Here is a 283,873-nt window from a genome sequence, read left to right on the forward strand (position 1 = left end):
TTTGGGGCTTGGACAAGGAAGTAGGCTCAGATATTTTGGACATCCTGATAAGCCTTTAGAAACATTGACCACAGGCAAGATCACAGGACTTTGCTCGCTGTCTTGCTAGTTCCTCATTGTACCGCTCAACCTTATTACTTGCATGTAATTAAAATGGTATAAAAGCGGATTGGGAAAGAATAAACCTGCCTTCGGTCCCAGGACTGACTGGGGTCATGCTGCAGTACTGTCTAATTCTCTCTTTTCCATCCCCCCTACTGCACTGGAGAGCTGACTGAGCAGGCTTGGTCACGTGCATACGCATATTGAAGAACCCCAAGGGGTTTTCCAGTCCCACACCCTCCTGTCAGCTTCTCCCTTCTGCCTGGGGTCAAGGCTAGGCCAAGTGCCGTTTTCCACCCTCAGAAACTTTCTTGAGTAAAAAAATTCTCTACCAGTCACCTGACCCTCTGGAAAGTCCCAGGTAGAGTTCAAATTCGTGACATGCTTGCTAGCCAATAGATTTAAAGGTCAATATGCTTAGCCAATGAGTTTAATTGTAACCTTGCTGCTGTAACCTGTGCCCCTAAAAAGTATGAAAACAGCTTGTAATAGCCACTCGAGGTCGCCTTCTTAGGAACTCACCTTGAGGGACTAAGTGAAGGTCAACCTGAGGTCCTGGAAAATAAACTTCTTGCTTTTACATCGATCTGCGACTCAGTGTCTCACTCGGGGTCATCTCAAAGTAAGTACCACTGAGAGAGGGTCGGGATCTTACAGTATATGTGTCTACATGTGATATGTATATATGTGTGTATATGTGTATACGTGTATGTGTTGGTGTGCATATGTATGAAGTTTGTGTAAGAGTGTGTTGACACTTTGTTCCATCTACCCAACAGGTATGTATGTATATATGTATATGTATATGTGAAATTTTTGGAGCCTGCTTGTTGGAGCTTTGCTCCAGCCATCTAATGTGTGAATATGTATGTGTCTGTCTGTCTGTATGTATGTATATATGTATGTATGTACATATTTGTATATGTAAAGGTGCTGGAGCCTGTGTTTGCTGCAACTATTCTACGTGTATGTATGTGTGTGTGTGCTTGCGTTTCCTCCCTTTTCTTCTCTCTCATCACGGCTGCCAGGAGCAGCAGCCCTCATCAGTTGCTATCAGCACTGATCCCAATCGCCACTGCCACACTTGGCTGCCTGCCTCAGTTTACCCTGTGGGGTCAAAGCTGGTCTTTAACGGGGCTTTGTGACTTGAATGCACTATCTGGCTATATCTGCTCAGCAATCCTCTTTTTAAGTTTTGTTCCTGAGGTGGGGTCTTGTTACACAGCACTGGCTGGCCCAGATGTGCTGCACTTGAATCCTGTTACATAGCCTGGGCTGGCCCAGATGTGCTGCAATTTTCTTGCCTTAGCCCCCAGGATGCTGGGATTCAGGTTTGTGCCTCTGTGCCTGACAGCACTCTGCTTTGTCGTGTATCATTCTTTTTGTTTTGTTCTGTTTTGTTTTGTTTTGTTTTGTTTTGTTTTTTTGAGACAGGATTTCTCTGTGTAGCCCTGGCTGTCCTGGAACTCACTTTGTAAACCAGGCTGGCCTCGAACTCAGAAATCTGCCTGCCTCTGCCTCCCAAGTGCGCCACCACTGCCCCGTGTCTTGTATCATTCTTTATTCTTCTGGGATGAGTGTTTTCTCTGTATGTGCCCCTTGTGTGCCTGGTGCCCACAGAGACAGAACAACAACAAAAACCTAGGAAATACAAAAGACTTTCACAAAAACAAAATTCAAATCAAACAAGTAAAAGGAAAAAAAAAAGCTAAAACAAAGCAAAATGAAAGAGAACCCCACAGAAGTACTGTGGAGTTCGTTTTTGTGTTGGCCGACCACTCCTGAGCATGGGCCTGCTCTGCAGTGTGGCTGATATACAAGGAGACCCTTTGCCAGCAGGTACCAATTACAGCTAGCATTCTGCTTAGGGTGGGACCTCGTGTCCACTTCCGGTCTCAGGGCTGGGCCCACATCTGGCTTGAACCTGTGCAGTCCTTGTGTGTGCTGCTGACACAGTCTGTCAGTCCTGTAACAGTGTTCCTTAGCTCCAGCCGTCCCTTCTGCTCTCTCCATCATTCTGCTTCCTCTTCTGCTTCGACCCCTGAGGTGAGGGGTTGAAGCCATCGGTATATATGGGCTTATTTTCATTGGTTTTCCTTTCTGGATGTACATTAGTATTCCTGGAGCTCTCATATGCTTTTCAGTCATTTTAAAAAATCTATAGAGCCAAGTGTAGTGGCACATGCCTTTAATCCCAGCATTCTACATAATGAGTCCCTATATTAAACACAATTAAGTCTTTAAAGTTTTTGAGTCTCCCTAATCTGCAATTTTTGTGTATGTGATCTGTTTCTCTTTCTCTGTCTCTGTCTGTCTGTCTCTCTCTCTGTCTGTCTGTCTGTCTCTCTCTCTCTCTCATACACACACACACACACATATACACATGCACATACACACATGAGAGCACACACCCACCCTAATTTGAGCTCCCTTCATGTCCCCACCCCTGGTCTTTCCTCGGGGCTTCACCTTGGACAGTCTAGTTCCCATGCAGGGTGAGAGCATGCTGCAAGAAACCAAAAAGGAAATAAAAGAAAAAAAAGGAATTAGTACACACCCCCTCCCAATCATCTCCTAATGACATCATGACCTCTGAGGACACGGTGGCACTCGCCTGTAACTCAACACCTGTGAATCTGAAGCAGATAGTCTAACAGGCTGCAAGGCCAGCCTCATAGCCAGATCCTATCTCAAAGCAGATGAAAAGATTAAATGAGATTAAGCGGGAGACATGCATGGCATATAGTGACTGACCCCTTACAGAGTCAGCCTGCCTCCTTCCTGTCTCCAGCCTTTGCTCTGCATAATAATAATATGTGTGGACTCAGAACCTGGCCAAGCCATTGTCTTGTTGTTGAAAGCATTTCACCAGTCCTTCATTACCCCAGGATAAAGTAAACTCTTCTTATCAAGACACACACAAACACACACCACACACACACAATTTAACCTACAAAAGCATAAATCGTCAAGATGCCAGCAGGCCTCTGGCATGAGGTATCCAGAAGCCATTCTGTGTATCTCTTGTGCTGGGCCAATAGCAATGGAACCTGACAAGGTTATCAATGTAAGTCAAACAGTAAGAGAAGGTCGTTAAACTACGCTGGCAAAATGGATACCCACATAAGGGAGAAATGAGACCAGAGCCCCACATATCATGTGGAAAAGTTAGTTTGAATCTATCAGATATCCAGAGTGATAAAACATTTTCAATTACAGACAAAAACAGGAAATTTTAAAGTAGGCAAAACTTCCTTTGATCCAAAAGCAAGTGCTAAGGCAGGCCGGATGGCACAGGCCTGTCATTCTAGCTACTCAGAATTCTGAAGCCCCGGATCACCAGTTCAAAGCCTGCCTGGACCACACAGTGAGTTCAAGGCCACATTAAGTGACCTACCTAGTGAGACCCTGTTTCAAAGAAGAGGGGAATATCATTTTCGGAGCTGGAGGGACCACTACACAAGCATGAAGACTAGAATCCCATCCTCAAAACCCATGTTTAAAAACCATGTGTGGCCAGGCATGGCGAGATATAGATATGCCTTCAATTTCAGCACGTGGGAAGCTGACACAGGGGAATCTCTGTGGGTCGGAGGCCAGCCTGGTCTACAGAGTGAAGTTCCAGAACAACCAGAGCTGCATGGTAGGACCCTGTCACAACAACAACAGCAAGAAGAAGAGGAGGAAGAAGAAGAGGAGGAGGAAGAGGAGGTGGTAGGCACAGCAACAGCAGCTAGGTGTGTGCACTTGAAATTCCAGTACCAGAGAGGCAAAGAGGGGATGCCTGGGACTCACTTGATGAGCCAGAGAGGCAAAGAGGGGATGCCTGGGGCTCACTTGGTGAGCTAGTACCCCGTGGCAGACTCTGCTGCCAAAAACAAGGTTTGGCGATCTTAATCAACAGTACCTGAGGTTGACCTTCTGTCCTTAGAACACACAGGCACATGCCCGTGCACCCGAACATGCACCCACAAGCACACACAGGTACATGTATGAACACACACCAGCATACATACATGAATACACACAGGACATACATGAACACATAAGTGTGTGCATACACAAACACATGCCCCACATGTACACATCTATTTTAAGGGATAAGGGTAGATAGAGTACTTGCCTAGCAGCCTCAGAGTCCTGTGTTCAATCCCAACACCAAACCCAGTATGATCCAGAAAGGGAAAACGAATTATCTTGGTTGTTTTGAAAAGGGGTGTCCCCATGTAGTGGTCCCCAGGACAGTCTCGAATGTGTATTAGTCACCATCTCTGCCTCCACCTCACAAAGTGCTAGCATTGCAGGTGTGTACCACCATGCCCAGCTTGGGAGATTTTAACAAATTAGATGCTGTTACAACTAGAATCTGGCCTTTGGAGAGTTACTGGTGAGAAGATCCAAAGCGGAATCCTGGGAGTGTGTCTCAGTGCTGGGTGTTTGTCTAGCTTGCATGAGTTCCCAGGTTCTGTCTCAAGCACTAAAACTTTTTACAAAGGAAAGATGGGGAAGTGAACTGGGACTTGAGAGCTAGGAACCCCATACTCAGGGGGAGGGAGGGTGGAGGGAGGGAGAAGGGAAGCAGGGGGGGAGGGACACAAATGAAGATTCCAAGCCAAGCCATAGGTTACCATGGACTTTAATGGAAATAGTGAAACTGCTTTGCAAAACATTTGCAAAATATCTGACAGCCTCCTAGAGAGGCAGAAAAGAGACCTGCTGAGGGTGTAATTAGGATCTCTGGGAGGGCGTGGAGGCTGCAGGACACTACCAAGGTCAAGGCCAACCTGAGCTACAAAGTGAGTTTATGTTAGCCTGGACATACCTGTCTAAAAACAAAAGTTAGAGAGGCCGGAGTCGGGTAGGTGATACATAGGTGGCAGCGCATTCTGCAGAACTGCGCATGCCCTTGCTCAGTCCCTCGGCGCCTGAACAGAAGCAAACCACACCCGCTCACAAGCCCGCCCACACAGATCCGCGCACAGCGGCTTTAATACACCTACGAAAGTCATTTTTTATTCATAGTATCCCCAGCTGGAAACAACCCAAACGTTCCGCTTCGGGGCTTGAGAGGGCGCCTGGACACCAAGTGTTCAAATGGATAAGTGTGTGGTGTCTCCACGCAGAGGAAAACCCCACTGACACACAGGGAAGGATGGAGACACAGTCCAGCAAGGATTCAAGACTGCATGCTGCCCAGGCCGGAGTCCATTTTGACTTCTTCCAAAGCAAGGCTTAGTCATCTGTGAGAGTTTCCAGCACTCTGTCCCTCCAGCAACTTACTATGGTGGTCCGGACATCTAATGCTCCACGGCTCCTGCTTCATAGCAACCCCACCCAAACCTGCTTTCTTTAACTAAATTAGAAGTCACCGGAGGAAATCTTCTTGGCTCTGGTGAAGGCCTTGGCCTACCTGTACATCTGTCCTATCTATCCATCTGTCCTACACATCCTGGATCCGGAACAGCCACTCCTGCCTTCGTTGGGATCTGTAACACACCAACCATATTCAATGTGTTCCACTGAGTCACCTGCTCTGCGGTTCAAACACCTACCACACCAGACTTTTTTTTTTTTAAGGGGGAGAGGCAGGTTTCTCCTAGAGAGAGCTGTCTTTCTAGAAATAATTCAGACTTTAACCAGAGAAGAGCCACACAGGGACTTATCAGTATGATTAAATTTCCTGCGAAGGGGATATGTGGTCACAGGTCATATACCTAGGCAGCCCTCCACTGTCCTGTGGCAGGTGGGGTGGGGATATTGTAACTATCGTGATCCGAGTTCCTGGACCTCTGTCAGGCCAAGGCTAGGTACATAGCCTCTGTCCTATGGCGGAGCTCAGCACAGAAGATCAGACAATACATCTGTTGTATTCGGCCACTGGGGTGGATTTTAAAGGCATGTGTTCTGTGAAAAGAGCCAGGCACAAGAGAACACTGGCTGGCTGCTTCTATTTAAACAACATTCTGGGGATGGCAGGCAACAATAGTAGAGATCAGAACAGTCCATATCAGGCAGAGGTCAGAAGGCTGCAACGAAGACAGGAGAGAACTTTTGGAGGGGATGGATGTGGGTTTTGAGCTGAAGCAGTAGCCAGCCCAGCTTTTCATTTGTCAAAAGCCTCAGGACTCAGAGAATATGAATAATTTCTGGCATTTATTGTATGTAAATTATACCTCAGTACAGTAGTTCTTTGGTTTCTTTGCTGTTTTTTGTTTGTTTAATGTGAACACTGTTGCGGAACATGAAGGGAACACAAGCAGGCGACTCTGATCCGGAACGTTCCAAAATCAGGATTTAGAAGTGGCTAGCTAGCAGGCCTCCTCCCTACCAGTTTAGAATCGGGTTTAGGAAGACCTCGTGCCGCCAGGGGGCAGTGTCACAGCCCCCAGGCCGCACGTCCCTCCAGCTGTAGGCGGGGATTCGAGGGACCTGGGAAACGACAGGCTCGGGAGTGGTGCATAGATCTGCAGAGGGGGGCTGTGACGCGTCCCTGCGTGGTGGGCACCGCGTCGCGTGGCTCCGCTTTTCGCACCGCCCTACTCGCCTAGAGCATCGGTGCTAGTCGCCCCAGAAGCCCCCCGCCCTGCCATGCAGGCGGTGCCAGGACTCCTGCGACCCTTGGCTGTCTCTCTCCAGCCGGCTGTTGGGCAAATAGCCCGTCTCCGCCTGTAGCACGCACAAAGGAACAGACCAGACCGTTGTCAGCATGAAAGGCGCTGCCCCTGACAGCTGCCTGGAGTGTCAGCATCCCGGGAGAACCGAACCAGCTGCCGAAAGACCACATCCAAAGTCCCATTGTGCAAGAAAGCAAGGCGTGGCTGCCCTTAGGCGATTGCCGCCCCTGACTCAGGAACCTCCATCGCTGTCACTTTGGTTTTGTTTGAGTGGGATTTGCTTTTGTTAGAGGCTAAAGAAGAGCACACATGCTAGGCTAGCTCTGTGCCATGGAGCACACCCCCGGCCCAGAGTGAATGTTTCGAACGACAAAAGGTGGTGTGGTGGCGCACTCCTGTTAGCCAGCTTTCGGGAGGGTGAGCAGGAGAAAGACGAGTTCGAGGCCACCAGCCCCGGTTCAAAACAAGCAAACAAAACGAAAAGCGAGAAACGCTTTGGCATAACTGTGCTAGTACTAAAAAAGGAAGCTTATGGCGCATAGATTTACAAGGAGGGAATCACAGAATGCATTTACAGAAAGGCAAAGTAGAATTAGTCACTGCCCGGTGCGGGTCCCTCTGGAGTCCCCACCGCGACCACTGCAGACTGCGGGACTGGGGGCGGGGGCACGCACGAAAGTCCCCATCCTTCTTCTCTCCGCGTAGCTAGTTCTGCCTGATCCCTTGGCCTAATTCCCTGGTTGAAGTCCAGAGTCGGCCGTGGAGAGGGAACGCCATCGCCCCACCCCGCCCTGCAGCCCTCTGTCCCGCAGGCGCAGGGCGTTAGGGCCGCGGGTGCAGGCTTTCGCTCCAGGCGACCAGGGTTGCCAGCGCGGCAGGTGCAGCACCGCTCGGGTGAGTCAGACCCAGCCTGGGAAGAGTGGCTGGGGACGGGATGAGGGCGCAATGGGGCAGGCAACGGTGTCCACCTTTATCTTTGCCCGGAGCCTGCAGTCCCGCAGGAGAGCTGAGGCTCTCGCCCGCAGCTGTCCCCAAAATGCTCTCCAGGCTATAAGAGCAGTGACCCGCAAGAATCTAGGGGGAGCCAGGGGGACTCATGATGGCATTTTCCAAGGTTCTTTCCAAATGAGAGCGTTGGCTTCGGTCCCAAACAGAAAGGCCTAGGTTTTTGTCCTCTCCTGTTACCAGACTTGCCTAGGGAGCCGGGGCTCCTAGGCGATTCCACAGACACACTGGGGTTCAGTGTCTCCGTCTATAACACAGCAGCAAGGTCCCATAAATTTTAAAACGCGGCAAAGTGTGAGGAAAGATGTCTATGCACACTGAGTGATCCCCTAATTTTAGCCAGGAAAGTGAAATCAAGTCTGCCTTTCCCGCTAGCAGTATGAGACCCAGGGGTCCCATGAGGGCAAGGACAAGAGAAAGGGGACCCCGTGGGCCTGCACAAAGCTTCTTTGTTGGTGGTCATGTAGGTCTTTGCAACATGCATCATCGTGGCAGGGACAGTTGCTGTTTTCTGTAAAGAGGAGGTCCTCCCCATGTCCTCAAATGTCACTCTTCTCCAGACGCCTTTACCCCAAACTATTGAGAATCTCTGTCAAAGAGGCCAGGGCCTTGAATCTTCCCAGTACAAAACAGAGTTTTCATTATCTGGCCTGGAACTGCGAGGGTCCGGAGAGTTAAATGATATGCTCCGGTCAGTGGGGACCCGTCGCTCTCTTCCACTGTTAAACACTGATGCGTTTTAACCCTGGATGTTGTATTTCGTGTTAATCAAAGAACAAACGTGTCCCTTCTAGCGAACAAAAAAGGAGGCTGCCGACCCTAATCTTGCAATGCTTTAAAGGTAGAGACCCTGCCCAGCTCAGTGCAGCCTCAGGGTTAAGGTGAGGGTGAACGAAATGCCAGCCAAAAGGAACATGGATTTAGGAGAGTTATTCTCATTCCATGCCCGATATGGATCCTGACAACTGAGAGATTCCTGGCCTTGACGGAGCAGGAGCACAGGGTGGTCGTGCTGGGGTCCTCCCGCGGTGTTAACAATTCCTTCAAACGCTAAGTCCAGGAGGGGGTGGGTTCTAAGGATCTCCGCACATCCCATTGGCCAGGACCCCGGCCGGGGGTTCTGTCAGGAAGAAGCTTCAGTTTGGGCTTTCCTTGGGCTGAGCCACACAGGATTGCAGCCCCCAGAGCGGGTATGGTGCTGTGCACGTTGGGCATCTGAGAAACACTAGTCACCAGGAAGCAGACCCAGTCCCTGACTCAGCTGTTACTCTCTTGCTTCCTCTCTTCTCCCGTCGCAAAGATGTGACTTCTTCCCCAGCCTCCCCCAACCCGTGCCACCGCCGCGTTGTGGTTCCGCATGCTGTACCCCTGCCACGGACGTGATTCCTCCCTGATGCCTGCCCCGACCGCACGCCGGTAGTCCCCAACTTCTTTGGTCATCACGTCCACTCCCCAACTCCATAGTCCTATCTCTACATCCTGGGAGGGGTCCCTTTAACCAAACATGTCCCCTCTGCTTTCTGGGAGACTCTCAGACAGGGGACTGCGGGAGCCGCAGGATTTGGACCTGAGCTCAGGGCAGCTGTGTGTTCAGTTGCTTGAACCAGGAGTCTAACTCCCTTTGGGTGGTTTGCCACGCCCCCGGCGTTGGCTCCGCCTCTTTGGATGTCCGCGGGGGACCTCTAAGACCACCTCTGTGACCTGGCATAGACAGTCGGTGCAAGCCGCTGGTCACCAGGAAGCTCATTTACAGCTGAGATGAAAGTTGGGGTTTTGAAACTGAATGCTGAGTTCGAGGCCAGCCTGGTCTACAGAGTGAGTTCCAGGACAGCCAGGGCTACACAGAGAAACCCTGTCTCGAAAAAAACCAAACCAACCAAACAACAATAACAACAACAACAACCCCCCCCAAAAAAAACAAAAACAAAAACAAAAAAACAATGCTGTCTCACTACCAGCAAGTAACAGGGGAGGGACTCGAAGCCCAAGTTGCCCGATGCCACAGCTGCCTTTAACCTCCATGCTATCAAACAAACAATGGCAGCAACGGTAAGAAAAGAACACTTTGAGAAATGGTTCAGAATAGAAGGGCTATTTAAAAACAAAAACAAAAGCAAAAACAATTCAGCAACGGTGGGATGAAGAGTGAGAACCAGTTTCGAGGAATGACTAAAGCAAAGTTGGTGTAGTGTAGTGAGGGGTGAGAAGGAAACGAGCCAGAGTAGATTTGTTTGGGAAGATGAGGCACCGCTGAGCTAGCTGTGCCCAAGGTGGTACAGAGAGCTGCTAGACAGAATACAGGCGCCTCTGGAGACAACCAGGTGTGGCCCAAGCCCTTGTTTTGCCACCTTAACGATTTTGTTAACTAAAGCCAAAAGCCCGTAGCTTCTTTATAAGTCGAAGCTGGAGATATGGCTCATTGGCTGAGAACTCTTGTTGTATTTGTTGCTCTTGCAGAGGACCGTGATGGCTCTAAGTTGGATCTCGGTGGATCCTAGCCAGGCATTACTAGTTGGGGAATATCAGCCCAGCAAGGCAAAGAAATGATGAGTGACCAGATAACTACCAAAGTATAGTGTACCCAGCACTCACAGGGTGACTCACAACTGTCCATTACTCCAGTTCTGGGAGATCCTAGGCCCTCTTCTGACCTCCATGGGTACTGCACGCACAAGGTGTACAGAAACTCATGAGAACAAAACATCCACACGTTTTTTGTTGTTGTTGTTGTTGTTTGCTTTTTGGATTTTTTATTAGGTTTTTCTTCATTTACATTTCCAATGCTATCCCAAAAGTCCCCCATACCCTCTCCCCCACTCCCCTACCCACCCACTCCCACTTTTTGGCCCTGGTGCTCCCCTGTACTGAGGCATATAAAGTTTGCAAGACCAATGCAAGACACATGTTTTTAAAGGTGGGCAGGGGATGATAACAGGGTTAAAAACTGTGAGAATGAATGATATACCGAGCAGGGCATGGAGGCGTTCACCTGTAGCCCCAGCTAGTTAGCCAGCTGAAGCAGGAGCTAACAGAGTCCAGCCTGGACACTAATGAAACACCATCTCCTAAAACAAACATAAAAGAGATCATTTAAGACTGGGGGCAGGGGTGTGTGTGTGGAGAGATGGCTCAGTGGTTAAGAGCATTGAGTTTCTTTCCAGAGGACCCAGTTCAATTCCCAGCACCCACATGGCAGCTCACCACTATCTGTAATTCCAGTTCCAGGGGATTCAACATTCACACAGACAACTGTGTAGGCAAAACACCAATGCATATAAAATAAACATAAATATTTAACTAAAAACAAAAAACAAAAACAAAAACAAAACGCCTTTAATCCTAGCACTTGGGAGGCAGAGGCAGGCGGATTTCTGAGTTCCAGGCCAGCCTGGTCTACAGAGTGAGTTCCAGGACAGCCAGGGCTACACAGAGAAACCCTGTCTCCAAAAACAAAAACAAACTTGTGGTTTGGTGATAGAGAGGTGGCTCAACAGTTAAGAGCATTGGCTGCTCTTCCAGAGGACCTGGTTGTGAGTCCCGACACCTGCATGGCAACTGAACTGTAAGTCCAGTTCCGAGAGGCCCTGTGCCCTCTTCTGGGCTCCATGGATACTGCATGTACACAGTGCACAGACACACACAGGCAAAATACCAATATACATAAAGTTAAAATAAAGATAAACGCAGTGGTTACACCTATGTGAATATTCTAAAATCTATTTACATGGGTGAGTTGTACAGACTGTTAACTACATTCCATTAAGGCTGAGTTTAAAAGGAGACCGTCTAGCTGAGCATGGTAACACAGGCCTTCAATCCCAGCACTTGGGAGACAGAGGCAGGAAGATCTCTGAGTTTGAGACCAGCCTGATCTACAGAGAGGGTCCCAGGACAGCCAGGGCTACACAGAGAAACCCTGTCTCAGGGGAAAGATGAAGGAGAAATCAACTCTCTCTGGGAACTGCAGTTTTAGTTCTGCTAAAGAATCGTATCCAGCACCCCCTTCCCAATGGTCCAGATGGATGTAGCCGTCCCTATTAAGGAGGGCCCTCACAATAGTCTTGAACGTAATTCTCTAGCATAGGACAGGTGTTGGGGCAGTAGAGCTGGGCGTGGTGGCACACGCCTTTAATCCCAGCACTTGGGAGGCAGAGGCAGGCAGATTTCTGAGTTCGAGGCCAGCCTGGTCTACAAAGTGAGTTCCAGGACAGCCAGGGCTACACAGAGAAACCCTGTCTCAAAAAAACAAACAAACAAACAAAAAACAAAAAGGAAGGTTTACTTTCTTTACCTGGTGGCACTCACTTGCCGGTACATCTGCTGGAATCCGCTTCTTCAGGATTCCAGCTTCTACAGAAGCCCAGCTGAAACAACTTCCTCATGGGACTGAAAAACTACTGGATTCTTGGACTTCCTATTCACGGCTGCCCATTGTTGGGTTAGTTGGACTGCAGACTGTACGTCATTTCAATAATGTCCTTTAATATACCGAGACATCCCATAAGCTCTGTGACTCTAGAGAACCCTGACTAATTCACTTGACTTGAGTAATGTGCTGAACCCTGAAATAACCTTCATGACCAAGGAGGCACAAACTATTTGGATCAAACCATTCAGGTTTAGTTCATGCCTAGATCTAGGGTTTAGACTCTGTCTTGATTTCTTTTTCTGATGCTGTGATAAAAATGCAAACACAGTTTAATGGGCAAAGCATTTATTGTGGCTCACGTTCAAGGGTAAAGTTGTCCTGGTGGGGAAGTCAAGGCTGCAGAAACTGGAAGCAGCTGGTCATATCACACTTACAACCAGAAAGCAGAACACGCAATCAATCACTGCTCAGGCCCCTTTCTAAATTTATACAGTTCAGGATCCCAGCCAGGAAATGGTGCTACCCAAAGTGGGCAGGCCTTCCCCACTGAGTTAATGCAACCAAGATAATCCCCAGAGGGCAAGAGACTCGTTTTCCAGGTTAGTTACAGGTTCTGGAACCAAAAGTTTGACACTCACATTATCAAATCCCAAGCCACATGTCTGAGCGCTGGTGACAGGAAGTGCAGGCATGGTTCTCAGTGGACATTCAAGGAAGGCGAGCTGCGTAGATGTAGACAAATGTCCTCCAGTTGGATGTCTTCTGTTCCTGAAGGACCCAGGTTGTTCTTACAATAGCGCCAAGAGCCCTGTGATATTAACTGTTACTGTGAACTTGGCATTTATTTTCCCCGAGATGTGACTCGGGTATATAGTTCCCCCATGCCATAGACTCCAACTCTCTCTTTATTTCGGTTCCCATCCCTTACAAATATGGATTCCAGAGTGTGGGCAAGTTGTAGCTGGGTCTGGTGGTAGCAATTAGGAGCCTGAGGCAGGAGGATTGTTCTGAGTGCAAGGCCAGCCAAGGTTGTAGAATGAGGCTTTCGGGGAGAGGAGTCAGTATTAAAGCACTTGCCTTGCATGTGCAAGGTCCTGGGTTCAATCTCCATCACTAACGTGGCCTGCCCCTCCCCCACCCCCTACCCCCCCACCCCCGAAAACAGCATGACAGCTCAAGCCTGAAGCTGAAGCACTATTGCTATGAGTTAGAGGTCAGCCTGGGCTACTTAGTAAGGTCCAGGCAATCCTTAGCTACAGAGCTGGACCCTATCTTGATAAAAACAAAACAAACCAGTGTGTAGAAGTTAGAGGGAATGGTTGGGACCCACTTGGGGTCCCATGTTTTCAGAAGTTCAAAAACCAGTGCCATGCTGGTTGGCAGATACAGCTGGTGACAGGGGATGGCTGTGAAGTCCAAGCTCATGGTGTTCCCTAGTCCTACTAGCAAATATCGTATTTGATATCGATCATGTTTAAACCCGTGAACAAGAATGGACCAACAGAGAACTGGCCTTGCTGCTTCTTATAAGACTGGATCATAATTATGAAGACTAAGAAACCTGGAGAATGAAGGAGCTTATGGTGTAACCTCCAAATTTAATACCAAGGCCCCGAATCTGGGTCCAAACAGGATGGGAGTGCTGGTTTAAGAGCCACTGTGTGAAGCCCAAGGAGCAGAAACTCCAAAGCCAGGAAGGAGACAGTAGGTGCCCACCTCAGGAGGAGAAAGCAGAGCCAGACAGTGGTGGCTCATGCCTCTAATTCCAGCACTTGAAGAACGCAGAATCAAGGGGATATATGTGAGTTCGAGGCCAGCCTGGTCTACATAGTTAGTGCCAGCCAGCCAGGGCTACACACACACACACACACACACACACACACACACACACACACACACACACACACACACACACACAAAGAGAACAAATACACTCTTTCCCTGACCACTCATTCCTCTGGGTCTTGGACTATAGATACAGAGATACCTCCTCCTGAATTCCCTTTAATCCCAACGATGGCAGCCATTTAATTCTAAGGAAAAATTCATATAGGGACACAGACAGAGCAAGCAGTCAGGGAGAAAGCAGAAAGGAAGTGCATTCCCCAGAGTGGAGCAGACCCAGCCCTGACTCCACAGCCAAGGGCTGCCTCTTGTACCAGGACTTGCAAATCTCAGTTTACTGCATCTCCTCCCCTTGTCTGTCTCTGGGGCTTTGCTGGGAGGAGCAGTGGCTGCTTCCTGGAAGAGTTGGGGGTTTTCTTAGAAACCACCCTTCCCCACAGCTCAGCCTGATAAAGTTACAGGAATATGTGTAAGGGTGCCACAAGCCATACAGTTGAGCAGCTGACTATAGGAAGGGTAAGCGTGCTTGCAGAATATGTGCAAAGGTGTAACTCTCCCAATGGCTGATCCTTTACTAGGGAAAGGATAGTGATGTCTGCGCCTGCTCCTGGAGGTGGGACTCTTCCTGGGAGTGGCAGTTTTTGGGATCCCTCCAGCTCCTGCTGGGTAGAGTCCTACCCTTCCTATCAGGTCTGTCTCACACAAACGTCTTATTTATCTTCTTCAGTTTACCAACCTAACCCTTCTTCTAGCCCTTGCTTGCTTGCTTGCTTTTTTTTCTTTTTTTTTTCTTTTTTTTTTTTTTGGTTTTTCGAGACAGGGTTTCTCTGTGTAGCCCTGGCTGTCCTGGAACTCACTCTGTAGACCAGGCTGGCCTCGAACTCAGAAATCCACCTGCCTCTGCCTCCCAAGTGCTGGGATTAAAGGCGTGCGTCACCACCGCCCGGCTAGCTTTCTTTTTCTACTTATGAATTTTATTATTTTATGTGAATGAATGTTTTGCCTGCATGGGTGGTACCATGTGTGTGCCTGGTGCTGGAGGGAGTCAGAAGAGGTTGTTGGATGCTCCGTGACTGGGGTTACAGGTGGTTGTAAGCTGCCTGTGAATGCTGGGACTCTGACCTTGGTCCTTTAAAAGAACAAGCGCACCTACCCACCCCTAACATTCATTTTAACTGTAGGTTCTCCTGATCTTTCTGTTTGTCTGAGTGCTGGGATTACTGGGTACACGACTATGTCTTCTTCTTCTTCTTCTTCTTCTTCTTCTTCTTCTTCTTCTTCTCCTCCTCCTCCTCTTCTTCCTCCTCCTCCTCCTCCTCCTCCCTCCTCTTTTTCTTTCTCCTTCTTCCTCCTCTTCCTCTTCCTCTTCCTTTTTTTGTATCCTAGGGTGGGCTAGAACTTGAAATCTTTCTGCATCACTCAGGTGTTGGTGTTTCAGATGTGTACCAATCACATCTTATCATTACCATTTTTATGTTGAGTGTCTTCAGACAGGTTGCAGTATAGTCTGTGTTATAATAACTGACAAATGTCACTCCCAGCAGATGTAGATCTTTGGACTGGCACCCGTGAGAACTGTGACAGACTTTCCAGTCCTGTGCCTGACAACTCGATATGATGGTGGCAGCCCAGGTGATTTGGGGTAGCTTCAGCCTGCTTCGTGTCTTATGGTGTCTCCTTCCCCAGACTGGCTACATACACCCAGATGAATTCTTCCAGTCACCTGAGGTCATGGCAGGTAAAACTCCCACATGCTGTTAAGATTGGTAGGAGCAGTCGATATTTGGTGGGGCGGGAAATGCATGTGTAGATGCATGAACTGGCAAAGTTGCAGCCTCTCTGGGATTAGACTTTGAAGTGGAGAATTCACATTTTTCTCACCTTCCCGGTGATGTTTATGAAATGCCAGCCCTTTCCATGTTCCCCTGCTTGGGCCAACAGAACGACGGTTTCCCTCAGGATGTGACTGACAGAATGAAAGTCATAGGCTGCTTAGTGTAGGCTCAGGAAGATGGGGCTCCTCCCTTAAGACCATGTTTATTAGTCACACATATACACTTTTATTCTTTATTTTTCTTCTCTTCTTGTTTTTTTTTTTTTTTTTTTTTTTTTTTTTTTTTTTTTTAGACAGGGCTCTCTATGAAGCCTGGGCTGTCCTGCAGCTATGTAGACCAGGCTAACCTCAAACTCAGTAAGATTATCCTACCTCTGCCTCCTGAGTCCTGCAATTAAAGATTAAAGATTTGCAACCACCATCCAGGCTCACCCTCTTTTTTTTTTTTTAAGATTTATTTATTTATTTCATGTATGTGAGTACACTGTAGCTGTCTTCAAACACACCAGAAGAGGGCATCGGACCCCATTACCGATGGCTGTGAGCCACCATGTGGCTGATGGGAATTGAACTCAGGACCTTTAGAAGAGCAGTCAGTGCTCTTAATCACTGAGCCATCTCTCCAGCCCTCACCCTCTTTTTTGAGACAAGTTTTCAGGCAACCCAGGCTGACTTTGAGCTGGCTATCGCCATGAACCCCTGATTCTCTGGCCCCAACTTTTGAGGTGCTGTGGCCTCTGGCAGGTACTACCATGCCTGGTTTATGCTGTGCTGGGGAGTGAACCCAGAACTTTGTGTACATGGGGCAGGCTTTTTTTTTCTATAGACAGGTCTCACAGTCTGGGCTTGCTCTTAAACTCATGACAATCCTCTTAGAAAGCCTCCTGAGTACTGAGAATCGTAACACATACACACACACACACACACACACACACACACAGAGTTATACATCTCTATCCCACTGGTCAGAAGACATCACATGACCATATCTAGCCACAAAAACAACCTGGAGAGAAACATCTTTTTATTCTGGCCATGTGCTGAGCTAACAGACTAAAGGAGAAAAGTTCAAAGACAGTTGGCTTGTTCTGTTTTTCTTGCCTGTTTGGGACAGTACCTCTCTCTACAGCTAAGGCTGGCCTCAAACTCACTGTGTAGCCCAGGCTGACCTCAAACTTTTAGCAGTCCTCCTGACTCAGCAATGCCCCCACCAAATGTCACAAGTGTCCCCCTGCACACTCAGCTTCAGGACAGGAAGTATGCCTGGGAGACGGTCACCTAACTCTGCCACAGGGTTCAGCAGGTAGATTTGAACTGTCAGTTGGAAAATTCAGACTCCTTTCCTGTATTTATTTTGAGTAAGTCTCTCCCACACGGTGTAGGCTAGTCACAAACTCATGATATAACCTTAAAACTCTTGATCCTCCAACCTCCGTCTCTCAAGCCCTGGCATTCCAGGCATGTGCCAGCATACTTGGCTTCCAAGCTCATTCTTGTTGGCAGAATTGAATTCATTTTTAAAAAAGATTTATTTATATGTAAGTACACTGTAGCTGACTTCAGACACACCAGAAGAGGGTGGCAGACCTCATTACCGGTGGTTGTGAGCCACCAGGTGGTTGCTGGGATTTGAACTCAGGACCTTCGGAAGAGCAGTCAGCGCTCTTAACCACTGAGCTATCTCACCAGCTCAGAATTGAATTCATTTAAGGGAACTGCGTTCATTCTTTCCCTGCTGTTATCCCTCTCATGCTTAAACCAGCTGAAACACATAAAATCCTTTTCCTGTTTTGTGTCTTTGCCTGTCTCCTCTGCATCCAGGTGGAAGCTCTCTGCTGTTAAAGAGCTGGGGAGAGAGGACAGGCCACCTGAGACTCTCCCACACAAAGTAGCTCATTGATTGAGCAGTAAAACCCAAGCGGTGCGATGCCGGTTATTGTGCGGGAAGTGTCCACCAGGGGGCCTTGCAATCCTGCCGATAACCCAGAACGCGAGCCTGCGCAAGCCTAAGCTTGGAACTGGCTCACCCCTGCCTCTCTCTCTGCAGAGGACATCCTGGGTGTGCAGGCTACACGGCCCTGGGAATTTTACCCCAGCAGCTCCTGCCGCACTGTGGTCTTCCCACTGCTGACCTCTGGCTCTACCTTCTGGTTACTCAGGCTCTGGGAAGAGCTGGGGCTCTGGCCTGGTCTGGTGAGTGGCTACATGCTGCTGGTGGGGCCCCGATTCCTTCTCACCGCCCTCTCCTTTGCCCTGGACTGGGCTGTGTACGATCTGGCCCCGTTGTGGGGGGCAGATCGTTGGAATGCCTTGTGCCTGCTGTCTGGTTCCTATGTCACCCTGGTTTTCTACACAAGAACCTTCTCCAACACCATCGAGGGACTGCTCTTCACCTGGCTGCTGGTGCTGGTGTCCCCTGGTGTGGTAAGGAGTCCTACATCAAAGAAGCCTACCCCAGGTCCACGGTGGCACAGATATCTTCTTGGTGTTATCTTGGCTGCTGGCTTCTTCAACCGGCCAACCTTTCTAGCCTTTGCTCTGGCCCCCCTCTCTCTCTGGGGCATCCATAGAGCTTCAGAACTTGGTGGCATCAGGGCCCTGATCCAGGAGGCCCTGGTGCTGTTGCCAGGGGCTGCTCTTGCTGCAGTGCTGTGTGTAGCCACGGACAGCTGGTACTTCTCCAGCCTCTCGAGATCCACAGGCGTCTTTCTCACACCTGCCAACTTCTTGTACTACAACCTGGACCCCCAAAACCTTGCCAGGCACGGCACACACGCACGGCTCACTCACTTGGCAGTCAATGGCTTCCTGCTCTTTGGGGTGTTGCATGCTCAAGCTCTGCAGGCTGCATGGCAACAACTCCACGCCTGCCTCCGTGCATCCCCACAAACGGGTCTCTCCAGGGTGCGGGGTGCCCGGGGTCTGTTGTCTAGCTCCAAGTCTTATCTCCTCCTCTTCTACTTTACACCCCTGCTCCTGCTTTCTGCCTTCAGCCATCAAGAGGCTAGATTTCTGATTCCCCTCCTAGTCCCTCTAGTCCTGCTGTGCAGTCCACAAACCCAACCTATACCCTGGAAAGGCACCCTGGTCCTCTTCAACATCCTGGGCGCTCTCATCTTTGGTTGCCTGCATCAGGGAGGTCTGGTACCGGGCCTGAAGTACCTGGAGCAGATAGTCCACACGCCTGACCTCTCAGGCACGACCACCCACTACACACTTCTCTTCACACACACCTACATGCCTCCCCAGCACCTCTTACACCTCTCAGGCCTGGGATCACCCGTGGAGGTGGTAGACATGGGTGGGGCTGAGGACAGGGTCCTGTGTCAAGCCCTGAACAACTTCAGCAGACAACCTGCCTGCCAACTGGCTGGTGAGCCATGGCCCTGTCGGCTCTTTGTGGTAACTCCTGGGACCAACAGGCACGCTCTGGAGAAGTGCCGTTTTCCCCTCAAGAATGAGACTCTCTTGTTTCCCCACTTGACCCTGGAGGACCCTCCAGCCCTGTCCTCTCTGCTCAGTGGGGCTTGGAGGAAGCACCTTAGTCTCCATGTCATAGAACTGGAGACGCCTGTTGTGACAAAGCAGCCCAAGGCTCAGCCATAGAAGCCATTCCACCTTCTACACAGGCTGCTGGGCTGGGACATTGGAACAGGAGCCCCGCTGCTCTCTCTTCTGGGCACAGCCTAAGGTTGTTTTAGGCGAGCCCACATTCCTCTGCCTTAGACAACCAAAGATCTGACCAGTCATGGTCTCAATAGCATGGGCACCTGTCTGCTTCTATGCCATTATTTCCAATCATTGTCATGTTTAAAATATATAGTAGCACCTGGTTATGAAAGACAATCAATGGCTGCTGACATTCCTGAGTGGCCTCCCCCAAATTTTTCACAATGCCTGACTTCCTGCTACCACGACGATCATTTGACTTCCAATCTGGCTTTCTAGAGAGACAAAGACAAAGTGTGATGAAGTAGACAATGGGTGGCTCACATTCAGTTCTAGTCAGTCTTCAACTCACATAAGAAAGCGCCTTCCACCCGGGAGTGGTGGCACACGCCTTTAATCCTAGCACTTGGGAGGCACAGGCAGGTGGATTTCTGAGTTCGAGGCCAGCCTGGTCTACAAAGTGAATTCCAGGACAGCCAGGGCTATACAGAGAAACCCTGTCTTGAAAAACCAAAATAAATAAATAAAGCGCCTTCCACTCAGCCAACCTACCACCCAATCTTACAGCAGATCAGAGTCCAAAAATCAGTGCCATTTCCGGGGCCCACAGCACACATCTCCTAGACTGATAAACATGTCTCTACAAGGCTCTTTAACTAGGAAGCAGTAGCTGTCTGTTTCATGGCGCTTTGGTGCCTGTGGACTCAGTGTTTGGCTGCTACCAAAACAAGCCATTCTAGAACGTGCTCCTCTATCCTCTCCTACTCCTTGTCCTGAGTGGTGGTGGAATTCCCCAGCCATTCTCCCAAAAGAATGACTGGGGGATACAGCTCAGTGGTAGCCTGCCTGTTTAGCATGCTCAAGGCTGTCGGCATAATCCCCAGCACTGGGGAAAGAATAATCATTCTTCCAAAAAGAAACCTTTTCAGCACTGCTGGAGGCTCTCTCAGCCTGCCCCAGTGGAAACTGAGAACAGACTGCTCAGAATCTGGAACCCAGTCTAAAACCTTTCCAATAGCTTCAAGTCTTGTAGATACTAAGATTAACTGACTAGCCTAAATACAATAGCCCAGAAACTGGGCTAGGAGTCTCAAAATGACAAGGCAGGATACATGCATGTATGTCTGTCTTAGTCAGGGTTTCTATTCCTGCACAAACATCATGACCAAGAAGCAAGCTGGAGAGGAAAGGGTTTATTCAGCTTACACTTCCACACTGCTGTTCATCACCAAAGGAAGTCAGGACTGGGACTCAAGTAGGACAGGAAGCAGGAGCTGATGCAGAGTCCATGGAGGGGTGTTACTTACTGGCTTGCTTGCCCTGCCTTGTTCAGCTTGCTTTCTTATAGAACTCAAGACTATGAGCCCCGGGATGGCACCACCCACAATGGGCCCTTCCCCCTTTGATCACCACCTATTGAGAAAATGTCTTACAGCTGGATCTCATGGAGGCATTTCCTCAAGGGAGGCTCATTTCTGTGTGATAACTCCAGCTGTGTCAAGTTGACACACACAACAAGCCAGTACAATTACTAATCACAGTTCAGTTAGCTGACCATAGTGAATACCCCAAACCGAACTTCAAAATGGGGAAGAAGAGAAACGTCATGTGCTATGGGATCAGCGGCCTTAATGCTTAGTGGTGAGAGATAGGGCAGTTCCTGAGCTGTAAAGTGGAGGGAGTGACCAATAGTCCCTGGGCTCTCTACACTCTGCAAGGCTTTGGGCTACTTGGAAAGTGGCCTCCATTTCTTCACAGAATGGGATTTTAAGTCACAAGCCACACAGATCTCGAAAGCAAATACCAACACAGACGCTTAACGCGTTAACTATCATTAACAAGATCTTAGAGTCCCCCGCATTCCTCCTTGTCTGAGAAATACCACATTCAGACTATTAATCAGCTTACACATTTAATGAAGGATTTTGGCAACCTCGGGGTTGTCGTTCCATTTACAAGCTCCCCTGGTATTCTCCTGCACCAGTGCAGATGCAGCAGCAGGAATTCAGCTTCAGTCCTGCTTGCAGACGGCAGGCTTGCTTTCTGATTGTCCATGACTCTCAGTCGTGCTGTTATGGTCTAGATTCTCTATCACTGGTGGGCCTCGAGGTCTTTACGTCTGCAGGACTACCGGGCACATGTCCATTTGACTTTAGGCATCTGTAGGACAATCCGAGTTAGGATTCGAAGCAGCGTAGCGTCCTGGAGATGACTCGTGACTGCTGAGGTCGGTGTAGATCACTGAAGGGACGGGTACGTGACCTCGGCCCGGGAGGGTCCAGTCCGTGCTTACGCTTTGGCGCCCGGACCCTTCTGCTGCCCTGGACGGTCCCGGACGCCACGGCGGAGTTCCTCGGTGAAAGTGTCCTTGAACCTCACGACGCGGCGACGCAGGGCACCGGGCGGCTGATCCGCGAGGGCGCGCAGGCGGCGGGCTGCATCGTGGCCGCGCAGCTGTAGCTGTAGCAGCGCGAAGGCTGTGAGCTGCGCCGCCCGCCGGATGGGCCGCGACTCGGACAGCCGCTCCACCAGCTGCGGGTTGTGCAGCAGGGCCGCCAGCAGCCGCCGGAAGACCATGGCTCTCCCCGCGCCACGGAACCCGACGCTCGCTGCCTTCGCCTTCCGGACGGCCACGCCCGACGACGGACTAGCCGGCGCTGTATGATGACGACACGGCTCGCCCCGTGGTTCTGGAGCACGCCGCCCGCATTTCCGTTTCCGCCGCCCGCCGCTTGGTTCTCCCGGCCGTGGCCGTGTCGGGTTTGGTGTTTCTGCATCATGTCGGGTGGCTTACTGAAGGCGCTGCGCAGCGACTCCTACGTGGAACTCAGCGAGTACCGGGACCAGCACTTTCGGGTGAGGCGGGCCAGGCCGGACCGGGCCACGAGATGGGGAGCCTTTGGGCTCTAAGAAACGGAGAAACGGTTTACACTTGTCTTACTATGTCTTCCCTCCTGATCTCCTGGGGCCCAAAATGCGAAGGGGTTCCGAGCGGGGCATGAATGTCACCGAAGCCACTTTATCTCCCAGGGCATCTAACACTTTATTTCACAGGTCCTTGCAGCACCCGGGGAGATGTGGCGGTGGCCCCTGTTTGATGGGCTTGTCTTGCTTGGGAAAGGGACTGTAATGAGGAGGGATCCCTGTGGCGACTGACCAGACACTAGAGCGGGTTTTGTTTTTAGTAAGCTAAACACTGCCCTTTGGTACTTCGTTCCTTTCTGCTGTAAGACAGCCCTACAAAAAGTTGGCAGTAAGTGGGAGACTTAGAGTTGGGTTCCCGTTTGTGGCTGTCTGACGGGCATCGGGACAAGTCACACGAGTCGCCTTAAGATTGTTTGGATGACAAAATCTAGTACAGCCAGTGGCTGAAGAGAAGCTCTGTCTCGAAAAACAAACAAACAGAAACAAAAAGAAATTTAGCCTAATTTTAAAATGTTTGCTGTGTGTCTGCTAAGAGTTTCACGTCTACAGTTCTCATTGCTTTGAACAGGTCCACATCAAAACTAACCAGTTTGAATTTAAAGCACACTGAAAGATTAAAACTAGGGGAGGAGTCATTCATTTGCTGTCAAAAGCCTGTAACTCGGGGCTGGAGAGATGACTCAGTGGTTAAGAGCACTGTCTGCTTTTCCAGAGGTCCCGAGTTCAGTTCCCAGCAACCACATGGTGGCTCACAACCATCTGTAATGGGACCTGATGCCCTCTTCTGGTGTGTCTGACGACAGCTACAATGTACTCATATACATAGAAAGCCCGTAATTCTCTTCAGATAGTAATAGTTTGTGTCATGTGCATTTTCTAGTGTATTCTAAATGCAGTGTGTCAGTGCATTGTTAAGTGTGAAATTAAGTTACAGTGAAGTTATCGACTCTGCGTTTTACAGAGTTGCAGTACAAACTGCACCTGATAGCCAAGTGTGGTGCTGGACATCTGTAGTCCTAGTAGAAATATCGTAAGGTTGAGATCAGCCTGCACAGGTAAAAAGCAGATGTTTCCTCTAAAGTTCTAAAACCTTGTTTTTGTTTGTTTTTAACACAGTGTCTGTTGGTCCATAGACTTCACCTGTTCAGTCCTGTAACAGTCTTAAGACAGTGTGGCAGTGGGAATAAGACCAGAGGTTTTTAAAATTTTTATTTTATTATAATGTTGTTGTTGTTTGAGACAAGGTTTTACTATATTGCCTTGGCTGACCTGGAACTCACCATGTAAAACAGGCTGGCTTTGAACTGACCAGAGGTCCACCTGCTTCTGCTGGGATTAAAGGAGTGCACTGTTGCGGCCACCAGCAGCTCGCAACATGAACGGTTCGACTGATATGGCTACTCAAGCTGTAAGAGAGGAATCTAGACGGCCGCAACAGTGCACCACCATGCTTAGCTCGATACTGAGTTTGAATTCTGGCTGAAGCTACTATATAGTGTTTCATCCTAGGAGACTCAATTGTTTTTCCTCATGTGTAAAATGGGAATGATATATCAGGGCCTACCTCATAACATTCCTTAGAATGAAATAAAACTCTCAGATCTGCAGTCCTTTGAGCTTCCCCAGGGGCAGACAGAAATACTATTTTCTTGTGTATAGCTGCATGTTCTTGGTTTTTAAAACTGTAACTTGGAGCGCTAGAGAGCTGGCTCAGAAGTTAGCACAGGCTGTTCTGCAGGACTTGGAGCCAATTCCCAGCACCCAGATGATGTCTCGAAACATCTATAACTCCAGTGCCAGGAGATTTGATACCCTATTCTGGTTTCCGAAAGCACTGGGCTGGCACATGGTGCACAGACATGCAGGGTGCGGGCAAAACACCCATACACATAAAATACTAAACTCAAACCAAAAAAACTGTAACTTGGGAGATGGGTGTGATGGCCCATGCCTGTTATCAAGGCATTTGAGGGAGATGGTAGTAAGACTATCAGGAATTTGAAAGCAGCTTGGACTATGTGGTCCTGTCTCAAAACAAAAACAAAAAACCCAAAACCCAGAACAGAACAGTTGGGCTGAGTAGACATAGCTCAGTAGGTAGAATGCTTGCCTTGCATGTGTGAAACCCTTGGGTGGATCTTGAGCTGTACATAAACCCAGAGTGGTGGCGAACGCCTGTAACCCCAGTACTTGGAAGGTAGAGGTAGGAGGATCAGAAGTTCGATGTCACCCTTGGTTAACATAGCAGGTTCAGTGCAACCAAAGCTACATGAAATCCTGTCTCAAAAATCAGAGGCTGGAGAGATGGCTCAAGTACTACTCTACCAGAGGACCCCCGTTCAGTTCCTAGCGAATTGGGTATCTTACAACCAGTTTCAAGGATCCTGATACCTCTGGCCACCAAGGGCTTACTACATTCTGGTGTGCACCGCCCCCCCCCCCCCCCACACACACACAAAGAGAAATGAACTAACTTAAAAAATAAAACCACAGAGCTGGGGATATGGTTCAGTGGTTAAGTCCACATGCTACTCTTGAAAGGACCCAAGTTTGGTTCCCAGTATCTACACCTTGTGGCTTAGAACTGCTTCTAAGTCCATCTCCAGGGGAGACAATACCCTGTTGTAGTCTCTGAAGGCATCTGGATTCACATGTACATACCCACACACAAACATAAAGACATGCATTAAATCTGACCCTTCATACTCTTTGTTTCTTGCTTCTTTCACTTTGCACTCCATCTTGGAATGGCTCAGAGGTTAAGAGCACTTGCTGCTCTTGCAAAGAACCAAGGTTTGGTTCCCAGCACCCACCTGGTGGCTCACAACCATCTATAACTCCAATTTCAACTCCTTCTTGCATGTACATACATACAGGCAAAACACACATTAAATAAGATCTTAAAAGAGAACTCCAGTTCCAGAGTAGCCTGAAAGAAGTTTCTAAACCTGGAAGACAGGCTCCAACTGGGACAAGCTGTGGTGAAACACGCCAGGCTCTTAAGTTTCCCTTCGGTGTTTCATGTTTTTCTAATCTACTACTAAATGCGCTCACCAAAGCCTGCTGTCGTGAGTCTGTGCTACAGAGCATTCAGAGGTGATCAGTGCACTCATATCCTCAGAATAAAGGGACCTGGACCAGCATTACCTAAGGAATACTAAATGAAACCTAGGAGACTGCATGAATGCCCTGAATGTGAGTCCTCTCAGCTACTCTCTAGGCTGGATTCCACCAGCTGGTTAATGTCTGTGCCCTCACACTAGGGTAAACGTGTATGATCAGTTGGCAGGTCTGTTTAATCACATCTGTATGTACATCTATGTCTTTTCTGGTAGAAATACTAAAAGCCACCACCATTTTTGTAAAGACGTCTAAGATACCATACTAAGTGAGTGTGGTGGTTCATGTGTGTAATTACAACATCAGGAGGCTGAAGCAGGATGTTCAAAGGTCAAGACCAATCTAGGCTACAATCTAAGACCCTAAAGGAAAAATCGGGGGCCTAGGGCTGGTTATTTTGCATGCTACCTTGAGTTTGTTTCCCATCACCACTATCAGATACCACGTCTAGGCTACAATGAACCATCTTCTCCCTGAGGATTGTCAGGTGTGTTAGTTGAAGCCCACTTAAACTCTTTTTTTGTTTGTTTTGTTTTTTTCGAGACAAGGTTTCTCAGTATAGCCCTGGCTGTCCTGGAACTCACTTTGTAGACCAGGCTGGCCTCGAACTCAGAAATCCGCCTGCCTCTGCCTCCTGAGTGCTGGGATCAAAGGCGTGCGCCACCACGCCCGGCTCCACTTAAATGCACACCTCTAACCCCAGCACTCAGAACCCTTGAGGCAGGTGAGTCTCTGCATTTTAGACCAGCCAGAGCTACACAGTCCTCGTAGAAATCACTAACCTCTCTCTTACATGAAGCAAAAACATAAGCATGCAAACCACCCAGCAGTTTGTGCTGTGAATAGGCTGTGCTATGAATAGACTTACAAGGGTTACTTTGTGCTATATATGGGAAGGGGCCTTTCTGCTATGTTCCGTCAAAGGTGTAGAATTTTAACTTGGGCCATTAGAGAAGGGTCCAATGCTGAGGGCACGGACTGTAAAGAGAACCGTATGCCACTCCCCTATAGTAGGAGTTACATGCTTTACCTCTCAATTAAAAGTATTCTGAACCTTATATATTTTAGAATTAGAATACTTCCAGGATGGTAGAGTTCTTTTTTTTTTTTTTTTTTTTTTTTGAGACAGGGTTTCTCTGTGTATCTCTGCTCTGGCTGACCTGGAACTCAGTTTGTAGACCAGGCTGGCCTCAAACTCAGAAATCCACCTGCCTCTGCCTCCCGAGTGCTGGGATTAAAGGTGTGCGCCACCATGCCCGGCTGATGGTAGAGTTCTTACCTAACAGTTACATCCTAGTTCAATCTCCAACACCACCCAAAACAAACAAAAATCCACACTTTTAAGAAATATGTTTTTGTTTGTTTGTTTTTGTTTTTTTGAGACAGGGTTTCTCTGTGTAGCCCTGGCTGTCCTGGCACTCACTTTGTAGACCAGGCTGGCCTCGAACTCAGAAATCTGCCTGCCTCTGCCTCCCGAGTGCTGGGATTAAAGGCATGCGCCACCACGCCTGGCAAGAAATATGTTTTTATTTTATGCATATGAACATTTGCTTGCGTGTATGGCTTTATACCATGTGCATGTCTGGTGACCAACCACAGAAGCAAGGAGAAGGCATTGTATCCCCTAGGACTGGAGTTACTGAGAGTTAAAAGCTGCCATGTGGGTAATGGGAATTGAACCAGTGTCCTCCAGAATAGTCAGCCTTTAGCCATCTCTCCATCCACCCCCACTTCCACCTCCCCCTACCCCAACCTCTGTGGCCCAGAAGACTATGTCAGGAATCAGGATGATGAGAGATGTTAATTTCCTAATCAGAATGACTCCCTTAATTAGACTTAGGAATACAACTTTAAGCAGGGCTGTACATTGTTAGTTTTCAGATTTGTTCATTGCTCATGTAATGCTTGTTAAGAGGGCATAGGAAACTTCAGAAACTGGTTCTTTTAACCTGAGGATTTACTCGGGTGTCTGCACTGTGTACTCCATGCTAGGCTGGCATTCAGCCTTCTAGGAGAGTCTTCTGTCTCTCCACCCCGCCTCCTGTAGGAGTACTGGGATTAAGGGTGTATGCTATCACACCCAGCTTCTCGAAGGATTCCTGGGATCAAGCTTGTCAGGCTTGCACAGCTAATGCCTTAGTGGCTAAGAATTCTCTATCTCCAGCCCTTAGCTGCAGTGTTTATCTTCGTCTCTATTTGAATTTCCAGGGCGACAATGAAGAACAAGAAAAGTTACTGAAGAAAAGCTGTACGTTGTATGTTGGAAATCTTTCCTTTTATACAACTGAAGAACAGATTTATGAACTCTTCAGCAAAAGTGGTGATATAAAGAAGATCATCATGGGTCTGGATAAAATGAAGAAAACAGCATGTGGGTTCTGTTTTGTGGAGTATCCTTCTCAGGTGTCTAATCTAATGTAGCTGTTGAGCCAGGGCAGAACTCAAGGGCCCCGAGTACCTGCCTTTTTGTTTTGAGACAGGGTCTCACTGCATGGCCCTGGCTAGCCTGAACTCTAGCCACCTACCTGTCCCTGCCTCCTGGTGTTAGGACTGAAGGTGTAAAGTGTATGCCACTACACCCCCACTTGTTTTGTTAAGGTATTAACTTGTTACAATCTCACTCCTTCCTATGAGTCCTGTGCCTTTAATCCCTTTAATCCTACCGCTTAAGGGGCAGGTGGATCTCTGTGGGTTTGAGCTCAGCCTGATCTACACAGTAAGTTCCAGAATAACCAGAGCTGCATAGCGAGAAAACGACCTGAGTAAGTAGGGATCGCAGGCCACAGCTGATGGGACTGTGCATTGATGAGACATCTGGCTGCCCTTGACAGTAAACACTGGAGCATCACCTTCAGCCTCTGGTCCAGAATTTCTGATAGACCTTCTATGAATTGAGAATTATGAAGGAGAGACTCTGTCGCCAAAAAAGGGGGGGGTGGGGGTTGGACTCTCACGTTGCTCAGACTAGGTCTAAACTCCTGGGCTCAGCCCTCTAGGCAGCCTAGGATACAAACACCACCACAACTTTGGTGTCTGGACTCAAAAACACTTCCTTCATTCCTCCCCTTGACATAAAGGATCAACCAGATTTCCAGAGTTTTGAATCCTAAGAGCAGTAGCATGGAAGAGTGAGCGCACAGGGGACACTAGGAGAACAATAAAGAGCCCTGTAAGAACCAGAGTGTTTCCATTTTCCTTGCAAGTCACAGGTCAGCATTCATGATCAGTAAACAAAAGTAACCTTCCTTTTGCTCATTGATGCTGCTCTGTTAAGCATTCATACAGCAGAAAGTCACCAAGTGCCTGCTGCTTACAAGGCATTGTCTGTGTCAGACACTGTGTGTGGTACCAAATGTTTCCGTTTTTATCTTTTAGTGGTTCTTAATTTTTTTTTTTTTTTTTTTTTTTTTTTTTTTTTTGGTTTTTCAAGACAGGGTTTTTCTGTGTAGCCCTGGCTGTCCTGGAACTCACTCTGTAGACCAGGCTGGCCTTGAACTCAGAAATCCACCTGCCTCTGCCTCCCGAGTGCTGGGATCAAAGGCGTGCGCCACCACGCCCAGCTTTTTTTTTCTTTTTTTCTTTTTCTTTTTTTTTTTTTTCTTTAATTTTTAATTATGTTTTTGTGTGAGTTCTTTGCAGGTATGTCTGTGCACCTTGTGCAAGAGCCCAGGTCCTCAGAAAAGCAGTTGCTCTTAACTAAGCCATCTCTCCAGCCCCTTTTGGGTTTACTATTGTTTTGTTTTGAAACAAAATACAGATTGGTATGTAGTCCAGGCTGGCCTCAAACTCACAGCAATCCTCCTGCTTCAGCCTCTTGAGTGCTAGGATTATAGACATGAACCACTGTGTTCAACTTTATCATTGTTCTTGCATAAGAAGTTTGTGATCTTATATTAACCATATTTTCTGTTTGCAAAAATCAAAACATGGAGTGGGGGCAGTGGTGGCACACACCTTTAATCCCAGCACTTGGGAGGCAGAGGCAGGTGGTTCTCAGAGTTCGAGGCCAGCCTGGTCTACAGAGTGAGCTCCAGGACAGCCAGGGCTACACAGAAAAACCCTGTCTCGGGAAAAACAAACCAAAACAAAACAACAAAATAGCAAAACATGGGCCAAATGATTATTAGCAGAGTATCTAGGAAATCATGACTGCCTCAGGCCTGGACAATGTTATTTACCTGTGCTTTACCTGTCCTTTACTGCCCAGAAGTCGTGTTAGACCAACTTTGAACTGACTTCTTCTACAAAATGAATCTCTATGTAAATAATCTGGTTAGGTTAGATTTTCCACTTTTATTTACTTTTATTCATGCATCCTGTGGGTGTGTTTCTTCCAAAATGTTTGTTAGTGTTCCTTAACACTTACACTCCAAGATACTATTCAAGAGCAGATGCGGAGAACGCAATGCGGTACATAAACGGAACTCGTCTGGATGACCGGATCATACGGACAGACTGGGATGCAGGCTTTAAGGAGGGCAGGCAGTATGGACGTGGACGGTCTGGGGGTCAGGTATGCTACAAGGGTACCTGAACTGAATCTCTGCCTGGGATTCCAGTTACAATACAGGTCTTTTCGTCAGTTTGTGGTTATTCTTTTGTAAGGAACTTGTGCTTGTTAGTGTTGATAAGGTTTGGGGTTGGGGTCTGGGGGCTTCCTGAGATAAGATCTTGCCAGGTAGCCAAACTGACATCAAACTTGAGATCAAATCCTCTTGCCTCTGCCTCCTAAATAATGAAATTACAGATGGGTGCACACCAGGCCAGCGATAAGGAAATCTGAGAGTTGGAAATAATCCTGTACATTTCATTAAGTAGTTGTTACTAAACTCATGGTAGGGGCCTCCCCCCTGCAACAATGCCTAGAACAAAAGCAAAATGCACTCAAATGAATTTTACTCTAATTTTTATGCTCTAGTGGTTTGTGGCCACCTGAAACTGGCTAGCTGTGTCTGGCGTGAGTGCAGAGGCAGATCTGTGGCATCAGCATCCCACAGTGCTGTTTCTTTGTTCTCAATTAAGGTTCGGGACGAGTATCGGGAGGACTACGATGCTGGAAGAGGCGGCTATGGGAAACTGGCACAAAAACAGTGAGTGGGGTGAGCCCCAAGTACACAGGTCACGGTACATCAACACAGTGGTGATGCTGGAGAACGTTACCCAAGGTCTCATCAGTGTCTCTGCTGTACTGGAAGCCACCTCTGGTTTTCCTCTGAAATATTAAAAGACAGAATCCAAAGAACGCCTTTAACTCTAGTCTTATTAGGATGATTTTCTATTATTAGGTCAAAAAGCTCTACCCAGGCAACAGACACAATCTGTGCTGATTAAACTGTCAGCTGGATACCAGACTTTTAGGGAGACTGGACAAACATCAGGACTGGCTTTTATAAGTAGGCAGGTAATCTTCATGGGGACTGAGGTGATTTTCTTGTACGTTTTACGTTTTCCTATTTACCAGTGGGGTTTTGCTGTAGCCTGTGTAACTCTGCTCTGAGGAACAGGTGTTTCCCAACTGGATTCGCCTTTTCTAGTCCAGTAGAGTTGGCACCAATCCAGCCTTAAATGGTCCTGGGGATGCCACCTGCTTCTATGCTTTATGCATCAGGATACTCTCAGGACGTGAGTGTTCACAAGACACGTTTCCCAAAAAATGCAAAGGTTTCACTGAAAATTTAAATCAAAACAAAACAAAAACAAAGACCTTGTTACACAGAGAGCCTCCGATATCCTAAGTAGGGAGGACACTGTCAGTAGGGAACGGAATGAAAACTCAAATGTTGCCTGCAGTTGAGCAAGGAAGCTGAGGTTGGAACCATTAAACTATTTCTTCCCATTTTCAAAAGGACCTTAGAGTAGAGTGGGCTTTAGAAAAGGGCTTCACCCAGCTGCTTGGGAGGCTGAAGCAAGATGATCAAAAGGTAAAGGCCAGCCCGGGGCCTTGTGAATCTGCCTCACAATCGGAACTTAAAGGGGCAGGGGAAGGTGCCAGGCACAGCAGTTAAGGACTTATTATGTGAGTGTTTTGCCTTTAATCCTTGGGGTTCAACAATAAAAGAGTCTGAAAATTGGGAGAGAAAACCTACTCTAGGAGCCTCTGGTTACACATATTTTAGGCTTTTTTTCCCCCTGAAATTGTACTTACTGAGGTCCATGTATTAATAAGAGGTCAGTCTGTACAAAAATCTAAAGATTTTTTCACTTTCTTTGTATTATTATATATGAGTAACTTTTGATACCAGAATAAATCTTTCGTGTTTGTCACTAAAGCATCGGAGTCTCGCTAGTTTCTCATGGTTGGGTCACAGCATCCTTGTCGCTGTATTAAGTGCAGTTTTCTTGGAGCCATAACAACTGTTAATGCTTAGGAAGCCCATTTGCAAACACTCAGTGAAGAGACACTTAAGTTTAAAATAAAGCTTTTTATACTGTAGCTTGAACTGTTTACCATACATTCTTTTGTAGTAAAATATAAGTCAGATTTCAATCATCTATGATTCAAGACAGTGGGAATTTTATCTTCTGTAACAAGTTTCAATAAAGTTAGACCAGCTTCTTCTGTGTCTATTTCCTCGCCTATAAAGTGGGACATGTTTTGGTGGCCCTCCCCTGAGAGAGGAAGTGTGGGCACCTTGCGAAAACAAGACACACTAAGCAACCACTGGACGCGTAAGGCAAAAAGAGGCCAGTTTTCCAGAAGACATAACTGTAGATGATGAAACAGGAGGGAAACAGGGCTGCATAAGAGGATGTTTCCTGGGCTCGAGGATGCTAATTTTGACAGTCTTTTTTGATTATACCCTTCTTTCCTATGTCAGAGAGATTATCTGAACTATACTCACTTCAATCAAAGAAAGTGAGATCTCAGAGATACAGGCCAAGTTGGGTGTGGTGACACATGCCAGTAATCCTAACACTAAGCCGAGGGGAAAAGATGGTAGGTTGCCAAGGTTACACAGCAAGAACCTACAAAAGGTACAACCCATCTCTATTCCAAAGAACAGCAACAACAAAAAACTACAGAAAAACAAAAAAGAGCCAACAGAGACATGTAGGCATGTGGATGAAGAGTAAGAATAGCCATCCTAGCATCTCTGAGATTAATAGCTTCCTATATATTATTGTAAACTGAAGTAGAAATTTTGAGACTTGGTCTAGAGCTCTGCCAATCAATATTGTGGCCAGACACCACAAATGGCTACTTAAAAAAATAAAGTTGGGGCTGGAGCAATGTCTTGGTACTTGCTGCCTGCAGAGGACTGGGTTCACTTCCCAGCACTCAAGTGGTAGCTACAACTGTCTGTGACTCTAGCCCTCTCTGAGTACTGCATGCACCATGGTACACTTACATGCAGAACACTAATAAGTAAGCATTGGTGGTGCACACTTTTGGTCCTACTAGGGGTCAATGGGAGGCAGAGGCAGGAGGGTCTAAGGCTCCAAGGCCACCAGAACAAAAGACAAAACAAATACACGAATGATTAAAGGTGTGTGTTACCATCTGGCAATAAAAAGTAAAATGAAGCTTGAGATTTTCGTCACGTTAAGCACATTTTCCATACTCAGTAGCTGCACATGGCAAGAGCTGTGTAGAGGATAAGGTAAAGCAGGCCCAAGAAAGAGCTGTTGCTGCAGGGCTGCTCTGTGGGTGGGGCTAGGTAGGGCTACACAGTGAGCCTTGTCACCACTGGAATGACACTAAGAAATGCACTATCCACAACACAATACACATTATTAAACACAACAGAACACATGTTTATAAAGGTATTTAGTTTATTTTTCAAAAAAATATTTTGCTAGAAGGGCTGAGTACTGACTAATTTTACATGATCATAATCTTTTAATAAAATCTGACCAACAGGTATCATTCAAGTGAACAACTTGTCTAGGTCTGCTTTTGTAATCCCCAAATACAATAGCATTTCTTGGATGCTATTCCCCAGATCTTAGACATCTACTGGCCAGGAGGCAGAGCCTACCTAGCACATAGCAAAATGATGTACTTTATAATTGTTGATTACCTTGGTCTCTTAACATAATGAAGCACAGCAGATACATCAGTGTATTTCATTGACATTATTCACTCACTGTCTCTGACCCACTCAGACCCCCAATGGCTCCTAAGGCAGGGAAGAAGCAGTGAGCCCCAACTGCAGAGGAAAGGGACAAGTCACACTAGACAAGTACTGGCTGTGTCCCTAGTTAGCTCTGCACTGGTATATTCCAACCATAAGCTCACGATGACCATTTATTCATATTCAATGGTAAACAGAATACAGTGCAAAGCCAAAAGTGTGCTGTGAAGTTATTGGCAGCAACTTCTTTTCTCTTCCTTGAGAGGCCAACTGAAAGTTAAGTCTCCATAATTCTTAAGAAAACTAAAAGATGAATTAAATCTTTATTGATTGCTAGAGGTTTAACAAAAGGAACTACTACTGGAAAAAAGCAACTACAGCCGGGTAAGTTTGCCCATGAGGACCGGGCAGCTTGCTAAAGGCTCATCATATATGAATAGCTCTAAGTTTGTGCAAGGCTTACATTCATCCCAGTGACATAAAGTCTGCCAGTACTTTATGGGTATCAAAATTCAGTGCCAAGCCAGTGACAGTAAAGCATTACTGCAAACATCAAAAGATTGTGCTAAACAGAGGTTTACATGTAATTACAAGAAGAAAAAGAACGACAGGCCTGGTGGTGCACGCCTTTAATCCCAGCACTCGGGAGACAGAGGCAGGTGGATTTCTGAGTTTGAGGCCAGCCTGGTCTGCAGAGTGAGTTCCAGGACAGCCAGGGCTACAGAGAAACCCTGTCTTGAAAAACAAACAAACAAACAAACAAACAAAAACAATAAAGAAGAGAAAGAACAACTGTGTGCTGAAACCAGATCTCACTAATGGCAGAAACAGGAAACAGGTGTAGAACATACTGAAGACACCCAGCATGTAGGCTAAAGCAAGCTGAAGAGTCCACCTGAAGGTGTCCTAGCATACTAGAAAGGAAAGAGTAACTGGACCTGGATAGCTGAGTGTTCATTCCTGCATCCCTCACAGCTGACAGGACGGCTTCTCAGACTGCAGAGGTGGGCGTTATGATTATTCTCCCAGGCATTGGACATAATGACGCACCCATGTAATCTACACATCAGGGAGGCTGAGGCAGGAGGACTGCAAGTATGAGGCCAGCCTGGGCTAAACAAAGACCCTTTTTCAATAAGAATCTCAAAGGAACACAACTGTAACTTCTGCATGAAGTCTCTTACTGGGGAAGTGAAATACTTCCTTAAGACCTTTGAGTCAGTCATCTTACTACTGGCTATTTCAGTATAGGCACACCAACAAAATCCCATAGTAACATCTTGCACATAAATTTTGAAGAAGCTCATGCTGGTATAATTATGTCTGAAAGTCTTAAGACTACATCCTTAGCTGGGCATGGTGACAGAGACCTATAATCCTAGCACCTTTGAGGCTAGTCTGACACACGAGACCCTGTTCCCCAAACCCCTTCCCTAAAAGATCTTCAAGCAGCCTGGCCAGTAATCCTAGTTACTTGGGTGACAGGAGTATTAAACAGAAGATCAGGCTCAGCCACTGAGCAAATTCAAGGCCAGCCTACGGCAACATCATAAGACCAGGTCTCAAAATGTAAAAATGTTTTATAAAGAGGGCTAAGGTTGTACCTCAGTGGTAGAGCACTCGCCTAACATAGAAATGGGCCCTGCGTTCCATCCCCAGTACCACAGAAGCAATGAAGACATCTTCCCCAGGGTCGATACAACCTCCAGCTGCAGCAACAGAAAGTGCCTCCACCTCGGTCAGCGCAAGGACTGCTGACCCGGCTTTACACTACGGACTCAGTCTGGCTAACTGAGGAGAGAAGAGTGCCACCCTGTGCCTGTGTCTGCTGCTGCGGAGACTCCTGCGTGGGAACCTAGGTGGCTCAGCCCTAACCGAGGCAGTAGGCCCTACTCAGCCATTTTGCCTTTTTTGTTTTTCAAACATCTCATGCCTAGCTAGGCAGTTATTCTCTCTCGTGTACTTGGTAGTTTTCTACACAAGTTTCTTAATGCTTCCCTCCAATTCTGGGAGAGAAAAAAACTGGTTTGGCTTAATATGCATCTTATATTCTTTTCAAACATGTCACAAAAGGCCAGATTAAATATGCAAGCTCTACCACTTTCATCCTAATCCAGAGAACAGGACTATTACAGCCTGTTCAGTAAGTACAGGACTCAGATTGTTCCTGTGGAAGCCAAAAGAGCCTTTGGGGATGCTGAGGTACCAGAGAAGACTAGAGACCATCCCTCGCCACTGCTCTCCCAGAGACCTCAGTGCTGCCTCCCCCCCCCACCCCCATCTGCAAAAGACCATACCCAGTCTTCTACTTTTGAGGGTTTGTTTTTTATATGTCTTGAAATAGGAACATTTTTAGTAAATCTTAAATGCCTTGGAGTACATAGGCAGCAACACAGAGAAGCGGTAACTAGCAAATTACTTCCATGAAATGCCAAATTCTCATTAACTATGAATTTGATGGATGCTAAGTTTTTTTTTTCACAAGTCAAACCCAGAAAAAAAAATCCAAGAAAATTAAATGTCTCAGGAAAAGCCTTTATGAGATTTAGCCTACATATTATAATTCATAAAACCAAAATGGGAATTTTATTGTAGAGTATGTTGGTATGTACCTATATTACCAGCACTGGGGAGACAGAGACAGGTTTAGCTTGAGTTTGAGGCCAGCCTAGCTACTGTGAGCTCCAGGACAGCTTGGGCTACATAGTGAGACTTTGTCTCAAAACAAAACAAAACAAAACAAAATAACCCCTCCCCCTGCCTTTTTAAAAATCAGGTAACTGGCACCCAAGGACGCTGCCCGTTTTTCCTCCTACCTTAACTCTTCTCAGATCAGCCCTGTGCCAGCAAGCTCCATACCCCTAAGCACACCAGCCCCTCCCCCTCGCCTTCAGAAGGAACGTGTCTCATGCTGGAGACTCAGCTGAGGGACATCAGCAAACGGGACTGCTGGTGTAAGTGAATGTGACTGGCTTTCCACAGCACTCCTAGCTGCCCTTTATGCCATAGGGAACATCTACTCTGAGCTATGCTGTATCAAAAACATCTTGCATTTTTAGGTTCTGGGGTTAACTTTTAAACCTGTATTCAGTTCACATCTAACTATGTTTCAAAAGCTGCACCAAATCTACTAGGCTTTTTTTTTTTAATACTCTTTACTGCATGCTCTGTCTATATGCATGCGTTTGGATAATAAATATTAAATATGGGAGGGACATATGGAATCCATAAAGTTAAAAATGAAACTAAATTGAACATTAAAAAAAAGTACATAATAGCAAGAGAATGAAGGGCAAAAATAAATCTGAGGTAACAATAAGTGGCCCAATACCACCAATCTGAAATATCTGTAAAGATTCAGTAAGTGTTTGGAGATTCAAGTAACAAGCCATCTGCTCCATCATGGCGCCTTCTGGAGTCCCTGCTGAGTGAGTCTCAGTCCAGGAGCCGGCACTCACACAGCTCCTTATAGATCCTCTTCCGCACACGAGGCATGTCTTCTTGAGAAAACTGGAAAGGCTGCTCTAGGGCGAGGCACTTGCAGTACTGCAGAAAAAGAAAAAAAAACCAAACTCTGTTCCAGAGACACCTGAGAGGCACGCACAGCCCCACCTTCCCCGCTGCCTTTTAGTCACACACACTAACATTAGTCTAAAGCTGTACAATAACATTTATGGGTCTTGTAAAATCATGCTGTTGTTTCTGAGACAGGGTTTTTCTGTGTAACGGCCCTAGCTGTACTGGATCTTGCTTTGTAGACCAGGCTGGCCTCGAATTCACAGAGATCTGCTGTCCCTTCCTGGGATTAGAGGTGTGCACAACTGTTTTACAGCACTGACTTCCAAATACGAAGTAGCTTTCCAGGCAAGTGAATAGCTAAGCATCCTTCCACTCTCCCCAAGGGCGACTTGCTAGCCTGCACTTAGAGACTTCACAGGGAAAGTAATATTCACGAGGTGTGAGGTGTAGAATGGGGTTACCTTCCAAGGTCTTTGTAAATCTCTGAGTTCATGTGTAAAATTATTTCCCCATAAACACATGCACTTTTCTGTTACACTTAGAATAACCTCCCGTAAGATATGGATAAGACCCCCTGTCCATTCTCGTCCCTGAAAGACAGTTCTTCCTAATGACATCTGCAAATACAGAAACCAGTGTATCCCAACAACAAAGAGAAAGTGCTGTATTCCTTAGTACTGTATACACAATAGGACTACCTATCATTTCTTTTCTTGAAATAAAACAACCAACTCACACACTGTAAAAAGTAGTATTTACCTGGAGCACAAAGACTCCACAGTCACTGTCATTTTTCTGTTGTGGAATACACTAAAGAGAAAAATAAGATGACCATTAAAATAAATCAAGTACCTCTCTTCACATAAGAAAACTGTTTCCATAGGTAAATGACCAAGAGATGAGAAACTCTTCTGTCCCAGACAGCTTGTCTATACCTCCAGTATTTAAATACCTTAACAAGCCTATGGCCACATGAAAAGATCTTTCAAGTGGGAACCACAATTTAAATGTGGGAAATGGGAAAACCAAATTATAGAATCTCTTACAATCTAATTACTTGAGCTGACAATGGAAACAAGTGGCCCTGTGGACCAGAAAGCTTGGACACCAATGCCCCCCCCCCCATCCCACTGGCTTCAGATAAGTGTGAGCAGCAGCCCCTGCTGCCAAGCGTCCCCACCAGGAGAGATGGTTCAGACTCTGAGCCACAAGACCTTCCTCCCTTCATTGTTAAGTATTTTGTCACAGCAATAAAAAAATTACCTCATAAAGTTCTTGAAAGCCTTAACATCTCACCTCAGATTAAACAATTTTGTTTTATTCTTTGAAGTAACTCATAAAGGCAAAGAAATCTGTTTATAAAAGAACTGGTTACTGTATCTAGGCAGAATCATGGAAGACCTGGGGGATGCAGAACACCCAAGTGTGCTAGAGGATAAATCGGCCGATCAATGAAACCTGACAAGCTCCTTCCTGATGTAAACTGGTATGTAGGTTACTAGAAACATAACACCAAGGCCCAATTTTAAAGGGTAATATTTGGCTTAGTGCAAAGGTGAACTAATATTGATCTTCTGGCCTTGGGTTTTAACATTTGCTTCAAGACCCTGCCTAGACCACTGGGTCAATAATGGAGCAGACTTGAGTTCAAGGACCAGCCTCTGGCAATAGCCCCAAGGTCCAGTTTTGCTTTCTATGAAATAAAGACGCAGCTTATCCCTCAGGAACTGCCTGACACAGGCTGAAAAGGTCAAATGAGACTGTTACAAGGAAAGAGAACAACTGGAGGGACGCCGCATGACTGGGCCCTCCCTCTGCTCCATGGAGAGCTACTTTATTGTCTATGGTCAAACAACACAGTGGATCCTACCTATATTCCTGGTAGGACCCCCATCTTGTGGGCACAATAGACAATCAGCACATGTCTGAGTCTACATGGATCATGTGGAAATTAAAACTACAAGGTAAGGTGCCACCCCTCCACCAAAACTCTGTTCTCCATAGAACACCAACAATTATTAACGCTACCAAGTTACATGCAGCAGCACCTGCTATCAGCAAGTGCTAGGAAACTGCACCCCCAGGAGGTGAGGAAGTACTAAACAGGTTCATTCGGAGTTACCCAGAGGCCCCGGAGGACCCCTCATCCTGTCTTCAAAGTTTCCCAGCAGGCACGCACACTTGGCACTGCCTCCCGTGCACACACTGAAGTTTCATTTGTACTGAATGCTTACCTTTGTAACAGCAGTCTGCCAACCCTGAAGAAATTCAGGTCTATTTTTTTCTCTGGCTTCAGTCAGCAAATACTTTCTTATATTCTGGTTAAAAAGAAATCACAACACACATGCTGTGCAGGCTCTATTCGTTGGTGACATATGGACCCTGCCCACCACCAGTTAGGAGGTCTGTGCAAGCGGGTGACGTCCTATGGGAGCTTCCAGCCGGACTTTACTTCCCCCTCACAGCTGTCCAGTGTCCCTCAAGGCTAGACACCTTACCAGTCACCTGCCTACACCCGAAACCTGGGATGGGATGTGTAAAGACAGGCGAGCATGGCAGAAATCATTAATAACTCAAGTTAAGTAAGGAACGTCTCAGCTCTCTGTCCATTTCTCAGGCCCTTTCCCACCCTTACTCAGCCATAGATTCTCAGTTAATATCATAAACATTTTTCCAACTCTACCACTTCTCTGCTAACTTTATGATGTAGGTAAGATTTATTTGTTTGTTTGTTTATTTAGTGGTGCTGATGATTGAACCATGGGCCATCTGTGTATGGCAAGCCTGGACTATACCACTGGGCTACAACTCCAAATGTGACAATAACACAGATTTTGTAATACATTTAAATTTTTTTCTTTTTGAGACAGGGTTTCTCTGTGTATTCCTGGCTGTCCTGAAACTCACTCTGTAGACCAATTTGCCCTCAAATCCACCTGCCTCTGCTTCCCAAGTGCTGGGATTAAAGGTGTGCGCCACCACTGCCCGGCAATACATTTAAATTTATCAAGCTGTTCCTTTTTTTCTTTTTCAGTGTAAGAAAGCCTTCCTTACTCTATGAATGAACAAAACACCAAAACTTAACCAGGATTTCATGGTTTTTTTGTGCTTTTTAAAAAAATTTTCTTTTCTCTTTTGAGATAGGGTCTCACTTTGTAGTCCTCACTGAGTGGAATTCATAGATCCCCCTGTATCTGCCTCCTGACTGCTGGGATTAGAGGCATGTACCATCAAGGCCAGCATGTTAATGTTTTCTATCTGTTCTTATAAGTAGTATAATGCAAGCTTCTATAACTTTTCCAAGTAACAGCTAATTTTCCCAATGTCATAACTGAAAAGTTTGTCTTTTCTAAACCTTACCATATACTAAATTTGCTTGCTCGCGCTCTCCCCCCCCCCCCATACACACACACACACACACACACACACACACACACACACACACACTTGAGTTCTCTGGATACTTTATGGTGGATGTTTCAATCAGTCTATGTCCCTAATATAAATATAATCTTATAAACTTTTCATCACATGCCTTGACATCTAACAGATGAGTCTACCTTCAGTATTACAATTCAAGTCCATGCTCATGAGTTCTGCAGTGTGAATTCTAGGAAAAGCTCACTGGGCCTCTCAAACTCCCGTTAGTGGGCTGGGGATGCAGCTTGGTGGGTAAAGTGCTTGCCTTGCGTGCACAAAGCCCTGGCTCTAACCCCAGCACCAAGTAAAGTGGGTGTGGTGACACACACCTAACCTCTCAGCACTTAGGTGGTAAGGGCGAGAAGACCAGGAGTTCAAAGATATCCTTGGTTACATAGCAAACTGATGGCTAGCCTGGGCTATATTAGACTTGGTCTCAACACCAAGCATGGCATTGTAAACCACAGTTCCAGGAGGCTGAAGGCAGTATGAGTATATGTTTGATGCCAGTACGGGCTATACAGACCTTCAATCAATAGAATAAAAACAAAATCTTGGCAAACTGATGAGATAAAAATTGTTATTTAGCCGGGCAGTGGTGGTGCACGCTTTTAATCCCAGCACTCGGGAGGCAGAGGCAGGCGGATTTCTGAGTTCAAGGACAGGCTGGTCTACAAAGTGAGTTCCAGGACAGCCAGAGCTATACAGAGAGACCCTGTTTCGAAAAACCAAAAAAAAAAAAAAAAATTGTTATTTCAGTTTGGTGAAAATTGAACTCTTCTTAACATTGAGTCTGCTTGATTCTCTAGCTATTCAGATTTCTTCCAAATAATTAAAACTTTAAAGTCTTCACCCTAAGGCTTTGCACACACCTTACTACAGTACCCTTGGATGATGGGCTCCAGTAATAAATAAATTCTTCCTTTTTTGTTGTTTGTTTGTTTGATTTTGTTTTGTTTTGTGAGACAGGGTTTCTCTGTGTAGCCAGGCTGTCCTGGAGCTCACTCTGTAGACCAGGCTGGTCTCAAACTCAGAGAGCTGCCTGCTTCTGCCTCCTGAGTGCTGGAACAAAGGGGGTGCGCCACCACCGCTTGACATCAGGCATACTGTTCTAACTGGGTCTTCATTATGCAGGAAACCCAGCCATGCTGACTGTGCTTCCCATCGTGTGACACGCTTGTTGATAGTAGCTGAGCTCTACAGGGTGTGAGGGTGTATGGCTGAGATCCCAGCGTTTGGGAAGCAGAGGCAAGAACACCAAGTTCAAGGGTGTCTGGCCAGTCTGGGGTGCATGGCCAGCAGCCTGGGATGGATGAGCATGTAAGAGCATGTCTTTACCTGAACTCTAATATTTTGTGTTAGCATAATAGTTATTTAGAAGATTTGAAGTAACATTAGCTCTAAAAGAGATAAAGAAAAAACAATTTCTATCCATAGTCAAGCACTTGTTTAAAAAATTTTTAAGATTTATTTAATGTATATGAGCATCCTGTTGCTAACACAACAGAAGAGGACATCAGATCCCATGACAGATGGTTGTGAGCCACCATGTGGTTGCTGGGAATTGAACTCATGACCTTTGGAAGAGCAGCCAGTGCTCTTAACCACTGAGCCATCTCTCCAGCCCAAGCACTTTTTAAGGAAAGGAAAAAAAATGTGGTTTTTGCATTTCCTTAAAAAATGCTGACCCCCAATAGGGCGCACACACCTCTCTAAAGGGGGCCTCAGAGCATGAAGCTCAGTCACCCTGCCCTGAGCACGTCCTCTGGTCATCCTCAAAGCAGCCGCGGACGTCTACTGCTGTCTAGAGCTATGGTATATCATTGTCCATCACAGATAAAAAATAAGACAGGCAGAATATTAACTTACCTCTACACAGAATTTAAAATGAATGCCTTGGGAATCATAAAATGAAATAATCCGGCTGGAGAGTGTCACAGTAATGAGAGACCAGTGGACCTCCAGGTGGATGGGAATCAACAGAAGACTCTTTTTAAACAAGTCCACCTGGTTAAGGGAAGGAAAAGAAATAGAGCTGTCACTACAGAACCAACGACGGTGATGTTCACCTATTGACCTTTGTTTGACCTGCTAAAATCATAAAATGGGCAAGAGGTGAAGCAGAACTTGAACCTATGTCTCACCTCTTTTTGTGTGTTTGGTTTTGGTCTTTCAAGAAAGGGTTTCTCAGCCGGGCGTGGTGGCCACTCCTTTAATCCCAGCACTTGGGAGGTAGAGGCAGGCGGATTTCTGAGTTTGAGGCCAGAGATGGCTCATCGGGTAAGAGCACCGACTGCTCTTCCAAAGATTCTGAGTTCAAATCCCAACAACCACATGGTGGCTCACAACCACCCGTAATGAAATCGGATGCCCTCTTCTGGCCTGTCTGAAGACAGCTACAGTGTACTTATGTATAATAATAAATAAGTCTTTGGGCCAGAGTGAGTAGAGTTGACCTGAGTGAATGAGGCTGACCAGAGCAAGCAGAGGTCCTAAAAATTCAATTCCCAACAACCACATGAAGGCTCACAACCATCTGTACAGCTACAGTGTATTCACATACATAAAATAAATAAATCTTTAAAAAAAAACTGTCTTAATAAAACATGCAATCTCATGCAATTCTGTTTGTCAGTTTTGTTTGCCCTCTTATCCCCTGACTCCCTAGTGTAGCATGTAGGAAACATGTTTCCTTATACAGTTCTAAAAAAAAAAGAAAACACAAAACTGGCATAGGATGGCGCCTGCCTTTAATCCCAGCATTCAGGAGGCAGAGGCGAGTGGGTCTCTGTTGAGTCTGAGTCCAGTTCTGTCTATAGAGTGAGTTCCAGGACAACCAAGGCTATACAGAGAAACCTGTCTCAAAAACCGAGGAGGGGGTTGAAGACTCATACAAACATGCTTTAGTACCTTTACCAGACAGTCCTGGCTATTCTCATCACTTCTCTGTGTCTCTGATGTGAAAATGGAGAAAATGTTCTTGATAATAATATATGCCCTTTAGGTCAAATATATCCTTAAAATCCTAGCATGCCCTTTTTATCCTAAAACATGTCTTCTCAAATCTAGAAAAACTGCTATTCCGCTTCTAATTCCTACGAACGGGTGGTGAGATGGTCGACAGGTAAAGGCGCCACCACCGAGCTGGGATCGGAGCTCAATGCAGAACCGGCACTGTAAGGGAGAACTGACTCCCACAGTTCAAAGTTCCTGAACTCCACACCTGTACCACGGCATGTAGGCACGCACGCACGCGCGCACGCACACACTAAATTGATGTAATTAATTAATTAATGTAATCATGCGGAGTTAAACAGACAGCCCTTGAATGCACGGTTCTTTCACTATAGATACCGTGCCAAGCTTTTTCTTTTCTTTTTTTCCCCCATAGGTGTATAAACTATTAACAGCAAAGGCCCAGAGACTCATTCCTTCTTAGATACACCCACAGTACGGCCCCTGCGGCCAGTGGTCTTGGTGTGTTGACACGAAGGTCCCCAAAGTGGCTCAGCCCTCTATGGGCTCGTTTTCTTCAGCCGCTCCAGGTCCTCACGCAGCTTGTTGTCTGGTCCGCTGGCCAGAGCCTGGCTGTACTTCCCATCCTTCCCATCCTTCTGTCTGTTCAGGAACCAGTCTGGAATCCTGTACTGTCGCGGGTTCTGCATGATGGTGATCACACGCTCCACCTCATCCTCCGTGCGTTCTCCAGTCCTCTTGGTGAGGTCGATGTCTGCTTTCCTCAACACCACATGAGCATAGCTCCGCCCCACGACCTTAATGGCAGTGATGGTGAAGGCTGTTTTCCACCGCCCATCGATGTCGGTGTTGAGTACTCGCAAAATGTGCTGGAACTTCTCAGGGATCACTAGAGACACGGCGGCGGCACAGACGGAGGCGTGTGGGCCTCCTGTGGAAGAGCTGTGCCAAGCTTTTTATTCCTGTCCTTTTAGATGGGGTCTCCTGCAGTCCACTTTTCCTTGAACTCTCCCTCTATCACAGGATGACCTTGAACACCTCCTAAATGCTGGGATCACACGGATGTGCTATGAGGCCCAACAAACTCATTTTTTACAAGTGTTTGTGGAGTACCTATTGCTTTGTTATCCTTTGGTATTTTTAACTCCTCACGATCCTATCTCAAAGTAAAAGTTGTGGGGGCCATCAAGATAGTGCAGTGGGTCAAGCTGCTTGCTGTGCCTGAAGACCAGTTCGGATCCCTGGGAACCCACCTTGAAGTGGGAGAAGAGAACCTAGTCCACAAAGTTGTCCTAGGACCTTCCTGTGTGTGCTGTAGCATGCAGGCACCTGCACATAGACCAGCTACCACACATAGAGAAATACAATTCTAAAACTTAAAAAGCAGTTCTTATAAATGTCCCTTAGGTACAAAAAAGTAAATAAATACAGCTGGGTTGGGTGACAAGTTCAAGGCTAGCTTGGGTACATATAGACTGTCAATCTATATGGGAAGTAAAGGGGAACCAGAAGCGAAACATAGATTCCGTCTTTAAAAAAATTTTCCCCCCTTTTTGTTTTGTTTTGTTTTGTTTTGATTTTTGGAACAGGGTCTCTCTATGTAGTCCTGGCTGTCTTGTAACTCATCACATACTCCGCCTGCCTCCGCCTCCCCAGTGCTGGGATTAAATATGTGCTCTGCCACACCTGACTTTTTTTACTCGTTAAAATTTGTATTTTTATGTGTATGGACAATGCATGTCATAGGATGTGTTGTCAAAGGACATCTTGTTTTGTTTTCTTTTTGTTTGTTTTTTCTTTTTTGGTTTTTCGAGACAGGGTCTCTCTGTGTAGCCCTGGCTGTCCTGGAACTCACTTTGTAGACCAGGCTGGCCTCGAACTCAGAAATCCGCCTGCCTCTGCCTCACAAGTGCCACCACGCCCAGCTCCAGAGGACATCTTGTGAGCTGGCTCTTTCCTTCAACAAGGAGGGGTCCAAGGACTGACTTCAGGTTGAAGCGTCAGAGTTGAAAATAACCACCCTACCAGCTGAGCCATCTCCCTTTTTACGGTATGCTGCTCTATTGTGTATTGATGCAATCGCACTGGATGCGTTAGGTTTCATGAGCTTACATGTTGTCTACAAGGTTAGTCAATGAGAGATGTCATTGTATACATTTATTTTTATTAGTGTGTGTCTGACGGTGTTGTGTATACAAGCACGTCTGTGTACTGGCATGTGAATGCAGCTGTCTGAGAGTGTCAGAGAGGGCACTATGTAGACCAGGCTAGCCTTGAACTCTAAGAGAGTCACATGCCTCTCAGTTGGGAGTACTAGGATGGAAGGCACATATCATGACACCAGCTTTATTTTGGTTTGGTTTGCACAGAACTTCAGTTAATTGTCAGTTTATTATCAAGCACCCATTTTCATATGATTTTGTTAGTTTCTTAGCATTTAACATATGGCTACAATTTTTTTTAGTTCCTAATTTGAGAATCCAAAGAATAATTTATTTTCATTTAACAAAGTAATATGTATTTTTCAACTACTTCCCATGAACATATACTTTTTACACAAAGAAAACCATTCATTGTGTTTATAACATTTGCTCACCCCTATCTTCCAGAGCCAGGTAAAATTTCCAGCTGAAATAGCATCCACATATATGTGCTATGCAATCTATACATGAGTATATGAATGTGGGGTTGGGACAGAACCCAGAGCCTCCCAAGGAGTCGGATGTGCTTTGCTACTGAGCTGTACCCCAGAGCCCCGCATCTGTACTTTTAGTTCTACCAAATCCTAAATAGTGAACTGTCCAATCTATTTCTACTGTAGCCACCATAGCTCATCGAGTCAAAACTCATGCATCTGAGGTCATCTTTCATACTTGCTCTCCTTCAGCCACTCAGAGGACACCACGAGAGTGTGTGCATTTCACCCCCACGTCACACTTGTCCACATCTTGCATCTGGCCTGCTGTCATTCCCGACCCAACAAGCACCGCCATGCCTGTTTCACCCCCATCAAGTCTGGTTCCTCACGGTTCCTACAGCAAAGACCGGATGTAAACTGTAAACTAGATGCCACCTAGAGCTCTTTAAAAGATTCCTATCCCATTTATGGGAAAGTAAAAAATGCAGCCAAATATAATGTAACACATCTGTAATCCAGACACTCAGAAAGCTGAAACAGAAAGATTGTTAGAGGCCAGCCTGGGCTATATAGTAAGAAAGAAAGTAAAGAATGGCAAGGGGGAAGAGAAGAAGAAAGGGGAGAGAGAGAGAGAGAGAGAGAGAGAGAGAGAGAGAGAGAGAGAGAGAGAAAGTATTGGGATTGGGTGGGGGGTGGGGAAATCAGAGAAGCAGCAAAAATGAAAAAGAACTAAATGCACTGGACTTAAGTTAATGAGGTAATTTTGGGGAAAGCCTGAATGAAGGGGGTTGGGGGGAGTGACAACAATGACACCTGGTTGCCAAGGAAACCACCTGTGGCCAAACAGTAAGGATTCTCAATTCCAACCTTCTACTTCAGTGAATTAGGGAAGAGAGAATGAATAAAGTTAGTGGGTCACCAGTGGCTAATGGTTTCTAAGCAATCACGCCTACATAGTGACCCTAGAGATGCCTACATAGTGAGAAGGCAGAGGGGCAGAGAGGGGCAGAGGCAGAGGCAGGCAGATCTCTCGAGTTTGAGGCCAGCCTGGTCTACAGAGCCAGTTCCAGGACAGCCAGGGACATACATATCTAAAAATCAAACCAACCAAAGCCGATGGCATCCCACTTCCTTCTGTTCCACAAGCAAACTCCATGAAGCACTCTCTCATTAGCTTTTATTGACTGTGACATGAGACAGAGCAAAGTTTCTCTTCCTCATCTACCACCACCTAGAAGTGCTTAACATACCTCAGCTAGGGAATGGCTCAGTGGGTAAAATGTTTGCTCTCAGACTGATCCCCAGGCTAGAATTTAAAAGCTGGGTGTGTAAGACATACCTATAATCCCAGCCCAGGAGAGACTGAAATAGGCCTATCCCTAGCGCATGCTGGCCAAACAGCCCAGCCTACATGTCAAGATCTAGGGCAGTAAGAGACCATGTTTCAAAACACAACGTGGGCCAGGAGCAAGCATGCTTTTTATCCCAGCACTGAGAGGTAGAAGCAAGTGGGCCTCTACATACTGAGTTCCAGGACACCCAAGGCTATATATAAACCCTGCCTCAAAAACAAACAAACAAACAAACAAACCAAAAAGCAATGTAGATGGCTCCCTAGAAGAACAATACCCAAAACAGGTCTCTACATATGTGTATATACACACACACACCAAAGGTAAGGGAATTTATTAAATGTTTAAAAACTAGACTGGAGAGATGGCTCAGTGGTTAAGAGCACTGACTGCTCTTCCAGAGGTCCCGAGTTCAATTCCCAGCAACCACATGGTGGCTCACAGCGACAGTATACTCACATATATAAAATAAATAAATTAAAAAAAAAAAGTTTAAAAACTAAATGTACTCTAAAAGCCGACTAGATTTCACATTTCTGGAATTCCACAATGGTTAGATCTAAAAACAGAACAACGAGCTCCTTCCTGGTCTTGTTTTTTTTTTTTTTGTTTTTTTTGTTTTTGTTTTTTGAGACATGATCCAGAAATCCTTGCTGGCATTGAATTTATGACACCCTTACACCTTAGCCTTCTGCATGCTAGGATTACAGACCAAGAGGCTGCACACCCAGGTTCCTAGTGCACCTTACAAGCCTGGGCTACAAAGATCCTAGGTTTTTGGGAGAAGAGAAAAGAAAATAAGTGAAAGGGTAATTATAGAGAGAATATCACAGTGCACATGAGGAACATGGGGGGGGGGGACATAGGGAGGGAGGTGGAGGGAGAAGAAGAGGAAGAGGTGGGGAGAGGGAGAGGAGAGGAGGTAGGGGAGAGGGAAGAGGGAGGAGAGGGAGAGGGAGGAGAGGGAGAGGGAGAGAGGGAGAGAGGGGGAGGGAGAGAGGGAGAGAGGGAGAGGGAGAGAGGGAGAGAGAGAGGGAGAGGGAGAGAGGGGGAGGGAGAGAGAGAGGGAGAGATTATAGGGAGAAACACAGAAAACTTGGGTGTTTTAAGAAAGTGAACAACACGCCGGGCAGTGGTGGTACATGCTTTTAATCCCAGCAATTGGAAGGCAGAGGCAGGTGGATTTCTGAGTTTGAGGCCAGCCTGGTCTACAGAGTGAGTTCCAGGACAGCCAGGGCTATACTGAGAAACCCTGTCTCAAGAAAAAAAAAAAAAAAAAGCGAACACACAACAGCATGTCACTGATGGAGGAGGGACAAATGAAGTGTAGTTTAGTGGTTTAGCCTTTTGTTTTCAAATTATCAATCCCAGAAACATAACTATTGCCTTTCAACTATGAAAAAGCTTAATAAATAGAAGTTGGATCAGAGCAGTGGTCCCACATGCCTTTAGTCTCAGTACTCAGGCAAAGGCAGGCAGACCTCAAGCAGAGTTCAAGGCCAAGTTGGTTACAAATTGAATTCAAGGACAACCAGTGCTATACCAAAAAAACCTGACTCAGAAAACCCAGCACCAGCACAGAGGCTGTAACGTGACTCAAGGCAGGGACACTCGACACTTTGCAGAGCATCCACATGGTGGGCCACGGCCACCTTAACTCTGCCTCCACAGCATCTTCGTTTTTACAAATTTGTTCATTCTTATTTTATGTGCTGAGTGTTTTACCTGCATAATGTAAATATTCTACATCTATGCCTGGTATCCCAGGAATTGGGGTCACAGATGGTTGTAAGCAATCATAAGGATGTTGGGAACCAAACTTGGGTCCTCTGTAAGAGCCAACATTTTAACCACCAAGCCAACATCACTCTAAAACCATTAAAAAAAATAATAAAGTTAAATAAAAATTAAAAACCTTTAAGAAATTAATGGCACATCTTTTAATTTCTGGCATTGTTAGTATTTTATCAGTTTAAAATATATTTACTATAAGAAATAGTGACTAAAAACCATAAGGCTTATCAATGGCTTTAAATTCTAACTAGCTGGGGTATCAGTTTATTTAAAAATATAATTTTACTAAAATTAGCAATCTCATGAGCATCTTCTTTTTTTCTTCTTTTTCCAGATTTCCTTAAAAAAAAAAAAAGACCTAGTGATTGGATCATCAAACAAATTGAAATGCACACTTGTTGAGTCTCAATGTTAGTCATGACAATTAGCATTTTACTGTGTAGTTAAAATGTATTTAGTGGTTTGCTAAATATAATCTAATTTTTCTCCCAACAAAGTAAAGGCGACAGGTGCTCTTGTACAGAGAAGGACTGACTTTCTTTCTTTCTTTTTTTTTTTTTTTTGGTTTTTTTCGTGACAGGGTTTCTCTGTGTAGCCCTGGCTGTCCTGGAACTCACTTTGTAGACCAGGCTGGCCTCAAACTCAGAAATCCGCCTGCCTCTACCTCCCAAGTGCTGGGATTAAAGGCTTTCGCCACCACCCACGGCAGGACTGACTTTCAGAATTAGGAAATTTGCTCAAGTTATAGCTAGTTAAGTCACTAAACTGTATCTCTCTTCTCAGATTTGTAGATAAAAAATTATTTCTAGGTCTGGGGATATGGCTCATTTTGTAAAGTGTTTGCGTCAATCCACAAGGCCCTGGATTGGATCCCTCTAGCACTCTATTAATGAGGCATGTTTGCCCATTCTGGTAATGCAAGCAGTGCCCCGGAGAAGCAGCAGATCAGAAACTCAAGGTGGTTCTCAGCTATGAAGTGAATTCCCGGTGTCTAAATGAAGAAATAAACCTTACCCACTGACTTAAGAGTTATTCTCTACCCGGCAGTGGTGGCACACACCTTTAATCCCAGCACTTGGGAGGCAGAGGCAGGCAGATTTCTGAGTTCAGGCCAGCCTGGTCTACAAAGTGAGTTCCAGGACAGCCAGGACTATACAGGGAAACCCTGTCTCGAGAAGAGAAAAAAAAAAAAAAGAGTTATTCTCTTAAGTTTTGGTTGTTTGGTTGGTTTGAGACAGGATCTCATTGTAAAGTCCTGGCTGGCCTGGAACTTACTAGGTCAGGCTTGGCCTTGAACTCACAGAGATGAGCTCCTGAGAGCTAGGATTAAAGGCGTGCACCACCTCACCCAGCATCTTCTTACAACAAGGAAACAACAGGAAGAGTTTCACATAGCCCAGAGCAGCCTCACACTTCAGCATGGGCTGCATATTGAGTGTGAGAGCAGCCTGAGCTACACCAGCTGAGGCCTTTTAAAAAAACAAACACAAAACAAAATTATTTCTACATTAATTGAGTTTGAATTTATGGTAATTCTGTCAAAATACCAAAAAATAGACTCTAAATTCACTGGAGAGGCTGAACCAGCAGCACTAAAGTTGGAGACCAGTCTGAACTTCATTCACACTTGTAGCTCAGTGATAAAAAACACTTGCAAAGCAAAGGTCCTTAGAGTGAGGGGACTTAGCTACTTTTGCATGTTACCAGTCAGCAATAAAAAACAAGCTAAAGGCCTTGTCCAAGTTGTCCAGCAGGCGAATAGCAATGCTGCAATCATGAACTCCTAGACTGGTGCCCCCTCCTTACAATGCATTCTAATCCTCATTTGACTCAAGAGTTTACTAGTGCCCTATTTTCCAAACATTAAGACAGAAAACAGTAAACACTCTCATGAAGGTTCTGACTCACACCACAATATCAGGAATTTCCAATCTTCCCACCAAGAGTAGGTTATCTACTTCAAATTCAGTACAAAGGGAGACAGAATACCTTCTTCGTCCATCTTTTAACTCCATTATAGCCTTTGGTTACCAGCTGTCTATGGAAAAAGCTGTTGAAGAAGTGGACCTAGAACAAACAGCAAACACAGTCAGCCAGGTTACAACACGCAGCACCCAGATTCAACTTCACAAGAAAATGAACAGAGCAAAGATTTTGTTGGTGGCTTTTATTGTTGGTTTGTTTTGTTTCTTATTTTTGAGACAGGGTTTCTCTGTACAGCCCTGGCTGTCCTGCAACTCCCTCTGTAGACTATGGCTGGCCTCAAATCCCCCTGCCTCATGGGTGCTGGGATTAAAGGCGTGAAACACTATGGCTGTTTTGTTTGTTGTTTGTTTGTAACATGTAGCTTAGACTGACCTCAAACTCTACTGTAGCTACAGATGGTACTGACTTTCTGATCTTCCTGTGGTGTGTGCTGCCATACCCAGTTTTTGTATGGTTCGAAGGCATCAAATGCAGGGTTTTGTACCTATGACTTAGCACTCTTCTAACTAATCTACATTCCCAAGCCATGATTCCCTCATTTGTTTTGGGTTTTTTGTTTGGTTTTTGATACAGGCTCTTTCTATGCAGCCTTTGCTGACCTGTATTAGATCAGGCTGGCCTTCAACTCACAGAGATCTACCTGACTATTCTCCTCACCACCACGATTAAAGACATTCACTCACTTCTGGCCAGGCCTAGATTTTTAATTAAAAAAAAAAAAAAAAAACTTTTTATTTTAAAAAAGAGGGGTGGGATGGGGGGCTGGAGAGATGGCTCAGTGGTTAAAAGCACTGGCTGCTCTTCCAGAGGTTGGAGAGATGGCTCAGCAAATAAGAACACTGGCTGTTCTTCCAGAGGACCTGGGTTCAATTCCCAGCAACCATATGACAGCTGACAACTGTCTAGAACTCTAGCTTCAGGAAGTCCAACACCTTTACAAAGACACACATGCAGAAAAACACAAAGTTACTTAAAATAAAAAAATTTTAAAACATTAAAAAACATATTAGAAAGAGAAATAGAAAGAGAAGGAAGGAGGGAGGAAGGAGAGAAAGAAAACACATTATAAAGCCAGGCGTGGTAGCTCACGCCTTTGATCCCAGCACTTGGGAGGCAGAGGCAGGTGGATTTCTGAGTTCAAGGCCAGTCTGGTCTACAAAGTGAGTTCCAGAACAGCCAGGACTACACGGAGAAACCCTGTCTCGAAAAACAAAAAAAAAAAAACAAAAAACAAAAAACACCCACACACATTATATAATTAACACAAGAGTCTATTTCGAAGTTTGGTTAGCATTGTTAACACGCCTTTAATTCCAGCACTCTGGGAGCAGAGGCAGGTGAATCTCTTGAGTTTGCAGCCAGCCTGTTTTACAGAGTGAGTTTCAGCACAACCAGGACTACACAGAGAAAGCATGTTTTGAAAACCAAAAAAGAAAGAAAAAGAAATGACTGTGCCTTTTCATGGTTGTTAGAGAGGCCTGAGTCTCCAAATTCATACCTTTCAGTTAGTTTTATAATTCCTACACTGGAGGTTAAAGCAATTGTTAATTCATTTTTTTTCCTCTTTTTTTGTTTTCTACTTTTCCAGACACGGTCTCTCTGTGTAGCCCTGGCTGTCCTGGAACTAGTTCTGTTGACCAGGCTGACCTCAAACTCACAGAGATGCATCTGCCTATGTCTCTTGAATGCTAGGATTAAAGGTATTTGCCACCACTGCCTGGTTTGCATAATCATTTCTATCTATAAAAATTACCTTAGCCAAAAGAAACATCAGGTCTTACATGCTACCCTTAGATTTCTTGGTTTCTCTGTCATCTAAGACAATGTTCCTACCAGTCTTTGCCACTTATTCAGTGCTAGAGACTGTACACAGGCTCTTGTCAGAGTAGACAAGACTCTAGTCTCACAGAGCAGTCCCTCTAACTTCAGGCATAAAACCTGTATCCTCTTGGTGCTTATAAATCTCAGCAGTAGTCACCAGACCAGAATAACATCATCATCAAGGAATGTAAGAATCAAAATTCCCAGCTCCCCACCCCCAAGACATAGTAAAGTTGCAACTCCTGCATAGGCCACAGCAATCTGCTGTTATGTGCCCTCGAGTGACTCTAAAGCAAATTCTCTAAGAACTATGTAACCCAGCATCGTAGCAGTCGCCTTAATCCCATCATAAGAAAAAATGGAGGAAGAGGATCCCAAATCCAAGGCCAATCTGGGATATGTAGTGAACGCTGTTTCAAAAAGAGCGAGGAGCCCAGCACTTGGGAAGCAGATGCAGATGGATCTCTGAGTTTGAAGCCAGTTTGGCCTGTATAGTAAGACCCTATCTCAAACAAACAAACAACCCAAAAGAGCTGAGTGTAGTGATTACACCTCCAACCCCCCAGCATTTCTGCAGGAGCAGGAAGTTGGCCTTATGTTCAATGCCAGCTGACCTACAGTAGTGAGATCCAGGGCAGCCAGACCTATAGAAGACCTAGTCATAAAAATCCAAAAATCAAAACAAAGAAGCATTCTGCTATTATTGGATTAATAATCAATTATTATTTGATCAATTTGTTATTTGATAATTATATAATTATCAATTGATTAGTTTCAGTTTTTAATCTCTGGCCTCCAGAATGCTGGGATTAAAGGTGTTCACAGCAATGCCCAGCCATAACTGTTTTCTTTTTTTTTTTTCCTTTTTTTCTTTTTTTGGTTTTTTCAAGACAGGGTTTCTCTGTGTGGTCTTGGCTCTCCTGGAACTCACTCTGTAGACCAGGCTGGCCTCGAACTCAGAGATCCACCTGCCTCTGCCTCCCAAGTGCTGGGATTAAAGGCTTGCACCACCACACCCGTCCTGTTTTCTTAAGAGAAAGGTAAAGGGCTTTAATTCCAACACTTAGGACAAAGAGGGAGAAAGATCTCTTGAGTTTAAACATATCCTAGTCTACATAGCGAGTTCCAAAAAAGCCAGGGCTACATAGAGAGATTTTGTCTTAAACAAAAGCAATAAAAAAAAATTTTAATTACTTAAAAGGTTAAAGGGTCTGAATTTAAATCAAATACCCAAGGGTTTTCCTCATCTTTTTTTTTTTTTAAGATTTATTTATTATATTTATATGAGTACATTGTAGTTGTTTTTAGACACACCAGAAGAGGGCATCAGAACCTATTACAGATGGTTGTGAGCCACCATGTGTTTGCTGGGAATTGAACTCAGGACCTCTGGAAGAGCAGTCAGTGCTCTTAACCACTGAGCCATTTCTCCAGCCCTCCCCCCACTTTTTTTTAAAATTCTGGCATGAATACACGTGCCAGTAGAAGCCAGAAGACACTTTGTGGAAAGCATGTGGGTCTCAGGGATTGAACTCAGATCGGTCGGTCTTTGGAGCCATCTTGTTAACAGTCTCTTAAAAAAAAATAAAGGCAGCCTGGGGCTCAGATGGCTCAGTGGTTAAGAGCACTGGCTGCTCTTCCAGAGGTCCTGAGTTCCTGTCAACCACATGGAAGCTCCCGACCATCTGTAATGGGATCTGACGCCCTCTTCTGGCCTGCAGGTGTACCTCCAGATAGAGAACTCACATAAAATAAATAAACTGGGCCTTTAATCCCAGCACTTGGAAAACAGAGGCAGGTGGATTTCTGAGGTGGAGGCTAACCTGGAGTGAGTTCCAGGACAGTCAGAGAAACCCTGTCTTGAAAAACCAAAAAAAAAAAAAAAAAAGCCAGCCCACTATGAAGCACAGGCTGACCTAAAACTCATCAAGCTTGAAGATGGATTATTACTTTACACTTTGAAAGAAAGTAAGGCTAAGCTTTATTTATTAAGATTTTGGGGGTGGGGGGAGGGGCTGGAGAGATGGCTCGGTGGTTAAGAGCACTGACTGCTCTTCTGAAAGTCTTGAGTTCAAATCCCAGCAACCACATGGTGGCTCACAACTATCTGTAATGAGATCTGAAGCCCTCTTCTGGTATGTCTGAAGACTGCTACAGTGTACTTAGATATAATAAGAAGTAAAATCTTTGGGCCAGAGCAAACAGGGCCAACCGCAGCGAGCGGGGCCTGAATTCAATTCCCAGCAACCACATAATGGCTTACAACCATCTATAGCTACAGTGTACTCATGTACATAAAATAAAATAAATAAATCTTTTAAAATTTTTTTATGTGCATAAGTGTTTTGCCTACATTATACAAATGTGTATCCAGTGCCAACAAGTCAGGGGAGGGAATCAGATCTCCTGAAACTGAAGTTCCAGACAGTTGTGAGCCACATTGTGGGCACAAGAAATTAAATCCAGGTCCCTTGCAAAAGCAACCAGTGCATTTAACCAATGAGCCATCTCTCTAGCCCCAAGACTAAGTTTTATTTAAAAATCTATAATAATCCTTGTTAAACATATCTTTTTTTTTTTTTTTTTTTTTTTTTTTGGTTTTTCGAGACAGGGTTTCTCTGTGTAGCCCTGGCTGTCCTGGAACTCACTCTGTAGACCAGGCTGGCCTTGAACTCAGAAATCCACCTGCCTCTGCCTCCCGAGTGCTGGGATTAAAGGCGTGCGCCACCACCGCCCGGCTCTCTTTTTTTTTTCTTTTTTTAAACATATCTTAAAAAAAAAAAGTATGCTCTGTAAAAATAAACACAACTGGAGCTGGTGAGATGGCTCAGTAGTTAAGAGCACTGACTGCTCTTCCAGAGGTCCTGAGTTCAATTCCCAGGAACCACATGGTGGCTCACAACCATCTGATGCCCTCTTCAGGCAAGTGGCACAGCACTCATACATTAAATAAAATTTTTAAAAAACACAAACAAGTAAGGAAGAGGGCTGGAGAGATGGTGCAGCGGTTAAGAGCATTGACTACTCTTCCAGAGGCCCTGAGTTCAACTCCCAGCAACCACATGGTGGCTCACAACCATCTGTAATGGGATCTGATGCCCTTTTCTGGTGTGCCTGAAGAGAGCAATGGTATTCATACATAAAAATAAATAAACAAACAAATCTTTAAAAAAAAAAAAAGGAAGGAAGAAAAATGGGCGTTGTGGGTTTTTTTAAATCAAAAATGGATTTTTTTTTCAGGTTCTCCCCACCTCCACCCCAAGACAGGGTTTCTCTGTGTAGCCCTGGCTGTCCTGGAACTCACTCTGTAGACCAGGCTGGCCTTGAACTCAGAAATCCGCCTACCTCTGCCTCCCAAGTGCTGGGATTAAAGGCGTGTGCCACCACTGCCCAGCTAAAAATGGATTTTGTTGTTGGTTTTTCTTCTTCTTCCTTGAAACAGGGTCTCATGTAGCCCATGCTGGCTGGCCTCAAACTTGCTATGTAGCCAAGAATCCTCCTGCCTCTACCTCCCAAAGTGCTAGGATAAAAGGTGATATGCAACCGCACTCAGTTTAAACAGAAATGATTTTTTAGAAAACATGGTGGACTCTAATGTGCAGTCAAGACATAATCCAACCCATTTAATCTAATAATTACAAATTATCAAATAATTACATACTGTTTAAAAGCAAAACAAACAAAAGAACAAAGACCACAGAAAACCTAACCACCACCTTATTTTGAATAACACAAGGATGCTCACAAAGAGAAAGCCTGCACCTACCTTGTCTGGGACTGCATCCATTATCAGCTCGCCATACATATTAATAACCTGCAGAGAGTAAAACCTGATTAGTCCTGCAGAATGCGGAGCATCCCCAGCAGGATGGGTGGTACACTGAATGCAGTGAAGGTAATAAGGCCTTGTTTCTAAAGATAAATGGAAAGCAAACCCGAAAACTGATTGGCCATCATCCTGTACCAGCTTCTCCCGAGAATCCACGTGCACTAACCTGGTCATTCAACCAGTTCTGCCCATCCAAAGTTGCCAGATCGTCCATATCCAGCATGTGCTTATTGTAGAAGATGCGGAAGTTACACTTTTGATGTCTGGCCCGGTAGTTTGTTATTTCCCTATTGATGAATGGTTTTCTAAAACAGATTTTGAAAGAAAAAGTTAAAATGAAGTGCACTTTATTCGATGTATAATTATCTCTTTTCTCTTAAGGGAAAAGTCACTTATGGCAGTAATATCTTTAAGGGCTTAACTTTAGCACCACTGACATACCTATTAGAAAAGTCTTCATTAAAGACATCTTTTAATCTCCCAAGGACATCTTTTTCACTGAGTGGGACCAGACTTCCATACTTTTTCATAACCTCATCTAGGAATCCTTACATAAGGGGAAAAAAAAAACATGGAAAAATTTTTCATCAAAGTTGTTTTCATAACACATATTCACACCTATTACAGAGAGCATAGAGCCATAACCCGTAAAAACGGTTACATCATTAAGAAAAAAATAGGTATCCTTCACCTTTGTAACCCATGAAGAAATGCTCACAGCAGTTTTTGTTGTTTCAGCTCATCTTAGCCAAAGGCAATTGGCGATGTCGGAGGAGGGTGTGCATACACACATGCACTCGCGAGCGCGCACACACACACACACACACACACACACACACACACACACACACGAGCGCGGGGTGGGGGTGGAGGAGTCAAGTCTAGTCAGCCTCCTACACTCTGGTGTTACAGGTGTGTGCCACCACACCCAGGTCATACAGTGTTTTTAAACAACTAACACACTCCAGAGTCTCTAGTTAAGAGTAATATTTCCATAGTGGGACCTTGAAGAAGAAACTTCTCAAGGACTCCTAAAAAGCCAAGCACAGTTATAAACTCCCGTGCTTCTAGCTACTGGAGAGGCTAAGGCCAAGGGTCACTTGGGTAAAGGAATTCCGGTCTAGCCAGGTGTGGTTTAAGAATAGCTCCTGGGGCTGGCAAGATGGCTCGGGTAAGGTTCTGAGTTCAATTCCCAGCAACCACATGGTGGCTCACAACCATCTGTGATGAGATCTGATGCCCTCTTCTGGTGTATCTCAAGATAGCTACTCTATACTTACATATAATAAATAAATCTTTAAAAAAAAAAAAAAGGAATAGCTCCTATAAGCTCTTTGTTGGAGGACGTGTGTCACTATGGGTAGGGTCGGAGGTTTCAAAAGCCCACTCCAAGCAGTGCCTCTGCCTGCAGCCTTCAGATGGGATATAGAGCTCTCAGCTCCTTTCCAGCACCATGTCTGTCTGCATGCCACCTTGCTCCCTGTAATGATGATAATGGACTAAACCTGTATGCCAGCCACAGTTACGTACTTCTTTTATAAGAGTTATCTTGGGGGCTGGCAAGGTGGCTCAGTGGGTAAGAGAACTGACTGCTCTTCCAAAGGTCCTGAGTTCAAATCCCAGCAACTATATGGTGGCTCACAATCACCCATAATGAGATCTGATGCCCTCTTCTGGTGCGTCTGAAGACAGCTACAGTGTACTTATGTATAATAATAAATAAATCTTTGGGCCTGAGCGAGCAAGGACTGGAGTGAGCAGAGATCCTAAATTCAATTCCCAACAACCACATGAAGGCTCACAACCATCTGAACAGCTACAGTGTACTCATATACATAAAATAAATAAATAAATACATCTTTAAAAGAAAAATAAAATCAGCAAGAGTTCTTAATAGATCTTTCCTGATTTGTATCTTTAAAAAAGAGTTACTTTGGTCATGCTGTCACTTCACACCAATAGAACAGTGACTAAGACACAAGGGGGAACAGCAAGATTCTTAGACAGAATGTGTGTGTGTGGGGGGGGGGGATAAGCGTTAATCATAATATTAAATGTCTTTACTCCCCCAGTAGTTTAGGAAGTAGTTTATTTAAAAAAAAAAAAGAAAGAAAGAAAGTGAAAACTGGTAAGATTGCCATCACTGTATTATTGCAACTTGGCTGTTTTGGTTGGTTGGTTTTTCAATACAGGATTTCTCTGTGTAGCTTTGGCTGTCCTGGAATTAGCTCTGTAGAACAGGCTATCCTTGAGATATCCATCTGCTCCTGCCTTAAGTGCTGGGATAAAGGAATTGGACACCACCACTACTTGGCAGCAATTTGATCACCATTAGCCAGTCTTAGTGCACAGGCCTGTAATCTCAGCACTCAGGAGGCCAGCTTCATCTATAGAGCGAATCCCAGACTACATGGTGAGATCTACATGGTGAGATCTTATCTCCAAACAAGCAGCAAACCTACTAACGTTACTCAGGACCCTGACCCTGTGAGGTAAGTTTAACTGGTAACAGTGAGCAAGGCCTTTCTCCTCCATGCTGCCTAAGCCGGCCTGAGATTCTCCCTCCTTGGCCTCCACGGTAGGAGCTGGGATTATAGGCCAGGTCTGGCTCTAAATAGGCCTGTTTTAAAATTGGGAATAAAAAATTTAAAAACAATTTTTATTGTTTATTTAGCTGTGGTACAAGAGATCAAACCCTGGACCTGATATATGGGGGGGCAAGAGTTCTACCATTTGAGCTATATCTGCATTTGAGCTGTATCTGCATTTGAGCTGTACCTGCATTTGAGCTATATCTGCATTTGAGCTGTATCTGCATTTGAGCTATATCTGCATTTGAGCTATATCTGCACTTGAGCTATATCTGCATTTGAACTGTATCTGCATTTGAGCTGTACCTGCATTTGAGCTATATCTGCATTTGAGCTGTATCTGCATTTGAGCTATATCTGCATTTGAGCTATATCTGCACTTGAGCTGTATCTGCATTTGAGCTGTATCTGCATTTGAGCTATATCTGCAGCCAAGGAAAACAGAATTTCTAAAGAGAGCCTTTAGCCTATTTAAGGCAGTCTTCAAGTCAACTTATGAATACATTCATTTAGTGGTCTCCATGATGACCCACTAAGCAAAAGTCCTCAGGAAATAAAACCCCAACATTATTTCTAAATAGTAACAAAGAAACTGGAGGCAGCTTAGCAAAGGTAGAAACATGACTTTGAGACAATGCTGTAAAGGAGGAACAGCAGTCTACCAAGCTGACAAGTGGCTCTGGCGATTACAGGAACCTCATAACCAGCTCCTTCTGTGGCTCTCACGCAACGGTTTCTGCCAGGCCATCAATTCAGAATGGAAAGTACTGTTGTACTGGGAGAGAAGCAAAGATGAAAACCCGTATTTCCTCCTGTTAACTCCCATCAGAGAGGCTCCCAACTTTCTGTAATGCTGGGAACCCAAGTCAGGGCCTCAAACATGCTAGACAAACCACAGACTTGCACAACCCCAGCCCTTCATTTGGCTTTTATTACATCCATTCATTGTGTGTGTGTACAGTGAGGTACACATGCAAATTGCATACAGAGGTCAGAGGACAACATGTGGGACATGGTACTCTCCTTCCACCGTGTGAGTTCCAGGTTGAACTCACGCTTGGCAGCAAGTGTCTTCACCCTTTACCCACTGGGCCATCTCCACAGCCCAGCCCAAAGTTTGGTTTTGGTTTGTTTTTAATGTGGAACTCTAAGTATTTGTTATAAATTAGGTCACACTCTCCCCAGAGGAAATCCAAGGAGGAAAAGCAGTCATGTGGCCCTAGAGACATATAGCAAGGTAACCTAGGGTAGGGTCACAGGTATGGCTGGTCCTTGGACAGCTCCCACCTCTTCATGGGAGGAGCGGGTGTCACTGCCTTCTTCTCAGTGGCTGCCATAGCAGAACTCTCAACTGTCTTGCCTGACATCAGGGCCTTTCGTGAGGACATGATGATTGAGGGAGGCACAACATCCCGGCGGCCATCACGAGTACAGTAGTAATTGTTGGACAGCTTGTGACTAGGACCCACAGGGAATTTAGGAGGTGGCTGGGTCCCCAGATGCCCAGTTCCGCTGCTTTTAGATAGCACGAGTAGCGGACGCCATATTCCTTCTGCTCCGAATGATGCTGGTGACCCCAAGGTTTTTTGAAATCATTCTCTCTAATTCTCCACCCAAGTCTACTTGGAGGTTCTAAGCTAAGAACAAGGCATATAACATTTTTTTAATTATTATTATTTTATGTGTATGGGTGTTTTGTCTGCATGTATGTCTGTATACCACGTATATGCCAGATGCCCAGAGGTCAGCAGAGGGCATCAGAACCTCTGGAACTAGAGTTACAGATGTTCCTGAGCTATCAAGTGGGTACTAGGAACTGATCCTGGATCCTCTGCATGGTCATCCACGGCTGTTCGCCAAAAAACTATTTCTCCAGCCCCAAGAATATATACTTTTGCTATATTTCCAGCCTTTACATCTTAACAGTTATCTTGTTTCTATATGGTGGTCTTATTTCTACATGGAAAAATGGCCCCAACAGAAGTCAGGAAACCTTAACATTTGAAAAGACTGCATTTAAGCAAGAAATTAAATATGGGTGGAAAGAGAATACTGACTGCACAAAACTGTCCTGACTGTCACATGGGCATGGTGATATATATGCACACTCACACAGAAACTCCATGTATGTACATACATTTATAAAATAGGAATAAAAATAAAAGGGGCTGTTGGGCGGTGGTGGTTCACACCTTTAATCCCAGCACTTGGGAGGCAGAGGCAGGTGGATTTCTGAGTTTGAGGCCAGCCTGGTCTACAGAGTGAGTTCCAGGACAGCCAGGGCTATACAGAGAAACCCTGTCTTGAAAAAAAACAAAAAACCAATAATAATAATAATAATAATAATAATAATAATAATAGTTCAAATTCCAGCAACCACATGGTGGCTCACAACCATCCGTAATGAGATGTGACGACCTCTTCTGGTGTGTCTGAAGACAGCTACAGTGTACTTAGATAATAATAAATAAATCTTAAAAAAAAAATAGAAACAGAATTGTTTTAAAAGGTAGTTTACGGTTGGAGAGCTGGCTCACAGGTTAAGAGAGTATAGTACTCTTCAGAAGACCACAGTTTAGTTCTCAGTACCCTTACTCGATGTTTGAGGCCAGACTGGGCTACCTAAAACTCTGTCTAAAAACAAAGACACCCAATCTTAAAGCCCAACAACGTAAGATTCGCATCTGTAATCTGTAAGCCTGGTAAAACTTAAATTTAAACCAGTTCTTCTTGAAAGGTAATTTGACCATCCTCTTAAAATGTTTAAGTACCAAAATTCTTCTAGTAGCAATCTGAATGACAATCTAACGGACAGAAACAACTGCACAGGAGAGTTCATTGCACCCTTAGAGCCAAATCAATGCAAACTGAGCAGGGAACTAAGCAACATCTACAAAATGGAGCAGTGTAAAAGGTATCACAACACCTAGGTTTAAAGGCAAGCCATGTGTGGGGGGTAAAACTGAGACTCTCTGGAAAGGACAGCATACAGCAAGTGTGGGCAACAAAGAACAGTGCATACCAGAAAGGCAGGTTGAGAGCTGCTCATCATCCACTGGAGACGCTGTCTGGCTGCTCTTGCCACCTGACATTTGGTTTTCTACTTTGGGTTCACTGCACAGCAAGGGAGCATCCAGTGGACTTTTACAGTAAGGGTGGTCCAGCAGCTTAGAACTAAGAATGCTCTGCTTCAGAGACCCATCCTCCTCCATCTGGAAGTTCTCATTCTGGGCAGGCTCCTCAGACACAGGCCCGTCTACACTACTCACAGATTTGTCTGCTCCAGACACTGGCAGTTTCTCTCTGTCATCGCTGACAGCACTTGTCCCGCTTTCCTGACCCAGCGCCATAAGTGCTCTTTCAGTTTCTGGAGAGAACTTGTCACTAGAAGGATGTTCCATTAAAGGGATTTCATGAATTTGCTCTGTACATTCCCACTTAGGACAAGAGGATGACTGGTCCCAATTGTATGCAACACAGCCATTCTGCTGGTCAGGGAATGTGTCATCTAAACCATGCTCCTTGTCCAATACAGGGTTTTCTTTAGTGTGACCATCAGGCACGTGACAGTTTTTTCCCTTCCCCACAGCACTGCTGTCCATGTCTGGAAAGTATGGCTGACACCGACAAGGATCTTTAGGTTCTAGGGAAGGGACTGGATTGCAATTGTCACCCTCAGTGTTATTATCCCTAAGGTTCTCTTGATGGTCCCCAGTGACCTTCTGTACCCAACTTCGCTGGGCCTTTCTTAGCTTGCAAACTCTGCTTTTCGTTCTGAAGTGCTGGGATCTGAAAATCCTATACCGAAATCTAATCATGGATAGTTTCTCATACATCATCAGAGACGCTCTGACTCTTCGGTGTTGGTTAAGCTGGAACTGCTTTGGAATCAGGGGTCTCCTGTTCCTGTGGTGCTCTAGCCCTTGGTAGCAGCCATGACAAACTCGCTTTCTATGTTTGTTCAAGACCACAGTCTTGCCACTGTCACCTGGACTTTGGCTCTCCCCACTGAACTTCATGGGAAAGTCTGAAGCTTGTGGGTCTGTGGTAGGTTCGTGACCATTGGCTCTACCTAAAACAGTGTTTGCTGACAAGCCAGGAGCTGCCTTCAGAAGGCTTTTCTCTCTGCAGTATTTATGGTCCAAGCTCTTTGCTGAAGACAGTAATTTATCTGCTTGGAGTTTCAGGAGACTCCTTGAGGAGGAAATGAAGTGCTTACTGTCCTTTCTTTTCACTTTGGGGTACAAAGTACTAACATTTTGAGTAGCCAGTCCAGACTTTGTCTTTGAACAAAACGGTACATCTTGAATCCATGTTTTCTGGATGTGAAGACCCTTATTACACTGGAAATGCTTCACCTGCCGATGCCAAGCAACTGGCCTTCCCAGCTTAGCTTTCAGAAAGCACAAGTTTTGGGGAAAGTAGAACTTCTTAAAGCTTCCAAACCCAGCATTCCATTTCTCAGAAAAGGCTAAGTGAATTCCTTTCTTCCATAGAATTTTCTTCTGTTTTTTCATTTTTCTGATGCATAATGAGAACTGGATGTACCTATAAAACAAAATGTAAAGAAAATTTAAATTTCAATGTAAGTATAATGTCATAAAGACATATAGCAGTTAAGATCAAAATGAAAGAGAATATGTGTACTTCAATTTACTCTGTCAGCTCTAAGGAAATCCTACCTGACTGAGGTTCCCACTGCAAGATCTGAGAAGAAGGAAGGCATGAACATTTAATACAGCCCCATTTTCTCTATACCTGGTTCTGGTGGAGATATTTCTAGAACCATTTCTGGCAAGATGTAGTCACACATGCCTTCTTTTTTTTTTTTTAATAAAAAAAATTGTATTTACTTAGAAGCATTCAGAATGTCAACAAAACAGCCTCAATTTTTTTTTTTGCAATTACAGAGTGGTATTCAGTTAACAGAACAACAATTATCTTCGTATACGCTGCATCAGAGACAACTGAAGATGAAAAAAATAAAACCCAAAAATAAAACCAAAAGAAAAAAAAAAAAAACAAACTACTATCCCCATATATAACTAATTTGTGCTGTGCACCAACAAGAACCTGCTTTAAATTTCCATGCCAATTTACAACCCCCAGACTGTACCAGGCAAGGTTAGTGGCTATTGAAAATACCACCAGGACAGGGCTATCTAAAGACACATTCGGTAGTGTGTTAACTATACAAAAAAAGACACTGTACAGTTTAAAAACAAATCTTACACAGCCTTACATTTCAATTTTTTTCTTTAAAAGGAGTGAGTTGTGTACAGGGGGGTTAAATGCTTTATAGACAAGAAAAAAAAACTGCGCTAGAACCAACTTATTCATCATCATCTTCTTCTTCATCTTCATCTTCTTCCTCCTCTTCTTCATCTTCCTCTTCCTTCTTTTTCTTGCTCTTTTCAGCCTTGACCACCCCCTTTTTCGCTGCATCAGGTTTTCCTTTAGCTCTGTAGGCAGCAATATCCTTCTCATACTTCTCCTTCAGCTTGGCAGCCTTCTTCTCATAGAGCTGCTTGTCATCTGCTGCAGGGTTGTTCTACATCTCTCCTAGTTTCTTTGCAACATCACCAATGGATAAGCCAGGATGCTCGCCTTTGATTTTGGGGCGGTACTCAGAACAGAACAAGAAGAAGGCCGAAGGAGGCCTCTTGGGTGCATTGGGGTCCTTGAACTTCTTTTTGGTCTCCCTTTGTGGGGGATGTAGGTTTTCATTTCTCTTTCATAATGAGCCTTGTCAGCCTTTGCCATATCTTCAAATTTCCCCTTTTCTTTAGCAGACATGGTCTTCCACCTCTCTGAGCACTTCTTAGAGAACTCTGAGAAGTTGACAGAAACATCCAGGTGCTTCTTCTTGTGCTCCTCCCGGCAGGTTTGCACAAAGAATGCATATGAGGACATTTTGCCTCTCGGCTTCTTAGGATCTCCTTTGCCCATGTTTAGTTGATTTTCCTCCGCGAGGCACAGAGTCGCCCAGTGCCCGTCCGGCTCGCGCTTGCCCCGGCGCTGTCTCTATGGAGCTCAATGTACTGCAATGGATGTGAGAGTGGAAGCCAGACACAGCCTCCACACATGCCTTTAATCCCATCATTTGGGAAGCTGAGGCTAGGTAGACCTCAATCTTTGTGAGTTCCAGACCAGCCTGTTCTAAGTTCCAAGTCTGCCAGACACCTTGTAACAAAAATTTTTTTCTCAGTATGCACTAATTTTTGTTTTGGGGATTTTTTTGTTTGTTTGTACATGGATATATTTCACCTACATGTATATAGGTTCACCACTTTAAGTGCCTACTGCCTGTGGAGGCCAGAAGAGGGCGCTGGATGCCTGTGGTTATGAATAGCTGTGAACTACTCTGTGGGTGCTGGAAATTGAACCTAGGTCCTCTGTAAAAGCAACAAGCTAGCTGCTAAGCCATCTCTTTAACCCACTCTCTCAGTTTCTAATAGAACACTCAAGGCAAAAAAATCAGAAGAGAATTTCTAGTGTTTTAGTACTTGACTACCTTGCCAGCCACAGAATTTCTATATTGACGCTGTGGTCTCAACTGTAAAGTGAAAGATAGTAAAGAAGAGGGACCAAGCACCCCTTCAGACGGATTTCATATCTACTAATGTGGTCCACATAGTCATCACCCTCAAGGAGATCGGGCTCACTTTTACAGTCAGAGCTGAGTGTCTATAAAGGAACAGGACTTCATCGGATACTCTCATATAAGGAACACAAACAAACACGAGCACGCACAAAGAATTTCAGGAATAGCTGATAGAGGTAAAAGATGAGAAGGAATAAATGAAAATTAGACATAAGGGCTGGAGAGATGGCTCAGTGGTTAAGAGCACCGACTGCTCTTACGAAGGCCCTGAGTTCAAATCCCAGCAACCACATGGTGGCTCACAACCATCTGTAATGATAAGTGAATCTCTTCTGGGGTGTCTGAAGACAGCTATGGTGTACTTACATATAACAATAAATAAATCTTTAAAAAAAAAAAAAAGAAAAAAGAAAATTAGACATGAAGCTGGAGGTGTAGTCAGTCAATACACAGGCATGATGGGGCTGGAGACAGATTATTTGCCTAGCATGCATAAAGCCTTGGATTCAATTCCCAACATAAAACCAATCATGAAGGCACACACACACACACACTCAACCCCAACACTCGGGGAATGAAGATCAGAAGTTCAAGGTCTGTGGGAGAAGGGTCTTACCCGCTATGAATCCTTCAAGCTACAACCTACAGGGCAAGTAACTGGAGCAGTAACCATGGCACAGAAGCCATGAGGACAGCAAACAGTTCCCAGGGAGATGTGAGGCATGAGAAGGGCATCATGCCTGGTACTGTAATCCTGGCCAGAACCCCGAGACTGGGGCGGTGGCAGGTCCTATGGGTAGCCAGATCTGGTGGTATACAGCTTTAATCTCAGCAGAGGCTGAAGATCTCAGAGTTCAAACTGCTAATGAGCTCAAGGCCAGTCTGGTCTACATAGCAAGTTCCAGGTCCACTAAGGCTACATAGCGAGACCTTGTTTCGAAAACTAAAAAGCAGATCAATGAGTAACACAGTTAACAGGTCAAAAAGGCTAAAACCTAAGGCCATGAAGTAAGCTACATGAGGCTGTTAAAGCCCTAAATTAGAAGTAACACATACCCATGAAGGTTAGGAATATAGATGGTGCTGAGAAAGAAGGTCATCCAGAAGTCTGAACACCACCCCACACACAACCACCCACACACACACACACCCCACACACAACCACTCACACACACACACACACACACACACCCCACACACAACCACCCACCCACCCACACACACACACACACACCCCACACATACACCCCACACACAACCACCCACCCACACCCACACACCCCACACACAACCACCCACACACACACACACAACCACCCACACACACACACACACACACACACCCTACACACACACACACCCCACACACAACCACACACACACACACCCCACACACAACCACCCACACACACACACACACCCCACACACAACCACCCACACACACACACACACCCCACACACACAACCACCCACCCACACACACACACACAACCACCCACACACACACACACACACACACACACACACAACCACCCACACACACACACATCCCCCACACACAACCCCTCCCTTCCACATACACACACAATAGCCTGCCTCCTACCCTGAGAGACAACCTGCTCCCTTTCTTGCCAAGGATGAGTCAGGAGAGTCACACCAGTAGGAAAAGCACAGGGCAAGCCAGGATGAGTGAATTCCTGCAGAAAACTTGTCCCCTCACCTTATAAGGATACACTGCTAATAAGGAATCATTCCTTCAGGATGAGAGAAGGCATGTAAGGAGAAAAGATTATAGATATTTAACCCTCCCCTAAAAGGTTCAACAATTACTCCTCAGGGTGTTCTGAAGTTAGAGAAATGTCTTAGGCTCTGGATCCTAATCACACAGCCTCCATTCCCCCCAGGGATAAAATACATGGACTGTGAGAACAGTCTGAAGGAGAAAGCTATACTCAATGAGACACACTTTTGGTCTGTTTTATTTTTTCCAGACAGGGTTTCTCTATGTAGCCCTGGCTGCCCTCAAACACAGAGATCTGCCTTCCTCTGTCTCCCAAGTGCTGGGATTAAAGGTGTGTGCCACCACCCATCCCCAGCAAAACATACTTCTGTTTTTCTTTTCTTTTTTTTTTTTTTTAAAGATTTATTTAGTATTATATGTAAGTACACTGTAGCTGTCTTCAGACACACCAGAAGAGGGAGTCAGATCTTGTTACGGATGGCTGTGAGCCACCATGTGGTTGCTGGGATTTGAACTCTGGACCTTCGGAAGAGCAATTGGGTCCTCTTACCCACTGAGCCATCTCACCAGCCCATACTTCTGTTTTTCAACTCATCCTCTGAGATTGCGGCAATCTCTGATTCATTCTCTAAAAAAGTTGGTTAGTTTATTAAAAAATAAATAAATAATCCATAAATGTACACAGATATTCCCCCACAATGGCCCTGCATGGCCCATAGTATACCCAAGTTTCATGTATTCAAGATTTCCCATAGCACCTTAGCGCACAGTTTGAGGCTGAACCTAGGACATTATACAGGGTAAAGATGTTCACCCACACACCTGCAACCCCATTCTTAAAAACCACTGAACAAGCTGGGCGTGGTGGCGCACGCCTTTAATCCCAGCACTCGGGAGGCAGAGGCAGGCGGATTTCTGTGTTCGAGGCTAGCCTGGTCTACAGAGTGAGTTCCAGGACAGCCAGGGCTACACAGAGAAACCCTGCCTCGAACCCCCCCCCCCAAAAAAAAAAGATAAAGAAAGGGAGCTGAGCTCACTCTGCTCTTGCAGGACCCACGTTCAGTGCCAGCACCCATATGCTGGTTCACAACCACCTGCAAATCCAGCTCCAGAGGATCCCACAGCCCTTCTGATGTCTGAAGGCTTATCTGCAGAAGAGATGTACATACATTCAAGCATACATACACATAAAAATAAGATTAAACAAGAATTTTTTAAAAAGAAAACACAAACAAAAACCTTGGTTACTGGCACAAAAGAAAAACTAACAAGAGAGTCATACACAGTTGCACACTCTAATCCCAGTACTTGGAATAGGAATGTAGGAGAATTAGGACTTTGCCTGGGGACATGAAATTCTGTCTTAAAAACAAAGTAACAAAATAAAAGTCAGACTGGTGGTTCTTATTTATTTATTTATTTATTTATTTATTATATGCAAGTACACCTTAGCTGTCTTCAGACACTCCAGAAGAGGGTGTCAGATCTTATTACAGATGGTTGTGAGCCATCATGTGGTTGCTGGGATTTGAACTCAGGACCTCTGGAAGAGCAGTCAGTGTTCTTACCCACTGAGCCGTCTCTCCAGAGCAGCCTGGTGGTTCTTACCCATTGTTCTAGCTCAGGAGGCAGAGGCAGAATTACTCCAAGTTTGGATCCAGCCCAGTCTACACAGTGAATTATTGGCCACCCAGAGCTACAAAGGAGATTCTATTCTGTCTCAAAGTAAAGTAACAGTAGCTGAAGTCTATGCCTAGCATGCAGGAAGCCCTAGGGCAGTGGTTCTCAGCCTTCCTCACCTTGCAACACTTGACTGCAGTTCCTCATGTTGTGGTGACCCCAACCATAAAATTTCGCTGCTACTTCATAACTGAAATGCTGCTACTGTTATGAACCATAAGCAAATATCTATGTTTTCCAAATGGTTCCATGCAACCCCTGTGAAAGGGTCAGTAGACCCCCAAGGGGGTCACAACCCACAGGTTAAGAACCACTGCCCTAGATCCAAACAAAACAAAACAAAAGAACCTCCACCAGAAAGTTACAAAACTAAGAGGTAAAGAGAGAGGGCTCTCAGTCTGGAAGATGAAAAGGTTCTGAAGATACACTGTGGTGACAGCTACACAGCACGGATGCACTCAACAGCTCTGCGCTGTAGTCCTAAGAAAGATGGAGCTGGACATATGGCATACTTTTGAGAGCTGAGGCAGGAAGAGGCCAGCTTGGCTAAATAAGACCTTTGCTTGGAAAAACAAAAAGGTTAAATAGAAAAAAAAGAGGCCGGGATGGGAGGAGCAGCTCAGGTGGGAGGAGCAGCTCAGTGGTACTGCACGTGCCCAGCACAGACAAGGCCCTCGCTTGACCCTAGCACCTCCAGACAGAGGAGGAAAGGCAGAGTGCACAAAGAAACAGCACACAAAACAAAAAAAAAAAAAAAAAAAAAAAAAACATTAGACTCTGGCAAAATAGAGCAAGATTTTTTTTTTTAAAGGAACAACCAATGGCTGGAGAAATGGCTCAGCATTTATTTAACAGCACTTACTGTTCTTCCAGAGAACACAAATTTGGTTCCCAGCACCCATGTCTAATAGCTTACAACTGCCTATAACATCAGCTCTAGAGGATCCAACACCTCTTTTCTCTGCTGACATCTGCACTCATGTGTACATAGCCACACATAAACATAAATAATTTTTTTTAATGAGCAACCAAGAGACTGGAGAGTTGGCTCAGCAGCTAAATGCAGGTGCTGTTCTTCCAGAGAACCCAGGTTCAGTACTGAGGTGCCACTTAGCAGCTTGCAACCATCCCTAACTCCAGCTCCAGGAAATCCAAGGCCCTTTCCTGGCCTCTGCAGCTATCAGGCATGTATGTAGTGCACATACATGCATGCTGGCAAAACACTCATACACTTAGAATAAAAATATATTTTTTAAAATGAGCAATCATCTCTGAGTTCAAATCCAGCCTGGTTCACAGGGCAAGTTCTAGGGCAGCCAGGACTACACAGAGAAACCCTGTCTAGAAGAACAAAACACAACAACAAAAAGTCTACCTGAAAAGGCAGCTTCAGGTACCAACGAAGACCCAATTTAGTTCCACCCAACACCAACAGGTGGACTGCCCTTGGGCAGAGGCAACTATACTGTCACCTAGTTCTACCTGCACAGGAGTCTCAGGCAGAGCCAACTGGAGCCATTACAAGTTGAAGCCCCATTGGCTGGCCCACTGAGCCCCTGCATTAACTTTAGAATGTGAAATTTGTCTCTAAAGACTAAACATTGCACTGGTTCCTTCTATCAACACACACACACACACACACACACACACACAGAAGTGGGGGGACAGAAAGGGTGGGGAGAACAGAAACCACCACAAAAATTAGGAGACACAAAACACAACAATTGCATCAACGAAAAAAAAATTTTTTTTTTTTGAGACAGGGTTTCTCTGTGTAGCCCTGGCTGTCCTGGAACTCACTCTGTAGACCAGGCTGGCCTCGAACTCAGAAATCCGCCTGCCTCTGCCTCCTGAGTGCTGGGATTAAAGGCGTTCGCCACCATGCCCGGCGAAAAATTTTATAAAAAGGGTAACAAAGTCATGATATATAAAGTGTTAATATTCTTAATGCATAAAGAACTCTTAAATTAAGAAAGAAAAGACAAACCGGATAGTGGTGGCACATGCCTTAAATCTCAGCGCTCGGGAGGCAGAGAGCAGTTAAGATTTCTGCATTCAGGGCAGCCTGGTCTACAGAGGGAGTTCCAGGGAAGCTAGGGCTGCACAGAGAAACCCTATTTCAACAAACAAACAAACCTAACAAACAAAAAAGACAAAAAGCTTGATAACCTAATGAGAAAAATCCATAAGGAGGCAATTCACAAATATTTCCAAATAACCTTTAAACATTAAAAAAAAAAAGTTCATCTTCACTCCCCCCACCAGGGTCTCCTTCTGTAGCCCTATCTATCATGGAAATCACTGTACACCAGGCTAACCAGGAACCCTGCCTCCCTACTGCTGGGGTCAAAGGTGTGCACCACCACCAGCCAGCTCAATTTTACCCTCAAGAAAAGAGGTCTGGGACTATGCTCAGAGAGTGTTAATTAGCTGGGCAGTGGTGGAGCACTCGGGAGGCAGAGGCAGGCGGATTTCTGAGTTTGAGGCCAGCCTGGTCTACAGAGTGAGTTCCAGGACAACCAGGACTACACAGAGAAACCCTGTCTCGAAAAAACCTTAAAAAAAAAAAATTAGTGTTACTTGGCATGTGTCAAAGTCCCAGGTTTATCAGCTCTACCAAAGAAAAAGAAAAGCTGTAACACACCCTCCTGAAGGAATCATCCTGCCAGCCAAAGGTTACTTTCTTTCTATTTTTAATGTTAATCTGTAGTCCAAACCTACCTCAAATTAAAAAGCCTCGGCCTCTGCCACCTAACTAAAAAAGGCATTTGCATACTTTGCTGATAGAATTCCAAACTGATGTAATCATTTTGGAAGAGAATTTGGGAAGACTTTATAAAAACCACAAAATTATCCTTAATCTGGCAGTCCCACTTTAAGCAATTTAAACTGGAGACACAGCTGTGATAATAATGAAGAGGCTATCTGTTGAAACATTGTTTATAGTAGCAAATAGTCAGTCAGTGCCCACAGGCAAGAGCATGGCTGATAAACTACTTCTCTGTGTGATGAGTGAAGCTTCACTGGAGCAAGGATTCTCTAGCTCCCAGCACGCAGCCATTTGTAGAATGCATCCTTAGAGGAAGAGAGCAAAGTTCACAGGTGGAAAGGTGGCAGAAATGAGGAGGGAGGGACACTTCTCTGAATGTTGTTTTCCTACAGGTCTGGCTTTAGGACCAAGCTAAATGAGCCTGGCCTGCTTGCTTTCTTTTCCTTTCTGCAGTACTGGAGAATTAAACTGAGACTTCATGAATGCCCAGCAAGTGTTCTACTGCTGAATATCTCTTAGTCCCTGAATTTCAAATAACTAACACAATCATACATTAAAAGCAGAAAATTAACAATTGTAGAAAACAATATTCTGACTACATGCTCAAGAGCTAAAGACAACGACTACGTATAGGTATTGTACAATGCATACAAAATCTCCTTTTTCATAGACGTAGGCATCAATTCTGATATTGTCAGTATTCTAAAGTTGAGTAAATAAGTAAAATGTGTGGTGGATAATTAAAGCTAGACTTTCCACCACTAGGAAAACAATGAATCATGAAATGATGATGATGAGGAAGAGGAGGAGGAGAGACAATACTGGAGGTACCACTTACATAGATTAAGTGTACATATACATACATATTTTGACTGTTAATGAAGCAACACAATTCCAGTAAAAAGTGAACACCCTAACAACCAGATCTTGGTTTCTAAATATAATTATCTACTGAAAGAAATTTCTAAACTCAGCATGATGACTCAAGTTTGAAATCTCAGCGCTCTGGAGGCTGAGACAGGAGCATAGACGTCAATGTCATCACTGGTTACGTAGCCCATTGGAAGGCCAGCCTGAACTACAGGAGACTGTCGCAAAAACAAAACAAAATAAAAACCCAGAACTCGGCAGAGAAAGCAAAAGAAACATGGACCTAAAATGTCACTGTAGCTGGGCGGTGGTGGCGCATGCCTTTAATCCCAGCGATCGGGAGGCAGAGGCAGACGGATTTCTGGATCTCTGAGTTCGAGGTCAGCCTGGTCTACAGAGTGAGTTCCAGGACAGCAAGGGCTACACAGAGAAACCCTGTCTCGAAAAACAAAACAAACAAACAACAAACAAAAAATGACGCTGTAGTGCGGGAACATACACTGGCACTCAAAAATAATGTCAAAACAACCATAACAACATGAAATCTCACGAGCAACCAAATACATGACAGTTAGAATCCAACCCTGTATGTGTGTGTGTGCGTGGGGGGGGGGGGGAGTGGGGAAAGGCAGAGAGACATAGTCTCACTATATAGCCTTGGCTTGCCTAGAACTTCCTATATAGACCACAGTGACCCCAAACTCATAGATTAGCTTGTTTCTGCCTCTGAAGTGCTGGGATTAAAGGAATGTATCACTATGACCTGTATAATTTTGAAGGTAGAAGGGACATCTTCCTTACATATAATTTCAAATAAAAAAAATAAAGAATGAGTGAAAGAAACAAAAAAAAAAATAAGAACCATAACTTCTCTTAAAAGTAACAGATGGGGGCTGGAGAGATGGCTCAGTGGTTAAGAGCACTGACTGCTCTTCTGAAGGTCTTGAGTTCAAATCCCAGCAACCACATGGTGGCTCACAACCATCCATAATGAGATCTGATACCCTCTTCTGGTGTGTCTGAAGACAGCTATAGTGTACTTAGATATAATAATAAATAAATAAATCTTAAAAAAAAAAAGTAACAGATGCAGCCAGGTGTAACCACAATTCTGAAATCCATGTGGGCCTGGGAGGCTGGGGCAGGACTATCATTAAGTAGCCAGACTCTATCTTAGGAGAAAAGCACGGGGAGGGGATATGTCTAGGAGATTCCTCAGTGGGAGAAATGCTTGCTGCACAAACATGAAGACCCGATTGTGGGTCCCCAGGACTCAGATAAAAGCCCAGCACAGCAACACATCCTTATAATCCCAGGACCAGGTAGGGATAAAAGACAGACTCCTAGGACTTGATGGTCAACCAGTCAGCCAAATGGGCGAGTTCCAAGTTTAATGAGAGACCCTGTCTCAATAAATAGGCTGGAGAATTCGCATCACACACTTTCACACAGGCAAGTGTGCCCATCCACACATTAGAAAACATTGGAGAAAAATGTCTTTGAAGTTCTGTGGAAAAAATATTTTCAACAAGAGAATTTTAGGCCCACCTAAAAACTAGTGAGTGAGAACAGAAAAAGGTTTTTGGACAGGTGATTTATCGAAGTACACACTTCCCATACACTCTTCTAAGATCCACAAGTCGAGAAGTTACATGACAAAAGAAGGCGTAAATCAGGAAGACAGGGGCCCTAGGGCTGTGGAACCAGGCTCAGTACCTGCCTGGCATGTGCAATGCTTGTGTTCACTCAGTACTTAAAGATGGGAATAAAACGAAAGGTGTGGAGAAAGGCCCAGAAAACTAAAACAAAAGACAGGCAGGGAGCCTGACTACTAACAGAAACAAAAGTGAGCATGCCAGGCAGTGGTGGCACATGACTTTAATCCCAGCACTTGGGAGGCAGAGGCAGGCGAATTTCTGAGTTCGAAGGCAGCCTGGTCTACAGAGTGAGCTCTAGGAGAGCCAGGACTACACAGAGAAACCCTGTCCCGAAGGAAAAAAAAAAAAGCGGGCATGCTCCAGATGGTTAAGAGCACCTGCTCTCTTTTCAGCACACACATGGTGGCTCACAACCATTCATTACATCCAGGGGACCCAACACCCTCTCCTGATCCCCACAGGCACCAGACAACATGTGGAGCACATGCATACAGGCAAAATATGCATGCACCTTTTTCCCCCCTAAAAGAAAATGGAGGAGGGTGGCAAAAGAAGTGAGAGCCATAAAGAAAAGATGCACAAACCGGGCTTGTGGTCCCAGCATTTACAAGGCCAAGACAAGGGGATCACTGCAGGTTCAAGGCCAGCCTAAGCTACACAGCAAACTGCCAGCCTGTGCTACACAAGAAATGGTTTAGAAGTAAAGTACGGGATTCTGAGATATAGGTGCAAAGGCCTCCTAAAAGGGATTAGACAAATCAAGCATCCCAGGCAGATGATTTTCTAAACACCTAGCACACAGATACTATCTCATAACAAGACACCCTGAAAGTTTCTGGTTACTGGTAAGAAATTAGCCAACACTGGTTACTCTTCTCACACCAGCGTCTTATCAATAAGCACAAGGCGTCTGAGTGACTAGGTCTCTTGGATGCTGCTCACTCATAGCACAGATTGCAGCGAAGTTCCAACCATACAGGATTCTGCGCTCTCGCTCTCGCTCTCTCTCTCTCTCTCCTGGCAGCCTTCTTCATATAAAGCTTATTCTGGACAAAAGGCAAAAACATAATTAGTAATGCGCCATGTGTCCTGAATATTCTTAAGTGGCGTTTTAACCAGATCCTCAAAAAATTTCATTCAGTTATTTCAACTAATTTGTATTGGTATAAGAACACGCCTACGATAAGGTGGTGAACTAAAAACAATACCAAACGGCAAGCTAGAGCTTCAACTCAGCTTCTCCGGGCTTTAAGTACAAACTCCCATGACCTTTCCGTATCCCACTTCTCCCAACAGAATGGCCCCCACAGTGGGTTAATTAACCTCATCGTGGGGTTAATAACTACCCAGCACGGACAGAATAAAAAAAAGTAGCTTCCCACCATCCTAAAAGCCCAAAGGTACCACGCATGAGCAGGGTGGGAAGGGACCATGGCAAGGAGCAAGCGGAGCTGTCGGATCCACTCAAACCCCTCCACGTCCGACTCCGCAGGAGCTGAAAGCCTGACAGCGATCACCAGGAAAAGCTTTCCCTGGCTTCGGAAGGAACGGCCCGGGGAGGGGGTGTTCTGGCTGTCTGGATCTCAAAGGCTCATGCTGCAGAGGCAGAAGGAGGGCCGCGGTCCCCGGAGACCAGCGCCCACTAGGCGGCCTGCGTGCGGGCCTCGGGCGGCGCTGAGCTGGCGCCGGGAAGGGCTGGTCAGCAGCACTGCGGACGTCTCCTGGCCTGGGCTGCCCCGCTCCCGCTTACCTACGTTCTTTGCTCCCGGCACCTAAGCTTCTGCCTGGACGGACGCTGCGGGACCGCTGTTTCGCCTTCGCCCACGCCCACGCCCACGCCCGGGGAAAGCCAGGCCAGCCACCGGGGCTCCGGCCTGCTTTCGGCCGGCAAGGCGGCCGAGCTTCCTCCCAGCGGCAGCGCGACACCAGCGCCTGCTTTTCGCGTCACCTCCTTCCTTGCCCTTCCGCCAGAAGCTCCGCCCACGCCTTGTGCGAAGAGCGTGACTAGGGCGTTAACCTCGAGGCGCTGGGTGCACTGCTGTCCCTAAAGTCCTGGATCTGCAAGGGCAGGTATGGGGAAAACTGCAACCCTGAGCGGCCCAGGCGCCACAAAGCAGGTTTCCGACTTCCGGTCATCAGCTGTCCTCAAGCTTTTACTGTCAGAAAGACTGAAACTGACCACAGCTGATGTACGATCCACTGAGCCCTCACATTCCTGCTCTGGACTACAGTTTAAGGTCAGGCCCACTCCACTTTGCCATTTGATCTTACCCGTGATAATGTAATTTACTTCTTTAGTATTTTCCCAGGAGGGTAGAGCCTTCATCTGGACCGTAACTGACCTACCGGAACTCAGGAAATCTTCTCTTTCTGGTAGGATGTTTCAGCATCCATCCAGAGAACTATTTGTTTAAAGATAGGGTCTCACTATGCAGCACTGACTAGCCTCAAACTTAGATCCTCCTACCTTAGCCTCCTGAGAGCTGGGGTAACCTACTGGTGTGCACATGCAACTCAATAAAAACAGTTTCAGGGATCTTTCTAGAATAAGCACTCCCAGAACTCGTGAGATAAAAGGAGAAAAGTCCTCGGTGAACCTAAGTCAGGTCAGCTCCGGAAAGGTTTCCATCCCAGGTCCAGTTTGTATTCTCACTTTATACTCTAAAAAGACAGGCTAGCAAGCGAGATGTGGGAATAAACAGGCTAGGGTGAGTTCTGGGACAGCCAAGGCTACACAGAGTAGTTCTGTCTTGAAGAAAAAAAAAAAGACAAAACAAAAGAAGGAAAGAAAAAAAAAAAGAAAGAAAGAAAGAAAGAAACAAGATGCCGATCCAGGTACAGAAGACATTTAATACATCAAACAGACAAAACCAAAATAGAGTTCCCCGTCATCGTATTACAATTAAAACACTAACTATTCAGAACAAAGAAAGTATATTGAAGGCAGGCAGTGATGGCGCATGCCTTTAATCCCAGCACCTGGGAGGCAGAAACAGGCGGATTTCTGAGATCCAGGACAGCCTGGTCTACAAAATGAGTTCCAGGACAGCCAGGGCTATACAGAGAAACCCTGTCTCAAAAACAAAACAAAAGAAAACAAAAAACAGGAACACCTGGATTATATGACACCATAGGTCAATGGATTCAACAGATATCTACAGAGTATCACATGTCAACACTACACAATACACATTTTTCTCTGCAGCCTTTCTTTTAGGTTATACATCAGGACACAGTGGATCTTAACAAGTCTAGGAAAGTTGAAATGATCCCAGGTCTTCTCTCCGATCGAAATGGAATAAAACTACTAATCAATATCTAAAGAGATGCTAGAGCGTGGGAACCTCATGAACAATAAACAGCACACAACAAATGTGTCTTTGACAAAATCAAGGAGACTTAAATCATAGAATCAAACAAAAAGGAAAACATATCAAAACCTATTGGATATGGTGAAAGCAGTCCAAAGAGGAAGGCTCTAAGTGCCTACCTTAGGTAATCCGATAAATCTCAAGTAACTCAATGATACACCTTGAAGCCCTGGAAAAAAAAAAAAACAAAAACAAATGAGAACCCCTGAAACAGTAGAGGAAATGAAAACATTAAGCAAGCAGGTCCCAAGAGAGAAGAGAAGGAAAAAAAAAAAAATCTGGGCATAAGCCAGGCACATGCCTTTAGTCCCAGCACTCAGGAGGCAGAGGCAATCTTGAGGCCAACCTGGTCTACGGAGTTTGTTCCAGGACAGCCAAGGCTACACAGAGAAACCATGTATCAAAAACAAACAAAACAAAACCTGAATTTGATTCTTAGTATCCACATCAGATAGTTCATAACCACCGGCAGCTCAAGTACCAAGGGATCCAATGCCCTCTTCTGCTCTCCCAAGGACGATCACATACATAAGACACACATTTGTATAGACACATACATATAAGTTTAAAAAAATAAAAGTACATCTTAAAAAAAAAAAGTTGGGCTGGCAAGATGGCTCAGAGGTTAAGAGCACCACTGCTCTCCCGAAGGTCCTGAGTTCAAATCCCAGAAACCACATGGTGGCTCACAACCATCTGTAATGAGATCTGATGCCCTTTTCTGGTGTGTCTGAAGACAGCAACAGTGTACTTACATATAACAATTAAAAAAAAAAAAAAAGTTAAGAGGGAGATGTAGCCGCCTGCGGCCACACTAACTGGGTTCCTGAGTGGGAGGCCGGAGCTGTATAGGAGAGAACCACAAGAGAAGTAAGGAGACCAAGACAGATTTCTCATCAAGGCCCAATGTTTACTAAGAGTCTGTGCTTATAAAGGGGGAAGGCCCATCCCCCACCACGCCAGGCTTCTTGATGCTTTGTTGCTAAGTTGTTAACAATAGTCTGTCAGAGCTATTAGCATTAGGTGCCAAGTCCACAGGTTGTCAGCTATCTCAGGAATATCTCAGGAAGACAGGTTCAGCCATCTAGGTCCAAAGGCTCCACCCCAGGTGGTCTCATTCACAGTGGCAACAAGATCTGAGCCAGTCTACTCAAGGCTGAGGCAGGCTACAGGGAGAGAGCTCCAGGAGCATTGGTGACTCTCTAATGCTAAGTAAGACTAGACCAGTCCTGAGATACTGAAAGTGTTTGGACATGCAGGCTATCCCTTGGATGTGCAGAGTATTGTTGGGACATGTAGGTATTACTTGGAGTGTCTCTCCATAGAACTAAGAGAAGACGAAGGCTAGGTAATGGGAGGAATGTAAAACCAGGGTGAAAGGTTGAGAGGGCTCTGTAGCAGTCAGAAGGGCCTCTTTGATCTTGAGGAGTGAGGTGAGGGTTGGCTAGGTTAGGAGAAGTCCAAAGATTCTACAAGATGACCGTGAGTAGCTTGGTTAAAGAGGTTTGGGTAAGGGCTGGTGAGATGGCTCAGTGGGTAAGAGTACCCGACTGCTCTTCCAAAGGTTCGGAGTTCAAATCCCAGCAACCACATGGTGGCGCACAACCATCCGTAACGAGATCTGATGCCCTCTTCTGGTGTGTCTGAAGACAGCTACAGTGTACTTACATAATAAATAAATAAATCTTTTAAAAAAAAAAAGAGGTTTGGGTAAGACTTCAAATTTTCAAATCCAGACACAAAGGTAATTTGCTAAGTCCAGGAAGAAGAGACAGTGCTGGTTTGGGTTTTGTTTGTTTGTTTGTTGATGGTATATCCTGGATTAGAGCTTTGCAGTTTTGAGATATGGGTGGGAAGAGGGAGTCAGGGTGAGACCAAGGTCAGTTACATACTGGGAATGCTATCTCTGGACCTTAGGAGGGAACACCAAGTATTCCAGGTCACCCAGAAAATTAAAGGCAGTGGAAATGTGCTGTAGAGACACTTTAAAGAGGCAGTAAAAAAAGAGGCCTTCTACATAATAAAGTTCTGGGTACAGGAGGCTTTCAGGGAGCCAGCAAGAGTCTGGTCCCTAGAGCCACTGTCGCTGTTGCTGCCGCTGCCGCCGCCGCCGCCGCCGCCTCCTCCTCCTCCTCCTCCTCCTCCTTCTCCTCCTCCTTTTCCTTTTCTTTCTTCTCCTCCTCCTCTTTCTCTTCCTTCCTCTTTTCTCCTTCTTCCTCCTCCCTCCTTCTCCCTGCATAAGCATTTTCTCTCTTCCTCCTTAACCTCTTTCTCCCTTCCCATGGTCTCTGGCCTCCTTCCTTGGGGTCAGTGAACTCACCCACCTGAGCATAGCTTCTCAATTAACTTGTCGCACGCGTACACACACATCAATTTGGCTTGAATTGTCTCATTTCACTGGCAGAGAAATCACTCATCAGGTTTGAATGTCAGCAGTTTCAGCTATATTCCCCTTGTAGGACATTTTTAAGGTCCCTTTGAATTTGGAAGCTGTACTGGCGAGTTTTGTGTCAACTTGACACAGCTGGAGTTATCACAGAGAAAAGAGCTTCAATTGAGGACATGCCTCCATGAGATCCAACTGTAAGGCATTTTCTCGATCAAGGGGGGAAAGGCCCCTTGTGGGTGCGACAATCCCTGAGCTGATAGTCTTGGGTTCTATAAGAGAGCAGGCTGAGCAAGCCAGGGGAAGCAAGCAAGGAACATCCCTCCATGGCTTCTGCATCAGCTCCTGTTTCCTGACCTGCCTGAGTTCCAGTCCTGACTTCCTTTGGTGATGAACAGCAATGTGGAAGTGTAAGCTGAATAAACCCTTTCCTCCCCAACTGCTTCTTGGTCATGATGTTTGTGCAGGAATAGAAACCCTGACTAAGACAGAAGCCAAATGTACCTCCTCTGAGCAATACTCAGGGTATACCCACCGTCAAGGGTATGCTGTGACTATGAAGTGTTCAGTAGAACTTGAGAGATTTTGACTTAATTGAGCCTTTAGGCCTGTGGTAGATAAATCTGTGAGGAGCCATGCCAAGGCCGTGTTCCTAAGCATATTAGAGAGTTTTTGGTCCGTGTCTATGGGGAGGGAATAGAAAGGAACTATTTCCTAGTGGAGGTGGCCAAAAAGAAAGGGCATCCTAACTGGGCATGGTGGCACACACATTTAATCTCAGAACTCAGGAGACAGAGGCAAGAGGATCTTTGTGAGTTCAAGGTCAGCCTCATCCACAGAGCTGGATCCAGGACTGCATAAAGGGACTCAGTCTTGAAAACAAATTAAATTAAATTCATAAAGGACATCCTCACAAGTTATACTTCTGCTTGATGAGGTACCCACTGGCAGGAGGAGGGACGTGATCCTGACAAAGAGGAGGCATGCCAGGGGCACCAAGGACTGGGTGCCCTCTACCTGGTGGATGACTGTGGTGGGGAGTCAGTGCAGGAGCTGTCTGAGGAAGGCATCCAAGGAACCAGGAAAGGATGGAGAAGGAGTGGATGATCCCCATGGGGGTCACCACATGAAAGATCAACAAGCTCAGACAGCTGAGCGTTAACACCTCAGGGCAGACAGGATAAGGGAAGACGACCAGCACACAGGGGCCTCTAGGATGCAGCCCTGGGCTGGGCAGGCAGTAGCTGCAGGGCAAAGAAAAGGAAGTGGGAAGAGGACTAAAGTCCCTCTCTCTTTCCCTTTCCCTCTCTCTCTCTCCCTCCCCCCTCCCCTTCTCCCCCCCCCCTATGGCTGGCCGTTGCTAGGGGTATCCAGGGAACCAAGATGAGCAGTGGGTTAAAGAATGTTAGGTAATAGACAAACATCTCTCCTGGGGGAGAATCTGGACAAACGAGTTACTTTAGTTTTGAGAACTGTCATTGTTTAACCAAAATTGGAGGCACTTTACAAAATGGTGTTGTCATTTCATGGGCGCATACACACACACACACACACACACACACACAAGCACAGATACACAGGGGTTGGGGGTAAATAACTTCTCTTTCTCAGTAAGTTTTCAGCCATCTTGTCGCTGAGGGCAGGGTCCTGAAACACATTTTCAAGCTTTTGCCAAGCGGCACTGGTTACTCTAGTGTGCCCAAACAGTTAACTGAAGGCGGAAGGAAAGGTTAGCACCTCTGCCCTTTGTTTTTGGTCTGTACATTGACAGAGGCACAGAGGTCAGTTTCTTCTTGAGTCCTCTTGAATTCCACGGGGAACAAAATCTTACAGACCAGGCTCACCTCCCCACCTAGAAGACAGCAGTTCTCACCCTTCCTAACGCGGCGACCCTTGAATACAGTTATTGTGGTGACCTCTAACCATAAAATTATTTTCATGGCTACTTCATAACTGTACTCTTGGGACTCTTATTGACTGTAATGTAAATATCTGTTTTCTGATGTTAGGTGACCCCTGTGAATGGGGTGAATGGGTCATTCAACCCCAAGGTTGAGAACCAGTAATCTCAGAGGTCAGCACTGTCCCCTCACAGACTGATAAACAAGCAGTTGATCAGTGGATCAGAGTACCTTGCAGGTGGGACCGGATCTGACAGTAACTCTAGCATGGCCTCCACTGCACCTTAGCCAGGACTGTTTAGTTATGTCCTCGCCCTCACATCAGGACCTGGAAGCTGAATACTGGACTCTCCAATACAGGTGTGGGATCTCTGGGCTGTTTCTCACTGGCCACACTGAGTCAGTCTCCTCTGCTTTTCACCACTCCATATCTCTGTAATTGGTGTACTTAAGACTGGAGGAATGGTCTAGCATTGAGGGGCTGCCCAGGCAAGTTTTGCCCTAAAAACTCCAGTCTTGGTCCCTTTTACAAGATCTCTGTGGGGGCTGGTGAGATGGCTCAGTGGGTAGGAGCACCCGACTGCTCTTCCGAAGGTCCGAAGTTCAAATCCCAGCAACCACATGGTGGCTCACAACCATCCGTAATGAGATCTGACTCCCTCTTCTGGAGGGTCTGAAGACAGCTACAGTGTACTTACATGTAATAAATAAATAAATCTTTAAAAAAAAAAAAATCTCTGTGTCCTTACTCAGAAGGAAAGTCAGGAAGGACAATTTTATTGCACCCAGCATGATGGTGCACACCTGTAATCCCAGCACTTGGGAACCAGATGGAAGCAGAAAGATCTAGATCTTCAGGCCAGCCTGTGCTAATAAGACCCTATCTAAAAAAAAGAAAGAAATGGAGAAAAGAAGAAGAAGAAGAAGAAGAAGAAGAAGAAGAAGAAGAAGAAGAAGAAGAAGAAGAAGAAGAGGGGGAGGGGGAGGAGGAGGAGGAGGAGGAGGAGGAAGAGGAGGAGGAGGAGGAGGAGGGGAGAATGATAGCAAGAGTTACTTACAGGAGTGTGAGTGAGGGATGACTTACAGGAGCAGAAATGACTCATAGGCAGCTGTATCACCAGAGCCAGCCAACATAGGTGACAGCTCTTGAAAGCTGGAAACCGGGAGCTCACTGCACAGCCTGCAGGCAGCTTGACAGGGTGCAGTGTCTCTGTTCTGGCAGCTCAGATAGTCTGAGCGTCTCTCAGCAGTCCTCACTGCTTATGTAAGCGTGCAGAAGGTGGAGCCTCACATGGTTGGCTGAATTGGACTTTTATGGTACCCTTACATTGGTCTGTCTCTGGTTACCTATCTGGGGCGGGGGGAGTATATGTTTAGTCACATCTCTTTGGGAATGTGGTGACACGTGTGCATACAAACACACCATCCCGTTTAGCATTGTTAACTTGTCACAGCCTAGAGTCATCAGAGAGGAGAAGCTTCAGTGGAGGAATTAATTACCCTGATCAGATTCGATTGTGAGTTATGTTTGTGAAGACTGGATCATTGATTGATGAAAGGGACACAGCGCAATCCGAGTGGCACCATCCCCTAGTAAAGGAGCCTGGGCTGTATAAGAAAGCTAGCAGAATATGAGTGTGTAGCAAACAGTGTTACTCAGCAGTTTGTATTGTACTTCCCTGTATGGAGCTCTCTGGCCAGAGGACATGCTGAATGGAATAGCAGTGCTCCTGCCTTTAGCCACCTTGACTTACTGCCCTTGCTTCTTTCAATGACAAACTGCGATCTGGAAGTGGAAGTCTAACATGAAATAAACACTCTTTCTTCCATAGGTTGATTTTGGTCAGTGTTTTATCACAGCAAAAGGGAGCTAGCACACATGTATGTGCACTCGCACATACAGTTGCCTCTGCTTCCTGAGTGTGGGAATAAAGACTTGCACTAGTACACCCAGAAATGCATGTAATTTTTAATTCTTCTTGTTGTTATTGTTGTTGATTTGTCTTTGCAAGACAGAGTTTCTCTGCATAGCCCTGGCTGTCCTGGAACTCTGTCTATAGACCAGGCTGAACTCAGTCTGCCTCTGCCTCCTGAGTGCTGGGATTAAAGGCATATGAGACTACTACCTGGCTATTTTTAAAAATCTAAAAGGTCCTGGTTTGGGGTTCGAGGGAGACTGAGGTGGTGGCTATCCTTTTGGGTGAGAAATTTATTAGAAGGATTCTTTTGTAAATTGGTATTACATTTATTTATGGAGGGATGCATTCCAGAGCATGTGTGTGGTGGTCAAAGACAATTTGTGGGAATCAGCTCTCTCCTTCCATCATTCGGCTCTCAGGATTGAATTCAGGGAGTCAATCTTGACTGCCAAAGCCTTTAACTGCTGAGCCATCTCACCTGTCCTGTGCCTGGCAAGGGCACATGTGCACTCCACATTTGTAGAGAAGGATCTGCACACACACTCTAAGTGGCTTAGCATGGACACTCTAGTGTCCCAGGTACTGCCTTAGGAGGAATGTAAGGCTCAGCGGCCCAGGGAACATGCAGACTCGTCAGCAGAGACCATTACGCTAAAGCGTGGGAGATAATAGAGATGCCAGCATCAGGGATCTCGGAGACAAGGCTGACTACATGACCAGAGGGACAAGATGAAACTTTAGAATGACTGCCGGCCGTTGCTCCCATCCTTATAAATCATGCACGTTTTCATTGTTTCTGAGGCAGGTCTTATATAGCCCAGGGTAGCCTCAAACATAGTCTGTAGCAGAGTACAGCTTTGAACTTCTGATCTCTTGCCTCCACCACCCAAATTCTGGGCACACTAACCAGAGCTACCGTCCAAGATGAGGCAGTGGGGTTCTTTGTTTGTTTGTAAAGATTTATTTTATATATGAGTACACCATTGCTCTCTTCAGACACACCAGAAGAGGGCATCAGATCTCATTATATATGGATGGCTGTGAGCCACCATGTGGTTGCTGGGAATTGAACTCAGGACCTCTGGAAGAGCAGTCTGTGCTCTTAACTTCTGAGACATCTGTCCAGCCCTGGGTGAGTGCTTTTGACTTCTACATGTGTGAGGGAATCTAGTCTTACAGGTTTTGACTTTTACTTTCTCTTCCTTCTCCCTCCCTCTCAGATCACTTGTATCCCAGGCTAGTCTCAGTCTATGTAGCCAAGTATGTTATGGTTTCTAATGCTGTGATTAAACACCCATGACTGAAATCAAGTTGTGGAGAAAAGGGCTTATTTGGCTTACATTTCCACACCACGGCTCATCATCTAAGGAAGTCAGAACGGGAAGGCACTTGGAGGAGTCATGGAGGCTGGAAGCCATGGAGGAGTGTTGCTTATTGGCTTGCTCAGCATGCTTTCTTATAGAACCCAGGACCACCAGCTCAGGTCCTCCCACATCTATCACTAATCAAGAAAATATTCTACAGTATGATCTTATGGAGGCAATTCTCCCCCCACCCCTTCCTGAAACCCCTGGGTTTCTCTCTGTAGCCCTGGCTGTCCTAGAACCCTCTCTCTCTGTAGACCAGGCTGGTCTTAAATTCAGAGATCCACCTGCCTCTGCCTCTGCCTCCTGAGTGCTGGGATTAATGATATGTGCTACCATGCCCAGACTTTATTTGTCCGTCCATCCATCCATCCATCCATCCATCCATCCATGTTGAAGGGAAGGTTTTTATTGTAGACATAAGGGAAGGGTACAGCATCTGGGAGAGTTTAGATCAGAGAAAGTAGACTAAGCATGGCCAGTGGAATTAACTTGGCCATGAGAAGAGAGCTGGGAAGACCGGACAGGAAGAGAAGGGGACGCAAAGGCCAAGAACCCAGAGAGTTTATTTAAGCCTGGGCCTACGGATTCCTGGCTAACCTGGAATCTAGAGATCTAAGTAAGTGTCTCTGCTTTCGGAGTGCTCCAATTAAAGGCAAAACAACCACACCTGCTTTGCACAGCTTTTTAAAAAGATGTATCTTGTCTGTCTGTCTGTCTGCATAAAGGTGCATCTCTTTGTGGCTCAAAGCCCAGAAGGCGGCATTAGACCTCTTGGAGCTAGAGTTACAGGCATTTCCTGATATCTGAACTTGGGGCCTCATGACTGTTGATTTTAATGACTGAGCTTGTTCTCCAGTCAAACTTTATTTTTTCTCTTTCATATTTCTTTATCTACATTTTGTGCATGCTTGGACACAACTGTGTATTTCTTTATTCTCAGTGCTCTGGAGGCAGAAGCAGGTGGTGTGTGTGTGTGTGTTTATATATTCATATTTCCAGGACAGCTAGGATTATATAGAGAAACTTTGTCTCAAACTAGCAAAAGCTTTGTAATTATATACCATGTATGTTCTGTGAAAGTAGTTGTGTGTAAATGTGGGCACATGCTTACAGTGAACAGTTAGAGGTCAGAGGATAAATAACATCAGGTGTTGGTCCTCAGCTTCCTCCTTGAGACAGGGTCTCTTTTTCTGCGTACAAGACCAGCACACTCATTAGCTTCTACGGATTACCGTCTAAACGTCCCACCTGCCCATGACACATTGAGATTACAAGTGCTCCCACTTACCCGTCCAGCAGTTACGTAGGTTCTAGGTATTTGAACTCAAGGCCTTGCTCACAAGTACATCAGCCCACTGTCCATCTCTCCCACCCAGGAACACTTTTTATTTTTGTGAGTCAAGTCAACTGTGCCTAATGTGACAGAAGTCATTCAGAAAGACTAAAAAGAGCTGGTGAAGGGCCAGGCAGATGGCTCAGTGGTAAATGCCCGCGATGCTCTAAGACCCGAGTTAAATCCCCAGAACCCACTGGGGAAGGAGAGAACTGACTCTTGTCAAGTCCTTCTCTGATTTCTTTCTTTTGGAGGTGGGGTGGGGGAAAGCAGAATTTCTCTGTGTAGACTTGGCTGTCCTGGAATTCACTCCGTAGACTGGGCTGCCTTGAACTCCCAAGTGCTGGGATTCAAGGCATACACCATCACTTGCTGGGCGTTCTCTGATTTCTTGATGGTATTGCACGCATAAACATACACATACACACACACACACCCCAAAAAAAAAAGATCTGGTAAACTTAATTAGGAAGTCATTGGTAATGTTGGCAAAGGTGTCTTTGCTGAGAACAGCGCGGGGAATGTGACATTGAGAAGCACACAGTAAGTCATAAAGTAGTTGATATCAACCAGTGAGGCACTTCTCAACTGTTCTTAGGCAAATGCTTTGAACACTGTAAGAAGCCAGTCATTGGAATGCTGTGTCTCTGGTCCTGGCTACTGGGGAAGCTAAGTTAAGGGCACTACATAATCAAAGAGCTTAAGGCCGGTCTGGGGAGCACAAACAAATACCTTGCTTCAAGAAAACCAAGACAAAATAAACAACAACCGCACCAAAAGCAAAACAAACAAACACACAAATAAAAACAAAAAACAACCCCCCCAAACTTTAGAATACAGAATTATATACGTATTCATGAATGTATGTAAATGAAGCGCATTAGCACCCCCATCTCCAGGCAGTTAATGTTTGGTGAGGGAGAAAAGACATCAAGATGCTCATAATCCTATAAGCAACCCTAATTAAGTTCCTTAGGGCCCCCCCCAAAAAAACTAAACATAAAGTATATATGGTTAGTTTTGTGTCAAATTGACACAGGCTGGAGTTATCATAGAGAAAGGAGATTCAGTTGGGGAAATGCCTCCACGAGATCCAGCTGTAAGGCATTTTCTCAATTAGTGATCAAGGGGAGATCCCCTTGTGGGTGGTGCCATCTCTGGGCTGGTAGTCTTGGTTCTATAAGAGAACAGGCTGATCAGGAGGCAGAGGCAGGCGGATCTCTGAGTTCAAGGCCAGCCTGGTCTACAGAGTGAGTTCCAGGACAGCCAGGGCTACACAGAGAAGAGAGAGAGGAGAGAGGAGAGAGAGGAGAGAGAGAGTGTTTGTTTTGAATCAGATTTAGAACAGAGAAGAGTTGTACTTTCTTCCCCAACCTTAATGTTTTACGACTTTATGTTCATGAGTATTTTGCTTGCATGTGCTTGCCTGGTGCAGAAGGATGTCAAAAGGCGTCAGATCTCCTGGAACTAGCGTTACAGATGGTTGTGTGTCATGATGCAGGTGCTGGGAACTGAACCTGGATGCTCTGCAAGATTAAGCACTCCCCCATCCCTCCCCCCCCCCCCCAGACAGGGTTTCTCTGTGCAGCCCTGGCTGTCCTGGAACTCACTCTGTAGACCAGGCTGGCCTCGAACTCAGAAATCTGCCTGCCTCTGCCTCTCAAGTGCTGGGATTAAAGGCGGGCGCCACCACTGCCCGGCTAAAATGAAGTACTGTTAACCCTCAAGCTATCTCTCTATCCCCTACCTCAGCTTTATAGAATTTTTAAAAAAAGATTTATTTATTATTATATGGAAGTACACTTCAGACACTTCAGACACCCCAGAAGACACATCAGATATCATTACAGATGGTTGTGAGCCACCATGTGGTTGCTGGGATTTGAACTCAGGACTTTCGGGAAGAGCAGTCAGTGCTCTTAACCACTGAGCCATCTCTCCAACCCCCTTTATAGAACCTTTTTAAATTTGGAGCTTTAGTATAGAGTGTGAACTTGTAATCTCACTCAGCACTTGGAAGGTGGAGGCAGGGGGATCAGAAGTTCAAGACAAACTTTGGCTATGTATCAGATTCAATGCCAGCTTGGGCTACATGAGACTATTTAAAAAACATTTGGTACCATGACACTATTAACAGGTTTAAAACATTTACCCTTTAAAATACTAGCACACAGAGCGGGGATATAGCTCAGTTAGTGGAGTACTTGCCCACATTGTGAAATTCAGGGTGTGAGCATTTGTACTGGATGGAATTGGATATGGGGTATGTGTGTATGTGAGTCTTAGCTATTTTTATTTATGTGGAACCCTGTCCCTCCTGTCCCCTTCAAAATACTAATATTTTCTTTGAAATTTATTTTTAATTTTTTAGAAAATCCTTTATTTTATGTGCACTGGTATTTTGTCTGCATGTATGTCTGTAGAGGGTGTTGGATCCTCTGCAACCTGAGTTGCAGATGGTTGTAAGCCACCATGTGGGTGCTGGAAATTGAACTCAGGACCTCTGAAAAAGCAGCTTTGATCTTATCCACTGAGCTGTCTTTCCAGATTCCTCCCCCCACTTTTATTTTCAGGATAGGTTTCTCTGTGTAGCCTTGGCTGTCCTGGAACTCTGTAGATCAGGCTAGCCTCTACCTTCTAGAGACCCGCCTGCTTCTGTCTCTCAAAGTGCTGGTATTAAAGGCGTGTGCTACCACTGTCCGGCTGAAAATCTGTTAAGACTTTTAAATATTTATGCTTTTATGCTATTCTGACAAAAATGGAAATTTAAGAAAAGAAAATGGACATGAAAGTTTATTTCTAGCCCTGAAAGAACAAAATTATTCAGTCAACAAATACAGCAGTTATAGCAAAGTACAGTTGATTATGTTAGATTAAATTAAAAATAGAAGGCAATATAAAATCTGAAAACAAAATAGAAATAGGCTTTTTACCCAACTCAATTTCTACCTACCAAAACAAGGAAAGCAAACCAAAAAATAAATACATAAAAAAGTGACTCCTTTCTTTGAACTTCAACTAATTGTTTTTCTTGACGCAGAAATAGCATGTTTGACAAGGTTATCTGTTTTTAGCATAGGGTAGTGAATGAGAAAGACTTGAGTTCTTTCAAGACCAGGCCAATGCTTGAATCTGTTCGTAACTCTAATATCAAACACAGCATCTCTGCCAGAGTGGTCAGCGGATGTACTGATAAGAGAGGGAATGTGTGGGGATGTTTCCTACACGCAGCTTCAGAAAAGCCACTTCACAGAACATCACACATACGCATCACAGAACAGCGCTGACAGAGCAATCTGTCCTGTCAGTGCGATTGTTAGAAAACCAAAAGGAAACATTTAACAAGATTTTAGCAATTTTTTTAAAATTTGAAATTATACAATACTGTCAAGTAGTGGCCTAGATACTGTTTTTAGTGGAGCACGGGTTCAAGCTTGGGGCTTTGTGCATGATAGGCATGTGACTCACCACTGAGCTACACTCCTGGACCCATTAACTATATAGCCTGAAACGACATTAGAAAAAAGTTTAAACAGGACACAGTGGTGCATGCCATTATTCCACTACTGGGCAGCAGAGGCAGGTAGATAGCTGTGGGTTCCAGGCTAGACTCATCTAAGCTAACCAGGCCTATACAGCAAGACTGTCTCAGAAAAGAAAGAAAACATTGTATTATCTATGATAACCGTGTGGGAGCAGGCGGGGGGAGTGTCTGCTGAGGTCAGATGCCAACGAGAAGGAATTCCTTCTCCTGATCTAGTGGCTAGGATAAGCAGACACTGCCCCTGCCCAATGCTCACGGGGCCCATACATTCTGACAGTTTAGTGATTGCAGATCTCAGTATGCTTCTAAGATTTTCATATTCAAAACTGGATGCAGCCTGTTTCAACACCTACCTTCTAATTCTAACCATGGTCTGATAAGGTATAAAGCATGCAGGCAAGAACACAGTGCATACACATGAGCCCATGAAGAGATATTTCGGCATAGCACATTTAGGACTGGTGGTCACTGGACAGACAGCTGTCTGTTGAAGGGAACTCAATGCGTGCAGACAGAGCTATGCTGGTCATGGTGCAGCAAGCTGCACTCACGCTCCTTCTAACTGCTGTGGGTGGCTATGGTGCTCTGTAAACAGAGTGCAGCAGAAGGAGAGAAGATGCCTTTGCGGCCACCACAAAGACTGCAAGGTAATAAATAAGTGGTAGGGCAAACAGTTCCTAAGGACACAAGAGGACTAAGGGAGGCTCCAATGGGGATTCTTACTCTAAGAGATGGCAAAAGAGGGAATACAGAGGCAAGTCTTTAAAAAAAAAAAAAAAAAAGAATCTCAATTCATACAATTGTCTTTCAACAGGATCTCAAAATTTTAATTTAAAATTAACTAATAAATCACAATTCTATATTGCTTTAAAGATTATTCTGTTTAAAAATGACACATCTCAAAATTAACCATTACGATTAACTATTCCAGGTTAGTTTGTCCAGGTCAGGAGAGAATAAAGCACAGTGCAGCTCCCTTAACCTTGGAGTCAGGTTTGAATGACAGAGTCCGTCGCCAGCAATGGACATGTAAATAACCATCCAAGAAATTCTAAGGACAAACCCCAGACTGCTTCTGTGTGGACAAGCCGGTGTGGAGTCACAGCCTAAGGAGGGGCAGCAGCCTGTGTCCCCGGTGCTCTCGAGGATTGAGGATGGAGCACCTTCTTAAGCAGTGCCACCATGTAGCTGGCTTTCTTCTATGCTGGCAGCACTGTCATCACAATCTATCCAGACAGCGGCTCACAAACAACACTCACAGCCAGAACTCAAGAGGCAGCCTAGCTTCCCACCACAAAGAAACCACTTTATTCCTGTAATTTAGTGAAAGCTGTAGGAAAATACAGTCCAGAGGAAAAGGAGCTCGCATGGAAAACAGGCCAGTAAGTGCTCTAGATGTTGACTTTTGCTGAAAGCCCCTAGTGATCTCTTCTTATCCTGTATTCTAATGGGAACACCAGGAAATGAAACCCTGCCCCTTCCCCCAACCCAAAGAGCAAACTTACTCATTTATGATTTGTACTCTGCAGAATGGCAGGGCGAGTATGTGTCACGTTCTTTGAAAGGGGATGGTGGGGACAAACCTGAACCAACCACAGGGATTTTCTTTCCTATGGTTGCAGGACCATAGGATAGACAGCAATACCTCCTCACAGGCAAAACAACAAAGCAATACAGAGAAGCAGAGAAGAGGAAAGGCAGGAGTGGGGAGAGGGCAGCTAACAGCTACTACTACAGGTCACAGACCTTTTATTAAATCTTTAAAATAAAAGTATTACTAACAATACGAACACTGCAGTTTCCTTTCTCCAGTTTGTTTTTTGTTTTTGTTTTTTTACAATGAATACCCTACTCATTTGGAAAAACAAACACTAAAGTACCCAACACCTCAAATGATCCATCAAGTACTGCACTATTTCATCTGTCATAAACAGTAAAACATTGATAATGGGTCAGGAACACTGTAGATTAGATGAGTCTTTACAGTTTACTGTCAGAAACTTCACCTCTACAATATTGACATTTCATTATTACAACTAGCCTAGAACTCACCAAGGTTCAAATCTCACTTGGTTTCTGCTAGTCCCAAATATTTTTCCTTTTAAATAGGAAAAATCTTTTAACTTTTAAATTCTGAAAATTCAATGGTTATTACTTGCCCTAGAGGGTGGAGGGGGTGTATGTGAAATAAGGGTTGATTCAAAACGGACACCTAAAATCACAACATATACAGACACTTATTTCCAAGGAAACACAGGAAGGGAGTGGCACCAAAGTCACACAGCCCGCGTCAACAAGCGCAGATCACTTTGGTTCCTAAAGCCAAATATGAGGAGAAACAGGCAGAGAAAGACTACAAAATGGTGAGAATATACAGTCAGTGGGATTTTTCTTCTCTGTATCAATGATTTAGTTATAAATATAGATTATTAGTCCTCTTTCTATACATGTAACAAATGTCAAACTTACTACCACAAAATTTCTAAAGCTGACTCTTTCACATTTGTTAAAAAAGGTAAAAATCACATACTTTCCCCCTTTCAGTTTAGGCTCTGAACTGAAACACTCCGCACACCAGCCGGTCCTGACTTCTATAGGAAGCTAAGCATGTCAAGCTCCTTTCCCAATGTAAAGAGCTACATCAATCATTTTATCACATCTGCCTTGCATTTAGGCATAAGAAAAACTCCGAACGACAACTTAAAAGGAAAGGGTTAGAGGAAGGGAAGGTCACGAAGGAGAGAAGATCAGCAGATGAAATACTCAGAAAAACTTGAATCTGACATTCAAGTATGGGAAATCCCCCAGGGGAGACAGGAACAGGATCTGCCATACTAAAAGTCATCACACAGTATGCGAACGTCAAGCGCGGTCTGCGGGACATGTAAGGCTAGTGATGCAGTCCACCGTTCCTCTTGGACCCTAAAGCAGGGGCTCATTTCAAAGTCATAGCTCTCTTACTGCAATTTTCTCTTGGTCATCTTTAGAAAATAATAGTTTTTTTTTTCCTCCATGTGATGCAGACTGTCTCTTTACACCCCTCAGAGTAACAATTTCATGTATTAAAAGACTTCTTTTAAAAAATGGATAAGGGAATAGGAGGCCTCGGTGACGATGTTAGCGGTTACTCTTCATTGCTTCTTTAGCTGCCAGGATCAGTGGCGTCAAGCTAGACAATGGTTTGGCCAGTTTCAGGAAAGGATGCTGCCAAATGGAAGGGAGAGAGAAAGCTTAGAGGTGTTTCTCATTTAGAAACTCTAGCCCCCAAATTACCTCTGGATCATTTAACAAACTAAAGCCCTCACACGCGGCACATCACTTTTACAGCCCCAGGAGGGGTGGTTTGTGTGTGGTGAATGAGCTTGTTTGTGGCTGTATGCTCTCATCTTATCTGTGTGCATCTGTGGAGACCAGAGGTCGCCAGGAGCTCTCCTCTGACACTCTCCTCTGTCACTCTTCCCCGTATTTCCTGATTAGGCTGACCAAACAAGCCCCGGGGGTCTGTCTATTCCCTCAGCACGAGGGTTTATAAACATATATAGCCACACTTAGCTTCTTATGTGGGTGCTAGGGATGGAAACTCAAGTCCTCAAGTGTGTAGCAGGTACTTGATCAACCAAGACATCTCCCAGCCCTGGTTTTGGCTTTCTGAGCTAAGGTGTATATAACTTATCCTGGCCTCTAACTCACAGCAATCTTCTTGCTTATTACCTAAAAAATTACCCCCCCTTTTCTCCCTCCTTCTCCTTCTGTTCTTCCTCCTCCTCCTCCTCACTCCCTCTCTTTCTACTTGTCCATTTTTTGAGACAAGTTTTCTCTGTGTAGCTCTGGCTGTCCTTGAACTCAAAGATCCTTAAGTGCAGGATTAAAGGTATGCACCATTACACCTGGATCCTTTTTATTTTCTTCAATTACATTTATTTAGTGTGCAACTGTGTTTATGTGTGTGTGTGTGGGGGGGCAGGTTCTAGGGATCAAGTCTAGGCATGCAGGCTTAGTGGCAAGTACTTTTACCCAGAGAACCATTTAACTAATACCAAGTAAGCTGCTAGCTGCTTACCATCTACAGACTTAAGGGGCCGGAGAGATCCCTCAGAAGGCAGAGCGGGTGCCTTATCTGCATAGAGCCCTGGGCTCAATCCCTAGCACTGCCTAGGCAGGACGCTCAAGATCATTCCCTGTCTTTAAGCACACAGTGAGCTGTAGGCCAGCTTGGGCCACATATAAAGAAACGAATAAAGAAACAAAAATTAGTTCTTCAGAGTTAATAGTCATAAGTATACTCATGACAGAAATGAACAGGTCCAAGAGTGATTAATTATAGAAACTTACTACTATGATAAAAACAAATTATGGAATTAAACATACTTTTTTAAGGGCCAAAGAGATGGTTCAGCAGATAAAGGCCCTCGCTAACAAGTCTGATGACCTGCATCTCTGAGACCTACGTGCTGGAAGGAGAGCATCAACTCTTGCAAGTCTCCTTCATGCAAGTCTGTATGCGCACATGCACACACACACACACACACACACACACACACGCATACATATACACACACACACTCATACACACACAGAGTTAAATTCTGAAACAAACTTTACTAGCATAAGTGAAAGCCTAAACTGCAGTAGCTGTTGGACTCCTGGCAGGTAAACAGGGAGGCATCAGCTGCACCAAGGGCCTCCCCAAAGCCACCGTCACCAAGCTGACCTGTAACAGTTCCTTGGCCGAACCCCTTTTCTCCACATCCATTTCCAAACACCGATTTAAGAAATCCCGAAATATTGGGGAAAGTTTTTCTGGATTCTGAAGTTCAGGAGTTCCATTTGTAGCTATCAGGTATAATGCCTAAAAATAGAACATTTTGGCATATTAAGGTCTCTCACAAAATGACAGTGAATCAAGACTCACCCTCTGGCCTCTCTAAGCCTGTCCTCTCCAGTGGCAGTTTTGTATTTCCATATGTAGGGACCAGAGGCCAAGGGATTTAGCTCCTCACTGCTCGCCGAGACCTTCAGGACCCACCTAACTCACGTGCCCAACAGCATATGGCTTTCTTCTTGTTTCAGTGCTGAGGATGTACAGGCGACCCTTTCTCACTCCATCACAAGAGTTTGTTGCGCTGGGATCTCTAACACTACTCCTGTCCCAATCTGTGGTAATTTCAGCAGCTACAGTGAAGGAGTCACATTCCCCGACTGACACTGGTACCTGCAGTAACAAAGATCTAACCTTTCCTCTGTCCTTGGAATATAGTGGCCAAGGTTCATCTGTGAGACCCTACTTGCTATACACAGGTACCTAAATGTGTAAGAAAAGGCATCAAATGGCTGATATGTGACTGAATCAAGGGTTCTTCCTTAGCATTCATGATGCCGTGGGGTCAGTTCTCAGCACCACATACTACTGTGTGGTACACACATCGATAGTTCCAGAACTTGGGAAGCAGAGGTAGGAAAATCAGAAATTCAAGGTCATTTACAGCTACAAAGCACCCACACACATTGTAACCAAAAAGAAAAAGCAATACAACACTTAAATACAGAAAAAGAAAGAGATTAGATTTTATCAGCCATATATAGTCAAAATTCTGGTACAGTGGTTGACACAAGCAAGTGCAAAGTATGGTTTTTTGTTTTTGTTTTTTGTTTTTGGTTTTTCCAGACAGGATTTCTCTGTGTAGCCCAGGCTGTCCTGAAATTCACTCTGTAGACCAGGCTGGCCTCGAACTCAGAAATCCGCCTGCCTCTGCCTCCCAAGTGCTGGGATTAAAGGCGTGTGCCACCACGCCCGGCTGCAATGTATGTTTTGAAGAGAAATTTTTCTGGGTCCTGAGTGATGGCTGCCAAGTAGGACAACCTGAGTTAAATTCAAGAACTCGCAAGGTAAAGTGGGGAAGCCATCCTTACACCCTGGCCTCTGGCCTCCATGCATGTGCCGTGGCAAACACATATGCAAAACATTCTTTTAACCAAGAAACCAAACTATGTTCTTTACAGGCAGGCTAGTGTTTTATTAATCTTACCCGCAGAGGATTTTCGTTGAGGTATGGAGGCTCTCCTTCAACCATCTCGATAGCCATGATGCCCAGAGACCATATGTCAACTTTGGGACCATAGGCTTTCCGTGTCACCACCTCTGGTGCCATCCAGTACGGTGTTCCAACCATAGTACTGCGTTTGCTCTGTTCAGGAGTGATCTGGGCACAGAAGCCGAAGTCAGCTACAGAAAAGCAAAGCAGATGATTAATGGCGTCAAGGGGAGCTCCACATATCCTCTCCAGAATACACAAAGCACCAGGGTTAGCTGAAGCGTCCACATATCCACCTCAGTAGACACGGCTGCGCCTCCAGCATTCAACCTCTTCTCTGTAAAGAATGTAAAACAGGGCTGGAGAGGTGGCTCAGTGGGTAAGAGCACTGGCTGCTCTGGCTGCTCTCCAGAGGTCCTGAGTTCAAATCCCAGCAACCACATGGTAGCTCACACCATCTGTAATGGGATCTGATGCCCTCTTCTGATGTGTCTGAAGACAACGACAGTGTAGTCACATACATGGCATAAATAATAAATCATTAAAGTTGGATTAGTACAATTAATATCATAAAATAGCCATCTGCCGGGCATGGTGGCGCACGTCTTTAATCCCAGCACTTGGGAGACGGAGGCAGGCGGATTTCTGAGTTCAAGGCCAGCCTGGTCTACAGAGTGAGTTCCAGGACAGCCAGGGCTATACAGAGAAATCCTGTCTTGAAAAAACCAAAAAAAACCCAAACCAAACAAACCAAAAACAAACAAACAAACAAACAAACAAAAGAATGTGAAAATAAAACAAAGTAGGCTAGCTTTAAGTTTTTTGAGGTTTTGATATACAAATAATTTTCACATTTACTTTTGACAGCATATAAATTATCAGGCCTTTTCTTCTGAGTAACTTAATTCTTACGAGTTAAAATTGAAAGAGGTCTAAAAATTTTATCTAAGGTGAATAATAAAACTAAATGCAATGATTAAATCTGGACACACTCAGAGCATGGAAACTACAATTCTTTCTTTCTGGTTGGTTGTTGTTTTTTAATACTTTCTTTTAACATTTATTTTGTATATGTAGGATGCATGTCTGAGTTTAAAGGAGAATTTTCTCTCACTGTGTGAGTTCTGAGAACTGACCTCAGGTTGGAAGGCTTGATAGCACGGTTACTAGATGAACCACCTGGCCAGCAGAACCTTACATTCGAGTAAAATAACCAAAGCCCGAATCTCTATGCAACCAACTTAGCAGAAGGCTTAGAAAAGACCACACTTAGCTGCAACTGCACAGGGAAGGTGCTCCAACTATCTTATCTATATTCAAGGAACAAGAGGCCTACCGCATGCAGTCAGTACCCGATGCTAAGCTGGCTGGGATAAGAAGTTATAACTTTTTCTTTCCTCCTGATTTTAAATCCATTTAACTCCTTATTTTACTTTTTAGATTTTATTCAGAGAGTTTCATGTAGCCTGAGTTGCCTTTGAACTCTAGATGTAGTCAAGAAAGACCTTGAAGGCCAGGAATGGTGGCACATGCCATTAATCCCAGCAACTGATAGGGAGGTAGAAGCAGGCCTGGGCGCTTGAGGCCGGTTTACACAGTGAGTACCATGATAGCCAGAACTCAACTAGTGAGTGAGACCTTGTCTCAAAACAAAAGTAAGAACAAAAAGAACAAAAACAAAACCCCAAAAAGAAAGGCCTCACTCGACCTCTGGAGCCTCCTAACTCACCCTTCCGATGCTAGGATGTGCTATCAAGGCTACACTGACTCCTTATGTAACCTCTGTCAGCAAGTGGTCTTGTAACCCTTAGACGTTAATTATGTATGTGTGTGTGTGTATATATATATACATACATACATACTTATTTATTTTGGGGGGGTGTTTACTTATTTATTTTTTTTTGTTGTTTTTTTTGTTTTTGTTTTCTTTGAGACAGGGTTTCTCTGTATAGCCCTGGCTGTCCTGGAACTCACTTTCTAGACCAGGCTGCCCTCGAACTCAGAAATCTGCCTGCCTCTGCCTTCACGAGTACCACCACGCCCTATAAATAAAACTGATGAACTACTTGACTTGTTTTATTTTGTAAATTGTTTTTAAAAACCTTGTTTTTTTTTGGAGATAAGATCTTTTTTTTTTTTTTATAAAGATTTATTTATTTATTATATGTAAGTACACTTTTCTGTCTTCAGACATACCAGAAGAGGGCATCAGTTCCCATTACAGATGGTTGTGAGCCACCATGTGGTTGCTGGGATTTGAACTCAGGACCTTTTGGAAGAGCAGTCAGTGCTCTTAACCACTGAGCCATCTCTCCAGCCCCCTGGAGATAAGATCTTACTGTGTAATTAGACTGGCTTTGAATTTACTGAAATTAAAGGCATGTGCTACCAGAGTTGTCTTTACTTCTGACTTTGTAAAAATAGGATCTCTTACTATAGTCCTCAAATAAGCTGACCTCAAATTAGCAGCAATCCTTCTGCCTCAGCTTCTTGAATGTAGGGATTATAGGCATGCCCCATTCCAAATTACTTTTAGATTATCTTTTCATCTTAGTACATGTATCATTGCTTTTTTCCTCCCTGGTTTTTCGAGACAGGGCTTCTCTGTGTAGTCCTGGCTGTCCTGGAACTCACTCTGTAGACCAGGCTGGCCTCAAACTCAGAAATCTGCCTGCCTCTCACTCGTCTCAAGTGAAGTAACAAGAGCCACCTAAGACTGTCCACTCAGGGATAGTGGGGCTCGTCGAGTTCCCTGCTGGGATGGATTCCCACTTCTGGCAATGGTTGTGTGAGCAAATCGTTCGTCCAAAAAGCCCTTTTCAAGTCCTCTTCATGTGGTTGGCTTTGGGAAGAATCTCCAGATAAATGCCGTGTCCTTTCTAATACACCAGAGCAAGAAATCTCTGCCTCCCGAATGCTGGGATTAAAGGCGTGCACCACCACTGCCCTGCTCTTTTTTCTTAAAAAAACAGTTATTTATTTTGTGTATGTGAGAACACTATAGCTGTCTTCAGACATTATCAGAAGAGGGCATCAGATCCCATTACAGATGGTTGTAAACCACAATGTGGTTGCTGGGAATTGAACTCAGGTCCTCTGAAAGAGTAGTCGGTGCTCTTAACCGCTGAACCATCTCTCTAGCCCATCAGCTGAAATCTTAAAACTAAAAATATTAAATGTCAATGTTCTGCTCAACATTTAAGATAGTTTAGTTTTCCCTTATAATGTTCTCAGACTCTTTCACACATATATTCAATAATTTTATAAATGAGACTATTAAAATTGTAACAATAGGGTAAACTAGAATTTATAGTGAAAATGAGTGTTTATAATAAGCCAGGGGCATCCCAAATAATCTTTAAAAAGTTATTTGTGTAGGGAGAGAAAAGTGAATACATGCACACACGCACACATGCAGGCACACGCACATGCAGGCACACATGCACATGCAGGCACACATGCACATGCAGGCACACACACATGCAGGCACACACACACATGCAGGCACACACACATGCAGGCACACATGCACATGCAGGCACACATGCACACATCTTGAGGCTAGAGGATACACAGGATCCTGTCTCAAACTCAAAGTGGGGTGCACAGCTCGGTAGCTCTAGTATCCTAGGTTTAATCCTCAAACTGCATTAAACTGGGTGTGGTGGGACACCTGTAACTTGAGAGGCAAAAGGTAGGTCATGGCCAGCCTAGGCTACACAGCAAGTCCCATGGTAAAAGAATAGCACTTCACTGGAAAGAGAGGCCCATTGGACACACAAACTTTATATGCCCCAGAACAGGGGAACGCCAGGGCCAAAAAGGGGGAGTGGGCGGGTAGGGGAGTGGGGGTGGGTGGGTATGGGGGACTTTTGGTATAGCATTGGAAATGTAAATGAGCTAAATACCTTATAAAAAATGGAAAGAAAAAAAAAAAAGAATAGCACTGATTATTAAATAACATTTTAGAGAATATAGCTGAGAAAGGAGGGTGGACGGGGAGCAGGCCCTTTAGCAGATCAGATTTAAAACAATCTTGGTTTCTTGATTCAATGCTTTGAGTTTTGAAGCTAGAGAATTCTTGGGTCTTGCTGAGTCCTCCAGAGGGTTTTGTTGGTACTGACAGATTATGGCCCTAGAGGGAAAATGTCTGGCTGTTTCATGACCTTCCTGCATCTGACAGATAAGATCTCAGGAAACGGAGATTGTCTTCCAGGCACCCGAGATCAAGGTCACACACTCTTCCTCTAATTAGGCTATCTCTACAAAATTCTAGGACAGTGAAGGGGCGGGCTGAGAAAAATATTCCAAATAATCCTAGTCAAATTTCTCCTATAAGCAGAATTAGTATCAAGGTAGCCCAGACATTGGTCCTATGAATATTACTTTGTTTTAATCTCAAAAATAATTCCCAACATTATTATTCTCCTTATTGTACATCTGCAGAAACAGACAAAAAGAAATCAAGTAACTTGCTCAGAATATTCATCAAGTAGTAACAGCTTTGCTATGAACACAAGTCGCCCAGCTCAAACACAATGTACATTTAACAAGCCGCCCACCTTCACACAGTCAATCACAGATATATTAATAAAACATCCCTTCATTGCTACTCACTAAGTTTAACTGAGCCTTCCATTCCCAAAAGCACATTGTCACTTTTGATGTCTCTGTGGATCACTTGATTAGCATGTAAAAACTCCAACGCCTGTAAACACTGAACAGAAAAAACAGCTATCAATGAAACAACCCAACAAGTCTAAGGGAGGTCACACAGAACTGCAATGGCCTGAGTACTGCTCTTTCTAGTAGGAGACTCTCTAAGATTTAACATTTGTAGAGAAAAGATATTCTCTCATCTGCAGTTAAGAAATACAAACCAGTCACAACTTAGTGTGGACGTAATGCAACATGACTATGATCTAAGCACTGAGGCTCCAGGGCTGTACAAAGCATCACTATTAAAAAATAGCCTCGCCGGGCGTGGTGGTGCACGCCTCCTTTAATCCCAGCACTTGGGAGGCAGAGGCAGGCGGATTTCTGAGTTCGAGGCTAGCCTGGTCTACAAAGTGAGTTCCAGGACAGCCAGGGCTATACAGAGAAACCCTGTCACAAAAAACCAAAAAAAAAAAAAAAAAAAAAAAAAAAAAAAAAAAGCCTCAAAACCAACATTCTCTTCTACTGTCTGACCTTGAACTTTACTGTGTAGCAAAGGATGATCAGAACTCCTGATCCTCCTGCTTCAACTACCACAGTGCTGGTGTTACAGGGATGGGCTACTATACCAGGGTTATTAAATAATAATGCCTCATTCATTTTCTTGGTTTGGGAGGGTTGTGGGAGGTAAGGTTTTGTCCGATACCCTAAGCTGGCTTGGAGAGCCCCGTAATCCTGTTGCTTCAGTCTCACAAACTACTAGGACTACAAGTACAGGTCACTGCACCTGGAGATGGGTTCCCCACCCAGTCAAAACAACAGTTTATTTTACATTATGTGTGGGAAGGATAGTTTTGCACAAGTTCACTGCTTTCAGAGGTCAGAAGAGGAAATGGGATCCGCTGTAGCTGGAATTACAGGTAGTTGAAAGTAGCCAGATGTGGGTGCTAGGAACCAAACCCTGGTCCTCTGAAGAGCAGGAAGCAGTTTTAACCACTGAGCCATCTTTACAAGCTCCACTTCCCACTGACTTTTAAAACTCAGTTTTCAGTGGCTTCACGTATCAACTGCTGACTGGGCCTATTCAACCTCTAGGTCTTTTCAGGTTTAAATGACTAAAGCTACACTAGAGCATTTGGTAAGTATACACAGGTCTTGAGAAATTATGTCAACCTAAAGTGCACTTGTGGTCAGGCATAAGGTAGGTATATATATTTAATCCCACCACTCAGGAGACACAAGAGGGAACATTTATGTGAGGCCAGATAGAGCTACATAGTAGGGCCTTGTCACACAGGTACAAGAATGAATTGTGACTATTCTCATTAGAAACTGAGATACTGCAAAGTCTAATTAGTGTAAGCCATGGAAAAAGTAGCTAAGATTCGGGTGTTTGGCTCGGGCTCAGGGCTTCAACGTGTAAGTTGATGCTCTCACACTTTCACTCTATGCACAGTCTAGAGATGAGGGCTGGCAGCAGGGCTCAGTGGCACAGCACTAGAACTCAGGAGGCTCTGGGGCTCAGTGCCAGCACAACAAAGACAAGATACAAGCCCTCAGGGGACCTATGGCCACAGTGGCTTCAGTCCAAGGGGATCCAATGTCCTCTTCTGGCCTCCTAAGGTACTGCATGCACACAGTGCACTGGTATACATGCATACAAAATACCCATAAATACAAAATAAATATACATAAAATCTTAACAAAACAAAACTGTTTGGTCCAGTGCTCTTAAATGTGTGAGAAAAGTCAGTTGTATTTTCTTAAAAATTATTCTCGGGCTGGTGAGATGGCTCAGTGGGTAAGAGCACCCGACTGCTCTTCTGAAGGTCCAGAGTTCAAATCCCAGCAACCATATGGTGGCTCACAACCATCCGTAACGAGATCTGACTCCCTCTTCTGGAGTGTCTGAAGACAGCTACAATGTACTTCCATATAATAAATAAATAAATCTTTAAAAAAAAATTATTCTCATCAGAGTGGAACAAAATCTGTACACCATTTATAACCACTAAACATCTGGGCTGGAAGGCTGGTGAGGTGGATCAGTTGGGTAAGAACACTGACTGCTCTTCCAGAGGTCCTGAGTTCAAATCCTAGCAACCACATGGTGGTTCACAACCATCTGTAATGAGATCTGATGCCCTCTTCTGGTGTTTCTGAAGACAGACACAGTATATTTACATATGACAATAAATAAATCTATAGGCCAGATCGGGGGCAGGGGGCAGGGTGCAGAGCAAACAGGGGTCCAGAGTTCAAGTCCCAGCAACCACATGATGGCTCATAACCATCTGTACTCATATACATAAAATAAATAAATAAGCCTTAAAAAAAAAATCTGAGCTGGAGAGATGACTCAGTGGTTAAGAGCACTGATTGCTCTTCCAGAGGACCTGAGTTCAATTCCCAGCAACCACATGATGGCTCACAACCATCTGTAATGCAGTCTGATGCCATCTTCTGATGTGTCTGAAGAGAGCAATAGTGAATATATAAAATAAGTAAATAAATCTTAAAAAAAAAAAAAAAACAACCTAAAAATCTTATTCCAAATACTTAACACCCCACTTAAGTGGAAAAAAACCAGACACCCAGTCAGGTTCTGGGATACAAATGTACAATCTGTTACAGTTCTAAAATGCTGGCACGTAAAGAAAATCAAAGTGAATGGATGATACCAACTGTTAGATCAACTGAGAAGAACTGCTGAAAAAAACCTCAACAAATGCTTATATGTTAGCCAGCTTTTAAGTGACCACACATAAACATGTCCTTGAAGGGCTGTGTGCTGTGTGGAACAGGAAAGAGCTTAGTTGGTAGAGTACTGGCAAAGAACGGATAAAGTCCTGGGTAAATCTCCAGTTCCCTGTCACACTGGGCATGGGGGTGAATGCCTGTAACCCCAGCACTCAGGGGTGGAAGCAGGAGGACCATACGATCTTCCTCCTGCAGACTGTTTGGCTCAGCAGGATGTATGGGCTTCCTGCTGCCAAGCCTAACCATCTGAGTTCAGTTCCCCAGACACACATGGTGGAAGGTGAGAACACACTCCCACCATGTTTTCTTGTGACTTCTATGTATGTGTCATGGTATGCACATGCTCACACATATGCATACACATATAACTAAAAATGTAGTAACATTTTAAAAATACTTAAGAAAACAACTAGCCTCTTTACCTTCAGTGATCTTTACTAAAGCCAAGGGCAATGCACAGATACTTCATCGGATATGTCTTGTTTATCACATTGGCTCTACTTTTCACTACTGAATTACATAGTTTTTAACATTAAAAAAAAAAAAAAGACTTATGTATTTATATGAGCACACTGCTGCTGTCTTCAGACACACCAGGAGAGGGCATCGGATTCCATTACAGATGGTTGTGAGCCACCATGTGGGTGCTGGGAATTGAACTTGGGATCTCTGAAAGAGCTGTCAGTGCTTTTAACTGAGTCATCTTTCTAGCCCTGAATTACACATTTTTAATGCTCTCACATTTTACTTTGGAAAGTATCCTATCTGGATGATATAAACTGTTATCATCATGCTGCTAAAGTCTGCCTGTGACTTCTGTACCTCACCGGACTAAGTCTTGTTCCACTGAAGGAAAGAGCTAAAGTTTTTTTTGTTTTTCTGGGGACAGGGTCACACTATGTGGTCCTGGCTGGACTCCATGCCGAGCAGGGCTGAAGCTCTTATCTGATAAAATGATAGAGGAAAACCTTCCAGGATACAAAGAAAGACTCTCTGTCCACAAAAAAACCTTCCTTTTAAAAATTCTTGCAAAGCGCACATCTCCCTAATATCCGAAAGCAAGGTAAACCCACCTCTCTGCACACGGCGGCAATCTGCGCTTCGTCCATGCAGGTTTCTGTTACAACATCAGTGAGGGACCCACCAGCGAGGTACTCCATTACCACAAACAACTCATCTCCTACCAGGTAACTGAAAAAGAACATACGAAATACACACAGCTTTTTATTTTTTCTAAGAACATGGCTGTCTGCACTGAGGAATTAAAATGCCAAGCACAATAATGATAAAACCAAAGAGCCAACAGTTTGAGAACTAGGAACAGCACTAGACAGGAAGAATAGCACAAATTAAGATGTCCTGGGTGTGGTGGCACATGCCTTTAATCCCAGCACTTGGGAGGCCATCGAGGCAGACAGATCTCTGTCAGTTTAAGGCCAGTCTAGTCTACACAGTGAGCTCTCCAACAGCCAGAGCTACATAGTGAAACCCTGTCTAGAAAAAGATGAAACAGAATAAAACAACAACAAAACCCCAAAATTAAGATGCTTTCAGCTAGGTGAGGACAATCCCAACATTCAGGAAACAATTAAAAAGATCACTTTGAATTAGAGACCAGGAGGGTAAGATACTTGTCTCAAACAAAACAAAACGTTTCAGAATCATTTTAAAGTTATAGTTTACCCACACTGAGTATATACATAGATATGTGTTATAAGAATAATCCAAGGGGCCAGGCGTGGTGTCGCACGCCTTTAATCCCAGCACTTGGGAGGCAGAGGCAGGCTGATTTCTGAGTTCGAGGCCAGCCTGGTCTACAAAGTGAGTTCCAGGACAGCCAGGGCTATACAGAGAAACCCTGTCTCGAAAAACCAAAAAAAAAAAAAAAAAAAAAAAAAAAAAAAAAATCCAAATTAACTTATGTGTTTGAGTGTTTGGCCTGCATATATCTCTGTGCACCAATTGTGCATGCCTAGAGGCAAGCAGAGAGTACTGGATTTCCTGGGACTGGAAACAGTTGTGAGCCACTTTGTGGGTGATTAGAGTTGAACCCCAGTCCTCTATAAGAGTAGCTAGTGCTCTTTTTTTTTTTGCCCCCCCCCACCCGCAGGCTTACTTCTCAGCACTCTCTTTTAATCTGAAGTGCTATGCCTGCACCAAATAATCAAACTGCAAATTTCTGTCCTTTCTAAAAAGACAGTAGGTACTAACAATAAAATTTTGTTTTTTTGTTTACACATATGTGTACAGAGCTGGAGGAGGGACCCGGATGCCCTAGAACCACAGTCACAGCCGGGTACAAGCCACCATGTGAGTGCTGGGAACCACCCCGTGTCCACTCAAGGGCTGTCAACACAGCAGCTTTCCAGCCCTGTCGACAGCTCCATATTTTCATTTCAGTGTATGTTTGCTTCTTTTGTCACTTCTTTATGACTTTTCATGCATATGTTTGCCTCAGGGAGTTTGTGTGTACAAGAGTGTTGGCAGGGCGTGGCTTACAGGCAGTTGGGCGCTGCCCTGGGAGACCTGACCCTCTCCAGCCTCTCTTTCTCTCTCTCTCTCTTTTTTTTTTTTACATTTTACAATTTAATAAAACTCAAACACTTGTGCACATTGTATACTTGTAATTATGAAGCATCATGGATACCTTAATTAATTGTAATTATGAAGCATCATGGGTACCTTAATTAATCATGAAAAGCATTATAGTGCCAATAAGCCCTATTTTGATTATTCTTTCTCATTTTTTACTTTCTTTCACTCATTCTTGTTTTTTTTTTTTTTTTTTTTTTTTTTTTTTTAGAATTTATTTGTTTCCTCTTTAAGGACTTGTATTATCTTCATAGAATCTATTTTAAGGCATTTTACTTGTGCTGCAGCTGTGTGGGAACATCAGGGCTTGCTGTGGTAGGGTTTCTGGGCTCTAGGGGAGACATATCGTCTTGTCTCTTACTGATAGTGTTTTTGTTTTTGTTTTTTTTATTTTATTTATTATATGTAAGTACACTGTAGTTGTCTTCAGACACAACAAAAGAGGGTGTCAGATCTCATTATGGATGGTTGTGAGCCACCATGTGGTTGCTGGGATTTGAACTCGGGACCTTTGGAAGAGCAGTCAGTGCTCCTAACCGCTGAGCTGTCTCGCCAGCCCCATTCTCGTTTTTTAAAGACAGGCCCTTATCAGGCCCACCCTGTCTTAACCTCCTAGGCTGCCGTTACAGTGCTATTCACCAATCCTCCGGAGATCTCGCCTTTAAAGAAAACACTCATAGTTACCTGTCCAAGAAGTTAACTATGTTGGGATTCTTTAACTCTTTCATCACCAGAATTTCATTAATGATCAATTCCTTCTTTGGTTGTTTCTGTAAATTAATCTGCTTGATAGCAACCTGTAATAAACATATTTGAAACATCAAGACAGCATTCCTAATTCTCTAACAAAATTACAAGCACCGATTAGTTGATAATTCACATGTACATCTCACAGAGCAAGGCTGTGCCTTACTCACAGAGATGTTTTTACATGTATACAACTTATACACAATGTTTGGTGTTAGTCTAAATTATGCTTGAATTTGTATTTAAAACCTTTTTAACTTGATTCTGTCTGTTTTGCGTATGTGGGTGCACATGTGCCATGGGTACACATGCTGAAACAGGGAACGAGGTCAGGAAAATGAGTGCTCTTTCCCAAGGAGCCATCTCACTGACCAACCCTAGATTTATCTTCAAGTTTACTAACCAACTATATAAAAAATTAATTTTTAAAATTCAAAACTGGTACATATTTTAAAATTATTTATTTGTGATACTAAACATATTCATTCTTTGTTTACCTAACATAATAACTGCTGTGAAGACTTGGCAGATCAATTCTTTTTTTTTTTAAAGACTTATCTATTATTACATCTAAGTACACTGTAGCTGTCCTCAGACACACCAGAAAAGGGTGTCAGATCTCATTACAGATGGTTGTGAGCCACCATGTGGTTGCTGGGATTTGAACTCAGGACCTTCAGAAGAGCAGTCAGTGATCTTAACCACTGAGCCATCTCTCCAGCCCCCCCACCCCCCTGCAGATCAATTCTTATGCCAGCTCTAGGGCTAGGGAGATAGCTCAGCTGGTAAAGCTCTTCCAACCACTGAGATCTGAGTTCCTTCCACCCCAAACACTGCTGTGGTGACATGCACTCATAAAACCTAGGAAAGTGCATGCTAGGGAAGTGCATGCAGGCAGACCTGCTGGCTTCCTGGATAGCCAGCTTCACTTATTTGGTGAAGACAGCCTCTGGTCACTGCACATTCATGATCAAGCATGCATCGATTCTCCTCTTTCCTATACAAAGAGCCAACATGCAAACATGCAGACTTGAACAGTAGCTACCTCTTGCCCCAGGGCCACATCAGTGGCAGTAAAAACTGTTCCAGAAGCCCTGCAGGAAAAAAAAGACAGAATGAAATGCAAGTTCTTAAATGACTGTATTTACACAATTCAAAGATCTCAGACTTTGAACAACTAAAACAAGATTTAACATGTTAGACTCAGAGTTATGCAAAACAAAGAGGAAAATGAAAAGGCAATTCTTACAGCCAAGCCTTACACATGATATATTTCAGACCTATAAAAATATAGAAAAAGCAGCACACACTCACAAACCTACTTCTATGCTTAAGAAAAAAAAGAAGTGGTGTGGTGTGGTGGTGCATACCAGTCAGCCCAGCTCTCAGGGGAAGGAGACAGGGAATTTCAGGCCAGCCTGGTCTATATAGAATACACAGTGAATTCCAGGACAGCCAGGGCTAGGTAGAGAAAGATTGTGTCACACGAAAAAAACAAAAACAAAAAAAACAACAAAAAACCAAACTATCCAAAACAGAAAACAAACCAAAAAAAAAAAAAAAACCCTTTTCTAAAAAACAAAGACCTACAGCAGAGAAAGACCTACGGCAGGGTATCCGTGCCTAGGACCTGCACAGAGTGTGAGGCAGGAGGGCGATGCTGACTCAGTGCTAGTTTGGATGTCAGAGAGTTTGTCTCAAGAAAACAAAACTCAAACCAACCACCAAAATCAAATAATGAACCATGACAAACTTGAGGGCTGCCTCCTACCCTTGTAACAAGACCCTCTGATGTATATGTTCTGTGTGTATCCTGGGTTTGATGTGTGTAGAAAGAATATCTATGTCTGTATGGATGTAGCACCTAATAATAATAATAATAATAATGATAAAAATAAATTTGCTTAGGTAAGAAATATAAGGCGGGACATCCTGGAGGAAAAAGAATTCTGAGAGAGAGCCAGGCAGGAGATTCACCTGGGAAGATGTGAGGAGACAGATGCATGGTATCTGAGTATAGGTAACCAGCCACGTGACAGAATGTAGGTTAAAATAATTGGGTTATCTAAGTTATGATCAAGTCAGAGAAAAGACTAGATATATGATCAAGGAATTTGTAAATATATTTGGAGTCTGAGTCTTTTTCTGGAAGCATGGGGCTGGAAGGAAGAACCAGACCCTAACCTTACAGATGGGTACCATTCCTAGGCCATTTTTTTTGAACTTCTAATCACAAAAAGACATGGGTATGTTTCTTAAGAAAATATATTTGACTTTATTTTTAAGCTTCACAATATTTTGTCTCATGAATTTCTCTGCAATTTTAACACTGGATTTATAATTGTCATTTATACACATAAGAATTGCTTTTGTTCATTCATCATTATTACTATGTAACTTATCTATTATATGTAAAAATACAAAGGTTAAAAAAAGCCAGAGAAATAGCTCAGTAGTAGAGCTATTCATGCCTAGATGCATGAAGCTCTCTCTAGGTTTAATCCTCGGCATTGAAAAAAAGGTGATTTTCATTTTCTTTTTTTTTTGTTATTAAAACCAGTGCTACAAATGAGACTTGTAGAGAGAATAAAAGAAAAAACCAATACTGCCAAAAGCCTGCAATAAGTATTTCAATTGTCTTTAAAATATATTATGAGTATAAAATTTCTATCTATCTGATCCCTCACCACCTATGGGAAATGACATACAGCAAAAAGCAATGAAAACTACACACAGTGACACACAACTGTAGTCACAGCACCAGGGAAGCAAAGGATGGAGGATCACTAAGATTTAACTACACAGTGCATGTGGGACAGCCTGGGCTACATAGGGAAACCTTATTGAAGAAGATGATGATGGAGGAAGTAAAAAGGAGGATTAGAATAGGGTCAGGGAAAGAGGGAGACAGGGGAAGAGAGGGCAGACAATGTAAAGCTACTATTAACCAGTGCTGGATTACGCTTATTTTTTTGAGACAGGTCTCACTATGAGCTAAGGCTATTCTCCAACCTGTGGCAATCCCTCAGGTGATGGGTTTGCAAGTGTGTATAATTACAGCCAATTTAGAAGTGCAGGGTCTTTTTGGTTTTTTTGTTTTGTTTTGTTTTTTTCGAGGCAGGGTTTCTCTGTGTAGCCCTGGCTGTCCTGGAACTCACTTTGTAGACCAGGCTGGCCTCGAACTCAGAAATCCACCTGCCTCTGCCTCCCGAGTGCTGGGATTAAAGGCGTGTGCCACCACGCCTGGCTAGAAGTGCAGTTTTATTTTAATATAAATACATAATATACATACAAGTGTGTTATGAATTTACAATCTCCCAGGCAGAACAGTTCTGTGCTCAGTGTCAGAGGGAGGTGCCATAGTGAATATGATGTCAGAAGAGAGCAACACTTACCCTTGCCCAATTTTTTCATATCTTGTGTATTTTTTCTTTGGGTCCCCTATGCTCACAATAGTTCCTGTTTTAAACAAAAATCAGAAATCAGTCAAGCAAACTTAATGCAAACAAAATTTGAGAATTATTCCTTTTAATAATCTACACTGATTATAAAAGTGTTTTTCCATACACCAAGCTTCAAAAATAATGTTTTAAATAATCAATACTAAAGACAAATAATTAGGGACTGGAGAAATGTCTCAATGCTTGAAAGCACAGAACCTGGGTCCAATTCCCAGCACCCACATAGTGGTTCACATTGTCCCAGAACTCCAGTTCCAAGGGATCCCACACCCACCTCTGCCCTCTGCTGGCACCAGGTATGCACTCAGTACACATACATACAACAATACCAAACACACACACACACACACACACACACACACACACACACAAACACACGCATGCGCGTGCAGCTTAATACACATAATTTTAAAGTTGAGAATTAAGAATAAGAAGCAATAAAAGGTGGTTGCACTTTTCCATCAGTTGGAATGTTTGTTAGTTTGAGACAGGGTTTCTCTGTGTAGCCCTGGCTGTCCTGGAACTCCCTCTATAGACCAGGCTGTCCTCAAACTCAGAGATCCACCTGTCTTTTGTTTCCTGAGTGTTGGGATTAAAGCTGTGCATCACCATTGTTGACAAGGTTAGACTTCTTACTCACTTTCTTAGAAATCATGACATTTTAGTATAACCAATTGCTTTGTAAGCCTAAAACTCATGGGGTCCTCAGAACGGAGTGATATATTACTAATTTAAAAACCAAAACCAAAACAAAACAAGGCTAGTCTGGAACTCAATACATAGCTGAAGATAACCTTGAACTTTTGACCTTCTTGCTTCCAACTCACAAATGCTGGGATGCAAGTATTCAGCATCCTAGCCTATTTATGTAATGCTGGGATCTAACATCTCAGTGCATGCTAGGCAAGGACTCTACTGAGTGAGCTCCATCCTCAGCCCTTTTCTTAGACTATTATTTGTTTGAGATAGCCCTGACTAACTCAGAACCTACTTGTAGCCTAGGCTAGCCTTGAAGTCATACCAATACTCCTGGCTCAGTCTCCCAAGTACTGAGATTTCACAGAAGAGTCTTCATGCCTATCTAGGACTTTGATAAACTGTGAAATTACTTACTAACAGAAATAATAAGTGAATAAATAGCAGAATAACCCATAAGTGGCTGTTCAAATGTTTCTAGTCCATCTTCTACTTTTCTGTATCCTTATAAAAACTAAGTAGGGGGCTGGAGAGGAGGTTCAGCGGGTTAAGAGCACTGATTGCTCTTCCACAGGTCCTGAGTTCAAATCCCAGCAACCATATGGTGGCTCACAACCATCTGTAATGAGATCCAATGCCCTCTTCTGGTGTGTCTGAAGACAGCTACAGTGTACTCACATACATAAAAAATAAATAAATAAATAAATCTTAAAAAAAGAAAACTAACCTAAGTATACTGAAAAAGATCTTTAATATGCTAAGAGATACTAAATTCAGAAAACTGTGGAAAAGTCATAATTTAAATTCAGATTTACTATTAGGTCAAATGGGAAAAAAATAACACAGCACTGTCACTTGTTCAAGGTAAGACATGAACATGTGACACTAAGTCAGAGTAGTCTACAAGTCCCCACCGTAAGCCGGCCATTTCACTCTGAGCTCTACAACAAAGTCAAACCCGCAGTAAGACAAAGCTGCAGAGGGAGCCACAGCAAAGAGGATGAGATTACTGAGCCATGACTTGATGGCAGTAGCACTGCCCTGGCTTACTGCTTGAAGTAGCAGCTTTCCCAGGAGAAGGATGTATTTCTACGAAAGGCTAGGGTACAAGCAGGTTCACACTTTATAATAAAGTACTGAAGAATAAAAGCAGTAACTTTATGACTTAAACACTATCTACATGGAGTCTTTCCCTGACTCGCCCGCCCTCTTTTTCCCGCTTCCTCTTCATCCTCCTCCACCACCCTACCCCCACCACAGCAGTGAGTGCTCCTTGGAGCTGCTGGAGATTTACGAGCAGATATTATTGTTACCTTTTAATGTGTGACCTAAGGAATCAATGGTGGGTTGTAAGTTAAAAGGAAATAAAAGACCCTACCCAGTACACACTTTATGCTGACGTACATTACAGAAGGTCACTTTCTTTAGGAACATTTGTGTGTTTACTGTGTTGTGTACGGAGATCAGAACACAGGGATTGTTCTTTTCTTTCTACACTTGATCCTAGGGATGGAGCTCAGGTCGTGAGACTTGGTGTTGTGTCCTTTCTCTCAGAACTGTCTTGCCAGTCCGTAAGAGACATTTTTATATAGGTTTGTACTGAAAAATTGTAAATGTGCATACAAACATACAAAGCCCCTTCCCCTTCGACAGAGTTTCAAATTATGTCCTTTCCATGTGGTTGGCAGGGATCAAAGTTTTGCACACACTAAGCAAGTGCTCCCAAGTGAGCAACAAATATCCCCAGCTCTGGGACAAATGTTTTTACAAAAACAAAGGACAGACTGCATACTTAATTTCTCCATAATCTCTTCATCGGTCATCTTGGCTTTCTTTTTCTGTTTGTCTGAAGACTTGGCACCACTGTCAACATTAGAATCACCAACTGGAGCAGGAATGGGGTCGATGACAGACCGTGTGTAAATCTGCAGAGATATACATGATGAGACTTACTTAAGAAAAAACATTTTCAGATGATCTTGGTAGCAGAAAATTCCTTGTTTCCTCCTCCCACTGTTTTGAAGAATGGGAACAGTACAGTCACACAAGGAACACACAGCTAACAGGCACAGTGGTGCATGTCTATAAGGCAACAGGTATAATGTGGTACACAGATATACGCATAAAATAAAAACCCTAAAAGAGCAAGCTAGGCATGGTGGCACACACTTGTATTTGGGTGCTTGAGAGGCAGAGTCAGAGGTCAGGAGTTCCAGGCCAGCATCAGCTACATAGTGAGTTAGAAGCCAGCCTAGACTACATGAGACCCCGGCTCAAAATGAACCCCAACATAACATACTAAGAGAAAAGAATAGGGGTTTTGATATTGAAATAACTGTAACTACCTGCCCTGTAAATTTTACACAAATTCAACATTTCCCTTTCCTTTCAAGCAGCCTGTCCTGAGGGAGAAAGAATAGTCGTCTATCCCTGCAGCAGTCAGAGCCGCCTGCTGAGCCTGCTCCGCCCCGCGGCAGCACGATGTCTGCATGCCATCTCCCCACAGCGGAAAGGGCAGTGCTGGAGCAGTTCCTTATTGCATGGAGCCACTCTTAAAATTCTCTCAGTTGGTGAGTAACTTCAGTCTTAAATAATACCTCTTCATTGGACATACAGCCCTTTGAGAACAAGATTAAAATATATAATCCAGGGAACAACAATGATCTAAGTTTTAGATATAATAGTAACCTATATTGAGAAACCTAAAGAAATAAACACTCTTTAGAATGGGGGAAAAATCTAGAAAGGAAAGCCTCATGAGTTAAGTATTTTAACTTTTGAAGAAGCTGTTAATTTTCTGTTTGTTATTTGAGAGATAGGGTCTAGCATATTAGTATGTAGCTCTAGCTGGCCTGGAACTCTCTAAACCAGCTGGCCTCCGACTCACAGAGACTACCTGCCATGCTGGGATTAAAGTTGTACACCACCACACCCACTCAGGACATTATGTTTCAAAGTTGTTCTTATGAATTTTAATTTACTTATTGTGTTTTATATGTGTGCACACACGTCCTAATGTGCACGTGGCAGTCAAAGGACAACTTGCAGGAGTAAGTTCTCTCCCTCTACAATATGGTCCCAGGGATTAGATGCCAGCTGTCAGGCTTGCTGGCTGAGGCATTTCATCAGCTCCAAAAAGCAGGTTCTGAAAAATATCTAAGTTTCTCCACAATACACGGGTTGTTTGTTTGTTTGTTTGTTTGTTTTTGGTATTTCAAGACAGAGTTTCTCTTTGTAGCCTTGGCTGTCCTGGAAATCACTCTGTAGACCAGGCTGACCTTGAATTCAGAAATCTGCCTGCCTCTGCCTCCCAAGTGCTGAGATTAAAGACGTGCACCACCACTGCCCAGCCATAATACAGTATTTTAAGCTCAAAGGCCTTTTAACATTTTGACAGCAAGTTCAAACACACACCAATTATTTCAAGACACAGAGTTGGGGGTCATCAGCCTGTCACTCACTGATTTTGTATGATCTGGCCGAGGGGCAATGACGGGAGGAGCAGCGTCTTCATCATCATCATCTTCCTCTGTCACTACAGCTGATGTCTCTGACCCCTTGGTGTTCAGCTGCATTCATCACAGCAGCAAAGAGAGGATAAACCAATAACATCAAAGGTTAACATGGGGCTCCCCTATAAAAACAGTCTTAAAAGCTTATTTCTTCAATAGCTAATATAAAAACTACCAAACTTCACTGGTTCCAATACAACCAATTAAAAAGTAAATGAATATATACGGTGAGTATCATTTCAGTGGGAGGGGACTCTGCTAATGACTGATCCTGAGGTCTGTGTATGGTGTGACTGCTCTACCACTGAGCTACGTTCAGAGCTCCCGAGTACACTGGGGCACTATTCCTGCCCTTTACATAAGCACACACGGTGCTCTGTTAAGTAAGCAATCTTCTTAAGACCAAACTGAAGGTTCTCTGGACTCTGTAGACATAAACCTCATTTTGAGGAATTTAAGAGATCCAGCTTCACCAGTTAACAAAGCAAGAAAAGGAGCTGACAAGTTTTGTTTTGTTTTTTAAACTATTTAGAATGTGACACAATTTACCACACTCAGAACGGTACTGGTAGGGGTTATGGGAGGAGAGACTATGCCATCCAGTTCACCATATTCAGGTTCAATCTGGAAACAGTGGAAGAGTAATTAAATTGCACTGGAAGCCATTATAAAGATTAAACTGCCCAACAAGCAAATCCTATTTACTTAATATGGTTTCTTCAATTAAACAAATGGCTAACTTTAAAAAAAGAAAGAAAGAAAGAAAGAAAAAACAAAGAGGTATTTATCTGATGGCTAATTTTACTTTATTTTTGGTTTTTTAAGATACGGTCTTGCTAGTCACCCAGTCCTTCAAATTCACAGTGATTACACAACCTTGGCCTCTTGAGAGTTGGGGTTGGAGACATGGCTACCACATTTACACTTGATCTTAGCCAAAAGGCAGGAAGCGATGGCTACCACATTTAACTATTTAAAGATGTATTTATTTTATGTATGAGTACATTGTTGCTATACTCAGACACACCAGTAGAGGGCAACAGATCCCATTACAGATGATTGTGAGCCACCACGTCATTGCTGAGAACTGAACTCAGGACCTTTGGAAGAGCAGCCAGCGCCCTTAACTGCGGAGTAATCACTCCAGACCCTTGTTTTTATATATTTACCAAGCAAATTAAAATAGACTTGTTCTAGGCAACTGTACTGGCTAGTTTTGTGTCAACTTCACACAGCTGGAGTTATCACAGAGAAAGGAGCTTCAGTTGAGGAAATGCCTCCATGAGATACAACTGTAAGGCATTTTCTCAATTAGTGATCAAGGGGGAAAGGCCCCTTGTGGGTGGGACCATCTCAGGGCTGGTAGTCTTGGTTCTATAAGAAAGCAGGCTGAGCAAGCCAGTAAAGAACATTCCTCCATGGCCTCTGCATCAGCTCCTGCTTCCTGACCTGCTTGAGTTCCAGTCCTGAATTCCTTTGGTGATGAACAGCAGTATGGAAGTGTAAGCCAAATAAACCCTTTCCTCCCCAACTTGCTTCTTGGTCATGATGTTTGTGCAGGAATAGAAACCCTGACTAAGACAGCAACCTAAATCAGAATGCAAATTATAATAAATTATTAACTTACTGCTGGTGTTCCAGAAGGGAAGCCATCTTTCTCTGAATGTGAAACAGAAAAGATATGTATTACCAAACTGAGAAAGAAAAGTGAACTGGGAAATCACACACACACACACACAAGCAGACAGGGTTTTGCTATGTAGCCCTAGCTGACCTGATATTTGCTATACAGTCCCTGCTAGTTGTTGTTTCTCCCCCTACCCCCATCCCTATTTTAGATTTTATTTATTGCATGTATAAGGTTGGGCGTATCCTTGGCTGCTGTGGAGCTAGAAATACAGACCAGTATGGCTTTGAACACACAGAGCTCTGTCTACCTCAGCCTGCTGAGTGATGGGATTAAGGTGTTTTCCAAAACGCCGGATGGATGGCAAAGCACTGTCCTGTCAGAGCTGATTTATGTCACAAAGTCACTTCCACTACAGCCTACTCACAACAACCATCTCAAGCATGACCTTGTCTATACATTTAGACGCTTTGCCTTCCATTGCTGGAAGTCATTTAAAAGCATCATAGAGGAAAAGGTTAAATAAGCAAAGAGCTCAAACATCCACCAACTCTATTTCTGGCAAAATGATAAGGTTTATATAATCACCAGACATCAACACTCTCTAAAGGGCAGATTTATGCAGGAGAGAAGGAGCGACAACAGCTATACTTCCATTGTTGATTGTCCCAGAAGGAATCTTTTCTCACCACCGTCTGGGGTCTTACCAGGAGGAGTGAAACTCAGGTACTTCTGTTTCACAGTGTTGGAGTCGTAGAACTTCAAGACATCCAGCACTGCCTGAGGGTTCTTCTTCTGCTCGAGTTTGGTAATGTTGGAGGTCTGCAACAGCCGCGCCCACTGTTCTGGCATGCCCTAACCAAAAGAAACCCATAAATGAGTTATGGTTTAATGCTCGAATAAAAACATTTCACAGACCAATGACAATGCCTGCACAGCACATGTAATGGAAGGCTGTGAGCTGCTGTGTGGGTGATGGGAACTGAACCAGGTCTTCTGCAAGAGCAAGTGCTCCTAACTGCTAGGCTAGCTCTACAGCCGGTACTTACTTACTTTTGAAACAAAGTTTCAACTATATAGCTCAGCCTGGCCTGAAACTCTGAAAACAGTCTGAGTTCCAGTTGCCTTAGTTGCCCATAGCTGCCTCAGTGTTGGGATTACAAAAGTACAGTAGTTTTTATTTTGTTTTTCAAGACAGGGTTTCTCTGTGTAACCCCAGCTGTTCTGGGACTCACTCACTCTGTAGACCATGCTGGCCTCAAACTCAGAGATCTGCCCACCTCCCAAGTGGATTAAAACTGTATTCCACCATGTCTGGCCAAAAGGTAAACTTACAGTGAACTCTCCCGTAACAGCATCAAAGCCAACATGGATGGTGTGCTCAAAATCAGATGGGGGAGAAATCTCTGGCCGTTCTTTTTCTTTCTTTTTACTTCCTGGGGGATGGGGGAGAAAATTATCTCTTTAAACAAGGCTATCTATGGCACTTATTACTGTATTTGTAAGTTCTGAAACCAATTATGAATGAACTTATGATAGGAACTGATTGATATCGACATGCACCCTGCTGGACACAATTTACGGGCGCCACTTGTGAAAGCGACCATCTTTCCCTCCCTCCTCCTCCAACCTGATTTTCTGAGACAGGCCTCATTCTCCAGCCCACATTGGCCTCAAATTCAGGGCAATTCTCCTGTATAGCCTAAGAATATTAAGGTTGAATACATGAGCCACAATACCTGGCTTACACTTTTCTTTTCATTACAGTCTGTAAATATTACATCTTTAAATTACCGAACTCTCCTATAGTTGTACTGTAAAAAAAAATTACAACATTCTTGCAACATCAGTAACATTTTTTGCACATTCAAATACATCAATTCCTTCTCCTCCCCAGTCCTCCTCCTCTAATCTGTAGCTCTTAAAACCAAGGATCTATTTCTGGATGCTCTGCTCTCTTAAAATCATCTGTCTATCATTATGCCAATCCTGTCTATCTTGATTACTGTCATCCTTATAACAAACAATCAAAGTATAGTCTACGTCCTTTTTTTTTTTCTATATGAAAATAACAATGTTTCACATTTCTACAAAAAGCCTCCTAGGGCTGTGACAGGAATTGCATTAATCTATGAATCTACTTAGAATTTATATACATCTTGCATTCTGATCCATGGCCAACCACAAATCGTGATTGCTGGGAATTGAACTCAGGACCTTTGGAAAAGCAGTCAGTGCTCTTAACTACTGAGTCATCTCTCCAGCCCCCAGCCTGTTCGGTTAATTTTAAATACTCCTACTAAGAATTATTTCTCATTGTTCTTTGATCACTGTTTTCCTCTGATAATAATGTTTTCTTTTTAAATATCTATCTATCTATCTATCTATCTATCTATCTATCTATCTATCTATCTATATATCTATATATCTATTTATTTATTATATGTAAGTTCACTATAGCTATCTTCATACACTCCAGAAGAGAGCATCAGATTTTGTTATGGATGGTTGTGAGCCACCATGTGTTTGCTGGGATTTGAACTAAGGATCTTTGGAAGATCAGTCGGCGATCTTAACTGCTGAGCCATCTCACCAGCCCAATAATTTTCTTGTTTCATGAATTTGTCTTCTTTCCTTAAAGGTTATGCTGTGTATACATGTATGTTGGCTGAGTTATTTGGCTTGTTGGTTTTCTACTTAAGTGGAATGCGTCTTTTAAATTTCTATTTAATAAAATTATAGATATTTGGATATAGATTTTTAGCCTTGGCTAGACTTGATTTCATTTAGTAGTCCAGGCTGGTCTCACAGGCATGTGTCATCTGGTACTCCCTGTTGCTCTGGGCTCTTCTGTCTTCGAATTTTCTTCAGATGTCTGGTGACTCTTTGCTGTCCACTTCTACAGAAAAACATTACACAACTAACTGGAAGACAAGCTAGATCAAAGATGAGGCCAGGGTTCAGTGTGTCAGAAGTGCTTTCCCTAGGGAAACCTTCCAATGTCTGGTCTGAAGGTGGGACAGGCAGAAAGTACTCTGAAAGCAAGGCAGACAAAACAAGTCTTGTATGATGACTTGGACCAAATCTTTACTTTTTATTCTGATGCTTCAACTTTCTAGATTTTCCAAGGAGAACATACGTATTGCCTGCTAGTGGAGTGAGATGGTGAATCCTGACACATGTGATTCTACTACAGTGCTGTCTGAGAGTCTGTACATACGACAGTAATAAACATGCCAGCACATGCTTTTCTTTGCTCACAATGACACTACTCATCTAGCACTCACAGGAAACAATACCACTTTTTGACCAGTAATGACACATTTCTGAAAAATGTCCATACTTCCTCTAGATCCTCCAGGTACATATATTTATCAACAAGAGATGTGGCAAGAAGGCAGGTCACATCAATTATGGAAAGGAGTAGAGGGAAAGTAATTATTAAGCTTTCAAAAAATTTTGTCTTTACGAAAACACACAATTACACCTTCCCTATGCAACCTTTCATTTTCCACAGACTGACTAGAGTAATCGGAGGCTAGAACTTCTAGTTCTCTTTTTGTCCCTGTACTTACACTCATACTGCAAACAGGAGAAAGTATTTGCTGGCTATACACTAATAGTTTAATTTGTATACCGTTTTTGTAGAAATGACAGAGAAACAAAACCTTGTGTATTAAGAAAAACATTAAAAAAAAACCAAAAACCCAACCCTCCTCCGAAGCTTTTCTCCTGGGAACTTCCTCACCACTTCCCAATGTATACTACTGGGAAAGATGCTATATGTCCTTCATCATGGGTATCTAGTCCAACATGGGCACCAACTTCAAGCTACATAAACCACACTGTCCCACACTGTCCTAACATTCCAGCCAGCTGTTTTACAGGGTGACTATCTGAGTTCCAGAAAATCACCATAGTTGTGGTGGCCAGATTATAAATAAGGGAGGCCAGCTGGTATGGACAGAATGTTTCATAAATGTTAAGGGCTATAGAAAACATTACAGGAAAACATGAACGTGACTGAGCAGCCCAGAGATGTACCAAGATATATTATTAGTCCAATCAAATAAAAATGACAGGCAAGCAAAGTGCCTCAGTGGGTAAAGATCCCTGCTGCCAAGCCTGACGACCTGAGCTTGATCCCCTGGACACCCGTGGTAGAAGGAAAAAACCAACTCTCACAAGGTGTCTTTTGACTTCTACACATGCACCCTGATTCAAAGCCACTTGCATGCACACAGGCTTAGTTAATGTAAATTTGTTTGTTTGAAACAGTACCTCTCACAATATCATGCCCTGGCTGTCTGAGAACTCACAGAGATCTTCCTGCTTCTGTCTTTGCTTCCTGAGTGCTAGGAATAAAGTTATGTCTCCACTCCTGGCCTTTTTTTTTTTTTTTTTTTTTTTAAGATATAATTTCTCTGTATAGTCCTGGCTGCTATGGAATGCTTTCTATAGACCAGGCTGGCCTTAAACTCAGAGATCTGCCTGCCTCTTGAGTGTTGAGATTAAAGGTGTGTACCACCACCACTGACCAAAAACAAGGAGGAGGAAGAAGAGGGGAGGAGGAGGAAAAAGAGGAAGAGGAAGGAGAGGGGGCTGGAGAGATGGCTCAGCAGTTAAGAGCATTGACTGCTCTTTTAGAGGTCCTGAGTTCAGTTCCCAGCAACCACATGGTGGCTCACAACCATCTGTAATGGGATCTGATGCCCTCTTCTGGTATGTCTCATACATAAAATATATAAATAAATCTTTTTTTTTAAAAAAAAGAGAAGCCGGGTGGTGGTGGTGGCACATGCCTTTAGCCTTTAGTCCCAGCACTTGGGATTTCTGAGTTCAAGGCCAGCCTGGTCTACAGAGTGAGTTCCAGGGCAGCCAGGGCTACACAGAGAAATTCAGTCTCGAAAAAAAACAAAACAAAACAAAACAAAAGAGAAAAAGAAGAGGAGGAGGAAGAAACCCTAGATTTAGTGACGAAATATATTCATGTTTAAAAATGTAAGTCCATTTTCCACGTTTGCTTGTCATAGACCATGGAAAATTCTTGAATCACTTCTGAAACCTATTTAATAACAAAACGGCAGCAGTAGGAAGAGGCAGTAAAATCCCAAGTCACATGTTGACATGAAATCTTAAGGCCACTGCCTTTTTCTCCATGTCACCTAACTGAAGTCACTGTGAAGAACAGCCTCATCTGAAGTTGAGCCTAGTGTCTTGCGATCCCAGCACTTGGCAGAATGAGCTAGAATTCCACTGTGAATTCCAGAACAGAAAAGAGGAAGAAAGAAAACATTCATCTACTTGAACAGAAGACTCTTCTTTTCTTGTGATTTACAATAGCTTCAAGCGAGAGAAACCAAACTTGTTCTGTCACACACAAGGTATTTATTCTCAGGGAAGTAGGTGAAGTATATACTAGTATTAACATTAATACTGGATTTCTGGGCAAGAAAGATGTTCACACATCATCTTTGTAACTCATCGGATATGAATATGCACACAGGCTGAATTATGGAGTGTAAAACTGCCTCAGTTGATGACTGCCCCACCAACTCAACACCTGCTATATGACTAAGCTCACTGCCATTTTCATTATTAAAACTACCAAACTGGTTGAGGGCTCCTGCAAAGCCCGACAGTTTCAAGGCAGTCAGTCTTAGACCTTGTTTCTGTATGGCTATTACCAGTACCTCAAATAGAAAGGTAGCCAGCTCTCTTGTCCTGACTGAAATTCTGCAATGATTCCCCAGGGGGAAAAAAAAATCTCAACTCCATACCACAGAATACTAGGCCCTTTGTGACCAAATCGTTCCCACCTTTTCTGCTGTGTGCAGTTCTGTGTGAATATCACACATGCCTGTCATTATCAGGTGCCCTGCTGTTAAGTCACATTAGCCTGCAGTAAGTTCCTTGAGTGCACATGCTCTTATGGCCTGGCCATTCTTCTCTAGGCACAGAACACACTTAGAATGCTGCTTCATTCCCACTCTTTAGTCTCAAGCTGATTTCATTTCTGTAGGAAGCCCTCCCAAATATTCAAATTAGTCAGGCACCTTACACTAGCACTGTGGCACTTTTCATAGCTCACAATTACAAGCTACAACATTTCCCCACCCTGCTGAAATGAACGTAGGGTCTCACCATATGCTAGGCACTATGTTAACCCATGGGTTATATAGTCCTAGCTCCACTAGCTTTTGGGCTAGTATCATAAGGGGAGAGACCACCTGCTGTGCTTATCATTTTACTCCTAGTGACTCAAACAGAGTATGCAAACATTAGTAGACAACCAAAAAGGATCCCTTAGTGAACTGTTATAAAAAGTGTAATTCCATGGGGTTGTGTCAAACTGACAAGCTTTTTGTTGTTGTTGTTTTTTGAGTCAGGGTTTCTCTGTGTAGCCCTGGCTGTCCTGGAACTCATTTTGTAGACCAGGCTGGCCTTGAACTCAGAAATCCGCCTGCCCTTGCCTCCCGAGTGCTGGGATTAAAGGCATGCACCACCACCGCCCGGCACAAGCTTTTCTAATACAACTTAAAGTGAAACAACAACCTGGTGAGTGAGAGAAAATATTCTATTTCATCAACAAGGGACCAATATCCAGAGTAGATGAGGAATTCAATAAGCAAAACAAACAAACATCCTGAGGAAAAAAGGATAAGTGACCTGAACAGATTTTTTTTCTTTTTTGGGGGAGACAGGGTCTTACTCTGAAGCCTTGGCTGGCTAGTCTGAAACTCAAGAGACCTGCTTGCCTCTTCCAAGGTGTGTGTCACTACTCTCAGCCCCGTTTGTTTGTTTGTTTGTTTGTTTGTTTTTGAGACAAGGTTTCTCTGCATATCCCTAGCTATCCTGGAACTCACTGTGTATACCAGGCTGATCTTGAACTCAATAGAAATGCCTGCCTCTGCCAGTTCTTAAAAGAAGACATGTTGAAGCTGCATCAATCTATTCTGACTATGACAGGTTATAGGACCAAATGTTATATTACCACTGAACAATAAGAACAATTCTTTTTTTTTTTTTTTAAGATTTATTTATTTATTATATGTAAGTACACTGTAGCTGTCTTCAGACACCCCAGAAGAGGGCGTCAGATCTTGTTACGGATGGTTGTGAGCCACCATGTGGTTGCTGGGACTTGAACTCGGGCTTCATTCGCACTGACATTCTTCTACGAGCAGTGTCTTGGTGTCATTTCTCTGTCACACTGCACCTGCAGTCAGGAGCCTGGGAAGATGGATGCTTCTTCCTTTCACTCAGCTCCCTTCCCACTTAGACAGTCCAGGCCTGCAGCGAGGAAATGTGCCACCCACAGTAGGCAGGTGTTCCCATCTTGATTATACATAGATAAAGCTGACAACTGAGATTAACCATTATAAGCAGGTACCCTTAAATAGCACTGCAATAATTTAGTTATGGCTTGTTCTCTAATGGTTCACACCCTGGAGGCTCGATCCTCAGTCTGCAGTATAAAAAGAGTAGGGCACAGTTCTTTGTGCCTGGAATTCTTCATGTTCTTTGAAGCAGGAAGACCAGCGGTCAGAAGACCTGTCAGCTACATACAGAGATTGATGCCAGCCTCAGCTATAGGAGACTGTCTAAACAAAACAAAACAAAACAAAAAACCCCAACAACAACAATAAACAGTACAGAAAGGTGGCTGGAACTTTAAGGGGAAGGACCTCACAGAAGGTACCTGGGTCATGACCACCTTCAGAATGAATTAATGTTGGTGTCAGAGAGCACAATGACTTCTGAGTGAGCATATTCCCACAAAAGCTTGCTTCTGGATTTGAACACTCTCACAGCTTCCTCTTCTGAATCTTTACCATGCTGTGACACTGTTCTCATCTGACACTACGGCTATGCTGATTGCAGTTTCTAGTTTCTAGCCACCAGAAGCACAGACCAAATGAACAACACCTTTTGGGGGAGTGGAGTAAGGGTTGAGACAGGGTTTCACTTACATAGTCTTGGATGACCTGGAACTTAATATATAAAACAAGCTGGTCTAGAACTCATGAAGATCCAACTGCCTCTGCCTTCTGAATGCTTGGATTTAAGGTGTACACCACCACACCTGCATAAAGTACCCAGTCTTACTTTGTTAAAGCCACTCAGAATAGACTAGGGAAATCAAAAATCTCATTAATGTTAGGAAGCTGTAAAAAGGTCTCAGAAAATGAAGGGCAGAAATTCACCATCTGCAGCAAGCACATTAAGCACAGTTTGATAAGGTAATCTTGCTATTGCCGGGCTTGGTGGTGCACACCTTTAATCCCAGCACTTGGGAAGCAGAGGCAGGCAGATTTCTGAGTTCGAGGCCAGCCTGGTCTACAGAGTGAGTTCCAGGACAGCCAGGGCTAAAGAGAAATCCTGTCTTAAAAAACAACAAAAACAAAACAAAACAAAAAGGTAATGTTGCTAGGTATGGCAGCACATACCCACAGCCAGGAGGATCAACAGCTTGGGCTAGATGGTTAGACTCTGAATGAATGAATGAATTTGTTTGTTTTTGTTTTTTTAAAAGACAGGATAACTCTAAGTACTTCTAGGCTGGCTTTGAATTCTTGAGCTCAAATGATCCTCCTGTCTCAGTCTTTCAAGTTCGAGGTGAGAGTATGCCATCAAGCCCAAGAGATTCTGTTAACAGAGCCTATTATCAGCATCAAGTGTTTTCATTCTTTATTGTAAAGATTTGTTTATTTTAACTTTGTATGAGTGTATGCCAGCATGTATGTATGTGCACCAGGTGCATGCCTGGTGTAGGTGGAGCCTATAGAAGCCAAAAAAGGGTGTTGGATCCCCTGGAGCTGCAGTTACAGACTGGTAAACTGTCCTGTGGGTGCTGGGAATCAAACCTAGGTCACTGCTGCAAGAGCAGCAAGTGCTCTCAACTGCTGCCATCTCTCCAGCCCTCACATTTTCTTATTCTCATTTGTAATTCACCGTGAAGATATCAAGATGGGCAACAAACGTATCATAAGCCAATGTGAGACTTCTGAAATTATAGCAGCTATTTACCTTTTTCTGTGCCAGAGAATATGGAGATGATTTTGTTCCTGGGTTTTTTTTCCTCTGGAACAGAAGGCAAAGGTTTCAAACTGTGATTGGCTGATAAAGGATCTTTTCCTCCGGTGCTAAAAATGGTACTGCTCATCCGAACTGGAGGTGCTGGGGGCTTGTCTTCTAGCTCTCCGTTATCAGACATGATTCAGAATTATGAAACAGCCTGAAAGAGACAACCCAAAGCAGTCAATTAATCACAAGGTTAAAGACAGGATAGACAGTAATTACCCCCACCACAACTGCAAATTAGAAAAAATGGGATCCAGTTACTTACATTTGCAAAATTTGGATAAAAGATCAAAGATAAAACAAATTTCATAAAACCAATCTCCACTAAATAGCCACAGAAGTGTTTGAAAAACATGTTCACACTAACTCATTACAAGCAATTTACCTAACAACTCTGAGATGATTCCAAAATACAGAAGAAATGTTTGTGTGCTGCCTCATCTTCGTCACCATGATACAAACTGAAATCACCTGGGAAAAAGAACCTTTAGCTGAGAAACTGCCAACATCAGACTGGCCTGTGGAGAAATCTGTAGGTGGTTTCTTAGCTAATGACTGATGTGGGAGGGCCCAGCTCACTGCTGGCAGGGCCACCCTTAGGTGGGTCCTGGGTCATATAAGAAAGCAAGCCATGCAAGGCACAGGGAAGGAACAAACTAATAAGCAGCAATCCTCATGGTTTCTGCTTCAAGCTCTTGCCTTGGCTTTCCCTGATAACAGACTCCAATCTGTAAGCCAAATTAATATTTTCCTTCCCCAGGTTGGTTCTAGTCAGCATTTTTTGTTTTAAATTTTTCATGTAATATGAGTGTTTCAATACAGCGTTAGAGAAACAAATTACAACAGTTTGGATTTTTTATGATTTATTTTTACTGTATGTGCTGTGTTTTGCCTCTCTGTGTGTGTGTGTACATGTGTGTACTCATGTGCCCACGTACCAGAAGAGGAGAGTGTCAGATCTCCTGGAACTGGAGTTGCAGGCAGCTGTGAACTGCCATGTGGCTACTGGAAATCAAACCCAGGTCCTCTCCAGCAGCCACTGCTCTTACTCACCAGGCCATCTTTCCAGCCCTTCTGTTTTTAAGTCATCAGACCTAAACCTGTAGGGATCCTCCTGCCTAATAACTGCTAGATCAAAGGAATGGCACACCACACAATATGGAATCTTCCAAGAGGAACAGTATGTCCCTTGGGCAGCCACGCTGGCTCTCTCTGCTAGGTCTACTGTTAGAGGAGATGACTGAGTGCTCGGCTCTCCTTTACATGTGTATTTATGTGAGCACGTGCACAGGAAGACGAGAAGCTGATAAAGGGGTCTTCCTCCTCAACCACTCTAGACCCAGAAGTTTTCAGACAGGGTTTCTCATTAAGCGTGAACTCAACAACTGCCTTGACTAGATGGCTAAGCCAGCTCCAAGGATCCTCCTGTTTCTACCTCCCAAGTACTGTGATCGAAACACCTAGCTTTTTTTTTTGTTTTTTTGTTTTTTTGTTTTTCGAGACAGGGTTTCTCTGTGCAGCCCTGGCTGTCCTGGCACTCACTTTGTAGACCAGGCTGGCCTCAAACTCAGAAATCCGCCTGCCTCTGCCTCCCGAGTGCTGGGATTAAAGGCGTGCGCCACCACGCCCGGCAAAACACCTAACTTTTTTATATAGGCGCTTGGGACCCAAGTCCAGGCTCTGTTATTTGTACAACAAACACTATGTTGACTGAGCCATCTCCCCATATGCAGTTCTTTAGATTATGTATTTTTAGAGCACTGATTGGTGTTTTGCCTGCATGTATGTCTGTGTGAGGTGTCAGAATGATATAAACTAACTATGTGGCTGCTGGGAATTCTCTGGAAGAGCAGCCAGTGCTCTTTCTTAACCTCTGCCCCTTGAGACATCTCCCTAGCCCCCAGTTTCCTAGCTTTTAAACCTGCCAATCAACACTTCTTCAATCTGGATGCACAAGAGCCTTGTGACTGACTTTAGTCTTTCACATGAACTTTCCTAAAAGAATGTGCCACTAATCAAGACTGATGAAATGGAAATGAAAATACAAAGAATCAATGAAATGAAAATTTGGTTGTTCTCTGAAAAGAGTAAGATTGATCAACAAACTCTTAGCCAAAATAAACAAAACAAAACACCTCAACAAAGAGAAGTTTAAAATTAAGAGACATTATAACAAAGATCAATGAAATTCAGAAAATCATAAGGACATACCTTAAAAACTTACATTCCACTAAATTGTAAAATCTAATAGAAATGACCAACTTCTAGATGTAGATAGCCTACTATATAATTAAACCGATATAAGGTAAATAATTGAAGTAGATCTGTAATAAACAATGATATTGGAACAATTAAAAGAACAACAAAACCCTCCTAACTAAGCAAAGTTCACGCCCAGATCAAAGCTAACGATACCCGCTTTCTCTGCTCTAATTTCTTTTCTTTTTTTTTTAAAGATTTATTTATTATTATATCTAAGTACACTGTAGCTGTCTTCAGACACACCAGAAGAGGGCCTCAGATCTTATTAAGGATGGTTGTGAGCCACCATGTGGTTGCTGGGATTTGAACTCATGACCTTTGGAAGAACAGTCAGTGCTCTTAACTGCTGAGCCATCTCTCCAGACCTCTGCTCTAATTTCAATAGCACTTCAAGTCTTAGCTAGAGACAAGAGATCAGTAGTTTTCCTACACATTGACAGTAAACATTCTGAGAAAGCAGGGAAATAACCCCACAACTGTATACTGCCTCAAAACCAAAACAAAACAGTGGAATAAATCCAACCAAAAGAAGTAATAGACCTCTAAAATGAAACCTTTAAAACATCAAAGAAATTGAAGACACTAGAAGATGGAAAAAAAACTACCACACTTTTGGATTAGTACAATTAATATTATAAAATAGCCATCTGCCGGGTGTGGTGGCACACGTCTTTTATCTCAGCACTTGGGAGGCAGAGGCAGGTGAATTTCTGAGTTCGAGGCCAACCTGGTCTACAAAGTGAGTTCCAGGACAGCCAGGGCTATACAGAGAAACCCTGTCTCGAAAAACCAAAAAAAAAAAAGCAAGCAATCTATTGATTTAAGGCAATCATCAAATTTCCAATGCCACTCCTAACAGAAATAGGAAAAAGTATTTTAAAGTTAAGAAAGAAGCACAAAAGACCTAGGGAACCAATGCAATCCTTAGCAAAAATAAAAATGCTAGAGGTAACACCATACCTGACTACTTCAGCTTACCAAGCCATGGTAACAACAGGAGCATAGCACTGGCACAAAAAACAGACATCCAGACCAGCTGAACAGAACTCAGATATGAAACTCCACAGCTACAAAATCTGGGGTTTTTAAGTCTCTTTTTTAAATTTTACTTTATTTATATGAGTACACTGTAACTGTCTTCAGACACCAGAAGAGGGCATCAGATCCCATTACAGATGGTTATGAGCCACCATGTAGTTGCTGGGAATTGAACTCAGGACCTCTGGAAGAGCAGTCAGTGCTCATAACCACTGAGCCATCTCTCCAGCCCCCCAAAACATGATTTTTAAAAATTTATTTATTTTTGGTTTTTTGAGACAGGGTTTCTCTGTATAGCCCTGGCTGTCCTGGAACTCACTCTGTAGACCAGGCTGGCCTCGAACTCAGAAATCCGCCTGCCTCTGCCTCCCAAGTGTTGGGATTAAAGGTGTGTGCCACCACGCCCGGCTCTAAAACATGATTTTTGACAAAGATGTTAAGAATATACATTGGAGAAAAGACAGCTTCTTCAACAATCCGTGCTAGGCGAACTGATGTCCATATGGAGAAGAATTAGATCCTTGTGTCTCACAAAATCAACCTGAAATGGATCAAAGATCTTAATGTAAGATCAAAATTCTGAAACTGCTAGAGAGAAAACATTTAAGACACAGGCACAGGCACAGAGGCTCTGAACAGGGCCCTTAAATTCTGAAACTGCTAAAGGAAAACTAGGGCAAATACTCAACACTGTTCTGAGTGAGCTCTCACTCAGGAAATAAGGTCAACAAGGGACAAATGGGGCATCATGACATGACAGCTTCTGTACAATAAAGGAAACAGTTAACCAAGTGAGAGGCAGCCCAGATAATGAGGGGAACTTGCCCAGATATATATATATCATAGAGGTTCAATAAAGTGTATTCAGCCTTTGCTACTGCAACACAGTATCATCTATAAACTAAAAAACTAAATCACACACATACAAAAAGACCAAAAACTCATAATATTTGAACTGTTTAATATTTTGTTTTGGGTCTCTTTCTATCCATGTGGCCCATGAACTGCAGGCTGGACATACCTGACAGAATATACAAAGAACTAAAACAAAAAACAAAAAAACCCCAAATAACAACAACAACAACAAAACCAAACAGCACAATCAATTAATGGGCTAATGAAATTAACAAACAGTTGTCAAAAAATAAGGACCAGAGGGGGTGGCTCAGTAGCTAGTGGTGCTTACATCCAGGCCTGACAAACACTTTGATAGACTCCTATAAGGTGACAGGAAGAGAACTGAATTCCAACTTTGTCCTCTGGTACTGTGGCATTCACAAACACATGGGCACAAAACAAATCTGAAATACAAACATCAATAAACACATAAAGAATGCCCAGTCTCAAGACACCATCAGGGAAATGCAAATCAAGGCTAGGCTGAGATTCCAGCTTACCAGTAGTCAGAATGGCAGTCAACTAAGGGAACAAATAAATAAATACCATTAAGTAGTCCAAAGAGAATGCTTTTTTTTAAAATCTGAATTTGTTAACATTTAAAAACATATTTTGAGTAAATCACATTCTTCTTTCCCTTTTGTACCCCAACTCCTCCCAGAGAGCCCCCTTCAAAACCTGCAATACCTTTTTTTACCATATTCTTTAAAATTTATAAAATATTTTAACAATAAAAATGAGTATTATAAAAGTTGTTTGATATAAAACAACAATCAGTTGAACAGTCTTATGTAGATGTTTGTCTACAGTAACTGAAAATACATACATTTTTCTCAATATGAATTTTAAATAACTCCAAATATATTAACAAACAGCACAATCAATTAATTTTTGTGTATGACATTTTAAAATAATATATCACTATTAGTTTTTAATGAACATAAATAGATAAAAAGTCTTTTTGTTTGTTTTGTTTTGTTTTGAGTAGAGCTTAAAATCTTGGCTCTTACTGTGGTACAAACACAAAATAACAGTTTTTGGACATTAGAGTTCATTTTAATAAGGCAGTGTGGCTGTAATGCCAAGACTGCCTGTCACCTTTTAATGCTCTGCTCAGATAGACAGGTGACATCTCTCTCATAGCTATCTTGGTGGATATTTTAACTCTACTTGCATTCATGTATAGATATATATTTTGTCTTTTATATTTAAAAAAATTATGTGTGTGTGCTTGTGTGAGTTTTGCCTGTGTGGGGTTGCTCGAGGTAGCCAAAAGAAGACATCTGATCCACTGGAGTTGGAGTTACTAGAGGCTGTGAGTCACCTAATGTAGGTGCCAATAACTGAACTTTGTCCTCTGGAAGAAGCTATCTAGTCCCCTTGTCTTTGTTATTTAATCTTCTTGAGAATGTGTAAGCACACATTTGGAGGTCAAATGGTAACTTCATGGATAAGCCCTTGCTTTCCATGTTTTGAGCCAGGGTCTCATTTACCGCTGTGCATGCCAGGCTATCTGGCTCATGAGTTTCTGAGGAATTCTCCTGTTTCCATCTCTCTCTTCTTGTTATAGGAACACCAGGAATATGTACTACTATATCTGGCTTTACATGGGTTTTGGGGATCCAAACTAAGGCCCTGACACTAGCTTGGCGTGTTTTACCCACCAAACCATCTCTCCAGACCTATTTTTGCTTTTAAATCATCCATCCATCCATCCATCCATCTATCCATCCATCCATCCATTCAGGATGCACATGAAGGAGTATGTTAGGTCAGCAAACAACTTGAAACAGTGAATTTGCTCCTTTCTGTGTGGGTCCTGAGGATCAGACTCAGGTCATGAGGCTTGGAGACAGCTACCCTGACCATCTGAGCTCTCATCCATCTTATAAAAACTGTGGAGGACAGTGGTAGAAGATCCCTACTTTACATAAATTCTGATGTAAAAGTACGTATGTTAGAAAATCAAACAACTCCTCAGTAAACAAGGTATTGAATGGTAATTGAATCTTGATCTTTTGTGAGAAAACTTTTATCTACAATAAAAATGAGGCCAACTAAATCCACACAAAATTTAAAATAAACTTTATTTCTTCAAGTTAGCTCAAATTCTAGGACTTGGAGAAAAGCAGCTATAACCTGAGAACCGAGAGATGAGAACATTCTTACTTCCCTCTGAGTCCCGCAGCTCTTCTTTCCTTCACACTCGCTACTTGCTCTGGGGCATTACTTTGACACACATTACCTGCCACATTTCACAGGCGAGTATCAAGAAGTAAGAGACTTACCTAAAACATGACACAGATCTAATCCTAGTACCAGACCCCAAGCCTTATAAAAACCGTGGAGTATAGCAGTAGAAGATCCCTACCTTACATAAATTCTGATATTAAATTATATGTTAGAAAACCAACATTCCTCATGCTTTTCTCTATACTAATCCAGTGTGCTGGATGACTTCCGGAACTGAATTATAACTGTGACAATTAGTCAATAACTTACGTCACTTTTCTCCCCCAAGTTCACTCAGCCCAAAGGGCAAGGACTGTGCATACCTTAGACAGGACTGCCGACTGACTCATGTTGACCATGCTCTGCTCCCCAGTGAAGCCTATCCCTCCTGAATGTAGCAGTCCTTTTCTCACCCAGCCGTTCACTAGACACAGATAAAGCAGGTCACACTAACAGGGTTACCTTTGAAAAGCTTGTACTTGCCCCTCACTGCTGACTTATGGCCTTAGTCTCTTTCCCACAACGCAGCTTTTTGTGCACTGCTCCTACAGACAGTGTTAAGTGCCTAAAAAGTGCCTGGTAAGGTCCCAATAAAATTCTTTAACCTTATATTTTAGACAGGTACAATAGACACAAAAACAACTCACAGGACTGGAGATGAGGCTTAGTTGGTAAAGAGTGCCTGCTTAGTGGTAGTCAGTCCCTAGCACTGTACAAAACCAGACAAGGGGCGCATGCATCCTACCACAGAGAGGTTGGAGGCAAGAACTTCAAAGTCATTCTTGGATGCATGAAGAGTTGAACACAGGGCTGGAGAGCTGGCTCAACAGTTAAGAGCACCAATTGCTCTTCAAAAAGTCCCAGCAACCACACAGTGGCTCACAGCCATCTGTGAAGAGGGATCTGATGGCTTCTTCTGGTGTGTCTGAAGACAGCATACTGTCTGTATACATACTGTATATATAGTACAGTATACTCATATTCATAAAAATGAATGAATGAATAAATAAATAAATAAATCTTTAAGAAAAAAAATAATTGAACACAGCCTAAGATACATGAAATCCTGTCCCCAAACCAAGTCAAACACACTTCATAATAAAATGATAATATAGCCTATATTGTTTTACCACTACTCAAAAATGCTGTATGAAAAAAAAAAAAGTAAGTAGTGCCTCTCTCCAATCCTTTCACTTTTTGATACTTTTCAGTAACAAACAAGTAGGCAAAACAAAAAGTGTGCCAAAACACACTGTACTCTCTAAGAGGCCCATTGTTTAACTGTGATGAGCCTCAACACAATTCCTCAATTGTGTTCTGAAGAAGACCAGAAGTAGCTAAATACACGACAGAAATAAGGAAGTGGTGTCTGGACTCAGTCAGTCTAACTAGTGGAAATGAATTTATATTATCTACTGGGATCAGCTATGACACAGAAGTGAAAAACACATTACCAGAAAACATGGTTCATGATGCAAAATTTTACTTTATGTTTTCAGGAACTTACTAATATAACAACACTGACCAGAACTCTAACAATCTCTTTCTACACTGACACCATGGCATCCCAAACCTTACGAACCTCTGTGAGCTTAAGTACAGATGAGAACGAGCCCCGACTACCTGCAGGTGCGGCCATACACTGAGTCAGAGGCTCCCACACTGGAAAGGAAGTGTTCACCAGAGTATGCCAGTCAGAACATCAGGCCAAGATGGCAAAGCTCCAAAGCAAAGACTTGATGCAGAGAGGTGTAGGAACGCAGAGAAGACTTGTAAGGAACTCAGACAAACACAAGTTCATGGGACTGATCAAAAGATTTATGTCATGGGGCCAGGGAGATGGCTCTATGGGCAAAGATACTTTCTGCCAAGCCTGACAACCTGGTTCTTTCCATCTCCAGAAACTACATGGTGGAAGGAATGCTACACCATGTACAAATTTTCCTCTGACCTCCACACACATACATATACAAATCAAATAAATGTAAAAGCAAAAGTTTTAAAAATTTAGTATACAAACAAATGCTAGTAAATAAAACAAGATTTTAGTGAATCCAAAAACAAACTGAAAATAGATAGAGTGAGTGGGCCATTTATTACAGACCACTAATTCTCAACCTACTACATTAGGAGCCTACCTACTTTGGGAATTGAATATTTAGGACATCTGCTCATTCCAGTCAATCGTGCTCGCTCCGGTCAACTCCACTCGCCCAGTCCCTGCTCACTCCGGCCCAAAGATTTACTTATTATACATAAGTACACTGTGGCTGTCTTCTGACACACCAGAAGAGGGTGTCAGATTTCATTATGGGTGGTTATGAGCCACCATGTGGTTGCTGGGATTTGAACTCAGGACCTTTGGAAGAGCAGTCAGTGCTCTTACCCACTGAGCCATCTCACTAGTCCCAAACTTCTGTCTTTCTGCCTTCATCTTCCAAGTGCCAGGATTACAGGTATGCTTGACCATGCTACTTTTTAAGGTTTATTTTCTGTGTACAAATATTTGCCTGCATATATATGTATACGTGTGTGTGTGTGTGTGTGTGTGTGTGTGTGTGTGCACCCCATGCATGCCTAGTGCTGGTGGAAGTCGGCGGGGGTGGGGTTGTGGGGGGTTAGATTGCCTGGATCTGGAGTTACAGACAGACTGTTGTGAGCTGCCAGACGACCAGAACTGAGTAGTGACTGCTAACTTTCATCTTGTCTTTACACATTCAATGATAACTACAATGGGAACTTTCTGCATTGCATATTAAACATACTGACCAAATTAGGACACTGCCACTACATTACCTAATATGATGTATTTTATTCCTCTTCTGAGCTCTCTACTCCTGTGGGGAAGACACTAACTTTATAGATTTGCAGAGGGAGGATAGATAGAAAGGCTCCCAACATAGCTGGGGCTGAAGAATCAGCTGTGATTAACAAGATACCAGAACTACTAAAGCAAAAACTTTGCATTACTGGGACTTTTGATGCTGGTTAGCTGGAGCTAAGAAATTAGCGGTGATTAAGAAGAGACCAGCATCATTGAGGTGACATCTTCTGGGAAGTGTTTTCTGAGAGCACAGTGGCTGCGTTCCAGATATAGCCAAAGTTGTACCTTGTGCTCTGGCTGGACTTGGTAACGTGTAAGGGTCACCCAGGTGGTACTGGTTTTGAAGGCATGAAGGAGTTGAGCAGAGCAGCTGAGGCTTGGCACTGTGAGAGGCCATGGAAGGCCATTGGTGAAAGTGCAGCCTGGACTTTCCACCCTGCCTCAGCCTACAGATTGCTGGGATCACATGGGTACCACCATGTCTGGCATATCTTTTTTGCTTTATCTAAAAGTACATAGCAAGGTATTACACGGACAACAAAACCTGAAAATGTTTTTCTTTTCTTTTCTTTTCTTTTTAAAGATGTATTTATTTTTATTATATATAAGTACACTGTAGCTGTCTTCAAACACTCCAGAAGAGGGAGTCAGATCTCATTACGGATGGTCGTGAGCCACCATGTGGTTGCTGGGATTTGAACTTCGGACCTTCGGAAGAGCAGTCGGGTGCTCTTACCCACTGAGCCATCTCACCAGCCCGAAAATGTTTTTCAAATAAACAATGCTAGCCAATTTAAGCAAACTGCTACCATTCGTTGTTGTATCTTGAAAATAAAGTGAACCTTTCTGTTCAGACCCTTCCTTCAGTCACCAGGAAACTGATAACACTATGACTGATAACACTATGACTCTTTCACAAAGGTAGGGTGGGGGATGGCAGATATGCAAAGAATTTTGAAGTTTCACCAGCTACTTTTCTTGTTGCTGTAATACCAAACAAAAACAGCTTACAGAAGAACTTTTTTTTTGCTGATTGCTGTGGCTCAGAGTTTGAATGTACAGTCCACCATGGTGGGGAGGGCATGATGGCAGGAAATGAGGCTGCTGGCCACATCACAGTCACATTCAGGAGGCAGAGACAAAGCGCAGTTCTCAGCTTCTTTTTATTCAGTCTAGGATCCTAGTCTATGAACTGGTGGCGTCCAGAGTTAGGATGGTTCTTCCCACAACACACCTAATCCAGACACCCCTCACACATGCACAGAGTTTTGTTTTCATGGTTATTATAAATCCTGTCAGGGTCACAACCAATGTTAACTATCACACCATCTAAATTTCTATTTCCAAATTCTTTTGTCTCCAAATAAGTATTATTATCACAAACGAATGCCTATGAAATTCAAGTAAAGACTAAAGACTATCATTGATTGATTGTCTCCCCCTCACCCTCTTCCAAGACAGGGTTCCTCTATGTAGCCCTGGCTGTCCTTGGAACTCATTGTTGACCAGGCTGGCCTTAAACTCAGAGATCCATCTTTCTCCACTCCCTGGTGTGCACTACCACCACCTGCCTGAGACTAGTTTGGCTGAAACTATCATTTATAGTAACATTAAAAACAGAAAGTTCCTAGAACATATTCTCAGTTCACTATGTCCCTCTCAGATTAATTACTGCATGGTACCCAACACCAAAAGTAAAATGTTTAACCACGCCATCTCTTTATTGAACTGGTTGAAACAATTTGATTTGCCATTCATGTCTTTAAAAGGTAGAATTTCTCTGAAAATATACTACATGTACATGGAGAGGAAAGGATGCTTTGAATGGGAAACATTATTCAATGGACACTGCAAGTTTCAAGCCCCTGACTTACCCACCCTGACTCCCACAATGACTGTCACCAGTCCAGCTCAACAGCCACTTCACTAAGCTGGGCATCAAATACCTTACAACCCCAAGTTGAAGCTAGTTTTCCTGGAACTAGAAGACTGCTGAGACCAATACATTTTGTTCACTGTTTAACTTAAAATCTAAGAACACTCCGTGGAGCCTATGAACTCAGTGGGGTGCCTTGGAGTGTACACATAGCTTGGGAACTGTGGGCTTACAACATGTCTAAAAGGGGGAAATGTACTGAAAGATATTAAAGTCCTAGGTGGAAAGAGATATTAATGTTTATGAATTTGCTCAAAATTGTACACAATCGACATCCCTCAAACTGATCTACAGATTCATTACAATCTTCATCAATTCTATTCTTTGTGAGACAATGGGACCAATTTTAAAACATATGGAAGACCAAAAGCCCAGTATGCCTTGGAAGAAAAATTATACAGATATATAATTATGTTTAGCTCATCCTAATAGGAAAACATTTTGTATTGTAAAGTTAGTTTCTGATATTGCATTACTTGTAGCTTTTCAGATTCTCTGGGCTCAGCTTGCTCGAGCTACTACCCCAGCAAACAGCTTTTTGTTGAGGTCAGGCACAGCACGGTAAGCAACAATTCACAATTCTGCCGTGTTATGTTGCACCCACATAAACTGACTCTGGCAGCACACGCTGTGTTGGATGGGACGACGCAGGAGCTACTGGTTACACCTCCCTTTAGCCGCTAATACTCCTTCCAGGCCTCACTTCCCTTTCCTCACACTTCTGTTCTTGGGAATCTACTTCCTAATAAGGTAAACTTACATAAGCCCTCTGTCTCACCCTTTGCTAAGAGGGATCCAGGCAAAGGAACAGGTCTATATCTACATCTACAAACACATTATCTAGTTATACTTCAAGCTAAAGACTGATGTGACAGTCAAACTTCTTTAAATGGTTATAGAATATCTTTACATTAGAGACTGTCTTATGACACAGAGAGCACTTCCTAGAAAATTAATGTACAGTCTCCACAAGTGAATCAAAGCAGCAAGCTGGTTGATATTTAAAAGAAAGATTTTTTAAATGTACTTTGGATTAAAAAAAGAGAGAGAGAGAAAAGACAAAGAATCTAAGAAGTGGGGCTAGAAAAACCTGAGCAATGGCTCAGCATTAAGAACATTGAGTATGACTCCCAGTATCCACTTGGTAGCTCACAACTTCAAGGCATCCAGTTCCTCCCTCCTCTAGCCTTCTAGGGCATCAGGCACACACATGGTACTCACACACACATGCAGGAATTCAGCAGACATATAAAAGAAAAATAAATCTTGTAAGAATCCAATAATTAATAAGCAAGTAAATATGACCAACAGTCACTATAGAAATATAAATAGGCCACCAGCAGATACTACTTCATGCTGTCAATACTGGCAAGAGTAAGAAGACTAACCAAGCCAGAATGGTGGCATTGCCTCTAACTCTGGCAGTTGGTAAGTGGAAGCAGGAGCATCAGAAGTGAAGGCCAACTTCAGCTACACAGCAAGCTGAAAGACAAGACACCAGGGATAGGAGTCTGCTTGAGGCCGAGGAGGGGAAATCTCAGTAAGTTCAAGGCCAGCCTGATCTACATAGTAAGTTTCAGCACAGCCAGAACTACATAGTGAGACCCTGTCTCAAAAGAAAAAACAACAACAACACTGAGACATAATGGTGGTAAATTGATGAACAACATTTTGAAGCACTTTCTACCTTTGGTGTTCATACAACATATTTTGTATAACTTCACTGACAGATTTTCATATAGACAAAGCTAGACAGTATTTTTATCTTCTTCAGGTGACCATTACATTCCTAAAGCAAGGCACAGAAGCATGCCTGTAACGCCAGCTGCTTCAGAAGCTAAAGCAGGGGGACTACAAGTTCCTGGTCAGCAATGAGTCACTGCAATGAACATTTGCAAGTGAAGGTGTATGGACAGGGGGTACACCACGGGACATATAGCTTCCACGACGAGATGTTTTCTGTTTGTTTTGTTTTATCTATGTGTGGATGTGTGTTATTTTAGGGGGAAAGTAGCCAGGGCAGAGGGCTGATATGAGGGGACAGAAAGGATGAGTGGGACTGGGTTATGTAATGTGAAGCTCACAAAACAAAATAAAAGCAAGCAAACAAAGAAATAAAAACCTCCAAAAAAAAAAACAAGTTTCAGGTCAGCATGAACTACATAGTGAGACATCTGTTTTTTCATTTTGACATTTTAATTTTATTTCTTTGTCCAAAGCTATGTGCCACCATACCTGGAATAATAATAATAATAATAATAATAATAATAATAGCACAAGAGAGGTTGATTCAAGTCCCCCATCCACATAAGAAACTCCAGTTTTAGGGGATCACATGCCCCTCCTCTGGTCTCCATGGGCACAGCAATGCACAGACACCTATGCAGTTAAAACACTACACATAAAATAAAAATTCTTTTAATTTATGAAAAAATAACTAGGCTCTGCAGAATAAACCAGTGTTTCTACAACAATTTTAAAAAGTTCTAACTCTGCCCCTAGAGGTGTGCAGGTGTGACTGCTGTGTCACATGTGCATTTGTAGGTAGGTGGCAGAGAGGAGAGGCTGTGTCTACTCTCAGTGTTCTGACCTATGATCATCTGAATGATTAGTAGCCTAACATTTTCCTGAAAAAACTGAGCCTGAGATGACCATCCTGTGCCAGGGGGACATGGACAGGGAGCTTGCCTGAGATGACCTCTAATCCAGTGCTGGGCAGGCCGTGGGAGGGCAGGCCATATCCAAGATAATCCCTGTTTGCTACCAGTACATGAGCAGGGCATAGCACTTCTGAGATAACCCCAGACACTCAGAGACCCCAAGCACCACCAAAAGGAGCGAGTAGGTGGTGGAGAAATGGAAGAGAAAGAGAAACAGAAGGATGTGGGCACAAAGGAGAGAGGCCAAACTGGAGACTGGAGGGGAGTGAGAACAGCCTACCGTTGAGTAGCTGGTGAGACCATAGTGGGGGCCTGGCCTATGCTGTCACTAGGGGCCATGCCTGGGTGCATGGCCCTGTAGCAGCAGAGGTCTGTTCCCACCAAAAGCCAGGCTGATGTCCCTGGTCTGGGTTGCTGCTTGAGGTCTGAAGGCTGGGCAGAATTGGCCCCACCCCTCATCTGGGTATCATGGGAGAGCTGGCTCTAGGGGCACGAGAACAGAAGAGGTGACCCTGTCTCTAGCCAGCTATAGTACTGGGGAGAGCAGGCTCTGAACATTTTAGGAGTTGGAGGTGGGCTGACTCAGGATATGAGCATGGGAGAACTGGCCTGGCCACTGGTCTCCCATGTGATGGCATGGACAAGGGAGAGATACCCTCCTACCATCTCACCCCTTACTACCTGCAGCAGGTGGGAGACCTGGCCCTGGTATCATCAGAGCAGGCCTTGCCTTCGAGCCTGGTGTGTTTAGGAGGAACAAAGGCAAGCTGGCCAGAGGGCATGAGTGTAGAAGAGCTAGCTCCACCACTTGTCTGCAGTGTGGTGACATAGGCAAGGGAGAGATGACTCCCACCCCTTGCCACCTAAGGTTGCTTGTTAGAAGAAGTCATCAGAGCAGGAGAGCTGTCCCTGTCCTCTACCTACTGCAGCACTGGGAAGAGCACTCTAGAGGTGCTCCCTGCACCTTGCCTGAGTAGCACAGTAGAGCTGGGCCTGGATGTGGAGATTAAAGGTGAACTGGCCCTGAGGGTAGGAGAGCGGGAGAACCAGCCCTACTGCTAGTCTGCTTGGTGGTGGTGCAGATGAGGGAGAGATGCCTCTCCTCCCCTCCATCATCCCTTGCATCATATGGCAAAAGGGAGAACTGGCCATTGCCCTCATAGACTGTAACATTCATGAATGGGCCCTGTACCTCACCTGGGCAGCAGGGTAGAGTTGGTTCTGGTTGGGGGAGGGGATACACTAGTGAGCCTGCTTGCAGGGGAGCAGACCCAGATGTAGGGCCCACCCCAACATCTGCCCCACTGAATAACAACTGCTGGAATATACGAAGGGACCGGCCCTACAGACCCAAAACTACAGGATCTCCATGATACAGGACAACCAACAACAGGATATCCTTGAGGATATCTCCTCTCTGAAGAGTCTCAGTGAGACTCTAGTATCGATAGACTAGCAGAAGCTGAAGGCCTTGTACCAGACCAATGAGTCACTGCAAAAAGCCGTTTTGCAGGAAAAGAACTATGGATAAAAGGGTATACTGTAGGACACACACTGTAGCTTCCACACATACTGTTTTCTCTATTGAGGGGCAGGCTGCAAGGACAGAAGGTGGTACAAGGAGAGGGAGAGAGGAGCGGACTCGGGTGCACAATGTGAATGAGATTCACAAAGAACCAATAAAGAGCTTTTGAAAGTTCTAAAAGTGACTTGAATGATGGGTCTGTCACTGGAATAAGCACACAGCTTTGGAAAGTGGCTACTTTACAAAGTGACAGTGCCACTTATAGATTGCGCTATGTTCTAGGAAAGAGTCGTTTTTATGATTGTGTCTTTCTGTATTTTATTTCATCTTTCTTTTTTCTTTGAGACATGGTCTCACCATGTAGGTCTGGCTGATGTGAAGCTCACTACACAGACCAGGCTGTCCTCAAACTCACAGATATCCACCTGCCTCTGCTTCCTGAGTGCTGGGACTAAAGTTGTGCACCAACACCACATCAGGCTGCTGTCATAGTTCTGTGTACAAAGTGTTGTGTGTCCCAAACATTTATCTAAATTTATTCTTCTAGTAATTAGTGACAAAAATCATTTAAGTAAAAGTATGGGACTGGAGAGATGGCCCAGAGGTTAAGAGCACTGGCCTCTCTTCCAGAGGTCCTGAGTTCAATTCCCAGCAAACACATGATGGCTCACAACCATCTGTAATGGGATATGATGCTCTCTTCTGGAGTGTCTGAAGACAGCTACAGTGTACTCATGTAACAAACAAACAAACAAAGGTAAAAATACTTAGTCTGTTTTCTATTTTTAAGAAATTCATATTTTAGAAGATGATTTTTAAAATCATTTGAGTTTTCATACCTTGCTCTAACTTCCAATTCACAAATTCTCCATACCTTCGAAAATAGATTTCTCAATTCACTCTAGCCTATCACTTATTCACTGCTACCAAGTATCCTCACGCCCACTCTTTCCTCTCAGTCTCCCTCACAAGGCAGGCAGGCAGTAACGTTAGAAATAGCACATGCTCTTGGTTCCCTTTATAAAAGCCTCTCAAGGGTTTGAGATGAAGTCCATGACACCGTCTGTCCCGGCTTCTCCTCTGTCCAGAGGCATGTCCTTTTAGTCTCTAAGCTTTACATACATCCATGCTTTAGTTTTTTCTATCTAAACATTTACTTATGACCTTCCTGAAAAGGCGTTCTGCTTAGTGATTAACCATTCCCCTCCTCTAGAACAAGGGAGTTCCTGGGTCATTGGGTGGACTTTTCAGAGTTAGAGTCAGAGGCCTCAGGCAAACCCGGATGCGCTGATCACCTTACTCTCTCTATCCCAATGCTATCCAGTAAGTACTCATCCTAAGGTGTGGCCTAACCGCCACATTCCCCAGGAAACTACCAACCTCAGCCACAGCATTAATTTTCTTCTAACTTAATACTACAGTGAATGAATATTTCTTCCCTTACTACTTATGAGTCTCACAAGCACAGACCCAGTGAGTCATCTGATTAGCTAAGCAGACTGTTCACTCACTCAGGCCTTCAGCCCCTGCAGGTAATGGATAGTGTCTGCTGGGCAGGCCAATGGCTCAGCACGCGACAGCACCTGTTTACCAAGCCTGACAACCCAAGTTCAACTCCCAAGTTCAACTCCCAAGTTCAACTCCCAAGACTCCCACGGTAGGAGAGCACTGTAGCTTGTGTGCTTAAGCACACAATAGACACACACACAGAGTAAATAAAATTAATTACCTATAAAGTGAATATGTATGAAATGATTTTTATGTTCAATAGTATTAGAGTTGAATAAAGGGCTTTTTTGTTCTTTAGGATGAAAAAGACCCAAATATTAAGACATATCACTATTATTTAAGGTAATATTCTAGAAAACCAAGACAATAAAAAATGTCATATCTTGATCTTACAACTAATCAAACTGACAGATCAGAAGCCTCACACTTTCACCACTTCATGTTCAAGACAAAAGCCAGGATTTTAATGCTCTGGGTTTGCTTGGATGTTGCCTTACTCATCCAAGTAGCAAGCAGCAGAAGGTGGGATTTAAGCAAGAAGAACAAGTATGATCTAGCTCATGGGACAGTAAGGTCAGAAGGCACATGGTGGTGGCAGGTGGCAGAAATAAGGCTACATCTGCAGCTCCTGGGCAATAGGAAGAAACACCTTCAAGTTTGTGAGGAGTTACTTTTAATAGTCTTTTATACTGACAATAAAAGCAGTATAAGGTCATTCATCTTAAAAACCTCACACACTACAATACAGTCTTACAGACTGTTGCACGCGCTCAACTGGCCAGGAAGAACGACGCTGCTACAGGATCCTTCTGCACACGTTTATTCAGTCCTGTCTCTTCTTTCTCCATATATCTCCCTTGTTTATATCTCCCTTGTTTTTATATCTCCCCCGAACCCTGGGCCTCTCACTCTTTTATACTCTCAGTTCTCATCCATGCACAGCAGGCCACGCCACCTCACCAGGCACGCAGCTTCAGCTAATCAGGGCAGCAGGGGCAAATCTCCACCAAATTGGATTCACCTGTATCCTGGTACACCTGTGCAGCTCTCAAGATGTTTGTGGCTTATATGAGGAAGTCAGGTGCAAGTCATACGACTTAGCTACAGTCCCTGGCGCCTTTAGGACTGCCGCCACACCTGCTCCTAACAACAGACCACACCCATATTCTGGTGCAAGTCTTTCTGATCACCCCTTCTCTTAACCCTCTCTTAGGCCTATTTAAGCTGTCTAAAAATAACCCTTCATTATCCTACTTTCCAGAAATAACCCTTCTAACATTTTCACACTAGAGTTAAATGACACTACTTAAGGATAAAGATTCTTGATTGATTGATTGATTGATTGATTCTTTCTTTCTTTCTTTCTTTCTTTCTTTCTTTCTTTCTTTCATTCTGGGCACTGTGTCTTTAATAATCAGCTCTTGGGAGGCAGAAGCAGGTGGGTCTTACTGAGTTCAAGGTCAGTTCCTGGTTTATAAGCTTTATAAGAGTTCCAGACTATAGGTGGAACAACACTATGAACTAACCAGTACCCTGGAGCTCTTGACTCTAGCTGCATATATATCAAAAGATGGCCTAGTCAGCCATGACTGGAAAGAGTGGCCCAATGGACTTGCAAACTTTATATGCCCCAGTACAGGGGAACGCCAGGGCCAAAAAGTGGGAGTGGGTGGGTAGGGGAATGGGGGGGAGGGTATGGGGGACTTTTGGGATAGCATTAAATGTAAATGAGGAAAATACCTAATTAAAAAAAATCTAAATAATATCTGCGGGTAGCTCAGAGAAAAAAAAATGGTGTTCAAAACAATATGAACTAACCAGTAACCCCAGAGCTCCTGTCTCTAGCTGCATATGTAGTAGAAGATGGCCTAGTCAGCCATCATTGGGAAGAGAGGCCCCTTGGTTTTGCAAACTTTATATGCCCCAGTACAGGGGAACCCAAGGGCCAAGAAGTGGGAGCTGGTGGGTAGGGGAGCAGGGTAGAGGGAGGGTATAGGGGACTTTCGGGATAGCGTTTGAAATGTAAATGAAGAAAATATCTAATAAAAAATTGGAAAAAAAAAGTTCCAGACTAGACAGAGTTATATAGTGAGACTGTTTGAAAAACAACAAAACACTAATGTATTTATTTTGTGCACAAGTTTGCTCGATATTAGGGTGAAGATTTAGTCCTGGTTTTGAGCACAGATCATGGCAAGGCTAACCAGAGCCAGTGAACACTGTGGGAAAAAGGCTCCTGATGGCACACACATTAGCCAGAAGTCACACCTGACTTTTAAAAATTAAGAAGGAATGTTCCAGGTATGCAAAGGAAACATCAAATGTAGATAAATTCTGCAATCCACATTGTGATACCATCTCTCCTCCTTGGCCTCCATCCAAGCTCCATCCTCTCAGAATAAAACATGACCAACAATGAATTTAAGTGAGAACACATAAGTAACAAAGATTACTAAAAACTAAAAAATGAACAAACACTTTGAAATCTAGCTTCCCTTAAGTTTGGTCAAACTCTAAACAGCAATTCAAATATAGGAAAGGAAAAAAAAAAAAACCAACACACACAAACAGAGGGTGAGAGAGGCAGTAAACACCTAAGCACAGCTTCATGCAGTAGCAAAGAGGAACAAATTGGGACAACACGACTCTCTCAAAAGGAATGCCCACACAGTCTAAAACAAAGTACTGTTTAACGGAGAATGAAGGTCAAGCCTGAGTTAACTAAGCAACATGTCTTTCTTCCTTTCTTTTGAATAGAACTCCCAGTCTTTCATCCCAGCCTCTGGCGTGCTGGGATTACAGGTTTGTGCTACCACTCCTGCAGTATACTATATTTTAACAATCCAGAATAAGCTGGAGAGATGGCTCAATGGTTCAAATGATGGGAGTGTTAGCATGAGGACCAGAGTCCAGATCCCTAGAACACGTTCCTATAAATGCCAGGTAAGGTGTTGACTTGCTGGAAATCCCAGATCCTAAGAAGGTGGACACACTGGGGGAACCCCCGAAGCAAGCTAGTTTACCAGACTAGCCCTACTGACAAGCTGTGTGTGGGGTTCAGCTAGAGATACTGACTCAACGGATAAGGGATCAGGGAAGACACCCTATGTCAACTTGGGACTTCCATACACATACAAGTACATATGTGCCCATGAGTGTTAGTGCTGTGTCTCTGTCCTGTCTCTGTCTCTCTCTCTGACACACACATACACAAAGCAAACACGGCAGGGAACGTAGCGCAGTGGTCAGAATGTGCTTCGAATACGCCATCTCAGGTTGGGTAAGGGGAGCAATCTAGTAAGTACAATCATCAAATATGAAAAGTCACGTTTTAGAGAAAAAAATTGTTTAAATATTTATTTTATTTTAATGTATATGTATGTCACTGTATGAGTGAACAACATGTAGATAAAGTGCCCATTGAGTCCAGAAGACGGTGTTAAATCTGGATGAGGGTTTTGGGACCCAAAGTTTAGGTCTTCTGAAAGAGCAACAAGCACTCTTTTTAAGACTGCTCTTCTGGCCGGGCGTGGTGGCTCACGCCTTTAATCCCAGCACTTGGAGGGCAGAGGCAGGCAGATTTCTGAGTTCGAGGCCAGCCTGGTCTACAGAGTGAGTTCCAGGACAGCCAGGGCTACACAGAGAAACCCTGTCTCGAAAAAAAAAAGGGGGGGGGGGATAAATAAATAATACAAAGACTGCTCTTCCAGAGGACCAGGGTTCAAGTCCCAGAATCCACAGCTCACAACTAACTGGAACTCCAAGATCTAACACCCTCACACAGACTGTTACATGCAGGCAAAACACCAATGTGCATAAAGTAAAAATAAATAAGCTGTTAAAAAAAAAAAAGAACCCCATCCCCAAAAAAGACAAAGTAAAGAAGGTAACTTCATAGAACATGGGTTCAATAAAATTTTTAAAATTATCTTTTACAACATATTTTTTAAACACCCATTTCAGAATAAAACCATAGCAGGTTATTCTTGAGAGTATGTAACCAAGACCAGGTTCCAACTCTCTATCCTTCTGCCTCAGCCTCCCAAGTACTGGGATTACAGGCATGTGTGCTATCCACCAGACTACATGCAACTTAAAAGAGAGAACAAAACCAAAATGCAAGAAAGACAAAGCTTAATAATATATTGAGTGAAAAAGGAACAGAGAAGTTTTAAAAACACAATCCAAGACAGAACAGAGCAAAATAGCACATACCTATAATGCTAGTTATCCCAGCACTAAGAGGGTGGCGAGACCAGGCCAGTAGGATCAAAAGTTCAAACTCATCCTCAGCTACATAGGGAGTTCTAGGTCAGCTTGGGCTACATGAGATTCCTCAAGAAGAAAATATGTGGACCACCAAACAGACGCATATACCAGCTGATATGAGATCCCTAACACACATACAGTAGAGGACTTCCAGGTCTGTGTTCCTTCAGAGATGATGCACCTAACCCTCAAGAGACTGGAGGCCCCAGGGAGTTTAGAGGTCAGGTGGGGTGGGGGGCTGGGGCATCCAGGTGGCAATGAGGTGGGGTGGGGAGAAGGTGTGGGATGTGGAGCAGTCGGAGGGTGGATAGGGAGGGGTGGGGAAATGTAATTTGGAGTGTAAAAAATGAATTACAAATAAAATTTAAAAAAAGAAGAAGAAGAAGAAGAAAATACCTGAGACTGGTGAGGTCGGTAAAGGTGCCTGATGCAAGCCTGACAGTTCATCCACAGAACCCACACGGGGAGAACTAGATTCTGCAAGGTGCCCTCTGATGCACTTGTGCCCCCACCAGAAACAAATACCAAAAATAAGTATAGATGCAAAAATATTAAATAAGACAACTATTTTACTGATAACATATGATCTATAAAAAAAAGATCTCAAAAAACGCAGAACCTACTTGTCACCAAACAATACTACATTATAAAGTCATCAGTTAAGTGAGTGAGGAGACAAGCCACAGACCAGTAGAATGTCCACAAAAAAGTTCCTGATATAAAAGACTATTACATGAAACACATACAAAGAACCCATTACCCAGTGACAGGAAAATGAACAACTCTATTAAGAATGGACAAAATAGCTCCTGAGACACCCTATCAAAGATGACATACAAATGGCACAGCAGCAAATGAAAAGATGTTCAACATTACACATCACTGTGAGATTTTAAGAAACAATGAACAAGCACATACTGCTGATACATGTTTTAGAAAAGATAAAATCTACATACTTGCAAGGATGTGGAACTCAAGAAAATATAGCTTTGAAAACTGTACTGAAGTTTCTCATGAAAATAAATGTATCACTGCCACAATCTAGCTCCTTAATTTAACCCCCTCAGTTGAAGAGTTAAGTCTTTATGAGAAGACATTCAATGTCGCTAGTAATTACGACAATGAAATATGTCATACACAGTAAGATGGCCACTATGAAAAAACTTAAACACAGCCAGAGGTGGCTGTGGTGGTGATGCACGCCTTTAATCCCAGCACTTGGGAGACATAGGCAGGCGGATTTCTGAGTTCGAGGCCAGCCTGGTCTACAAAGTGAGTTCCAGGACAGCCAGGGCTACACAGAGAAACCCTGGGGGTGGGAGGGGGTAGTTAGAAGTAAGCCTCTGTTTAGGGGGTGATTTTTTTCCCCTTGACTTTAATTCTTTTATTTGGTGTTCCTGAGACAGTGAGTATGTATGTAGCCTGGCTGACCTTGAACTCATGATGATCCCCATTTCTGAGCCATCCAAGTACTATGATTATAGGTTGAGCTACAATGGCCTATTTATCTTGATTTTAAAATTGGAAAAAAGAACCCTTGTATATTGATTTCCATATGCATAATATGGTGATGCCTCATCTTTCTTTTATTCATTTTTTAAAGATTTATTTATTTCATGTACGTAGGTACACTGTCACTGTCTTCAGACACAGCAGGAGAGGACATTGGATGCCCATTACAGATGGCTGTGAGCCACCATGTGGTTTCTGGGAATTGAACTCGGGACCTTCGGAAGAGCAGTCAGTGCTCTTAACCACTGAGCTACCTCTCCAGCCCCAATGCTTCATCTTTCTAACGGTTATGAGCTACTCTAGTATATGGTACTCTCATCTGTGCTCATTTATAATTCTCTAATTCTCACACTGCTGGTCACTGGAGAAGAGGGGATCTTTACTGAGAAGTCTCCATCAAATTGACGTGGAGGCATTTTCTTTAATGATTGATGAGGGAGGGCCCAGTCCACTGTGGACAATGCCACTCCTGGGCATGTGGTACCATGTTATATAAAAAGCGAGCTGAGCTAGCTAGCCGTAGACAGCAAGCCAATAAGCACTGCCCCGCCACGGTCTGTGCCTCAGTTCCCAGCAACAGGTTCTTGCCTGAGTTCCTGCCCTGACTTTCCTCAATGATACACTGACTATAAACTACTCTAAGATGAAATAAACTGGTTTTAGACATGGTGTTTATCACAGCAATAGAAAACAGACACAAAGCCATGGTCAAACAGACAGAAACCCTGGCTAAACTTAATGGATCTCAAAAAAAAATAAAAAAGACAAAACAACAACAAAAAAAGTCCATTACATATATCATAACCTATGATATATAGGTAAGTAAAGAGACTTGTAAGGGAGGGAGTCTGACAGATGGGAAGTTAAGGGTTACAATAATCAGAATTCCCTTCCCTAAATACATGTATGAAACTGACTCAAAGAACAAACTCAAAAAAAAAAAAAAAAAAGGTATCTTGCCCAAGACTAATTAGAAGAGCCAACATTCAAACTCAGGTCTCCAGCTCCTGGGACACACAGAGTAAGTTTCACTACACAAGACAGGAAAGAACTTTACAATACTGAATGAACGTCCAGGCTAATTACCAAACCAGGAAGTGGTGGTACACACCTTTAGTCCCAGCACTCAGGAGGCAGAGACAGGTGAATCTCTAAGTTTGAGGCCAGCCTGGTTTACAGAGTGAGTTCCAGGCAGCCAGGACTACAGAGAGAAACCCTGTCTCAAACAAAAAAAAAAAAAAAGAAAGAAAGAAAGAAAAGAAAAAAGAAAGAAAGGAAATGAAGCAGTGAGACTAATTTTGATCACAGAAAGCTATTTCGTGATTATAATTAAGGGACATTTTTATCTTCTCTCTCTGCTCTTAAAGAGGCTTAAAAAATAAAAAGGAAGGGCAGGCAGGAGAGGTGGCTCAGTCCAGCACCCAGCATCCTTGGCAGCTCTCAACTGTCTGCAACTCCAGTCCCAGGAATCTGACACCCTATATGGCCTTCATAGGCACCCACATGGTACATATACACACATGCAGGCAAAACACACTTACACATTTTTTTTTTTAAATCTTTAAAAAGTTAGGAATTTCACCTCCGAGAACTCAGAAGCACAGTCTGCAAGTAGCAACTCCCCTCTAATCAGACAACCATCAGTTACTTCTGTAACTAGCAGTGCTTGAGGAGAGAAAGGCCTGACCTAGTCTCAAGACTGGAACACAGTCCAATTTGAACCAAAGCCAGAAAACTGAAAGCACCGAGTACGGAACATTATTACTGTAATAACCAATACTGATGAAGATAGTAAGGATTCAGCCATAGCTACTAGTTTTATACTTGGCAATTATTTCAAGCTCCTGCATTTTGTAAAAGTATAACTCAGAGTTTATCTTTAGCTAACCAGAACAAGTTTTAAATTTCCTCATTTAAAACACGTAAAACTAGCCTTCATCATGTCTAGTTGGAAACTTGCCTATCATAAAAATCAAAGAAACACGAGAACCTTTTATCAGACATATATCAACTAAAAACTATCACTTCATGAATTTAGGTTTCAGGACACGGATCACAAAGCCCAGAAGAATTAATCTCTTTCTCTCAAAAGGTAAATCTGGAATCAAGGCCCCAAGATAAGTGAAATACCCAAGAATTCTCTTTTTAAAAACATGTCTGCTTGCCCAACACAATGGTAATCTCACTGGCTAGGATTCTGACGCAGATCTTAAGTCCAGAAGTTTGAAACAAACCTGGGTATCATAGAAAGAGGCTGTCTCCAAAGAAAAACAAACAAATACCTGCTTTTGGAAACAAATGAGATATTCTGCAGGCACAGGCTTGCAATCCCAGCTACTAGGGAGGTTGAGAAGAAAACCCCAGTTCAAGGCTTACCTGGTAGGGAAGAGATTCAATACCAGCCTGGGAAACAGTGAGACTGTCTGCACAGAGAAGAGAGGGCTGGGCTTGTAACTCAGTGCTGCAAAGAACACTTGCCTAGCATCACAGGGAGGTCTGCGGTTCAATCCGGTACAAGGGGTTAAAAAGGAGAAAGAAACAGCAGAAACTAACTTCAAGGTACTTTTTCATTCCCTGACATTCCTCCCTAGTGTCAAGACAACTCACTAACCTAAGAACAACCCACAGTACCAAAGGATGGCAGTACTTGATACTAATCCATTTCCCCCATAGCCTGGCAGAGGGAAAGGTAATAATGTACTAGTGAAAACAAGAAGAAAACATTTTTAATTTTGGGCAACCTCTTTTACCAAAACCCAAAAGTTACATTTTCTATCTATCTAAGCAACAATATAAAATTCAGTTTCCCTGATGTAAATGTACAATAGTGTTCCTGGCTAATTAATCTCTAGAAAGACCTAAAAAGAGAGGCTACCAAATATGTTGGCTAACACGTGTAATCCCAGCACACAAGGCTGAGACAGGAAGAGTGTCACAACAGCCTGAGCTGGAATGAGGCCCTGTCTAGGAAAGGCAGAGGATGGGTATAAAAGTATACGAAAAAGGCTTCCTTCACACACACACACACACACCCCAACTGAAGAACTGGGGTAGAGACAAGCAAGAATGTTCTACAAATGCCACAGAGCTTCTGGCAAAGTTGACGTGCCCTAACCTGTTTTAAAAATTACTACTCACTGCCTTCATCCCAACCTAATTTTATTCATACTATTCTTTTGGATAGCTCTACCAAAAAAAAAAAAAAAAAAATCCCCAGAGCAAATTCTTGTGTATTTATTTCAATATCCTGCCTACTTTATAAGAGCGGAAGAGTCGAATACAGCAGGGGAAAAACGTGACGTGCACAACCTTCACCCAAAACACAGCTCAGCTCGTCGTTGTCTAATTTTGGGCCTAACCGGTTTGGTTGTCTTTTTTTAAAAGGTTAGAAACGAAAAGCTGGAAAATCTACAGGTCACTTGTAAAGAAGAACCTGGCGGCTATCGATGGGAGTTGGTGATTTGTCAAAGAGGAAACAAATCTCACTTCCACTCTACCTAGTTCTATTAAGACAGGGGATGGAGAGAGCCTCCTTCCCATCAAGCCACAATGGCAATTATTTAACACACTTCTGTCTTGGACGACTTGATCTAGAACTAATCAAAAGGCTGAGTCCATTAAGTTATTTGCAGCAACTTTTTTTTTTTCTTGTGAGGGCGCGCGTGTTTCAGACAGCCAAACATGGTGAAAAGCCAACCTCAGCCCAAGTTAACCTTAAGAAGCAAATATTCACCTCCTGGCTAAAGATCAAGCAAAAACCGTAAGATCCTTAACTTCTGTTCTTAAACGCAGGCTCCCAGAGCCCGGCAAAAACTTTTTCCTAATGTGGAGGAGGAGGAAGAGTTTACACACTGAACTTAAGGAGCTCGCGACAGGATTCCCGAGCGACGAGACTGCAGAGAACGCAGCTGGTAAAGGAGGGAACATCCAGGAACAAACCCGAGTCGTCCGGTGCAGCGCCGGCGGGAGAGAAGGGCAAGGACGGCCGGAGTGGCCAGGGTCCCCACAGCCCAGCAAGCTTCCTCTCGGCCGAAGCTTAGAGCCAGGGCGCAGACAATGAGCCACCGCCCGGAGCCGCGGGCCCGCCCGCAGGTGCTGGCGTCCCGGGCCGCTGGGCCCAGGCCGCGGAGGCGGGAGGAGGGCGGCGGCTCGGCCCGGCCCGGCCCGGCCCGGGCGAGCGGCAACCGCACTTACCAGAGAGGAAAGGTCTCCGCCCGACCCAGGGCGGGCTGCTTGGCCGACGCGGGCGAGCACTGCGCTGGGGCGCTGAGAGGGAGGAGGGCAGGGCGGAGGGGAGCGGCGCGGGGCGCGGCCGTCGCTACCGAGGCCGTGAGGCGCAGAACCCCTTGGGCCAGGGAGGGGAGGGCAGGAGCCTTCGGCAATGGCGACGGCCCGGGCCGGAGGGGAAGCGGAACAACCGCTGCCGCTGCGCGTGGCCACAACCCTGGGGGAGGGCGGCGGCGGGGGCGCGGGGCGGGGCCGTAAGACAGCCCCGCCCTGAAAGTGGCGTCATGACCCGAGGGGCGGGCTTTCACAGGGCGGCTGGGAACCGTAGTCTAGTCATCTGTTAGGGAGACTCAGGACAGTGGGCGTTACAGAGAAAACCTGTCCCTCATTTATCAGCATTCTGCATTGTCTGCAGTTACGGTTTACCTACTGACAAAGCTGACGGAGAACAGCTGATCCAAACATATTTGTGTGTAGAGGGTCTTTGTTTCTGAGAATGTATCCATTCACCAATTGGTGTTTTGTGGGGAGGGATGGCTTTTCGAGTCCTGGCTGTCCTGGAACTCACTCTGTAGTCCAGGCTGACTTTGAACTAGAGATCCTCCTGCTTCTGCCTCCTGAAGAGGTACTGCCCAGCTCACTTTGTTTTTTGGTTTGGTTTGGTTTGGTTTGGTTTTTTGGAGGCAGGGTTTCTCTGTATAGCCCTGGCTGTCCTGGAACTCACTTTGAAGACCAGGCTGGCCTCGATTAAAGGAATGCGACGCCACCGCTTTTTTTTTTCCTACAAATTTAACCAGATTAAGTTGAATCAGATTATGCTGCTAAATTAGGTCCTCCCTCTTTGCAAAACAAAGATTTTTTTATTTTTCTGTATTTTATCAATGGAGGAGTTAATTCATGTATTCTTATTCCACAACTATGTCAATATCTAATATCTACAAAAGACCATTTAGGTACCAGAAATGAACATGCTTCACCTAGTCTTTGTAAAGGTTAAAAACATGAAAACGGTGGTGGCGCACGCCTTTAATCCCAGAACTCGGGAGGCAGAGGCAGGCAGATTTCTGAGTTCGAGGCCAGACTGGTCTACAGAGTGAGTTCCAGGAAAGCCAGGGCTATACAGAGAAACCCTGTCTCAGAAAAAAAACAACCAAAAAAACGTATGAAAACATAAAAACCAAAACACTGATACCTGTTACAAGGTGGGGAAAAAGCTGAGGGATTACCGTGGACAGAGTGGACAGAGAAGGTGGCAGTTAAAACAGAAAAAGGAACTCGGAAGAACTGAGGGGAAAGGATTACAAGTAGGAAGAGGATTGCCACGGTCAGTGAGAGATGAAGGCTAGGCTCACAACCAAAACCACAAGACTTATGTAGCTGCACCTTGGTGTAAGATGGGTATATTAGAAAGTACTGTAGTAGTTGGGCGAGGTGGCATACTCCTTTAATCCTAGCACTTGGGAGGCAGAGGCAGGCGAATTTCTGAGTTCGAGGCCAGCCTGGTCTACAAAGTGAGTTTCAGGACCGCCAGGACTATATAGAGAGAAACCCTGTCTCGAAAAGAAAAAAAAAGTACTGTAGTACAAGATATGATGAAGCAAACCTGTAATTCCAGCACTCAGGTGGCTGAGGTAAGATGAGGAATTTGAGTACTGAGAGGTAGAGGACGGATAGGGGACAAGAATGGTTACATAGAGAGTCGGAGGTCAGATGAACTACATGACACCCTATTCTTTGCAGCCTATCAAATCTACATTCAGCCACCTGCTAGTAACATAGGATGTATGTTTGAGTAACATAGGGCTGTATGTCACTTTACATGGATGTTGGCTGCTTACCTCTATTTCCCTATGAGTAGCATTGAACATGGATTATCAAAATAAGTAGCTTTTCTAGAATAATCCTTAAATCCACTATATTCCAATTGATTAGAATTGCAAGCAATCATTTTAGTTCCTAAAGCATATAGCATTCTCCAAAATAACTAGCAAACAGATAGATATTCTTGGAAAGTGACTGGGATACACATTAACCACCTACCACCACTCTTAGGTGAGGTGAGCAGTTTTTCTGTTTTCTGTATCCAAAAGAACCTACCACAACTCTTTAAGATGAATAAATAATAAAAGTGGAACAAACCCCGGGAAAGAATCAATAAGACAACAATATCCATTCTCTTGGCCTAAACAAAAAAAGGACCACACACAAAATTACAAAACTCACCGAAAATACAGACCATTATTCAGTGTCAATAATATAAAGTGGCCAAACTCAGATATGTATCATCTATTGATCAGGCAATAAGAGTCTTATCAAAGTTGGTGTCAATCATGTTTTTCTTGCATTTCTCAACACCCCTAAAAATGAATATAGCACTGGATTATATAATAAGGCACAATCTTAAATATTAACTTAATGTTTTTATTTTTACTTATTTTATGTATATGTATACACTGTGGTCACTGTCTTCAGACACATCAGAAGAGGGGATCAGATCCCATTACAGATGGTTATGAGCCACCATGTGGTTGCTGGGAATTGAACTCAGGATTTCTGGAAGAGCAGTGAGTGCTGCTAACTGCTGAGCCATCTTTCCAGCTCCAATTTTATGTTTAAAGACCGATGAAATTTGGTTCAACTGAACAAAACTAGTATTTTGTTCATCTCTCTCAGTTCCCGTGCCTTCTTTCTTTTGAGCTTCAGAATAGGAAAGAGGCAGTGCTAAGGCCTGGTAAGACCCCAGAGCAGTGGCTCTCAGCCTTCCTGATGCTGCAACCCTTCAATACTCAGTGGTGAACCCCATCCAGAAAGTTATTTTCATTGCTACTTCCTAACTGTACTTTTGCTACTGCTATGAATCGTAAAGCAAATATCTGTGGTCTTTCCAATGGTCTTTGGGAGTCGTGACCCACAAGTTGGGAACCACTGCTCTAAAGACCAAGACAAGAAATCGGTTCCCACTCACAACAAGCCAGCTTACAATTCCCTTCACTCACCAACACCTGAAATCTAGGGTAACCATGTGTGGACAGGCTCAGCTCCTGCTGAGAACAGCGGAGTACCTCACTGCAGAGGGCTCTGAAGTGGCAGGAAGTGCACCAAAGGCAAACCCCACATCACTTATAACTTGTAACTTGTAGAGATGAGGAATTGGACTCTGTCATCAAGACCACAGATGCTTCTGGTAGTGTCACCTTGCACTACCACAAGTCTGTAACTGGGAAGAAAGGACAGCAGAATGTCCTGGATGCCTTGATAAGTATTATCTCAGGATGCTAAATCTCTGTCTCTGTCTCTCTCTGTCTGTCTGTCTCTGTCTCTCTCAGAGTGGGTTGTTTGAGACTGGTCTCACGTACTAAGTAATCCAGGCTGACCTCAAATTCGCTATATAGCCAAGACTAGTTTTGAAAGCCCGATTAACTTCCTCTCCAAGTGCTGAGATTACAGGTGTGAGCCATTGCCCCCAGCCTGCTCCCCACTCTCAATAACCTGTTTTTACTTGTTTTTTTTTTGGGGGGGGGGGCAGGGCAAGGTCTCATTAAGTACAAACAAACTAAACAAAACCCACAAAATTCTGGCTGTCCTGGAACTCACTTATGTAAACCAGGCTGACTTTGAGTTCATAGATTCACCTGTCTTTGCCTTTGGAGTACTGGAATTAAGGTATGAGCCACTATGCCTGGCTCAAAAAATTCCTGATGGTGAGTCTAGTGGAGTCTGCCTCTGTGAAGGCACAACTGTGCCTTTTTTTTTTTTTTGTTTTATGAGACAGGGTTTCTCTGTGTAGCCCTGGCTGTCCTGGAACTCACTTTGTAGACCAGGCTGGCCTCGAACTCAGAAATCTGCCTGCCTCTGCCTCCCAAGTGCTGGGATTAAAGGCGTGCACCACCACGCCTGGCCCAGATCCTCTTTTTGACTTCGACTTCACAGTAGAAAACTACAGTCAGGTGATACCACACCCAGTTAGGAATTCTTTCTTATATATATTAAAAAAAAAAAAAAACACCCAGGTATGGAACTCGATTAGTTTGAAACTTTATAGTCATTTTAAAGATTTCTGATGGTGGCACACACTTTTAATCACAGGACTTAAGAGGCAGAGGTGGAGGCAGAAGCAGGAGAAACCCTGTCTAGAAAAAACAAAATAAAAAAATAATAACAAAAAAGATTTTTAATATTACTAACTTTATGGCACTGGGTTGCCCCTTCTAACATTTAAATCAATAAGGATTGTTGTAACAAATCAAATCTTATATGTAAAATTATGAATGATTTATTCTCATAAAAACACTAAAAGACTACAGCAGAGTAAGAAACTGTAAGTATGTAAAGAGCTCCCATCACTCAACACAAAACAATGTCAATACACTCAGACTCTTGCTTCTGCCTCCCAAGGGCTGGATCAAAGGCATGTACCACACTAGGCCAACATTCTTATTCTAAAGGGATGTGTGTGTACACATGTGCATGACTGTAAAGGCCAGAAGTCAACATTGGGTAGTAGGTGTTCCCAGGAGCTATCCACTTAATGTTTTTAGTTTTTGATCCAAGTCTCTGCCTTGAACCTGGGGCTCACTAGTCAGTCTAGGCTGGCTGGCCAGGCAGCTCCTGGGATTTTCCTGTCCTCACCCCTCCCGACCCCCCACCTCCACACTACAATACACCCATACACACTCCAGGACTGAGACTATAAGCATTCACCATATACAGTGTTTTACAGGGATGTTGGGGAATGAACTCAGGTCTTCATGCTTATGTGGTGAGCACTTCACTGACATGTCTCCCTTAGCTGTAGAGTGTGTTTATTAATTAACCTGTAGCATTTATGTCCCTATTTTGTTTCTACCAAGTGTAACACTAAATCAAGACTATTTGTTTTTTGTTTAACTGCATTTTTTGTAAATAATTATCTAAATTACTTTATTCTTAATTATAAAGGTATCTCCATGTTTAGTGTGAATTAAAATGTTCTATTCGCAAAACAAGAATAATTTGACACTAATAAATAATGAACTTATTTTTCTATAGCAAATGTAGACAGTCACTTCTAAGTATGAATTTAACACAATGAAATGTTCTCTACTAGACTACCAAAGAACACTTGAAGGTTATATAACAGAATACTAAAATTTTCAATTATCTGACAATGACCCCAAATTTCCTCTGGGAAACAAAACATTTTTGTTGTTTGTTTTTCCAAACAGTGTCTCACAATACAGACCGGGCTGGCCATGAACTGACAGAGATCTGCCTGGCAAACACAATTTTGACGATTAATGAAGACAAACTAACCAGTTAGTTCTGAAAAGAGCACTCTTGTCTCATTTATTAGGTTCATAGAAAACACTTAGCTGTACAAAACTTACAGGGAAAAGTGGCCATATTTGAAAACAGCTAAAAGGATCAAAGTAGAACACAGAATCGTAATGAGCAGCGTCACAGAACACACTAAAGAGGTATGTATAGTCAGTCCCACTGGAACCTGCACTGTCAAATTCTTAAGTATCTGTGGAGAGAGGGGAAGAGAAAATTAGAGGCATTCAGGTGCACGGATCACCTACATCAGGCGCCTACCATTTAAGGCTCTGAGAACTTCTCACAAGAGGGGCACAAAGAGACCAAGAGCCAGAAGGTGTGGAGACAGCTGTAATGTGCATACTTCTGCACATGGCTGTCACCTCCACCTGCTCTCAGCAGCTGGAGTTACCTCTAAGGCCTCACTGCTACTGAAGGAGCTCTGGGCAGCTGATCGCTGCTAAGGGAGCAAGTCACGGTCCTGGGCTCCAACTCACTGCGTAGCTGAGGACACCCTTACACCTTAAACCTCTAGTCCTCCTGTTGAGGAGACCGAATAGGTTTGCACTGCTTTTCCTTGCCATTTCACACCTTGACAAAGGGGGCCAGCTATGTTGTATTCTGAACCAATGAGGCAAGGGACTGCCCTACAGCTCCCGATTTAAATGATACTGACTTTGCCTACTGTGGCCACCGTTAGCAAATAAACAATATTAAAGCAGCCAAAGTGTTCTGTATTAGAAACGTGCTAACACTTTAAATACAGCGGACAGACTTTGAAATGAGGCAGCGCTATTTGAGAGCAGAGTAAAGCGTCTTACTGATTTGTACTGCATGCTTTTCCACTGGCAGATCTCCTCACTCTTCAAAGCACAAGGAGCTGCTACTTCTGACTGAGCCCAGCATTTCAAAATTGGAAACTCTGAAAAAGAAAATGGGGGGAAGGGGAGGGACAAGATGTCAGAAAACTTGTATTTAGATTCAAGGCTATAGCTGTCTTGCACTTCACCAGGAGTTATTCCTGCTAGGATATGATATGAGAATGCAAACATTTCAGTACACACTGTGGATGTTTGGGAGCCATCTGCCAGAGGCTAGTGTGCTGGTGTGCTTTCTTAGGTCGATCGATGCCTAAGATGTGAAGTTGCAGTGGTGATCACAGACTCAAACATGACTTGTTAACTAATTCCACTAAAAATATAATGTTACCTCTTTTTTGAAGGATCACTTCAGAAAAACAGACCTATTGTTTCAAAAACCTGTTCTGAAGTATCTGAATTATATTCAGAAAAGTAAGACCGCATCCTCGGTACACACACAGCCTAATGAGTTTCCATGTCAAACATTCATTCCTATGAAGGACCTCAGACCACAGCAGACAGTAGCAGAATTCTGTGTCTTCTCGGGGGAAAAACTGCTTCAGAGTTCATTTAGATAAGAAATGGTGTCATTAAAGGGAACAGAAAGCATGACTGGAAAAAGAACGTGAGCAGAGAGAAAAGTCTTAATGCTCACATCAGAGACAATGTAAGATTAAAATCCCCTCTCCACTTAAGTTAATAGTAACAACACTGTTGGAGACCAGGAAAAGTCAAAATCTCAAAGAGCTTTTTAAACTAAAGAACAGGCCTCCATGCTGAGGCTCTATGAAGAAATAATCAAAGAAGAGGACTTTTAGTTTGCTGTTTGACAACAATTTCATGTCGCCTAAATTAGCCTTGTACTCACTACGGAGGCAAAGATGGTCCTTCAACTCCTGATCCCAGCTGCTTCTACATCCTGAGTTTTTAAAGTATACAAACACCTAGTTTTCCCCCCTTATATTTTTGCAAAGGGAGACAGACCCAGGCATGGTGTTGTATACTTTTAATCCCAGCACTCAAGAGGCAAAGGCAGGCAGATCCCTGAGTTCCAGGTCAGTCACCACTACACTGAGAAACCCTGTCTCAAAAACACCAGGAAGTAAATGATTCCCATTAAGAACTGAGGGCTGGGGATGGGGAGGAGGAAGGGTCAGAGGTTAAGAGCATTTCCCACTCTCCCAGAGAACCCGAATTTGGTTCCCAGCAAGCATGGTGGGTAGCTCACAACTGCCCTTAACTGCAGCTCCTCCAGGGAATTCGACACCAACTTCTGGGCAATCTGGACACTGTACTCCGAGGGAGGCCCCCATATCCACACACAGACGCAAATATCAATACAATTTAAAACATCTTAGCATAAGAGAGGAAGCAAGTGTTAGAGTGAGCTCATTGCTCGTCCTGGAGCACAGAGGGGTCGGACACACGGAATAGCTGCGGAGCGGGGGGAGGTCTGTTTCTCATTAAATAAAAAATAAAAATTAGAGCAGGGCAGGGGTAGTACAGGCCTTTAATCCCAGCATTTGGAAGGCAGAAGCAGGCTTATCTCTGAGTTCAAGGCCAGCCTGGTCTAAAGTGAGTTCCAGGACAGTCAGGGTTGTTACACAGAGACACCCTGTCTCAAAACAAAACAAAACAAAAAACCAAAACAACAAAATATTACATTGTGTGCATGTGCGTGTGCGTGTGTGTGTGTGTGTGTGTGTACATGTGCACCATGCACAAATGTGGAGGTCAAAGGAGAGTTTGCAGGAGTCCGTTTCTATCATGTGGGTCTTGGGCACCCATGAAGGTGGTCAGGCCTACCCGCAAGCATCTTACCTGCTGAGCTATCTCACAGGCAGTATTTGCCTTACAACAATCCCCTACATCGTGTGTGTGTGTGTGTGTGTGTGTGTGTGTGTGTGTGTGTGTGTGTTTTTCTCTGGGTTTAAAACTGTAACAAGAAAGTCACCAAGGAAAGTGCATTTGCCGTCCTTGACTAGACCCTCACACCTTTCCTCGTTTTCAACCCTCACCTTGGTCACAGTACATCAGTAAGTCGGGGTTGTTGACCACAATGAGGGTGTCTCCATCTTTCTTATGTGGCCGGTGATAGCGATAGTGCACAGGTAAAAAGGCCTGGAAGCAGTCGATGCACTGTGCATCCTGCCGGGCATAAATGAGGACTGCAGATTCATTGGACAAGTAGTTGGGGGCTTCTATATTAAAACTTTCTGATAGCATCACTGCCTGTGGGAGAGAAAACAAATATCAATCGGGGTGGGGGGGGGGAATAGGAATGAAGAAAACTAAAAAAGACAGAAAGTAAACCCGAAGGGAAGACTGGTGTACACACAGGCAGAAGCAACAGCTGGATCCTGCCAGAGGCCATTCCTCGATTGTATGGCGAGAACACAGGATATGATGCAGGACTAATAAAAGGAGACCAGGGAACAACCATTGACAAAAACCGTCCAGCTTGTGTTCGGTTAAAATGACTGGTACCATCCCAGCCATTTCCTGTTTTTTGGTGAAGTTAGGTACTGAGTAAGACAGAACAGTGCAGGCAGGAAGCCAAGCAAAGGTCAGAACTTTCTAGGGCGCGCGTGCGCTCCTGTGTACAGAGTGGAAATGTGGGAAACGATTTATTTTCGAGGTGCTGAGGCTCAAGACCAGGACTTTATACACTCCAGGCAAGAGATCTCCCGCTGGGCGACATTTAGCCACTTTCAAAAAATTACACTCTCTCTCTCCTTCCTCCCTCCCTCCCCCACCACAAGAGTGTCTCACCGGTTAGCTAAGGCTGGATTAAAATTTACTCTGCAGCTCAGGTTGGCCTTTAACCTGCAATTCTCCCGCCTCTTACTTCCAAGTGTTAAAAAAACTGCAGGTATGAACCGAGATTCCCAAACAGGAAATTACATTTTTTTAAAAAAAAAAAAAAACCTCGGAGATGGTTCCATAGATAAAGGACTTGCTAAGCAAGTCTGACAACTTGACTTTAAACTCTGGCATCTGTGGTGGAGGACTCAGCTGACTCCACAGAGCTTCCTGCTGGGCTAAAGAGAAGGCTCAGTGGCTAAGAGCATCTGCTTCTCTACCTTGTAGACCATCCTTTGAATCCTAGCTTCCATGATGGATACGCACAAATGCCTGCAAACTCTAATTGCAAAAGACCCAACCCCCTCTTCTTGACTCCGTGAACATCTACACACGCATGTGCATACACTCACACAAACATAAAAAAAATCACTAATAAAAATATAAACAAATCTTTTTTACAAGTTGTAAATCCCCGACCTCTACGTCTGCCATGGGATGCACACCTACACACAACACGAAATAAAACACGTGCTAGAGAGAGAGATGGCTCAGTGTTTAGGAGCTCTTAGAGGGGACTTGAGTTTGGTTCACAGTGCCCGTGTTGGTCATCTCATGACCGCCTGTTAACTCCAGCTCCAGGAAGTCCAATCCCTCTCGTGCCCTCCACTGGCACCCACACATACATACACATATCCACACAACACACACACACACATACACACACACACTTAAAAATAAAATAAAGCTTTAAAAAAATAAAATAAGCTGGGCAGTGGTGGCACACGCCTTTAATCCCAGCACTTGGGAGGCAGAGGCAGGCGGATTTCTGAGTTCGAGGCCAGCCTGGTCTAGAGTGAGTTCCAGGACAGCCAGGGCCACACAGAGAAACCCTGTCTCAGAAACAAAAGAAAAGAAAGAAAAAATGAAATAAAATAATTATGTGTTTTTAAAACTGTGCTAAAAGTCCAGCATTGTGATGTACACCTTTAATCCCAGCACCTGGGAGGCAGAGGCAGGTGGATTTCTATGAGTTCAAGGCTAGCCTGGTCTATATAATGAGTTCCAGGCCACCCTAGGTTATATAGTGAGACCCTGACTCAAAAAACAAAACTAACCAAACAAAAATAAAATGTGTTTAAAACTATTTTAAAATAAATATCCTAAGCCAAGCAAGGGGCACTATATCTATAATCCCAGAACTTAAGAAGCTAAGCCGAGATGATGGCAAGTTCAAAGTTAGCCAGGGCACATAGTGAGCAAATTCCAGGTCAATCCAGGCTATTGTATCTCAAAAAAAGGGCACATATTCTACACTAAGAGAGAAAATACAGAGATGCAGAGGCTTGTTGTACTGGAAATCTGCGTATTCATATATATCCCTGGCTGGTCTGGAACTCTATGTAGACTAGGCTACCTTCTAACTCACAGATATCACCTGCCTCTGCCTCCTGAGTGTTGGTGCTTCAGGCATGTGGTACCACAGCTGGCTTTGGGTGCATTCTGATATTTGAGAATCTGTAGTGTAATAGAAAACAAAATTATTGCAGATATCATAAGCAAGAGCTAGTGAAATCCTGTATTATGTATTTATTTAGCAATATTCATGTGACATACACAAACACACGCACACACATATATGTGAATATACACACATGTACATCCGGGGATAGTGGATGTGCGTCCCTACCCAGGGATATGAAGACTGTATCTGGATGTGTGCACAAGAGTGCACACACACCCTCATGCACTCCTCCCTTCTCTTTAGATTTTCTTTTTTTTTTAATGGCTTGGGCCACCACTGCCTGACTAATTTTTATATTCATTTTCTTTTAAGATTTATTTATTTTATATGAGTATACTTGACTCTGTCTTCAGACACACCAGAAGAGGGCATCGGATCCCAATACAGATGGTTGTGAGCCACCATGTGGTTGCTGGGAATTGAACTCAGGACCTCTGGAAGAGCAGTCGGTGCTCTTAACCACTGAGCCATCTCTCCAGCCCCTCTTCAGATTTTCTATGCGAAGTTCTGACACACCCTGGAGAAACCACAAGCATTAGGTTGCAGCAAGCATTATAATGTTCCTATTTGGCTGTGACAGCAAAACCTACGTGCCTCTTACATGTCCTTTCCCTCCTACCCACAGGAATAGCAACCCACTAGCAAATGTCAGGGTTATATACAGACATGAATCATTAAGGGACCTCAGAAGCGACCACGTTAAACCACTGTCTCAAGAAGAGATTTACCAAATATTCAGCCACTACTTTAACGCTTAATGGCCACAAGGGAGCTCATTACTTTACAGCTCATTCTACTTACTGTTAAAAGGGTATTTGTTTTCCTAAGTGGAAACTTTATGTGCTGGCCTATAATAATACCAGTTGTTCTTGCTTATGAAGTTGCAATAATTCTGTTCCCTATTACACAGGCATCAGATCCTCCAGGAGCTGGAGTTTACAGGCAGCTGTGAACTGGAAACCAAAGGGCAGCAATCACTGTTACCACTAAGCTATTTCTCAGCCTCTTCATTTGCTCTTTTTTTTGTTTGTTTGTTTTGTTTTGTTTTGTTTTTCGAGACAGAGTTTCACTGTGTAGCCCTGGCTCTCCTGGAACTCACTCTGTAGACCAGGCTGGCCTCGAACTCAGAAATCCGCCTGCCTCTGCCTCCCAAGTGCTGGGATTAAAGGTGTGCGCCACCATGCCCGGATCATTTGCTCTTCTTAAAGAGGCCTAGCTGAGATGTATGTGTGTGTGTGTGCGCACTTGCACACACATGCACTTGCACATATACGTGTAACACACCATGTGCACATTTGGGTACCAGGAGAACAACCCCAAGAGTCAGCTCTTGCCTTTCAGCTTATGTGGGACATACTGCCTAGCTGGACTGTGAGCCTCTGGGGGGTCACCTTCAATCCTCTTCTCTCTCTCCCTTCTCTCCACACAAGCACCTGGATTTTACATGAGTTGTGGGGACTTGAACTCAGGTCTTCATGTTTGTAGAGCAAATGATTCCACCCACTGAACCTTCTCTCCAGACCCTTATTTACTTGAGGTCTTTCATCTTTCTTATATATTCAGTCATTCAGCACTATGAGTTTCTTCCTAAGCAGTTTTAGCAGCAACCTACTAATTGTGACGTATTTTTACTTTTCTATAATACACTATTTTTCATTTCCCCTATTATGTTACTAGCCACCAAATACTTGAGATCTGGAAGATGTCTTGAGGACCCGAGTTCAGCTTTCTTTTCTTTTCTTTTTTTTTTAATATTTATTTATTATATATAAGTACACTGTAGCTGTCTTCAGATGCACCAGAAGAGGGAGTCAGATCTTGTTATGGATGGTTGTGAGCCACCATGTGGTTGCTGGGATTTGAACTCAGGACCTTCTGAAGAGCAGTCAGGTGCTCTTACCTGCTGAGCCATCTCACCAGCCCCCGGTTCAGCTTTCTAGAACCCATATAAAAGCCAGACCAGTCCTGCTCTCTGTAACCCTGGAGCTGGTGAGGGATGGGAGGGGCGATAGGTAGATTCTGATCTGGCTGGTCAGTCAGTCTAACCAAAAGGACCACGCCCCAGGTTCAATGAGAGGCCGTGGCAAGACTAGCAGGTGTGTCCTTACAGAGGCAGGTGGGGGAATCACAGGGGTCACGAGGGGAGGAGCAGGCTTTTAGGTTCAAAAGCCTCCACAACCCTAGTGTGTGCTCGGCCTCCTGCTTGGGTATGAGCCCTCAGCCTGCCATAGATTCTGGAACCGTAACTCCAATTAAACTTCCATTTGTAAGTTGTCTTGGTAATGGTGTTTTATCATGGCAATAGGAGAGTAATAAGAGACCCAGCCACAAATCAGAAGAGGGAGAGATAGAGGACACATCCCATGGCAGCCTGTGGCCTTCACACATGCACATACAGTACACAAACACAGCATACACAGGAGCCAGTGTCTTTCCTATTACCCAAGCTGATCGCTCTTTATTAACCTTCATCTTCTCAGAGACAGAGACACACATGTATACATTAACTTGCTTAGTCACTGGCCTATGAACTATACCCCTGCAAAGCATTCAACTCCCTCAGGTTGGCTTGGTCCTGACAACTGTCACTCATTTGTTGAAGGATATGCCTACACTATTGCAAAAAAGTACTTTAAGAACTGGAACAAAACTACAATGTTGCTTTATCTACCATCTTACCTTAATCCACACCATAGTGTTCCTATGTTAATTTCTCTACAAAAGTTCCCCAGTATCTGTACCTCTGTTAAGTTCCTTTCTCGTAGTGAAGCCAACTCATAGGGATCCACAAAGAGTCCTGGTGGAATGTAATGCTTAATTAGGAGCCGGCAGGTCTGTAGGTCCTCAATGCTCTCTCCAAATTTCACTTTTATTAAAAGGTCTCTGTAAGATAAGGATATTTAAAGTAAATCTTCTCACTCAGTTATTAAATAAAAAAGATTTATATTACAGTCATAATATAAATATAGACACTATATTTCTAATTCATTTTCTAAAAATAGATTATCATGTCAAATGAAATACTAATAACACAGGAGATCACCCATTAAATGTTTCATAACTCATGCCATAAAGCCACAGCAAAGTGCTAGTGTGAAAACAGATGAAGATCAACATGAAGGAATAAAATCCAAAAGTAGTCACACCTATGTTAATATGTCCCAGAGAAGGACCTGTAGTATGATTGGTGGGGAAAGCAGTGTCTTTCAATAAGGGTGCCGACACGGGTTCTCTGTGTAGGAAAAGACTGTTTACTTCAGAAGTTCTACAAGCATTAACTTAGGAATGGAGATGGCTCAGTGCTTAAGAGAGTGCTGCTCTTGCAGAGGACCTGAGTTCAGTTTCAGACCCATGCTAGGTTTGCTCTCATAGCCTGTAACTCTAGCTCCAAGAGACTAGAGGCCTCTCTTCAGGCACCTACACTCACACATTCCCACAGGCCCACATATTCTTGCACTCATGTACACACACCTACAGGCACACACAGCTGCATACACTTACTCACAGGTACACATATATACACACCTGCACTCATATAGTATAGCCACAGGCATGCACAACTGCACACACTTACCCACAAATATATACACACCTGCACACATATACATATACTTACAGGTATCACACACATACACACATACCTGGACTCATGTACTCAGTAGGTACTCATATACATACACACACACATACACACAATAAGTCTTTTTGCTTGTTTTTTGTTTTTCAAGACAGGGTTTCTCTGTGTAGCCCTGGCTGTCCTAGAATTCACTCTGTAGAACAGGCTGGCCTCCAATTCACAGAGATCTACCTGCCTCTGATTAAAGTGCTGGGATTAAAGGCAGGCACTACTATCCTTGGCTAAAATAAACTTCTTTAAAAATTAGTTTAAGCCAGGAGGTTATCTTGAAAAACAAAAATAAAATAAAAAGTTAATTAATTAGTTAATTAATTAAAATAATAATAAAAATTAGTTTAAAATAGGCTACAAACTGGGGGAAGAGGGAACGTACCTATAATTTCTGCTCTTGGGCCAATGCAGAAGGATCTCTGAAACTTTAAACCCAGTTTAGGCTATTTGGTGAGATCTTATCTCAAAACAAGCCGAACACCGACATAAAATAAGGTGTGTAATTGTCCCAGCTCTCTGTCCAGAGGCAAATTCTGGACCACAGTGCAGAGGAGACCCAAGTACAGTATGGTGCTCTGCTTAAGAAAATAGCGAAACAGGTCATGAGAGACCAGAGCGGCTGGAAGCCACGGCATTAAGTCCAGAAAAGAGCTTATATTAAAATTAAATAAATAAAATTTAAAAATCCAAATAGAAATTCTTGGATGCTAAGATGAAAGTCCAGAAGCCTGAGCAAAAAAGTGACCAAGGAGCTGGGAACTAAAGCATTCCAAAACTTCATTCCAGATTAGAAAGCAATCGAGTTCTGACCGGTCACCACATAAAACACAAGCATTCAGTACAGACCCCAACAGGATAAGGGCTTAGAGAAGTTAGCCTCAAAGTGAAGACCTCCGTAACTCTGTACTAAACAAACGAAAGGTTATAGGCTCAATCGGATAAATAAAAGCCTTCTCTGACAGCAGGAAGAGCCCAAGAGTCTCTAAAGGAAGAAAACAAGAGCTACAAACAACAGCGCTTTGACAGGGTCAACATTCATCACACGCTCCTGACCATGTAGAGAGTCAAAACATGAACAACAGCAAGAAAAATACCAGTCACCAGGCGGTGGTGGCTCACACCTTTAATCCCAGCACTTGGGAGGCAGAGGCAGGCAGATGTCTGAGTTCAAGGCCAGCCTGGTCTACAAAGTGAGTTCCAGGACAGCCAGGGCTACACAGAGAAACCCTGTCTCAAAAAAACCAAAAAACCAAAACAAGAAAAAAAAAAGACCAAAAAAAAAAAAAAAAAAAAAAAGAAAGAAAAAAAAAATACCAGTCAACAGAAAGAGGCCGGCACAGACATGCTGTTTCTGTCTCGTCATGTGAATGTACAGTGCTACCTTTAGATCTGGTCAGCAAGAAAGTCACTACCAGGTGTGGCCTCTTGGGGAGGTTAGGAGTTTTGTTTTGTTTTTATTATTTAGTATCTATTTGTCTACTCAACACAAGCTAGGGTCACATGGAAGGAGGCAACATCAAATGAGAAAATGTCTACATCAGATTGGCCTGTGGACAAATCTGTCTTAACTGATGATTGACGTGAGAGGGCCAGCCTACTGTGGGCAGTGCTATCCCTGGGCAGCTGTACAAGACAGCAAACTGTACAAGCCATGTGGAGCAAGCCAGTCAGCAGCACTCTTCTACAGTCTCTGCTTCAGTTCCTGCCTCCAGGTTCCTGCACTGACGTCTCTGGACTGTGACCTAAGAGTTGTAAGATGACATAAACCCCTCCTCCCCATGTGGCTTTGGGTTCACAGTGTTTAATCACAGCACTAGAAACCCTAACGTAAGACATACTTCAACCTTGTACATCCAGAAATAGGAGCCAGAGCAAACCTCTTATCTTTTTTTTTTTAAAGATTTATTTATTTATTTACTTATTTATTTATTATATGTAAGTACACTGTAGCTGTCTTCAGACACTCCAGAAGAGGGCATCAGATCTCATTACGGGTGGTTGTGAGCCACCATGTGGTTGCTGGGATTTGAATGTTGGACCTTCGGGAGTAGTCGGGTGCTCTTACCCACTGAGCCATCTCACCAGCCCCTTTTTTAAAAAAATAACTCGTTTTTTTTTTTTTTTTTTTCCTTTTGGTTTTTCGAGACAGGGTTTCTCTGTGGTAGCCCTGGCTATCCTGGAACTCACTCTGTAGACCAGGCTGGCCTCGAACTCAGACATCTGCCTGCCTCTGCCTCCCAAGTGCTGGGATTAAAGGCATGTGCCACCACCGCCCCAAACCTCTTATCTTTATGATATTATGAAATGGAAGGGCAAGTGTACCTTAAAAGTCATAAAAGGGGCTGGAGATGTGACTCATAGATTAAGAGCTTTTGTTGCTTGTACAGAGGACCAGGGTTTTATTCTTAGCATCCACATGGCGGCTCACTATTGTCCGTGACTCCAGTTCTGGGGTATCCAACGCTATCCATCTTCTGTCTTCCATGGGTACCAAGCATGCATGTGGTACACACACATAGGCAAAACATACATAGAATAAATAAATCTAATAAATTTAATGTATCTGTAAATATACCTAACATGTCCAAGGATTTAAAGATAAGCAGAAACTTACTGAGGGAAAGGGAAGTGATTTGGATAATTATTTATTTTATGTGTGTGTATATATGTGCGGGCATGCCCTTGCCATGGCTAACATGTGGAGGTCACAGGACAACTCGTGGAACTCAGCGCTCTCCTTCCACCATGTTAGTCCTGGGGCAAGCACCTTTACCTGCTGCGCCATTTCACTGCTCAGCTCTGTTTGCTTTTCATTTTTTAAAGACTTAACTATAACTTCAAAAGATGTACAGTAAAATTTCTGAATGCCTAATTAAAAGCAATTAAAGACTGAATCATGAGAGACCAAGGAGTCAGAGCCAGTGAGAGCAAAGTGTGAAGCTGGAGCACGGAAAGAAGAAAGACTAGGGCTGGAGAGATGGCTCAGTATTCAAGAGCACTGACTGCTCTTCCAGAGGTCCTGAGTTCAAATCCCAGCAACTACATGATGACTCACATCCATCTGTAATGGGATCTGATGCCCTCTTCTGGAGTGTCTGAAGACAGCTACAGGGTACTCATATAAATGAAATAAATAAATCTTAATAAATAAATAAATAAATAAATCTTTAAGAGGGAGAGAAGAGGAGGAAGAGGAGGAAGAGGAGGAGGAAAAAGACTGGTATCAAAGAAGAAATAGAAGCAGTAAACTCGAAGTAATAGCACACAATCTAGTAACTACTTAAATGGAAAATAAACCACACTCATAAACCAGGCTGGCCTCGAACTCAGAGATCCGCCTGCCTCTGCCTCCAAAGTGCTCGGGTTAAAGGCGTGGCCACCACTGTAGGCTCGTCTTTCATTTCTTAAAAGTAAAATTACACATATATATGTACACAGTAAGCAATTATTAATCCACCATTATTTTAATCATTTAATCACTTCAATATATGAACCACATATGACAAATCTGTTACTCTGTAACTTTAAGAAAGCCAGGCTCAGTGGCGTACATCTGTAATTCAGCCCTGGGGTGAATGAGAGGAGGATCAAGAGTTTGAGGTTATCCCAAGCTACATGGCAAGTTTGAGGCCAGTCTGGGCTATATGAGACCTCGTCTCAAAACAAACAAGCAAAAAAAAAAAAAAAGAAAAAAAGGAAACAAATGTTCAGTTTATCCATAATTATTAGGCAGTTGTTTAATATAAGTAGAAATCAGTGGGCAACCTACCTGTGGAAACCATCTTTCAAAAATTCTTGCCTTAAAATAATTTCAGAACAAGTGGCCCTTACACCTATAAAAATCAAGACATTACAAATGAAAATACACACAGGGAGAGAAATCTTAAATAGTTAGAAAATAACTACTCTAGTCGGCTTTACTTGCTAGAAAAGTCTAACCACCTAACAGCGCAAGGTAAAAAATTTAAATGTTTACAAAACACATGAAACTCAAGAAGAACAAAGACCAAAGTGTAGACATTTTGCCCCTTCTTACAATTGGAAACAAAACACCCATGGAAGGAGTTACAGAGACAAAGTTTGGAGCAGAGACAAAAGGATGGACCATCTAGAGACTGCCATATCCAGGGATCCATCCCATAATCAGCCTCCAAACGCTGAAACCATTGCATACACTAGCAAGATTTTGCTGAAAGGACCCAGATATAGCTGTCTCTTGTGAGGCTATGTCGGGGCCTAGCAAACACAGAAGTGGATGCTCACAGTTAGCTATTGGATGGATCACAGGGCCCCCAATGGAGGAGCTAGAGATAGTACCCAAGGAGCTAAAGGGATCTGCAACCCTATAGGTGGAACAACAATATGAACTAGCCAGTACCCCCCGGAGCTCTTGTCTCTAGCTGCATATGTATCAAAAGATGGCCTAGTCGGCCATCAGTGGAAAGAGAGGCCCATTGGTCGTGCAAACTTTATATGCCTCAGTACAGGGGAACGCCAGTGCCAAAAAGTGAGAGTGGGTGGGTAAGGGAGTGGGGGGGAGGGTATGGGGGACTTTTGGGATAGCATTGGAAATGTAAATGAGGAAAATACCTAATAAAAAATATTTAAAAAATTTAAATGTACGCAGGTTGAGCTCCATAGAGATCTACTTCTGGCAGTACATCAGTGAGGCTGAGAATCTCTGCCACTGGAGTCGGCTTGTCAGCTTTCCATGATGTAATAGCTGTGCCTCTGAAGTAGACCAGGCCTCTCTGTGGCTGTCCCAGGCATTTAATACATGTAGAAGCAGTCAAAAAAGTGCTCCATACACAAAGGATTTTGTTCATGTGATTTTTTTTTTTTTTTTTAATACAGGGTTTCTCTGTGTAGCCCTGGATGTTCTGGAACTCACTCTGTAGACCAGACTGGCCTTGAACTCAGAAATCCGCCTGCCTCTGCCTCCAGAGTGCTGGGATTAAAGGCGTGCGCCACCACTCCCGGCTTGTTCATGTGATCTTAAGACACTATTCTGGCTCACTAAATCATGTCTGATACGTGATACAGCAACACAGCAACTTCTGTATTCTTATGCCCGTGTCTACAAGTCTGGGAAGATTGTACACTGATACTTTGTGAAGATGTTGGGAGAGGCTTTTTTTTTAAAAAAAAAAAGGCAAGAAAATGAGGGGCACATGAAGATTCAGTGAGTTCACTTACACACTTGGAATAAGCAGAAATCTTCATAAAATGATTCACTAAAACTATTATTACTCAGTGACTAAAAGTTCAAGACTGGTGAGATGGCACCACCTTTGGTTCCAGCACTCAGTTTGGTCTACATACCAAGTTCCAAGAAAGACCATTTCTCAAGTATCAAATATTAAGAAACAAACAAACCCTAAAGGTTCAGTAGCCAGGTACCCTGCTCTAAAACACTGGCAAGAAATGTGTGGGAAGAACATTAAAATAAGAGTGTGAATCACTGATAAACCTGTTACTCAGCAACATGAAGCCAGGAGAATAAGCAGTTGGGAGACGCTTGAGGGTCCTACAATATAAAAGCGAGTCAACAGTTGCTGGGGGCAAACTGCAGAGAAAAAGAGATGGGAGGGGGGAAACTAGTGTTAGGACTGAAGAGCTGTCTGGAAGTCGCTTAGTGAGCTCCAGGGTTGCAGTTTTCAGGACTCACCCATTTTATCTTTCTACTGATGCAGCTTCTTTTGAGTTATCCTTGCTTCTAGTAAGTAGCCCCTCACCCATATTTCTAATAGTAGCCCCAATTAAAAAAAAAAAATCATTGGTTTACCAAACTGGACACTGGTACAAAGGTTACCTTTCTGGAGTGAGCAGGTTGTGCGTGTGTGCGTGCGTGCGTGTGTCCCTGGGAAGTATGTCACACAACACATCACCTCACCCCTTCTCCCATACATGCTGTTTGGGCATTCTCACACTTCGCTGGATGCCGAGGGTTCACTGCCTCTCAGGCAGCACAAGGCATCTTCAGGGGAACCATAAGCACCCCAAGATACTTCGTGGCTTGCTGTACTTGTTTCGTACTTGGGTCACAGCGTGGCCAGTCCCGCCTTGGAAAGACAAAGCCCGGCTCTGAAGCCCGGGATGGGACCCCCAGCAAAGATCACAAGGAGGGAAGGGCGCACAGGGCCTTTGTTGCTAACTTCCTCCGGCCTCGGGTACCCCAGGCGCCGCGGGTGCTCCCCACCTCCGCCCCAGCTCCGCACACACTCGCTCAGCCCCCTGACCTTTACCAGCGCTGAAAGGGGCGTCGCTGAAGTCCGCGGCGAGCCTGCCGACCAGCCAGGCTGCCCAAAGGAGCAGCCAGGCCACAGCGCCGGCAGCCAGGACGCCGGAGCCCGACGCCCGAAAGGGGCGCTCGGGGCAAGCTGCGGTCACCGAAGGAATCTGAGCACGCTGAGCGCGCGCTCACCTTTCCCGATGACCCGAACAGAACTCGGCTAACACTTCCACCCTAGGATCTCCCTACAACTCCAGGTTCCGGAGAGGCCAGCCCCCTGGCCCCGCCCCTCGTCATCCCGGCCGGGGCGGGGCGAGAGGCTGCGCAAGCGCAAATTGAGAGCCTTCTGTTGCCTTGGGAACGATCCTCGGGGCGCCTAGGTGGGCCCTTGGACCGGGCGAGCTGCCTTAGGACCGCACTCCCCGCGCTCAGCCCCGCTTCCTGCCCACAACCGGATGCGTGCGGGCTGAGCCCCCTGCCTCTGAGTTCACCCCATGGTTATTCCTGTAGGCTATGGCTATCGCCGTTTCCTGCAGCGTCAGGCTCCACCTCGCCTCAAAGTCGACCTAAGCTCCTCTGTGCAGTGCAGTAGGATGGAAACCACCCCCTCACTGCTGTTCAGATGTGCACTTCCTGTACTTCTTCAAGGGTAAGTAGGGTCGCCTTGCATTGGTGAGGACATGAATCGGGACCTCAGTATTCCCTTCGGTGTTGTGGGGAACAAATCTCTAGTAGGAAAAGTATATCAGGTAAAAATACATTAGGTAAATGTAATGTCATTCCTCCCAGTGCGTTAGCTGACCTAGTGCTGGTGCTGAACGGCAGGCAGGTTATGGGGTCTCGAAAGTGGGAGGATAGTGTAATATAGCACTACAAACATGCTATTAAGAAATATGGACAAAAACAAAAAAAAAAAAAGGCCAGGTAGTGGTGGTGTATGCTTTTAATCTCAGCACCCGGGAAGTAGAGGCGGTCAGATCTCTGAGTTTGAGGCCAGCCTGGTCTACAGAGTGAATCCAGGGCAGCGAGAGCTTCACAGAAAATCCTGACTTGAAACAACAACAACAATAATAATAATAAATTAAAAGGAAAACTCTTTAGTGAAGACCTTACGTTATTATCGACTCTATTCACAAGTGTGGCCCTTTGCTTATGTTTGTAGACCATATAGTGTCTGGAAAGTTTACTGACATCACACTCTAGTGAGGTGAACTGGGAATAGTGTCTGGGCATTGGCTCAGATCAAAGGCAAAGCCCAGCAATGTGAAAGGCAGCACTTTATTATGGTTGACCTCATAGGAGTAAAAATCTCACATCTGTCAGTAGGGTGAGAATACAGACTGTGATCCTATATGATAAATCTACCTAGCAACCATAAAATTTGCATTTAATACAGGAAACCGTATGTATGAGATAAAACTAAACTGTAGTCTATATATGTATTTATATTTATGCATATATGTATGTGACATACATATAGCTAGAAAAAAGAATAGAAGTTAGATGAACATTTCATTTTCTCTTTCTCTCACTTTTATTCCTATTTTTCTTTTTTTTTTAAGATTTATTTATTTATTATATGTAAGTACACTGTAGCTGTCTTCAGACACACCAGAAGAGGGCGTCAGATCTCATTACGGATGGTTGTGAGCCACCATGTGGTTGCTGGGATTTGAACTCAGGACCTTCAGAAGAGCAGTTGGTGCTCTTAATCACTGAGCCATCCCGCCAGCCCTAAGCAATTCTTGTAATTAAGTGTACTTTGCCACTGAGGGTAGAGATGGAAAGAGAGAGCAGAAAGTATTAATCTGAAAATATCTGGTTTTTTTAAAGATTTATTTATTATTATACATAAGTATACTGTATTATTATTATACATAAGTATACTTCAGACACACCAGAAGAGGGCATCAGATCTCATTACGGGTGGTTGTTTGCCACCATGTGGTTGCTGGGATTTGAACTCAGGACCTTTGGAAGAGCAGTCAGTGCTCTTAACCACTGAGCCATCTCACCAGCCCATGTCTGGGTTTCTTATACCTGGAAAAATACTATAGTAGGACAAATGAGCAGAGGTAAAAGCCAAACAAACATTACTGTTTTGAATGTGGAGAGGCTGATTACCTACAAACCCCCCCACCCCCCCTTTTTTTTTTTTTTGAGAAGTAAGGGACCAGAGTTCCCAAACAGCTGTCCTGGAACTCAGGGCAATCTTGCTGTTTTGGCCTTCTGAGTTCTGAGATTACAGGCATAAGGAACGATGCCTTTCAGATCTGCCATTTTCGCTATTGATCCTTATGTTTCGCTATTGATCCTTATGTTGTCAGCTGACTGGGGTCAGTTTGCTCTAGCTGGATAGAAATCATGAGTAGAAGTTCCCAGGCCCTTGAGTGTCCAAGGCCTGGACTAGCACGTTAGATGATGACAGTTCCAGACACTGAGAGGTAGGGACTTAGGCCTCCTGATTTAGACGCTAGTGACGCATGGCTCTGGGTGCTCAGGTCAGATGCTATTAGCATCCATTTGGCAAGCATTTGCCAGATACTGTAATGCCCCTCGTCCAGCAGCTGTGAGTGCCACCAGAAGACAACATCTGCTGGACTACAGTTGTGACACTCCATTCCTACAATGGCTAGTAGTATCGCTTAAGGCCCGGAAGCTTCCTGAAACTCTTCAGCATCTAGTTCTCATAACTTCCGCTGCCTCTACTCCAGTGTTTCCACTTTGGTTACTTACTCTCTGGGACCTTCTGTTGCCCTCTTGGGGCTTCAACTGCTACTGTCAGGATGGAAGCTGCTACCAGTGTGCCAGTTTTACCATCTCTTCTTCCTTGTGCTGATAGCTCAGTCTGGTCTCCTAACACTAACGATCAAAAGCAGGAAAGAAAAGGCCACTTTAACCGTCTTTTAATGAGCCTCATGTTATAACACGGAACACCCGGAGCAGCACAATGAGGGCGTGTCCAGGTGAGTCCGGAAGTGAGCAGCCAGATGTGAGGCAAGGATGTTTGCAGCAATCATGACACAACCCCTCATGCAGAGGGATACTGTGGTCTGCATCGGAGCCACCACCATGACTGCTCCTCTGTCTAGAGTGAAAGCAGAAGGACTACTAATGCGCACCGAGGCTCCTGCTCAGCATGCTGCTCTCTAAGGCCTGTGCAGGCTGGTGGAGTGCTCGCAGTGATGGCGGTCTTCAGCTGCGCCTATAGTATCCTCGGAGAAACAGAAACAGAGAAAGAAAGAGTCTGGACAGTTAGGAGGAAAGGAATGACTGTCCCACCTCAGGCTGCTATAAGAGAAGGGCCTGTGAAAATGTTGCCCTAGATGGTCTTAAAGAAGCCTCAATGCAAACTAACAATTCTAGCAACAGTTAACAGTACTTCCTATTATTTAACAGTGTGTAACAGCATTTAACTCCTCCCCAATGCCCCAGAAAGATACATAGTAACCTTGCTTGTATTACTACACAGCATTGAACAAGATTACCCTTACTATGTTCCAGACTTGTACTGAGAGCTTAATGAAAATGGACACAATTCCTGCCTTCCTAGAGCAAACAGACTAACAGGGAAGATACCTGGTAAGTAGAACTAACCTCTTGATAAATAAAAGAACTGGTGGGGGTAGGCAGTGGTGGCACATGCCTTTAGCCCCAGCACTCGGGAGGCAGAGGCAGGTGGATCTCTTAAGTTTGAGGTCAGCCTGGTCTACAGAGTTCCAGGACAACAAGAGCTACACAGAGAAACCCTATCTTGAAAAAAAAAAAGAAAAAGAAAGAAAGAAAGAATTTGAAAAGCACAAGGTGATTAGACCTGGTCTAGTGGACTTCTCAACACTAAATGTTTATAAAATCAAAAGTACTGGGGGTGTGGCATAGCCAGTGCAGTGCTTGCCTGTTATGCTTGAAGCCCTGGGTTCCATCTTGAGCAAGCCCTAAACCAAGGTTAGTAGCACATACTGTAATTCTAACACTGGCAAATAGAGACAGGAGGATCAGAAATCCAGGGTCATCCTCCACTCCATAACAAATTCAAAGCCAATCTGGACCACATGAGATACTGTCTGGAAAAAGGAAAAAGTTTAAAGGAACAAAGAGGCTGAATCAGAGATCCTTTAGCTGAAACATCAAATTATTCTGAAGGCCAGCCGGTCAGTTCTTGGGCTCCCAGGAGGTCAGTGTGTAGTCTCTGGTACGAATGCAGCACACTAAGGGGTCCAGGCCGAATGTCATTACCGACTCAGAGATCCAACGAACTGAGTCAAACCTAGACCAAGACTCACACTGTGTAAGGATACAATCCTGGGGCTAGTCCACAGCCAGACCCACGGAGGAGAAGGGGAAAAGGTTTATTCAGCAGGTCCCTCGATTTGGTTGTTCTTCTTCAGGAAATTGTTGTACAACTGTCCTATTTGTATCAGGTTTCTTCCAGTTTACCCTGAGTTACACGAGAAGATGAAATACATTGCCAAGAAATGTGGAGTTAGGTTCCAGCCTCCAGCTGTGATCTTGATTTATGAGAATGAAACCGAAGGAAAGAGCCGCCAGCGTATCATGCCTGTCCGAAACTTTTCAAAGTTCTCAGGTACCCCTTGTTTTATCTTGCCTCCTGTCTAGTTCTCTATTTATTTTTATTTATGTATGTATGTATGTGTCTATGTGCGTGGGTGTCTAGAGACCTGAAGAGGGCATCAGATTCCTTGTAGCTAACGTAACAAACCTGATTGTTGCTAAAGTTGGAAACCCTGCAAGTGCTCCTAACCATTGAGCCATCTCTCTGGCCCTTGCCGTCTGTCTTAATTATTAAGTCACTTAATAAAAATAACCTGATGGGGCTGGTGAGATGGCTCAGTGGGTAAGAGCACCCGACTGCTCTTCCAAAGGTCCAGAGTTCAAATCCCAGCAACCACATGGTGGCTCACAACCATCCGTAATAAGATCTGATGCCCTCTTTTGGGATGTCTGAAGACAGCTACAGTGTACTTACATATAATAAATAAATAAATATTTAAAAAAAAAATAAATAACCTGACACCATCAGGTCTAATAACATACACCTATAATAATCCAAGCAATGTAGACAGCTAAGGCAGGAAAATTGCAAATGCGAAATAAGTCTGGATAACTTGAGATAACCTGTCTCAAAATTAAAGCAAAAAACCAAAAATGTTTGGGTTGGGGAAGGATGTAAATTAGTTGTGGTACACTGACCTAGTGGGTGCAGGGTCCTGGATCCAGTCCCACTGAGAGGGAAAAGGAAGGGGAGGGAGGGAGGGGAGAGAGAGGGAGGAGCGAATATTTTAGTTTTGTGCAGTGGAATGACAGGTTCCTCAGAGTTCAACAGCCCTAGGTTTAAATCATCAGGGACTGGCCTGTGATCCTTGTGAGCTCACTAACTGTTCTCAGTTTCTGTGCTGGTGTTTTTAGGTCAACCTGACATAGGCTAGAGTCATTCAGGAAGAGGGAATGTCAATAGAGCAAACCCCCAACAGACTGATCTGTAGCAGACCTGTGGTCCATTTTCTTGATTGATTACTGATGTGGGAGGGCCCAGCCTACTGTGGGTGGGGCCACTTCAGGCTGATGATCCTGGGTGGTATAAGAAAGCAGGTTGAGCAAGCCATGGGGAACAAGCCAGTAAGCAGGGCTCCTCCGAGGCCTCTGCATCAGCTCCTGCCTCCAGGTTGGTTCCTGCCCTGCTTGAGTTCCTGCTTTGGCCTTCTTCTGTGAGGGCTGTCATATGAAAGTGTAAGTGAAATAACCCTTTCCTCCCCAAGCTGCTTTTGATCATGGTGTTTTATCACAGCAATAGAAGATCTAATGAAGACAATCTCCCCAATCTATACTTTTTAACAGTTACAGAATTGGTGATTTAATATTTTAGAATAGTTATATGAGTTAAATGATATACTACTGTTTAATGATACTAAATTTCCTTCTCTCTCCAAATATTTTTTATTTGTAGAAAGCATTTTATTAGTGTCACACAGCTGCCTTTTAAGAACTATGCCTTTTTTTTTTTCCTGGCAGGAGGGGTAGGGGGCTTCAGTCCCAGCACTCAGAGGCAAAGGCAGGTAGATCTCTGAATGTGAGGCCAAACCTACTCCTACAGAGTGAACTCTAACCCAGCAAAGGCTACATTGTCTCTAAAACAAATAAAAGCCATGCCATTTTTTATCTTTAGACATTTTCTTCAGTTGAAAGTTTTTAACATCTCTACTAAGTAATTTTAGGTTAAGAAAGTAAAAAAGAAAAAAAGATTTCTTCCTTTTCTCTCCACACCAAAGTTAGGTTTGTTTATTTATTTATTTAAAATGTTGTATTTGGGGGCTGGAGAGATGGTTCAGCAGTTAAGAGTACTTGCTGTTCTTTAAGAGGACCTGGATTCAGTTCCCAGCACCCACATGGCAGCTCACAGCCGTCTTCCAAATCCAGCTCCAGGGAGTCCAGCACCCTCTACTGGTCTCTGCCAGCACTGCACATATGGTACACATAAATACATTCAGACAAACACTCAACATATGAAGTAAAAATAAACCCTTTTAAAATTTATATATATTTTTTTTTTTGAGACAAGATCTCTCTTTTTCACCTTGACTGACCAAGAACTCATGAGTACCCTCCTGCTTCAGCCTCCTAATGCTGGGATGAGAAACAATTATAAACATATACCACCAAACTCAGCCTGTTGTATTTTTTTGCTTTTAAGGTAGGATCTAGTTAAGTAGTCCAGGCTAGCCTCAAACATTCTATCCTCCTAACTCTTCCAGATGCTAGGATTACAGGCATGTGTGTGTTATATGATAAACTTCTCCTAGGTTGAAGCAACATATTTCTGTGTATTTATTTCAGATAGTGAGCCATGACCAATGTGTGAATACCATTGAAGTTCAATTTGATGAACCAACAAGCTTTACTGGGGTTACCAAAGGAGTATGGGTGGGGCTACTCACAGGAGCAGAAATCACCAAGGCCACCCCAGCATTGGTGACAGCTCACTGCTGGGCCTGCAGGCAGCTCAAGAGGATAGAGGGTGCCTTTTGTTTAAGCTGTTTGGCAGGTCTCAAGAGTCTATTGAGACCGTCCCTCAGCAGTTTTTATTGTTTATCCTCGGAAAGGGAGGGGCCTGGTGAATCTGGTCCGTTTTAGGGCTTTCCTGGAGTTCTTTTGAGTTGCTTACTTCTTGTCTGAAGGAACTTCCCTGTCAGGTGGAATGTTTCAATGTGAGTGGGCTGCCACGTAACAGCCAGCATGTGTAACTGAGAAGTGTTAAAACTCAGTTGATCATAAAAGGACGGTTCTAAAGCGTAATTGATTTGTAAACCCCGTCAGCCAGTGGGCTACCTTGGAGCCAGTGACCTCAGGGTTTTGGTCTGTTTTAGTCCTTGCAGTGGTGTGCAATGGGTGTGATGTGTGTTCTACATACGCTTTTCTCCCTCCTAGATTGCACCAGAGCTGCGGAACAGTTAAAGAATAACCCACGGCACAAGAGTTACCTGGAACAGGTGCCCCTGAAGCAGCTGGAGAAGCTGTTTGTTTTTTTGCGAGGTTCCTTGCAGGGGCAGAGCTTGGCAGAAACAATGGAACAGATTCGGCGGGAAACGACCATCGATCCCGAGGAAGACCTGAACAAACTGGACGACAAGGAGCTCGCCAAAAGGAAGAGCATCATGGATGAGCTTTTCGAGAAAAATCAGAAGAGAAAGGACGACCCCACTTTTGTGTACGACGTCGAGGTGGAGTTCCCTCAGGATGAACAGCTGCTGTCCTGCAGCTGGGACACAGCGTCAGTGGATGACTTCTGAGGAAGCGCTCCACGTTTCCTCAGAGAACAAAGATCAGTTCTAGAAAACGCTGAAACACTAGCGATCTATAAAACCAGGACACTTCCATGTGCTACGTAGGCCTATGAGAAACACAGAAATACAAGGTGGGAATCTGCCTTCAAGGCGTTGACAGGCGACAGCAAAGGGAACTCAAGGACTTGTAAAAAGATATTTTAATAATATTACTCAGGAAAAAGATAAGAGCCAGATTTTGACAAAGGGGAGGCTTTCCCTCAGCGGAAAGGGGCCCATGCTTGGCCCTGAAATGCTACAGATGTTTTTGTAGAAATCAAGATGAAGCAAAGAGGGAAGGGTGTGGTAAAGAGACAAGAAATGGGAGAATCTGAGAAATGGTGAGTAATTATAGTTTGACAAGATTGGAATTAACCTGTGTTCTTCAGGACTCTATGTGCATTAACTCTGGGGTAGACAGGAGCACCTGTAAATGCAGAACGTCTCACAGCTACGAGTACATGTGGCGGATGGCAGGCAGTTCTACTCCGCAATCAGGAAATATGGTCTAACGTTACTCTGAAACCCAGAGCCACTTCCTGCGAAAGGCTGGTTTGTACAGTGGCAAGTCCTCCCACAATGAGTGATAGGTACTACTGTTCAGACCTGTTTGTGAGTTTAGATGTACAAAGATCTCGGCCTCACAAATCCTCTGTGTGCAGATGTGTTTGTTCTTACTAGAATATTATCTGATTGATAGAAATCGTATGTTTTCTACAAGGAAACTATTATTCATTGAATAAAGCTGTGACCGTAAGTGATAAGTCTTACTGGCTTTTCTTCAGTCTGGTGTTTTGTTTGCCAGGTTTGGGGGTGTTGGTGTTTTGGGGGTGTTGCTGGTTTGTGTGTGTTGGCAGACTCTAGAGTGCCTTTACCTCCTTAGTTAGGCTGTTTGTTAATTCTTTGTTAGTTTCACACGTGAATACGGTGTGTTCAGAGCACCTCTCCTGCCCACTCCCCAGCTCTGATCCCTCCCTGACAGTTCCCCCCTCCCAACCCCCTTCCCGCCTTCAAGACTTCTTTTTAACACAGAGTCCAGCTAGTGTGTGCTTTCTCTGTGTGCGTGGGTGGAGGGTGCTATCCACTGGAGCGAGGGCAACCTACCATGGACTGAAGTCTCCCTCCTCTGGCAGTGGCGGCCAACTACTCCTCAGCTAAGGGTGGGCTTGATGTTTACGGATTTCTTTCTAGGCAAGTTTATGATTTGTAAATAGAAAGACTAGTGGGTTTACATTGACTTTATAATGTGCTACTTTGCTGAAAGTGTTTTATCGGGTATGAGGAGTTTCTTGTAAAATCTTTAGGGTCTTTTCTTTAAGGAATCTTTAGGGTCCTATGTCATAGGGACAAATCTTCATCTCTACCCTAATTTGTTTTCTGTTGCTGAGATAAACACCATGACCAAAAGCAACATGGAGGAAAGGGTTATGTCATCGTACAGATTGTAGTTAGCTATTGAGGGAAGTCAGGAGCTGAAGCAGAAACCGTGGAGTGATGCTACCTGGCCTGTTCCTCATGCCTTGCTCAACTTCCTCTCCTTTTCTTTCTTCCTTTTTTTCTTTTTGTTATTTGCTTGGGTTTTGTTGTTGTTGCTGCTGCTACTGCTGTTGTTGTCTTTGTTTTGTTTGTTTTGGCTATCCTGGAACTCACTCTGTAGACCAGGCTGGCTTCAAACTCAGAGGTCCTCCTGCCTCTGCCTCCGGAGTGCTGGGATTAAAGGTGTGCGACACCACCACCACCACCACCACCGCTGTTTCCACCACTACCAGGCTTCAGCTTCCTTTTTTATACAGCCCAGGACACCTGCCCAGAGCTGGTCCCACTCACACTGGGAGGGGCCCTCCTGCATTAATCATCAATCGAGAAAATGCTTCAAAGCCTTGCCAGCAGGTAGGTCTAATAGAAGCATTTGTTATGTATATCTTAGGATGTATCCATTTTCTCTAGATTTTCTAGGGGTTGTTGTTGCTGTTGTTTTGTTTTTGGTGAATTTCAAGTATTCTGTAATGGTCTCCATTGATAGTACATGTTCAAGACAGGAGGAGTGTTCTTCAGGTAAAATGAATGCTCCTTATTTCGTGGACACCTGACTTAGGAAACTTTGAGTTTTTAGGGTGAGAATTCTTACATTAGCATATTTGATTGCTAATTCCTCATTGTCCATGACCTTGTTAATTGCAGCCAAATATAACTTGGTTATATGCCTATTGGCTTAGAAGGAAATTTCAACCAAAGCCAAGAATTCTATGGTTGCTACTATTAAATATTACTTTTTTTTTAAAGGTTTATTTCATGTATGTGGGTACACTGTTGCTATCTTCAGACACACCAGAAGAGGGCATCAGATCCCATGGTTGTGAGCCACCATGAGGTTGCTGGGAATTGAGCTCAGGACCTCTGAAAGAGCAGGCAGTGCTCTTAACTACTGAGCCATCTCTCTAGCCCCCTATTAAATATTACTTAATTACATTGTCCTCTTCCCAATTATATGCTAGGTGCTAGAGAGTTTTTATAGTTTGATCAGTCCAACATTAGCTTTAGTATGGTGGCACATGCCTGAAACCAAGGTGCTCTGCACTAAGGCAGGAGAATCGGAGTTCAAGACTAGCTTACCCTACACACTGAAATCCTGTCTTCAACAAGACAAAGGTATCTTTTGTTTCTGATAATGAAGTACAGAAATAGAGGAGATAAAATTTCTAAAATGATACCACACTGATGGGAAGATTTGTGTGTGTTTACATATCAGTTTTTAAAAATGAAATTGATAATTTTTTGATAGACATGGTAATGCCTGTAATCCTAGTGCCTGGGAGGCAAAGGCAGGCCAGCTTCAGCTCGAGCAATAGTATAAATGAGACTGAGTAAGGGAAGAAAATAAATCTTACTACAATCCTCAAGGTTCCTTGTATCCAATCCCTCTAATCTCCTCCCTTTCCTCTTCTCCCGTTCTCTCCACCACATACCTAAGGTGGGACTGGCAGCTCGTAAGGAAAGATCCCATTACAGATGGTTGTGAGCCACCGAGTGGTTGCTGAGAATTGAACTCAGGACCTCTAGAAGAGCAGTCAGTGCTCTTAAGCGCTGAGCCATCTCTCCAGCCCTTTAACTACTTTTTTTTTAAATGTAGTTATCTCTTTATTTAATGTGCATGAATGCATAAGTAGCTGCATATATTCATGTGAACCACATATGTGCCTTGTGCCCTTGGAGAGCTAAAGAGAGCCTTGGATCCTCTGGGACTGGAGTTCCAGACAGTTGTGAGCCATCATGTGTATGCTAGGAATTGAACCCAGGTCCTCTATTAACCACTCTTAACCACTGGGCCATCTCTCCAGCCTCCTTTTTTGAAACAGCATCTCACTGAACCTCAGGCTGTCCTCAGTAGGCCTCATGTCTCAGCTTCTCAGCTGCTGGAAGCTGGGAACCACAATACCCACTATATTTTTACCTAAGAAAAGTAGGAATGTAGTCCTGGAGAGATGGCTCAGTGGTTAAAAGCACTGGCTGCTCTTCCAGAGGTCCTGAGTTCAATTCCAAGCACCCACATGGTGGCTCACAGCCATCTGTAATGGGATCCGATGCCCTCTTCTGGCCTGCAGGCACACATGCAGGCAGAATGCTGTATACAAAACAAAGAAAAGCAGAATGCAGGCCAAGCGGTGGCACTCACCTTTAATACCAGGCAGAGGCAGGTGGATCCCAGAGTTCGAGGCCAGCCTGGTCTACAGAGCTAGTTCCAGGACATCCAAGGCTACATAGAAACCCTGTCTCAAAAACCCAAAAACAAACAAACACACACCAACCAGAAGCAGAATGTTTATTGCTGCTAAAACAGAATGTGAAAGAAACAAACCTACCATCAGAGGGCAGTATTTGTTTTTTAACCTATCAAAGCGAGCCTTTCATCCTGTAGCACAAGGCTGTCATCTGTTTGATGACATAATCAGTGTGCCTCGGTTGACATCCATGGGGAGCCTCGCTCAGCCTCTAGATGCCTTTTCAGAATCTGAGTTAGAGTCGTTTTTTTATTCGTCTAAATCATTTCAAGCACTGACAGGATGCCAAGCGCTTATCCCCGTTAACGGGAACACAGAGGATGAGAAAGCTCACATTTCAGTAGGAAGGCCTGCCCATAAAAATACCATTCGTTGTTTGTCAGTGCAGCAGACAAAGCGGGTGAGGCGAGGTCAGTCTTCGATGATGTCACCACTGACGTCATCACCTACCACAGATCCTGAAAGACTGAGGAGGAGAAGGTGCAAGCCCAAAGGAGCCCCTGTATGCAAATCAGTTTCATAGAATTAAGACACTGTATGACCAAGTCACATTTTATAGAAAATTATGCTTGGGCTGGTAAGATGGCTCAGCAGTTAAGAGTGCCAACTGTTCTTCCAGAGGTCATGAGTTCAAATCCCAGACAACCACATACATAGTGGCTCACAACCACCTATAATGAAAAACAAATTAAAAATCTTTGGGCTGGAGGGAGCTGGAGCCGGAGCAAGAGGAAAAGAGAAAGGAAGAAAATTATGTTCAAACCAAGCTTGGAGGTGCATGCTTGTAATCCCAGCACTCAGGAGGCAGAGGCAAGTGGATCTCTGAGTTCAAAGACAACCAGGACTACACAGAGAAACCTGTCTCAAAAAAAAAAACCAGAAAAACAAACAAACAAACAGCAACAACAAAACCCCCCAAAATGTATGCTCAATAGCTTCCCAACTTTTTATCCTTGGAGTTCTTTCCCTCCTCTGACTTCATTTTATTCTCAAGGCTGAAAATCTGTCATCCCATAGGGAAGGGCCCAACAGTTCTTCTTTCCCATCTTACAAATCCTAGGCCTTTGCCTGTCTGCTGCCAAGCCTGGCACCTTCTCCTGTAACACTACAGGCTCTGGCCTCAGCATCACATCCACATCTGTATGATTGGTCATCCCTGAGGAAAAACCAACCAACCAAACAAACAAACAAAAAAACCTCCTGAATTAATAGAATACTCATCAGCTCTTGCACGGGTAACAGCTTTATTTTTTATTTATTTATTTATTTATTTATTTTTCAAGATAGGGTTTCTCTGTATAGCCCTGGCTGTCCTGGAGCTCACTTTGTAGACCAGGCTGGCCTCAAACTCAGAAATCTGCCTGCCTCTGCCTCCCGAGTGCTGGGATTAAAGGCGTGTGCCACCACACCCGGCTCAGTTGTATTTTTAATAAAGATAAAATTAATTAATTTAATTAAATTAATTTAATTAAATATTTAATTAAAAGTGGGGATGGAGAAGAACATCAGAAGACCACTCTCAGGTCTCTCCTCCCTCCAGGCAGATTCATGAATCATACTGGAATCAGCTTGGCAGTTGGTCCCCTGTCCACCAAGTCATCTCTCTGGGGCTTGCCCAGTGCAGAGAGTGGGAGAGGCATTATCAACCCGTCTCACACCTTCTCAGACTTCTGAGTACAAAACAGACTGCTTTCTCAAGACAAGACCTTCAAGCCTCTAACTCAAGCTAGTGGATTGCAATCTTGAGGATGGTCAGACTCGTCATCACAGCACAGATAGATCCCTGTCTCAGGGATTCGGATTCATGAGCCAAGGGGTAGGACTGAGACTCTGCTAACAGTCCTTCCCCCCTCCCCCCGCACCACACCCTCTGCCCCCCACCACCACACACACACACACACACACACACACACACACACCCCAACCACTGTGCTAGGCTTTTGTTCTTCAGTTTTGGAAACCCACAATCCATCATTCTGTTAACTCCACCACAATCCCACTGTGGCTCTCTGAAACACTCATAATAACGTAATTCTATCAGATCCAACCTTCCATTCAAACCGTCCCACAGTCACAACCCTTGGACATCGTGGCTCCCAGGTTCACCTTTATGCAGGCACTAAGCATGTAGAAGGCATTGTCACTAGAGATTCCACAGAAGGAAGGACTGATGTAGGCTAAAGCAACCGAGACACTTTAAGATGGAGACCGGGTTGAGCCAGGAGGTGGTGGTGCACGCCTTTAATTCTAGCTCTTGGGAGGCAGTGCCGTCTACAGAATGAATTCTAGGACAGCCAGGGCTGCACAGAGAAACCCTGACTAGGTTCCGGTTTATTCTCAAAGGTAAATTTATCTATTTAGAATGCAGAGGAATGAGCAGTGTTGATACCAAGAATCATGTAACCCCAGAAAACTGGAGGATACACTGGGCCAGTAATGCAGTGGTAAATGATTCCATGGGAGGGGCCTGTCTGCTGCCAGAAGCATTAGTACAACCAAGCAGCACTTAGGCCTGAGTACTACTGGGTGAGGCAGAGTGCGGCCATCCGGGAAATGGGTGTGTTTACTTAGGACTGGGGCAGATTAATCTACTTCTTCTTTCTGTGGAAAAAATTGCTCTCTCCTGCAAGGCGCGGCAAGAACTGAAACCAGGAGGAAGCTTTGCTCAATAGGAAGTGAGCTCCAATTCTAAAATGGGGAAGCACTGCGTTCCTCCAGCGAGACGATCCTGAGCTGAAAAGGAGTGAGAAGCGGACTCGGACGGCTGGGGGCCCCTGGAAACAACCCACGTGGCCGCCAGGAAGACATCGCGAAATCAATGGTGGAGCATCTGCGCTGTGGCATACTGGATTAGATTCCTCTCTATTCCTTCCATGAGGTGTCCTTACAAAAACAACTAAGGGGTTCGTTTATTCTAGCTCACAACCTCAGACTACACTACAGTCCCTGGAGGTTCCGGTGGCAGAGGCTTCCAAGAGCTGGTCACATGACAACCAGAACAAGTGTACCCACGTACGCGTCTCAGCCCAGTCTTTACTGTCTGGCGCCCAGCCCAGGAAACTGTGCCGCCCACATTGGAAGGGAGTCTTTCCACCTCTATTGAGATTTCTGAGTTCGAGGCCAGCCTGATCTACAAAGTGAGTTCCAGGACAGCCAGGGCTACACAGAGAAACCCTGTCTCGAAAAAAAAAAAACAAAAACAAAACAAAAAAAAAAAAAAAGAAAGAAAGAAAGAATGAAAAAAGAAAAGAAAATTCCTCAGACATGCTTGAGGGCCAACTTAATGTAGGCAGCTCCGCCTTCAGACTCCCTTCCTAGGCGATTCTAGATTGGGTCAAATTGACGAATAAAACTAACCATCATACATAGCGGTGGTGGCACACGCCTTTAATCCCAGCACTCGGAAAGATGAGGCAGGCAGGTCTCAATGAGTTCGAGGTCAGCCTAGTGTACAGAGTGAATCCCAGGGCAGCCAGGGATACACAGAGAAACCCTGTCTTGAAAACAAAGACTAACCATCACATACGACCTGGATACCCTAGCAAAAAAAGGGGGGGGGGGGAGCCAGAACCTTCGGGATGGGATCCAGGGCTAACTGCGAAAGCAACTTGCAGACTGACAGCAGATTCTAAACCCTTCCCATCACCTACCATACACGCAAGTCCCAGGACTGCAGCCAGCTGCAGAGGGACTGTGCTAGAGTAGGGCTTCACCATTTAAATGCGAAGACTTGGCTCCCGCTCTTTCGGTTTACCTAAATCCCATCTCCAGACTCTTTGTGTTACTTCTGTCCCTCCCTCATTTACCTCCCTCTCCCATTCCCATATACAAGTCCAATACTGGGCTTTTAAAAGAAGAGAAATGCCCTGCCAACGGGGTTGGAGTTGTAATGCCCTTCCCCTGAGCCTAATTCTTCAAGCTCCTTTCCACCTAACATGGTTGGAGGAACTTCCAAAACCCAACTGCTTTTCCCCTTAATTAAACCCAAATAATCAATTTACAGCTTTGTTCAATCTTGAATTCTTTTCCTGTCCCTTCACTTGCCCATGCCCCCGTAGGCCCGCTCATATAAATTGCTGTTGGCTGGATTCCGTACCTCTCCCAAGGCTTGGACTTTGATCATATCCCCTAATGACAGGAAGACATGGATATGTTCCACATTTCAAGTTCACTAAAGCATCAAAAATAAAAAATAAAACAGAGGAACTGCAATTCCTGTGAGTAGGTGGACGGCTTCTGACACTTCCTCCTGGGTGTAGTGGACACTGATGGACAGGAAGCACCGGGGAAGAAAGAAAATTAACCATTTATTTCGTGGTTTTCTTTTCAAGGTTTCCACATATTATCTCCCCCCAACCCCCTAGCGCGAGCACCTCCCGCCTTGTCCATGCAGTTCTGAGCATTGCCACCAGGGGGCAGGAGTGTTCCGGTGACTCTATGTCTTAACTGGCCAGGTTTGGGCTTTAAAATACAGAAGGAGATTTAGCATTTGGTGAACGTCGGACGCGGGGCTAATCCGTGAAGAGTCTTTAGAGATCACTGGAATTTATAACTTATTTCTCCAGTTTCTTCAAACCCCTCTTATTAAAAGCAAGAGTGCATTAAGAAAACATCAGATGTTCCTGCAACTCTCTTTCCTGTTTTATTTCATTTACTTTTTATTTATGTGTGTGTGTGTGTGTGTGTGTGTGTGTGTGTGTGAGGTACTTCCAGAGGACATAAAATCACCTGGAACTGGAGTTACAGGTAGTTGTGAACTGACAGATATGGGCACTGGGAACTCAACCCAGTCCTCTGTAATAGCAACAAGTGCTCTTACCCATTGAGCCATCTCTCTAGCTCTCCACTGTACTCTCCACTTTTAGAGAGTCCTGTGTACCCCGAGCTGCCCTCAACCTCACTTTGTAGCTAAAAATAACCTTCACCTTCTGATCTTCCCGTCGCCCTCTTTCCTGCAGGGATTGCAAGCGTGCAACACCTGTAAGAATAGTTTTATTTGGTGCTGGGATGGAGCCCAGGGCTTCAGGAACGCTAGGCAAGTACCCTACCGAGGGAGCCACATCCCAGCCAAGGTTTTATCATTTCCAGTACTACCTGCCTGTAGTGATTATCAAAGAGGAAGGCTTAGCCATGTCTACTATCCTTGCCATTATGTCTCCCATTGAGTAATCATTTTCATGGTGGTGTTTGTGTTGTTACAACTTTCTTCTAAAACACCACGAGAATCCACCGGCTGTAGGTGGGTGTGGTGCATTCCTTAGATTAGATCTCGACACTGAGCTAGCAAGATGCCCTAAACCAGTCAGTGTGCTCGCTCTAGGAGTGGTTAGCCAGGCAGGTCACCACATGCTTCAGAGAGCTCTGGGACCAGCAAGGTGGATGTGAGAGATTTTTCACTGGGGAAGGTGGTAGTGTCTAAGATGTGTGCCTTCTCTGGAAATACTGAAGACCATGCCCTGCCAAGCAGGGTCACAATCCCGTTACCCACAGGCTGTAGACTGAATAGCATTCAAGCCTGTTCTAAATGGTCCTGCAATTCACTGCTGGCTCAGAAAGACTTTTGTCTTGGCCTTAATTAGGACTTGATAGAATGACAACCTCCTCCTCATGGAAGAATGGGGGTGGGGAGGGACGACAAGGGAGGCAGTGCCTGGAAGGACAGATGCCTGAGGCTTCATAAGTCCACAAAACATATCTTATGGTAATTTTGTTATGTAGCTGATAGCAAACATTTTACACATGTGACCAAATTTGGGACGTTCTCTTTTCTTGCAGCATCAGGGTGTTGGGTCAGTAGACCCTAACATAAGCAGTCAATTTACCATAAGCTGTTTCACATACACTTTGTTCACACAAAACTCTTCCTAATAAATTTATCTTCCAGGAGAGAGGTGTCTTCATGTTTTAGTAAGAGAACTTACTTCTAGCTGGGCGGTGGTGTCGCACGCCTTTAATCCCAGCTCTTGGGAGGCAGAGGCAGGCTGATTTCTGAGTTTGAGGCCAGCCTGGTCTACAGAGTGAGTTCCAGGACAGCCAGGACTATACAGAGAAACCCTGTCTCGGCCCCCCTCCCTGGAGAGAGAGAGAGAGAGAGAGAGAGAGAGAGAGAGAGAGAGAGAGAGAGAATTTCCTACAGCATGCTTTATAAACAAGGTGTGTTCAATATTGAATAGCCCTTTGGCAAAGTTTCCCTAAGCTAGATCGGAACGCTTAGGTAATTATTTTTTTTTTCTTCTTCTTCCTTTCAATTTTTTGTTTTTTGTTGTTTCATTTTTGACATAGGGTACATAACGTGTCACTATATAGCCCTGGCTGGCTTAAAATTGCTACATAGAACAGGCTGTCCCAGCCGGGCATGGTGGCTGCTGGCTTTAATCCCAGCACTTGGGAGGCAGAGGCAGGTGGATTTCTGAGTTCGAGGCCAGCCTGGTCTACAGAGTGAGTTCCAGGACAGCCAGGGCTACACAGAGAAACCCTGTCTCTCAAAAAAATAAAAATCAAAACCAAAACAAAGCAAAATAAAAAAGAATCAATGTCTCTTAAATATAAGATAAAACTGCTAAGGAAGTAAATTTGCATGTTCATCGAAGGAAGGCTGGGTTTAGCCCTTTCTTTTTCTCTAGGGTGATGTTCTTACAGCTTCCTCCAAGTCCCCAAGCATCAGCCTCATGAACTGAGACTCCTTCCTTCACCATGTCCACATTTGCTTTCTAGTGTGTTGTCTACTTTCCAGTTCTCCACCGGTGCTATCCCAGAGTCCTTTTTATTTTATGGAAGTACATGAAGGTACACCTGCTTTAAATGTCCAGTCTGATAAATGTACACCTGTGCAGTCACCTCACACCTGCACCTGAGCACCTGCACCTCACAGACAGGTGTCCTGCACCTGTACCTGACAGGTGCCTTGCTTCCTTCCAGTCAAAGTCTAGTGCCCCACAGGCAGCAGCCACTCCAAATCTGCCCACATTGCTCCCATCTTAAATACCATTGGCTCTTGCAGTGCACTCTCTGCGGCTGATGTCTTTGCTCAACACAGGATGAGACTCAGATACCAGCATGCACTGACGTTTTACTATTTTGCCGTGTAACATCCCGTTGACAACTGTGCCACAATTTAGTCATCTTTTCATCTGGGTCTGTCATGTGAGGGAGGTCAGGTACCCTTGGAGGCCAGAAGAGGGTGCAGGGTACCTTGGAGCTGGGAGTTACAGGTGGCTGTGAGCTTTCCATGTGGTTGCTGGGTGTCAAATCTGGGTCCTCTGGAAGAGCAGCCAAGTGCACTTCAATGCTGAGCATCTCTCCAGCTCCAGTGTCCAACTGACAGTGGTGAACAGAATTTTATACTGTTGCCAGTTTAGCGTTATTGTGAAAAATGTCAAAAGTTCATAGAAATGTCTGTCAAGCTTTTTCCCCCCTTGTATATACAATAGAATTGCTGGACTATAGGGTATATACATACGTACATGCATATTGGCTGTGATGGTTTATATATGCTCTGCCCAGGGAGTGGCCCTATTAGAAGATGTGGCCCTGTTGGAATGGGTGTGGCCTTGTTGGAGTAGGTGTGTCACTGTGGGTGTGGGCTTTAAGACCCTCATCCTAGCTGCCTGGAAGCCAGTATTCTGCTAGCAGCTGTCAGATGAAGACGTAGAACTCTCAACTCCACCTGCACCATGCCTGCTTGGACACTGCCATGCTCCGCTCCTGCCTTGATGATAATGGACTGAATCTCTGAACCTGTAAGCCAGCCCCAATGAAATGTTGTTCTTGTAAGAGTTGCCTTGGTCATGGTGTCTGTTCACAGCAGTAAAACCCTAACTAAGACATTTGCTTTAGTAGATATCACAGATAACCACCAACCAAAGAGTACGCATGGTGGGACTCATGGCTCTAGCTGCATATGTAGCAGAGGATGGCCTAGTTAGACATCAATGGGAGAAGGGCATCTTTTCCTGATTCTGACCATCCTGTGTGTTTTTTGGTCAGTTTGATATCCTGTTTTTGAGATACAGCCCTGGCTGACCTCAGACCTGCATCGATCTTCCTGCATCCGTCTGCCTCCTGAGTGCTGGGGTTATAGCCGTGAGCCACCACACTCTGTTGAACACTGGAGTTGGAGAAATGTTCCACATTTAAATGAACTTGGCTGCTCTCCCTAAGGACCCAGATTAGACACCTAGCACCCACATGGGAAGCTCACAGCCACCTTCAACTCCAGCTTCCAGGGACCCCCCGCACCCTCTTCTGGCCGCCAAGGGTACCTGACCTCACATGGCAGACACTCACAGATTAATAAGTAAACATTAGGGTGTTTTACTGACTTTTGTTGTCCTTTCATTGATTATCTAAGTTCCCTGTCTGTGTTGAGAGTGATTCCTCCATGGAGCACAGGTTATGAACCTCTTCTCCCAGGTCAAGACTTTTTATAACCGAAATTACTAACTTATTTTTATTTTCTGATACGGTCTCACCCCACTCCAGAGGCCAGGTATGCTTGGATTTGCTGTTTAGCCCAGAGTGACCTTGAACTCAAAATCCTCCTCTGCTTCGGTCTTCCAAGTAATATTCTCACTTTTCTCGTGGGTCAGGATGAGCGTGCACACGAAGACATGTGCACACAGAGGCCACGGGACAGCTTAAGGAATGCTGTGCATCTTCTTTGAGACACAGTCTGCCATTGGCCAGGAGCCCACCAATTAGACCGGATTTGGATGACTGGTGAGACCCCCGGGGTGCTCCTGTGTTCACTTCCCCAGCACCAGGGTGATCTTGACATGGCACTGGGTCCATGCTTGCAGGGCAAACACTCCAGGCTCCATCCTATTTACTGCACCGCCATCCTGGCCCCTGTGCTTTCTTTTCTTTTTCTTACTTTTCTGAGACAGGGTTTCTCTGTATAGCCCTGGCTGTCCTGGGACTCCCTCTGTAGACCAGGCTGGCCTTCAGCCTCTTGAGTTCTAGGATTAAAGTCATGTGCCATTGTTGCCTGGCTCATGTCCTTTCTGCCATTTCCCTCTGTAGTGTCTCATACTCTTCTGGGCTCTGGCACAGTCTTTGTTAGATTTATTCCTAGATAGTTAACCAGTTTTGTTTTGTTTTGAGATAGGTCTCTACCTAGACCTGGCTGTCCTGGAACTCACTATGTAGACCAGGCTTGCCTCCAGCTCACTGAGATCTGCCTGCCCCTGCCTCCCAAATACTGGAAATAAAGCTAGGAACCACCAAGCCAGGCTTTTATTTAGCAGTCTTTAAAATATTATTTTAATGATGTTTTTAATATTTTACTCTCTATTGATTATAGAAATGTATTGACACAGTTTCCTTTTTAGCCTTCTATCTACCAACATTGTTAAATTCATTCATGGATTCTAATACTTTATTTGTCAGTCCTTTCAGAAGTTCTATGTATGCCGCCATGTTATTATGACTGTTTCTGTCTCTCTTTCTCTTTCCTGAAACAGAGCAGTACTATGTTGTACAATCAAACATTGAAGGACTTGGGAGCTGGAGTTTAAGTTTAATATCTGGTGGGCTCAGAATCATTTGTAACTGCAGTCTCAGCAGATGGGACGCCCTCTTCTGGCCTCCTCAGGCACTGCATGCATGTGGTGCACAGGCACACATGAAGAAGACACACACACACATTTTTAAAAAGAAAGAAAAAAAAACTGAGACACTCAAACAATTCTCCCTGCCTCAGCAACCTGAGTCAGTGGGGCTGCAGGCTTGCGCTAGCTTCATCTATCTCCAGATTTTGTACCTTTTCTCCTTGCTTTATTTACAGTAGTCGCTTGGGGCTCCAGTACACACACTATGGTCTTATTATCATGTTTCTGATATCAGGGCAATGAAATGATATTTCAGCATTAATGTATTAAGTTGTTTGGTACCTATAGGCTTTTGAGAGGTGCATGTAACTTGTTAGAGAAAATGTTACTGTTGGTTTCCTAAGCAGTATTACATAAACAAATGTTATATTGTATCCAATGCTCTTGACACACTGAGATAACTACAGCTATTCTCCACTAGCCTGCTAATGTTAAATTTGCATTCTCTGATTTTGGAATGATACATTAGTCTCCCATTCCTTGGATAAGCCTGGCATTCCTAATCAAGGTATTGTGTCTTTTTTTTTTTTTTTTTGTATAATTCTGGATTTGATTTGTTAGCATTTATTTAGAGTTGTATGGGGGCTCATGAAAGGCATTATTCAATAACTTCCTGCCTTTACAACATCATATGTAGTCTCATATAAGGTAAGGACTATGCTTATTTCAAAACAAGTTGGGTGAGGCATGGTATATACCTTTAGTTCCAGCACTGGGTAGGCAGAGGCAAGTGGATCTCTGTGAGTTTGAGGCTATTCTGGTCTACATAGTGAGTTCCAGGACAACCAAGGCTGTATAGAGAAACCCTGTCTCAAACAAAAAAGGTAGACTAGGCATGATACATAATCCCAACACTTGGGAGACTGGGGCAGCAGGAGTGTTAGAGGACAATCTAGGCCACACAGTAAGTATTCCTTTCCCTACTGTCTTAGTCAGGGTTTCTATTCCCGCACAAACATCATGACCAAGAAGCAAGTTGGGGAGGAAAGGATTTATTCAACTTACACATCCATAGTTCCTCACCAAAGGAAGTCAGGACTGGAACTCAAGCAGGTCAGGAAGCAAGAGCTGATGCAGAGGCCATAGAAGATGTTACTTACTGGCTTGCTTCCTCTGGCTTGGTCAGCTTGCTTTCTTCTAGAATCCAAGACTACCAGCCCAGGGCTGGCACCACCCACAATGGGCCCTGCACCCTTGATCACCAATTGAGAAAATTCCTTACAGCTGGATCTCTTGGAGGCACTTCCCCAACTGAAGCTCCTTTCTCTGTGATAACTTCAGCTTGTGTCAAGTTGACACAAAAAAAAAAAAAAAAAAAACCAAACCAAAACAAACAAAAAAAACCAGCTAGTACATCTACTATTATTTAAATGTTCTTGAAGAATATGTTTCTTTCTTAAATACCTAGGGTGGCTGGCAAGGCCATACAGACATGGAGTTTTCTTTGTGGGAAGTTTTTATTACAGATTCAGTTCACAGCGACATCTAGATGGTTTGTTTTCTCTTTGTACCCATTTTTATTTACTTGTATTTTCCAAAGAACCTGCTAATTTCATACTATATTGTCCAAAGATTTCTTGAGCCCAGAATTTCTGACCCAGCCAAAGAAGCACAGCAAGAATCAACCCTTCGTCTCTTTCTCCCTCCCTCCCTCCCTCCCTCCCTCCCTCCCTCCCTCCCTCCCTCCCTCCCTCCCTCCCTTTCTAACTCCCTACCTCTCCTTACAGTGTAAGCCAGCCTGGCCTCAGACCCATAGAGATCCTTCAGCTCCTGAGATCTGGGATTGAAGGCGTGTACCACCATCTTAAAATTTAAGACTTAAACAATGGCAATATACAAATCATTCAACCTAGTGCACAAAGATATATCATCTTACTAGCAATATTCCAGTGTTCATTTCTCTTCCTCCTCCTCCTCCTTTTTTATTTCTTATTTTGGGGGGAGGGGGTTGGAGAGGTTTTTTGTTTTGTTTTGTTTTGGTTTACATTTTTTGTTTTGTTTGGTATGGTTTGGTTTTGGTTTTTGAAACAGGGTTTCTTTGTGTAGCCCTGGCTGTCCTAGAACTTACTCTATAGACCAAGCTGGCCTGAAACTCAGAGACCCACCTGCCTCTGCCTCCTGAGTGCTGGAATGAATGGTAGGCATCCGCTTACCTGACCTATTTTTTTTATTTCTGATATTAGTATTTTGTGTATATATATATATATATATATATATATTGTTGTTTGTTTGTTTGTTTGTTTGTTTTTTCAAGACAGGGTTTCTCTGTATAGCCCTGACTGTCCTGGAACTCACTTTGTAGACCAGGCTGGCCTCGAACTCAGAAATCCGCCTGCCTCTGCCTCCCGAGCGCTGGGATTAAAGGCATGTGCCACCATGCCCGGCAGTATTTTGTATATTTTTAAGACAGGGTTTTGCTATGTAACCCCACTGGCCTGGAACTCATTACATAGATCTGGATAGCTTCAAATTACCAGAGATCTGTCTGTCTGTCTGTGCCTCCCAAGTGCTGGGATTAAAGGCATGTGCCACCATAACTGACTGGTAATTCATATTTTCCACTTGATAAATAGAAAAGTTTTAAGGATAGTACAGAAAATTCCTTACCTAGTTTGTTTCTGTAATACATTTGTCAAATCTGAAAAACAGCATCCATGTACTGTTAACTGCATTGGTTAACCCCAGCATAAACTAGATTTTACCAGAGTTTCACTAGGGACTTGTTCAGAATCTAATCCAGAATACTATATTGCATTTAGTTTAGTTTCTGTCTTTCCTTGTTCTTTATGACCATGATAAATGTAAGAACTATTGATCTGATAGTTTATAGAACACCTCAGTTTGGAGTTATTTTATGTTTTTCTTATGACTAGTCTCTGTTAGAAATCAGCAGTGCTGGACTGTGGTCACATACATCTTTGATCCCAGAGCTCAGGAGGCAAAGGCAGATCCCAGAACACCCTCAAGGCCAGCCTGATCTACAGAGTGACTTCCATGACATCCAAGGCTACACAGAGAAACCTTGACTTAAGAAAACAAAACACTCCCAAGAGATTTATTTTCATTATTTATTTGAGTGTGTGCATGTGTGTGTTCATGCATGTATAGGCCAGAAGAAGGCAGGAGATCCCCTTGGAGCTGGAATTACAGGCTGTTGTGAGGTGCCTGTGTGTGGGTGCTAGGAATCTGATTCAGGGCTCCCTGGATGAGCAGGATGCACTCAGCTACAGAGCTGTCCCTCTCCTGCCTGCCTTTCTCTTTTAACATTCTGTTCTTTTTTGTTTGTTTGTTTTTGTTTTTGTTTTTGTTTTTCGAGACAGGGTTTCTCTGTGTAGCCCTGGCTGTCCTGGAACTCACTTTGTAGACCAGACTGGCCTCAAACTCAGAAATCTGCCTGCCTCTGCCTCCCGAGTGCTGGGATTAAAGGTGTGCGCCACCACGCCCAGACTAATATTCTGTTCTTTTGAAACGAGTCATTAACTCCAGCCCTGTACTTAGGAAACTGAGGAAGCTGGGTGGAGGAGGGGAGCGGGAAGGGGTCAAACTTCACCTCAAGGGCATTGTCTACATTACCAAAATTCTGTAAAGAAGATTTCCCCCTCACATTTAAAAACTTACTTATATAATGTAAATGGACACAGCGGAAAGCACAGGCGAGTGAAGACTAGGTCTAAGGGTGAAGAGGCCATGGTCTGGTATCAGGATAAACTGCTATTGTTTAACTTCTTTATGATTCAGAGAACTTGGACTCAGATACCTGTGTGATGACTAAATCTGTGACAGTTTGGTGTTCTGTGTCACCCAGCTTTGGAACCGAAAATAAAAAGAGGCAACTGTGTTACATTACGAAGCAAATGCACAGATCACACAGGAACAGAAACTGACGCCTCTCTGGGGACCTCACTGATTAAGAAATCTCAAGGGACAGAAGAGGGACGACATTACTACACACACCTTCCCTGCTATTGCCCACATACGACAGAGTACCTCAGCCAGCACAAGTCAGTTCTTGGCTCTCAAGGATGCTGAGGAGTCAAACAGTGCAGGGACCAGAGATGCAGACAAGGAGAGAGGATTTATAAGTGACAACCAATAAGAAAACCAAACAAAGGAAGCCCCAGCCCCAAGCTGTGTGTATCCCCAGAGCTAAGCAGCACTTGGCACAGAGCTGGAGATGGGAACTGTAGATGTTTCCTGAGTGAGTGAGTGGCCATTTCCTCCTTGGCAAACACAGAAGGGCAAGGAATCAAGGGTATTTCCGTGTGTTCACACATAAAATAAGCTGAAATAACGAATGCATGCTCCTAAAGGTTGATGCGCCTCAGGCTCATGCCGCTGAAATCACAGAAGACCCCGTGTCTCATGTAACCCTCAGGTTTGAGGATGTGCGGGTGGGCTGACGAAGCGATTTCTCTAAAACACCACTTGACCGATATCAAGAAACCCGTGGGCTGTTCCCTTTGTTATGCTCAGTAACATCTAATCTTTCTTTAGCCCTGTCCTCTCTGCTTGATGTCCTTTGATTTGGGAACTCAGGAAGGGGAATTCCAGCCCATCTGGGAGGCACTTAAGACGGGGGAGGGGGGTTGGGGGGTCCATTTAAAAAAATCCATTTTTCTACTCTTAGCCCCTTAGTCCTGAAATGACGACTCTGAGACTAATTATTTATAATTAGATGACTTTGCCTTAAGCTCACAGAGTAGCTCATAAGTTATTGAACCCATTCAAACTATTCTATGTCTTCCACATGGTTAGCTATCGCTCCTTCAGTCCCAACCTACTTCTTCCTCAGTGTCTCCCTACAGTGTCTCTCCATGAGACTCTTTATTCTCTATTTCCCAGAATTCTCTCTCTTCCTTCCAGTGTCCCACCTCCTGGTTCCTGTCTCAGCTCATTGGCTATCAGCTTTTTTTATTGACAGGTGTCGCCTGTAAGACAGTCTCTCTACATTCCATGCTGGTGATTCTGTCATAGGTGGATCCTGGAACTCTCACAGAAGGGTAGGGCTCAGACCCATCGGATGGGTCTCAAGTGTACTGAACTTGTCAGCAGGATGCAGTTTCTTGTTGAGCTAGATAAACCTCTTAAGAAGTTTGAGAAGCAAGATCATCTAGGTGTTCCCACACACTGGGAAGCTCACAGTATGTACAGAAGATAAAAATAGTAAGTATAGACAGTAAGACTAGCCAGGTATGCAAGCTATAGCTGTAATCCCAGCATCCAGCAAGCTGAGGCAGGAAGATTGCTGCCTGTCAAGGCTATAATAATTCCAGACTAGCCTGCACTAAAGTGTGAGGTCCTGTCCTGGTTGGTTATTTGTCAACTTGACATAAGCTAAAGTCACTTGAGGAGAAGAAACCTCAATTGAGAAAGTGCCCCTAGCAGATTTGTCTGTGGGCAAACCTGTGGTGCATTTCTTTTTTGATAGATGTGGTGAGGCCCACGGTGAGGTGTGGTACCCTCCTTGGGCAGATGGTCCTAGGTGCTATAAGAAGAAATGCTGAAAGCTACTAGAAGCAAGCCAATAAGCAGCACTCCTCCATGGCTTCTGCATTAGCTCCTGCCTCCAGGTTCCCACCCTGCTTGAGTTCCTGCCCTGAACCCAAGGTTATACACTGTGCTCTGGAAGTATGAGCTGAAATAAATCCTGCCCCCCGCCATGTTACCTTAGATCATGGTCTTTTATTACAACAATAGAAACCATAACTAAGACAGATACCGCCTCAACAACAAAAGCCAAGGATGGAGAAATGGCTCAGTGGTAAAGTGCTGGTCCAGCAAATCCGAGGGCCTGGGTTTGGATCTCCAGCATTTGAATCAAAGGCAGGCAGAGTAGTGTATTCCCATGGAGCTTGTGCTAAGGAGGATGGCTGGGTTCCATGTGAGACCTTGTCTCAAAAGACAAGACAAAGCAAAACAGTAAAGGATTACAGCTAAAAGCAGTTGCTACTCAAGCATGGTGGCCTGAGTTGACCCCCAGAACCCATAATGGAAGGAGAGAGCTGAATTCTGAAAGTTGTTCACCAGGTACAAACATGGCTGTACTCATGTGCACAGCATACACACACACACACACACACCACCACCACCACCACCAACAGCAATAATAATAAAATTACTCTTTAAATATTAAGAAGAAAAGTAGTTGAAGAAGTTAGGAGATCATTTCTGGTCTCCAAGCACAACACACAGGAACACACACACATAACAAAATAAAAACAAAGGTAGCCTGCTCACCAACATTGGAAAATCGAGCCTGCCTAAAAGCAATATCATCTTGTCATGAACTCACAAGAACACAACCAAGAACATCGATGTACAAGAACAGGGAGAGCAAGTGTGTCTTAGAGACAGGATCTCTGGGTGGAGAAGCGGTATGAAGGACACCAAGCCAAGACCTTGGGCATACAGACTGCTGGAGCCGGACTTTAGCTCATGAGTAGAAGCCAAATAGACAGACCAGGCTACTTTCTGAAAAGGATGTTTGGTTTGCTGGAATGACTTCATCTAATAACTGGAAATTTTCCACTCAGCACGGACAGATTCAAAAGATGCTTAACCTTTGCGTGCAAACATCCTGGCTTGTAGTTTATAGGCAGACCCACACTGTCCCAGAGCTGCAGGATTTCCCTTGCAGCTGGCACTGTCTTCCTGCATACACATTCAGGCCAGGCAGTTCTATTTGGGCCTTTCCCCTCATTCTTCCTTTATTTTATGGGTGTGGGTGTCTTGCCTACATGTAGTCTTATTTGCCTTGTGAATTCCTGGTGCTCACTAACATGGAGAAGAGGGCTTTGGATCCTCTGGAACTGGAGTTACAGACAGTTTGGAGTTGCCCTGTGGGTGCTGGAGATTGGACAAAGAGCCAGTGCTCTTAACTGCTAAGCCATCTTTCCAGTCTATGGGACAATGGACCATGCCAGGAAACTTGGTAAGGTTGAGTGGGTCTGAGACCCCGGCACTCAGGTACCCACCTAAGAAGGTAGGGGTCTCCCTGATCCCCACTAGATTCCTGGCCTGAACGCGGGCCACGCTTCTTATCTGTGGTCACATAGGCCAAAACAGAGTTCTCCATGCTAATGAGGTAGGTATCTACATGGGTTAAACCAATAAGCTTCTCTCCTTGGACGTTCTTCCCCGCAAATGGTATTCAATCTCTGGTGTGCCCTGACGAGGTGGTATGCATCCATTTTCCACAATGAATAATCAGTAAATAGTTTGGAGCCAAGGACTGTCTCTTTCATCAAAAACTGCTGTGGGGAGCATGAGAAGGCCTTCACCTACCCAGCCGCACTCCCTAACTCTCCCGCAGAAGGCCTGCCTGCACTCCAAGACAACCCTCCACTAAGCTAAGGACCCAGCCCTCTACAGCAGCAGTGAAGGGTAAGTACGGTCCAGGGTCTCTGTGTTCTGCCTCCCCAGCAGAGTTTCCCACACCCCAGCGGCCGGGGAGAACATGGACTCACACCCATCTGGAGCTGATCTTGCACAGCTTTGGACAGTCGGGCTGCAGTGCCTGACAGACCATGAGGATGGAGTAGGAGTAAGAGCTCACCAGCTCCTGTGAAGGATCAGGCTACAGAACAGGAAATCTGACGCAAAGGCTAAGGTAGCAAAGCAGACAGGCACAGTGTGAAGACGGAGATGTCTAGCTTTCTGGCCCTCTCCTGTCAACCGTTAGATATCTGATGGGGAATATTAGATATCAGAGCCAGTGCTTCAACTGAAGGGACCCTTGGGTCGCATCATGTTGGTTTGTTATATACTGAGACCTAATGGGTAGATATTACAGAGCATTTGACAAACTTCCATTAAAGTTGGTCTGGAAGTCAATAAAATATAGTTGGTATTTCTGGCTTAAAAAAAAAAGAGGAGGAAGAAGAGGGGAGGAAGAGGAAGAAGAGGAAGGAAGAGGAAGGGGAGGAGGGGAGAGGAAGTAGAGGAGGGGGAGGAGAAGGGAAGAGGGGAGGGGGAGAAGGGGGAAGGGAGCGGAGGAGGCGGGAGGAGGACATCTTTAGAAACAAAACTGCAGGAGCTGGTGGGAAGGCTCATCCTGCCCTTCTACAGAATCAGAAGTGGGTTCTTAGCACCCAAGTCAAGAGACTCGCAGCTGCCTGTAACTCCAGCTGCAGGAGAGCCAAGGATTTATTCTGGCTTCTGTGGGCACTCACACCTACATGGCACTCAAACACCAACACTCACACACTCAATCAATCAATATCCAAAACTTAAAATCTTAATAAAAAATATAAATCCCGGGCTGGCAAGATGGCTCAGTGGTTAAGAGCACCGACTGCTCTTCCGAAGGTCCAGAGTTCAAATTCCAGCAACCACATGGTGGCTCACAACCATCCGAAATGAAATCTGATGCCCTCTTCTGGAGTGTCTGAAGACAGCTACAGTGTACTTACATATAATAAATAAATAAATAAATAAATAAATAAATAAATCTTTAAAAAAAATATATATATATATATATATATCCCCTTAGCCAGTCATGATGGCGCACTCCTTTAATCCCAGCATCCTGGAGGCAGAGGCAGATGGATCTCTGCATTTAAGGCCAGCTTGTTCTACAGAATAAGTTCAGGACAGCCAGGGCTACACAGAGAAACCCTATTTGGGGGTGGGGGGGAATCCCTTTTAAAAAAGAGAGAGGTAAAACCTCAGGGTGCCTGGGTGAGGGGGCAGGAAGGCAAAACTTTATGCTTCTAAAAAGTTAGAAATCTATGTGGCGTTTTCTTCTCTAATCAAGCATTAACATCGAAGCCGGATTTTCATTTTGCTGTCTCTCTTCAGAGAAAAGATGCTCTACTCCCTGAAACAGGAACTAGAGGAAGTTGATACTACTCAAGATCTAGTTCAAGAAAGTCAGGGTTGGCCTGAAAGCAAGCGTGAAGTGTTTCGCACACCCAAAATGTTAAGAGCAGTGGCCCCCGGTGTGAAAGGTCTCCCATGGTGTTAAGAGGGGAGCAGGGGCCAGGCATGTGGCCCGCCAACATCTTAGCGGGGACAAAGGTGGGTTCTAAAAGTTAAAATCTCAGAGAAAAGCTACACATGGACAGGCTCTTCTGAAAGGGACAGGATAGCAATGCCGTGAGAAAGAAAGGTATTTGGTTTGGTTCTCAAGATAAAAACAACATCTAAATACTCTGTCACTCGTCAGCAGCACCTGTGGACCCGCGTCCAGCGGTCAGGATGCTGTCCTGCTAAATCCTATGAAACAGCTCATGGAAGCAGAGACGTTTCCTTCCAAGGTTGAGAAGCAGAATCTGATATTAAAATGATCCTGCCCAACTCTGCATGGCGTTGGAGGTAGAATGGAAAGGGGGAGGGGGAACATCGAGGCTACGCAGATTTCTTTGACAGTCTCGCCCTTGCTGTATACTTTCATTCTTAAGTTCTTCAACTGTGTGGTCCGTTTGGCTGCTTTTCAATGTGGAGAAATTATCATCTGGTTCCCGACTGACCAGAGGCTCTGGCATAGGGACGGTGACCTGTTCTCTAAGTCTCCTGGAAAAGAACCAGCTGTGTGCTTCTGGAGCCTGGCATCTTGACCTGGCCAGAGCTTTCCTCTTCCTCCTTCCCCCGTGTTTCTTCCCTTACCGTTGCAGTTTGCCGCAGCACTGGTAAGAACAGGAAGTGCCAGGTTTCCTCTCCAGGGCTTCCGTAGAAGGGATGTGCTTACCACATCGAAAACACCAGCCGGAAGGAGAAATGCTCACACCCTCTAGAAAGCATGGCCCTCTCCGCCCACCCTACCCCCACTATAGCCACGTACCTCCTCTATGCCCTCCCATACTGGCCCCACCCCACCCCCAAGAGCCTCAGAGCCATGGGTTTGGGCCGCGATCACACTCAAGCCAACTTTAACCCCACTGAAAATTGGTTTGATGTTTATAATCCCGGCACTCGCGTTAGACTTTAAGGGATTGGTTGGATGGTTCAGTTTATGGGTCACGTGCTTGCCAGCAAACTTGACAACAAACTGGAGCCCACAACAAGAGGAGGAGACAAACTCCACAAACCAACCTCTGACTTCCACACAAATTCCCTGGTGCACGCACACACACACACAAATTACACATGTTTTTAAAATGGAGGAGGCCAATGCTGTCCGTGGTGTCACTAGCTGTAATCCCAGCATTTAAGAGGCAGGAGTTAGGGAAGATCAGAGAGGAGTTTGAAGCCAACCTGGGTTATGTGGGACCACCATCTCAAACAAACAAACAAGCAGAGAGATAAAGAAATGGAAAGACGGAGTGCCTATAAACACCCTCCAGGCTGTCCCCACGTTGTGATGATGCCTCTGGAGTCCCAGTTGCAATAGGTGACAACTGCTACTCTGAGCCTCCTTACCTCTGCCCCATATGAACCTTCTCCTTATTTGGCATTTAATCAGTAAACGTGTGTTTTTCAGGGGCCACTGTTTTGATATCCAGGGCCGACAGTTTGATATACTTGATAGAGATGGTAGGGTGCTGAGATGGCTTTCTGTAGCACACTGATAACATCTTGACCTTAATCCCATGTGATCTTCTGCAAATCTTATCTGTTCTCAGCCCAGTGTTTCCCTCAGATGAAGTGGAATTATATAAAACATTAGTACAGAATAAGTGTGAGAACTGTTAGTGGTGATGGAAGGTGAGATGGCTAGTGGGGAGTTTTTAAAGTTGCTGTTAGTTTAATGGAGTCTCCTGGTTTGAACTCAGTCTCCTGAATTTCCCGCTGCATTCCAACTTCACCGTCATCACGGACTCTGTGGAACAGTGAGATCTTTGTGCGAAAAGCCCTCAGAGAGCACCTTGGGACACTCGAGACCACCACACTGTGGTGTCAGGTTGCTGTGAACAACAGTAGTGTCCTCGTTAAAAAGAAAGTGCTGGGCTGGTGAGATGGCTCAGTGGGTAAGAGCACCCGAAGGTCCGAAGTTCAAATCCCAGCAACCACATGGTGGCTCACAACCATCCGTAATGAGATCTGACTCCCTCTTCTGGAGGGTCTGAAGACAGCTACAGTGTACTTACATGTAATAAATAAAATAAAATAAAATAAATCTTAAAAAAAAAAAAAGTGCTTTTTAAAAAATAGTTTTATGGGGGCTGGCGAGATGGCTCAGTGGTTAAGAGCGCCGACTGCTCTTCCAAAGGTCCCAAGTTCAAATCCCAGCAACCACATGGTGGCTTACAACCATCCGTAACGAAATCTGATGCCTTCTTCTGGATTATCTGAGGACAGCTACAGTGTACTTACATATAATAAATAAATAAATCTTTAAAAAAAATAGTTTTATGTCTTTTGCTTTCCCTTTGTCTGTTGATGAATATTTTTGCTCCAGATACCTTTACAGTTGGCATTCCTTCTAGGCTCCGTCCAACAGTTACCTGGCAACAGCCGGGTAGGCCTGGCTTGCTATAAAGGGGGCTGTTCGGCTCCTTCACACTCCCTCTGCTCCTTCTCTTTCTGACTCTCTTCTCTCCCTGACTCCTCCCTCCTCTCTCCCTGATCCCTCTTTCTTCATGTGTTCCTGGACTGCCTCTCTTCCACCCCTCTCTTTCTGTCTCTCTGTGTTTACTCTCTTCTCACTTCCCCTTCCCATGCTTTAAATAAACTCTATTCTATCTATACTATAGAATAGTATATGGCTGGTCCCTCAGGGGGAAGGGATGCCTCAGCACGGGCCCGCTAAGGCACACCCCCATCCTCACCATACCTCTCTCTACAAAGCACATCCTTGACTTTTTTAAAAATATAGTGCTTGGTGCTGACTCTTGGATTTAGAAACTTTCAGGTTCTCATTTCCCAAGATTCAGATTTACAAACTTGCAAGTACATATTTCCCAACGCCACATGGACTTTGCAGACATTGGAAATTCTAGACCTCCATCTAAACCCTGGAGAAGTGGTAAGCTTCCCTTCCACTGGTCATCGTAAATGGCCCCTGGTTCCACGAGAGGGCTGTTGAACTCGAAGCCACTCTCTGATGTCCTTGAGGCTGGAGTTATTCACAGTTATGACCCTTCGTTCTAGGACATCTTCCCTTGGGTGCGATTTTTCTCTCTGCTTGAGGCAGTTTCTTTCTCACTGCTGGGAAATCCTAGGCCTAGGTAAACCGTTCTCTTGATTGTCATAGCTCTTTCTCTAGCCCCCATTTCATCGCATGACACCCTGATGATCTGGCTTGGCTGCCAACACTCCTAGCTATCACATGAATCCTCAGAAGGCTGGTTGAGATAATTGACAGCTTCTACTCTCAGTCCAAAGGAACCGTCTTCACCAATGCTTCCAGACTCCCTGCTGGGATGTCTCCCACTCTTAAAGGCTTCTGGATTCACAGGCTAAATTTGGCCCCAATACCCACTAAACAATACCTCTAAACAGCTGCTTAATGGCACTTTAAAAAGAAAACTTGTACAGCTCTCAGTAGCGATCCAAAAGATGGAAAAATTTCTATGTAGGCTTTTCCCCACCTAAGTTCCCAACCATCTTATTCTCGCTCCCAGACCCCTTCCCCTTTGACTTTTAGCCCCAGTCTCCAGATCTTGTTTAGGACCTAATTCACTCTGCAAAGGCACTTCTTCCACACTCCTGTAGCCCCTGCCTACCTCCACTGCTGCCAGCTGCTCCAAAGAGCAGTCTCCGATTTCTATTTGCACAGCATGAAGCAACTGACCCACTCTGCACAAACTTCTCCATGCACAGGGACAGAGGTTGCTTTTGGTGACAGTGAGAGACCGCCTGTCTGCCAGACAAAACATTTCAGTTTGTCTCTGCTGATCTGCCATCTTTATTATGGTCAGATAAGGTTTTCAAATGTTATCACATCAGCACCATTTTACCTAAGGGTGGCCATAGATGCAGCACCATCTTTGTTATAGGCAGTCTTGGGACTATCTAACATTTTTGTTATGGGCAGTTTCCACCTCACTGTCTTCCCACTTGAGATTTCTATCCTGCCTTGATAAATAATAATTTTAACATTAATGTAAAGATTTACAATGGTAAAAAGGTTAAAGATTACTGCTTTAATATATGTTCAGCCTTGTTTTTGCTACTGTCATTAAGTTACAATGTGCTTTCTATATTTGCTAGATACATTCTAGAACAAATAATTAAACAGATTGTCTAATTCAAATATACTTAATAGATACTGGCTCTCAATCTTGTCAGAAATCTGCTAAATATAGCATTAAATGTTTAAGCTTATGATGACAGAGACTCCCAAATCCTAATCTTAAACCCCCAAGGTCTCCGAGAAGATATAGGCACAGCAATAATATTCTACCTGAATTGCAGTATGATAACCACTGAGAAACACTACTCCTTTGCCTTACCCACTGTCAGGGCAAGACCTAAACTGTGGACAAACAGGGAACCCCCAGACAGTTAAATGTCTCATATTACCTACGACAAGGTGAGTCATTTCTCCCGCGTCTCTGCTTCACAGGAAAAAGCCCCTCATCTTCTGGGCCTGGGGGTCAGACTGCCTCTGCCCCAGCTGCGATGGAGGAGGCGACAGGGACCTGGGAATTGTTTAGGAGGTAGACTATCGACCAACGTCTGTCATTTTAAATAATATATGACATCTAGGTTATAATTTGTTCTTCCCAGATTTCTGATTACATTGATGGCTTAGCTTAGCCATCAGCTTGACAGCTAGAGAACAGACCTCTAGCTCCTTCCACCACCATATTAGCTCATTAGTCAATCTGTTAACTAGTTAAGACTACCGCATCTCTTATCAAAAAGACACATTTGCTTTGCTCACAAGCTTCATGATAAAAGATACACAAGTTCAGATATAATGTCTCACAGATGTAATCTTCTATTAGTTCCTTAACTAAACTGTTTCCAGTGACTAAATGCTTCATATTTCCTCCCCTTGTTATGCCACTGACCTAACGTTAACCAACAGATGTCTTGTAAATTAGCCTAACTCTAGTAAAACATTCCACTCTACAATCCAAAATATATAATCACAAGTTCATTTTTTTATTTTGTTTTTTTCTTGTTTTTCGAGACAGGGTTTTTCTGTGTAGCCCTGGCTGTCCTGGAACTCACTTTGTAGACCAGGCTGGCCTCAAACTCAGAAATCTACCTACCTCTGCCTTCCAAGTGCTGGGATTAAAGGCATGAGCCACCACGCCCAGCCCACAAGTTCAAATTTTAAGCTTCCTTTGTCCTTTAACTATAACTTCAGATGTTTCCCATGCTAAATCTATATGACCAACTATCATATTCCCAAGGTCAAGGTTTTGAGTTTCCTTTAATTGTCTTTTAAATGTAAAACTTAAAATGTTTCTCATTATGCTAAATGTATATACAGTCTTCTAGAAAGAGGGGAAAAGTTCTTCTTGCTCCTTCGGCTCCACAAAAGGTTTAGTCTTCCCTAAGTTTATCTTAAAGATTATTCATGCTCTTAACAACTTTATCTCTTTTATAAACTTATAAGCTCCAGGAAACCCACTCAGATACATCTCTCATGGACCAGACAGACACCATCTGGACAAGTGCACCTGCCACTCAGTGGCCGATGTTTCTGCCTATCGCCTATTCCAGCCGGTGAGATTCCTCTCCTGTGCCCTAAGACTGGGACTCCCCTCATCCTAACCATCAAGACCTAAGGGATTCAAATGTAACACCAAAGAAAACGTTTTGCTCCCAAACCTACCAAACTTTATTTTCTGTCTCATTTATATGTGTGTGTGTGTGTTTCAGCATCTTGCCAAATCTTGCCTTACTCAAAATCTACATGCATAACAGCTCCAGAGAAGCGACCACAGATGCCCCAGTTTGCTCTCACAGACACTTCTTCTGGACCTGGTCCTTCCCACCCACAGATGGTCCCACAGTCTCTATGTTGCGGGATATATTAAAAAAACAACCTGCATGTTCCCAAGCTTGAACCAGCAACTCTCTGTCCCGTGAGGCTGGCTGACTATGCACTGGTGGGCAATGGTTGACCTGTTTTTATCTGATGGAGTCTCCCTCTGGCTTGGAGCTCCGAAAACATCTCCACCCAGTTCGCTAAGTTCCCACTGGCGGGTTGTTACCACGCTGGCCCTGTGCTTCAAATCCTTCATGGCCTTTGTGGTGCACATCAGGCAAACTCACACTTTGCCACCCTACCTTTCTCTCTTAAACCCAGATGAGTCACCACGTGAAGGAAAACGCAACACAAACTTAGTTCAAAAACAATGGTAACTCAATCTCTGGGCATAACAGCTAAAACCTAATCTTGTAAGCCTTATTAAAATCTGACTCCTCCAATGGTGAATCCTTGTGGATCCGCCATGATACCTGGAAACTCTAGTAGCTATGTCTTACCCTTATTCTGTCCCTGTTCCAAAGGACCTAACTCTCTCCTGCTTCCTCTCTTCCTCGGTCTAACCCAGAAGTCCTGCCTACTCGCCAGTGATTGGCTCCTTTATTCATTAGGGGATTGGTTCACAAGAAGTCACCTGAGTTCATGTGACTCACTCCTTGTCTGCAATCCCTTCCTGGAGAGCAGGCATCAAAATACAAACAGCGCCAGGCCCATCCACAACACTGTCAGATGATCCTGGGCCAGAAGGCTGGCTGTGTAGGTAGGCAGCTGTCTCTACAATGTGTCTCAGTTCTGGAAGCTGTGTTCGGTTTCCTATATATTTTCAGTTAATGTTGGTCATTCTCAGATTTCTGACGGGGTTGAAGGCTTATAGCCTCATATCTAATTCAGGCTATTTAAATTGAGAGGACAGATTTGAGAGAACGACTTTAGATTGTATGTCATCTGAAAAGCCATGCTCTCAAGTCTGTTCTTCTCAAAGTGAATGGCCTGGGTTGGCTATGAGACTATAAGTTTCCACTCCGTTAGAAATCCACAGAATGTGACATTTAATGTTATTTAGTCACTTGTTGTTGAGACTAGTCTGCTCCTGACAGCTTTCCCTGTCTTGGATTCAAAGAAGAAACTGAGCATCTATGAGTTACTCCAGTTGTGGCAAGACACTAGGCAACTATTGCCTCTTTTCATCTACAGACAATACTGTCCAAAGAAAGGACACAATTACAGGTTTAGGACAGCTTGATTCTGCCAAGACAGAGTAAGCTAGTCCTTAATATCCTGTTTCTCTAGGTCTGTCAAATGATTCTGGCCAGAAGGCTGAAGACCGACGCTCCAATGTTTTGAAGTAAGGGACTGTCCAGGTCATCAGTGGTCTCTATAAATTGGTTAAGTTTTGGAAGCTGTGTTAGGCTTCCCATATATTTTCAGTTAATATCTGTCATTCTTTGATTTCTGATGGAGTTGAAGACTTATAGTCTCATAGCCAACCCAGGCTACTTACTTAGAGAGGAACAGTTTTGAGAGGATGGTTTTCAGATGACATACAATCTAAAGTCAGGACATAAGTCAGGTGCAGAACTATAGTCTTTTAAGTTAGGATAGATGACAGAGGTTCTATTTAATTAACAAAGATGATGGACTGGGTGTTAGGTCTACCTTATACCATATAATTTACATTTGGTTACTGGAGTGTGGGACTGCTGGTTACAGGGGATTATAGCAGAGAGGGAACTAGTGACTCCTTGTCCTGCAAGTCAGATGCTGGGGGGGGGGACGACAGGGGGGTTAGCTCTAGAGAATTGTGGTGGCAGAGGCAGAAGCACAGGAGTGTGGCCTGGCCCTGTGGAGAGTTGGTGGGTTCCACTTTTAATAGTACCAGCAATACCCATGCCCTAAGTAAATTCTATTCTATACTATACCTGTTGTATGGCTGGTACCTCATGAGGAAGGGATGCCTCAGCATGGGCCCTCCAAGGCACGCCTCCCACTTCACCATACCTTACACTACAAAACATATACTCGGCTTTAAAAAAACACGACAGTCACACCCTTTCTGTTGTCCTTTCTTTACCATCCCCATCTCCTGACTCCTCACCCCACCCTACCCCACCCCCGCTTTTGGACTTTTAGCCCCCCATTTCTCTTTTCACAGGACCATGCTCACACCTGCACATAAACACACTCCCCGTCAAGCCCCTTCAGTTTCTGTTCTGTATATGAGAAAGAATGCGCTGTGTTCTGTTTTATTTTGTTTGTGTGTCTGTGTCTGTGTGTGTGTCTGTGCCTGCCTGTGTGTGTGCTCACGGAGGTTAGGGTATTGAATCCCCTGGACCAAGGGTGTTGTGAGCTGCCTGGCAAGGGTGCTGGAAACAGCTCCAGTCCTATGGAAGAACATCATGTGCTCTTAACCACTGAGCCCTTGTTAGGTCTCAGGAAACGCATATGTCCGTAAATGACAGTCTTGGCTTAACTCAAACTGGACTGTAGAAGGATTTCTGGTGGTTAGATGAAAGCCAGCATTCCTCAGAAACCGTGAAACAGCTTTTCTGTCCACCAAAGGGAGTAATTTCACCTGCCTCTGGCAAAAGGAACATACATATGGCTTTCCATTGACACATCCCTGTGGCTTGCATATCAAAGCCCATGCTGGCCTCCAGACTCCCTCAGTCCCTATTCACAGGAACCCATTCTGTATCCCAAAGCCCTCACCAACAGCCTGGCCCTTCTCACCTCCCCTGGCTGCTCACAGGTTTCCCTCCCTGCAGCTTTTCATCCTCATAACCTGAGTGATTTCCCCTCACCCTCCTGTCCTCCCTAGCCCTGGCATGTCCAATCTGCTTCTTGTTCTCTTTGCTCTGGACTCTTCCAGTTTCTCTGGATGCTCTCTCTTTCTTATCTACAATAAAACTGCCGCCGTTTAGGTTGTTTCTTTACTGTGTCCCTCACACAAACCATCTCTCCAGCCACAAGTTGTATCTTCCAGTAACACCTGTTTGGTTTTGGACCCTTGTACAAAGGCGTACTGAAGTGCATATTTTCTTCTCTCTCTCTCTCTCTCTCTCTCTCTCTCTCTCTCTCTCTCTCTCTCTGGTTTTTCAAGACAGGGGTTCTCTGTGTAGTCCTGGCTGTCCTGGAACTCACTCTGTAGACCAGACTGGCCTCGAACTCAGAAATCCACCTGCCTCTGCCTCCCAAGTGCTGGGACTAAAGGCATGCACCACCACTGCCCGGCTCTGAGGTGCATATTTTATATATCAAAGCAGTCCTGTCCTCCTGGTCCTCCCAGCATCCTTCAGTCCCTATCTGGTATACCCTGCCCCCAACCCTGAACTTTCCAGCACAGCAGCTGGGCTGCCCTTCTCCCAGAGGCTCTTCCCTATATAATCCAGACATTTTGGTATCTCTTTCTCTCTCTCTCTTATTCTCCTTATCATCCTCCTCCTTTTTCTCCTCTTCCTCTTCCTTCTCTTCCTCTTCCTCCTTCTCTTCCTCTTCTTCTTCCTCCTTCTCTTCCTCTTCTTCCTCCTCCCCTCCCTGTGAACATTCACTCAGTACACTGGAGACAGGAGAGCCTCAGGGCCTGTTACCAGAATTCTCTGGTGGGACCCAAATGGCTGTTTGCCTTAGATCTCCTACATAGCCAGACTGTGGGTAGGAAGTTGCCAGATGCCAGAATACTCAGATACAAGAACATTCAGAATACAGGAGAAGATGCAAGGCTTCTTTGTTGGCACAATTCACAGACATTCAGATTTTGACAATCAGTCACAAAGCCAAAGCTGGAGGTCTCCCTAGAAGTACAAAGTGAGTTATTAGAAATTTGCGGAGGTCTAACCAACCCGGTTGCAAGGAATTGCATGGCCCTTAGTTTGATTGATTCCCTCTGGTCATCTATCTATCCATTCACCCCCACTGTTTGTTGATTCAATGTGCCAGATAATTTCCTCTGCAACTCGAGCTCTGTGGTCCACCCCACCTGGGAGGCTGATTTGGCTGAATTGGAGCCTCAGCAGCTTGGAGGGGAGACATGGGAGGTCAGGGATTTCCAAACGTCTCCCTGTGGGTGTTTCTTGGGCTGGCTGCACACTTCTCTCAGGGTGGTCTGTTAAATTCACATCTCTGCCTGGCATCTAGGCAGCTCCTCTAAGCCCTCTTGGTCCCTACCCTAAGGGCTTAGGGATGAGTGGAAGTTCTGTGTCACCAGCCCCGCCTAGGTGCCTTGTCCTTTCTGGGACGCTTTTCCCTAACTGCCCCCTTGTAAACCATCCCTTGGGAGTGCCTTGGGGTCTTTGCTCTTGCTTGAACTATCTGGTTCCTATGGGTACCCCAGTGATAAAGTTCTGTACTTAGTAATGCCAGCTTGGAAAACCCTACATTTTGCATCCAAAAGCCACAGAATGCTAAGAAGACAGGCAGAGCCAGGAAGACTAACCCTGAGGGTAGCTTCCCTCTGACTCATTATGGGTGGACTTGAAGAAGGAGGTGGCATATCTCATCATATTACAAATTGACTTAAATGTTACCCAAATCTACCACGGGAGATGTTTTTTGGCCAAAAGAGAGAGTGTGTGTGTTGTGATGGCTAAGGGGAGCAGACAGCGGGGCTAAGGAAAAGGGTGTTGATAGGTTATTTGTCCTCCACAGTGACGAAATGAGCCAATTCAAGCTAGATTAGATTATATTAAAGGCAGGTTTATCGGGAAGCTGCTCTTGGATGAGTTCACTGGCCCCAAGGTTTGAGAGACCAGTGGAGTTGCCATGGGGAGAGGGAGAGGGGGGCGAGAGAGAGAGAGAGAGAGAGAGAGAGAGAGAGAGAGAGAGAGAGAGAGAGAGAGTCCTGCTCCTGTGGAAGGCTGGGGTTTGGTTCCCAGAAGTCACACCAAATGGATCACAACCACCTGCCACACTAGCTCCAGGGGGTCTAAAACTTCTATCCTCCACTGCCTCCTGTGCACGCACAGCCACACACACACACACACACACACACACACACACACACGATTAAAATTACAATTATCCTTTCTTGAAAATGTACCTGCACTAACCACACTTCATGAAAGAAGCCTTCAGACACTAGTGATAGAACAAACTCAGCTGGGCGGTCATGGTCTTCTGAAGCCACAGATAGTAGCTGGGATCCCAAATTCTGACACTGGTCCTACCAGGATGGTTCCTAAGAATAGTGGTCACATAGTATGACTTAAGGATCTTCAAAGGGCCTCACAGACCCCAAACATCTCCCCAAAGGACAGTAATTCCCTTTGAAGTTTCCATCATTTGAGTCCAATCCCTTATGCCAAGAACCTACCTCTAGAGGCTCTCTGCTAAAATGCACATGCCTGCCTAAAACTGGGTGGTCCTTCTTTGCTCCTCCTTTTTATCTTTACAGCATCTTTCTTCTTTCCCATGTTTGGAAAGCATCTGCAAGAAGCACAGCCCACTGTCGGGAAAACATCCCACCTAGAGGCACATCATGTGTTCAGTGTGCATCCTGTTGGCAGCCAGTCACAGGACCTACAGTCAGTTAACCATGCACTTGCTCCAGGCTGTGCATCAGCTGGTGGCACGGGAGAACTTATGGGACATTTATTGGACAGTAGCTGGAGGCTGTGACAATGACCTGTGGCCCTGGCAGTAGCGTGAACTGTGGATCCAGGATTAAGGGATGGCTTTGGCCACATTCTCAAAATCACTGCTTTTACCATGGTGGCACCAATGGTAACACACCCTCCTCTGCCCCCACCCACCTGAGATCGATCCTCAGCCTCCCCAGAGTGTTCAGAACTTCCCAGGATCCTTTGGCTAAATTCTCAGGATACTGTAATCAGGTAGGATCAACCATTCATTGGGAAATCCTCAAAGCACCAACTGACTAAAGCCTGGCATACTAACAACTCAAGACCAGCCACTGACTAAGTTCCTTTGTCTAAGAGGCTAGTTATCTCTCTGGAAAATAGCAGGGCCCCTGGAATGGCTCCTTAAAAAAAAAAGATTTATTTATTATTATATATAAGTACACTGTAGCTGTCATCAGACACATCAGAAGAGAGTGTCAGATTTCATTGGGGATGGTTGTAAGCCACTATGTGGTTGTGGTTGCTAGGATTTGAACTTCTGGACCTTTTGAAGAGCAGTCAGTGCTCTTAACCACTGAGCCATCTCTCCAGCCCGTGGAACGGCTCTTATTAGCGGAGATAGCACGGGGGTGGGGGGATGCCTTGGGGGGAGTGATTAGGAGAGCCTGGTTTTGTGAGCAGTGGCTTGAGAGAGCTTGCCTAGCAGGGCTGAACAGAGGCTTGAAGGCAGCATAAGAGGCATGAGGCACTAAGCCAGGGTCGTGCACGATGATAGGAACGGTGGGTGACTAGAAGGGCAAAGTCTAACACCATCTAAGGGTTACCACTGACGCCATGGGATGCGGTGCCTTTCGGAAACACCTCTGAAGGGCATTCAATGGAAACTCTGCTTTGCCAAGTTAAGACAATCGGTTTTATCTTTGATTTGCCTTAACTCCACTGTTGAAATTACACAGTGGTAGAAATCAGTCTGCAGGGTTCCAGTCCTCTCAGGTGTCCTCTCTTCATTTCGTATAATTCTCTTGTGACATGGAGAGTGGAGATGAGAAGCAGCGGCTGTGTAAACGTGTAATTACCAAAAGGGTCGCCACTGCGTCTTTATATTTTCCCCCAGAGAGGAGCACATGAAGGTTCTGCTTTTCTTGGAAGAATGAGAGGTCTTCATGAACCTGGTGAGCAGAGGCTGAACTTTGCTTTCAAAGTGATGGGGGTGATGGGGGTGGGGCGGGTTCAACAGGGAGGAGGCTTGGGTTGCCTTCCTTCCTGAATATTCCTGTTTTCCCTCAGAGCAAGCACAGCCCGTAGGTCACAGACAGTACAAACTCAGGCTGAGTTACTCTTCTCTTAGCTTGTCCATGGAAGCATTATGTCTGTCTGTTAGAGACTCCAGATGTGAACCCAGGACATCTGGAAAGGGTCCTACCACAACTTCTTTCTCGCTGCTGTGGCAATCGGCCAATACCACAGTGGGGAGTTCACATCTGGTGCCAGACCCTTCAGCAGTACCTTCAGATTCTTGTCCTGGGTAAATCTCCAGGATGCTGTCACTCACCCTCCCCAGACATACAGTAGGAGATATATTTGTTGTCAGGTGGCATCAGACTGTCACCCTTAGCCTGCATGGATGTCCCCCAAAGAAAGATCATTGAAAAATAACCCAAGAGAAACCATTGAAGGACATTACACAAGATGCATTTGATTTTTAAAATATTTATGAGGCACACCCTTTATTCTCACAGAATGTCGTTTAATAAATATTTCACCAGGACAATGAGGATAAATCACACGGATGGGAGGAGAAGTTAATGGGACTGAGGATGGAACTCTTTCAAATTTCAGTTTTAACCTTCAATGCATCACACTCGACCCCTGCAAAAGTAAAGATCCAGCGGAGAGACGCATCCTCGAGGAAAAACCAAGTCTCTAGCCTTGGCACACGGGTCAGTATATGGAGGACCAGTGGCAGCGGCTCTTGATGACCTGAAGCAAAGGCTTCTTAAAAGTGAGGAAGACGACAGTACAGGCCACCAGCAGGGTGAGGCAGCTGGGCAGGATGAGCACGAGGTAGAAGAGACCAGTGTCCACCTGTTCCCACTTACAGCCCTGAGGCAGGCCTTCGGGCAGCTCCACCACACGGACGATCTTGGAAGAGAGGTTGCAAGTGACCATGGACAAGTCCGCAACAGTCTTGAAGTGCTGCTGCAGGGCCCCCCATCCTTCCACCCCACAGCAGTCATAAGGGTTCTGGCTGAGGTAGATGGTCTGCAGACCCCTCAGAGGCTGCTCGGACACAACCCTCTGAGGGAGGGCCGTGAGAGAGTTTCTGCGGAGGTCGAGAGTCCGAAGGGCCAAACTGCCCTTGAACTTTGGGAAGCTGGTCAGGGAGTTTCCCGACAGATCCAACGCCCGCAGATTCCCAAACGCAGAGAAGTCCATCTCTGCAGCGCCAGAACCAAGGCCCACGTCCCTGAGAGACAGGACCTGTAATGTCGGGGCAACAGCCCAGAGAGGGCTGATGCTCCCATTCAGAACCCCCCAGTTGCTAGACAGGTCTAAATGAGTGAGGGAGGTCCCCTGGAACGGGCAGTCTTGTAATGCCTTCAGCCCACAGCCGTCCAGAGAAAGGCTCCTCAAAGAGCCCATGTTTCTGAAATCCACACAACTGGGAGGCCCCTCCCAGTCTACGGGCACCATCTGAGGACAAAGTGAGATCTGATTGTGACTCATGTCGATTGTAGTGATGCTGCTGGCATTGTCGAAAAGGCCAGTGGGGACCCCCAGGAGCTGGTTGGAACTCAGGTTGAACACCCGGAGGTTCCTGAGGGAGCCCGTGAGCCCCGGAGCCAGGTGCAGCTCTGCCAACTGGTTGTGGCTCAGATCCAGCTCGGTGAGTGCTCCCGGCGGCTCGTGCTCCCGGATGTGGAGCATCTTCAGGCAGTTCTGGTTGAGGTTCAGGTGGGAAAGGGAAGGTGTCTTCTTCAGGAAACCATCCGGCAAGTGCCGGAACTGGTTTTGGCTCATGTCCAGGAAGCGAAGAGCTGACAGGTCGCTGGAGGAAAACTCCTCCCAGAGGTTGACAGTTGTGATGTTAGTCACATTGCCGTCCACAAGAAGGAACTGGGCCACCATCTCCTGCGGGGAGGAGGTGTTGTAAAGCTCCCTGTAGAAGCCCATGTTGTTGTCCTGGAGCAGGAGGGTGTGCAGCTTGCCGCACTGAGGCAAGAGTGGGAAGAAGAGCAGCTGGTTGTGAGACAGGTCCAGTATCTCCAATTCGAAGGCCACCTCCTCCCTGGCTGCCAGGAACCACTCTAGGATGTTATAACTGACGTTGAGGAACCGTAACTGGGTGAGGCTGAAGTCCACAATGCAGGGGAGGTTGTTATAGGCAAGGTTGAGACGCCTCAGCTCAGTCAAGCCGTCAAACGCCCCGCCCTCGATCTCAAAGATGTAGTTTCTCTGCAAATCTAGCTCTACAAGGTGTTCCAGGCCCTCAAAGATAGAGTCGTCGAGCCTCATGAGGGTATTCCTTGCCAAGGACACAACCTCCAACGAGGAGAGGTTCTGAAGCATGAGAGCCGCCATGTCTTCGGTCAGGGAGTTTCCAGACAAGTCCAGTCTCCGAAGTCCCAGCAGGGTGTGGAGTGCTGCGGCTGACTCCTTGTAGTTCTCCGAGAGGCGGTTGTCTGCCAGAACCAGGTTGCGTAAGTGGCCTTGCTCTCGGAAGGCGTAGTGGCTGATACGGTCCAGGTGACAGCTATGCAGGCTGAGGTTCTCCAGGCGTGGGTAGGCCTGGAGGGAATGGTTCCACAGGTCCTTGAGAGGGTTAGCATCCAGAATGAGCATCCGGGAATGGGGTGGGAGGCTGCTGGGTACCGAAGCAAGGTTCAGACCCCGGCAGTCAGCGACTCCGTCGACCTAGGTCCACAAACACATGAGGTTAATTCACAGAAATGTAGTTTGCAAAAGCAAACAGCTAGCCAGAAGGTGTTGGGTTAGGTGTCCAGAGAAGAACGGTAAGAAAAGCAATACTATTGCTTTCTACAGGTTGGTCAGGAGGGCAAGGCCAGTGAGTACCAAACAGCCAACCTCCAAGGCAAAGTGCAATGAAGTTGTGTAAGAGGCCTCGCTCTTGGAAGGCGCAGTGGCTAATACGAAGATGCCCAGGTTTGGGTTCTATAGTTTGTTAATTTGACCCTGAGCAAGGAACTAACTAACCTCTTGCAGCTTCAAATTCTTTACTGGGTTATTAAAATAAAACTTAGGGGCTGGAGAGATGGCTCAGAGGTTAAGGGCACTGACTGCTCTTCCAGAGGTTCTGAGTTCAATTCCCAGCAACCAGGTGGTGGCTCACAACCATCTGTGATGGGATCTGATGCCCTCTTCTGGTGTGTCTGAAAACAGCTACAGTGTACTCATATACATAAAATACACCTTTAAAACAACAACAACAACAACAGAAAGAAACTGGGCATGGTAGCACAAGCCTTTAATCCCTGGACCCATGGAGATAGAGGCAAGAGGATCTCTGAGAGTTTGAGGCAATCTGGACTACTTAAAGAGTTAGGGACCAGTCAGGACTATATAAGAAGATCCTGCCTCAAAAAAAAAAAAAAAAAAAGAAAGAAAGAAAGAAAGGGAGACCCTCAGATAGTCTCAGCCTCCCTCTCAGATAAAAGTCACTAACCATTATGCTTGTAATTTTCTCATAGAATTTTTTTCAAGGATTGAGTATGCAAATCACATTTATTATGGCTAATAAGTGTCAGCATGTCAACTGTAATTACCAGCATGTGCTAATTAATTAAGCTGCTCATTGTTGAACACTCGAGTTTTTGGGGGGGGGGTTGTTTGTTTTTCTTTTTTAATTTCAGCATAGACATTAGAATGACTTTTTCAGGTTCCTTCCTACCTCAACTCCCCCTCCCAGGCCTACTGCATTAATATTGGGATTGCATTAATGTGTTAAGAGCTGACTTTTTATAAACTGAACCTCCGAACTGAGAGACAGGTGTATCTCTTGATTTTCCCGAGGCCTCTCTGGACAGCACTGAACTCAGGGGCTTGCTTCAGCCTGTAATGGAGCCTGCTCCTCCACAGTTGCTGTAGTCAGAGGGAGATCAGATCTTTGTAATTCCCATGGATTCACCAAAGCGTTGCAAAGGATGGTGTGGCCATCCGAGCACACAGCCAACTTTACCGTGTCCATTTGATGCTAAGGTTGAATGGCTCGTGTAATGAAGAACAAGAGTCTAACGCCTAAACTTCCAGACCCCTCAAATCATAAGAGCCAGAGGAACCCATTGCTTGACTTCTGTGATGGCCAAGTCCGTACCACATCCCCCAGGCAGAGTCCAGACTGAGCCCTGAGAATCAGCTGAATAACCCATACTTTACTCCCTTCTCTTCCTATGCCTGGTGACCCCCAGAGCTACAGAAGTTAAGCCCATTGTTGCCTCTGTAAGGGAACAGTGGCAGTCAAAAGAGGCTGGACTGCCAGTGATACTACCACAGTAACGATACTCGGTAAAACACATGCCACCGTCTTGGGGGTTGTTATAAATACATCCAATCACCACAGCACCCAATATCACGATTCCATTAGTAGAAATTATTAGTTATCATCATCATTATTATTGATGGAGTCTCATGTAGCCCAGACTGGCCTTGAACTTGAAATGTAACTGAGACTGGCCTTGAACTCTTAGCCCTCCTGTCTCCACTTCCTGAGAACTGGGTTGTCAGGCATGTGCCCCCATGACCAGCAGGTATTATCATTACTTCTATTTTACAGGTGAAGACACTGGCACAGAGTGACTTTGTATCACCAGCTAAACAGTAGTGGGGCTAGGATTTAAATTCAGGCGGACTTTCATCATACTGGAGCGTCCTCAAACACAGTGGCTACTGGTTCCCACAAGCAGGTTAGAACCGCGATAGCCACCATCTTTAAGATTAATCGCCTTTAGAACACTTTCTTTATCTAGCGTCGAATACACTGAAAAAGATCTTGAATATAAGGATTAACTCTGGCTTCCAATTTGTCTTTCCAGTTCTTGGGCTTGGGTAACGCCCCAACAGGCACGTGTTTCTCATACAGACATTTGCTATTCTTCAGTTACAGGCAAATTTCTAGAGTCCGCCTCTATCTCCATGTGCAGACAAAAAACCTTCAAAGGCTCAAGACACCCCAGCGCTGGGTCTTCAGAGACGTAGGCTTGGTCATGAGCATTTGCTCTGCAGTACCATTTGGGTACATGTTCTCTGCAGAGTTGCTGAAGCCATCTTTGTTGGCTCACTCATGGCCTTGAAGGCAGGACTTCTCTGGTGCTGGTGTGTTTCCCTCAGTGACTCTGGAAGCATTAATGGAGCTTCGATTGACAAGTCATCCACTTCCCAAGCAGACCAGGCCTCATTAGGACAGGGGCAAAGGAGAGAGAGATTAGAACCCATGGAGAAACTCACCACCTTGCAGCCTCCTTGGGAAGCTGCAGTGGCTGTCCCAGGTCCGCTCCTCCATTCCACAATCAAGAAGTGAAAACCCAGGCAAAGCCAGAGGGGCGGGAACTCCATCTCAGGCACAGCTCTGTGGACAGAAGACCAGGAAGAACTGAGTAAGGCAGATTAGCCAAGAGGGCTGATCACCACGGGGCAGAAGGAGCCAGCTAGTTCCCACATGTGTCTGGTCTTAGAGGCCCACAACTACAAGAAGGTGGAAAACCACAGATATTCAAATTTCTCAGCTCAGCCAACCTTTCACTGACAGCGTGGCAAGAGCTCATTTTGTTTTGCCTATGGCATTTAATGGTCAGCTGGCTGACCTCTGAAACCCCAAAGGGGGAGCACGGGGGGATGCAAAGGACTTGAGTGCCAGGGCTGAGGTCCCAGAGTGTCCTGTGCTTTGCCGCTCTGCAGTCTTCCTCTCTGAAACTCATTGCTACCTGATGCATACATGAGCTTGAGATATATACCATGAATGAATGAATGAGTGTGGGAAGCCGCCCCCACATTCGCCGTCACAAGATGGCGCTGACATCCTGTGTTCTAAGTTGGTAAACAAATAATCTGCGCATGAGCCAAGGGTATTTACGACTACTTGTACTCTGTTTTTCCCGTGAACGTCAGCTCGGCCATGGGCTGCAGCCAATCAGGGAGTGATGCGCCCTAGGCAATGGTTGTTCTCTTTAAAATAGAAGGGGTTTCGTTTTTCTCTCTCTCTTGCTTTTCTCTCTCTCTTGCTTCTTGCTCTCTTGCTTCTTGCTCTCTTTTCCTGAAGATGTAAGAATAAAGCTTTGCCGCAGAAGATTCTGGTCTGTGGTGTTCTTCCTGGCCGGTCGTGAGAACGCGTCGAATAACAATTGGTGCCGAATTCCGGGACGAGAAAAAACTCCGGACTGGCGCAGGAGGGATACTTCATTTCAGAACCAGAACTGCGGATCACGTTTATAAAGGTTCCCGTAACACAGACTGTTGAGAAGGATTCAACTGCCGAATTCAGAACTCATCAGCTGGGGAACGACGGTGATAAAGGTTCCCGTAAAGCAGACTGTTAAGAAGGATTCAACTGTATGAATTCAGAACTTTTCAGCTGGGGAACGAGGTAAGTCTGATCTTGAACTTTCTAAGGAAATTCAAGACAGTCTATCAGAAGTAAAGTGGAAAATGGCTTTACAAGTTATGTTTGGCCTTAAATTTTTTCTAGTGTTAGAAGCCCTTCTGTTCCTTTTCACATGTTATATAGTGCTTAAGATAGGGCTGAAAATTCTAGAGGAAATTCAGGACAGTCTATCAGAAGTAAAGCGGGGAGAGAGAGTAGGAGCAAGGAGAAACGGTAAGTATACAGGCCTTTCCAAGGGTCTTGAACCCGAGGAAAAGTTAAGGTCAGGTAGGAATACCTGGGGAGAGATTAGAAGGAAGAAAAAGAAAAAAGAAAAGAAAAAAGATCGATTAGCGGAGGTCTCTAGGAGAAGGAGCCTGTGCTCTGAAGAAACAGACTGGGAGAAAAAAGCGGCTCATTATGAAAGAAAAGGATACCAGCCGCCAAGTAAAGTGCTAACTAGTCATTTAAGGAAAAAGCCAAAAGCGGCTGGCGAAGGCCAGTTTGCTGATTGGCCTCAGGGCAATCGGCTACCAGGTGCACTCCCGCCCTATGCGGAGTCCCCGCCCTGCGTAGTGCGTCAGCCCGTAGTGCGTCAGCAATGCGCAGAGGGGCAGTGCGCAGAGAGGCAGTGCGCAGACTCATTCATTCCCCGAGAGGAACAAAGGAAAATAGAACAGGCATTTCCAGTCTTTGAAGGAGCCGAGGGTGGGCGTGTCCACGCTCCGGTAGAATACGTACAGATTAAGGAAATTGCCGAGTCGGTTCGTAAATACGGAACCAATGCTAATTTCACCTTGGTGCAGTTAGACAGGCTCGCTGGTATGGCACTAACGCCTGCTGACTGGCAAATGATTGCAAAAGCCGCTCTCCCTAGTATGGCCAAATATTTGGAATGGAGATCTCTGTGGCGAGAGGCTGCACAGGCGCAGGACCGAGCAAACGCTGCTGCTTTAACTCCAGAGCAGAGAGATTGGACTTTTGACTTGTTAACGGGTCAGAGAGCTTATTCTGCTGAACCTGATAAGAGGTATCAATGGAAGATCTTACCACAGGGAATGTCCAATAGTCCTACAATGTGCCAGCTTTATATACAAGAAGCTCTTTTGCCAGTGAGGGAACAATTCCCCTCTTTAATTTTGCTCCTTTACATGGATGACATCCTCCTGTGCCATAAAGACCTTACCATGCTACAAAAGGCATATCCTTTTCTACTTAAAACTTTAAGTCAGTGGGGTCTACAGATAGCCACAGAAAAGGTCCAAATTTCTGATACAGGACAATTCTTGGGCTCTGTGGTGTCCCCAGATAAGATTGTGCCCCAAAAGGTAGAGATAAGAAGAGATCACCTCCATACCTTAAATGATTTTCAAAAGCTGTTGGGAGATATTAATTGGCTCAGACCTTTTTTAAAGATTCCTTCCGCTGAGTTAAGGCCTTTGTTTAGTATTTTAGAAGGAGATCCTCATATCTCCTCCCCTAGGACTCTTACTCTAGCTGCTAACCAGGCCTTACAAAAGGTGGAAAAAGCCTTACAGAATGCACAATTACAACGTATTGAGGATTCGCAACCTTTCAGTTTGTGTGTCTTTAAGACAGCACAATTGCCAACTGCAGTTTTGTGGCAGAATGGGCCATTGTTGTGGATCCATCCAAACGTATCCCCAGCTAAAATAATAGATTGGTATCCTGATGCAATTGCACAGCTTGCCCTTAAAGGCCTAAAAGCAGCAATCACCCACTTTGGGCAAAGTCCATATCTTTTAATTGTACCTTATACCGCTGCACAGGTTCAAACCTTGGCAGCCGCATCTAATGATTGGGCAGTTTTAGTTACCTCCTTTTCAGGAAAAATAGATAACCATTATCCAAAACATCCAATCTTACAGTTTGCCCAAAATCAATCTGTTGTGTTTCCACAAATAACAGTAAGAAACCCACTTAAAAATGGGATTGTGGTATATACTGATGGATCAAAAACTGGCATAGGTGCCTATGTGGCTAATGGTAAAGTGGTATCCAAACAATATAATGAAAATTCACCTCAAGTGGTAGAATGTTTAGTGGTCTTAGAAGTTTTAAAAACCTTTTTAGAACCCCTTAATATTGTGTCAGATTCCTGTTATGTGGTAAATGCAGTAAATCTTTTAGAAGTGGCTGGAGTGATTAAGCCTTCCAGTAGAGTTGCCAATATTTTTCAGCAGATACAATTAGTTTTGTTATCTAGAAGATCTCCTGTTTATATTACTCATGTTAGAGCCCATTCAGGCCTACCTGGCCCCATGGCTCTGGGAAATGATTTGGCAGATAAGGCCACTAAAGTGGTGGCTGCTGCCCTATCATCCCCGGTAGAGGCTGCAAGAAATTTTCATAATAATTTTCATGTGACGGCTGAAACATTACGCAGTCGTTTCTCCTTGACAAGAAAAGAAGCCCGTGACATTGTTACTCAATGTCAAAGCTGCTGTGAGTTCTTGCCAGTTCCTCATGTGGGAATTAACCCACGCGGTATTCGACCTCTACAGGTCTGGCAAATGGATGTTACACATGTTTCTTCCTTTGGAAAACTTCAATATCTCCATGTGTCCATTGACACATGTTCTGGCATCATGTTTGCTTCTCCGTTAACTGGAGAAAAAGCCTCACATGTGATTCAACATTGTCTTGAGGCATGGAGTGCTTGGGGGAAACCCAGACTCCTTAAGACTGATAATGGACCAGCTTATACGTCGCAAAAATTTCAGCAGTTCTGCCGTCAGATGGACGTAACCCACCTGACTGGACTTCCATACAACCCTCAAGGACAGGGTATTGTTGAGCGTGCGCATCGCACCCTCAAAGCCTATCTTATAAAACAGAAGAGGGGAACTTTTGAGGAGACTGTACCCCGAGCACCAAGAGTGTCGGTGTCTTTGGCACTCTTTACACTCAATTTTTTAAATATTGATGCTCATGGCCATACTGCGGCTGAACGTCATTGTTCAGAGCCAGATAGGCCCAATGAGATGGTTAAATGGAAAAATGTCCTTGATAATAAATGGTATGGCCCGGATCCTATCTTGATAAGATCCAGGGGAGCTATCTGTGTTTTCCCACAGAATGAAGACAACCCATTTTGGGTACCAGAAAGACTCACCCGAAAAATCCAGACTGACCAAGGGAATACTAATGTCCCTCGTCTTGGTGATGTCCAGGGCGTCAATAATAAAGAGAGAGCAGCGTTGGGGGATAATGTCGACATTTCCACTCCCAATGACGGTGATGTATAATGCTCAAGTATTCTCCTGCCTTTTTACCACTAACTGGGAACTGGGTTTGGCCTTAATTCAGACAGCCTTGGTTCTGTCTGGACAGGTCCAGATGACTGACACCATTAACACTTTGTCAGCCTCAGTGACTACAGTCATAGATGAACAGGCCTCAGCTAATGTCAAGATACAGGGAGGTCTCATGCTGGTTAATCAACTCATAGATCTTGTCCAGAAACAACTAGATGTATTATGACAAATAACTCAGCAGGAATGTGAACAAAAGTTTCCGGGATTGTGTGTTATTTCCATTCAGTATGTTAAATTTACTAGGGCAGCTAATTTGTCAAAAAGTCTTTTTCAGTATATGTTACAGAATTGGATGGCTGAATTTAAACAGATCCTTCGAGAATTGAGACTTCAGGTCAACTCCACGCGCTTGGACCTGTCGCTGACCAAAGGATTACCCAATTGGATCTCCTCAGCATTTTCTTTCTTTAAAAAATTGGGTGGGATTAATATTATTTGGAGATACACTTTGCTGTGGATTAGTGTTGCTTCTTTGATTGGTCTGTAAGCTTAAGGCCCAAACTAAGAGAGACAAGGTGGTTATTGCCCAGGCGCTTGCAGGACTAGAACATGGAGCTTCCCCTGATATATCTATGCTTAAGCAATAGGTCGCTGGCCACTCAGCTCTTATATCTCACGAGGCTAGTCTCATTGCACGAGATAGAGTGAGTGTGCTTCAGCAGCCCGAGAGAGTTGCAAGGCTAAGCACTGCAATGGAAAGGCTCTGCGGCATATATGAGCCTATTCTAGGGAGACATGTCATCTTTCATGAAGGTTCAGTGTCCTAGTTCCCTTCCCCCAGGCAAAACGACACGGGAGCAGGTCAGGGTTGCTCTGGGTAAAAGCCTGTGAGCCTAAGAGCTAATCCTGTACATGGCTCCTTTACCTACACACTGGGGATTTGACCTCTATCTCCACTCTCATTAATATGGGTGGCCTATTTGCTCTTATTAAAAGAAAAAGGGGGAACTGTGGGAAGCCGCCCCCACATTCGCCGTCACAAGATGGCGCTGACATCCTGTGTTCTAAGTTGGTAAACAAATAATCTGCGCATGAGCCAAGGGTATTTACGACTACTTGTACTCTGTTTTTCCCGTGAACGTCAGCTCGGCCATGGGCTGCAGCCAATCAGGGAGTGATGCGCCCTAGGCAATGGTTGTTCTCTTTAAAATAGAAGGGGTTTCGTTTTTCTCTCTCTCTTGCTTTTCTCTCTCTCTTGCTTCTTGCTCTCTTGCTTCTTGCTCTCTTTTCCTGAAGATGTAAGAATAAAGCTTTGCCGCAGAAGATTCTGGTCTGTGGTGTTCTTCCTGGCCGGTCGTGAGAACGCGTCGAATAACAAATGAGTGAATGAATGAATGAATGAGTGAATGAATGAATAGACAAAAGAAGGAGAAACTCGGATAGAAATACTAACTGTAGCTTCTGGACTCATAAATATATTAATTATCTTGCTGAAAGAAGGCTTTCAAGCCAGGTAGTGGTGGCACACACCTTTAATCCTAGCACTCTGGAGGCAGAGGCAGGCAGATCTCTAAGTTTGAGGCCAGCCTGGTCTACAAAGTGAGTTTCTAGACATCCAGGACTACACAGAGAAAACCTGTCTTGAAAAAAAGAGGAGGAGGAGGAGGCAGAGGTAGAGACAAAGAAGACGGATTTCAGAAATATGTCTATCACATCGGTTAGCTCTTTTAAATATGGCCCTTCCCCACCTCCACCACCAAAAAAAGTGCATGTTTTCACTTGGATAAGAAAAAAAAAACTTGAGAAAATGAAAAAGCAATCTTTGGATGGATCAAAAAAATTCTGAAGTGCAGCTGTAGCTCTCTTGTCTGTGTGTGAACAACAGTCCTGGGAAGGCTTGAAATGATACATCTAATAACAGAAGTCTCCAATGAAGAGGTAACAGCACCGTCTTCACAAATTCCAGGGGAATAAGGATCCAGGGATGATACTGGTCTATCCAGGATTCCAAATGGTCTGAGTATCAAGGGCTGAGAGCAGTCCAGGTCTCCCTCTCTGAGCTCCATAGTGGGAAACTGGGGGATTCCCCCCTACCCCGCCCCCATAGATGTAATTGCTTGGACAACCCTCCAAGTGTGAGACCTAACAGCCTTGGGGCATTCCTGACCTCCTTTAGCTTCATCAAGTGCCTGGTCCAGGTCCATCTGCCCCATCCTCACCAGGAAGAACCACAGGGCAGCTCTTCAGTCTCTCCCTGCTAACAAGAACCTCCTCACCTTCCATGACACTTACAGACCTTGCACTGACACACACAGGCCACCTTTGCCTCCCACCTCTTTGCTTTTCTTCTAGCATGTGTACCCATCCCAAAGGGTGATTTAACATCCTGGACAGATATGAATGCTCCACCAGCAAAAAATAGACTATCAGAAATCACTGAAGGCCAGGTCAGCTCCCGATGCCACAGAAACAATCTGGGATCAGTCCTGCTAGCCTCTGGGAATCCCGCCCAGGGCCTTCTTTCCATTTCTGCACATTTGCAGCACAGGGCACAGATGGCATATGCAGAGCCATCTGGACTCCTGTCCTCACTGTCCTCCCGGCACCCTCCCACACACACATACAAGCGCCCCTGAAACTTTGGGATCCCCGCCCATCCTGAGAGAAGGTTGCCAAACTTAGAAAATGCCAAGGACGCTAAAGAATTGCTCGCTCACGTTCTCATCTCACTGAACGTCCTGCGGCTCACAGAGAGGAGAGATAGGGAAACGGGAATTGTCAGCACAGTAAATCTTCTCCACTTCCTGTCATGCGTGGGCTGCTACGTGCTGCTGTACCCTGAATACTGACAAACTAAATCTCGATGTGTACAGCAGGCCAAGAGTGCAGCTTTCCAGGGCTGCACAATGCTTCAGACTGGTGTGCTAGAGAATTACACCCACAAGCGTAATTTTAATTTGTGAAACACCAAAATGTTTACAAAATTTAAATGTGTTCTTTCCTCTTAAACCCAGCCAACTAGCCCAGAATACATACATACATACATACATACATACATACATACACACACACACACACACCAACATACATACAGGAATAAATCTCACCATGCCTGTAAGGGCAACATCTGGCATTAAGTAACAGAATGTCATAGAAAGACGATAGAGTTTGGAACCTGACAGTCCAGAGTTTAAATTCTGTCTCCACTCTCCATCATGGGTGTGAAGTCTCCAAGACTTGGATAGTCCTCCTGCAAAACAGGAGCAATGATATCCACTCACGGACTTTTATGAGTGCCGCCGAGGATGGTATATGCAAAAGTGCTTCATTAACCATGAAAGCCGCTAATAACCTAATTATTATTTATGAGCTCCAAACAGCACCTAGCAGCTTGGGTGACTGCTGTTCTTATGTATCAACTCTGTGTGGTACAGAAAAAAAGACAGCAGAGTGAACATCTAGAGGGATGACTGCATGGCTATACCAATTAAATTCAGAACATCTATCTAGGAAGGCTGGATCTAAAGGTCTATATTAACAATCAAGGAAAGTGGCTGGAGAGACGGCTCAGCAGTTAATTGAGCTCACTGCATTTGCAGAGGACCTGAGTTTGATTACCAGTACTTATGTCATGTGGCTTACAACCTCCTATAAATCCAGCTCCAGAAAAGCCAACACTTCTGGCCTCACGGGGTACCACACACACACACACACACACACACACACACACTCATGTATGTGTTTATACCCACCACATGCATGTAACTAAAAATATATTTTTTAAAGAGAAGAAAGGGATGATCCGTGGGCACACTGCAGGCTGGTGAACAGCTATCTATCGTCAGAATGATGATGGCCTCAGCTGGCCATGCTCCGCCTCGTGCGACAAGCTCGGAAGGCTCTGCTTGTTCCCCACCGTATGTTTTCGTACTGGGAGCACTGCTGGGAGGTTAGGGGGCAGGAGAGTGGAGAATCCAAAATATCTCTCCCTTCCCTCTCCCCTTGAGCCTTTGCTGGTGACCCCAGACTCTGGGACCACCATCCTCCCTTCCTCCCTCCTACCGAGGGTACAGATTTCTGCATGGCCAAGGAGCCAAGGGGCTACTGTTTGGCTTCTTAGCCTCTTCCATGATTTTCTGACAATCTCCTGCATGACATTTCCCATTTGAAACACTCTAGGTGACCTCTGCTTTCTTTTTTTTTCTTCTTCTTCTTCTTCTTCTTCTTCTTCTTCTTCTTCTTCTTCTTCTTCTTCTTCTTCTTCTTCCTCTTCCTCTTCCTCTTCCTCTTCCTCTTCTTCTCCTCCTCCTCCTCCTCCTTCTCCTCCTCCTCCTCCTCCTCCTCTTCCTCCTCCTCCTCTTCCTCTTCTTCTTGTTTATTCGTTTCGAGACAGGGTTTCTCTGTGTAGCTCTGGCTGTCCTGGAACTCACTTTGTAGACCAGGCTGGCCTCGAACTCAGAGATCCGTCTGCCTCCGCCTCCCGAGTGCTGGGACTATTCTGCTTCCTTTCTGATATCTAACGATGTAAATGAAATGGCCTTGAAGCAGTATTCGATAAACAGGTAGAACCAGTGGTGATGAATGTAATCCAGCCAGCTTGGGAGGCAGAGGCCAAAGGATCACAACTCTGAGGCCAGTCTGATCAACTTTCTGAGGCTTTCAAAATGAAAGACTAAAAGGGCTGGTGTTCCCGGGCTGGGGTGTAGCTCAGTAATAGCGTGCAGCAGACAAGCAGGTGTGGGAGGTCCTGCGTGCAAGGCATGAAATGATGGAGAAAAAGTAAAAGACTTTAAAAATAGCAGTTTTTCAGGCTGGGAACACTCTTCTAGACTACACATCTGCAGAAAGCTCCCAAGAGACACTGCACTGCAGGGACCGGGATTAAACAGTGCAGTTATCATATTCCACTAGGAAGTCCCAGGAGCCCTCTCCGGATACTGGGACGACAGGGTGGCATCCTCACCTCTCCACCCCTCCAACTGTTCCTGCCATACCAGCTGCTGCCAGGAAAGGGGCTGCAACCTTGTTGCTAAAGGAGCTGTTAGCAAGTGTCATACATACATTACCACATAATTAAGAGCTTTCTCCTCAAATGGAGAAGCTTTTTAAAGTCATAAAGAATGGGGCTTTGTGGAGAAGGCAGGTAGCTGTCAGAGTCATTTTGTATTAGAGATAAGAAGTTATGAATTGGGGACAGGGGTCATCAGAAGCAGGTTGCAGCATCACTTGCGAAGGTGACACTCTGAACACACAGAGGGTGTGACTATGTAGCAGAGAGAGGGAGAGCTCTGAGAGAAAGCAAGTCTGCCTTTGTGTAAAAGCACACAGAAGCTGCCACCTAGGATCTTGGAAGCAAGGGCAGCTGATCTCAGCCCACAGCATAAAGAGCTTTAGCATCTCCACTGTGACTACTTCACATGGTCCCAGGCAGCACAGAAAGTTCCGGGCAGGCAGGTTTGCTCCCTTGGATTCTCAGTACAAGATTAGTAGGACTCCAGCTTTCAGCAAAAGTTCAGATCTAGAGTTGTCCAGGTGCTCTGAACTTTGGAAGCAGCGCAATTCTCTGTCCTCACAGTCCCCAAGTGTGAGGGCATACCCTGAACCCAGTCATGATGAAACCCAAATGGATCCTAGCCAGGGCTGTACTGCACTACAAAACAACTGACTTGGAGTCTTCAAAGGTCAAAATCTTGTCCAGTGTAGTGATTCACATCTATTATCCCACAAGGCTGAGACAGGAGGACTGCCATGAGTTTTAGACCCTGGGTATAGACTAAGGACCCTCCCCCTCAAAAAACAAACAAAAGTAGTATTACTATCAATTATGTACATACATATATACATACACATACATATCTCTACACACACATAAAATCCTTCATTCATGGCTTGGTCAGGGAAAGGCAAAATGCTCCCTAAATTGGTCAACTGATTACTCAATTTAACATCATGATTAAAAAAAAATATTTTATTTTCATTTAACCTTCCTATAACTTGACATTTTTCAAAATTTAAAAAATAATAATAAATAATAATAAAGGGGCCTGGAGTGGTTAAGAGCACTGACTGCTCTTCCAAAGGTCCTGAGTTCAATTCCTAGCAACCACATGGTGGCTCACAACCATCTGTAATGGGATTCAATGTCCTCTTCTGGAGTATCTGAAGACAGCTAACAGTGTATTCATATAAATAAAATAATTAAAAAAAAAAAAAAGAATGAAGGCTGGCAAGATGGCTCAGGGGGTAAGAGCACTGACTGTTCCTCCAAAGGTCCTGAGTTCAAATGCTAGCAACCACATGGTGGCTCACAATCACCCGTAATGAGATCTGACGCCCTCTTCTGGTGTGTCTGAAGACAGCTACAATGTACTTACGTATAATAATAATACATCTTTAAAAAAAAAACAAAGAAAGAATGTGAGATAAAAAACGTCTGAAAGGGGGCTGGTGAGATGGCTCAGTGGGTAAGAGCACCCGACTGCTCTTCTGAAGGTCCAGAGTTCAAATCCCAGCAACCACATGGTGGCTCACAACCATCTGTAACAAGATCTGACTCCCTCTTCTGGACAGCTACAGTGTATTTACATATAATAAATAAATAAATCTTAAAAAAAAAAAAACTTCTGAAAGACAACTTTCACAATGCACTCTTCATAATACAATAATTAATTCCAATTCTTGTTTGTGTTTTGTTTTGTTTCGAGACAGGGTGTCTCTGTGTAACCCTGGCTGTCCTGGAACTCACTGTGTAGACCAGGCTGGCCTCAAACTCAGAAATCCGCCTGCCTCTGCCTCCCAAGGGCTGGGATTAAAGGTGTGCGACACCACGCCCGGCCCGGCCCAATTCTTAATTCTAATAAGTGTCTTCGCCAATAAAATGAGACCAGCAGTGGTGCAGGTACTACTAAATTAAAGGGTTTTTTTATTATTATTTTTTTTAAGACTTATTTATCTTTATTTTTTATGAATACACTGTAGCCAGAAGAAGGCATTGGATCCTATTACAGATGGTTGTGAGCCACCATATGGTTGCTGGGAATTGAACTCGGGACCTCTGGAAGAGCAGTCAATGCTCTTAACCACTGAGCCATCTCTCCAGCCCATGATTAAGTTTTAAAAGAATGTTCAGAAAGTAGCATCATGATGGCCTCTCACACACTGTTAAGCAACTTGTGCTCAAACATGTGTAGAGCAGGAGAGCTTCCTCAAAAGCAGATGATTGTCCTACCAGGGCCCTGCTCTGTTGGTCTCAGAGACACAGGCTGGCCGAGCAGTAAGGAGTGGAAGCATTTGAAATTACTAGAATACCGTAACCCCTTGAACATACTGCATTTCTTCTGCATGAAGAAGGGAAGATTGGTTGCACATGATCCCTCTGGCAAATAAATTTTTATTCAAAGTTTGGTGTTGGCCACCCTTTTGAGAAAAAGTAGCATTTCTGACCTGGCTAGGTTTCTAAGAATCTAGACATTTCTGCATCAACAACATAGCCAAGATTGACTGGGCAGGAAGGGCTTATTTCAAGGTAGGAAAGTGGAGAGGACACAAAGACTGGAGCAGAGACCACAGGGGAGTGCTGCTTCCTGGCCTGCTTCCCATGGCTTGTTCAACTTGTGTTCTCGTTCTCTCTCTCTCTCTTTCTCTCTCTCTCTCTCTCTCTCTCTCTCTCTCTCTCTCTCTTTCTCTCTCTCTCTCAATTTTTAGAGACAGAATTTCCAGAATTTCTCTGTTCTTCTTTGGCTGGCTGTTCTGGAGCTAACTCTGTAGACCAGGCTGGTCTCGAACTCACAGAGATCCATTTGCCTCTACCTCCCAAGTGCTGGGATTAAAGTTGTATGCCACCACTGCCTAACTCAACTTGTTGTTTTTTGGTTTTTGTTTTTTTAATGTCACCCAGTATAATTGTCCAGGTGTTTCCACAGTAGGCTGGGCCCTCCCACATCAATCATTAATCAAGAAAATGTCCCCCAAACTTGCTTACAGGCCATCTGGTGGAGGCATCTTCTCAACTGAGGTTTCCTCTACCACATGACTCTAGCTTGGGTCAGGTTGAGCAAAATCTGGCCAGCACAATTTTCCAAGGGTCTGCTCAGGACTGTTTTTGAGCTGGAAATCCTAACAAAACGATGGAGTGGGGAGGGCAGCCAGCCAGCCTGGGGAATTCTGTGAAATGGCACCAAAGCACTTGTCACATACAAAGCTCAAGATGTCTCCCGAGCAAATATGTCAGGTCTGGCCAGGCTCTACCCTCACTTCTGCTTGAATGGAGGCGTAAGGGCTACAACAGCCCCCTCCCCACCACCCCAAACAGCGCTTTTCCTATAGAGACTGCTTCAAGCACTTACTATCTGCTCAAACGCCTCCGTTTCCACAGGGCCACAGATGAGTGAATTGGCTCCTTGTGTGGTCAGGGCTAGCCCATCCAAACCAAGAGAGGTCAGCTCACTCTGTCCCTTCCATGGCCACAGAATGCGTCTAGCCACAGATTGTCAAAAATGCAAGTGTGTTCCCTCCAACAGGTAACAGCTGGCTCTTGTGTGTCTCGCTGTGGCTGGCAATGAGTGTCCCCTTTGTATATGAGAAAAATGCATGATCTCTTCGGAGGCCCACCCTGCGTTGCATTAGTTTCTCTGTTCTTTTCACAGGTTCATTCCCACTAGTCACTTCTGTAAGAGTAAGGGCTTCTTCAAGAGGAAACAGGACCACCCGGCAGAGCCTTCAGCAGCCCCACTCAGGGGGCAGACTCATGCCTTGGTGAAGCCAGGTACCAGTGAACCAATGGGAAGTGGAGGTCTTCTGTGCTAATGAGTCACTATGAAGGAAAAACTAAGATGAAGGAGCCATGCCTTCTCCTTCCATTCCTGGCAATGCCCATGAATCTTGGACTTCCCTGGGGGAGGTGACTACCCAGAGTCTGTAGGGCACCATACGCAAAGACCACAGAGATTACTTGAGGCTAATTTTAGCCTGGAGTCAGAATGAAAATACCGACTCTCCAACTCAGTTTCTTTTAGAAGGCACAAAGGATCACCACCTAACAGGGACTCCTAACAAGTGCACAGTTTAGTAGAAATGCTGGCGTCCCTGTGGGACCGGAGGCATACAAAACTGTGGCTGAGTGCCTGTGACTGGAGGCATACAGAAGTGTGGCTGAGTGCTCGGAGAATGGAGAGTTTCCGTTCAAACTCTAGTCTCTGAGTTCCGCATCAACTCCACCTCAACACCCCAAAGCCCAAGCCACCCTGGAACGCATGTGGTCCCCAGCTGAATCACACATTTCACAAGCTGGTTCCTCAGCAGGAAAGACCCTTTCTGGGGTCTTCTTTTACCAAATTCCTATTTATCCTTCGAGGAGTTCCCTCCTTTTTATAGCCTAACAGTTCAGCTGAAGGATAACCTATGATAACACATTGCAGGGTTTTTTATTATTTTAATTTTATGTTGATGAGAAGCAATTTGAGTAGTTATTAATTATTAGCAACTTAACTTTCCTCCAGCATTTCATATAAAGAAAAAACTTGGGGCTAGAGAAATGGCTGAGTTGGTTAAGAGCACTGACTGCTCTTCCAGAGGTCCTGAGTTCAAATCCCAGCAACCACATGGTGGCTCACAGCCATCTGTAATAGGATCTGATGCCTCTTCTGGGGTGTCTGAAGACAGCTACAGTGTACTCATATACATAAAATAATTAAATCTTTAAAGAAAAGAAAAGAAAGCCGGGCGTGGTGGCGCACGCCTTTAATCCCAGCACTTGGGAGGCAGAGGCAGGAGGATTTCTGAGTTCGAGGCCAGCCTGGTCTACAGAGTGAGTTCCAGAACAGCCAGGGCTACACAGAGAAACCCTGTCTGGAAAAACCAAAAGAAAAAAGAAAAGGAAAGAAAAGAAAAGACAAGACAAGACTTTAGCATAGAACAAAATCGAAAAAGTCTGTCATCAGGCACCACTGTATATCCACCACCTACCTACCTTCTGCTTATAACATTTTACTATACTTATTTTTATCATATTTTACTTATCCTTCAATTCATTGTATTATTTATTTATTTATTTATTTATTCACTGATTCATTTTTGGTTTTTCAAGGGTTTCTCTGTAATAGCCCTAACTGTCAAGGAACTCACTCTGTAGACCAGTCTGGCCTCAAACTCATAGATATTCCCCTCCTTCTGCCTCCCAAGTGCTGGGATTGAAAGTGTGCGCTACCACCACTCAACTCATTTGTTATTGTTGTTATTATTATTATTATATAAAAATAGACGTCAAGGAGCACCTACCTCTGGTGGCTCACAACAACATTGCCAGTTCCAGAGGATTCAATGCTTCCAGTCTCCAAAGGCTCCTGCATGTACAATGTAGGCTCACACACAGACACACAAATGAATAAAGAGCAATACAAATAAATCTTAAACAAACAAACACATACCCCAGCACAAATAGACAGGGTCAGAGAGGTGCCTCACTGGTTAAGAGGGTGTGCTGCTCTTGCAGAGGACTTGGGTTCAGTTCCCAGCACCCACATGGGGCCTCATGACTGCATGTAAATACAGTTCCACAGGATTTGATACTCTCTCCTGAGACTGTGAATTCCTCCATGCATATTGTGTGTGTGCGCTCGCACACACACACACACACACACACACACACACACACACACACACATTCAAATACAGGTAGATTAAATATTTAGGGAAAAAAAAGCCAAATCGCTAGGCATTGTAAAACATCTGTAATCCCAGCATTGAGGAGGCTGAGACAGGAAGATGGTGAGTTTGAGGCCAGCCTGTGCAATTTCATGACCTGTTCTCAAAACAAAACTTTAAAAGGGTGGGAGGCAGAAGAGAACCCTGACCTGGCTGATCAGTGGAAGAGCCTGACCTAGCGTGCCCAAGGTCCTGCATTCAGTCATCAACAGCAAACAAATAAACAAATACCATGGCCACCAGTACAGCTCTTCTAAAATACTTCAGAGTGCATATAAAACAACGGAACTCTTTAAACATTCCTGTAAGTAGGGGCTGGAGAGACGGCTCAGCAGTTAAGAGCACTGGCTACTCTTCCAGAGGACTTGAGTTCAATTCCCAGCAACCACATGGTAGCTCACATCCATTGTTAACTCCAGTCCCAGGGGATCTAATGACATCTTCTGACCTCTGGTCAATCACCTTAGTTAAGTAAACACAAAATTTTGAAAACCTGTCAGACCAACGTTGAGGAGGCTGAGGCTGAGAACAGTCCCCTTGGGGAAGTTTCAAGTGTCTTGGTGGGTGGTTACAAGGACCATTAACTTGCCTGAAGTTGAAAGATGTGGCCCCAGGCCGGGCAGGGAGAGAGCTGATGGCTGAGGGTCAGTGCTCAGTCTTAGCATCCAAGGGAGACAAGGAAAGCCAGGAGATACCAGGGCTACCAGAGATAGACAGGGTTCACTGAGCAGAAGCTGTGTGAAAGAAAGTCAGAGCCTCAAATGCTATCTCCTGCAGAGAAATCCCCTCCAGATTGTTATCTTTCTTAGAGGTAGGGCCAGGCAGCAGCACTCAAGGTGAGCCCACATACAGTGCCTGAGGGTGGTAAATGTGGAGGCTGGGGCTTGAGGAGGGGAGTCCCTGGGGACCTCACAGAACTTTGTGGCCACGCTGAGCGCATCACTGGTCCCAGCCTTGTTCTTTGTACCCACCTCACTGGTGAGAACCAGGGCAAAGTTCTACTTCCTCCTTTGTGCCCTCTGCTGAGGCTAAAGTCACACACTGAAGACACAAAACGTTGGGTCTCAGCCCCTGATTCTGTTTGTCCTGAAAAGTCTGTCTAGCAACTTCATTTCCCCCGCTTCTGATAACAACTGCTTGGTTGCTTTTTTGGGGGGGAAACACACACTCTCCCTCCCTCCCTCCCTCCCTTCATCTGTTTTATCACATAAACTCTATCATTTAGCCATTTTCAGACCTGCAGTTCAGCATTGTTGACTACATTTTACTGTTCGACCAGACCATGCCTCCTTAAGAAGTCCAGGTTTTGTTTCTTTGGGTTTTGTTAGGTATTTTGGTCCGATCCCAATCCTGACTCCAGTCAATAGGGACTACGAAGGAGGCTGGCCCTGTTACAATCTTCTGTGTCACTGGCTTATATTAGACACAGTACAGAAGCTAGTTCCCCAAGAATCTATCCACGGACAGTTCTATCACTAAGGAGAAAGGGTTTGCCTCCTGCTTCACAAGTCAGGCCAGTGGAGATTGGCTTAGAAGCTAATGAGCTCCAGGACAGCCTGGTGGAGTGTGTACCATTGTCCAGAGTTCTCTCGAAGGACCAGTCAAATGAAGGCACCTTCTCTTGTGAGGCTGTTTGGTTTTGATTTTAACCTAAGTGTTGAGGTTTTTTGTTTTGTTTTGTTTTTTGTTTTTCTGGGCCCATGAGTCTATAACCCCCTCTAGGAACTCTGGGGCTCACATATAAAGCTCATAGGGGGTGTCCCCAGGCCTCAAACACCGTGAAAACTGTCCGTACCTCACGGTCAGTAGCAGAGAGAGACACTGGAAAGCCTTCCTTAGTCTGCTCCGATCCTAGTTACAGTGGGGCACGTGGTCATCGCCGCAGCGCAATGGTGAGCTAGCAACTGCAGGGAGAGCAGTGCTTTTCCCTGCCCAGCTCCTGAGTGCGAGCGAGCCTGTGGGTAGGTCCATGGATGTGTGTCTGTGCCTGCAGAGGCCGAGAGGACCACAGCAGAGCACTGAGCAGGAGTCAGGAGAGCCTGGCTCTAATCTCTCTCTCTGACACTTGGGTAGCTGTGGACCAAATAATACCCCAGCACAAGTTACCCAGGACAAAGGCTCTAGGAGAAGGGCTTTTGCTGTCTTCTGGATGTACACACACAGCTGACCCTGGGAAGATCCCGGTTAAGTAAGTGCGACTGTGGATGGATTTCCGTGTCTTTGCCTGTGTAATGGTGGGTCTCAATTTATGTTGATGGGCAAAGGAGTCGATGCAAACACCCGTATGCTGAGTGTTCACAGCGTCCTCTCATGACGTCCGGTCACTCAGACTAGGCAAGGAGCACTGACCACTGTGTAGATGAGGAAAAAAAAGGAGGCTCCGAAAAGTTCCCTAACCTGTTCACACTCTCCCTGAAAGAGCCAGGAATCAAACCATAGCTGGTTGTAAAGCCCTACGTGCCTCTCCCACATCACACACCTCCTCTCTCAGCTGTAAGAGTTCCTGAGACTTCCACCTACACCAAAGGTGTAGCCCCCCCCCCAAATCCAGCCCAGAGGCGGAGAGACTGGATACCACAACTTCACAATGAGCCTGAGCGCGGCGTGCGTGGGGTGGGGGAGCTGATGCCTAACCTCCCACCACCCAACCCGGTCCCAGCTCGCCCACCTCTTGTAGCCCGGCAATGCTCAACGAACCCACGCAAGAAATACTCACTGCTCCCGCAGGCCCAGGCGGCTCCGCGGGGCGCATCGTCTCCAGGGCCCCAGCCTCCTGGACAGCACTTGCCGCTGCTGCGCTGCCTACTCGCTCTGGGGCATCAGATTATTTTAGCACTTGCGGAAGGAACCAACGGAAACTGAAGTCACATGGAGAGCTCGCCTCTCAGCGACTCAGCACTCAGCCCGCGTCTTAGAAGGAACTGCCACCGCGGGGGGTGGGGTGGGGGTGGGGTTGGACGAGGATGCAGGTAGCACATGGCCCCTCACCAGCAGGGCTGTCACTCTACAGGTGCAGCCTGCCAAGCTCTGTTAGGTCGTCGCTAAGCATGCTCTTGTGGCTCCTGCTTTGATGGCACATGGGAACTAGGAGTCCTGGCTTGTGGTCTGCTGTTCCAGGAACTCTTCTACAGGCTTCTATCCAAGGGCCAGCTTGGGGCAGAATTCAGTGAAGGGCAACACAAATTTGTTTAATTGGAAAGGGGGACGAGTCCGCCATTTAGAAGGGTCATCCATCCAGTCGTCTGTTTTCATCTACTCAGTCAGTCCTTAACTAATCATCTTTTCTGGGCACCGTACTTCTTAAAAATTAAGAAAATAAATAAAGGGAAAAGGAAGTCGGCAATGGCAGCACGCACCTGTGATCCCAACCCTGGAGAGGTTGAAGCAGGAGGATCAGAGTACAAGGTCATCCCAGCCCAAAGAGCAGGTTTGGGGTTGCCCTGGGATTCGTGTGACCTGTCACACACACACAAAATAAACAAGAAGGACAAATGGAAGAAAAAGAAAGGTTTTTGTCTACTGGTTTTTAACTGACCCCGCGTTGCAGATAGTACCATAAACTTCTTGGCTCTATTGAGTACGGGTGTTCAACAGCGTTGTTTTGATAATGCTGTGTAGAAAGTTCACTGTCAACTGTGGCAGCATGCCTAGCTAGCGTCTGCACGGATCCAGACCTGACCTAGTCCCAGCTCTAAGATGGAGAAAAAGACATGAGCTCCCAGCCCCAACCATCCACAAAGGAAAAATCATCTCTCAAGGGAGTCTCACTGAGTATACAAACCACACCAAAGGGCGGCTCCATGCCCTGCAGCAGGAAGCAACGGGGATGAGGGCTGGGGGGGGGGGGTTCGTTCAAAAAACTATGTAAATTAATTATACAGCCTTTAAATTTTTTTTGAGATTAAAATATAATTTCTCCCTCCCCCTTCTCCCTCTAACATTCCTATATATCCCACCCTGTTCTCTTCCAAATTCATGGCCTCTTCCACTTTAACTGTTTTACATATATATGTAAACACACACACACACACATTTATTCACTTGTAAAGGTAACAATGATGGCACCATTGAAGAAGAAAACAAGTGTAGAGAAAATTGTGTCACACTAAGGTTTCTGACTCAAACTTTTTCCTTTGTGTCTACCAGTGTGTGGCTAACTCTTATCTCTAGCACCAAGCTTCTTTTCCAAGAAAGGGCTTGTATTCATATTTAAAACATTTATTTATTTATTTATTTATTTATTTATTTGAGACAGGCTCTTTCTACATAGCCTTGGCTGTTTGGGAATTCAGTATATAGATGAGGCTGGCCTCAAATTCATAAAGATCCACCTGCCTCTAACTCCTGAGAGTTAAAGGTGTGTGCCACCACACCCGGCTATATTTTATTTTTATTTTACAGGTATGAACTTCCAGTCTCAGCCTCCCAAATGCTGGGGTTACAGGTGTATGTCACATTAGGAATGTTCTTTTTTCTTTTTTTTTTAATATACTTTTATTTTTATAAGGGAGTATGTGTGTGTATTTATGTAAGTGAATGTCATGTGTGTAGATGCTTAAGGATACCAGAAGAAGTTGTCAAACCCCCTAAAACTAGAGTTACAGGTGATTGTGAACCACCACATCATGGCTGGGAGAGAACTCAGGGTCTTCTGAGAGAACACTGAGTGCTTTTAACCATTGAGTTATGTCTTCTGTCCTAGGAATGGTTCTTGAATCTGATTGTTGTGTGACTTTTCTTGGGGAGATCTTAACAGTTATTCACCACAACAAGGCATTGATGACAGATCAAAGAACCAATTCCACCCAAATCTAGCTTAGAGAGCCGGTGAGTTTCCTGGGGTTACTTATAGGAACACAGTGATTCACCAAGAAACCTACCCTAGCATGAATGACAACTCACAAAACTGCACTCCCAGAGACTCCTACACCCACAGGTGGCTCCCCACTAGATTCTCTCTATAGATTACTGTGTTATGGGCTTGGGGAAGAGAGTCTTATGAATCTTGCATGTTTCAGGAGCTTCCTGGGTTGCTTTTGTTTACTTCCTGCATCTTATAAGCCTTCTTCCTTCTTCCAAGTGTCTAGCTCTCACCAACTCATGTCTGGATGACTTCAGTAACTTCCTTAGTTGTCTACCTGTCCCAAATCTTGTCCATCTTCCAAGTTAGACTCCACCCATCTTCCATGGATCGATCATTCGAGAAAAAGTGTGGGGATCAATTCGTTCCTTGCTTAGGGCCTTTATGGCCAGCCATTGTCCCTGTTTACCTGGGCCAGTGTTTAAATCCTGGTTCAGCCAGTTTAAGAATCAACAATGCCTGAGTTCTAACATCCTCATCCACTTTTCTTCCTCTTTGCTTTTTTTTTTTTTTTTTTTTTTTTTTTTGGACAGAGTCTCATTTAGTTGGCCCTGCCTTGATCCCCCTGCCTCCACTTCCCAAGTGCTTCACATATTTATCACCACACCCAGTAGCATATACCTACTTGTATATGCTTTACCCATTAGCATTCTCGGCAAGATTTCTTTCAAGGAAACTTAGAAGCTGGCCATTTTAAAGGCTGTGGAGAAACAAGGCTGTAGTTGGCTGGAAAATGGCACAGATTGTTCTTCTATAGTAGCAGCAGAAGGACCCAAAGACTTCCAGGAGAAACTAGGGCAAAGCTGAAAACAGGACATTCCTCACACCAGCAGGTCTGAAAGCCAGAGTGTCCAGCCAGAATTCTCCTGCTCAGCTGGATATTCTAGGCTCCTTCCCAAGACCCAAGATCAGAGTCCTTGGTCTCCAACACAACCTAAGAGGTCCTGCTATCACTGGCCAGACACATTCCTCTAAGCACAGCTTTCTCTCTTGGCCTTATGGAGTTTCTTCTGGCTCCTATTCAACAATGCAGGTTTTGTATTATAGTAGTTTCTTGTCCTGTTGCCATGACCCAAGCAACGTATGGAAGGAAAGGTTTATTTTGGTTCACAGTTCTAGGCTCCATCGTAGTTTGGGAGTCATGGTGGTATGGGCCTAAGACAGCTGGTCATGCTGTATCCACACTCAGGAAACAGGAGGAAGATGAATGCTAGCACTCAGCTCCATTTCTTCATTTCACCCAGTGGAGGACCCAGCCCATGGTGCCGTTCGAAGTTAAGGCAGGTCTTCTCACCTCCATCTAATCTGGATGAGCCTTGACAAGCATGAGGCTTGTCTCTTACAGTAAATCCTGTCAAGCTGGCAATACCATCACACTGTCATGACGCGCTCGTACAGCCCTATGCCATCTCAATGAGAAGAGAGGCCAGTGCCTGGCTCAGGCTCCCAGAATTCACTCTGTTCAGTGTGCATTTCCTCAAACACACGCCATCCTCTCTCTGTCCAGAGACCTCCTTGGCTGGAATGATCTCCCTGCCTTTCCCAACACTTTCCATCCTAAAGGCGTGGCTGGGACTCCCCCTCCTCCGGGAAGCTTTCTCCCACCTCAGGTTGACTCTTCCTCTGCGCACATGGTATACAATTCCCCCTGGCCTCAGGACAGAGCTCCTGTTGTGATTTATCTTTTTGAAATTATGTTTTGTTTTCCCAATTACACTGCAAACTTTTGAGGGTAGCAACCATGTGCTACTCTATAAAACATACTGCCCAATATGTTTTTCTAAAAACCATACTGCCCGATGTGCATAAAGAGGCTCAGTAAACATTTGCTCAAAGAAGAAAGAAGAAAAGGGAACTAATAGGCAATAAATAAATAAGTCTATCTTGTCTGCCATTCTCCAGTTACTGACTTTTTTATTTATTTATTTTTGTTTGGTTTGGTTTGGTTTTGGTTTTGGTTGTTTGTTGTTGTTGTTGTTGTTTTGGTTTGGTTTGGTTTGGTTTTTTGGAGATAATATCTCTCTTGTAACAGTCCTGGCTGTCCTGGAACTCACTCTGTAGACCAGACTGGCTTTGAACCCACAGAGCTCCACCAGCCTGAACTCAAAGTCCATCCCCAGTGACATACCTACTCCAATAGGGCCACCACTCCTAATCCTTCTAGTCCTTCTCAGATCATCTCAGATCATCTCTAGTAACTAAGGGTTCAAATTTGTGAGTCTATGGGGAGCTTCCTCATATAAACCTCCACAGGTCATGTTGTATCAGAAGCTCACACCAGGCCAGTGTCTCTCTGCCTGCCTGTCAACCTGTGGGTCAGGATGCTCTTCTCAGCTGCTTCTCCAGCACCATGCTTGACCATGCTCCCTGTCATGATGATATTGGACAACCCTCTGAATTTATAAGCAATCCCTCAATGAAATGCTTTTTTTTTAATGCGTTACCTTGGTCACATGTCTTGTAGAACACTGGATCTCCAGTTTATTGGCTGTTTGTGGAGGACTAGGAGGTAAGGGTCTTGCTGAAGGAAGTATGGGGCCTGACTTTGAGGTTTCAAAGGACTCATGCTATTTGGAGTTAGCACTCCCTGCCTCATACTTGTGAATCAAGATGTGAGATTTCAGTGGTTTCTGCCACTATGGCTTTGTTCTGCCATCATGGATTCTAACCCTCTGAAACCAAAACTGCAATTAAGCAGTCTTTTATAATTGTTGTGGTCATAGTCTTTTGCTGCAACAATAGAAAATTAACTAAAACAAGTATTTGTGTGTGAAAGGTGTTGTTTCTTTTCTTTTCTAATTTGAGACAGGGTCTTTCTACAAAGCCCTGGCTATCCTGACCATATATAGACCAGGCTGGGCTCAAACTCAAAGAGATCCACCTTTTTCTGTCTCTCAAGTGCTGGGAAATATAGGTGAGTGTCACCACACCTATTCCTTTTTATTTCTTTCTTTTTAAAAAATAATTATTTTTATTTTATGTGTATTGGTGTTTTGCCTGCATGTATGTTTGTGTAAGGGTGTCAGGTCCCCTGGAACTGGAGCCACACACAGCTGTGAGCTGCCAGATGAGTGCTGGGAACTGAACCTGGGTCCTTTGGAAGCATAGTCAATGCTCCCAACTGCTGAGCCATCCCTCCAGCCCCCTTTCTGTTTCTTAAACTAAGCATCTTAATAGCTTGTCACTTGTGGGCCATCTCAATCTTCCAAAGAGATCAAAAGGAACTTGCTTTATTGATGACAAATGCTCTTCAGGGCCATTATCAGGAGATGCTTACAGTGGAGATGGAATCGTCACATATCTGAGTCGGAGCAGAATGTACAACATATCTGCTAGGAGACAAGGAACCAACTTCCCTCTGCATAGGGGTCTATGGGAGAGGACATAGCCATGGAATAGCAAGAACTAGGCCTAGGAGGTCGCCCTGGGCCCAGAGACTGTCTGATGGCTTCACCTCTGGCGTTTTCCACCTGCCATGGGCTCTCATCCCCTTGCCACAGACAGAGCGACTTTCCTATTCTGTTCTTTCAGGGTGGAGGTTGGGCCTGGCCAAGCAGTGAGCTGGTGCATGCTATACTTCTCCTAGCCTTGGCACATGACAGGGAGGGGATTTCCTTTGAGGTCTATAACTGGGAATTGTCCTCTTGCCCCACGTCAACTGGTTGCTGCAGAACACCCTTCAGTAGTTTCATTTCCCTCATTTGGAATAAAGTTTTTAAGAACCAAAAATCCAAACCAGAGAGAGAGAGATGAGGCCACCACCTACACTGGCACCTCATGATGCCAACCCTGAGAAGGTTTGAGGTTACTGTAAAGACCCCTAAGCTTGGGGGGAATGTGAGGAGCAAAGGTTGCCACTGGGTCTTTCCCAGCATCTTACTCTTCTTTAGCCATCTGGAGGATGAGGTTGGTCTCAGATCCTAAGGTCATCTCCTCAGGTCCTGGTCTTTCTTGGCCACTAACTGCAGTGACTTGTCTCTATGGGCACACCACCTCTTCCTGTTTTGGAAACACTGACAGTATCAACCAATCACCAAAGATCTCATGCTGGACAAAGATAATGAATGGTCATGGCAGTCTCCTGTCAACAGCAGAGCTTGATGGGGAGTGGGGAGGAAGGTGGGACTTCGAAGCCGACAGCCATGATGTGCAGGAGGAATTAGGCATTTGAACCTTAGCGGCAGGGAGAAAGTATAACTATGGAAGATCTCAAGCAAGCTGTTCTGGGATATCTGAGCTGTGACTTGTGTGGGTCAGAGACTGATAGGATGGGGAGAACCTTCAATAAGGCCAAGGCCAAAAGAAGCTACTATGGGAAAGAAGAGGCCTTATCCATGGCTCTGTCCAATGCTGAAGGGGAATCAGTCATCTGTTGTGGTTCTTCACATCCCCAGGGGCCCTGAGCCCTGAAATGCTGGGGCTCTGTTATGGTCCTGTTTATGTTTCTTTAGCCTAAGCATCTTGCAGGGGCTGTGCAAATGGTTCTTAACCAAACGAAGGTAGGCATCATTTCCTCTACAGCAGTGGGAGAGGTTGAAGACTTGAGAATTTACTCATTGGTAACTCGAAAGCACTTTTCCAGCCAGGTGGTAGTGGTACTCATCTGTGAGTTCGAGGCCAGCCTGGTCTACATCTACAGAGTGAGCTCCAGGACAGCCACGGCTACACAGAGAAACCCTGTCAAAAAAACAAAAAACAAAAAACAAAAAAACAAAAAAACAAAAAAACAAAAAAAACAGCACATTCCTTTTTTTAAATATTTTTTTAAGATGTGTTTATGTGCATAAGTGTTTTTCCTGCATGTGTGTATATGCACCATTTGTGTACCTGGTGCCCATGGAGGTTAGAAGAGGTATTGATCGCCTGGAACTGGGATTACAGATAGTTCTGAGGCACCATATGGGTGCTGAGAAACAAATGTGCATCCTCTGCAAGAGCAACAAGTGCTCTACCCACTGAGCCACCTCTCCAGTCCCTGAGAAGGACTCCTCATAGCTAATGAATGAAATCTCAGAATCCTTGCCGGAGGCTTCTCTCGTTTTATCCTGTCGCTTCCATGCTTAATCGCTCCACTGAAACACGGAGTCTTCCTTGCAGCCTGGTCCCTGTTCTAGACAACCAGAATTCTGTCTGGGGGCCAGTGAAATGGCTCAGCAAGGAAAAGTGCTTGCCTTCAAGTCTGAGGATCTGAGTTTAATCTCCAAGACCCACTTGGTAAGATGGAGTGAACTGACATCTTCAAGGTGTCCTCTGCCCTTCACGGTATGCACATACCTGTGTACATGCGCATACATTCTCTCTAAATAAATAAATAATTTCTAAGATGGTAGCACATGTTTGTAATCCCAGAATCCCAGAAGCAGAAGCAGACGGATCGCTGTGAGTTCAAGACCAGCTTGGTTTATATAAGAGCTATTATAGCCAGTTCCAGACCAGTCAAAGCTATATGCAGTAAGACCCTGTCTCAAAATACAAAAAAAAAAAAAAACAAAAAAAAAAACATATAAAACTAAGAAGCAGGAGAAATGTCTCAGTGGTTAGAGCACTTGCTGCTCTTCCAAAGGACCTGGATTCAGTTCCCTGTACCCACATGGCAGCTCACAACTGTCTCTAATTCCAGTTTCAGGGGATCTGACTCCTCCACAGGTGCATAGATATACATGCAGGCAAAGCATCCCCACATATGAAATACAAAATTGAAAGAATTCTGCCTTGGGGCTTTCACCTTTTTTTCTACTTAAGTCTAGAATATTCTTAGGCCCCTATGTACCACATACCCAAACTGTTCACGTCTTAATTCCTTTTATGTATCACTTATTCAAAAAGGGATCCTCAGGCTTGAAGGCAAGCACCCGTGGTCACACGATTTAAATACCAACCTCCCCCCCCCCCCCCCCCCCCGTGAGGCAGTGGACCATGTTAGAAAACTTGGTAAGGTCAAGTGGATTGAGAAACCTCCCGGTCCCCACCCCCCACCCCCACCCCCTCACGCCTGAGGACCGTAGGTGTTTGTTTCATCTACTCCTGACCAGGCTCCTGTCCTCGACCACGTGACCGTGACACCCTACATAAAGAACATGACCAGTAGACACGGAACACAGAGTTCTCCATGCTAATGAGGTATCTAGATGGGTCCTAGAGGTTTAGCCAATTAGCTTCCCTTCCCGGACATTCCTTCCTGCAAAAGGTATTTAGTCTCTGGTCCACCCCGAGGAGGCTGCATGCACTCATTTTCCAAGATGATCAATGAACGAACTGATTGAACAAACAAGAACTGTCTCTCTCATCAAGAACCACTGTGGCAGAGCTGTAGGGAAGCCTTTGTCGTTGTACAGAGCCACACAGCCAAAGTCTCCCTCAGAAGGCCCCTCTGTGCTCCCAGACATTCACCTCCTCACTCAGCCCCACCCCCACCCACTCCTCGGACTTCCCAGCAGTGTCTGGATATCCTGGAGTTAGGGAACCCCAGCTCCAGCATCAGCCTGCGTCATTTCTCACCTGGGTTGAGGTCTCCATCTTAGGGTGCGTTCTCCCACGCCCTGAGCCGGATAGCTGCGCTTCCTGCAAGCCCAACACCTGATGGCAGCGAAGGGTAAAATGCGGCCTAATCCCTGGAATCTTGAGCAGAGTTCACACACCCCAGCATCGAGACGGAATGCCAAAGAGGGAGGAATCCCTAGCACATGCACTCACATACACTGACAATTTAAATATCAACCCCTTGTCACTTTCTTCTCCCTAACTTGGCGTTTTCTTCACAGTATATTCACGTATGTCACTGTACACTGCTTTATTATACACAAACTTACTAATTAATTTCTCCCGATCACCAACTAGATCATGTGCTCCTGAGGAAAAACACCATTTGTTAACTCACTGTACCCCAAGGCGTACCGCGGAGCTCGGCACATACCAGGTGCTCATGTGTTTCTGTGGAGATGGATGAGTGACTGAAAAGGGGATCGTATACACAGAAGCTTCAGTTGAGTGGTGGGGCCAGGAGCAGGTGGCACATGTTAAATTAGTGAATTGGGTCACTGGGGCAAAACCAGGACAGGGCCCTTGTTCTTTCAGAGGACCCGAGCTTGGCCTCCAGGAACCACTGGTGCAGGATATTTGATCACATTGTGAACCCCTGGACTGTGACCTGTAAGAATCTGTTTCTAACTGTGGCTCAGCCTTTGATCCCAGAGCTTTCTGTTTACTGTAAACAAGTAGTTGTGGTGTGGCTCAGTCCTAGCACACACCTTTTATCCAAGAGCTAAATAAGGTCAACCTAGGACAAGAGGCGGAGTAAGCAGCCAGCCTATAGGGGGTGAACTTAAGTAGACAGAAAGGGGGGGGGTCTTTGAGTTGAAAGGTAGATATCTAAGACACTGGGAGGAGAAGATAAAGCTCTTTTTTTCTGGGATGTCAGTGGGGTAGGAAGGTCAGCTGGGTGCCTTCTCTGCCTCTCTGAGTCAGCAGGTTTTCACCACAGTCATCTGACTCCTGAGTCTTCATTTGGTAAAACTGAACAGCTGGGATTTGTTTTCTAAAACAATCCACGCTCTATTTCTCCCCTCCACCTCCGCCTTTTTCTGTCTCTACTCCTTCAACTCCCCTCCCCATGGCCTAAATAAACTCTATTCAATACTTTAAAAAACAAAAAAAAATCCACATCAGGTGGCTCAAAACTACCTTTGACTCCAGCTCTGGGCGATCTGGTGCCCTCTTCTGGCCTCTGCAGCATATGCACTCACATACACTGACAAGCATGCACACATATACCAGCATGTGGTACATACACACACACTTATAAATAATAACGTGAATCTTTGACAATGGGAAGTTAGTACATAATTATCATATATAAGTTATCACATAATGCCCTATTTTCCCTGACAAAAGGGAAAAGCAGGGTGGGACCTACTGTCCATAAAATATGGTTTAACTTTGACAAAAATTAAAATGGTCTGCATATGGTGATGTAATCAGGGCAGAGGAAAGAAACCTGAACATCCTGTCGAGCATCAACAAAGACACACTGGAAAAACAGGTGAGGTCTTGAGCAAGAGACAGCTACCCCCCCCCCAAACCCCCAGCTCCCCACCCTCCATCCCCCCACCCCCAGGAACTTCAAAGTCAGGTCCTCTGCAAGAGCAGCAAGTTCTCTTAACCACTGAGCCACCTCTCTGGCCCCACCTAGGCTTTCAATAGTTTTGACTTTTTATTACCATGGGACTGGAGCAATCACCTGATAGCTAAGAGTACTTACTGCTTTTGTGGACTGATTCCCTAAATTCAGTTCCCAGCACCCACATGGTATCTCCTAACTGTCCATAACTCCAGTCCCAAGGGATCTGACACCTTCTTTTGATTCCATGGGTATCAGGTACACGTGAGGTGTCCGTACATACATACATACAAACATGCAGGCAGAATGTTCACACACACACACACACACACACACACACATATAACTGGCCAGTAGTGGCACGCACCTTTAATCCCAGAACTTGGGAGGCAGAGGCTGGCAGATCCTCACAACTCTGGAACCTAAAACTGACCCTCCACCCCTTCCCCCTCCCCTTCCCCCTTCCTCTTCCCCTGCCTTCCCCCTTCTACATCCCCTTCCCACCTCCTCCTACCCCCAGTCCCACATCCTCCCTGTAGGAATTCACCTCCAGCTCTATTCCTTCTGCCCATGGGTATTCCCTTCTCTGGGTCACCATGACCAGGATGATCTGAATTCTAAAAAGCTCTGAAGGTTTGAGGCCAGCCTGGTCTACAGAGTAAGTTCCAGGACAGCTAGAGCTACATGGAGAAACCCTGTCTCAAAAAAAACCAAATATATATAGTATTTTTTCTGACTGCTAAAGAAAGGTAAAAATTTTAAAAAGCCTATTAACCTATTGCTAACATTATATGGCCTTTCAAGCTTCTCCTATGCAATGCGCAATTATATAATTATATATAATATTATCACGTATCTATCATTTGTATCATATTCATCATGATTCTTATAAATTTGCATTATAATTTGTAATTTATAGCAGTTGGGTTGTCTTTTCATGTCTGCACAGTTCCACTATCCAGGCCTCCTTTGCGTGGCCCTTTAGCACTGGTCCAAATCCCTCACCCTAAATTCTGGGGGCCAGAAGAGTGACAAAGATCACAATGTCTCATAATTTAGAGGCATGACACAGTTGGTTACATAAATCCTTCAATTGGGTATAGGGCCATGGTGCCAAATAAATACTGTGATATTTTTGGTAACAAATGCAAAGTTTACAATCACTGGGCAATAGAGAAACTGAGCAAAAAGCTTTCTGCCACTTAAGGCTACATAACCAAAACAGCCCTTTGGCTTTTAGAGCTTTTTTTAAGAGTTCGGAATCATGACCCGTGGAAGGGAATACCCACAGTCAGAAAGAACAAAACGGAAGGTGAATTCCTAGAACAGGGAGGATGCAGGGCTGGGGGTGGGGGCGGGGGCGGAAGGTCAGCTGCAGCTTCCGGAGTTGTGAGGAAATGCACACACAAGCTAGAAGGAAGCCCTTGACAGCCCAGCAGAGCTCTGGCAGTGGGGCAAGGTGCACCTGCCACAGAGGTCCCCAGCTCAAGTTCACACCACAGCCACCCATCATCAGAATACACTCAAGGACAGGACCCCACCGAAAAGCCCCTACGGAAGTCCACAAAGAAGAAAAGCCCAGCTCTACTTCCCAGGATAGTGCAGTAGGCAGGCTCTTCCTGCCGCAAGCGTGGTTTACTGGGGACTGCTAGCAGATTTTCCCACCACTGGGGGAGGCGAAGGCAGAAGCCCGGGGAGAGAGCAGTATTGCCCTGTGGTGAACACAAGTGATTGACTAAAGCCCCTTTGAGCTGAAGTGCAGGGTGAATGGAAGGAACTGAGACTTCTGAGCGGTGCAAGGCATACTGGGAAATGTGGGCTTTTAAACTGGCAGTTGGACAGTTTAGCCACAAGTGGGGGCAGGGTGGGATCGGTAGAGGAAAGGGGCCACTGAGGCGGAAACAGGGAAGCTTTTTTTTTTTCCTCTCTCACACCAATAAACCAGAGGAAGATGAACCCCAGAAGCATTTACCAGCTTAGCTGTGAGCTCGAGGACAGCTTAAATTCAGACCCCTAACCACTAAGGAAAGCGCTTGTCTTCTCCGTGCCTCACAGAGCTACAAGAGCATAAGTAGCTGGAAGAGTATGCTTGCCGAAGACAGGATTTCCATTGCCATCCTGAAGATAGACGCTCAGCTGCTACTGCCTGCTTCCCCAGCAAACACCCCCTCCCCATACCCCCAACCCCTATGCCCCAACTTCTCGGTCCCCTCTCCTTCCCAAGTTCCTCTAAGACTCTTCTATCAGTCTTTCTCGTTGCTTTCTTGAGGAGTTCACAGATGCCTCTCCTACACTTGCCCCAAGTGTATAGTGATCATTCCCACACTACTCAAGCTATCTCCACTAGCATAAGATGCTCTCTGATTCGTCCAGAATCTGGACATCTGACAACTGCAATCGCTGGATGGCTACAATCGCCCAGATCCTAGCGGAGAACTCTCAAAACAAGATGCCTAGTTTGAGGAGAAGCTGAATGGTCCCCAGCCTCAGCTTCTTCCTAGAGCCTTTGGGGGAAACTCTTTCAGAGGGGTTGCCTAAGACTGTTGGAAAACACAAGATTTTTGCATTACAATTCACAACAGTATCAAAATTACAGTTATAAGTAACAACAAAACTAAGTTCACAGTTGGGAGCTGGCCACTAAGGCAGCAGGAAAGGCTTTCCTAGCCATGGACGGACTCCCTTTGTAAAGTTTGTATCCTTTGTAAACCCTCAATGTTTCCAAGTGGCCAGGCCCCACCTGAGGAACCCCAGAAGCCAGGCAGGAAAGGCTAAAACAGATGTAACTTAAGGCTAGAAATTGGCCAGACAACCACCCCCACCCCACCCATCACCCCCAGACCATCATTTTGAAACTGCAATCATTCCCAGTACCAAAGCCGGAGAGAGGGCAGGCCCTGCCCTAACAAGAAAAACATCCCACCAATCCCTGAGCTTGCCCCAAAGATCAGGCTACATAATCCCTCGGATTCCAGACCACCCTGGAAAGCTTTGCCCACTAAGAAACCACACATAAACTCTGTGCTCTGCCCAGTTCTCTGCTGCCTGCCAGGTTCCATTCCCGGGTGACAGAAATTCGTGCTTATTCAGTGCATGGAAACAAATGATTGTTGGCTGTTCAATCATCCCTCTACCTCTTCAGATGATTCACTTCAAGGCATCAGCATCCTCGGAAGGTCAAGTTCCTCTTAGAAAATGGTGCTGTGGTGGCCAGTATGGTAGAAGGAAAGAACTGGCGCCCACATGTTTTTAGATGTTTAAATTGCATTTATTATGTGTGCACAGACATGTGTTTGTAGGTCAGAAGACAACTTGCAAGAGTCAGTTATAGCCTACTCTTTGAATTCCGGGGCTTGAACTGGATTATCAGGCTTGGCAGCAAACACCTCTACCCACTGAACGGACTCACCAGCCCCTCCTGTGGACTTTAAATCATTTCTAAAACATTCTAATACTTCTATACTATTCTGTTCTAAAACTACCCTATACTGTTCTATTTTATACTTCTGTACTATGCCTAATACACTGTATTCTTAGGGATGTGGCAAGAAAAAGAATCTAACCTTAGTGAGTATATTTTTAAATTATTTTTTACTTTAGTAGACAATATGATATGTTTCATAATGGCATTTTCATAAATATGTATCATCATACTTTGTCAGACATAATTTCTTATTTTATTTTGCTTTAGGACAGTTTTCTAAAATGTTTTTGTTTTGTTAGAGACAGAATTTCTCAGCCCTTGTAGCCTTTGTAGCCCTGACTGTCCTGAAACTCACTCTGTAGACAGGGCTGGCCTCAAACTCAGTGATCCTCCTGCATCTGTCTCTCAAGTGCTGGGATTAAAGGCGTGTGCCACCACCGTCCAGCTAAACAGCTTCTTATAGCCCAGGCTGGCCTCAAGTTTGCCGAACAGCCGAGCATAACATTGAGCAGTCTTCTAGCCTGTACCTTCCAAGTGCTGCTGTTATAGGCATGTGCCCATGTTAGTAAGGGCTTGGGGAAGGAGGAACCTTTAGACAGAGCTAGTGGGGATGTAAACTGGTGCAGCCTCTGTGGAGACCAATGTGGTGTTTCCTCAAAAAAAAAAAATCTAAAAATAGAACTACCAGTTATACCACTACCCAGCTATACCACTTCTGAGTTTACAGCCAAAGGAATCTAAATCCACACACTTACCCCAGAGACACTTGTCGGTTCATGCTTACTGATGCCATACCGACAATAGCCAAGATATGCAGTCAGCTTGGAGGTTCAACAGGTGAGACAATTTTTTTTTTAAAGATTTATTTAGTATATCTAAGTACACTGTAACTGACTTCAGACACACCAGAAGAGGACATCAGATTCCATTATGGATGGCTGTGAGTCACCATGTGGTTGCTGGGATTTGAACTCAGGACCTTCACAAGAGCAGTCAGTGCTCTTAACCACTGAGCCATCTCTCCAGCCCAGGTGAGGCAATTTTTAAAAGTGATATACACACAATGGAAGTCTGTTGAGCAATAAAGAACAAAATTATAGCATTTTGCACAAGGAATGGACTGAATGAAATATTGCTATGTTAAGTGAAATAATTCAGACTCAGAAAGTCAAATATCACATGCTCATGCATATGTGGACTCTCAACTTAAATTTGTGTGTGTGTGTGTGTGTGTGTGTGTGTGTGTAGCTTGAAAGCATAAAGGGGAATGCAAGATGGGGGAGGGGACAAAAGAGGGTGATAGAAAAATCTGTGACATGAAAGCAGCCAGACTCTTGGAGAAGAGGACAAAGACAAGGCATAGGTGACAAGGGGTGGATAAGAACCAAGTACAATTACACACACACACAATGTCACAGTTACACACACACTCAATATCACAATCACATACACGCAATGTCACAATTGCATATACAGCATGACAATTACATACAGTGTCATAATTACACACTCAATGTCACAGTAACATACACACAATGTCGCAATTACACTCATTCACAGTGTCACAATTACAACACAGTGTCACAATTACACACATATAGTATCGTAATTAATTATATAAACAATGTCACAATTACACAGGGTCACAATGGCACCCATTACTTTGTATGCTATTTTTTAATTAAAATATTTTTAATTAAAAAAAATTTTTAGGGATTGTGTGTCTGTGCTTTTATTTTATTAGTGTCTCTGTATGTGGTGTGTGTGTGTGTGTATGTGTGTCTGTGTGTGTCTGTGTGTGTCTGTGTGTGTGTCTGTGTGTGTCTGTGTGTGTGTGTGTGTGTGTCTGTGTGTGTCTGTGTGTGTGTCTGTGTGTGTCTGTGTGTGTCTGTGTGTGTGTGTGTCTGTGTGTGTCTGTGTGTGTCTGTGTGTGTCTGTGTGTGTGTCTGTGTGTGTCTGTGTGTGTGTGTGTGTGTGTGTGTGTGTGTGTGTGTGTGCTGGGAACAGTATGTATGCCAAAGCATAAGTGTGGAGGTCAGAAGACTCTGCAAAGTCTGTTCTCTCCTCCCAATTTACTTGGGTTCCAGGGATCAAGCGGAGGTCATCAGGATTGTGCAGTAAATGTTTTTACCTGGTGAGCCCTGGTGAGCCCTGGCCTCATAATTAAATGTTTATAAAAATAACAAAAATAGCCGGGTGTGGTGGTGCACGCCTTTAATCCCAACACTCAGGAGGCAGAGGCAGGCGGATTTCTGATTTCGAGGCCAGCCTGGTCTACAGAGTGAGTTCCAGGACAGCCAGGGCTACACAGAGAAACCCTGTCTCGAAAAACAAAAAAACAAAACAAACAAACAAAAAAAAACCCAAAAATATTTTTTCCATCCATGAGTGGTTGAATCTGTGGATGCGGAATCCTTAAACACACAGGGCCAATTGTATGTGCACTCGATAGGATAACAGCTCACCATTAAAAGGACAGAGTGAGGACTGGGCAGGTGGCTCAGTAAGAGCGTTTGCTGTGCAGGCGTGAGGTCTCTGTTCAGATCCCTGATACCCAAATGAAAGCAAGGCACTGTGGAGCGGTAATTCTGGTGCAAGAAAGGCAGAGCCGGATCTCCGGCCCTCTGGCCAACCTGGCTGAACTGTGGAGTTTGTTCCAGGATCAGTGAGAGACCATGTCTCAAAATATAAAATGGAGAAAGACTGAGGAAAATACCACAACTGGCCCCTGCACACATGCACAGCGCACACATGCATGTGCAAACACTGTGCACATAGACACATACAAAGCACAGAGTACTGATACAGACTGCAATGGGACAAATTTAAACCATTACAGTGAATGAAAGGAGGCAGAGACAAAAGAATGCATGCTTGCGTCTGAAACAGCCAGAATAGGTGAACAGAAACAGAAAACTCTGTGGTCACCTAGGGTTAGCTTGGTGAAAACTGGAGTTGGTGCTGATGACTGTGGCGTTTCATTGTGAGATCTTGGGCGCATTCTCAAGTAGTGATAGTTTCACCACTCTGTGAATACACTGAGAAGAATGCTGCCCAGGATACCTTAAATGGATGCCTTCTATGGTGTATGAATTACATTTGATTGAAACATTAAAAACTACCGGATATAACTAAGCAGCCAGCAAGAAGAGTCCTGTACCCTCCATGTCTTAATTATAAGATATGGGGAAAAAATTGTGTAAAGATTTAAAAATTGTTTTCACTAAGGCTTTTGTTTGTTTGTTTTCTGTTTTGTTTGTTTGTTTGTTTTCCTGATTTGTCGAGACAGGGTTTCTCTGTGTAGCCCTGGCTGTCCTGGAACTCACTCTGTAGATCAGGCTGGCCTCAAACTCAGAGATCCACCTGCCTCTGCTTCCCAAATGCTGGGATTAAAGATGTGCACCACCACCTGGGAAGATTTTTTAAATCTTACTAAAAAATCAGAATGCAACAGAATCAAAATGTAACAGAAAGTATTGATATACTTTTCAGTTATCAAGCGAATCTATTTTTTTACAATTCAAAAACATTTTAATTGGGCTGGAGAAATGGCTCAGCAGTTAAGAGCACTGACTGCTCTATCAGAGGTCCTGAGTTCAATTCCCAGCAACCATGTGGTGGCTCACAACCATCTGTAATGGGATATGGTGCCCTCTTCTGGTGTGTCTGAAGACAGAAACAATGTACTCACATATATAAAATAAATAAATCTTTTAAAAAAATTAAGTGTGTGTGTGTGTGTGTGTGTGTGTGTGTGTGTGAATCTGCATGTGAATTTGTGCACATGAGCACAACATACATTGAGACCAGAAGAGGGCATCAGATCCCTTAGTGTTGCGTTTGCAACTGGTTATGGGCTGCCAGATGGTGGGGCTGAGACTCAAACTCAGGTCCTCTGTAAGAAGGCAAATTGTCTTGACTGTCATCTCTCCGGCCCCTCAGGAAAATACATATATATAAATCACTTTGTTTTTTAACTGCTAGAATTTAAGTTAAATAGAATATTAAAGCAACTAGCAACACCTTAAGCCTAGCTAGGTGGCAACAGCATTCTAGCCTATTTTTGAAGCTGCAGAGTTTCTCCTGAGAGCTATGGAGTATTTCATAAGTATTTGGCTTCTGTGCTGGTTAACTTTTTCTTAACTTGACACAAGTTAGGGTTATCTGGGTAAAGGAAACTTCACTTGAAAACATGTGTCCTTTAGGTTGGTCTGTAGGCAAGACAATGGGCATTTTTTCTAATTAATGATTAATGTGGGAAGGCCCAGTCCACGTTGAGCAGTGTCACACCTGGGCTGGTGGTACCTGGGTTGTATGAAAAGAGAAGGCTGAGAAAACCATGGAGAACAAGCCAGTAAGCAGTGTCATGATTCTGCTTTAGTTCCTGCCCTGTCTTCCTTCCATAATACTGTAAAATGAAATAAACCTCCTTTCTTCCAAAGTTGCTCTTGGTCATGGTGTTTATTACAGCCCTAGAAAGCAAACCAAGACAGTTTCTTAAAGTAAGAATATTTCACAGCTATTGAACATCTGCTTAAATGTTTTTAAGTGTTAAGTTTTGAAGGTTTTGATGTGTAATGGCTATTCCTGGTTGTCTGCTTGACTATACCTGCAATGAACTACAAGATCTTGAGGCTGGGAGATTCTGGCCTGGATCTTGGCATGGAGATCTTGCGCCATGAAAAGCTTAGGTCCAGGCAAGGTAGTACACGCCTTTAATCCGAGAAGACTAAGGCAAGGAGATCTCTGAGTTCAAGGTCAGTCTGGGACAAAACAAGTTCCAGATCCAGGCATGGTGGTTCACACCTTTAATCTGGGCCACACCTTCTGCTAGAGGCCTACATAAGGAGGTTGAAAGAAGGAAGATTCATTCTTCTTGCCTGCTTGCATTTACTTGGCAGCTCGTCTGTTGGAATCTACAGAAGACCAGCTGAGACAACTAGCCTCGTGGGATGAGTAACTACCAGATTCTTCGACTTCACATCCACAGCTGCCCATTGTTGGGTTAGCTGGACTACAAATTGTAAGTCATGACCACAAATTCCCTTAATATAGAGAGACATTCCATTCTGTGACTCTAGAGAACCCTGACTAATACATGCTACAGAGTTACACAGTTATCTTTAGTCCTCTGTTGGAGGTGGTCATTAAGAAGACCATTAATATATCAATTACATTATTTTATGCTAGCAAAGTAAATATTTTATATACTTTGTGATATATTAAATGTGAGTATAGAAGGAAACAAGTAATAAAGATTTATGTTAGTATAATTTGAATACATAAATTGATTACATATTATTATAGATCAAAAATATCCAGGAAATTGATTTTGGTTTTAGTTTTGGTTTTTAGACAGGGTTTCTCTGTAGCCCTGGCTGTCCTGTAACTCTCTATAGACCAGCCTGGCCTCAAACTCAGAGATCTGCCTGCCTCTGCTTCCTGAGTGCTGGACATTCTTTCTTAAGAAGGGGACACTTATCCCTTTGAGAAGAGAGGATTGTGTTCCTAGAGTTGGGGTTTATAATAGTCATTATTTGCTGGGATTTTGAAGAGTGACTGCATCCAGACTCCTTTATGGTTCAGGAAACCATTTCTTTACATAGTCTCAAGAAGTAGAACCATGCCCCTAGGAAATATAGAGAATTAAAATGAGGTTGGATAATCCAGGCTCTGTCCCTGACTGTGAGCCCCGCAGAACGCACAAGTCTGGAGCTCACAGTTGAGGATGCTGCTACATGCAGCAGAAACCTCTGATGTCCCCTGAGGTGACAGTCGTGCCAGGGGCAGTGCTCGGTGCCGCAGTGACAAAGGTTTCCAAGCTGTGCCCTTGGTGTGATAACTAGGTTGTGCTCACGGCTGCCCACCTCTCCTGCATCTGCCCAGCTCCTCTTCTGGATCCCTAGCCTTCATGATGGAGTCTACCACTGTCCTTCCCATAAATCCTCTCGGGCAGCTTAGCCAGTCATCTTCTACTGCTTGGAATCCTGAACCATGACTACGGTGGAACAACTACAAATTGCTTGATTCGAGAACGATGGTTCAGAAGAGACGTGGGAAGGATGGCAGTACTAGGATCTGGAAATTAAAATTAAGCTTACTCCTTCACCAGGAGTGGTGGCACCAGGAGTGGTGGCATATACCTTAGTCTCCGCACTTGGGAGGCGGAGGCAGAGGGAGACCTAAGTTCCAGGCCAGCCTGGGCTACAGAATGAGTTTCAGGACAGCCAAGGCTCCACAGAGAAACCCTGTCTAAAAAACAGAAAAAAAAAAAAAAAGAAAAGAAAAAAAGAAAAAGAAAGAGAGAAAAGCTTCCTCCTGAAGTAACCAGAAAGTGGGAATAGCTTTCAGTCCCCTGGGAGTAAAATGATATCGCTTCTAGCTCTTTGGATGCCCTAGAACCGACTCTCCCCGCACCACCCCCAGGGAAACCAGTGCTGTATTCAATTAGCCAACATGGAAAATGGCAGTCCGCTGCTTGCTCCAGAGGAAAGCAAGACACCTGAGAGAATGGGAGAATTCTCCTAGCAAGACTCATCTAGCCTGCTTGGCTGTTCCCTGGGGGATACTTTAGGGCAAGTAAGACCTGGAAACACCTAGAAGTTCAATGTTCTCTTAAATTGAATGAGAATATAGGCAGGACTTGCATAATCAATGCATGCCCAGAATATAAGCAGAGATATCATTAGACAGACAGTGCAATTACAAAGGATGTGGTCACAGAGCAGACTCAAAAATAAGAATGAACAAGAATCTCTGGGCATGGTGGCGCACGCCTTTAATCCCAGCACTTGGGAGGCAGAGGCAGGTGGATTTCTGAGTTCAAGGACAGCCTGGTTTACAAAGTGAGTTCCAGGACAGCCAGGGCTACACTGAGAAACCCTGTCTCGAAAAAAACAAACAAACAAAAAAAGGCACATATTTAGTTTGGGTTCTAATTACCTCTGAAGCCATTCTGAAATTACAACTCTGTATCATTGTAACACTGAACATAGCCACTAGAATTATTGATAAGAGTATAGTTGTTTGCAGACTCAACTTTATAATCGTAAATTTTAGTGAGATATTTCCCACCTAAAAGTCACCTAAAATAACATTAACTCATTGGAAATAATTTTCAGGGCACTGTCTCCAGTCCGCTGTCCCTTCCTAACAGAGGCACCTGTTCCTGGTGGCACAGTTCCTGGTGGCATTCAGAGTGCCAGGGAAAGCAACAGGAGGAGGAAGAGTGGAGCAGGTCTGAGAAGCAGAAGCGCATCTGGTGGTGACCATCGCTAGGAAGAGAAGGAGGCAAGGATCGGTCCAGGAGAAATGATGTCCAAAGTCAAACAAGTCATACAAGATCTCACTGTGGAGAAAGACAAAGGTGGGGAGGCCTCCAGACACAGTGAAGAAGAATCCCACCTTCTGGAAGAGGTAGAGACCAAGAATCCTGGAGGTTATGTCAAAAGGAAAGTCAGGCGACTTGTGTGTAACTTTAGATGGCCCACACCCAACAGACATGTTGATCACAGTGAAGGGAGAGAGGATGCTGGGAGATTTGTAGGGCAGGAGACAGAAGCCAAGAGAAAGAGTCAGGAGCAGTGGATGAGGTTTTCCAAGTGGTTCCTCACACCGGAATCTGACAGTCATTACAACTTAGGCCTCATTCCTTGAAATCTAAGATTTTCTCTGGGCTCATAAAGTGACTACTGTTTTACAAGCTTGTATTTAGTGGGCTATTTTTTCTAAACTTTCCATGTTTCCACTTAACGGTTTCTACGTAAATATTGTTTACTTGTTGCATTTAGTTCTAAACATTCCTACCAGCATGGAAATTTAACCCATTTTAGAAAAAAAAACCCTCCTTTTTCATAATTTGAAATTAATAAAGCAGTTTAAAAAGAAAAAAGAAAGAAAAGAAAAGAATTAACAGAAAACTTGCTGGGTGAGCTGACAGGTTTGGCTAGACTTTGTTCTGTGTTAGGCTCCGGTAGAACTGTGTGATGGCTTCCTGTAGAACTGTGTGGCTCCATCCTTGTTGGTCTCTCTGTGCAGCCGGCCACATTCCAAAGGCAGTTGATAGTGGAGCATACTTCACAGAAACGTTAAGAAGATGAAATGTTGCCACTGAGGGCCCTCGTAACTCAGTGGCCATTAGCTGTCTGTACCATGACCGATGGGATTTGGTTACTTGGCATGAATCCATGCTATTCTGGGCTGCTACAAAAGCAGAAGCCTGTGTATGCACTCACACACACACAGATACACATACATGAATACACACACGTGTGCGCGCACACACACACACACACACACACACACACACACCATAATATAAAAACAAAACGAAACAAAAAACCCCCCACCAGGCTATGGTGGTGCACGCCTTTAATTCCAGCACTCAGAAGCCAGAGACAAGTGCATCTCTGAGTTCAAGGCCAGCCTGGTATACAGAGTGAGTTCCAGGACAGTCAGGACTACACAGAGAAACCCTGTCTCAAAAAACAAAATAAACAGAAAAGCAAGCATTCCACAAAGCCCTACATTTGTAGCGGAGCGTACTTGACCTTTTTGAGGATTCCCAGGTACAGGCCTTTTTCTTTGGAACTTCTCACCAATTCAGTCCTCGGGTATGCACCGTTTAGTGGCTCGGGGCTCTGCTAGGCTCAGTGTGGCCTCCCACTCTGAGGATTAGGATGAGGACTCCCAGAGAGTAAGCAGGCAACTCATGCAGGAACAGAGTGGGGACCAGGTCACAAGGATGGAAAGTGAGAGGTACTCCGAAACTGTCACACATGCCTGTGATCAGCACTTGGGTGGCAGAGAGAAGATTGTATGGTGAAGAAGAAGCTACGGCTCTCTGATCCTGTCTCCCAGAATTGGAGGAGGACAGGAAATCTGCCCACCAGGGCCATGGTAAAGAGCCTGCCCTCCTCCCAGTGCTGCCTGAGCCTTCCTAACCCACAGATAAACTGCTGGCAAATGAGGGGGATGTGTTTGCTGGGTGCGTATGCAAAAAGTAGGTTGTTTGTATGTTTGTTTGAGTTATTGCTGCAAAATGGATTATATAAGCAGTTTCTAAACCAAAAATAAAGTTTTGAAATATTTCATAAAAGAACAATAAATGTTGCATCAAAATGGAGCTTGATAAAAAGGAGGAGGAAGGTGGAGGGGAGGAGGAGGGTAGAGGAAAGGAAGAGGAGGAGGAGAAGAAAAGCAAAAAAAAGCCAAGGGTGGAAGGAGAAATACTGGATAGAAGGCTTCAGGGAGGGTTAATAGAGATCATGGAACCAGAGTTAGAACCACAAACCCTCTACCTACCCCATAACAAAAGTAACCAAGGCAGAGAGGTTCCCATGCAGATCCCGATGCCTTGTGCTCACAGATAAAACAGTAGGGAAAACAGAAACGTTAAACAGTTGTCTATATATACACATATACACAGACACACACACACATTGTTTTTTTTGTGACAGTTAGTGTAGCCCTGTCTGTCCTGAAACTCTATGTAGACCAGTCTGGCCTCAAACTCAGAGACGTACCTGTATCTGCCTCCTGAGTGCTGGGATTTAAGACTTGTACCACTACTGCCCAGCCTAGGGTTGTCTCTTCAAAGGAAGACATGTATACTTGATTTCCACCCAGAAAGCTAGGACTGGATGTATTAATAGCCTGTGCTACCTGTAGGACCAGGACACACATGTTTATCCCAGACTCCTCCTCCCTGGACCTTTGAGCATATTTCCCCTCAATAGAACCCATTTTTATGGAAGATGTCATGTGTACTATGAAAAGAGTTTCAGTCTAAGCACATCTTAAGCTTTGTTGTACACTTGAGATTGAGTTAATTATCACCAGAAATTTTTCCAAATTGTACTGGGCTTACATATGCCGAAAAAAAAACTGCCTGGTGTCAGACTCTGGAAGTTTGAACCAACGCTGGCTACTGAGTCCTGTTAAAGTCCCTTCTTCCCTTAAGTGGATGATTAGGTTGACCCCTTCCCCCTGCCCGCCCCCATCTAGCTGTGCTCTGATACTCAACATGGGAGCCTGTGTTTAGCCTCTGGAGTCTGGGCCTGGCTGCAAAACCAGCGTTCCACTGCTTGCTATGGATGAGCTAGAGCAAGTTGCTCGACTTCCCTTTGGCCCTACATCCTGTGGGGAGTGACACACACACACACACACACACACACACACACACATGGAGAGCTCAGCCCTCCTGACTGCTGACTGACAGTTTCATCTTCCACAGAGCCCGAGGAAGTAGTGAGAGGAACTGGCACTCTGTGCCTAAATTTGGCCAGAAGGAGAAATTGGGTGCCAGAGTGGAAATGACGGGCTTGGAAGAAAGCAGCTGCACTTTCGTGGGTGACAGAATGGGGGGTGACAGGGCTTTGCTAGAGCTTTGACAGACAATGCAAGGAGATCAGAAGTTCAAGCTATCCTTGGCAACACGGTTTGGTTTTCCCAGACTGCAGTGTGGGACAAGCCCCTGTCTCCAAAAATAAAGATAAATAAGGGGTCGGAGAGATGGCTTAACAGTTCAGAGCACTTTCAGTTCTTGCAGAGAACCTGGGTTCAGTCCCTGGCATCCACACAATGTTTCACAACCATCTATAACTTTTCAGGCTCTGCAGGCACCTGCAGGCATGGGAGGTCCATATATATATAGAGAGACTTGGTACACACATAAAATAAAAGCATCCTTTTATTTATATATATTTGAGGGGGGGGTTGGGTTTTTTTTTTTTTGTTTTTGTTTTTTTTTTTTTTGTTTTTTTGAGACAGGGTTTCTCTGTGTAGCCCTGGTTGTCCTGGAACTCACTTTGTAGACCAGGCTGGCCTCAGAAATCCACCTGCCTCTGCCTCTGTTGGGATTCAAGGCGTGTGCCACCACACCCGGCAATGCATCCATTTAAAGTTGAAAGAATAGACTACAGCTTGAGAAAATACCACCTTTGGAGAAAGGCAAAGATTTTTGTAACCTCCCCGGAGGAGGAGGGGCTGTCAAACCACTAGGGACCGAACCCAGGGCTTTGCACAATCTAAGCAAGTGGTCTACCACCGAGCTGCACCCCAGCCCCAGTAAGGCTTTAAGATCCCTGTCTTGACCTGTGAGACCCCAAGCGCAGTTTCCAAAGGGAAGGGCTTCAAGAAGCCTCTTCGTCTCTGTGGGAGAAAGTGAGGCCGAGTTGGACAAGGGAGAGCGACCACAGATGAAGGTGAGGGGAAGGAGAGCACATGTCCTCTGGGAAAGTGAAAGCCACACAGGAAGAAGGCCTCTGAGGGCTTTATAAGGCAAGAAAGGAACGGGCTGCCTGCGGTCAGTACCGTCCTGTTGGCGGTAACAGAAAGCAGAACTCCTCACGCTGTGTCCTTTGCTTCTGTCTTCTCTGTCACAGGGAGTGTTCTGAGAACTAAGTCGCCCAGAGGAAAAGTCAGCGGGGGGGGGGGGGGGGGGGGGGGGGGGAGAATACTGCAACACATTGCTCTGTGCTCTGGGGTCGCTATGTGGACTCAGGGGATCTGACCAAGTAAATTACTGTCCAGTTTAGGGAGGGCCTGCACAGATTACCCCACCGGTGCTGTCTAAGGAGCAGACAGAGGTCTGGAGGTTGACACTGTAATTTTCACAACTGAAAGAAACTCCATTCCAGGAACCATAAGTCTCATCATGTTCATGCAGCCCGGACCTAAATGGAAAATTAATAAAGCTTGTATGCACCTCAAATGTATGTATGGGGTCTCCCTGACCAGGGAAAGAGGCTAGACATTTTGACTCGGGTCATTTTTGTCCTCAGGGAGGGTCTTGGTCCCTCTCTGTCTTTGAGACAGAGCTTTGCTGTGTAACCCAGCCTGCCCTTGAACCCAATATCTTCCTGCTCCAACCTCCCAAGTCCTGTGATGACAGACCCAATACCCGAATGCCACAAACATTTCAGATTAAGTGTACCAGCATTAATTATTTACATCAGAACTGTATTTTCTAAAACAAACTCCCTTTTAAGAAAATTTAATTTCTCATTGTCTTTCCATAACACTTGTTTGCGATGTTTCTTTTTTCTTTTTTGACAGGGGTTCACTATGTAGTCCCAGCTACCCTGGTACTCACTATGTAGATAAATCAGGCTAGCCCCCAGCCCATAGAGAGATCTGCCCGCCTCAAGTTCAAGGGCTGGATTAAAGGCACGTGCAATGGAGCACATCTGGTTCATATTTACATTTGTATTCATTTTTAAATTTTTACCCAAGTGGAATCTTTTTTATTGGAAACATTTTTTTTTCTTTGACATGGTGGAGCACAACCATTTGAAACTCCAGTTCCAGGAGATCTGAGGCCCTCTTCTGACCTCCATAAACACCAGGCATGCACATGGTAACAGACACATACATGCAGGCAAAACACCCATGCACGTAAGATAAAATAAATAAACCTGAAAATAGGCCGGGCATGGCGATGGTCCACGTCTTCTACCTCAGCATTCATGAGATAAAGGAGACAGGAATTCAAGACCAGCTAGAGCATCATAGTGAGTTCAAAGCCAGCCTGAGCTACATCATGAGGCCAAGGGCCACAGGGCGGTGGTGACATGTGACTTTAAACTCAGCAAAGGGGAAGCAGAGGCAGGTGGGTCTCTGTGAGTTCAAGGCCAGCCTGGTCTACAGAGTGAATTCCAGGATAGCCAGGGCTACACAGAGAAATCTTGTCTTGAAAAACCTAACACACACACACACACAGCCAAGGGCTGGAGATAGTTTGTCTAGCATTTGCAAGTGTGCAAGTGCCTGGGGTGCCCCTAAGGCACCACTGAAAAATGAAGAGCATATCCATGTGTGGTCTCCATAGCTGTCTATCCTGTGGTCAGGTATGTATATTGTCTATTCAAAGATGTTGTGCTGGCATGCGCCATGTCCCACATGACTCTTCCTACTCAGTCACCACCTCCCTGTCACTTTGTTCTTCTCAGACACTCCCCGATGTGCCTATAGTTTTCCTTTGGCTCAGTGAACATAATCCTGTACAACTTTCCAGTGTGGACCCAGGATATGGACTATGGCATATCATGTTGTCGCATTATAGGAAAGAGATGGTATGGGTAAGCTGGGCAAAGAGGGTTACGGAGAGCTTCCTAAAGGGACTGGTACAAACATGACACAGGAATTCAGGAAGCCAGGACTAGCCGACCATGTCACTAGGTCTGAAGAGAGAGAGTTCTGGTCACAAGGTGAGAGAGAGAGTCCACAGGTGATTCACAGCTCCTTCAGGAGTCCTGTGAGTGCTGGCCTAGGTAACAGCCACCCTGAGGTGACCCCACTGGGGCAAATCAAGGCAACAGGTACTCGCCTCTCATCTCTTGCCAGGGCTCCCTGCTAAGGATCCCAATAGGAAGCCAAAGGGACACCAACAGCAGCTGAGATAGTCATGCAGGTCAGAGAGGAAGTGTAGGGTAGATGCAGAGGACACTCCAGAGACCCCCTGCATGGCAGGACTTCTTGCAGCAAGGGGGTGGGCTGCCAAGTTCTCTGCTTTGTCTCTTCTGTACCTTACTAATGTGTCATGGCAACAGTCACATCTTTGTATGCTATCGTCTTCGTTACTCCTATTTTTATGAGCATGGATGTTTTGCCTGCCTATACATCTGTGTATCATGTGTGTGCCTGGCACCCAAGAAGGCAAGGAAGTGTTGGAGTCCCTGGAACTGGAAGTATAGGTGGTTGTGAACCACCATGTGTGTGCTGGGAACCAAACCCAGGTCCCCTTTGAGAGCAGCCAATGCTCTTTTAATCACTGGGCATGAGGCAAGCTGCTGCTGGGCATGATGGTGCATACCTTTAATTCCAGCACTTTGGAGGCAGAGACAGGTGGATCTCTGTGACAGCCTGGTCTATAGAGCAAGTTCCAGGACACCCAGGGCTTTTATACAGAGAAACCCTGACTCAAAAAACAAAAAAACACCTTAACCACTGAGCCATCACTGCAGCCCTTGTACAATACATTCTCAAAGAGCTTGTATAGCTAGCTCTCTTCTCTCCCTCACAATTTGTCGTGCTATAAACAGAATATAAATTATTGCATCACCAGATATTCACTTACATTAATGTTTAACTGTAGTCACATTTCTTCTGTTTCCTTCCTTCCTTCCTTTCTCTTTCTTTCTTTCTTTCTTTCTTTCTTTCTTTCTTTCTTTATCTCTCTCTCTCTTTCTTTCTCTCTCTCTCTTTCTTTCTTCCTTCCTTTCTTTCTTTCTTCCTTTCTTCTTTCTTTCTCTCGTTCTTTCAGATGGGATCTTATTCTATGGCCTTGGATAATCTGGAGCAAGTTCTTGCTTTGTAGCTCAGGCTGTCCTTCAACTTATGGAAATCTTCCTGACTCAGCTCCTTGAAAATTGAGACTACAGCTGTGCATCACCACACCTGACCCTGAGCTAGCTTTTCCTATTCTTAACATGACTGGATACCATTTTGCAGCAGGAGGCTATGGAAATCATGTAACACAGTGACTCAGTTTTATTCCCAGGCAAAACAGGAAGAGAGCAAGGAAGAGAGAGAAAAAGAAAAGGAGGGAGGGAGGAAGGGAAAGAAAAGAAAAAGAAATGCTGTAACAGCTGGGTAGTGGTGCACACCTTTAATCTCGGCATTCAGGAGGCAGAGGCAGGCAGATCTTTGTGAGTTTGAGGCCAGCCCAGTCTACAGAGTGAGTTTACAGAACAACTAGCCCAGAGAAACCCTGTCTCAAAAAAAACAAAAACAAAAACAAAACCAAGACAAAACAAACAAACAAAAAAACAAGTGTACATGTGTATGGGCCAGAGAAATGGCTCAGCATTTAAGAGTACTGGTTCTTCCAGAGGACCCAGGTTCAGTCCCTACCATCTGCACCATAGCTTACAATTGTCTGTAACTTCGGTTCCAGGGGACGCAACTCTTACACAAACATATGTACAAGGAAACAAATAAAAATAAATTTAAGATTAAAAAACAAACCAAACAAAAGGCAGCACTGGTTGCTCTTCCAGAGGACCTGGGTTTGATTGCAGCATCCACATGGTGACTCGCAGTTGTCTGTGACTCCAGAGCCAGGCCATTTGGCCTCTGTGGCCAGTGCACGTCCACAGTGCACAAATGTGCACAAACAGGCCAAGATGTTCATGCACATTAGGCGAACCGGCCAGACAGCCCAGGGGATAAAGATCCTCTCCACCAAGCCTGGCAACTTGAATTTGATCCCTAGTGCAAGTGGTGGAAGAGAGAGCCACCTTGCACAAGCTATACGCTGACCTCCACGTGCACCTTGTGGAATGCAGGCCCTACCCCACCTGTCCCCTCCCTCAAACCACAAATAAATACACAAAATAAAAAAATGCTTCAGAAGTTTATGTTCATTGAACAATGCAGGAGAATAAAAGTCAAACCATGGAATAGATGAGGAGTATTTATAACTCATATTTGATAATATCCAGAATGTGTAAATAACTCCTGTAATACAACAACAACAATACACACACACACTAAAGCTGTTCAACATGAGGGAAATACAAATCAAAATCACAATTAAAATATTACCTGTTACACCCATCAGAATATGTTATGTATCTTTTGCCACAAATGAAAAGATGTTCAAAGTTGGAAAGAACTTGAGAGATCATTTTGCCTAAACCTTTTATGTATAGAGTGGAAAACTCAGTCCACAACTGTTACTTTACTCATACTGATGAGTCCAGGGGGAACTTCCATCTTGTCCAGCTCTGCCGTGATAACTGACCGTGTCCATTTGAACGGGGCCACAGTGCCCGGGTGTGTGGTCAGTCAGACACTACCCCAAACATTTCTGCGAAATGTATATGGATGAGATTAGCATTTAATGGGGACCTTGAGCAAAACAGATTGCCAAGAGCCCCAAGCTGGGACAGGCCAGAAAGGCTGGCCTCCCAGAGAGGGAGGAAATGAGACTTCCCCCTCTTTCTTCCACCTCCTACACAGAAGAGCCCTAAGTCTTGGATCAGACTCTGGCTTCCTATAAAACAGTAGCCAAGAACGTTTGGGGAATAACTGTAAATGTTTTGAATATAGATGAAGTATCAACATTAGACAATCATAGATAATCTTATTTATCTACATTTTCAGGTTCAAGGTGATGTGGCGTTCTTATGCTGTAAATGCATGTACTGAAATACTTAAAGCAGACTGGATTATCATGATGCCTTTAAACAGACTTTTAAAGTTGACACACACCTGTGATTCCCAGAACTCTGGAGGCTGAGGCAGGATGATCTAATCCAACCTTAGCTACATACACACAGTGTGGATTACAGGTCAGCCTGGGCTACAAGAGGAGACTTACACAAAGAAATGGGTATTAAAGTAAGAGTAGGCTCGCCTGTCCCCTAGGGCACCTGGCACACAGAAGAAAGTGTTGGCTACTAAGGTAGATAGCTATGGTTATGATTAATGGCTGGGTTACACTACCACACACACCCGAAAGGAAGGGCCTGTTGGGAGCCGCGCCCACATTCGCCGTTACAAGATGGCGCTGACAGCTGTGTTCTAAGTGGTAAACAAATAATCTGCGCATGTGCCAAGGGTATCTTATGACTACTTGTGCTCTGCCTTCCCCGTGACGTCAACTCGGCCGATGGGCTGCAGCCAATCAGGGAGTGACACGTCCGAGGCGAAGGAGAATGCTCCTTAAGAGGGACGGGGTTTCGTTTTCTCTCTCTCTTGCTTCTTGCTCTCTTGCTTCCTGCACCCTGGCTCCTGAAGATGTAAGAATAAAGCTTTGCCGCAGAAGATTCTGGTCTGTGGTGTTCTTCCTGGCCGGTCGTGAGAACGCGTCTAATAACAATTGGTGCCGAATTCCGGGACGAGAAAAAACTCGGGACTGGCGCAAGGAAGATCCCTCATTCCAGAACCAGAACTGCGGGTCGCGGTAATAAAGGTTCCCGTAAAGCAGACTGTTAAGAAGGATTCAACTACATGAATTCAGAACTTTTCAGCTGGGGAACGGTGGATACCAGTAAGTATAGCTTTACGAGGTACGCCTGGCCTTGAACTTTCTAACGAAATTCAAGACAGTCTATCAGAAGTAAAGTGGGGAATAGCTTTACAAGGTACGCCTGGTCTTGAACTTTCTAACGAAATTCAAGACAGTCTATCAGAAGTAAAGTGGGAAATGGCTTTACAAGGTATATTTGGCCTTGAATTTTTTCTGGTGTTAGGAGCCCTTTTGTTCCTTTTCACATGTTATCAAGTGATTAAGATAGGGCTGAAAATTCTAGAGGAAATTCAGGACAAGCTATCAGAAGTAAAGCGGGGAGAGAGAGTAGGAGCAAAGAGAAAATATGGTTCACAAAATAAGTATACAGGCCTTTCCAAGGGTCTTGAACCTGAGGAAAAGTTTAGGTCAGGTAAGAATACCTGGGGAGAGATTAGAAGGAAGGAGAAGGAAAAAGAAAAGAAAAAAGATCAATCAGCGGAGGCTTCTAAGAGAAGGAGCCTATACTCATCACTAGATGAGCTCAAGGAGCCAGTTTTTAGTAGTTCTGAATCAAATGAAAAGGCTATTAGGGCCTGGAAGGCGCTCTCCCGAGCAGGTGAAGCCACTGGACAATAATGACAGAGGCAGGCTCTTGCAGCCTACAAGGTCTTATTGTCTACCCTGGAGTTGTAGATCAGAATTGTAAAGGGGAACTTCAGGTTCTCTGTTCTTGTCCTCAAGTTGTCTTTTCTATATCACAAAGGGACAGAATAGCTCAACTAATAATAATTTTGCCAAGCCTACATGGCTGTTTTTTCTTCTTCTGGTATTCCTTGAGCTGCCAGAGGGATTGGTTCTACTGAAAGTGATTCTGATTACTTAATAATGCCTTTAGATTGTTGTCAAATTTTATCTACTCACGTAGGGGTAAACCCTCGTGGCGTCAGGCCATTACAGGTCTGACAGATGGATGTCACGCATATTTCCTCCTTTGAGAGAAATCAATATTTACATGTTTAGATAAGAAGAGATCACCTCCATACCTTAAATGATTTTCAAAAGCTGTTGGGAGATATTAATTGGCTCAGACCTTTTTTAAAGATTCCTTCCGCTGAGTTAAGGCCTTTGTTTAGTATTTTAGAAGGAGATCCTCATATCTCCTCCCCTAGGACTCTTACTCTAGCTGCTAACCAGGCCTTACAAAAAGTGGAAAAGGCCTTACAGAATGCACAATTACAACGTATTGAGGATTCGCAGCCTTTCAGTTTGTGTGTCTTTAAGACAGCACAATTGCCAACTGCAGTTTTGTGGCAGAATGGGCCATTGTTGTGGATCCATCCAAACGTATCCCCAGCTAAAATAATAGATTGGTATCCTGATGCAATTGCACAGCTTGCCCTTAAAGGCCTAAAAGCAGCAATCACCCACTTTGGGCAAAGTCCATATCTTTTAATTGTACCTTATACCGCTGCACAGGTTCAAACCTTGGCAGCCACATCTAATGATTGGGCAGTTTTAGTTACCTCCTTTTCAGGAAAAATAGATAACCATTATCCAAAGCATCCAATCTTACAGTTTGCCCAAAATCAATCTGTTGTGTTTCCACAAATAACAGTAAGAAACCCACTTAAAAATGGGATTGTGGTATATACTGATGGATCAAAAACTGGCATAGGTGCCTATGTGGCTAATGGTAAAGTGGTATCCAAACAATATAATGAAAATTCACCTCAAGTGGTAGAATGTTTAGTGGTCTTAGAAGTTTTAAAAACCTTTTTAGAACCCCTTAATATTGTGTCAGATTCCTGTTATGTGGTAAATGCAGTAAATCTTTTAGAAGTGGCTGGAGTGATTAAGCCTTCCAGTAGAGTTGCCAATATTTTTCAGCAGATACAATTAGTTTTGTTATCTAGAAGATCTCCTGTTTATATTACTCATGTTAGAGCCCATTCAGGCCTACCTGGCCCCATGGCTCTGGGAAATGATTTGGCAGATAAGGCCACTAAAGTGGTGGCTGCTGCCCTATCATCCCCGGTAGAGGCTGCAAGAAATTTTCATAACAATTTTCATGTGACGGCTGAAACATTACGCAGTCGTTTCTCCTTGACAAGAAAAGAAGCCCGTGACATTGTTACTCAATGTCAAAGCTGCTGTGAGTTCTTGCCAGTTCCTCATGTGGGAATTAACCCACGCGGTATTCGACCTCTACAGGTCTGGCAAATGGATGTTACACATGTTTCTTCCTTTGGAAAACTTCAATATCTCCATGTGTCCATTGACACATGTTCTGGCATCATGTTTGCTTCTCCGTTAACCGGAGAAAAAGCCTCACATGTGATTCAACATTGTCTTGAGGCATGGAGTGCTTGGGGGAAACCCAGACTCCTTAAGACTGATAATGGACCAGCTTATACGTCTCAAAAATTCCAGCAGTTCTGCCGTCAGATGGACGTAACCCACCTGACTGGACTTCCATACAACCCTCAAGGACAGGGTATTGTTGAGCGTGCGCATCGCACCCTCAAAGCCTATCTTATAAAACAGAAGAGGGGAATTGAAGAGACTGTACCCCGAGCACCAAGAGTGTCGGTGTCTTTGGCACTCTTTACACTCAATTTTTTAAATATTGATGTTCATGGCCATACTGCGGCTGAACGTCATTGTTCAGAGCCAGATAGGCCCAATGAGATGGTTAAATGGAAAAATGTCCTTGATAATAAATGGTATGGCCCGGATCCTATTTTGATAAGATCCAGGGGAGCTATCTGTGTTTTCCCACAGAATGAAGACAACCCATTTTGGTTACCAGAAAGACTCACCCGAAAAATCCAGACTGACCAAGGGAATACTAATGTCCCTCGTCTTGGTGATGTCCAGGGCGTCAATAATAAAGAGAGAGCAGCGTTGGGGGATAATGTCGACATTTCCACTCCCAATGACGGTGATGTATAATGCTCAAGTATTCTCCTGCTTTTTTACCACTAACTGGGAACTGGGTTTAGCCTTAATTCAGACAGCCTTGGCTCTGTCTGGACAGGTCCAGACGACTGACACCATTAACACTTTGTCAGCCTCAGTGACTACAGTCATAGATAAACAGGCCTCAGCTAATGTCAAGATACAGGGAGGTCTCATGCTGGTTAATCAACTCATAGATCTTGTCCAGATACAACTAGATGTATTATGACAAATAACTCAGCAGGGATGTGAACAAAAGTTTCCGGGATTGTGTGTTATTTCCATTCAGTATGTTAAATTTACTAGGGCAGCTAAATTGTCAAAAGGTCTTTTTCAGTATATGTTACAGAATTGGATGGCTGAATTTGAACAGATCCTTCGGGAATTGAGACTTCAGGTCAACTCCACGCGCTTGGACCTGTCCCTGACCAAAGGATTACCCAATTGGATCTCCTCAGCATTTTCTTTCTTTAAAAAATGGGTGGGATTAATATTATTTGGAGATACACTTTGCTGTGGATTAGTGTTGCTTCTTTGATTGGTCTGTAAGCTTAAGGCCCAAACTAGGAGAGACAAGGTGGTTATTGCCCAGGCGCTTGCAGGACTAGAACATGGAGCTTCCCCTGATATATCTATGCTTAGGCAATAGGTCGCTGGCCACTCAGCTCTTATATCCCACGAGGCTAGTCTCATTGCACGGGATAGAGTGAGTGTGCTTCAGCAGCCCGAGAGAGTTGCAAGGCTAAGCACTGCAATGGAAAGGCTCTGCGGCATATATGAGCCTATTCTAGGGAGACATGTCATCTTTCATGAAGGTTCAGTGTCCTAGTTCCCTTCCCCCAGGCAAAACGACACGGGAACAGGTCAGGGTTGCTCTGGGTAAAAGCCTGTAAGCCTAAGAGCTAATCCTGTACATGGCTCCTTTACCTACACACTGGGGATTTGACCTCTATCTCCACTCTCATTAATATGGGTGGCCTATTTGCTCTTATTAAAAGGATAGGGGGAGATGTTGGGAGCCGCGCCCACATTCGCCGTTACAAGATGGCGCTGACAGCTGTGTTCTAAGTGGTAAACAAATAATCTGCGCATGTGCCAAGGGTATCTTATGACTACTTGTGCTCTGCCTTCCCCGTGACGTCAACTCGGCCGATGGGCTGCAGCCAATCAGGGAGTGACACGTCCGAGGCGAAGGAGAATGCTCCTTAAGAGGGACGGGGTTTCGTTTTCTCTCTCTCTTGCTTCTTGCTCTCTTGCTTCCTGCACCCTGGCTCCTGAAGATGTAAGAATAAAGCTTTGCCGCAGAAGATTCTGGTCTGTGGTGTTCTTCCTGGCCGGTCGTGAGAACGCGTCTAATAACAAGGGCCCTCAGATCTTTGTTCTCATTTCCTTCCTGCACAGCCCCCCTTCCTGACTCCCCTTCCGGTTTGTAAGTTTCGGAGAAACTCTTGCTTTCAAGGGGCTTCCTCAGGGGGTGAACTAGAAACAGGAGACTCCAGAGCTGTCCCACGGGACCACTGCAGGCAGACTACAGGGTAACACAAGGCCAAATGATCTTCAGGGGGAGCGGCAAAATCCCATCTCTGGAAATGTCAACTGCACCGAGGAGAAGGATCGTCCGGAGTGCACTGGAGCAAGGAGGAGGGTTTCACGACCCCTAAAGCCCTTTGTAACCCCAGATGCCATCCCCCAGATGAAAACAGTGAAGCCAGAGGTGGTGAGGAAATGGAGATGCCAAAAGAGAGGCAGATGGGGAGGGGGGTCCCCGCAGAGTTCTCTTCTGCTTTCCGGTTTCCCTGGAGGGCTGGCTCTAGCTTCTCTGCCTGCCTCTGTCAATTTCCATCAGTGTCCGATTTCACTTGATAAGGAAGCAGAGGGAGGGGGAGGGGGCCTCACCAGGCTCTGCAGGGAACAGTAATGGCCCTGAAGCAGAAACAGGTGCTCCCTTCCTCGATGTCAACGCTTCCGGCCCCATCCCGGGCCATACAATAACAGCGGGGAAATTAAATTTAACAGGAGAGAAAACACAAGCCTAATTAAAGCAAGGGTTGTTTTGAACTCTGCAAATATACCGTGTAAAGCGGACAAAGAACCCCGGCCAGCCTATTTCCGAGTTCCAGAGAAGAAAGAACAATACAGTCAGGTCAACAAGCCGGGGGCCCTAGGGCCCCGTTGTCCTGGACAGGATATAAAGATGAATAGCTTCTTTTCTTACCCTCAAAATACTCCCAGGCTCCAACTGCACCAGAAAGCTAAACAACAAATGATAAGGAAATGTGCACTATAAAACATGCTTCGATCTGCGTTACCAGAAGACGATATGGAATCTCCCTGGAAATTGCAAGTAAACAGACTATATCCCAGATCCGTCGCATTCTCCCAGGGTGGTTCAGAGGCAGCTTTACAGAGCCCTACAGAAACGGTCTAAAACCTGTGTCCCTCGTCCCTCTTTGGTTCAGTCTAGAGCCAGTTTTAAAAGTAGGTCTCCCTCCCTCTCTCCTCCCTGAGGCGTATTCTCTCTGTGTAGCCCTGGCTGTCCTGGAATTCATTCTGTAGACCAGGCTGGCCTAGAACTCAGAAATCTGCCTGCCTCTACCTCCAGTGTGCTGGAAATAGGGACGTGTACCACAACAGCCTAGCTAGAAATGGTTACACATGAAACCATCTTCCATTAGCGCCTTAGTCTAGTACCTCAGTCATGTGAGGGGTTGGGACTGTGTTGTTACAATTCATTCACAGACCAGAGGCTGAGGTTCAGAAAGGGCCAGTGACTTCCCTGAAATCCAGCAGGTAAAATCATGCAAGAGACTGGTGACTTAGGCACTCTCTTGAGAGATCGTATTCTCCACAAAGCCTCTGCTGTGACATTGGTGTGGAAAGGTTATTTAGGGTGCTGTGCCTGTAGGTTTTGGTGAAAAAAACCAGAAGGTCCTAGAATCACATTTTCCGGGGATCTTTGCAGAATTCTTCATTACCTCTGTTTTGATACCCAACTACGCATGTCCTGTTCCCAGGCAACTTCCCTGTGGCATCCATGTGTGTACAATGCTACATGCCTGACTGCAGGTAGAGTCCTTGCCCTCCTACCCTGTCAACCAAAGATCCAGCAAGTGAATGAGAAGCATGGAGACATGAGAAACAGAAGCCCTTGCCTTCCAGGTGGTTGGAGGTAAATATGATGGATCTAGGTGAAACGTGCTCGTTCATGCTGTGTCTCTAAGTTCCATGGAGACTGGATGGTAATTATATGGATGGATTGATCCATAACCCTGACAGTCAGGGAAAAATGGAGAAAATATCAAAAGTGAATGATGTCAACTTGATAATGCAGAATTCACCCGGGGAAACACACATGACTTTGGGGGATGATCTTGATTGCCTTAGTGGAAATGGGAAGTTCTGCCCACTGCGGGCAGCATCATTCCCCAGGCAGGAGAAAGCGAGCTGATCACCAGCATGTGCACATTCCTTGTCTCTACGACAGTGGATGAATGTGACCACTGCCCTCAAGCTCACGAGGTTTTGAAATCCCTGCTGTGACCCCTTCTCTCTTAGGTTGCTTTTGCCAGGTCATCTTTATAGCAAGAGGAAAAGAAACTATCACAGAAGGGAAGAGGGGCAGCAAGAGAGAAGCTAGAACTTTCTTGGCCGAAAATTATAATGAATTAGGTAAAAACCAAAGAATAAAAAGCCAGGTCCTCAAAGGCATTGAGCCAATCCTCCTCCTTCAGAAGACTTCCTTGCGTTTGGCAGAAGACCTATGGACGGAACTCACCACAGGGTGTGGGTTAGACTGGGAAGTGGAACTGAGGAACTAGTTAGCTTTTGTCACTTCACGGGGTTTCCTCCTGCAAGCTCCTCCCTGCGGATTACCCCTGGCACCCCAACCTACCCCATCCTCAAATGTGTTGCTGCTGCCCCCTGCTGGATGAACCCTGTCAGACCCCCCACACACACACACACAACCCCTACTGGAAGGCCGCCATTTTCCACATGCAGGCAGGAGCTGTAGGAGGCAGGCAGGCAGTAAAATAGTATTTAAACATAGCCAGAGACCAAAATAAATCCGTTCTGGAAAAGGTCTGAAACCTCTGGCTAGTAATCAATATACAAGCTTGTGAAAGAGGGAGAGCAAGAGCGAATGGGGGCAGAAAGCCACCTGGAGGGGGAGGCATGAAGGCCTCAACTGTCTGCCTTGTGCCCTGGATCCATCTGAAGTAAACTCCCCTCCCCAAAGACAGTGTTATACGCTCAGGGAGGTTTGCAAAGACTACATGGCTAAGAGAACACCTTTCAAGCTCTTCAGTGGCCCTTTCTTCCCTCTTATTCCAGAGATCCAGACTTAGCCATTACCTTCCATGTTAGCCTTGCTTCACATGCCTCCCCATCTCCCAGCCGTTGTTCCCGTTCAACTGACCTTTTCACAGTGCCCACGTTCTCCCTCCTCGCCCCACTGTCACTCTAGCATCTATGTTCTCTCCTACTCACACCCCAACACTTAACAATCTATTAATAGCATCTCTGTGTGTGTGTGTATATGTGCATATAGAGATGAAACAAAACTGAACAAAAATGAAATAACAGAAATGTATATAGAGAGATGGATAGATATAGATATATATAGAGAGAAGGTTTCTCTGTGTAGCTCTGGTTGTCTTGAAATTTACTCTTAGACTGGCCTCAGACTCACAGAGATCCACCTGCCTCTGCCTCCAGAGAGCTGGGATTAACAGGTGTGCACCACTGTGCCTGGCCAGAAGAGATAAATTACTTAAACCAATAATTTCTTCATTGTATTTTGTATCTTTTGAATTTTGAACTATGTAACCATAACTCATATTCAAAAAATAAAATCATTTTTTGTTTAGTTTTTTTTTAAAAGATAGGGTCTCATATAGCCTAGGCTGGCCTCAGATTTGATATGCAGGCAAGAATAACTATCCTTGAACTCCTGATCATCCTGCCTCCACTCACAAGTTCTGGGATTAGAGGTATCCATCACCAAGACCAAGGCAGTTCGGGGAGCAAGCCCAAGGCTTCCTGCACAGGCAATCACCTTTTCACCAACTGAGGCATGCCTCCAGCCCTTATTGGTTTGCTTTTAATCAGAAGTAGATGAGAAATCTTGGAAACATAACATATATAGTAATTTAAAATAATCAGTGGACAGAATAAACTCTGCTTTAAACATGAACTGTGAACTAGAACATGGTAAAGGAGCCGAGTATGGTATCACATGCCTTTAACCCTAGCACTCAACAAACAGGTGGGCAGAGCTCTGAAAGTTCAAGGCCAGCCTGATCTACATCTACATGAGGAGTTTCAGGATAGACAGGGCTACAGAGAAAGATCTTTTCTCAAAACAAACAAACAAACAAAAATACAAATTAAATAGCTGTACACTCCAAAAGGACCCTATTACCCTACAATATATAATCACAGCTCAATGCCAGAAAGACAAGCCACCCACTTTAATAGCAGGAATGATTTTAAACAGACTTATTTTATTTGGTTTTTTTGAGACAGGGTTTCTCTATATAGTCCTGGCTGACCTGGAACTCACTCTATGTAGACCAGGCTGGCCTCGAACTCACAGAAGATCCACCTGCCTCTGCCTCCCTAGTGCTGGGATTAAAGGTATTCGATACAAAACAGGCATTTTAAATATACTCTAAAGCATTACAAAATCCATATTCAGTGTCACTTGTAAAGATGCCTAGAATTATAAAGAGAGAAGAGGATGGGAAGAAGAGAGATGGGAGGGAGAGGAATAGGTAAGGATACAGAAAGATGGACACCCTCCTGCTCCAATGGAGGGATGGGCCTGCTGTGGAAAACGCTATTCTCATAGACTTATTGTGTAGCCTACTAATGCTCCTCCTAAATAACTCTACTCAAAAATTTTAAAACATTTAACTATAGTTATGCAAAGCTGTATATAACTTCGTAGCAGTACTGTTGATAATATCAAAATTTGTAACCAGGGGGCTGAAAAGATGGCTGAGAATGGAATCTGGGCACCACAGACTGGATCTGGCTCGGGGCTGGGAGGAAGAGGGACTCTGGTTAGTCCTGCAGGGGGAGTTCTTGGCTTGGCTTGGCTTGGTGGCTGGGAGTGCAGAGAGGCCTTCTACTGGAGTTTAAATAGCAGCTCTGAAGGCAAAGGGCATCTCTGTGGCTCCCTATGGCAGATCTCGATGAAAAGAGGCAGTCCATGGTTTTAAGGCATTTATTGTCATGGCAGAAAGTGTATGTGTAAAACTGTACCCCACTTTTCAGGGTGGGCCTGAGGTTAAATACCTTTTGCAGGGAGGAGTATCTGGGGAGGCAAGCTTATTGGCTAAGCTCTCCAGGCCTTTAGGAACTTCATTAAAATGGAAATCTGTTTTGAGACTATGTGACGACAGATCATGTCCTCTGCATGTGAGGGGCTTGGGGCGTTGTTCTTAACGCGACTGATGGCCACAAATCTATGGGGGTATTCCAAAAAAAAAAAAAAAAAAAAAAAAAAACCATAAATTTTTGTAAGGCAGTGGTGGAGCACACCTTTAATTCCAGCACTTGGGAGGCAGATTTCTGAGTTTGAGGCCAGCTTGGTCTATGCAGTGAATTCCTGGACAACCATGGCTACTCTGAGAGACCCTGTCTCCAAAAAATAAGTAAATAAATCTTATTCCCAATTTAAAAACCGACAGTAATCAACTCAGATGCCATAAAGAAAGCAACTTTGGGGCTGGAGAGGTAGCTCAGTGGTTAAGAGCACTGGCTGCTCTTCCAGAGGTCCTGAGTTCAATTCCCAGCAACCATATGGTGGCTCACAACCATCTGTAATTGGATCTGATGCCCTTTTCTGGTGTGTCTGAAGGCAGCTACAGTCTACTCATATAAATAAAAATAAATAAATCTTTAAAAAAAAAAAAAGAAAGCAACTTTGCATTACTTACATGGAACTCCACTAGGCTGGTAATTCATCTCTTGTTCTCTGGAGGACAGAGTGACTCAAAGCTATACATTTGTGAAGACTGATCTGGGCACACTGGTCTCACATTGGCTTTCCTCTGGGGTTTAAAACTGTTCCTCGTGCCCTATCTGGAGATGTGATGTTCCTTCTGACCTGCTTGTGTAACGTATGTGGCTTAATCTGCTAGGCTCTTGCTGACCAGTAAACTTACATCCTGCTCTCTGTCCACACTGAAGGCAGTATTTTGCCACACCAGATACTGCTCCCTTATTTCTCAGTGTGTTCTACACTTAAATGGGAAGCTCTGTGCTACCTGGACCCTCGGACAGTATTACAGATACAAATAACAGCAATGACGAGGGATGAGAAGACATTTGTCATAAAGACATCAGAACTTCCCAGATCTATTCCTTTAACGTGTGCATTGATCTGCAGTTTATCTTTTTAATTTTCAGTAAGCTTGACAAGCTAAGTTTAAAATCTGTATGGAGGGAGGACTGTGACATGACTTTAATCTCAGTATTCAGGTGGCAGAGGCAGGTGGACCTCCCAAGACTATAGAGAGAGATGCTGTCTCCATCAATCAATCAATCAATCAATCAAATCTATATGCTGGAGCAAAAGGTTAAGAATAACCAGAGGAAGCTGGGCGTGGTAGCGCACACCTTTAATCCCAGCACTCGGGAGTCAGAGGCAGGCGGATTTCTGAGTTCGAGGCCAGCCTGGTCTACAAAGTGAGTTCCAGGATAGCCAGGGCTACACAAAGAAACCCTGTCTCGGGGAAAAAAAAAAAAAAAAGGAAAAGCAAGCAAGCAAGCTGAGCAAGCCAGGGGAAGCAAGCTGGTAAGTAACATCCTTCCATGGCTTCTGCATCAGCTCCTGCTTCCTGACCTGCTTGAGTTCCAGTCCTGACTTCCTTTGGTGATGAACAGCAGTATGGAAGTGTAAGCTGAATAAACCCTTTCCTCCCCAACTTGCTTCTTGGTCATGATGTTTGTATAGGAGTAGAAACCCTGGCTAAGACAGACATATATGAAAGTAACATCTTTTTTTTTTTTAAGTATCACAATGTTTATTGATAGATACAAGTATATAAAATCAGGGCATGAGGGGCTGGTGAGATGGCTCAGTGGGTAAGAGCACCCGACTGCTCTTCCGAAGGTCCAGAGTTCAAATCCCAGCAACCACATGGTGGCTCACAACCATCCGTAATGAGATCTGACTCCCTCTTCTGGAGTGTCTGAAGACAGCTACAGTGTACTTACATATAATAAATAAATCTTTAAAAAAAAAAAAAAAAAAAAAAAAAAAAAAAAAAAAAATCAGGGCATGAACATGACTTGATAAATTAAGTAGATTTAATTTCAATACTATAATAAGAGGGACCAATTCAAATTCTCACCATTTGTTTCACACCCACAAAAACCACTTCAAGGGCATTGAAAGTAACATCTTGATATACAGAAAGTAAAATAAATGAAATATTTTTTTAGAAAAATTGATTAACTTGCTTTTTCCAAAATCTGGACTGAGTCAGACACGAGGCGAATGCATCTGGAATCCCAACACTCAGGAAGCTGAAGCAGGAAAGTCCAGAATTCCAGGCCAGCAAGACTTTGGCCCAAACCTGGCAAGTGTGAAGGAGGGATTGCCCCTTGATAGAGGAAGCAGGAACTACTCTAACAACCAGGCTGGGCTACTGTGGTAACTTGAAGGAGACTATTTCCCCCAACATCACCACCAGGCTCATGGACTTGGGTGCCCGTTGGTGATGCTGTGTGGGAGGTTATGGAACGTTCAGGGCTCCGAGCCTGGCTGGAGGCAATGTGTCCCTAGCCATGGCTTTGAGAGTTTATCACTGTGGTTTACCTGAGAACCCCACCTCCACCCCAGTGGTCTTTGAGGTTTCAAAGCCTCACGCCATTCCCAAAGCTCCGATTCTGCTTGGTGTTTGTGGTTCCACTCCAGTTTCTGCTGCCACGGATTTTATATGTTCCTGCCGCCGGTGCCTTATAGCCTAGTTCCTTGGACTTACGGTCTGTTCCTGGAGATGGTGTCTGTGTAAGACTGGAGAGTCTTAGCTTACTGGGGACTCCCTAAGTGAACGACGCAGAGCCAGGAATCAATGCAAAAAAGCAAGAGGAATTTATTATCCCAACTCGTTGGGGTCGCCCAGCACATGGAGAGAGAGAATACACGCAGCCCATCCCGCGAGCCTTTATACAGTTCTCCAGGCAGCAGCCATTAGGCACAATGTGATTGGCAGAACAGTGTGACTTTTAAACTGATTGATCTATAGAGAATGAGGTAGGTGGTAGAATGTGTCTATCCCTATCCGCAGGTGGCCAGTCCCTTCTCCCTGTGGTCTGAGGGATGTAATTAGTCCCTCCCTTCCAGAGGAGAGGGGTGCCTAGGTTCTTTATGACCTTTTGCTTCCAGGAGGGGAGGGGTCCGGTGAAATTTTCTGAAGTTCCTGAGCTGAGCTCTTCATCTTATGGCCTTCTTTTCAAAATCAGGCCTGGTCCTTAAATGGAGACAAATGTGTGTTATATTGTCCTTTCCATGCCTGCTGCCTGCTGCCATGTGTTCCTGCTATGATAGACTCTTCTCCCTCAGGAACTGTAAGGCAAATGAACCCTTCCTTCTATAAGTTGGCTTAGTTGTAGTGTTATATCACAACAGAAAAGCAAACTAACACAATACCTTGCCTGGCTTCCAGTTCATTCTCCACTTGATGCTTCCTATGTGTGGCTGACATGTAATCTCTCTTAGTGTCCTGGTCCGGTTGCCTGCTGCCTGCTGCCTGCTGCCTGCTGCCTGCTGCCTGCTGCCTGCTGCCTGCTGCCTGCTGCCTGCTGCCTGTGGCCATGCCTCCATCACCATCAGACTCTCCCTCTGGAACCTTAAGCTGAAATGAACTTTTGCTTCTGTAATCTGCTTTGAGTCATGGTGTTTTCCTCGCCGAAACAAAAAAGCAACTGATAGAGGTAGCAAGTTAGAAACCTACACACACACACACACACACACACACACACACACAAAATGTTTAAGCACTTTTTTTCTTTATGTTACACATAGGGATGAGAAGCCACCAGGTGCCTCTTACGCATTTGGTGGCCTGTGGTGCAAAGTGTCACAGTGCTGTCAGCTGAAAACATGCCCAGGGTCAAGAGGCTGCCATTTAATACATCCCACAAGGCCTGAGGTGTGATTCAGACTCAAACCGGTTGTCAGCTAGATGATATTTGGAAATGTCTTTCAGGCAGCCCAGCAGGGAGTTGGCTGTTCCAGGGCTGCAAAACTATAATGTACAGGATGCCCTTTGGGTCAGTGGGTTGTTTCTAAACCATTTCTCAGTTCAGAAAGGTGAAACATTCATCACAAAGCCAGATGCTCTCTGATCCCATCAAACTCCTCTATAAATGTACAAAGCAACAGACTAGTCAGTCATCCCTCTCCTTGTACACAGCGTGCAGCATGGCTAACTGCACACAGCCTAGGCACTGGTCCATAAAGAATGCATCTTCTTGTGCCTCTGGTGCATGCCTGAACTGAAAGAAAATTAAAATCCAAGGTCCATGACTCATGTGGCTTGCTATTTAGGAGGCATTTTTGGGCCTAGAGCAAAGAACACAAGCTGTAAAGTCTTCCCAGGAACCAACTAGCCATAAAGATAGGGAAGACATACAAGAATGTCCGGATTGGCCCAGCGCCTCCCTATCTCCCTCCCTTCTGACATGGGTTAAATGTTCACCAGATGCTCTGCTGTTACCTCAATGTTCACGTACAGTTTGCTGATGCTTAAACTGTCCAATTGTGTGAAGCAGCGCCAATTCTTCCCCTGCCCCGACTCTTTTCCTATACAAACCCCTAGCTTCTGAGCCTCGTGGTCGACACCTCCGTCTCCAGCGTAAGATATGTGTCAGCCCAGAGCTCCGTCATTAAACTACCTCGTGTGTTTGCATCAAGATGGTTTCTCGTGATTCTTTGGGTGTACGCTATCTCGTGACTCAGGTGGGTCTTCCCACAGAGGTCTTTCAGAACCTTTACAACACCTGTCCTCACCCCTTGCTTCATAAACAGAACTATTGCTAGCGGGGGACAGGGGAACTGCTTGAGTATTATGATGAACAACTTTACTTTTAAGTGTATGTGTGTGTGTGTGTGTGTGTGTGTGTGAGAGAGAGAGAGAGAGAGAGAGAGAGAGAGAGAGAGAGAGAAAGAGAGAGAAATGCCATGTGTATGTGGGTCCCCCCTTGGATACCAGAAGAGCATGTTGGATGCCCTGGAGCTGGAGCTACAGGTAATTGTGAGCTACCAGCCCCAGGCGCTGGGAATTTAAATGGAGTGAGTTCTATATAACTAC

The 283,873-nt window shown here is 44.6% G+C and overlaps 9 protein-coding genes, 1 non-coding gene and 3 pseudogenes across 31 annotated transcripts; 5 read left to right on the forward strand and 8 right to left on the reverse strand.

Moving 5' to 3' along the window:
* Positions 1–531: 531 nt before the first annotated feature.
* On the forward strand, positions 532–19,615 carry Pigz (phosphatidylinositol glycan anchor biosynthesis, class Z). Of its 6 annotated transcripts, none has more exons than XM_006522119.4 (3): positions 532–724; positions 15,477–15,673; positions 17,817–19,615. In XM_006522119.4, exons 2-3 carry the CDS (start codon positions 15,550–15,552, stop codon positions 19,373–19,375), a joined length of 1,683 nt encoding a protein of 560 aa, XP_006522182.1. In that variant the 5' UTR covers positions 532–724; positions 15,477–15,549; the 3' UTR covers positions 19,376–19,615. The 6 variants fall into 6 exon arrangements, with proteins under 6 accessions (XP_006522182.1, XP_006522183.1, XP_006522185.1 ...); XM_006522120.4 differs by having other exon boundaries at positions 15,480–15,673; XM_006522122.4 differs by lacking the exon at positions 532–724 and adding an exon at positions 6,244–7,610 and having other exon boundaries at positions 17,591–19,615.
* A 1,001-nt stretch (positions 19,616–20,616) lies between these two features.
* 0610012G03Rik (RIKEN cDNA 0610012G03 gene) lies at positions 20,617–22,072 on the reverse strand. Its single transcript, NM_134107.1, has one exon. The coding sequence runs from the start codon at positions 22,013–22,015 to the stop codon at positions 21,728–21,730; it is 288 nt and encodes a 95-aa protein (NP_598868.1). The 5' UTR covers positions 22,016–22,072; the 3' UTR covers positions 20,617–21,727.
* Positions 22,073–22,112: 40 nt separating this feature from the next.
* Ncbp2 (nuclear cap binding protein subunit 2) lies at positions 22,113–32,039 on the forward strand. Its single transcript, NM_026554.4, has 4 exons — positions 22,113–22,294; positions 27,692–27,873; positions 29,858–29,996; positions 30,506–32,039. The coding sequence occupies exons 1-4, from the start codon at positions 22,217–22,219 to the stop codon at positions 30,575–30,577; spliced, it is 471 nt and encodes a 156-aa protein (NP_080830.1). The 5' UTR covers positions 22,113–22,216; the 3' UTR covers positions 30,578–32,039.
* A 1,197-nt stretch (positions 32,040–33,236) lies between these two features.
* Senp5 (SUMO/sentrin specific peptidase 5) lies at positions 33,237–76,854 on the reverse strand. 7 transcript variants are annotated; one of them, NM_001357087.1, is made up of 10 exons: positions 76,563–76,854; positions 62,507–64,032; positions 57,335–57,440; positions 57,060–57,198; positions 56,831–56,878; positions 51,247–51,324; positions 42,367–42,504; positions 39,312–39,395; positions 37,837–37,887; positions 33,237–37,104 (listed from the first exon to the last, which is right to left on the reverse strand). In NM_001357087.1, the coding sequence occupies exons 2-10, from the start codon at positions 63,999–64,001 to the stop codon at positions 36,994–36,996; spliced, it is 2,250 nt and encodes a 749-aa protein (NP_001344016.1). In that variant the 5' UTR covers positions 64,002–64,032; positions 76,563–76,854; the 3' UTR covers positions 33,237–36,993. The 7 variants fall into 7 exon arrangements, 6 of the variants coding, with proteins under 6 accessions (NP_001344016.1, NP_796077.2, XP_006522305.1 ...); NM_177103.4 differs by having other exon boundaries at positions 76,559–76,854; XR_003951796.1 differs by having other exon boundaries at positions 36,713–37,104; positions 51,166–51,324; positions 76,559–76,751.
* Positions 42,869–44,429, reverse strand: Gm15696 (annotated as a pseudogene).
* Gm15694 (predicted gene 15694) lies at positions 60,398–61,358 on the reverse strand (annotated as a pseudogene). The gene has a single exon (NR_103513.1). The product of NR_103513.1 is annotated as a predicted gene 15694 (transcript).
* On the reverse strand, positions 64,820–65,433 carry Hmgb1-ps6 (high mobility group box 1, pseudogene 6; annotated as a pseudogene).
* Positions 76,855–89,856: 13,002 nt separating the features above from the next.
* Positions 89,857–152,909, reverse strand: Pak2 (p21 (RAC1) activated kinase 2). 2 transcript variants are annotated; one of them, NM_177326.3, is made up of 15 exons: positions 152,655–152,909; positions 125,743–125,950; positions 118,048–118,148; positions 117,420–117,567; positions 116,713–116,744; positions 115,035–115,142; positions 113,366–113,498; positions 110,812–110,875; positions 108,462–108,510; positions 107,354–107,466; positions 105,151–105,268; positions 101,279–101,378; positions 96,656–96,852; positions 95,341–95,478; positions 89,857–93,833 (listed from the first exon to the last, which is right to left on the reverse strand). In NM_177326.3, the coding sequence occupies exons 2-15, from the start codon at positions 125,927–125,929 to the stop codon at positions 93,747–93,749; spliced, it is 1,575 nt and encodes a 524-aa protein (NP_796300.1). In that variant the 5' UTR covers positions 125,930–125,950; positions 152,655–152,909; the 3' UTR covers positions 89,857–93,746. The 2 variants fall into 2 exon arrangements, with proteins under 2 accessions (NP_796300.1, XP_006522135.1); XM_006522072.4 differs by lacking the exon at positions 152,655–152,909 and adding an exon at positions 152,400–152,618 and having other exon boundaries at positions 89,863–93,833.
* On the forward strand, positions 139,477–139,609 carry Gm26419. Its single transcript, XR_003952012.1, has one exon. It is a non-coding gene; the product is annotated as a small nucleolar RNA SNORA17 (small nucleolar RNA).
* A 5,073-nt stretch (positions 152,910–157,982) lies between the features above and the next one.
* Pigx (phosphatidylinositol glycan anchor biosynthesis, class X) lies at positions 157,983–173,294 on the reverse strand. Of its 2 annotated transcripts, none has more exons than NM_001111025.1 (6): positions 173,043–173,294; positions 170,567–170,630; positions 165,911–166,052; positions 160,861–161,074; positions 158,804–158,904; positions 157,983–158,193 (listed from the first exon to the last, which is right to left on the reverse strand). In NM_001111025.1, the coding sequence occupies exons 1-6, from the start codon at positions 173,134–173,136 to the stop codon at positions 158,050–158,052; spliced, it is 759 nt and encodes a 252-aa protein (NP_001104495.1). In that variant the 5' UTR covers positions 173,137–173,294; the 3' UTR covers positions 157,983–158,049. The 2 variants fall into 2 exon arrangements, with proteins under 2 accessions (NP_001104495.1, NP_077784.2); NM_024464.3 differs by having other exon boundaries at positions 173,037–173,294.
* Positions 173,295–173,355: 61 nt separating this feature from the next.
* Cep19 (centrosomal protein 19) lies at positions 173,356–181,635 on the forward strand. Its single transcript, NM_025892.3, has 4 exons — positions 173,356–173,678; positions 176,534–176,611; positions 177,451–177,614; positions 180,473–181,635. Exons 3-4 carry the CDS (start codon positions 177,485–177,487, stop codon positions 180,832–180,834), a joined length of 492 nt encoding a protein of 163 aa, NP_080168.1. The 5' UTR covers positions 173,356–173,678; positions 176,534–176,611; positions 177,451–177,484; the 3' UTR covers positions 180,835–181,635.
* A 34,716-nt stretch (positions 181,636–216,351) lies between these two features.
* Positions 216,352–239,161, reverse strand: Nrros (negative regulator of reactive oxygen species). 8 transcript variants are annotated; one of them, XM_006522074.3, is made up of 5 exons: positions 238,947–239,130; positions 236,820–236,964; positions 235,805–235,869; positions 221,120–221,240; positions 216,352–218,572 (listed from the first exon to the last, which is right to left on the reverse strand). In XM_006522074.3, the coding sequence occupies exons 4-5, from the start codon at positions 221,225–221,227 to the stop codon at positions 216,599–216,601; spliced, it is 2,082 nt and encodes a 693-aa protein (XP_006522137.1). In that variant the 5' UTR covers positions 221,228–221,240; positions 235,805–235,869; positions 236,820–236,964; positions 238,947–239,130; the 3' UTR covers positions 216,352–216,598. The 8 variants fall into 8 exon arrangements, with proteins under 8 accessions (XP_006522137.1, NP_666181.3, XP_006522138.1 ...); NM_146069.5 differs by having other exon boundaries at positions 235,805–236,964; positions 238,947–239,161; XM_006522075.1 differs by lacking the exon at positions 235,805–235,869 and having other exon boundaries at positions 238,947–239,156.
* A 14,205-nt stretch (positions 239,162–253,366) lies between these two features.
* Positions 253,367–260,511, forward strand: Bex6 (brain expressed family member 6). Its single transcript, NM_001033539.2, has 3 exons — positions 253,367–253,468; positions 257,533–257,654; positions 259,753–260,511. Exon 3 carries the CDS (start codon positions 259,943–259,945, stop codon positions 260,285–260,287), a length of 345 nt encoding a protein of 114 aa, NP_001028711.1. The 5' UTR covers positions 253,367–253,468; positions 257,533–257,654; positions 259,753–259,942; the 3' UTR covers positions 260,288–260,511.
* Positions 260,512–283,873: the final 23,362 nt, after the last annotated feature.

Source organism: Mus musculus, chromosome 16 (assembly GCF_000001635.26).
Source record: "Mus musculus strain C57BL/6J chromosome 16, GRCm38.p6 C57BL/6J".
NCBI classification, from domain to species: Eukaryota; Metazoa; Chordata; class Mammalia; order Rodentia; family Muridae; genus Mus; species Mus musculus.

Coding starts and splice junctions, on each gene's coding strand:
- Pigz (XM_006522119.4), top strand. CDS start 15,550: ATGATGGTGGCAGCCCAGGTGATTTGGGGTAGCTTCAGCCTGCTTCGT. Junction 15,674..17,816: donor GTCACCTGAGGTCATGGCAG/GTAAAACTCCCA, acceptor CTCTCTCTGCAG/AGGACATCCTGGGTGTGCAG.
- 0610012G03Rik (NM_134107.1), bottom strand. CDS start 22,015: ATGGTCTTCCGGCGGCTGCTGGCGGCCCTGCTGCACAACCCGCAGCTG.
- Ncbp2 (NM_026554.4), top strand. CDS start 22,217: ATGTCGGGTGGCTTACTGAAGGCGCTGCGCAGCGACTCCTACGTGGAA. Junction 27,874..29,857: donor TGTGGGTTCTGTTTTGTGGA/GTATCCTTCTCA, acceptor TTACACTCCAAG/ATACTATTCAAGAGCAGATG. Junction 29,997..30,505: donor GTGGACGGTCTGGGGGTCAG/GTATGCTACAAG, acceptor TTCTCAATTAAG/GTTCGGGACGAGTATCGGGA.
- Senp5 (NM_001357087.1), bottom strand. CDS start 64,001: ATGAAAAAACAGAAGAAAATTCTATGGAAGAAAGGAATTCACTTAGCC. Junction 57,199..57,334: donor AATGAAGACTTTTCTAATAG/GTATGTCAGTGG, acceptor AATCTGTTTTAG/AAAACCATTCATCAATAGGG. Junction 39,396..42,366: donor ATTTTAAATTCTGTGTAGAG/GTAAGTTAATAT, acceptor CTTTTTAACCAG/AATATAAGAAAGTATTTGCT.
- Pak2 (NM_177326.3), bottom strand. CDS start 125,929: ATGTCTGATAACGGAGAGCTAGAAGACAAGCCCCCAGCACCTCCAGTT. Junction 95,479..96,655: donor TCAACGAAAATCCTCTGCGG/GTAAGATTAATA, acceptor TTCTATTTTTAG/GCATTATACCTGATAGCTAC. Junction 93,834..95,340: donor CGGCCAAGGAACTGTTACAG/GTCAGCTTGGTG, acceptor TCCATTTGGCAG/CATCCTTTCCTGAAACTGGC.
- Cep19 (NM_025892.3), top strand. CDS start 177,485: ATGAAATACATTGCCAAGAAATGTGGAGTTAGGTTCCAGCCTCCAGCT. Junction 177,615..180,472: donor AAACTTTTCAAAGTTCTCAG/GTACCCCTTGTT, acceptor TCTCCCTCCTAG/ATTGCACCAGAGCTGCGGAA.
- Nrros (NM_001347181.1), bottom strand. CDS start 221,227: ATGGAGTTCCCGCCCCTCTGGCTTTGCCTGGGTTTTCACTTCTTGATT. Junction 218,573..221,119: donor CCCAAGGAGGCTGCAAGGTG/GTGAGTTTCTCC, acceptor TTGTGGACCTAG/GTCGACGGAGTCGCTGACTG.
- Bex6 (NM_001033539.2), top strand. CDS start 259,943: ATGATGTCCAAAGTCAAACAAGTCATACAAGATCTCACTGTGGAGAAA.